We start from the raw sequence: 288,358 nt of genomic DNA on the forward strand, positions 1-288,358 counted from the left end.
TATTAACTCACTAATTTTTTAACTAGCTGGCATATAAAGTACAATTTTTAACTGTCACGCTCGCGCCCAGACTGGTTGGTGTGGCGTGTGGGGGTGTGGCCTCACTGTGCCACAGACCAGACTACCCTGGAAGGGGCATAACTAAGTAGCTTCCTTGGTGTTCGCTGGAGCCTCTGATGGTGAGGTCAGGCTTGTGCGGCAGGAAGCTACCAGGTACCACTCCAGGGTGGTGTCTGGCTGTGGCTGCTGATCCCACCGGGGGAATAGAACATAGACAGGCAAGCGGGCACGGCTGGGACACAGGCAGACAGACGGGTACAACAGAGACACTGGCAGGTGGGCACGGCTGGCTCTAGCTGGACTGGCGGACAAGGCTGGTACACTGGAAGAACCGGTAGGGACCGGTCTGCAGACAGGAGGACTTATGAATAGGTAGGGAAAGACTGCAAGAGCGGATGCAAAGTGGAAGCACAGGAGCTAGAGCCAAGAACAGAAATGCAGGAGACGGAGCCAAGAGCAGGAGGCAAAGCCAAGCACAGAAACGCAGGAGGCAGAGCCAAGAGCAGGAGGCGGAGCTAAGTGCGGAAACACAGGAGGTGGAGCCAAGAGCAGGAGGCGAAGCCAAGAGCAGAAACGCAGGAGGCGGAGCCAAAAGCAGGAGGTGGGGCCAAGTGCAGAATCGCAGGAGGCAGAGCCAAGTGCAGAAACACAGGAGGCGGAGCCAAGTGCAGAACGCAGGAGGCAGAGAACTGCAAGGAGCGGAGCCAGGTAAAACTGCAAGAAGCGGAGCCACAGAGCGAGAGCTGAGCAGAGCCGCAGAGCAAAGCCACAGAGTGCAGAGCTGAGAGCAGAGCAAAGTCAGAGTGCAGTGCAAGACACGGAGTGCAGAGCTGAGAGCAAAACCACAGAGTGCAGAGCAAGGTCACAGAATCCAGAGCAAGGAGCAAAGCAAGACACAGAGTACGCACAGTAGAGAAAGCAAACCAAGATAGTGATCTAAACGAACACAGGAACAGGACTAGACTAAGACAGAGTCAGGAACGGGACAAGGCACAGAGGCACGGACACAAGCCAGGGTATGACGCCCCACTGGATGGCGGACATAGGTCAGGGTACGAAGCCCCACTGGATGGCAAACACAGGACACAGACCAGGGTACAATGCCCCCCTGGGTGGCAGACACAAGAGTAACAGAGACAGGGCCTGGCACCTCAGCAGCTAAGAACTGACTGAGGGAGTAAGTTGCACAGGCCCCCACCAATGGGTGGGGAAGTCGTAAATACAGGAAGCCTCATGGCAATTGGCCGGCGACACCTTAGCAAGGTGCAGTCTCAATAAGACACAGGAGTTGCCGGCGCCGCCCCCCTATGCACACAGACAGAGCATGCACAGAGCAAGCAGCAGACATGAAGAAGAATAGGTCCACTCACAGTCCAGGCCAACATGACATCTTCAGGGTAGAATAAGGCAGGCGGGTCACAAGGAATCTCAGAAAACAAAGTCTCTTGGTGCTCAACAGGGTTAGCGTCCACAATGAGCTGGACCACCTCCTCCAGGTAGACAGGTAATGCTGCTGTCTTAACATCTTCACCAACCAGACACTTGGAAACTGGATACCCTCCCACAGGGTTCAACTTTTGCCTAACAGGTAACAGAGAAGTTCTTGGATACTGAACACAGGAAAAGTCATTACAGGTGAGTGTGGAGAACAACAGCTCCACCGAGTCAGAGAAAACTTGAGGTGAACAAACTTCTGTTTTGAAATCTTCACCAGCCGGCCACAAGGACGCTGAAGGTATCCACATAGGAACCATCTTCTGCCCGTTATCCAGAAGAAATCGTCCAAACACAGGGGATGTTCCTAGGAACTGATTACAGGTATAGTCGTTGGAGATGTGTGGAGAGATCGTCACCGCTTCCCCATCTTCAGTGACGTCAGCACTAGTGTTGAGCGATACCTTCCGATATCGGGAAATATCGGATCGGATTGGATCGGACCGATACCCCAAAAATATCGGATATCGCCGATTGCGATACCGGAAACCAATGCAAGTCAATGGGACACAAATATCGGAATGAAAATAAACCCTTTCTTTACTTGTAGGTTAATTCTACATGAAGGAAAACAACTACGTAATAATAATGCAGAATGTATTGGGGGAGGTGGAGGAGACATTAAAGGCATAGAGGTTTAGCCCAATCAAATGGAATAGCAGGAATTAATTTTATTTTTTTTTAAGACGTTCGGAGTTACAAAGATATTGACTATGTTAAGCTTTTTTATATTTTGTCAAATATTTATGTTTCACTACTTCCATGCTCTTCACCTTCTTTTTTACTTCTCCCACACTTTCTCCTTCATCATTCACAGCAGCAGCATCTTTTTCATCAACTTCTTCTTCGCCTTATTCATCTTCTTCTTCTTCACCTTCTTCCTATTATTCTTTTTTTTACATTCTTCATATTCTTCTTATTCAACTATTATTCTTCTTCATATTCTACTTCTTCATCTTCTTCATATTCTTCTTCTTCATCATATTCTTATTTGTGACAGGCATTCCTGTAGTTGTTATCTATAAAAGTTTGAAGATTACACCTTCCGTTCTGCCTGTCACAAAAGATTTACAACAGGATTTGTACGCGTTCAGCTTTGCCTGCAGCAGCAGGTTTTTTCCAGGGGCACCACGAGGAGGAACAGACTCACCCCCATACACTGTTTAGTCTTCTTCTGCTTATAATTTAGATAATATCTTTTGCTCTTATTTTTAGTCTTATGCTTAATGTTCTTCTACTTTTTGTTCTGCAGCTTCTTGTTCTTCTGCTTCTTGGTCTTCTGTCTCTTGTTCTTCTGTATCTTGGTGGCTGTCTTCTTGTTCTTTGTCCTTTTGGTCATCTCCTTCAGGGTCATCTTCTTGGTCTTCTTCAGGGTGGTCTTCAGGGTCGTCGTCTCCAGGGTCGTCATCTCCAGGGCCGTCGTCTTCTTCGGGGTGGTCTTCAGGGTCGACGTCTCCAGGGTCGTCGTCTTCGGAGTCGTCGTCTCCGGGGTCGTCATCTTTGGGTTGATCTTCAGGGTCGTCATCTCCAGGATCATCATCTCCGGGGCCGTCGTCTCCGGGGCCGTCGTCTTCTTCGGGGTGGTCTTCAGGGTCATCATCTCCAGGGTCGTCATCTTCTTCGTGGTGGTCTTCAGGGTCGTCGTCTTTAGGGTCATCGTCAGGGAGATCCAGAGTGATTACCAAAAACCATTTAAAAAAACTTGAACTTGGAAATGTAGTAGAAGGTACAAGAAGGCTGAGGAACTGCGGAGAACCAGCTGACGGTACTGGAACCCGGATGGGTAGCCGAAGGTACAAGAGCCAATGCAACTCCCGAGGACCAGCTAATGGTACTGGAACCCGGTTACTAAGCAGGAGATACCCGGGCCAGAAAGCACTACCAAGGACCACCAGACGTTGGTGGAACTCGGATACCGAGAAGGAGGTACCTAAGCCAAAAGCTCTGCCTGGAACCAGCTGACGGTTCTGGAACCAGGATGGGTAGCAGAAGGTACAAGAGACAAAGACACTGCCGAGAACCAGCTGATGGTACTGGAACCCGGATGGTTAGCCAAAGGTACAAGAGCCAATGGAACTACCGAGGACCAGCTGATGGTATTGGAACCCAGTTATTAAGCAGGAGGTACCCGTGCCAGAAAGCACTACCAAGGACCTACAGACGTTGGTGGAACTGGGATACCGAGAAGGAGGCATCTAAGCCAAAGGCTCTGCCTGGAACCAGCTGACAGTACTGGAACCCAGGGGGACCTATTCAAGATTGACTTCCAAAGAACCAGCTAATGGTGCTGGAACTCAGATAGGCAGCAGAAGGTCCACATGAAAAAAAAAGTTGCAAGGCCGCGAGCCGGCCGCAGTTACCAAAACCCACAGTCCTAGAGGGGAAGCTTGTCCTATTGGCACTACGGAACCAGCCTTGATTGCCAGATCCCGCATCCCACATAGGAAGCACCTAAACTGCAGGCACCATAGAGTCGGCTAACCCAACCACAACCCGACAGGACAACGTATTGTAGGCAAAGTGACGTTGACACTACCTGGAAACAGCAGGCATGCTGGAACCAGGCTGGGCAGGAGGGAGTACCCGTGCCATAGACAATGCCGGGAAACAGCTGGCGGTGCTAGAACCCAGGGTAAATACTAAAAACAGAGTGGAGCCAGAGGGGTAATTGGAGCAAGTTTAAAATCTGTAGTAGTGTGAATGTGGACGAAGCAGGAGAAATTGCCGGATACACAGCAATACTGAACCCAAATAACACAGGAGCAAGTGTTGACTGTGCAGACGGCACTTCTGAGTAGCAACTGGCAGTGTTGGAGCCCATGGTAAATCCTGGAAACAGAGTGGAGGCTGAGGCCTAATTGGAGCAAGTTTAAAATCTGTAGTAGTGTAAATGTGGACAGAGCAGGAGAAATTGCCGGACACACAGGAGGGGATCAGCTGACGTTACTGAACCCCAATAACACGGCAGCAAGTGTTGACTGTGCAGACGGCACTTCTGAGCAGCAACTGGCGGTGTTGGAGCCCAGCGTCAATACTAGAAACAGAGTGGAGGCAAAGGCCTAACTGGAGCAAGTTAAAAATCTGTAGTAGTGTGAATGTGGACAGAGCAGGAGAAATTGCCGGACACACAGCAGGGGATCAGCTGACGTTACTGAACCCCAATAACACAGGAGCAAGTGTTGACTGTGCAGATGGCACTTCTGAGCTGCAACTGGCGGTGTTGGAGCCCAGGGTCAATACTAGAAACAGAGTGGAGGCAGAGGCCTAATTGGAGCAAGTTTAAAATCTGTAGTAGTGTGAATGTGGACAGAGCAGGAGAAATTGCCGGACACACAGCAGGGGATCAGCTGACGTTACTGAACCCCAATAACACAGGAGCAAGTGTTGACTGTGCAGAGGGCACTTCTGAGCAGCAACTGGCAGTGTTGGAGCCCAGGTATTACAGGATAAACAGAGTGGAGGCAGAGGCCTAACTGGAGCAAGTTCAAAATCTGTAGTAGTGTGAATGTGGACAGAGCAGGAAAAATTGCTGGACACACAGCAGGGGATCAGCTGACGTTGCTGAAGCCCAATAGCACAGGAGCAAGTGTTGACTGTGCAGACGGCATTTCTGAGCAGCAACTGGCGGTGTTGGAGCCCAGGGTCAATAGTAGAAACAGAGTGGAGGCAGAGGCCTAATTGGAGCAAGTTTAACATCTGTAGTAGTGTGAGTGTGGACAGAGCAGGAGAAATTGCTGGACACACAGCAGGGGATCAGCTGATGTTACTGAACCCCAATAACACTTGAGCAATTGTTGACTGTGCAGACGGCACTTCTGAGCAGCAACTGGCAGTGTTGGAGCCCAGGGAAAATACTGGAAACAGAGTGGAGGCTGAGGCCTAATTGGAGCAAGTTTAAAATCTGTAGTAGTGTAAATGTGGACAGAGCAGGAGAAATTGCCGGACACACAGCAGGGGATCAGCTGACGTTACTGAAACCCAATAACACTGGAGCATGTGTTGACTGTGCAGACGGCACTTCTGAGCAGCAACTAGCAGTGTAGGAGCCCAGGGTCAATACTAGAAAAAGAGTGGAGGCAGAGGCCTAATTGGAGCAGGTTTAATATCTGTAGTAGTGTGAGTGTGGACGGAGCAGGAGAAATTGCCAGATACACAGCAGGGGATTAGCTAACGTTACTGAACCCCAATAACACGACAGGAAGTGTTGAGTGTGCAGAGGGTACTTCAGAGCAGCAACTGTCGGGGTTGGAGCCCAGGGATTACAGGAGAAAAAGAGTGAAGCCAGAGGCCTAATTGGGGCAAGTTTAATATCTGTGGTAGTGTGAGTGTGGACGGAGCAGGAGAAATTGCCGGACACACAGCAGGGGATCAGCTGAAGTTACTGAAACCCAATAACACTGGAGCATGTGTTGACTGTGCAGATGGCACTTCTGAGCAGCAACTGGTGGTGTTGGAGCCCAGGGTCAATACAAAAACAGAGTGGAGGCAGAGGCCTAATTGGAGCAAGTTTAAAATCTGTAGTAGTGTGAATGTGGACAGAGCAGGCAAAATTGCCGGACACACAGCAGGGGGATCAGCTGACGTTACTGAACCCCAATAACACAGGAGCAAGTGTTGACTGTGCACTTCTGACCAGCAACTGGCGGTGTTGGTGCCAAGGGATTATAGGAGAAACAGAGTGGATGCAGAGGCCTAATTGGAGCAAGTTTAATATCTGTAGTAGTGTGAATGTGGACGGAGCAGGATAAATTGCCGGATACACAGCAGGGGATCAGCTGACATTACTGAACCCCAATAACACTGGAGCATGTGTTGACTGTGCAGATGGCACTTCTGAGCAGCAACCAGCAGTGTTGGAGCCCAGGATCAATGCTAGAAACAGAGTGTAGCAAGAGGCCTAATTGGAGCAAGTTTAATATCTGTAGTAGTGGGAGTGTGGACGGAGCAGGAGAAATTGCCGCACACACAGCATGTAGCCAGAGGACTAATTGGAGCAAGTTTAAAATCTGTAGTAGTGTGAATGTGGACGGAGCAGGAGAAATTGCTGGACACACAGCAGGGGATCAGCTGACGTTACTGAAAAGTATCGGAACTCAGTATCGGAACTCTGATACCGTGAATATCGGCCGATACCCGATATTGCAGTATCAGAATGCTCAACACTAGTCAGCACACCTTGACTCGATGACTGTTTACTAGTATAGTCGCTGGTGATGTGTGGAGACATCGTCACCGCTTCCCCATCTTCGGTGACATCAGCACACCTTGACTCGACGACTAACTGTTTACTGGTATAGTCGCTGGTGATGTGTGAAGACATCATCACCGTTTCCCCATCTTCGGTGACATCAGCACACCTTGACTCGACGACTATCAGACCAGCTGAAGAAGATGACACTTCTCAAGACTGGGTAGATTAAAACGAAGCACTTTACTGGAACTCTTGACCAGAGCAGGTAGTTGAGTCCTTGGCTCAGAATGACCCATGGGCATAACAGACAGCATACGGAAAACAAACTTCTTCGAGTATAAGGCTCCAACTTGGAGCTGTAGTTGTCCTTGCAGGACTAGAATACTTTTTAGCAGGGCTCGGACATTATCAGACAACGCCCACACCGGGTTCTGGAGCTGTAGTACAGAGACCATACACCGACTCCGTATGACAGGCGGCTTAAACACACCAAAGCTCCCAGAAGTCAGAGAAACAGTCATGAACTTAGATGGAGAGGAAGTACTCTCGCCAAGGGCAGCCTCTCCTACTGGCCCAGGGATTTGGAGTACAGGCTTCACAGGGCAGAAACCATCTGAATGTTACAACCACAGGGATACCGTATTTCAATCTCAGCACCAGATTCATGCTGCAGATTTGCCAGCCCCCTCTTATTAGACCTCTTGGATCTTGCTCAGGTGGCTGCTTTGGCAGGTTGTGGAACAGGTGAGTTTGGAGGGTCATGGACGGAAGCGACGGTTTACCTACAGGTTTCTTCCATCTGGACCGTCTCTGTGAGCTTGGAGGGGAAGACTTTTCAGGAGATGCAGTACTAGGCTTATCGAAGGCTTTACAGAAGGCCACCAGGAATGATGGCAGATTCGAGATGATGGGGTCCCCTGCTTCTGAGAGTGGGTCGAGCCACATCAAAGCATCTCCTCTTAGGTAGGTCATTAAGAAACCTACTTTCAACCAGTCTGTGGGGAATTGGGGAGCATGCCACTTGAAATAACGCAATCACTGCTCCAAGAACACATGACATTGCTTTGGATCCCCATAGTAGCATGGAGGATCTGCTGGCATGGATTCGTCATTAGGAGCGCAGGCTTGAAGTCGATCAAACAGCTCATTAGAGATGACAATTGGGGATGGAGCAGTGAAGGACTGGCTTTCAGACTGGGTAAACATTTTCCTTGGAGGCCAATACTGGCAAGAAGAGAGTTCATCTTGCTCCAAGAGCGAAGGCACATGGGACTCAGTGGGAACCTAGGCTGTTATGTATGCTAATGACAGGTGTTATGAAGGCAATCCAGAAACACAGTGTGCTTAGCGATCAGAGCGCACACAGTGATCTGACAAATACCCAAAAATACAAGAACGAGCTCTGAGACGTGGAAACTCTGTAGACTGCACACCTGATCCTATCCTAAACACAACTAAAAGCGGCTGTGGATTGCGCCTAACAACTACCTAGGCAACTCGGCACAGCCTAAGAAACTAGCTAGCCTGAAGATAGAAAAATAGGCCTGACTTGCCCCAGAGAAATTCCCCAAAGGAAAAGGCAGCCCCCCACATATAATGACTGTGAGTAAGATGAAAAGACAAAACGTAGGGATGAAATAGATTCAGCAAAGTGGGGCCTGATATTCTAGGACAGAGCGAGGACAGTAAAGCGAACTTTGCAGTCTACAAAAAACCCTAAAGCAAAACCACGCAAAGGGGGCAAAATAAACCCACCGTGCCGAACTAACGGCACGGCGGTACACCCTTTGCGTCTCAGAGCTTCCAGCAAAACAAAAGACAAGCTGGACAGAAAAAAAGCAACAAAAAAACAAAAAGCACTTAGCTATACAGAGCAGCAGGTCACAGGAACAATCAGGAGAAGCTCAGATCCAACACTGAAACATTGACAAGGAGCAAGGATAGCAGCATCAGGCGGAGTTAAGTAATGAAGCAGTTAACGAGCTCACCAGAACACCTGAGGGAGGAAGCTCAGAAGCTGCAGTACCACTTGTGACCACAGGAGTGAATTCAGCCACAGAATTCACAACAGTACCCCCCCCTTGAGGAGGGGTCACCGAACCCTCACCAGAGCCCCCAGGCCGACCAGGATGAGCCGCATGAAAGGCACGAACAAGATCGGAAGCATGAACATCAGAGGCAAAAACCCAGGAATTATCTTCCTGAGCATAACCCTTCCATTTAACCAGATACTGGAGTTTCCGTCTAGAAACACGAGAATCCAAAATCTTCTCCACAATATACTCCAATTCCCCCTCCACCAAAACCGGGGCAGGAGGCTCAACAGATGGAACCATAGGTGCCACGTATCTCCGCAACAACGACCTATGGAATACATTATGTATGGAAAAGGAGTCTGGGAGGGTCAAACGAAAAGACACAGGACTGAGAACCTCAGAAATCCTATACGGACCAATAAAACGAGGTTTAAATTTAGGAGAGGAAACCTTCATAGGAATATGACGAGAAGATAACCAAACCAGATCCCCAACACGAAGTCGGGGACCCACACGGCGTCTGCGATTAGCGAAAAGTTGAGCTTTCTCCCGGGACAAGATCAAATTGTCCACTACCTGAGTCCAGATCTGCTGCAACCTATCCACCACAGAATCCACACCAGGACAGTCCGAAGACTCAACCTGTCCTGAAGAGAAACGAGGATGGAGCCCAGAATTGCAAAAAAATGGAGAAACCAAGGTAGCCGAGCTGGCCCGATTATTAAGGGCGAACTCAGCCAACGGCAAAAAGGACACCCAATCATCCTGGTCTGCAGAAACAAAACATCTCAGATATGTTTCCAAGGTCTGATTGGTTCGTTCGGTCTGGCCATTAGTCTGAGGATGGAAAGCCGAGGAAAAGGATAGGTCAATGCCCATCCTACCACAAAAGGCTCGCCAAAACCTTGAAACAAACTGGGAACCTCTGTCAGAAACAATATTCTCAGGAATGCCATGCAACCGAACCACATGCTGAAAGAACAAAGGTACCAAATCAGAGGAGGAAGGCAATTTAGCCAAGGGCACCAGATGGACCATTTTAGAAAAGCGATCACAGACCACCCAAATGACTGACATCTTTTGAGAAACGGGAAGGTCAGAAATGAAATCCATCGAAATATGTGTCCAAGGCCTCTTTGGGACCGGCAAGGGCAAAAGCAACCCACTGGCATGAGAACAGCAGGGCTTAGCCCTAGCACAAATCCCACAGGACTGCACAAAAGTACGTACATCCCGTGACAGAGATGGCCACCAGAAGGATCTAGCCACTAACTCTCTGGTACCAAAGATTCCAGGATGACCAGCCAACACCGAACAATGAAGTTCAGAGATAAGTTTATTAGTCCACCTATCAGGGACGAACAGTTTCTCTGCTGGACAACGATCAGGTTTATTCGCCTGAAATTTTTGCAGCACCCGCCGCAAATCAGGGGAGATGGCAGACACAATGACTCCTTCCTTGAGGATACCCGCTGGCTCAGATAAACCCGGAGAGTCGGGCACAAAACTCCTAGACAGAGCATCCGCCTTCACATTTTTAGAGCCCGGAAGGTACGAAATCACAAAGTCGAAGCGGGCAAAAAATAACAACCAACGGGCCTGTCTAGGATTCAAGCGCTTGGCAGACTCGAGATAAGTCAAGTTCTTATGATCAGTCAATACCACCACGCGATGCTTAGCTCCTTCAAGCCAATGACGCCACTCCTCGAATGCCCACTTCATGGCCAGCAACTCTCGATTGCCCACATCATAATTACGCTCAGCGGGCGAAAACTTCCTGGAAAAGAAAGCACATGGTTTCATCACTGAGCAATCAGAACCTCTCTGTGACAAAACCGCCCCTGCTCCAATCTCAGAAGCATCAACCTCGACCTGGAACGGAAGAGAAACATCTGGCTGACACAACACAGGGGCAGAACAAAAACGACGCTTCAACTCCTGAAAAGCTTCCACAGCAGCAGAAGACCAATTAACCAAATCAGCACCCTTCTTGGTCAAATCGGTCAATGGTTTGGCAATGCTAGAAAAATTACAGATGAAGCGACGATAAAAATTAGCAAAGCCCAGGAACTTTTGCAGACTTTTCAGAGATGTCGGCTGAATCCAATCCTGGATGGCTTGGACCTTAACTGGATCCATCTCGATAGTAGAAGGGGTAAAGATGAACCCCAAAAATGAAACTTTCTGCACACCGAAGAGACACTTTGATCCCTTCACAAACAAAGAGTTAGCACGCAGGACCTGAAAAACCATTCTGACCTGCTTCACATGAGACTCCCAATCATCTGAGAAGATCAAAATGTCATCCAAGTAAACAATCAGGAATTTATCCAGATACTCACGGAAGATGTCATGCATAAAAGACTGAAACACAGATGGAGCATTGGCAAGTCCGAACGGCATCACTAGATACTCAAAATGACCCTCGGGCGTATTGAATGCAGTTTTCCATTCATCTCCTTGCCTGATTCTCACCAGATTATACGCACCACGAAGATCTATTTTAGTGAACCAACTAGCCCCCTTAATCCGAGCAAACAAGTCAGATAACAATGGCAAGGGATACTGAAATTTAACAGTGATCTTATTAAGAAGGCGGTAATCAATACACGGTCTCAGCGAACCATCCTTCTTGGCTACAAAGAAGAACCCTGCTCCCAGTGGTGATGACGATGGGCGAATATGTCCCTTCTCCAGGGATTCCTTCACATAACTGCGCATAGCGGCGTGTTCGGGCACGGATAAATTAAATAATCGACCTTTAGGGAATTTACTACCAGGAATCAAATTGATAGCACAATCACAATCCCTATGCGGAGGTAGAGCATCGGACTTGGGCTCTTCAAATACATCCTGATAATCAGACAAGAACTCTGGGACCTCAGAAGGGGTGGATGACGAAATCGACAAAAATGGAACATCACCATGTACCCCCTGACAACCCCAGCTGGATACCGACATGGAATTCCAATCCAATACTGGATTATGGGTTTGTAGCCATGGCAACCCCAACACGACCACATCATGCAGATTATGCAACACCAGAAAGCGAATAACTTCCTGATGTGCAGGAGCCATGCACATGGTCAGCTGGGCCCAGTATTGAGGTTTATTCTTAGCCAAAGGTGTAGCATCAATTCCTCTCAATGGAATAGGACACCGCAAAGGCTCCAAGAAAAACCCACAACGTTTAGCATAATCCAAATCCATCAGATTCAGGGCAGCGCCCGAATCCACAAACGCCATGACAGAAAACGACGACAAAGAGCATATCAAGGTAATGGACAGAAGGAATTTGGACTGTACAGTACCAATGACGGCAGACCTAGCGGACCGCTTAGTGCGCTTAGGACAATCAGAAATAGCATGAGTGGAATCACCACAGTAGAAACACAGACCATTCAGACGTCTGTATTCCTGCCGTTCAACTCTAGTCATAGTCCTATCGCACTGCATAGGCTCAGGTTTAACCTCAGGCAGTACCGCCAAATGGTGCACAGATTTACGCTCGCGCAAGCGTCGACCGATCTGAATGGCCAAAGACAAAGACTCATTCAAACCAGCAGGCATAGGAAATCCCACCATGACATCCTTAAGAGCCTCAGAGAGACCCTTTCTGAACAAAGCTGCCAGCGCAGATTCATTCCACTGAGTGAGTACTGACCATTTCCTAAATTTCTGACAATATACTTCTATATCATCCTGACCCTGGCACAAAGCCAGCAAATTTTTCTCAGCCTGATCCACTGAATTAGGCTCATCGTACAGCAATCCGAGCGCCAGGAAAAACGCATCGACACTACTCAATGCAGGGTCTCCTGGCGCAAGAGAAAATGCCCAGTCTTGAGGGTCGCCGCGCAAAAAAGAAATAATAATCAAAACCTGTTGAATAGGATTACCAGAAGAATGAGGTTTCAAGGCCAGAAATAGCTTACAATTATTTTTGAAACTTAGAAACTTAGTTCTATCTCCAAAAAACAAATCAGGAATAGGAATTCTTGGTTCTAACATAGATTTCTGATCAATAGTATCTTGAATTTTTTGTACATTTATAACGAGATTATCCATTGAAGAGCACAGACCCTGAATATCCATGTCCACACCTGTGTCCAGAATCACCCAAATGTCTAGGGGAAAAAAAAAAGTGAACACAGAGCAGAAAAAAAAAAAAAAAATGATGTCAGAACTTTTTCTTTCCCTCTATTGAGAATCATTAGTTTTGGCTCCTTGTACTGTTATGTATGCTAATGACAGGTGTTATGAAGGCAATCCAGAAACACAGTGTGCTTAGCGATCAGAGCGCACACAGTGATCTGACAAATACCCAAAAATACAAGAACGAGCTCTGAGACGTGGAAACTCTGTAGACTGCACACCTGATCCTATCCTAAACACAACTAAAAGCGGCTGTGGATTGCGCCTAACAACTACCTAGGCAACTCAGCACAGCCTAAGAAACTAGCTAGCCTGAAGATAGAAAAATAGGCCTGACTTGCCCCAGAGAAATTCCCCAAAGGAAAAGGCAGCCCCCCACATATAATGACTGTGAGTAAGATGAAAAGACAAAACGTAGGGATGAAATAGATTCAGCAAAGTGGGGCCCGATATTCTAGGACAGAGCGAGGACAGTAAAGTGAACTTTGCAGTCTACAAAAAACCCTAAAGCAAAACCACGCAAAGGGGGCAAAAAAAACCCACCGTGCCGAACTAACGGCACGGCGGTACACCCTTTGCGTCTCAGAGCTTCCAGCAAAACAAAAGACAAGCTGGACAGAAAAAAAGCAACAAAAAAACAAAAAGCACTTAGCTATACAGAGCAGCAGGTCACAGGAACAATCAGGAGAAGCTCAGATCCAACACTGAAACATTGACAAGGAGCAAGGATAGCAGCATCAGGCGGAGTTAAGTAATGAAGCAGTTAACGAGCTCACCAGAACACCTGAGGGAGGAAGCTCAGAAGCTGCAGTACCACTTGTGACCACAGGAGTGAATTCAGCCACAGAATTCACAACACTAGGCCTGTGCAAAACTGTCACGCTCGCGCCCAGACTGATTGGCGCAGCGTGTGGGGGTGTGGCCCACTGGGCCACAGACCAGACTACCCTGGAAGGGGCGTAACTAAGTAGCTTTCTTGGTGTTCGCTCGAGCCTCTGATGTTGAGGTCAGGCTTGTGCGGCAGGAAGCTACCAGGTGCTATTCCAGGGTGGTGTCTGGCTGTGGCTGCTGATCCCACCGGGGGAATGGAACATAGACAGGCAAGCGGGCACGGCTGGGACACAGGCAGACAAACGGGTACAACAGAGACACTGGCAGGTGGGCATGGCTAGCTCTAGCTGGACTGGCGGACAAGGCTGGTACACTGGAAGAACCGGTAGGGACCGGTCTGCAGACAGGAGGACATATTAATAGGTAGGGAAAGACCGCAAGAGCGGATGCAAAGCGGAAGCACAGGAGCTAGAGCCAAGAACAGAATCGCAGGAGATGGAGCCAAGAGCAGGAGGCAAAGCCAAGCACAGAAATGCAGGAGGCGGAGCCAAGAGCAGGAGGCGAAGCCAAGCACAGAAACGCAGGAGGCGGAGCCAAGTGCAGAAACGCAGGAGGCGGAGCCAAGTGCAGAAACGCAGGAAGCGGAGCCAAGAGCAGGAGGTGGAGCCAAGTGCAGTAATGCAGGAGGCGGAGTCAAGTGCAGAAACACAGGAGGCAGAGCCAAGTGCAAAAACGCAGGAGGCGGAGAACAGCAAGGAGCAGAGCCACAGAATGAGAGCTGAGCGGAGCCGCAGAGCAAAGCCACAGAGTGCAGAGCTGAGAGCAGAGCAAAGTCAGAGTGCAGAGCAAGACACAGAGTGCAGAGCCGAGAGCAAAACCACAGAGTGCAGAGCAAGGTCACAGAATGCAGAGCAAGGAGCAAAGCAAGGTTGCAGAAAGCAGAGCCAAAACCAGAGCAAAGCAAGACACAGAGTGCAGAGCTGAAAGCTGAGCAAAGCCACAGAGTGCAGAGCAAGGAGCAAAGCAAGGTCACAGAGAGCAGAGCCGAAAGCAGAGCAAAGCAAGACACAGAGTACGCACAGCAGAGAAAGCAAACCAAGACAGGAATATAAACGAACACAGGAACAGGACTAGACTAAGACAGAGTCAGGAATGGGACAAGGCACAGAGACACGGACACAAGCCAGGGTACGACGCCCCACTGGATGGCGGACATAGGCCAGGGTACGAAGCCCCACTGGATGGCAAACACAGGACACAGACCAGGGTACAATGCCCCCTGGGTGGCAGACACAAGAGTAACAGAGACGGCCTGGCACCTCAGCAGCTAAGAACTGACTGAGGGAGTAAGTTGCACAGGCCCCCACCAATGGGTGGGGAAGTCTTAAATACAGGAAGCCTCATGGCAATTGGTCAGGGACACCTTATCAAGTTGCATATAGTCTCAAAAAGACACAGGAGTTGCTGGCGCCGCCCCCCTATGCACACAGACAGAGCATGCACAGAGCAAGCCGCAGAGGCACACAGTATGGAGCTGGCAGCAGAGAAAAGTCACAACAAGGCCCAGAGAAGTAAGAGAGTTTGAGTGTAATGCAGGTGGGGGATGGGAGGCCATGCAGTGATGCCAGCAGGGTTGTTACACGAACTTTGGAATAGTGGTTCAGCAAAGTGCAACAAGTCAACATTCCCTTTAAGGGTGCAAACAATATTCAAGTCTTTCAATACTGAGGTAGTACAATTTTGGAGCATCTTGGGTCAGCAACCAGAAATAATCAAGACTGGTTCGATGAAAACGACGAGGAAATAAAGACACTCCTAGAAGAGAAACATCAGAGGTATAAGTTGCACCAAAATGACCCCACATCGTTAGCTAAGAAAGGTGCCTTTACCAACATAAAAAGAAAGGTACAAATCAAGCTACGCGAGATGCAGGATATCTGGTTTAGCAAGAATGCCGACGAAATTCAGGGCTATGCAGATACCCATGACCAGAAACGCTTCTACGATGCGCTAAAAGCAGTATATGGACCCCAGTCATCAAGCTCTTCATCTCTGCTTAACGCAGATGGAACTAAGCTGCTGACAGAAAGGAAACAAATTCTGGAACGGTGGGCTGAGCATTTTAATAATATTCTTAATCGCCCTGCCAATATCAATGATGAGGCTATTGCTCGCCTGCCCCAGGTAGAAATCAACAAGGAGCTTGATGTTCTTCCAAGTGGAGATGAAGTCAGGAAAGCAGTAAAACAACTTTCTTGTGGAAAAGCACCCGGAAATGATGCTATACCTGCTGAGGTATATAAATCTGGCGGCCCTGTTCTGATGCAAACGGTGACCAAACTATTCCAATATATGTGGACAAAGGAACAGGTTCCACAACAGATGAAAGATGCCAGCATAATCCACATATACAAGAGGAAAGGTAATCGCCAATCTTGTGACAACCATCGAGGCATCTCCCTTCTGTCCACTGCAGGCAAGATATTGGCTCGTGTCCTGCTCAACCGCCTTTTACATCACCTTGAGCAAGGACTATTACCCGAAAGCCAGTGTGGTTTCCGTGCCAGACGTGGAACAGTAGATATGGTCTTTTCAGCACGTCAACTTCAGGAAAAGTGCCAGGAGCAACACCGTGACCTTTATGTAACTTTTGTTGATTTGACCAAGGCTTTTGACACAGTCAGTAGAGATGGCCTGTGGAAGATCATGGCAAAATTTGGCTGCCCGAGCAAGTTCATCTCAGTCATCCGGCAGTTCCATGATGGAATGATGGTGAAGGTTCTGAACGATGGAGACGTATCTGAGGCTTTGCCAGTAACAAATGGCGTAAAACAAGGCTGTGTGCTGGCTCCAGCCCTGTTCAGTATGCTGTTCTCTGCAATGTTAAGTGATGCCTTTAACAACTGTGAAGATGGAGTCCAGGTTAGGTACAGGACTGATGGCAAGCTATTCAACCCAAAACGCCTGAAGGCGGTTACGAAAGTGCATGAGACTGTTATCCGTGAATTACTATTTGCTGATGACTGTGCACTTAACGCTAGCACGGAACAGCAGATGCAGTGTTGTGAATTCTGTGGCCAAGCTCCCTCCTGTGGTCGAGAGTGGTACTTCGGCTGGTTCTGTCTATGAGCTTCCTTTGGTGGATGAGAGTGGTACTGCGGCTTCTGAGTTTCCTTCCTCAGATGATGAGGTTAAGTCGTTAGGTGCTGCTCTATTTAACTCCACCTGTTGCTTTGATCCTGGCCTCCAGTCAATGTTCTAGTATTGGTCTTGCTTCCTCCTGGATCGTTCTTGTGGCCTGTGTATCCTGCATAAGCTAAGTTTTGCTTGTGTTATTTTTGCTTGCTATTTTTTTCTGTCCAGCTTGCTTTATTGGTTTTTCTTGCTTGCTGGAAGCTCTGAGACGCAGAGGGAGCACCTCTGTACCGTGAGTCGGTGCGGAGGGTCTTTTTGCCCCTCTGCGTGGTTGTTTGTAGGTTTTTGTGTTGACCGCAAAGCTATCTTTCCTATCCTCGGTCTATTCAGTAAGTCGGGCCTCACTTTGCTAAATCTATTTCATCTCTGTGTTTGTATTTTCATCTTACTCACAGTCATTATATGTGGGGGGCTGCCTTTTCCTTTGGGGAATTTCTCTGAGGCAAGGTAGGCTTATTTTTCTATCTTCAGGGCTAGTTAGTTTCTCAGGCTGTGCCGAGTTGCATAGGGAGCGTTAGGCGCAATCCACGGCTACCTCTAGTGTGGTGTGTTAGGATTAGGGATTGCGGTCAGCAGAGTTCCCACGTCTCAGAGCTCGTCCTTTGTTTTTGGTAATTGTCAGGTCACTTTGTGTGCTCTGAACTTCAATGTCCATTGTGGTTCTGAATTACCTGTTCATAAGAATGCAGCATGAAATGGACAGTTTTTCGCAAGCTTGCGACAGTTTTGGTCTCGAGATCAACATTAGAAAAACCGAAGTTATGTATCAACCGGCTCCAGGAAAACAGTACAAGGAGCCACGTATCACAGTGAAGGAGCAAAACCTCAAAGCAGTCGATAACTTCACCTACTTAGGCAGCACACTTTCCCGTGAAGTAACCATAGATGCTGAGGTTAACAACAGAATTGCCAAAGCCAGTGCCGCCTTCGGGAGACTGCGTAAGAACGTCTGGGAACAAAGGGGACTCAGCCTTACCACCAAGCTGAAGGTCTACTGCGCGGTGGTCCTCACCACACTTCTCTATGCTAGCGAGACCTGGACAGTGTACAGCCGGCATGCTAAACAGCTTAATCATTTCCACATGAGTTGCCTCCGCAGACTCCTCCACATCAGGTGGCAAGACAATGTCCCAGACACGGCAATTCTGGAACAAACTGGGCTCTGCAGCGTTTACACTCTCCTGCTGAAAGTCCAAGCCAGGTGGGCTGGACATGTGGTCCGAATGCCGGACAGCCGACTACCGAAACAACTGCTGTACGGAGAACTGTGCCAAGGAAAGCGAGCAGTTGGGGGGCAGAAGAAGAGCTACAAAGACTGCCTTAAGGTGTCTCTCAAAAACCTGGAAGTCAACACCAATGAATGGGAAGAGCTTGCCCTGGATCGTCCAGGTTGGTGGGGCAGGATCACCTCAGGAGCACGTGCAGCTGAAGATAGGAAAATCTGTGATGCAAAAAGAAAGCGTGCTGTATGCAAGGCACAAGCAGATACTGGTGTACTGACCACATCTGCTTTCGTATGTCAAGTATGTGGGCGAACCTTCAGGGCCCGGATTGGACTCATCAGCCACCTCCGGACCCATAACTATTAATTCTCTTCTAACCCTGAAGTCATGGTCATCTTCGAAAACGAAGGACGAAACATCAGTACAATTTAAAACTCAAGTCAATCAAGAACTTTATAACAGCAGCAACGATGCGAGGGACCCATCATTAACCCCCAATGACGTTGGTCTTGGGCAGGCTACAAGGCGTGTATCCAGACCCAGAATCCTGCCGCAACAAGTGGGTTTTTCTTCAGGTCTCTGTAAAACAAAGCAACTTTCACAGCAAGATTAGAAGCAGTCTTTTTATAGCTTCTTTGTAAAACCAGTAGGAAGCACCTTTAAGAAGGTGGAAACTATTTACAACACAGTTTGTGAATCATTCACCATCCATGATCCAAATGTTCTTTAAACAAACGAACTCTGTAAACAGAGGAACCCTTCAAACAAGGGACCCCTTTAAATAGAAACCTGGTCAGGTTTATTAAACTTTTAAACGGCAGCAGTCATTTTTTAATCTTGCAGCAACAATGGGTAAACTTTCTACTATGTACACTCATATTCAAACTTTTCGCTTTACTTTGGCAGTTTCCATGGTGGTACCTGCGGATTTGGGCGGTTACCAAGTACCACATAAAGTGCACCAATGCTCCGGATAGGAGTCTGGGTGCTCACCAACTTCTGATCAATGGTAACCTGTGTGGATTTGGAGCACATGGTGACAGGTGCTCTGCCAGAAGTGGGCTCTGGGGTCACTTGGCCAGATGGGGACACTGGTGAATAAAGCAGGGCTGCTTGGGGTGGTGATTCAAAGTTACGAGCTGGCAGTTTGGTGGACTTTGGTATACACTTGTGTATACAGTGGGGCAAAAAAGTATTCAGTCAGTCAGCAATAGTGCAAGTTCCACCACTTAAAAAGATGAGAGGCGTCTGTAATTTACATCATAGGTAGACCTCAACTATGGGAGACAAACTGAGAAAAAAAAATCCAGAAAATCACATTGTCTGTTTTTTTAACATTTTATTTGCATATTATGGTGGAAAATAAGTATTTGGTCAGAAACAAAATTTCATCTCAATACTTTGTAATATATCCTTTGTTGGCAATGACAGAGGTCAAACGTTTTCTGTAAGTCTTCACAAGGTTGCCACACACTGTTGTTGGTATGTTTGCCCATTCCTCCATGCAGATCTCCTCTAGAGCAGTGATGTTTTTGGCTTTTCGCTTGGCAACACGGACTTTCAACTCCCTCCAAAGGTTTTCTAGAGGGTTGAGATCTGGAGACTGGCTAGGCCACTCCAGGACCTTGAAATGCTTCTTACGAAGCCACTCCTTCGTTGCCCTGGCGGTGTGCTTTGGATCATTGTCATGTTGAAAGACCCAGCCACGTTTCATCTTCAATGCCCTTGCTGATGGAAGGAGGTTTGCACTCAAAATCTCACGATACATGGCCCCATTTATTCTTTCATGTACCCGGATCAGTCGTCCTGGCCCCTTTGCAGAGAAACAGCCCCAAAGCATGATGTTTCCACCGCCATGCTTTACAGTAGGTATGGTGTTTGATGGATGCAACTCAGTATTCTTTTTCCTCCAAACACGACAAGTTGTGTTTCTACCAAACAGTTCCAGTTTGGTTTCATCAGACCATAGGACATTCTCCCAAAACTCCTCTGGATCATCCAAATGCTCTCTAGCAAACTTCAGATGGGCCCGGACATGTACTGGCTTAAGCAGTGGGACACGTCTGGCACTGCAGGATCTGAGTCCATGGTGGCATAGTGTGTTACTTATGGTAGGCCTTGTTACATTGGTCCCAGCTCTCTGCAGTTCATTCACTAGGTCCCCCCGCGTGGTTCTGGGATTTTTGCTCACCGTTCTTGTGATCATTCTGACCCCACGGGGTGGGATTTTGCGTGGAGCCCCAGATCGAGGGAGATTATCAGTGGTCTTGTATGTCTTCCATTTTCTAATTATTGCTCCCACTGTTGATTTCTTCACTCCAAGCTGGTTGGCTATTGCAGATTCAGTCTTCCCAGCCTGGTGCAGGGCTACAATTTTGTTTCTGGTGTCCTTTGACAGCTCTTTGGTCTTCACCATAGTGGAGTTTGGAGTCAGACTGTTTGAGGGTGTGCACAGGTGTCTTTTTATACTGATAACAAGTTTAAACAGGTGCCATTACTACAGGTAATGAGTGGAGGAAAGAGGAGACTCTTAAAAAAGAAGTTACAGGTCTGTGAGAGCCAGAAATCTTGATTGTTTGTTTCTGACCAAATACTTATTTTCCACCATAATATGCAAAAAAAATGATAAAAAACAGACAATGTGATTTTCTGGATTTTTTTTTCTCAGTTTGTCTCCCATAGTTGAGGTCTACCTATGATGTAAATTACAGACGCCTCTCATCTTTTTAAGTGGTGGAACTTGCACTATTGCTGACTGACTAAATACTTTTTTGCCCCACTGTATGTAGGGCATACCACCCTTTATCTCCCCAGTGCCTGGTGTAGGTGACACGGTCACTGGGATAGAGGTCCCTGTCTGGGTGTCTCTCCTTCTGGTGGGCCTCCACATCACGCCTGGTGACAAATACCTCTGGGTAGAGGTCGGGCTCTTTGATAAAACCCCAACCGGAGTTGATGCGGAACGCCACCACAGTTCCATATCTCTGCGGGCCCCTTTCCTCATGACTCACTTTCCTGGCCCAGGCTTTGGCCTGCAAGTCCTTTTCTTTTGTGGCCTGGCGTCGAAGATCCTGCTCCCTGTCCTCCCGTTCTCGCTGGAGCGCCTGCTGATGACGGTACTCCTCCCGGCTAACGGTTTCCAACTGCTCCCCTTCAGCTTGGACCTCCCAGGGGAACCCAATCAGGTCGGTGCTGGTGTGCTTCCACCGGAAGGTCACCCACTCCCCTTGCACATCTATGGCCTTCCGCGTCGGCTGCAGCGGGGCATCGGTGGTCTGTAGAGTCTCCCAGGGCCATTCCCACTCGAGGAGAATACACACCTGGCTGGGTGGTAGCGGTGGCGGGGCGTCTATGGGAACTAGCAGGTTATCCTCGGCGACCGGGGCAGGGTTGGTGTTCTTACCTGCCGCTGCGGCATCTCCGGTGCCAGTCTCCTCCACTGCATGCTTGGACTCTGGGGGTTGGCTGCGCTGCAGCTCCAGGATGTTTGCGGCTGCGCGGTAACAAGATCGCCGGAGCTGACGACACAGCCCCTCAAGCTCTGCGCCAAGAACCTCCGGGTCCATGGGTGACTACGGGGCCTTCTACTCCTCCAATTGGTTGGGACAGCTGCAAGCTTCCTCCCCTTCCTCCGGGTGACCTCCGCTCACCATTTTGCCAACCAGGTTCTCTTTGGCATCTTCCTGTTCTGGGCGGTCTCTTCTCCTTCCACCTCCATCCCAGACTAGAAGGCGAATCTCTTTTGTTGATGGGCATATCCTTCGGACATAGTAGTATTTGTGATGAGCGGCTACTACTTTCAGCTCCGTCCACATGGTGCTCTATTGACGGAGGTTTTGGTGGCAAATCGCATTACACAGTCTCTCAATAAAGCACAGTTCAGGCACAGTCTTTTAGGTGCACATGACCGGATTTGCTGGGTCAGTGCATCCTGTTCGTGATGCCAACGTTGACGCGGTCACCGGGGTAGTGGGGTACTCGGTACCGGGTCCTGTGTTCCGAAGGGGATGTCACGGTGGCTGCGACCCAGTCCGTGGCCCTGGGCATCAACGTTAAAAGGGGGAAAGGTCTTTAAAGGGAATAAAGTTTATGTTCGTGACGCCACTTGTGGTATTCGGTCAGTGGGGACCGACGTTGCTTTAAGGGGTCCTCTGGAGTGATGTTATGGCAGCTAGATGGTATAACTTCCCACAGGTGAAGTGTTTTCCCAGGGCTCCCGATGTGTAGATGAAATATGGTGAATGGCGCAGTAAGGAATGAGGATACAGGTTTGCACTCTCTTTACCTTGTTTACTGAAGACTTCAGGCAGCCACAGTCCAGGGCACCAGATCACAGGGCAGGCAGGGTCCGGCCGGCTTGGAGGCAAATTAGGAGTCCCCTTGTCCAAGGGAAATCAAAGCCTTCCTCTAGCGCCATGGTGTTGTAGTCCCTTACTGCCTATGGCTTCAGATAAGGTCCTCACAGATGTTCTCTCTCTCTGTCCCCCGTATAGGATAGGACATAACCCGTATGACTGGTGACTTGAGTCTGTTTATAGGGAATCTAGCACGCCCCGGGCTCTCAAGGTGTCACCGTGTCTCCTGGGTATTAAGGCGGACAGGTAATATGAAGTTCAGCTGTCCTGCCGGTCTCTGATGTAAGTCGTAGAGTTCCTTACAACCTCGGTGTTCCGGCTACCGGTCTCTGCGCCTCAGAAGGAGGCAGCCTGCTCGTGGCTGGTCTCCCACTGGAATCCTCTCCTGTGCTTAGCTCTCCTACATGCTCACTGCAATATATTCGGCTTTCCGTAAGTCTCTTTCCAGGAGCCGCAGCACTGTGGCTACACAGCTCCGTAAACCCTCCTCTGCCTCAGACTGATCCAGTCTGTTTCCTGGCAAGAACTGTTCTGAACGATGTTCTTTCCTTCTCAGTTTCCTCTTTCTGCCAGTATCTGCAGACCCCATTGTCTGCTCAGCTATTCTCCTATCGTACAAGCTCCGCCTCAGCTGATGTTCCACGACAAGCTCCCTTCTGGCAATCTCTCTCTCTAGCACATCTTTCTGCTTCCTTCCCCTCTATCTCTCTGACAGGAACTGACTAACTTTCCCTCCAAAACTCCCTTATATATGGGGAGTCACCTAGTAAATAGGATCAAAAGCTCCCCCTGGTGGCCTGGAGTGTGAATGTGTTGCATGCTTGTGTTTACCTGGTGACAGTTATCCCTTCTTGCCTCCAAACATAACATCACTCTCCCCGTGAGTAAAACAATGCTACTGTGACAACCAGGACCCTGGGGCGCCACACTAGCGGGGGACTGCAAATGATGACATGAGGGGGGCCAGGAACTGCAAATGATGAAGTGAAGGGGGCACGGGAGACTGCAAATGATGAAGTGAGGTGGGGATGGGGGACTGCAAATGATGAAGTAAGGGGGGACTGCAAATGAAGTGAGGGGGACTGAGGATTGAAAATGATGAAGTTAGGGAGAGGAACGGGGAACTGCAAATGATGAAGCGGGGGATGGAGAACAGCAAATGATGTAGTGAGAGGGATGAGAACTGCAAATAATGAAGTTAGCAGGGGGGACTGCAAATGATGACGTGAAATGGGACGGGGGACTGCAAATGATGAAGTGAAGGGTGAACGGGGGACTGCAAATGATGAAATTAGGTGGGATGGGGAACGGCAAATGATGAAGTAAGGAGGGACTGCAAATGATGAAGTGAGGATAGAGTACTACAAATGATGATTTAAGTGGGGACTGCAAATGATGGAGAGGGGGACTGCAAATGATGAAGTGAGGATAGAGGACTACAAATGATGATGTAAGGGGGGACTGCAAATGATGAAGTGAGTGGGAACTAAGGATTGAAAATGATGAAGTTAAGGAGGGGAAAAGGGGGCTGCAAATGATGAAGTGACGGGTAATGGGGACTGTAAATGATGAAGTGGGTGGACTGCAAATGATGAAGTGAGGGGGACATGGGGGACTGCAAATGATGGAGTGAAGGGGAATGAGGGATTGCAAATGATGAAGTGAAGTGAGGTGGGATGGGGGACTGCAAATGATGAAGTAAGGGGGGACTGCCAATGAAGTGACGGGGGACTGAGGATTGAAAATGATAAAGTTAGGGAGAGGAATGGGGAACTGCAAATGATGAAGCGGGGATGGAGAACTGCAAATGATGAAGTGAGGGGGATGAGGACTGCAAATGATGAAGTGGGGAGAGACTGCAAATGATGAAGTTAGCGGGGGGGGGCTGCAAATGACATGAAATGGGACGGGGGACAGCAAATGATGAAGTGAAGGGGGAACGGGGGACTGCAAATGATGAAATTAGGTGGGATGGGGAACGGCAAATGATGAAGTAAGGGGGGACTGCAAATGATGAAGTGAGGGGGACATGGGGGACTGCAAATGATGGAGTGAAGGGGAATGAGGGACTGCAAATGATGAAGTAAGGTGGGGATGGGGGACTGCAAATGATGAAGTAAGGGGGACTGCAAATGAAGTGACGGGGGACTGAGGATTGAAAATGATGAAGTTAGGGAGAGGAATGGGGAACTGCAAATGATGAAGCAGGGATGGAGAACTGCAAATGATGAAGTGAGGGGGATGAGGACTGCAAATGATGAAGTGGGGAGAGACTGCAAATGATGAAGTTAGCGGGGGGACTGCAAATGATGACGTAAAATGGGACGGGGGACTGCAAATGATGAAGTGAAGGGGAACAGGGGACTGCAAATGATGAAATTAGGTGGGATGGGGAACTGCAAATGATGAAGTAAGGGGGGACTGCAAATGATGAAGAGATGGGGACTGCAAATGATGAAGTGAGGATAGAGGACTACAAATGATGATGTAAGGGGGGACTACAAATGATGAAGTGAGTGGGAACTAAGGATTGAAAATGATGAAGTTAGGGAGGGGAAAGGGGGACTGCAAATGATGAAGTGAGAGGCTGCAAATGATGAAGTGATGGGTGATGGGGACTGTAAATGATGAAGTGGGTGGACTGCAAATGATGAAGTGAGGGGGACATGGGGGACTGCAAATGATGGAGTGAAGGGGGATGAGGGACTGCAAATGATGAAGTGAGGGGGACTGCAAATTATGAAATGAGGTCGGGACGGGGACTGCAAATGATGAAGTGGGTTGACTGCAAATGATGAATTGAGTCGGACATGGGGGACTGCAAATAATGAAGTGAGGGGAGGGATGGGGACTGCAAATGATGAAGTGAGGGGGACATGGGGGACTGCAAATGATGGAGTGAAGGGGATGAGAGACTGCAAATGATGAAGTGAGGGGGACTGCAAATTATGAAATGAGGTCGGGACGAGGACTGCAAATGATGAAGTGGGTTGACTGCAAATGATGAAGTGAGGGGGACATGGGGGACTGCAAATAATGAAGTGAGGGGAGGGATGGGGACTTCAAATGATGAAGTGAGGTGGGATGGAGGATTGCAAATGATGAAGTGAGGTGGGATGGGGAACTGCAAAAGATGAAGTGTGAGGGGGACTGCAAATGATGAAATGAGGTGGGGATATGGGAATACAAATGATGAAGAGAGGAGGGACTGCAAATTTTTAAGTGAGGGGGAACAGACGACACAACCATCACAGCAGTGGAGGGGCTAATGGAGCACAATTAGTACACTAGCATCGACCCTACTAATTAAAAAGGGACATGGATATAAGTGTCTCTTGCTCCATGAGGCATCTAGACAAAGGAAAACAATCTCATTTAACATCCCCGTACACTGGAAATATCAGCTTAACAGATTGTTCCTGTAAATGGTGAATAGAGAGTGAGGGACAGCAAATGACGATGAATTGGAGGTGGGGCAGCAAATAATGATAAATTGAGGGAAGGGGAGAGTAAATGATGGATTCAATATGGGGGAGAGCAGTTGATAATGAATTGAGGGTGGAGGTGGGAGAGAGAGAGAGGACATGACATAATTAATTGGGGCAGAGGGGGCATGTATATATAATGAATGGGGGAGTGGGTGGTACAGAGTGGGGGTCATTGAGAATGTAGTGACTGGTATTGAATTGGGAGAAAGAGTACAGGTGCTAATTAATTTATGTATTCATTAGGTAGGGAAAGTGACTGTTTATAGTTGGTGGGGGCAGAGTGGTGGATTACAATTTATATGTGAAATGGTGAGTTGCATAAAAAGACAAGCAAGGATGAAGGACTTCAACTAGGGACATCACTGGTGAGTCAGTGTGTTACCTGTACACTTGTACTGCACTGTATAATATGTACAGAGCTCCTGTGTATAATGTCACTGGTGATCACTGCATTATCTGTACACTGACACTATATACAGTAGTCCTGTGTATAATGCTACCGGTGATCCCTGTATTACCAGTACTGACACTATACACAGAGTTCCTGTGTATAATGTCACTGGTGATCACTGTATTACCTGTACATTATATACAGAGCTTCTCTGTATAATGCCACCAGTGATCACTGTGTTACCTGTACACTCTATACCAGGGGTGGGGCAATTAATTTTCCCAAGGGGCCACATCAGAAACTGGCACTGCTGTGGAGGGCCGAACCAATCGAACTTAAAGGGGCGGTCCAAAACCAAAGGTGAATTTCATATTAAATGTATATTCAGTGTAATAATCCAATCTTGTTTTTTAATATACTTCAATGAAAAATTCCCTGATGTACCCTTTACATTCTGTCTTCCTGTTTTTTTTCTTTTTTTTTAATGTCCCATGACATTTTGTTTGAAATTCACCAGTGCATTCTGGGATACTCAAATTAGCCATCATCAGGGGGCAGAAGCTGCCCTCACTGCCGCAAGCTCTGCACCCTCTCTGAATGTAGACGCCATCAGTGATGTCTGTTTTGGAGGCTCGGCTAGTCTTCACCTGATAATGCATCAGTTGTAAATTCTGATGCATACTCGGTATGAGTTTTCTGTGCTCTATTCCTTTGAATGCACAGTGTCTGTGCGCTCCCTTGCTGGCTCTAAGGCCGCCGTCACACTTGCGAGTTTTACGGACGTATGAGCGCAGAAAATACGTCCGTAAAACTCGCAAAACAAACGGCAAAATTATTCTCTATGCCCCTGCTCCTATCTGCCGTATTTTACTGATCCGTATTATACGGCTTTCTATGGCCGTAGAAAATCGCAGCATGCTGCGTTTGTCACCGTACTGCGGAAGAAATATGCCAATGAAAGTCTATGGAAGCCTGAAAAATACGGATCACACACGGACCAGCAGTGTGACTTGCGAGAAATACGCAACGGTGTTAGAGAGAAAAGCCGATAATTCATTGCGGTGTACAGTAAAATCACACTGACAGCTTACAGAAGAATAGGTAGAATAAATGTGTACACATAGAATAGGTATATATACAGTATATATATATATATATATGTCAGTGAGACACATATATATATATATGTATATATATATATATATATTAATATTTCTTCCAGCGCGAGATAGCTTTAAAGCCGGTAATTCAATTACCGACTTTTGCTCTCTCCTTCCTAAACCCGACATGATATGAGACATGGTTTACATACAGTAAACCATGTCATATCCCCCTTTTTTTTGCATATTCCACACTACTAATGTTAGTAGTGTGTATATGCAAAATTTGGCCATTCTATTTACTAAATTAAAGGGTTAAATGGTGGGAAAAATTGGCGTGGGCTCCCGCGCAATTTTCTCTGCCAGAGTAGTAAAGCCAGTGACTGAGGGCAGATATTAATAGCCTGGAGAGGGTCCAAGGTTATTGGCCCCCCCTGGCTAAAAACACCTGCCCCCAGCCACCCCAGAAAAGGCACATCTGGAAGATGCGCCTATTCTGGCACTTGGCCACTCTCTTCCCATTCCCGTGTAGCGGTGGGATATGGGGTAATGAAGGGTTAATGCCACCTTGCTATTGTAAGGTGACATTAAGCCAAATTAATAATGGAGAGGCGTCAATTATGACACCTATCCATTATTAATTCAATACTAGTAAAGGGTTAAAAAAATACACAAACACATTATTAAAAATGATTTTAATGAAATAAAAACAAAGGTTGTTGTAATATTTTATTCAATGCCCAATCCAATCACTGAAGACCCTCATTCTGTAACAAAAATAACATAATGAACCAACAATATACATACCTTCCGAAGATCTGTAAGGTCCCACGATGTAAATCCATCTGAAGGGGTTAAAAAATTTTGCAGCCACAAGCTTTGCTAATGCAACGTTGTTCGTGGCTACAAAACCCCGGGGAATGAAGGTAAAGTAGGTCAATGACCTATATTTACCTTCATTTGCGGTGAGGCGCCCTCTGCTGGTTGTTCCTAGATCGTGGGAACTTTCCTAGAAAGCTCCCAGGCTCGAGTTCATAAGAGGCGCCCTCTGCTGGTTGTCCTCATATGAACTCGAGCCTGGGAGCTTTCTAGGAAAATTCCCACGATCTAGGAACAACCAGCAGAGGGCGCCTCACCGCAAATGAAGGTAAATATAGGTCATTGACCTACTTTACCTTCATTCCCCGGGGTTTTGCAGCCACGAACAACGTTGCATTAGCAAAGCTCGTGGCTGCAAAATCTTTTAACCCCTTCAGATGGATTTACATCGTTGGACTTTACAGATCTGCGGAAGGTAAGGATATTGTTGTTTTATTATGTTATTTTTGTTACAGAACGAGGGTCTTCAGTGATTGGATTGGGCGTTGAATAAAATATTACAACAACCTTTGTTTCTATTTCATTAAAATAATTTTTAATAATGTGTTTGTGTATTTTTTTAACCCTTTACTAGTATTGGATTAATAATGGATAGGTGTCATAATTGACGCCTCTCCATTATTAATTTGGCTTAATGTCACCTTACAATAGCAAGGTGGCATTAACCCTTCATTACCCCATATCCCACCGCTACACGGGAATGGGAAGAGAGTGGCCAAGTGCCAGAATAGGCGCATCTTCCAGATGTGCCTTTTCTGGGGTGGCTGGGGGCAGGTGTTTTTAGCCAGGGGGGGCCAATAACCGTGGACCCTCTCCAGGCTATTAATATCTGCCCTCAGTCACTGGCTTTACTACTCTGGCGGAGAAAATTGAGCGGGAGCCCACGCCAATTTTTTCCGCCATTTAACCCTTTAATTTAGTAGATAGAACGGCCAAATTTTGCATATACACACTACTAACATTAGTAGTGTGGAATATGCAAAAAAAAGGGGGATATGACATGGTTTACTGTATGTAAACCATGTCTCATATCATGTCGGGTTTAGGAAGGAGAGAGCAAAAGCCGGTAATTGAATTACCGGCTTTAAAGCTATCTCGCGCTGGAAGAAATATTAATATATATATATATATATATATGTGTGTGTGTGTCTACTGACATATACAGTGGGGCAAAAAAGTATTTAGTCAGTCAGCAATAGTGCAAGTTCCACCACTTAAAAAGATGAGAGGCGTCTGTAATTTACATCATAGGTAGACCTCAACTATGGGAGACAAACTGAGAAAAAAAAAATCCAGAAAATCACATTGTCTGTTTTTTTAACATTTTATTTGCATATTATGGTGGAAAATAAGTATTTGGTCAGAAACAAAATTTCATCTCAATACTTTGTAATATATCCTTTGTTGGCAATGACAGACGTCAAACGTTTTCTGTAAGTCTTCACAAGGTTGCCACACACTGTTGTTGGTATGTTGGCCCATTCCTCCCTGCAGATCTCCTCTAGAGCAGTGATGTTTTTGGCTTTTCGCTTGGCAACACGGACTTTCAACTCCCTCCAAAGGTTTTCTATAGGGTTGAGATCTGGAGACTGGCTAGGCCACTCCAGGACCTTGAAATGCTTCTTACGAAGCCACTCTTTCATTGCCCTGGCGGTGTGCTTTGGATCATTGTCATGTTGAAAGACCCAGCCACGTTTCATCTTCAATGCCCTTGCTGATGGAAGGAGGTTTGCACTCAAAATCTCACGATACATGGCCCCATTCATTCTTTCATGTACCCGGATCAGTCGTCCTGGTCCCTTGGCAGAGAAACAGCCCCAAAGCATGATGTTTCCACCACCATGCTTTACAGTAGGTATGGTGTTTGATGGATGCAACTCAGTATTCTTTTTCCTCCAAACACGACAAGTTGTGTTTCTACCAAACAGTTCCAGTTTGGTTTCATCAGACCATAGGACATTCTCCCAAAACTCCTCTGGATCATCCAAATGCTCTCTAGCAAACTTCAGACGGGCCCGGACATGTACTGGCTTAAGCAGTGGGACACGTCTGGCACTGCAGGATCTGAGTCCATGGTGGCGTAGTGTGTTGCTTATGGTAGACCTTGTTACATTGGTCCCAGCTCTCTGCAGTTCATTCACTAGGTCCCCCCGCGTGGTTCTGGGATTTTTGCTCACCGTTCTTGTGATCATTCTGACCCCACGGGGTGGGATTTTGCGTGGAGCCCCAGATCGAGGGAGATTATCAGTGGTCTTGTATGTCTTCTTGTATGTAATTTTCTAATTATTGCTCCCACTGTTGATTTCTTCACTCCAAGCTGGTTGGCTATTGCAGATTCAGTCTTCCCAGCCTGGTGCAGGGCTACAATTTTGTTTCTGGTGTCCTTTGACAGCTCTTTGGTCTTCACCATAGTGGAGTTTGGAGTCAGACTGTTTGAGGGTGTGCACAGGTGTCTTTTTATACTGATAACAAGTTTAAACAGGTGCCATTACTACAGGTAATGAGTGGAGGAAAGAGGAGACTCTTAAAGAAGAAGTTACAGGTCTGTGAGAGCCAGAAATCTTGATTGTTTGTTTCTGACCAAATACTTATTTTCCACCATAAAATGCAAAAAAAATCATAAAAAAACAGACAATGTGATTTTCTGGATTTTTTTTTCTCAGTTTGTCTCCCATAGTTGAGGTCTACCTATGATGTAAATTACAGACGCCTCTCATCTATTTAAGTGGTGGAACTTGCACTATTGCTGACTGACTAAATACTTTTTTGCCCCACTGTATATATCTACTATATAAAGCTGAATGTGTGTATGTGTGTATGTGTGTATGTATGTCCGGGATTGGCATCTGCATCGTCGCAGCTACAGCCACAAAATTTTGCACAGTCACACGTCTGGACCCCGAGAGCGTCATAGGCTATATTGTGAGGTGAAATTTTAACCCCGCGCGTTCCAATTCACCAAACAATTTTGCCCCTATCTACATAATGGGGAAAAAAGTGAAAGGAAAAGTGTTGGAGGCGTTGAAGCTACAGCCACAAAATTTTGCACAGTCACACGTCTGGACCCCGAGAGCGTCATAGGCTATGTTGTGAGGTGAAATTTTAACCCCGCGCATTCCAATTCACCAAACAATTTTGCCCCTATCTACATAATGGGAAAAAATGAAAGGAAAAGTGTTGGAGGCAAATTGACAGCTGCCAGATGTGAACAAGGGGGACGTAAAGAGTGAGAGCGATGGCGCCAAAGAGTATATACCGTACAGTTGCTAAGGTGGGGCCCCGACATGGGATACTCACCACACACGGGGATATGAACACACACACAAAATGCGCCACACACTTCCACGTGCTTGAACACATATCACCCTCAGCACACATTTCACCACACATTCTCCAACCTCGCCACATAAAAGTCAAAACACAAAAGTCGCCGCTCAAAACTCGCCACGCGCAGAACTCGCCACATGCAAAAACTAGGCTCTTGCAAAACTCGCCACAAGTGCAAAACTCAGCTCATGGAAAACTCGCCACACGCAAAACTTGCGCATGCGGAAAAATTGCCACATGCACAAAAGTTGCAACACATGCAAAATTTCTTCACACAAAACTTGCACGTACTCAAAAGGCACCACACAAAACTCGCCACGTGCAAAACTCGCCATGCGCAAAACTTGCTGCACACAAGTTGCTACACTAATCTGTCACATGCAACTCGACACACAAAAAGTTGCTACACGCATGTTGCCACACACAACTCATCTCACAAAAGTCGCTACATACATGTCGCCACACGCAACTCAACACACACAACTTGACAAACGAAACTCGCCCTAAAACACACACAAGTCTGGTCTTATCCTTCAAAAATAAAAATCTGATTAATAAGCAGACAAACTACAACAAATGTACCATAAAGGAAATACGGCAGCTGTCAGTCACATGACCTGTCTATTATGTGTATGTGTGAGCTAATATATAGCCACACACTTCCACGTGCTTGAACACATATCACCCTCAGCACACATTTCACCACACATTCTCCAACCTCGCCACATAAAAGTCGAAACACAAAAGTCGCCGCTCAAAACTCGCCACGCGCAGAACTCGCCACATGCAAAAACTAGGCTCTTGCAAAACTCGCCACAAGTGCAAAACTCAGCTCATGGAAAACTCGCCACACGCAAAACTTGCGCATGCGGAAAAATTGCCACATGCACAAAAGTTGCAACACATGCAAAATTTCTTCACACAAAACTTGCACATACTCAAAAGGCACCACACAAAACTCGCCACGTGCAAAACTCGCCATGCGCAAAACTTGCTGCACACAAGTTGCTACACTAATCTGTCACATGCAACTCGACACACAAAAAGTTGCTACACGCATGTTGCCACACACAACTCATCTCACAAAAGTCGCTACATACATGTCGCCACACGCAACTCAACACACACAACTTGACAAACGAAACTCGCCCTAAAACACACACAAGTCTGGTCTTATCCTTCAAAAATAAAAATCTGATTAATAAGCAGACAAACTACAACAAATCTACCATAAAGGAAATACGGCAGCTGTCAGTCACATGACCTGTCTATTATGTGTATGTGTGAGCTAATATATACTGCCAGGGGGAGGGCTTCCTGCTGGCTGGGGATTTATCAGGCTGCCAATTTAGCTTACAAATACTGAGGTAAAAATACTGAGCAAATAACGTGTGAACGAGGTCTAATACAGGAGGAGATGACACACAGGTATATACTATATACAGGAGAGATGAAACACAGGTATATACTATATAGAGGAGGAGATGACATACAGGTACATATATATACAGGAGGAGATGACATACAGGTATATACTATATACAGGAGGAGATGACACACAGGTATATACTATATACAGGAGCAGATGACCTACAGGTATATACTATATACAGGAGGAGATGACATACAGGTATATGCTATATATAGAAGATGACATGCAGGTATATACTATATACAGGAGGAGATGACACACAGATATATACTATATACAGGGGAGATGACACACAGGTATATACTATATACAGGAGGAGATGACATACAGGTATATACTATATAGAAGGAGATGACATTCAGGTATATACTGTATATAGGGAAGATGACACACAGCAGGTATATACTATATACAGGGGAGATGACATACAGGTATATACTATATACAGGAGATGACATACAGAGGTATACTATATATAAGGGAGATGACAAACATGTATATACTGAGGTGATGAAGTGAAAATGAGAGGTGTGAGGTGAAAATGAAAAGGTGTGAGTGCAAAATGAGAGGAGTGAGGAAAAATAATGGAGTGATCAGAAAATGACAGATGTGAGGTTGAAATGACAAGTGTTAGGGGGGAATGAGAGGAGTGAGGGAGAAAATGAGAGATGTGAGGGAGAAAATGAGAGATGTGATTGGGAAAATGAGAGGCGGGATGGGAAAATAAGAGAAGTGACGTGCTATAACTAACCACAGATATTTACTATGCCCAGGCAATGCCGGGCTCTTCAGCTAGTATATATATATATATATATATATATATAGACAGTATATATATATATTATTTTTTTGTGACACATGGATCCCTTCTATAGCGGTATGTTGGTTTTACAAGCCTGCGAGAAAAACACGCAGTACGGATGCCATACGGATTACATACGGAGGATGCCATGCGCAAAAAACGCTGACACACCCTGCCTACGGAGGAGCTACGGACCACTATTTTGGGGACTTTTCAGCGTATTACGGCCGTAATATACGGACCGTATTATTTTACGCTGTGTGTGACGCCGGCCTAAGGAGAAGAGATGACCCGGCAGGGGCCAGTCCAGTCCCTGAAACAGATGACGCTATTATCATGGTGGGGAAAGCAGCTGTGGCAGTGACCGCAGCCTCTGCCCCCTAATAATGTCCCATGTGAGTATCCCAAAGTGCACTGGGATTCAAAAAAAAAATGTCATTGGAAGTAAAAACAAAAAACACAAGCAGACAGGAAGTTACATTAGAGAGGGAAAGGTAGAAATTTGTTAACTGAAATATATTAGAAAAGTGATTAGATTATTGAATTAAGTTTAGTATGAAAGTCACCTTTGGTTTCGGATCACCCTTTAAGTCTGCTTAATATTAATTTTATGACTTTTTAAAAAGCAGTTGCTTATGTGATGAAATTTACATGAGCATATAAAAAAAAAATCAGGATTTTCATCCAGAAAAAGACGATTTTCCATCTGTATGGCATCCATTTTTATAGAGCAGAAGTGAATAAAATTTAAAAGAAGAAATAGTGTCCTGTGCTAGTAATGGAAATGTATTTGTAAAAATCGGATGCTATATGGATGATTCATGTGGGATCCAATTTTTTAATTTTTGCACACCCATAGACTTCAACAGGGGGAACGGTCTGGAGTGGATGTGATAAGCCACAGATCACAGGGGGAGCACTATGGGGGACTTAACCCTTACCTCTCCTGCACAGGACATACAACAGTACAAGCTGGGAACAAAGAGGGAGGTAAGGATTAACCCTCACATACAGAGGTGAGGAGGCATACATGGTGGGGGCACACAGGGCCGCCATCAGGGCACGACAGCCGTGACTGGCGTATGGGGCCCGGTGAGCAGAGGGGGCCCGCATCGGGCCCCGTCTCATCTGGTCACCGGGCCCCCCCTGCAGGCCCTGCGGCAGCGGCACACTATTGACGTGCGGGCCCGCGCCCGCACGTCAATAGTTAACAGCCGCCAGCCAGTCTGAGGCTGGCGGCTGAATAGGGCCGCAGTGCGCACTCGCCGGCGTCTGACGTCATTGTCAGCCGCCGGGCCCGGCGGCGAGTGCATCTGTGTGGAGCCTGGAGAGGGAGCTTCACCCGGCGCTGGAGCTTGGCCAGGTAAGAAGTTGTGTTTCTTTTTTTTCTTTGAGAGCTGCTGCGATCCAGGGGGGCCCGGGGGGCAGGATGATGGACACACAGGGGCAGAAATGCTGGACACACAGGGGCAGAATGGTGGACACAGTGGGGCAGAAATGCTGGACACAGTGGGGCAGAAATGCTGGACACAGTGGGGCAGAAATGCTGGACACAGTGGGGCAGAATGCTGGACACAGTGGGGCAGAATGCTGGACACTGGGGCAGAATGCTGGACACAGTGGGGCAGAAATGCTGGACACAGTGGGGCAGAAATGCTGGACACAGTGGGGCAGAAATGCTGGACACAGTGGGGCAGAAATGCTGGACACAGTGGGGCAGAAATGCTGGACACAGTGGGGCAGAAATGCTGGACACAGTGGGGCAGGATGCTGGACACAATGGGGGCAGGATGCTGGACACAGTGGGGCAGAAATGCTGGACACAGTGGGGCAGAAATGCTGGACACAGTGGGGCAGAAATGCTGGACACAGTGGGGCAGAAATGCTGGACACAGTGGGAAAGAAATGCTGGACACAGTGGGGCAGAAATGCTGGACACAGTGGGGCAGAAATGCTGGACACAGTGGGGCAGAAATGCTGGACACAGTGGGGCAGAAATGCTGGACACAGTGGGACAGAATGGTGGACACAGGGGCAGAAATGCTGGACACAGTGGGGCAGAAATGCTGGACACAGTGGGGCAGAAATGCTGGACACAGTGGGGCAGAAATGCTGGACACAGTGGGGCAGAAATGTTGGACACAGTGGGGCAGAAATGCTGGACACAGTGGGGCAGAAATGCTGGACACAGTGGGACAGAATGGTGGACACAGGGGCAGAAATGCTGGACACAGTGGGGCAGAATGCTGGACACTGGGGCAGAATGCTGGACACAGTGGGGCAGAAATGCTGGACACAGTGGGGCAGAAATGCTGGACACAGTGGGGCAGAAATGCTGGACACAGTGGGGCAGAATGCTGGACACAGTGGGGCAGAAATGCTGGACACAGTGGGGCAGAAATGCTGGACACAGTGGGGCAGAAATGCTGGACACAGTGGGGCAGGATGCTGGACACAATGGGGGCAGGATGCTGGACACAGTGGGGCAGAAATGCTGGACACAGTGGGGCAGAAATGCTGGACACAGTGGGGCAGAAATGCTGGACACAGTGGGGCAGAAATGCTGGACACAGTGGGGCAGAAATGCTGGACACAGTGGGACAGAATGGTGGACACAGGGGCAGAAATGCTGGACACAGTGGGGCAGAATGCTGGACACTGGGGCAGAATGCTGGACACAGTGGGGCAGAAATGCTGGACACAGTGGGGCAGAAATGCTGGACACAGTGGGGCAGAAATGCTGGACACAGTGGGGCAGAAATGCTGGACACAGTGGGGCAGAAATGCTGGACACAGTGGGGCAGAAATGCTGGACACAGTGGGGCAGAAATACTGGACACAGTGGGGCAGGATGCTGGACACAATGGGGGCAGGATGCTGGACACAGTGGGGCAGAAATGCTGGACACAGTGGGGCAGAAATGCTGGACACAGTGGGACAGAATGGTGGACACAGGGGCAGAAATGCTGGACACAGTGGGGCAGAATGCTGGACACAGTGGGGCAGAAATGCTGGACACAGTGGGGCAGAAATGCTGGACACAGTGGGGCAGAAATGCTGGACACAGTGGGGCAGAAATGCTGGACACAGTGGGGCAGAAATGCTGGACACAGTGGGGCAGGATGCTGGACACAATGGGGGCAGGATGCTGGACACAGTGGGGCAGAAATGCTGGACACAGTGGGGCAGAAATGCTGGACACAGTGGGGCAGAAATGCTGGACACAGTGGGGCAGAAATGCTGGACACAGTGGGGCAGAAATGCTGGACACAGTGGGACAGAATGGTGGACACAGGGGCAGAAATGCTGGACACAGTGGGGCAGAATGCTGGACACTGGGGCAGAATGCTGGACACAGTGGGGCGGAAATGCTGGACACAGTGGGGCAGAAATGCTGGACACAGTGGGGCAGAAATGCTGGACCCAGTGGGGCAGAAATGCTGGACACAGTGGGGCAGAAATGCTGGACACAGTGGGGCAGAAATGCTGGACACAGTGGGGCAGAAATGCTGGACACAGTGGGGCAGGATGCTGGACACAATGGGGGCAGGATGCTGGACACAGTGGGGCAGAAATGCTGGACACAGTGGGGCAGAAATGCTGGACACAGTGGGGCAGAAATGCTGGACACAGTGGGGCAGAAATGCTGGACACAGTGGGGCAGAAATGCTGGACACAGTGGGGCAGAAATGCTGGACACAGTGGGGCAGAAATTCTGGACACAGTGGGGCAGAAATGCTGGACACAGTGGGGCAGAAATGCTGGACACAGTGGGGCAGAAATGCTGGACACAGTGGGGCAGAAATGCTGGACACAGTGGGGCAGAAATGCTGGACACAGTGGGGCAGAAATGCTGGACACAGTGGGACAGAATGGTGGACACACGGGCAGAAATGCTGGACACAGTGGGGCAGAATGCTGGACACTGGGGCAGAATGCTGGACACAGTGGGGCAGAAATGCTGGACACAGTGGGGCAGAAATGCTGGACACAGTGGGGCAGAAATGCTAGACACACAGGGGCAGAAATGCTGGACACAGGGGCAGAAATGCTGGACACAGGGGCAGAAATGCTGGACACAGTGGGGCAGAATGCTGGACACACAGTGGGGCAGAATGCTGGACACACAGTGGGGCAGAATGCTGGACACACAGTGGGGCAGAATGCTGGACACACAGTGGGGCAGAATGCTGGACACACAGTGGGGCAGAATGCTGGACACACAGTGGGGCAGAATGCTGGACACACAGTGGGGCAGAATGCTGGAGACAGGGGCAGAAATGCTGGACACAGTGACAGGGGCAGAATGCTGGACATTGGGGCAGAATGCGAGACACAGTGGGGCAGAATGCTGGACACAGTGGGGCAGAATGCGAGACACAGTGGGGCAGAATGCTGGACACAGTGGGGCAGAATGCTGGACACAGTGGGGCAGAATGCTGGACACACAGTGGGGCAGAATGCTGGACACAGTGGGGCAGAAATGCTGGACACAGTGACAGGGGCAGAATGCTGGACACAGTGACAGGTGCAGAATGCTGGACACAGGGGCAGACTGTGAGACCCAGGGGCAGAATGCGAGACACGGGGCAGAATGGAGATACGGGGCATGATTGGAGACACGGGGCAGGATGAAAGACATGGGGGCATGACTGGAGACAGATGGGGCAGGATTGGAGACAGATGGGGCAGAATGGAGACACAGGGGGCATGATTGGAGACAAGTGTCAGGATTGCAGACATGGGGGCATGGTTGGAGACATAGGGGGCAGAATGGAGACATGGGGCATGATTGGAGACACTGGGGGCAGAATTGGTGACAGATGTGCAGGATCATGGGGCAGGATGGATATGATGGAGACAGATGGGGCAGGATGGAGAGATCACATGGGGCGATCATATGGGGCAGGATAAGGAGATCATATGGGGCAGAATGGATACTCATGAGGGCAGGATGGGAGAATATCTGGCTGACGCCAGGAATGAGACACACGGGGCCAGGCTGGGTGATATTATTAATACCATAGGGGCTAATTTAGGGATATTATTACTGCAGTGATGTATTTATTTTATTTTTTGAGTATACTGTTTTAAATGGGGGGCGGTCCTGTTACTGTATAGAGTGATACTATGTCGCCTTCTTCATGTGGTGTAATGTAGAAGTTGTGAAAAATTAAGTAATGTGTTCTGCAAGCAAAGCTCGAGATAACTGTGTTATTTCCTGCAGAGAGAAGTCCTGGCTGGATGAAATGATGGCGGTCTGTGCTGGATGAAAGATGAAGGACTTCACCTAGAGACGTCACTGGTGAGTCAGTGTGTTACCTATACACTGACACTATACACTGTATACAGAGCTCCTGTGTATAATTTCACTAGTGATCACTATATTATCTGTACACAGACACTGCATACTAAGTACAGATCTCCTGTGTATAATGGCACTTATGGTGATAGTATGGTGCTTTTTTAAAAATTACTGATCAGAATTGTAGTATTCAGTCACTATGTGGTGGTAATATGTGGTCTGGACATGGTGTTGTGGTATTTGTTATTTGTATGTGATATTATTCGATCACTGTGGTGGTAATATGTGGTCTGGTCATGGTGTTGTGGTATTTGTTCCTTGTATGTGATATTATTCGATCACTGTGGTGGTAATATGTCATCTGGTCATGGTGTTGTGGTATTTGTTCCTTCTATGTGATATTATTGGGCATTTTAAAAATTGAAAAATAAATAAAAATATACCTAAATTGTATTGCATATTTTAACAAATATTTAATAGGTTACAGCAGAGTAGGGCCCGGCCAAAAGTGTCTACCGTGTTATGGTGGCGGCTTGAAAAATCTTTTGGCCAAAACAAAAGCTGCCTGCTATATGTATGATCTGGTGATGGGAACTGTTAATGTGTGATTGGTGAGAAGTGGAGTTTTTCCAAGAGAGAGCGGTGGGACTGTGGACAGTTCGAGGGGTGGAGCCTGGAGGCGGGGCTGGGGTGGAGCCTGGGCGGAGTCTCAAGGGGGCCCCGAAAATTTTGCCAGTATGGGGCCCCGAAATTTCTAGTGGCAGCCCTGGGGGCACATAGAATATGTATGTAGTGGGGGTGAGGGGGCACTTCACTGCTGGCCCCCATATTCGGTGGGAATACTCAGCTGCCAGGAAGATCCAGGGAGATGCAGTGGCTAATAATAAGCTGCTCACTCTGAACCTAAACTACAGCCCCACAACTTTCATTCCACCGTGTGAAAGGAGGCAATGCAGGTGCTGTGACCTCCTCAGCACAGCGGACACAGGATGCTGCCTCCCAGGTGGTATCTGAGCTCCTCTTAGAAGCTACCTGCCCATTATCTGCAGCAGATGGGTGTTGTAGTCCATGCTTCCCTCCTCCAGTCCTGACCGCTCTGCCTCCGGACCTGCATAGGTTTCAGCAGCTCTGCAAGCCAGGAACTGAGCAGCCCCGCATCCACCAATGAGACGACAGGGGCGGGGCAACAATCGCTTCTGAGAAAGATCAGACTCAGATCAGTCCCTCTCCGGCCTGCTGGCTGGGAGTGTCAGCGGGCCGCACAGAAACACTCAGGGGGCCGGATGTGGCCTGCGGGCCGCAGTTTGCCCAGGCCTGCTCTATACTGTATTCTACATACAGAGCTCCTGTGTATAATATCACTGGTGATCCCTGTATTACCTGTACTCCGACACTGTATACAGAGCTCCTGTGTATTATGTCACTGTATTATATGTACACTGACACTATTTAGAGAGCTCCTGTGTATAATGACACTTAGTATTGTGAGGGATTTTTTTTTACTAATGATCAGTATTGTAGTATTCGGTCACTATGTGATGGTAATATGTGGTCTGGTCATGATGTGGTGGTATTTGTTCCTTGTATGTAGTATTACTCAGTCACTATGTGATGGTAATATGTGGTCTGGTCACGGTGTGGCGGTATTTGTTCCTTGCATATGATATTATTTGATCACTATGTGGTGGTAATATGTGGTTTGGTTATGGTGTGGCTCTATTTATTCCATGTATGTGGTATTATTTGGTTACTATGTGGTGGTAATATGTCATGTAGCCATAGTGTGGCGGTATTTGTTCCTTGTATGTGATATTATTCGGTCACTATGTGGTGATAATATGTGATCTGGTGTTACCGTATTTGTTTCTTGTATGTGGTAGTATTTGGTCACTATGGGGTGATACTATGTGGTCCAGTCATGGTGTGACTGTATTTGTCCCTTGTATGTGGTAGTATTCGTCATTTTAAAAAATGAATTTGACACATTCCCTGAAAGAAAAATTTATAAAAATAAACCTAAATAGAGTATTTCAGAAATTTTTAATAGGTTAGAGTAGAGTAGGGCCCAACCAAAAGAGTCTACCTTGTCGTGGTGGTGGCTTAAAAATTATTTTGGCCAAAACAAAAGGTGATGGCTATGTATGTGATATGGAGTTTTATAGGAACTGATAATGTAGGATTGGTGAGGACGGGGTGCAGAAGTGGAGCTTTTCCAAGAGTGAGCGGTGGGACTGTGGAAGGTTCGAGGGGTGGAGGCGGAGCTGGGGTAGAGTCTGGGCAGAGTCTCAAGGGGGCTGGAAAATTTTGCCAATATGGGGACCTGAAACTTCTGGTGGTAGTCCTGTTTCTGCATAGTAATATGGTGAAAAAACTAAAGTGCACAATACTGTGCTGCAACCAATGAGGCTCAGAAGATCTATCTACATTAGCAACACCACTGTACTCAGTGATTGGCTGCAGCGGTCACATGCATCACAGCAACGGCCTTCAACAAACATGAAATGGAGCAGTGGCAGTGAGTAGCTGATTTTTTTATTTTTAAAAACAGCAAGCTGATTGGATTAAACACTTTATTCACAGAAAAAACCCTTTTAATGATGACTTTATTTAATGGAAGGAGATATTGTTAAATTGAATGACGTCCTATTCCAAGTTTTGACTGTTTTGATAATACTTTGTAAATAATGGCCCCGATTTATCAGAGAGTTTACGACAAAATTCTGTCATAAAATGCATTGAGAAGTTGTAAAAAGTTTTGTGCAATGCGAAGTTGCGCAAAAAAAATTAAGCAAATATTTTTTTCACACCACTTTCTGTTGGAGCTGGGGAGCAGGACAGAGCATTCATCAGAAGTGGCGGTGTACATTGCACTAGAAATGTTTGCTCCATATAATGACTGGAGTAACATTTCTGACAAGGCTCATGCCACTGCCTCACAACATTGAAGCGCACACGAATGATAAGGTACACGACACGGAAGCGCACGCCACTAATAAGATACATGACACAGAAGCACACACCACTGATAAGGTACACGACACGGAAGCGCACACCACTGATTAGGTACAAGACATGGAAACGCACACCACTGATAAGGTACACAACAATGAAGCGCACACCACTGATAAGGTACACAACACGGAAGCGCACACCACTGATAAAGTTCACGATAGGGAAACGCACACCACTGATAAGGTACAGGACATGGAAGGGCACACCACTGATAAGTTAAGTGACACAGAAGCACAAACCACTGATAATGTACACAACACAGAAGCGCACAGATCTGATAAGGTACATGACAGCGAAGCACTCACCACTGATAAGTGTGGTGAAACACTACCTGAGTGGATTGGGGAACAGTCGCTTGGCACGGGATTTAAGCACTCAGGCATGTTTTCTCCACGTAAACAGTCTTATTCCGGTTAATTAGACATCATAAACCATAACATAAACAGTTCATTATACACATCAATGGAAAACATTAACCATCGACAGTCTGTTCCAATGGCAGATCCGGGTCTGCCCGTGGCCCTTTGTTACCTGGAGTTACCTTATGGGAGCTCCGGTTCCACACACTGACTCCTGCCAGTGCTGGTTCCCAGGGGAAAGCTGCCTCACTGGGATCACCAGGGCACCTCAGCACCTTAGTCCAGACCCACAGTAGGAACTGTAGCTTCCCCAACACAGAAGCCATCACAGGCTCTGTAGATGCAGCCTCTCCATGCGCTTTCAGGAAGTCCAATCACAGGCACTTCCAACACACAGGCCATCAGTCCATGGTCTTACCAGGTGGTTGCAGGATTCCAGTTCACTCCAGGACAATCCAACACCCTGACCATTCCAGGACTCACACTCTCACCAGGTGCTTGCAGGACTCCAGTCCATCCAAGGGCAATCCAACACCCTGAGCGTTCAGGACTCACACTATCACAAGGTGCTTGCAGGAATCCAGTCCATCCCAGGACAATCCAACACCCTGAGCATTCAGGTCCACAGTCTCTAGGTGCTTCCAGGACATCTCCACTCACAGGAGACTCCAACACCGACTGTCCAGGTCAACAGTCTCTCAGGTGCTTCCAAGGAAGACTCCACTCACAGAAGCTTCCAACACCGACCGTCCAGGACCTTGCACATGGACCAAGCAGATCCATACACTCTGACCCATGTGACCAGACCTCAGTCACATTATATGGTTGTAACCACTCCCCTAGAGGGGAGTGTGTGTGGTTAGACAGTCCCGCCCAGCTCACCAACTAATCCTATAAGCCCACCCTTATCAGTAAACACAACAAACTCTTGTGGAACTATAAGTCCCAGCATATCCATATAATTTTGGGCTTACAGCGCAGAGCACCTCTGCAACACATACCGGCCATTTACAATCCTGCCGGACTTTGTCTCATCACCATAATTATGCCTCCAAGCACAACCTGAAGCACACACACAGTGCCCCCTGGCTGTAACATGGGTTGCCGCACCACATAAGGTACAGGACAGGGAAGCGCACACCACTGATAAGGTACACGACTCGGAAGCGCACACCACTGAAAAGGTACCCGACACGGAAGTGCGCACCACTGATAAGGTACATGACAGGGAAACGCAAACCACTGATAAGGTACGCGGCATGAAAGCTCACACCACTGATGAGGTACACAGCACAGAAGTGCACACCACTGATAAGGTACACGACACCAAAGCGCACACCACTGATAAGGTACATGACAGGGAAGCACACACTACTGATAAGGTACACGACATGAAAGCTCATGTAGGGAGGTGGTGCTGTTATGGACAGTAAGGAACTTGCTGCCACTTTAAGAGACATTACCCCCTGTCTGGTGTGTTGGAATGTTCTGCTCCCCCTTGCAGACTGTGTGAGTGAACTGGACTGTGCTGAGGGGAGGGGTGCAGCCTGGACAGTGTGTAGCTGAAGCTGCTGCAGAGAGAACTTTGTGCTTATAGCTGCAAAAGAGGACCCACAGTCTGGGACCGAGTGGACTCGTGAAATTGGACAGACTAGCAAGGGTGGCTGTCCTGTGCTACTTTGAGAAGTCACGAAGATACCAAGAAAGTGATTTACAGTTTCCAGGAGCACCTCCCAGATCAAGAAGCAAGGAGAGAGCTGTGCACACCACCGTACTCCACTGTTGGGGGCCCCCCAGGACTGGATCTGAGGCCTCAGCATCACCGTGAGTTTGTTCCCGCTTTGGGCACATGTCAGGGCCTAGTGTAGGCTTCAACAGTCAGAACACGGCAGCCGTGTGGCCTGCTTAGTAAAGGCTACGGAGGTTATACGTAGAGTAGCATCATTCTTTGTTTATTTTCCCTTGCGCCAGGAGATCCTGCATTGCGGAATGTAGATGCGTTTTTTCTGGCGCTTGGATTGCTTTATGATGAACCGAATTCAGTGGATCAGGCAGAGAAAATCTTGCTGGCTTTGTGTCAGGGTCAGGATGAAGCGGAGGTGTACTGTCAGAAGTTTAGAAAGTGGTCTGTGCTTACTCAGTGGAATGAGTGTGCCCTGGCGGCAATTTTCAGAAAGGGTCTTTCTGAAGCCCTTAAGGATGTCATGGTGGGATTTCCCACGCCTGCTGGTCTGAATGAGTCTATGTCCATGGCCATTCAGATCGATCGGCGCTTGTATGAGCGCAAAGCTGTGCACCATTTGGCGGTATTCTCTGAGCATAGGCCTGAGCCTATGCAATGTGATAGGACTTTGACCAGAGCTGAACGGCAAGAACACAGACGTCGGAATGGGCTGTGTTTTTACTGCGGTGATTCCTCTCATGCTATCTCCGATTGTCCTAAGCGCACTAAGCGGTTCGCTAGGTCTGCCACCATTGGTACGGTACAGTCTAAATTTCTTTTGTCCGTTACTCTGATTTGCTCTCTGTCGTCCTATAATGTTATGGCATTTGTGGATTCAGGCGCTGCCCTGAATTTGATGGACTTGGAGTTTGCCAGGCGCTGTGGTTTTTTCTTGGAGCCCTTGCAGTGTCCTATTCCATTGAGAGGAATTGATGCTACGCCTTTGGCCAAGAATAAGCCTCAGCACTGGACTCAATTGACCATGTGCATGGCTCCTGCACATCAGGAGGATATTCGCTTTTTGGTGTTGCATAATCTGCATGATGTGGTCGTTTTGGGGTTGCCATGGCTACAGGTCCATAATCCAGTATTGGATTGGAAATCTATGTCTGTGTCCGGCTGGGGTTGTCAGGGGGTACATGGTGATGTTCCATTGCTGTCAATTTCCCCTTCCACTCCTTCTGAGGTCCCTGAGTTTTTGTCAGATTACCGGGATGTATTTGAAGAGCCCAAATCCGGTGCCTTACCTCCTCATAGGGATTGCGATTGTGCTATTAATTTGATTCCTGATAGTAAGTTTCCTAAGGGCCGACTGTTTAATTTATCTGTGCCAGAGCACGCCGCTATGCGGAGTTATATAAAGGAATCCTTGGAGAAAGGTCATATTCGCCCATCGTCATCACCGTTGGGAGCAGGGTTCTTTTTTGTGGCCAAGAAGGATGGCTCTTTGAGACCTTGTATTGATTACCGCCTTCTTAATAAGATCACAGTCAAATTTCAGTACCCTTTGCCGCTGCTGTCTGATTTGTTTGCTCAGATTAAGGGGGCTAGTTGGTTCACCAAGATAGATCTTCGAGGGGCGTATAATCTTGTGCGAATTAAACAGGGCGATGAATGGAAAACAGCATTTAATACGCCCGAGGGCCATTTTGAGTACCTGGTTATGCCATTCGGGCTTTCTAATGCTCCATCTGTGTTTCAGTCCTTTATGCATGACATCTTCCGAGAGTACCTGGATAGATTCATGATTGCATATTTGGATGATATTTTGGTCTTTTCGGATGATTGGGAGTCTCATGTGAAGCAGGTCAGAATGGTGTTCCAGGTCCTTTATGCGAATTCCTTGTTTGTGAAGGGGTCGAAATGTCTCTTTGGGGTTCAGAAGGTTTCATTTTTGGGTTTCATTTTTTCCCCTTCTACTATCGAGATGGACCCTGTTAAAGTTCAGGCCATTTATGATTGGACTCAGCCGACATCTGTGAAGAGCCTGCAGAAGTTCCTGGGCTTTGCTAATTTTTACCGTCGCTTTATCGCTAATTTTTCTAGTGTTGCTAAACCGTTGACTGATTTGACCAAGAAAGGTGCTGATGTGGTCAATTGGTCCTCTGCGGCTGTAGAGGCTTTTCAGGAGTTGAAGCGTCGTTTTGCTTCTGCCCCTGTGTTGTGCCAGCCAGATGTTTCGCTCCCTTTTCAGGTCGAGGTTGATGCTTCTGAGATTGCAGCAGGGGCTGTTTTGTCGCAAAGAAGTTCTGATGGCTCGGTGATGAAACCATGTGCCTTCTTTTCTAGAAAATTCTCGCCTGCTGAGCGCAATTATGATGTTGGCAATCGAGAGTTGTTGGCCATGAAGTGGGCATTCGAGGAGTGGCGACATTGGCTTGAAGGAGCCAAGCATCGCGTGGTGGTCTTGACGGATCACAAGAATTTGATTTATCTCGAGTCTGCCAAACGGTTGAATCCTAGACTGGCTCGATGGTCGCTGTTTTTCTCCCGTTTTGATTTTGTGGTTTCGTACCTTCCGGGCTCTAAGAATGTGAAGGCTGATGCCCTGTCTAGGAGTTTTGTGCCTGACTCTCCGGGTGTTCCTGAGCCGGGGGGTATTCTCAGAGCGGGTAATTTTGTCTGCCATCTCCCCTGATTTGCGGCGCGTGCTGCAGAAGTTTCAGGCTGATAGACCTGACCGTTGTCCAGCGGAGAAACTGTTTGTCCCTGATAGATGGACTAGTAGAGTTATCTCTGAGGTTCATTGTTCGGTGTTGGCTGGTCATCCTGGAATCTTTGGTACCAGAGATTTGGTGGCTAGATCCTTTTGGTGGCCTTCTTTGTCACGGGATGTGCGTTCTTTTGTGCAGTCCTGTGGGACTTGTGCTCGGGCTAAGCCCTGCTGTCCTCGTGCCAGTGGGTTGCTTTTGCCCTTGCCGGTCCCGAATAGGCCCTGGACGCATATTTCCATGGATTTTATTTCAGATCTCCCTGTCTCTCAAAGGATGTCGGTCATTTGGGTGGTTTGTGATCGCTTCTCTAAGATGGTCCATTTGGTACCCTTGTCTAAATTGCCTTCCTCCTCTGATTTGGTGCCATTGTTTTTCCAGCATGTGGTTCGTTTGCATGGCATTCCAGAGAACATAGTCTCGGACAGAGGTTCCCAGTTTGTTTCGAGGTTTTGGCGGTCGTTTTGTGCTAAGATGGGCATTGATTTGTCTTTTTCTTCGGCTTTTCATCCTCAGACAAATGGCCAAACCGAACGAACTAATCAGACTTTGGAAATATATCTTAGATGCTTTGTTTCTGCTGATCAGGATGATTGGGTGTCCTTCTTGCCTTTGGCTGAGTTCGCCCTACTCGACTACTTTGGTTTCGCCTTTTTTCTGTAATTCTGGTTTCCATCCTCGTTTCTCTTCAGGGCAGGTTGAGCCTTCGGACTGTCCTGGTGTGGATACGGTGGTGGACAGGTTGCAGCAGATTTGGACTCATGTGGTGGACAATTTGACATTGTCCCAGGAGAAGGCTCAATGTTTCGCTAACCGCCGGCGCTGTGTTGGTCCCCGACTTCGTGTTGGGGATTTGGTTTGGTTATCATCTCGTCATGTTCCTATGAAGGTTTCCACTCCTACGTTTAAGCCTCGTTTCATTGGTCCGTATAAGATTTCTGAAGTTCTCAATCCTGTGTCATTTCGTTTGGCCCTTCCAGCTTCTTTTGCCATCCATAATGTGTTCCATAGGTCGTTATTGCGGAGATACGTGGCGCCTATGGTTCCCTCCGTTGATCCTCCTGACCCGGTGTTGGTCGAGGGGGAGTTGGAGTATGTGGTGGAGAAGATTTTGGATTCTCGTATTTCGAGACGGAAACTCCAGTACCTGGTCAAGTGGAAGTGTTATGGTCAGGAAGATAATTCCTGGGTTTTTGCCTCTGATGTTCATGCTGCCGATCTAGTTCGTGCCTTTCATTTGGCTCGTCCTGATCGGCTTGGGGGCTCTGGTGAAGGTTCGGTGACCCCTCCTCAAGGGGGGGTACTGTTGTGAATTCTGTTATCGAACTCCCTCCTGTGGTCATTAATGGTACTTCGGCGAGTTCTGTCCATGGACTCCCTCTGGTGGCTGTGAGTGGTGCTGCTGCTTCTGAGGTTTCTTCCACAGGTGACGTAGGTTATTCTTTGGCTGGCTGCTCTATTTAACTCCACCCAGATCGTTACTCCATGCCAGCTGTCAATGTTCTTGTACTGGTTCAGTTCGCTCTTGGATCTTTCTGGTGACCTTTCTACTCTAAGTCCCTGCTAGTTAATTATTTGATCATTGTTTCCTTGTCCAGCTGGCTATCATGATTTTTCCTTACTAGCTGGAAGCTCTGGGATGCAGAGTGGCACCTCCGCACCGTGAGTCGGTGCGGAGGTCTTTTTGCACACTCTGCGTGGTCTTTTGTAGTTTTTTGTGCTGCCCGCAAAGATACCTTTCCTATCCTCAGTCTGTTTAGTAAGTCGGGCCTCCCTTTGCTGAAACCTGTTTCATTTCTGTGTTTGTGACTTTCATCTTAACTCAGTCAATATATGTGGGGGGCTGCCTTTTCCTTTGGGGAATTTCTCTGAGGCAAGGTAGGCTTTATTTTCTGTCTCTAGGGCTAGCTAGCTCTTAGGCTGTGAAGAGGCGTCTAGGTCGTGTTAGGTACGCTCCACGGCTATTTCTAGTTGTGTGATAGGATTAGGGGTTGCGGTCAGCAGAGCTCCCACTTCCCAGAGCTCGTCCTGTATGAGTTTAACCATCAGGTCATCCCGGGTGCTCCTAACCACCAGGTCATAACAGGCTGGGGCCATCATCTATATATATAATTGCCTAAGGGTTTTTCCGTCTGTCTGTCTTTCTGTCTGTCTGTCTGTCTGTCTGTCTGTCTTTCTGTCTGTCTGTCTGTCCTGGAAATCCCACGTCTCTGATTGGTCGAGGCCGCCAGGTCTCGACCAATCAGCAACGGGCACAGCGACGATGATGTCATAATGGTTGCCATGGCGATGATGATGTCATAAAGGTTGCCTCGACCAATCAGCGACAGGCACAGCATGGCGACAATGATGTCATAAAGGCTGCCTCGGCCAATCAGCGACGGGCACAGTCTGCCGCGAATTCGCCTCGACCAATCAGCGATGGGCACAGTATCGACTGTCTGTCTTTCTGTCTGTCCTGGAAATCCCACGTCCCTGATTGGTCGATGCCACCAGGCCTCGACCAATCAGCGACTGGCACAGTATCGACGTAGAAATCCTGCATCTCTGATTGGTCGAGGCCGCCAGGCCTCGACCAATCAGCAACGGGCACAGCGACGATGATGTCATAAAGGACGTAGAAATCCCACGTTTCTGATTCAGCGACGGGCACAGTATCGACGTAGATGTCATAATGGTTGCCATGGCGACGATTATGTCATAAAGGTTGCCTCGACCAATCAGCGACGGGCACAGTCTGCCGCAAATTCTGGAATCATCATTGTCCATATACTACGGGGACATGCATATTCTAGAATACCCGATGCGTTAGAATCGGGCCACAATCTAGTACTTTATATATGGGGGAGCAGGGGCTATTATACTGTAATACAGTATATATGGGGGCTGGGGCCATCATACTTTATATATGGAGGAACTGGAGCCATTATACTGTATATATGGGGGCTGGGGCCATCATACTGTATATATGGGGGCTAAGGCCATCATACTTTATATATGGAGGAACTGGGGCAATCATAGTATATATTTGAAGGAACTGGGGCCCTCATACTATATATATGGGGGCTGGGACCATCACACTTTATATATGGAGGAACTGGGACTATCATACTATATATATGGGGGCTGGGGCATCATACTATACATGGGGGAACTGGAGCCATTATACTTTATATATGGAGGAACTGGGGCCATCATACTATGTATATGGGGGCTGGGGCGATCATACTATACCTATTAGCCATAGGTAAGTGTTCACACTAGGCAGTTAGGTCGGGCACCCATCTGATTCATGAGATTACCTTGACGATGGTGGATGAGCTCACATTATTTGGCCAAATTTTGTGCTAAGCGTCTCATGTGTACTTTTCCTAAATTTCAAAAGCCATTTTGCTATTCACACTTCATGTATTTCATATTGACATGCTTTAACATTATTGAGTGCAATTTTTCGTATTTTGATATTTAAGTCGTTTTTTGGTATGCACCTATTTAGACTAGTTCTCGTTTTTTCAGTCACTTTTTCTGTTACTTATATGGGGAGAACTGGGACCATTCTACTATATATATATATATATATATATACATATATATATATATATATATATATTCTATAATATAACGCTGGGAGCGTCACTCTGTCCGAAGCCTTTATAGACTGCGCAGGCGCAAGTGCCGGCGCAGTCTGGGCCTCACAGAGTGACGCTCCTGGGAGATCGCGGTGTGCGTTCACACTGAACGCACACCGCGATCTCCAACAGAGAAGCAGGGACCGCCAGGAGGGTAAGTATCGCCTATATTCACCTGTCCTGCGTTCCATCGCTGCGCGCCGCCATCTTCCCGGTCTTCGGCCTGTAACCTTCAGTTCAGGGGGCGCGATGACGCGCTTAATGCGCGCCGGCGCCGCCCTCTGACTGAACAGTCACGGCCAGGAGACCGGGAAGATGGCGGCGCCCTGCGCTGGAACGCAGGACAGGTGAATATAGTAAGTGCTGGGGGGCCTGAGCTGGCGGCGATACCGGCACCTGACCCCCACAGCGCGCCGGTGTCCCCGCCTGCTCAGGCCCCCCAGCACTCGGCGCCGAGCGGGTCAGAGGCAGTATGGGGACGCAGGATGGAGCAGCACATAAGGATGGGGACGCAGGATGCAGCAGCACATAAGGATGGGGACGCAGGATGGAGCAGCACATAAGGATGGGGATGCAGGATGGAGCAGCACATAAGGATGGGGACGCAGGATGGAGAAGCACATAAGGATGGGGACGCAGGATGGAGCAGCACATAAGGATGGGGACGCAGGATGGAGCAGCACATAAGGATGGGGACGCAGGATGGAGCAGCACATAAGGATGGGGACGCAGGATGCAGCAGCACATAAGGATGGGGACGCAGGATGCAGCAGCACATAAGGATGGGGACGCAGGATGCAGCAGCACATAAGGATGGGGACGCAGGATGCAGCAGCACATAAGGATGGGGACGCAGGATGGAGCAGCACATAAGGATGGGGACGCAGGATGCAGCAGCACATAAGGATGGGGACGCAGGATGCAGCAGCACATAAGGATGAGGACGCAGGATGCAGCAGCACATAAGGATGGGGACGCAGGATGCAGCAGCACATAAGGATGGGGACGCAGGATGGAGCAGCACATAAGGATGGGGACGCAGGATGGAGCAGCACATAAGGATGGGGACGCAGGATGGAGCAGCACATAAGGATGGGGACGCAGGATGGAGCAGCACATAAGGATGGGGACGGAGGATGCAGCAGCACATAAGGATGGGGACGCAGGATGCAGCAGCACATAAGGATGGGGACGCAGGATGGAGCAGCACATAAGGATGGGGACGCAGTATGGAGCAGCACATAAGGATGGGGACGCAGGATGCAGCAGCACATAAGGATGGAGACGCAGGATGCAGCAGCACATAAGGATGGGGACGCAGGATGCAGCAGCACATAAGGATGGGGACGCAGGATGCAGCAGCACATAAGGATGGGGACGCAGGATGGAGCAGCACATAAGGATGGGGACGCAGGATGGAGCAGCACATAAGGATGGGGACGCAGGATGGAGCAGCACATAAGGATGGGGATGCAGGATGGAGCAGCACATAAGGATGGGGACGCAGGATGCAGCAGCACATAAGGATGGGGACGCAGGATGCAGCAACACATAAGGATGGGGATGCAGGATGCAGCAGCACATAAGGATGGGGACGCAGGATGGAGCAGCACATAAGGATGGGGACGCAGGATGGAGCAGCACATAAGGATGGGGATGCAGGATGGAGCAGCACATGAAAGGATGGGGACGCAGGATGGAGCAGCACATAAGGATGGGGACGCAGGATGGAGCAGCACATGAAAGGATGGGGACGCAGGATGGAGCAGCACATAAGGATGGGGACGCAGGATGGAGCAGCACATAAGGATGGGGACGCAGGATGGAGCAGCGCATGACAGGATGGGGCCGCAGGATGGAGCAGCACATAAGGATGGGGACGCAGGATGGAGCAGCACATGAAAGGATGGGGACGCAAGATGGAGCAGCACATAAGGATGGGGACGCAGGATGGAGCAGCACATGAAAGGATGGGGACGCAGGATGGAGCAGCACATAAGGATGGGGACGCAGGATGGAGCAGCGCATGACAGGATGGGGACGCAGGATGGAGCAGCGCATGACAGGATGGGGACGCAGGATGGGAGCAGCACATGACAGAATGGAGGCGCAGGATGGAGCAGCACATGACAGGATGGGGACGCAGGATGGGAGCAGCGCATGACAGGATGGGGACGCAGCATGGAGCAGCGCATGACAGGATGGGGACGCAGGATGGGAGCAGCACATGACAGAATGGAGGCGCAGGATGGAGCAGCACATAAGGATGGGGACGCAGGATGGAGCAGCACATAAGGATGGAGGCGCAGGATGGAGCAGCACATAAGGATGGGGACGCAGGATGGAGCAGCACATAAGGATGGGGACGCAGGATGGAGCAGCACATGACAGGATGGGGACGCAGGATGGAGCAGCACATGACAGGATGGGGACGCAGGATGGGAGCAGCGCATCACAGGATCGGAGCAGCGCATCACAGGATGGGGACGCAGGATGGGAGCAGCGCATGACAGGATGGGGACGCAGGATGGGAGCAGCGCATGACAGGATGGGGACGCAGGATGGAGCAGCACATGACAGGATGGGGACGCAGGATGGAGCAGCGCATGACAGGATGAGGACGCAGGATGGAGCAGCACATGACAGGATGGGGACGCAGGATGGAGCAGCACATACCAGGATGGAGACCATATACCAATATAAATGCTCGCCACCCGGGCGTAGAACGGGTTCAATAGCTAGTATATATATATATATATATATATATATATATATATATGGGAACTGGGACTATCCTACTATATATATGGGGGGACTGGGGCCATCCTACTATATATATGGGGGAACTGGGGCCATCCTACTATATATATGGGAACACTAGGGCCATCTTCTACTATATAATTGTCTAAGGGTCACTTCCGTCTTTCTGTCTGTCCTTCTGTCACAGTTATTCATTCACGGATTGGTCTCGCCTGTCATGGCTGCCGGGACCAATCAGCGACGGGCACAGTCCAGAAGAAAATGGCCGCTCCTTACTCCCCGCAGTCAGTGCCTGTCGCCCGCATAGTCCCCTCCGGTCACCGCTAACACAGGGTTAATGCCGGCGGTAACGGACCGCGTAATGCCGCGGGTAACGCACTCCGTTACCGCCGCTATTAACCCTGTGTGTCCCCAACTTTTTACTATTGACGCTGCCTATGCGGCATGAATAGTAAAAAATGTAATGTTAAAAATAATAAAATAAAAAATAAACCTGCTATACTCACCCTCCGTAGTCCGCTGAGCAGCTCCCGCCGGCCGCCATCTTCCGCTGCACTTTCCGGTGGCAAAGATGGTATGGCAGAAGGACCTGCCATGACGTCACGGTCATGTGACCATGACGTCATCACAGGCCCTGCGCTCCTGCACGACAAGAACCTGCCATGACGTCACGGTCATGTGACCACGACGTCATCACAGGCCCTGCGCTCCTGCGCTAGAAAGACCTGCCATGATGTCACGGTCATGTGACTGTGACGTCATCACAGGTCCTGCGCCCATACCAACGCTGGGACCGGAAGCTGCCGTGGACTACAAGGGGCCTTCGGAAAGGTGAGTATATGTTTATTTTTTATTTTTTCACCTGTGACAAACCTGGCTGGGCAATATACTACGTAGCTGGGCAATATACTACGTAGCTGGGCAATATACTACGTGGCTCAGTGCTGTATACTACTTCGCTGTGCAATATACTACGTGGCTGGGCAATATACTACATGGCTCTGTGCTGTATACTACGTCACTCGGCAATATACTACATGACTGGGCAATATACTAAGTGACTGGCCAATATACTACATGGCTCTGTGCTGTATACTACTTCGCTGTGCAATATACTACGTGGCTCTGTGCTGTATACTACGTCACTCGGCAATATACTACGTTACTGGCCAATATACTACATGGCTCTGTGCTGTATACTACGTTGCTGTGCGATATACTACGTCACTGGGAAATATACTACGTAACTGGGCAATATACTACGTGGCTGGGCAATATACTATGTGACTGGGCAATATACTACGTGGCTGGGCAATATACTACGTGGCTGGACAATATACTACGTGGCTGGGCAATATACTACGTGGCTGGGCAACATACTACGTAACTGGGCAATATACTACGTGGCTGGGCAATATACTACGTGGCTGGGCAATATACTACGTGGCTGGGCAATATACTACGTGGCTGGGCAATATACTACGTGGCTGGGCAATATACTACGTGGCTGGGCAATATACTACATCACTGGGCAATATACTACATGGCTGGGCAATATACTACGTGGCTGTGCAATATACTACGTGGCTGTGCAATATACTACGTGGCTAAGCAATGTACTATAACTGGGCAATATACTACGTGGCTGGGCAATATACTACGTGGCTGGGCAATATACTATGTCACTGGGCAATATACTACGTGGCTGGGCAATATACTACGTGGCTGGGCAATATACTACGTGGCTGGGCAGTATACTACGTGGCTGTGGAATATACTACGTGGCTGGGCAATATACTACGTGGCTGGGCAATATACTACGTGGGTTGTGCAATATACTATGTGGACATGCATATTCTAGAATACCCGATGCGTTAGAATCGGGCCACCATCTATTACTATATATATGGGGGAACTGGGGCCATCCTACTATATATATGGGAGAACTAGGGCCATCATACTATTTATGTGGTGAAAACTGGGGCCATATATAGGGGCAGTGGGGACAATTATACTATATACAGGGGGCAGTGGGGCCCATCATACTATATATATGGGGCAGTGGGGACATCACATTGTATATAGGGGCTATGTAACCATTTTACTATATGGAGCTATGAGGTCCTCAATGTATAATAAAGGGCTTTGGAGACCACCATATTGTGTATTGGGGCTGTAAGACCATCATTCTGTATAGGCAGAGCTGTGTGGGCACTCAGGACATTATTTGTTATAAAAGGGGACATTATTAATTTTGATAGGGGCACTCAGGTTCCAGTATTTTTTTTGGGGGGTGGGGACATTGTTAATTTGAAATGGACACTCAAGGGTATTTGTTGCTGGAAGGGGGCACATGGCATATTATATCCTTCAAAGGAGCATACAGGCCTTTGCACAGTGGGGGCATTAATACTTTCTATGGGACACTTTAATTTTTGGGAGAGGTAGTAATCATAGTAATGACACAGTTTTTTAAATATTGGGGTCAGTATTCTATGCCTCAGGTGCATGCAGAGTGGGAAGTTTTTGTAGGTTGGGAATAGATGGAGACATCACTAGAAATGTGAGAAGCCAAATGCGTTTTGTTGTAATCTGTGCAGACGAGTTGTGGCTGGAGAAGTGGTAATGGAGGTATGGGCGAGATTGAAAAGACGGGAAAAGTGAGCGACCCAAATCAGAAAGATCGTCAGCTGTAAGTCATTTACAGTGGGGCAAAAAAGTATTTAGTCAGTCAGCAATAGTGCAAGTTCCACCACTTAAAAAGATGAGAGGCGTCTGTAATTTACATCATAGGTAGACCTCAACTATGGGAGACAAACTGAGAAAAAAAAATCCAGAAAATCACATTGTCTGTTTTTTTTAACATTTTATTTGCATATTATGGTGGAAAATAAGTATTTGGTCAGAAACAAACAATCAAGATTTCTGGCTCTCGCAGACCTGTAACTTCTTCTTTAAGAGTCTCCTCTTTCCTCCACTCATTACCTGTAGTAATGGCACCTGTTTAAACTTGTTATCAGTATAAAAAGACACCTGTGCACACCCTCAAACAGTCTGACTCCAAACTCCACTATGGTGAAGACCAAAGAGCTGTCAAAGGACACCAGAAACAAAATTGTAGCCCTGCACCAGGCTGGGAAGACTGAATCTGCAATAGCCAACCAGCTTGGAGTGAAGAAATCAACAGTGGGAGCAATAATTAGAAAATGGAAGACATACAAGACCACTGATAATCTCCCTCGATCTGGGGCTCCACGCAAAATCCCACCCCGTGGGGTCAGAATGATCACAAGAACGGTAAGCAAAAATCCCAGAACCACGCGGGGGGACCTAGTGAATGAACTGCAGAGAGCTGGGACCAATGTAACAAGGCCTACCATAAGTAACACACTACGCCACCATGGACTCAGATCCTGCAGTGCCAGACGTGTCCCACTGCTTAAGCCAGTACATGTCCGGGCCCGTCTGAAGTTTGCTAGAGAGCATTTGGATGATCCAGAGGAGTTTTGGGAGAATGTCCTATGGTCTGATGAAACCAAACTGGAACTGTTTGGTAGAAACACAACTTGTCGTGTTTGGAGGAAAAAGAATACTGAGTTGCATCCATCAAACACCATACCTACTGTAAAGCATGGTGGTGGAAACATCATGCTTTGGGGCTGTTTCTCTGCAAAGGGGCCAGGACGACTGATCCGGGTACATGAAAGAATGAATGGGGCCATGTATTGTGAGATTTTGAGTGCAAACCTCCTTCCATCAGGAAGGGCATTGAAGATGAAACGTGGCTGGGTCTTTCAACATGACAATGATCCAAAGCACACCGCCAGGGCAACGAAGCAGTGGCTTCGTAAGAAGCATTTCAAGGTCCTGGAGTGGCCTAGCCAGTCTCCAGATCTCAACCCTATAGAAAACCTTTGGAGGGAGTTGAAAGTCCGTGTTGCCAAGCGAAAAGCCAAAAACATCACTGCTCTAGAGGAGATCTGCATGGAGGAATGGGCCAACATACCAACAACAGTGTGTGGCAACCTTGTGAAGACTTACAGAAAACGTTTGACCTCTGTCATTGCCAACAAAGGATATATTACAAAGTATTGAGATGAAATTTTGTTTCTGACCAAATACTTATTTTCCACCATAATATGCAAATAAAATGTTAAAAAAAACAGACAATGTGATTTTCTGGATTTTTTTTTCTCAGTTTGTCTCCCATAGTTGAGGTCTACCTATGATGTAAATTACAGACGCCTCTCATCTTTTTAAGTGGTGGAACTTGCACTATTGCTGACTGACTAAATACTTTTTTGCCCCACTGTATATATAACTGTACTGTACTCACGTGTATGTTCTGCAGGTCTGGTATCTACCAATATACGGTTACAGTAAGGTGGTAATATTACTCTTTTTAGTAGTCTTTTTTTTCTTTTTTTAATTTACTAACAGCTGAATTTGTTTCAGTCATTATGTAGTAGAAGGTGTATGGTGGTGTCATTGGTCTCTGGTCATATTATATTATATTGTGTATTCGCTGTGTAGTGGTGATGGTGGTGGACATTGAATAGTTTTATTGTTTTGGTCTTTTCTATTAGTGATTTTGATATTGGTTTTTGCATTGTAAGTTTTTGGTTAGCAACAGTGGTATACTGTAATTATATACTGTATGTATAGAAGCTATTTTAAATGGTTATAAGGGGTTAGATGGGAAGACATGCACTTTGGGGCTTGGACCCCTGATCTTTTAGAACCTTAGCAATGTCCCTGTCGTACTGTGTGTTTACTTGTCATGGTTTCTAGAGATATATGTATGTTTGTAAGTAAGCTCAGTTATGGCACTATATCTAAGCCGTAAGCTTGGTTCTGGTACTGTATCGATGTAGTAATCTAGATTCTGGTACCATATGCATGACGTAAGCTTGGTTCTGTTCCGTATCTATGTAGTAGACTTAGTAAGCTCGGTTCTGCTTCCATATCTCTGTAGTAAGCTCGGTTCTTCTCCCACAGCTCTGTAGTAAGCTCTGTTCTGCTCCCATATCTCTGCAGTAAGCTCAGTTCTGCTCCCTTACATCTGTAGTAAGCTCGATTCTGCTCCCATATCTCTGTAGTAAGCTCTGTTCTGCTCCCATATCTCTGTAGTAAGCTCGGTTCTGCTCCCATATCTCTGTAGTAAGCTAGGTTCTGCTTCCATATCTCTGTAGTAAGCTCCGTTCTTCTCCCACAGCTCTGTAGTAAACTCTGTTCTGCTCCCATATCTCTGTAGTAAGCTCAGTTCTGCTCCCTTACATCTGTAGTAAGCTCGGTTCTGCTCCCATATCTCTGTAGTAAGCTCTGTTCTGCTCCCATATCTCTGTAGTAAGCTCGGTTCTGCACCCATATCTCTGTAGTAAGCTCGGTTCTGCTCCCATATCTCTGTAGTAAGCTCTGTTCTGCTCTCATATCTCTGTATTAAGCTCTGTTCTGCTCCCTTATCGCTGTAGTAAACTTAATTCTTCTCCATTATCTCTGTAGTAAACTCCGTTCTGCTCCATTATCTCTGTAGTAATCTCTGTTCTGCTCCCTTATCTCTGTAGTAAACCCAATTCTTCTCCATTATCTCTGTAGAAACCCGTTCTGCTCCATTATCTCTGTAGTAAGCTCTGTTCTGCTCCCTTATCTCTGTAGTAAACTCCGTTCTGCTCCATATCTCTGTACTAAGCTTGGTTCTTCTCCCACAGCTCTGTAGTAAGCTCTGTTCTGCTCCCATGTTTCTGTAGTAAGCTCCGTTCTGCTCCCATATCTCTGTAGTAAGCTCAGTTCTGCTCCCTTACATCTGTAGTAAGCTCGGTTCTGCTCCCATATCTCTGCAGTAAGCTCCGTTCTGCTCCCTTACATCTGTAGTAAGCTCGGTTCTGCTCCCATATCTCTGTAGTAAGCTCTGTTCTGCTCTCATATCTCTGTAGTAAGCTCTGTTCTGCTCCCTTATCGCTGTAGTAAACTTAATTCTTCTCCATTATCTCTGTAGTAAACTCCGTTCTGCTCCATTATCTCTGTAGTAATCTCTGTTCTGCTCCCTTATCTCTGTAGTAAACTCCGTTCTGCTCCATTATCTCTGTAGTAAGCTCTGTTCTGCTCCCTTATCTCTGTAGTAAACTCCGTTCTGCTCCATTATCTCTGTAGTAAGCTCTGTTCTTCTCCCACAGCTCTGTAGTAAGCTTTGTTCTGCTCCCATATCTCTGTAGTAAGCTCTGTTCTGCTCCCTTATCTCTGTAGTAAACCCAATTCTTCTCCATTATCTCTGTAGAAACCCGTTATGCTCCATTATCTCTGTAGTAAGCTCTGTTCTGCTCCCTTACCTCTGTAGTAAACTCCGTTCTGCTCCATATCTCTGTACTAAGCTTGGTTCTTCTCCCACAGCTCTGTAGTAAGCTCTGTTCTGCTCCCATGTTTCTGTAGTAAGCTCCGTTCTGCTCCCATATCTCTGTAGTAAGCTCAGTTCTGCTCCCTTACATCTGTAGTAAGCTCGGTTCTGCTCCCATATCTCTGCAGTAAGCTCAGTTCTGCTCCCATATTTCTGTAGTAAGCTCGGTTCTGCTCCCATATCTCTGTAGTAAGCTCGGTTCTGCTCCCATATCTCTGTAGTAAGCTCTGTTCTGCTCCCTTATCACTGTAGTAAACTCCGTTCTGCTCCATTATCTCTCTAGTAAGCTCTGTTCTGCTCCCTTATCTCTGTAGTAAATTCCGTTCTGCTTCATTATCTCTGTAGTAAGCTCAGTTATGCTCCCTTATCTCTGTAGTAAGCTCAGTTCTTCTCCCACAGCTCTGTAGTAAGCTCTGTTCTGCTCCCTTACATCTGTCGTAAGCTCTGTTCTGCTCTCTTATCTATTTAGTAAGCTCTGTTCTGCTCCCTTATCTCTGTAGTAAGCTTGGTTCTGCTCCCTTATCCCTGTAGTAAGCTCAGTTCTGCTCCCATTGCTCTGTAGTAAGCTCGGTTCTACTCCTATAGCTCTCTAGTATAGTCGGTTCTGCTCCCTTATCTACGAAGTAATCCATCCTTCTCGTGTCTATGTAGTCAGCTTGCTCCTGTTACAGTATCTATGTAGGCAGTAAGCTTGGTTCTGCTTCCATATGTCTATGTACAAGCCTGTTTTTAAAGCCTGTTATCTCTGTTGCATTAATGCAGCAGCCAGCGATAAGTAGTGCAAATGTGGGTGACTGCTACTCGAGGGCCACTGCCTTGTGATTGCCCCCCAAGCTGAAAGTGCCAGCCAGCCCCTGCTACTACAGCTTCACTTTTTACATTATTCCTGTACTGTAACATCATGGTGTTACCCATTCTACTTAATGACGTTACCTTTTGCATGATGTTGTTGTTATGGTCCATTATTCTGTACGGTGACCGTGACCGTCTCTGTAATTCATCACTTTATGAGAACATCTAAAAACGTACTCATGTAAATGTTGTCTAGGACATTGTTATACAAGACACATATTTATTACCAGTCAAAAATAAAATCTCGCCAAACAGAAAGTATGTTTTACATGATCAAAAAGACATTAAAACAGTGCAGTATGGAATAATTATGAAGGTCTGGGAGAAAGGGAAGAGAGGTTAAGACATGGGGCCCCGATTCATTATTTGCGATTTATCTAAATCAGTTTTCTTTTTTTGTGTTGCGATATTCGCTACTGTTTTTTGTGCCATAGTCTCTAAGATAAGACACACAGTTCATAAATTTGGAGCAAAAATTTAAAAAATGCTCTTTATTTTTCTCTTTAACCAGTTTTCGAGACTTTAAAGCACAAAAAGTGGCAAATCATTTAAAAGTTGCCAAAGTGTGCCAAACTGAAAACTCTGCCAGAAACCTTACTCCAGAAAGGGAGTGGATTGAGATGTGCCAAAAGAAATGCAACGTTTGAAAAAGTTGCATTTTATGAATCTGTCTGAGGCTAGGGTCATACAGCAGTATTTTTTCTCATCCTAGAGAATCGAGCCAATTATGCAAATTATATTGATAAAACTCTGGTCAGAGTATGATCAGAGTGTCAGCATAGTTTGATCTGATTCTCCCTGATGAGAGAATCTGAGCACACTGTGAGGAGAAGATGGAGAACAACATTTCTCCATCTTCTCCATTGTGTCTTGGAAATTCTACTTCACTAAAATGTCATTTGAGTGCAGTCCAATTAATTCCAGGGATTCATTGACTTTCATGGCCGAGTGCGATCCTATAATCGGTTCAAACTCAGACAAATACTAAAGCTACTAAAAAGGAGCAAATCACTGCAGAAAACTGGAGAAACAACAATGACGAATCGGGGCCAAGGTCTTACTGCTTTACAAACCATTAATGCAGCATCATCAACAATATGCAGTTCAGTTCTGGACAACAGTTCACAAAAATTATGTCTTACTGCATGAAAAATATCAGACTATAATAATTTATAGTTTTCATGTATCTATCTTCATCTATTTGTGTTACCATTCAGCTTAGATAAGTTTATTATAAATTGCAATTGTGGCATAAAGTGAAAATAAAGGAAACACCTTCTGCTTTTGGCACAGACATCTGGATGCCTCCCTGCTGACCCCCCACCTGGCTTAATGAGAGTGAGAGACACCTCACTGCTGACTTCTCCCCACCAGGCATAGCGAGAGTGAGAGATGCCTCCCTGCAGACTTCTCCCCACCGGGCATAGCGAGAGTGAGAGATGCCTCCCTGCAGACTTCTCCCCACCGGGCATAGCGAGAGTGAGAGATGCCTCCCTGCTGACTTCTCCCTACTTGGCCTAGCGAGAGTGAGAGATGCCTCCCTGCTGACTTCTCCCCACCGGGCATAGCGAGAGTGAGAGATGCCTCCCTGCAGACTTCTCCCCACCGGGCATAGCGAGAGTGAGAGATGCCTCCCTGCTGACTTCTCCCTACTTGGCCTAGCGAGAGTGAGAGATGCCTCCCTGCTGACTTCTCCCCACCGGGCATAGCGAGAGTGAGAGATGCCTCCCTGCTGACTTCTCCCTACTTGGCCTAGCGAGAGTGAGAGATGCCTCCCTGCTGACTTCTCCCCACCGGGCATAGCGAGAGTGAGAGATGCCTCCCTGCTGACTTCTCCCTACTTGGCCTAGCGAGAGTGAGAGATGCCTCCCTGCTGACTTCTCCCCACCGGGCATAGCGAGAGTGAGAGATGCCTCCCTGCAGACTTCTCCCCACCGAGCATAGCGAGAGTGAGAGATGCCTCCCTGCAGACTTCTCCCTACTTGGCCTAGCGAGAGTGAGAGATGCCTCCCTGCTGACTTCTCCGTACCTGGCCTAGCGAGAGAGAGAGATGCCTCCCTGCTGACTTCTCCCCACCGGGCATAGTGAGAGTGAGAGATGCCTCCCTGCTGACTTCTCCCTACTTGGCCTAGCGAGAGTGAGAGATGCCTCCCTGCTGACTTCTCCCCACCGGGCATAGCGAGAGTGAGAGATGCCTCCCTGCAGACTTCTCCCCACCGGGCATAGCGAGAGTGAGAGATGCCTCCCTGCTGACTTCTCCCTACTTGGCCTAGCGAGAGTGAGAGATGCCTCCCTGCTGACTTCTCCCCACCGGGCATAGCGAGAGTGAGAGATGCCTCCCTGCTGACTTCTCCCTACTTGGCCTAGCGAGAGTGAGAGATGCCTCCCTGCTGACTTCTCCCCACCGGGCATAGCGAGAGTGAGAGATGCCTCCCTGCTGACTTCTCCCTACTTGGCCTAGCGAGAGTGAGAGATGCCTCCCTGCTGACTTCTCCCCACCGGGCATAGCGAGAGTGAGAGATGCCTCCCTGCAGACTTCTCCCCACCGAGCATAGCGAGAGTGAGAGATGCCTCCCTGCAGACTTCTCCCTACTTGGCCTAGCGAGAGTGAGAGATGCCTCCCTGCTGACTTCTCCGTACCTGGCCTAGCGAGAGAGAGAGATGCCTCCCTGCTGACTTCTCCCCACCGGGCATAGTGAGAGTGAGAGATGCCTCCCTGCTGACTTCTCACCACCTGGCATAGTGAGAATGAGAGATGCCCCCCAGCTGACTTCTTCCCACCAGGCCTAGTGAGAATGAGAGATGCCTCCCTGCTGACTTCTCCCCACCAGGCCTAGCGAGAGTGAGAGATGCCTCCCTGCTGACTTCTCCCCACCAGGCCTAGTGAGAATGAGAGATGCCTCCCTGCTGACTTCTCCACACCAGGCCTAGCGAAAGTGAGAGATGCCCCCCAGCTGACTTCTCCCCACCAGGCCTAGGTGAGTGAGATGCCCCCCAGCTGACTTCTCCCTACCGGGCCTAGCGAGAACGAGATATGCCTCCCTGGTGACTTCTCCCCACCAGGCCTAGCGAGAGTGAGAGATGCCTCCCTGCTGACTTCTCCCCACCAGGCCTAGTGAGAGTGAGAGATGCCTCCCTGCTGACTTCTCCCTACCGGGCCTAGTGAGAGTGAGAGATGCCTCCCTATTTGTGTAGATGGACAGACCTGTCAGTCTATCGATCCAGACAAGAAAAGGCCAATGAGTAGCCACCTAGATGGCTTTTTCCCCTTGTCCCTTTTACAAACTGTATTTTCTATGAATTGCCGCATTATCTCAGAGCAAACAAATGCACCAATGGAGCCTGTCCCTGTTCATCCTGCCCATAAATCAGTAGCATGAATCATCCGAAGGGTTCCATAGTAAAGAAACAACTGTTGTGTTTATTATACTGTAATATGTGAAAGTATCATAGTAACATAGTAACATAGTAACATAGTTAGTAAGGCCGAAAAAAGACATTTGTCCATCCAGTTCAGCCTATATTCCATTATAATAAATACCCAGATCTACGTCCTTCTACAGAACCTAATAATTGTATGATACAATATTGTTCTGCTCCAGGAAGACATCCAGGCCTCTCTTGAACCCCTCGACTGAGTTCGCCATCACCACCTCCTCAGGCAAGCAATTCCAGATTCTCACTGCCCTAACAGTAAAGAATCCTCTTCTATGTTGGTGGAAAAACCTTCTCTCCTCCAGACGCAAAGAATGCCCCCTTGTGCCCGTCACCTTCCTTGGTATAAACAGATCCTCAGCGAGATATTTGTATTGTCCCCTTATATACTTATACATGGTTATTAGATCGCCCCTCAGTCGTCTTTTTTCTAGACTAAATAATCCTAATTTCGCTAATCTATCTGGGTATTGTAGTTCTCCCATCCCCTTTATTAATTTTGTTGCCCTCCTTTGTACTCTCTCTAGTTCCATTATATCCTTCCTGAGCACCGGTGCCCAAAACTGGACACAGTACTCCATGTGCGGTCTAACTAGGGATTTGTACAGAGGCAGTATAATGCTCTCATCATGTGTATCCAGACCTCTTTTAATGCACCCCATGATCCTGTTTGCCTTGGCAGCTGCTGCCTGGCACTGGCTGCTCCAGGTAAGTTTATCATTAACTAGGATCCCCAAGTCCTTCTCCCTGTCAGATTTACCCAGTGGTTTCCCGTTCAGTGTGTAATGGTGATATTGATTCCCTCTTCCCATGTGTATAACCTTACATTTATCATTGTTAAACCTCATCTGCCACCTTTCAGCCCAAGTTTCCAACTTATCCAGATCCATCTGTAGCAGAATACTATCTTCTCTTGTATTAACTGCTTTACATAGTTTTGTATCATCTGCAAATATCGATATTTTACTGTGTAAACCTTCTACCAGATCATTAATGAATATGTTGAAGAGAACAGGTCCCAATACTGACCCCTGCGGTACCCCACTGGTCACAGCGACCCAGTTAGAGACTATACCATTTATAACCACCCTCTGCTTTCTATCACTAAGCCAGTTACTAACCCATTTACACACATTTTCCCCCAGACCAAGCATTCTCATTTTGTGTACCAACCTCTTGTGCGGCACGGTATCAAACGCTTTGGAAAAATCGAGATATACCACGTCCAATGACTCACCGTGGTCCAGCCTATAGCTTACCGCTTCATAAAAACTGATTAGATTGGTTTGACAGGAGCGATTTCTCATAAACCCATGCTGATATGGAGTTAAACAGTTATTCTCATTGAGATAATCCAGAATAACATCCCTCAGAAACCCTTCAAATATTTTACCAACAATAGAGGTTAGACTTACTGGCCTATAATTTCCAGGTTCACTTTTAGAGCCCTTTTTGAATATTGGCACCACATTTGCTATGCGCCAGTCCTGCGGAACAGACCCTGTCGCTATAGAGTCACTAAAAATAAGAAATAATGGTTTATCTATTACATTACTTAGTTCTCTTAGTACTCGTGGGTGTATGCCATCCGGACCCGGAGATTTATCTATTTTAATCTTATTTAGCCGGTTTCGCACCTCTTCTTGGGTTAGATTGGTGACCCTTAATATAGGGTTTTCATTGTTTCTTGGGATTTCACCTAGCATTTAATTTTCCACCGTGAATACCGTGGAGAAGAAGGTGTTTAATATGTTAGCTTTTTCCTCGTCATCTACAACCATTCTTTCCTCACTATTTTTTAAGGGGCCTACATTTTCAGTTTTTATTCTTTTACTATTGATATAGTTGAAGAACAGTTTGGGATTAGTTTTACTCTCCTTAGCAATGTGCTTCTCTGTTTCCTTTTTGGCAGCTTTAATTAGTTTTTTAGATAAAGTATTTTTCTCCCTATAGTTTTTTAGAGCTTCAATGGTGCCATCCTGCTTTAGTAGTGCAAATGCTTTCTTGGGGATCATGGGGATATGGCACACCACTTACCTAGCTTTATTCTGTACCCGTGTAATGTGGCAGTATTGCTCTACTCAATACCTAAAACTGAGTAACAAAGTACGGTATGTCGTCCACTGTTGGGCATTATACCCACTATATATAATTGTCTTTCTAGGATAATACCCATATTAACTGCTATAACCATCTACATTGCTATTTTGATGCAGTAATCTTGCACCCCAAATACAAAGTGGTTATATTGATTTAATATTAATTTAAAAATCAATTCTCCATTCTCCTGTCCTCAGCAGGTCATTCAATATCGATCCAATTATATTTTGCTCATTTTTAAACTTTAGAAGTCACCAAATTTAATTTCTTACTTTTCTAGAGTTTGGATCTCCTAAAGGGACCTTTACATTACTAGATCATCAAGAAACTCAAGATTAGATTTTTTTTTTACAATGTTTCACGAATACTGGACTGTTATGGATGTTTACTGGCCATCAGGTGCAGATCTAAAGGAGTCATACTGTATTTCATACTATTTGTTTCCTCAAGTCCTGTCATAGTTGCGTAGTGGGATGTTGTCATAGGTGAAGGTTTCGGAGCTCTGCTGCAGTTCTTTGGCTGTGCGTCTTGCTTCCCTTGCAATCTTCTGGAAACGACGCAAGGAGAGAATGATAAAGATTAGCAGAATGCCTTGTACTACAATAAAGATAAAGAGGCAGAGCTGGGAGATCACAGCAAGGTTGCAGTACCAGTGTTGACAGGTGGTCACAAGTTCATCCTCTGTTAAGAACATAATAACTCTCCCTTCAAGGGTCTCGGGAGATGCACAAATCACGTCTCTATAGAGGCCTTTCTTCTGCTGTCCTTGCAGCCAACTTCTCAGATAAAGGATGTCACAATCACAGTGCCAAGGGTTATGCTTAAGATAGACCTCACGCACATTTGGAAGGTGGTCCAGAAGACCATTAGGAATAGATAACAGGTTGTTCTGGTCCAAACGGATCACCTGGGTGGTAGTAGGAAAAGAGGCCGGCAGAGTGCTGCTGGTAAGGTCTTTATAACTGCAATCAACAATTCCAGAAGTACAGCTACAGGGAGAAGGACATCCAGAGACCAATGGAAGCAAACAAATTATCAGGAGCAATAGCCACAACCAATGCATCGTCCGCCTCATCTTGTCTGAAATGATAAAATGTCTCGGTTAATAATAGTTAAATTTTTCCCCATATTTACAGTAAAATAATATAAAAAGTAAAAGAGTAATTTGTAATAATATATAATTCAAAATCTAAAAAATCTTTAACAGGAATCTGTAAGATGGCTTTCATCTCCAAAACTAATATGAACATGTAGGTCTTTCAAAAACAAGTCCAGCAGTATCTTTACATGGCCAGTCCGTTTGCCCGTTAATGAGAAAGCAGCATTTGAATTGATATGCAAATGAGGCTGTAAATCTGATTCCTCTGTCACTCCAGCTCTATTCCCCACCCAGTGCCACCTCCTCCTGCTTGACCGACAGAATCAATGCTGTGTGACTTCAGGCAAAGCAATCATCAGTCAAGCAGGAGGAGGTGGAGCTGGATGGGGAATACTTCTTCAGCCACATTTGCATATAAATTTCTCAGTAACAGATTGGACATGTCATGGTATATCTGGACTTGTTTTTGAAAGAGCTAAATGTGGAAACAAATAATTTGGAGTGTAAAATCCTGCTGACAGATTCCCTTTATTCTTTTCCTGGATGCAGCCTGATACAGAACCTGCAGCACACAGTCACACGGCAATGGAAAAGTATAAGGTGAGTGACACAGAAAGAAGAGATAAACATGGCGTATAGTCCTGAAAAAAAAAAGGTGCAGTCATGACAAACGGAGGTCTAAAAAACTTTATTACTATCATGGCGTACAAATGAACATTTTATATTGTGTACAACAAATATGCCCGCATTCTCTCATCAGCAGATATAATTTTACTAGCACAAATCTGTGAAAAGAGTTGGTGCAAAGTACAAATTCACATGCAGTTTTGTAGCATGGTATACTTAGATGAAGATCTTACATTTTGGGAAAATTTTAGCAAACGCACTTTCAAGAAAATGTGACAATTCAAAGCAAAGATGGGAAAGAAGCATCTCCAGTCCTGCACAATCCATGCAGCATTAAGCAGTAGCTGCTGTAGAGGGGACAGGACACACTAGGCTCCGCTGCATTATGGAGAGGAGAGCCCAGGTCAATACCATTGGGGCCAGACTCAGGCTGAAATTCAGCCCTGGTATTTTAAAGCACAATGGTCCATGCTGACCTCTAATCCTCCACCTCTCCCTTCTTCACACCCACTTGCCCCAAATGAGGATGTCTATTACAAATATTACCTTGCCTGACATTGAAGAAAATCAAGATTTTCTGCAAGACCAATTTTATAGCCATATAAAACTAAATAATACTGCCACTCTATGACTGTATAATATTTCCATATAGTGACAAAATAATGCCATCATACTGATCTTTTAAGGAATTGTCACCCCCTAGCTAAATTTTCTGCAAGCCATGCATCTTGCCAAATGCTAAAGATGTATAAATCAACTTTGATTGTTGGTTCTTGCAGTCGCCACATGACCTGCAAGAATATGATTTGCATACGTGTGGTCCTCGGCCAATTTGCTAAATGGGCAGAGACTCTAATCAGCTAGTGACTGCAAGTATGCAATTCATACATTGCTGTCTCGTGACGACCGTTGTCACTGGCAAGCAAGGCAGAATCCTAACGGTGTGTATATTACATGTGTACTACATATTGTCAGGATTCAGCAAGCTCCTGGGATTGCCAAAAATGTACTCAGGGGTTGACAGCTTCTCTGATGAAAATATCTGTAAAAGACCACAGCTTTACTGCGATATAGGCAACTCCCTTGCACCACTCCAGTCTGTCCTCAACTCTGCTGCTCGGCTAATCCCAATTCCCCAACGAATCCAGTTCAAACTACTAACACTGATCTACGAAGCCATTTACAACCTGTCCCCTTCCTATATCTCTGAACTAATCTCCCACTATCTTCCCTTACGTAATCTTCGATCCTCCCAAGACCTCCTACTCTCCTCCACACTTATTCGTTCCTCACACAACCGCCTCCAAGATTTCTCCCGAATATTCCCCATCCTCTGGAATTCCACGCCTCAACATGTCCGATTATCCACCACCCTCGGATCCTTCAGACGGAACCTGAAAACCCATCTCTTCAGGAAAGCCTACAGCCTGCAATAATCATTTTGCCGCCTCACCAACCACCCAAGTTGCCGCCTCACCAAACACCCGAGCCGCTGCCACGTCACCATCCACCAGAGCTGCCGCCTCACCACCACCAGAGCTGCCGCCTCACCACCACCAGAGCTGCAGCACACCGACCTCCTGTCTCTTCCCCATTATCCCGAAAAATGTAAGTCTGCAAGGACAGGGTCCTCTCCCCTTTGTACCATTCTGTCATTGTAAAATTGTTTACTGTTAACGATATCTATAACCCTGTATGTAACCACTTTTCACATGTACCGCACCATGGAATTAATGGTGCTATATAAATGAATAATAATAATTCAGTTGTTTATTTTTTATTTAAAAAAAAGTAGATCACGGGCACAAAACTACAGTCAATTCAAATGGCAACTTTGTATCTTTAAGAAACACTAAAAGAAATCAAGAGCAAAAAATGTTGTAGTCAGTATTTGTCACTTTTTAAGAACAAGCAGAGGGGAAACATTATGGACTCACTCAATTATGTGGGAAAAAATTATGGAATCATGAAAAACAAACAAACAAAAAAACACTCAAACAAATCACTAGTATTTTGTTGCACCACCTCTGGCTTTTATTACAGCTTGCAGTCTCTGAGGCATGGACTTAATAAGTGTCAAACAGGACTCTTCATCAATCTGGCTCCAACTTTCTCTGATTGCTGTTGCCAGATCAGCTTTGTAGGTTGGAGCCTTGCCACGGACCATTTTCTTCAACTTCCACCAAAGATTTTCAATTGGATTGAGATCCGGACTATTTGCAGGCCATGACATTGACCATATGCGTCTATTTTCAAGGAATGTTTGCACAGTTTTTGCTCTATGGCTGGATGCATTATCATCTTGAAAAATGATTTCATCCTCCCCAAAAATCCTTTCAATTGATGGGATAAGAAAAGTGTCCAAAATATCAACATAAACTTGTGCATTTATTGAAGACGTAATGACAGCCATCTCCCCAGTGCCTTTACCTGACATGCAGCCCCATATCATCAATGACTGTGGAAATTTGCATGTTCTCTTCAGGTAGTCATCTTTATAAATCTCATTGGAACGGCACCAAAGTTCCAGCATCATCACCTTGCCCAATTCAGATTCACGATTCATCACTGAATATGACTTTCAGCCACAGTCCACAATTGCTTTTCCTTAGCTCATTGTAACCTTGTTTTTTCTGTTTAGGTGTTAAAGATAGCTTTCGTTTAGCTTTTCTGTATGTAAATACCATTTCCTTTAGGCGGTTTCTTACAGTTTGGTCACAGACGTTGACTCCAGTTTCTACCCATTCGCTGCTCATTTGTTTTGTTGTGCATTTCCTGTTTTGGAGACATATTGCCTTAAGTTTCCGGTCTTGACGCTTTGATGTCTTCCTTGGTCTACCAGTATGTTTGCCTTTAACAACCTTCCCATTTTGTTTGTATTTGGTCCAGATTTTAGACACAACTGACTGTGAATAACCAACATCTTTTGCAACATTGCGTGATAATTTACCCTCTTTTAAGAGTTTGATAATCCTCTCCTTTGTTTCAATTGACATCTCTCGTGTTGGAGCAATGATTCATGTCAGTCCACTTGGTGCAACAGCTCTCCAGGGTGTGATCACTCCTTTTTAGATGCAGAATAACGAGCAGATCTAATTTGATGCAGGTGTTAGTTTGGGGAAAGGAAATTAAGAGGGTGATTCCACAATTTTTTCCCACAGAATTGAGTCCATATTTTTTCCCCTCTGCTTGTTCTAAAAAAGTAACAAATACTGACTACAACATTTTTTGTTCTTGATTTCCTTTAGTGTTTATTAACCCCTTTCTGACATTAGACGTACTATTCCGTCGAGGTGGGGTGGGCCCCTATGACCACCGATGGGATAGTACGTCATATGCGATCGGCAGCGCTCACGGGGGGAGCGCCGCCGATTGCGGCTGGTTGTCAGCTGCATATCGCAGCTGATATCCGGCACTATGTGCCAGGAGCGGTCACGGACCGCCCCTGGCACATTAACCTCCGGCACACTGCGATCAAAGATGATCGCGATGTGCCGGCGGTACAGGGAAGCTGTTGTGAATTCTGTTGTCGAGCTCCCTCCTGTGGTCGTGAATGGTACTTCGGTGAGTTCTGTCTATGGGCTCCCTCTGGTGGCTATGAGTGAAGCTGCGGCTTCTGAGGTTCCTTACACAGGTGACGTGATTTATCCTTTGGTTGGCTGCTCTATTTAACCCCTCTCAGATCGTTACTCCATGCCAGCTGTCAATGTTTTTGCATTTGTTCAGTTCGCTCCTGGATCTCTCTGGTGACCTGCCTTCTCCTGCAGAAGCTAAGTTCCTGATAGTCATTATTTGTTCATTGTTTTCTTGTCCAGCTGGTTATCATGATTTTGTCTTGCTAGCTGGAAGCTCTGGGATGCAGAAAGGCCCCTCCGCACCGTGAGTCGGTGCAGAGGTCTTTTTTGCATACTCTGCGTGGTCTTTTGTAGGTTTTTGTGCTGATCGCAAAGTTACCTTTCCTATCCTCTGTCTAGTTAGTAAGTCTGGCCTCCCTTTGCTAAAACCTGTTTCATTTCTGCGTTCGTGACTTCATCTTTACTCACAGTCAATATATGTCCCCCACATATACCTTTGGGAAATTTCTCTGAGGCAAGGTAGGCTTTATTTTCCTTCTCTAGGGCTAGATAGTTCTTCGGCTGTGACGAGGCGCCTAGGTCTGGTCAGGAGCGCTCCACGGCTATTTCTAGTGTGTGTGATAGGATTAGGGCTTGCGGTCAGCAGAGTTCCCACATCCCAGAGCTCGTCCTGTATGAGGTTTAACTATCAGGTCATTCCGGGTGCTCCTAACCACCAGGTCATAACAGTACAGCTGGCCCAAAGTATTAATGCATCTCAATAGAGGGATAAGAGAACTTCTGAGACCATTTTTTTTTCTTTGCACTGTGTTTTGTTTCTCTTTTCCCCTAGACCTTTGGGTGGTTCAGGACACAGGTGTAGGTATGGACATTCAAGGTCTGTCCTCTTGTGTGGATCATCTCACTGCAAGGGTACAGAACATTCAAGATTTTGTGGTTCAGCCTATGTTTGAGCCTAGAATTCCTATTCCTGACTTATTTTCTGGGGATAGATCTAGGTTCTTGAATTTCAAAAATAATTGTAAACTGTTTCTAGCTTTGAAACCCCGCTCCTCTGGTGACCCCGCTCAACAAGTAAAAATCATTATTTCTTTGTTGCGTGGTGACCCTCAAGACTGGGCATTTTCCCTTACGCTAGGAGATCCTGCATTGCGTGATGTTGATGCATTTTTTCTGGCGCTTGGATTGCTTTACGATGAACCAAATTCAGTGGATCAGGCAGAGAAAATCTTGCTGGCTTTGTGTCAGGGTCAGGATGAAGCGGAGGTGTACTGTCAGAAGTTTAGAAAGTGGTCTGTGCTTACTCAGTGGAACGAATGTGCCCTGGCAGCAATTTTCAGAAAGGGTCTTTCTGAAGCCCTTAAGGATGTCATGGTGGGATTTCCCACGCCTGCTGGTCTGAATGAGTCTATGTCTTTGGCCATTCAGATCGATCGGCGCATGCGTGGGCGCAAAGCTGTGCACCATCTGGCGGTGTCCTCTGAGCATAGGCCTGAGCCTATGCAGTGTGATAGGACTTTGACCAGAGCTGAAAGGCAAGCACACAGACGTCGGAATGGGCTGTGTTTTTACTGTGGTGAATCCACTCATGCTATCTCCGATTGTCCTAAGCGCACTAAGCGGTTCGCTAGGTCTGTCACCATTGGTACGGTACAGTCTAAATTTCTTTTGTCCGTTACTCTGATTTGCTCTCTGTCGTCCTATTCTGTAATGGCATTTGTGGATTCAGGCGCTGCCCTGAATTTGATGGATCTGGAGTTTGCCAGGCACTGTGGTTTCTTCTTGGAGCCCTTGCAGTATCCTATTCCATTGAGAGGAATTGATGCTATGCCTTTGGCCAAGAATAGGCCTCAGTACTGGACTCAATTGACCATGTGCATGGCTCCTGCACATCAGGAGGATATTCGCTTTTTGGTGTTGCATAATATGCATGATGTGGTCGTTTTGGGGTTGCCATGGCTACAGGTCCATAATCCAGTATTGGATTGGAAATCTATGTCTGTGTCCGGCTGGGGTTGTCAGGGGGTACATGGTGATGTTCCATTGCTGTCAATTTCGCCTTCCACTTCTTCTGAAGTCCCTGAGTTTTTATCAGATTACCGGGATGTATTTGAAGAGCCCAAATCCGGTGCCCTACCCCCTCATAGGGATTGCGACTGTGCTATTAATTTGATTCCTGGTAGTAAGTTTCTAAGGGCCGTCTGTTTAATTTATCTGTGCCAGAGCTCGCCGCTATGCGGAGTTATGTAAAGGAATCCTTGGAGAAGGGTCATATTCGTCCATCGTCGTCACCATTGGGAGCAGGGTTCTTTTTTGTGGCCAAGAAGGATGGCTCTTTGAGACCTTGTATTGATTACCGCCTTCTTAATAAGATCACAGTCAAATTTCAGTATCCTTTGCCGCTGCTGTCTGATTTATTTGCTCGGATTAAGGGGGCTAGTTGGTTCACCAAGATAGATCTGCGTGGTGCGTATAATCTTGTGCGAATTAAACAGGGTGATGAATGGAAAACGGCATTTAATACGCCCGAGGGCCATTTTGAGTACCTGGTTATGCCATTCGGGCTTTCTAATGCTCCATCTGTGTTTCAGTCCTTTATGCATGACATCTTCCGAGAGTACCTGGATAGATTCATGATTGTATATTTGGATGACATTTTGGTCTTTTCGGATGATTGGGAGTCTCATGTGAAGCAGGTCAGAATGGTGTTCCAGGTCCTTCGTGCGAATTCCTTGTTTGTGAAGGGGTCAAAGTGTCTCTTTGGAGTTCAGAAGGTTTCATTTTTGGGTTTCATTTTTTCCCCTTCTACTATCGAGATGGACCCTGTTAAAGTTCAGGCCATTTACGATTGGACTCAGCCGACATCTCTGAGGAGCTTGCAGAAGTTCCTGGGCTTTGCTAATTTTTATCGTTGCTTCATCGCTAATTTTTCCAGTATTGCTAAACCGTTGACTGATTTGACCAAGAAAGGTGCTGATGTGGTCAATTGGTCCTCTGCGGCTGTAGAGGCTTTTCAGGAGTTGAAGCGACGTTTTGCTTCTGCCCCTGTGTTGTGCCAGCCAGATGTTTCGCTCCCTTTTCAGGTTGAGGTTGATGCTTCTGAAATTGGAGCAGGGGCTGTTTTGTCGCAAAGAAGTTCTGATGGCCCAGTGATGAAACCCTGTGTCTTCTTTTCTAGAAAATTCTCGCCTGCTGAGCGCAATAATGATGTGGGCAATCGGGAGTTGTTGGCCATGAAGTGGGCATTCAAAGAGTGGCGACATTGGCTTGAAGGAGCTAAACATCGCGTGGTGGTCTTGACGGATCACAAGAATTTAACTTATCTCGAGTCTGCCAAACGGTTGAATCCTAGACAGGCTCGATGGTCGCTCTTTTTCTCCCGTTTTGATTTTGTGGCTTCATACCTTCCGGGATCTAAGAATGTGAAGGCTGACGCCCTGTCAAGGAGTTTTGTGCCTGACTCTCCGGGTGTTCCGGAGCCGGCAGGTATTCTTAAAGAGGGGGTAATTTTGTCTGCCATTTCCCCTGATTTGCGGCGTGTGCTGCAAAAGTTTCAGGCTGATACACCTGACCGTTGTCCTACGGAGAAACTGTTTGTCCCTGATAGATGGACTAGTAGAGTTATCTCTGAGATTCATTGTTCTGTGTTGGCTGGTCATCCTGGAATATTTGGTACCAGAGATTTGGTGGCTAGATCCTTTTGGTGGCCTTCTTTGTCACGGGATGTGCGTTCTTTTGTGCAGTCCTGTGGGACTTGTGCTCGGGCTAAGCCCTGCTGTTCTCGTGCCAGTGGGTTGCTTTTGCCCTTGCCTATCCCGAAGAGGCCCTGGACGCATATTTCTATGGATTTTATTTCAGATCTCCCTGTTTCTCAAAGGATGTCGGTCATTTGGGTGGTTTGTGATCGCTTCTCTAAGATGGTCCATTTGGTACCCTTATCTAAATTGCCTTCCTCCTCTGATTTGGTGCCATTGTTTTTCCAGCATGTGGTTCGTTTGCATGGCATTCCAGAGAACATCGTCTCGGACAGAGGTTCCCAGTTTGTTTCGAGGTTTTGGCGGTCCTTTTGCGCTAAGATGGGCATTGATTTGTCTTTTTCTTCGGCTTTCCATCCTCAGACTAATGGCCAAACCGAACGAACTAATCAGACTTTGGAGACATATCTGAGATGCTTTGTTTCTGCCGATCAGGATGATTGGGTGTCCTTCTTGCCTTTGGCTGAGTTCGCCCTCAATAATCGGGCCAGCTTGGCTACTTTAGTTTCTCCTTTTTTCTGTAATTCTGTTTTCCATCCTCGTTTCTCTTCAGGGCAGGTTGAGCCTTCGGACTGTCCTGGTGTGGATGCGGTGGTGGACAGGTTGCAGCGGATTTGGACTCATGTGGTGGACAATTTGACATTGTCCCAGGAGAAGGCTCAACGTTTCGCTAACCGCCGGCGTTGTGTGGGTCCCCGACTTCGTGTTGGGGATTTGGTTTGGTTGTCATCTCGTCACGTTCCTATGAAGGTTTCCTCTCCTAAGTTTAAGCCTCGTTTCATTGGGCCTTATAAGATTTCTGAAGTTCTTAATCCTGTGTCATTTCGTTTGGACCTTCCAGCTTCTTTTGCCATCCATAATGTGTTCCATAGGTCGTTGTTGCGGAGATACGTGGCGCCTATGGTTCCCTCCGTTGATTCCCCTGCCCCGGTATTGGTTGAGGGGGAGTTGGAGTATGTGGTGGAGAAGATTTTGGATTCTCGTGTTTCGAGACAGAAACTTCAGTACCTGGTCAAGTGGAAGGGTTATGGTCAGGAAGATAATTCCTGGGTTTTTGCCTCTGATGTTCATGCTGCCGATCTTGTTCGTGCCTTTCATCTGGCTCATCCTGATCGGCCTGGGGGCTCTGGTGAGGGTTCGGTGACCCCTCCTCAAGAGGGGGTACTGTTGTGAATTCTGTTGTCGAGCTCCCTCCTGTGGTCGTGAATGGTACTTCGGCGAGTTCTGTCTATGGGCTCCCTCTGGTGGCTATGAGTGAAGCTGCGGCTTCTGAGGCTCCTTATACAGGTGACGTGATTTATCCTTTGGTTGGCTGCTCTATTTAACCCCTCTCAGATCGTTACTCCATGCCAGCTTTCAATGTTTTTGCATTTGTTCAGTTCGCTCCTGGATCTCTCTGGTGACCTGCCTTCTCCTGCAGAAGCTAAGTTCCTGATAGTCATTATTTGTTCATTGTTTTCTTGTCCAGCTGGTTATCATGATTTTGTCTTGCTAGCTGGAAGCTCTGGGATGCAGAGAGGCCCCTCCGCACCGTGAGTCGGTGCGGAGGTCTTTTTTGCATACTCTGCGTGGTCTTTTGTAGGTTTTTGTGCTGATCGCAAAGTTACCTTTCCTATCCTCTGTCTAGTTAGTAAGTCTGGCCTCCCTTTGCTAAAACCTGTTTCATTTCTGCGTTCGTGACTTCATCTTTACTCACAGTTAATATATGTGGGGGGCTTCCTTTACCTTTGGGAAATTTCTCTGAGGCAAGGTAGGCTTTATTTTCCTTCTCTAGGGCTAGATAGTTCTTAGGCTGTGACGAGGCGCCTAGGTCTGGTCAGGAGCACTCCACGGCTATTTCTAGTGTGTGTGATAGGATTAGGGCTTGCGGTCAGCAGAGTTCCCACATCCCAGAGCTCGTCCTGTATGAGGTTTAACTATCAGGTCATTCCGGGTGCTCCTAACCACCAGGTAATAACAGGAAGCATTGCGCAGGGAGGGGGCTCCCTGCGAGCTTCCCTGAGCCCCCCGCAGCAACGCGATGTGATCTCCTCACCTCCCTGCCTGCTCCAGCCCCGGATCCAAGATGGCCGCGGATCCGGGTCCTGCAGGGAGGGAGGTGGCTTCACAGAGCCTGCTCAGAGCAGGCACTTGGTAAGCCTGCAGTGCTCTCAGACAGATCGGTGATCTGACAGAGTGCTGTGCAAACTGTCAGATCATCGATCTGTGATGTCCCCCCCTGGGACAAAATAAAAAAGTTAAAAAAAATTTTTCCAAATGTGTGAAAAAAAAAAAAATATTATTCCCATAAATACATTTCTTCATCTAAATAAAAAAAACAAAACAATAAAAGTGCACATATTTAGTATCACCGCGTCCGTAACGACCCGACCTATAAAACTGGCCCACTAGTTAACCCCTTCAGTAAACACCGTAAGAAAAAAAAAAAACGAGGCAAAAAACAACGCTTTATTATCATACCGCCGAACAAAAAGTGGAATAACACGCGATTAAAAAGACAGATATAAATAAACATGGTACCGCTGAGAACGTCATCTTGTCACGCAAAAAACGAGCCGCCATACAGCATCATCAGCAAAAAAATAAAAAAGTTATAGTCCTGAGAATAAAACGATGCAAAAATAATTATTTTTTTCTGTAAAATAGTTTTTATCGTATAAAAGCGTCAAAACATAAAAAAATGATATAAATGAGGTGTCTCTGTAATCGTACTGACCCAAAGAATAAAACTGCTTTATCAATTTTACCAAACGCGGAACGGTATAAACGCCTCTCCCAAAAGAAATTAATGAATAGCTGGTTTTTGGTCATTCTTCCTCACAAAAATCGGAATAAAAAGCGATCAAAAAATGTCACGTGCCCGAAAATGTTACCAATAAAAACGTCAACTCATCCCGCAAAAAACAAGACCTCACATGACTCTGTGGACCAAAATATGGAAAAATTATAGCTCTCAAAATGTGGTAATGCAAAAAATATTTTTTGCAATAAAAAGGGTCTTTAAGTGTGTGACGGCTGCCAATCATAAAAATCCGCTAAAAAACTCGCTATAAAAGTAAATCAAACCCCCCTTCATCACCCCCTTAGTTAGGGAAAAATTTAAAAAATGTATTTATTTCCATTTTCCCATTAGGGCTAGGGTTAGGGCTAGGGTTAGGGTTAGGGTTAGGGTTAGGGCTAGGGTTAGGGCTAGGGTTAGGGCTAGGGTTAGGGCTAGGGCTAGGGTTGGGGCTACAGTTAGGGTTGGGGTTAAAGTTAGGGTTTAGATTACATTTACAGTTGGGAATAGAGTTGGGATTAGGGTTAGGGGTGTGTCAGGGTTAAAGGTGTGGTTAGGGTTACCGTTGATATTAGGGTTAGGGGTGTGTTTGGATTAGGGTTTCAGTTATAATTGGGGGGGTTTCCACTGTTTAGGCACATCAGGGGCTCTCCAAACACGACATGGCGTCCGATCTCAATTCCAGCCAATTCTGCGTTGAAAAAGTAAAACAGTGCTCCTTCCCTTCCGAGCTCTCCCGTGTGCTCAAACAGGGGTTTACCCCAACATATGGGGTATCAGCGTACTCAGGAGAAATAGGACAACAACTTTTGGGGTCCAATTTCTCCTGTTACCCTTGGGAAAATACAAAACAATAATAATAAAATAATTTTTGTGGGAAAAAAAAAGGATTTTTTTATTTTCACGGCTCTGCGTTACAAACTGTAGTGAGACACTTGGGGGTTCAAAGCTCTAACACATCTAGATGAGTTCCTTACGGTGTCTAGTTTCCAAAATGGTGTCATTTGTGGGGGGTTTCTACTGTTTAGGTACATTAGGGGCTCTGCAAACGCAATGGGACACCTGCAGACCATTCCATCTAAGTCTGCATTCCAAATGGAGCTCCTTCCCTTCCGAGCCCTCCCATGCGCCCAAACAATGGTTCCCCCCCACTTATGGGGTATCTGCGCACTCAGGACAAATTGGACAACAAATTTTAGGGTCCAATTTCTCCTGTTACACTCGGGAAAATACAAAACTGGGGGCTAAAAAAATAATTTTTGTGGGAAAAAATTTTTGTTTTATTTTTACGGCTCTGCATTATAAACTTCTGTGAAGCCCTTGGTGGGTCAAAGCGCTCAAAACACATCTAGATAAGTTCCTTAGGGGGTCTACTTTCCAAAATGGTGTCATTTGTGGGGGGTTTCAATGTTTAGGCACATCAGGGGCTCTCCAAACGCAACTTGGTGTCCCATCTCGATTCCAGTGAATTTTGCATTGAAAAGTCGAACGGCGCTCCTTCGCTTCCGAGCTCTGTCATGCGCCCAAACAGTGGTTTACCCCCACATATGGGGTATCGGTGTACTCAGGACAAATTGTACAACAATTTTTGGGGTCCATTTTCTCCTGCTACCCTTGGTAAAATAAAACAAATTGGAGCTGAAGTAAATTTTTTGTGAAAAAAAGTTAAATGTTCATTTTTATTTAAACATTCCAAAAATTCCTGTGAAGCACCAGAAGGGTTAATAAACTTCTTGAATATGGTTTTGAGCACCATGAGGGGTGCAGTTTTTAGAATGGTGTCACACTTGGGTATTTTCTATCATATAGACCCCTCAAAATTACTTCAAATGAGATGTGGTCCCTAAAAAAAAATGGTGTTGTAAAAATGAGAAATTGCTGGTCAACTTTTAACCCTTATAACTCCCTAAGAAAAAAAATTTTGGTTCCAAAGTAGACGTGAGAAATGTTACTGATTAAGTATTTTGTGTGACATATCTCTGTGATTTAATTGCATAAAAATAAGTTGGAAAATTGCGAAATTTTCATAATTTTCGCCAAATTTCCGTTTTTTTCACAAATAAACGCAGGTACTATGAAATAATTTTTACCACTTACATGAAGTACAATATGTCACGAGAAAACTTTGTCAGAATCACTGGGATTCGTTGAAGCATTCTAGAGTTATAACCTCATAAAGGGACAGTGGTCAGAATTGTAAAAATTGGCCCGGTCATTAACGTGCAAACCACCCTTGGGGGTAAAGGGGTTAAAACAAGAAAGTTGTCATTTGAAATTACTATAGTTTTGTGCCATGTCTGTGATCTGCTTTTTTTATAAAAAAAATAAACAACTGAATAAACATCCTCCAAGGCCGGTGATTACATAATTTTTGCCACTCACGTTCACATTTGCGTTGTTGTGTGTTGTGTCGGCGACGCAACGCACAACGCATGCAAAAACGCATAGTTTTGTGACGCATGCGTCCTTTTTTGGCCGATTTTGGACGCAAAAGAAATGCAACTTGCTGCGTCCTCTGCGCCCTGACGCTTGCGCCAAAAAAGACGCATGCGTCACAAAACGCAAGACAACGCATGTCCATGCGCCCCCATGTTAAATATAGGGGCGCGTGACGCATGCGTCGCCGCGGTTGCGCCCGACGCACCGCAAATGTGAACGTAGCCTAATGTCATCCTCACTAACGTTATTGTCAGCACACCAACATAACCTTTATATAATTTTATATTACCAGCAGTGATACCACCATACTGATCATTAATTAAAATCATTGTACTAAGACTAATATTACCAGCATACAACAGCCTTATAATGGTAAATGCTATTGTACACCAGTGCTCTGCAGACAATTTATATGTATTGTAAGGGTTCATACTCTCAAGCAGCCGGTCAGAAACATGGCACAGGGATCTATATTAAAACCACATGTAGTTTATTGTCCGTCATGAATTTTACAGCTCCAAAATGAAAAGTATTGATGGATAAGTCCCTTTCTTAAGGCGGAATGAAACATATATTTAGCAGCATCACCAACCTTGGTATTCCCAGCAGCAACTCACACTTGTCTTCAATGCATTCACCTAACAAACACTTCTCTGTTTGGCTGCAGCACACCTCCCTTTGCAGAGCAGACTAACCAGCAGCTCTGCATTTTCTCCAGTCTCAACAAACTCAACTCAGCTGCTGTTAATAGGCCTGTAAACTCTAGACTGGATGATAGGATTGACTTTTTGCAGCCAGGTTCTTTTAGTTACTCAAAAAACCTGGACCTAAAATCCAGTCACATTAAACCCTCTCAGTGACCTTGGGAAAGGCTACATTCACATTTGCGTTGTTGGGCGCAGCGTCGTCGACGCAACCCACAACGCATGTACACAACGCAGCATTTTATGATGCATGCGTTGTCATAAACTTGTAAAGTTCTGGAATTTTGGCGCAGGGAAAACGCTACAAGTAGCGTCGTCCGCGCCCTGTCTGGTGCGTGAAAGTGACGCATGCATCGTAAAACGCATTACAACGCATACCGGCGCATGTCCATGCGCCCCCCATGTTAAAGATAGGGGCGCATGACATATGCGTCGGTATGCATCGACGACGCTGCGCCCAACAACGCAAATGTGAACGTAGCCTTACTGGTACAGCTTAAATTATTAACACATATCTACCATCCAAGACCTTCCCTCCTGCTTACTTACATACCCTCCCCCTATGCCGACAGCCGCGGGCTGAGCACCTCTGTCCATAAATAGTGTGCCATTGACCGCTTCTAAGAAATTCTGCACTGCCAACACTGGTTCCCTACAGATGAAGAAAACAATTATCGACACCAAGCTCGTGGGGAACACCATTTAACACTCTCATTTTCCAGAGTACTTTCACAGTTAATTTCCTGGGCTGGGCAGTCTCAAAGTTGTCTTGGCACTCCTCCAGGTCAGGGATATTGGCTTCAACGAATGCTTCCTCATCCTCATATATCATGTGACTTTGTTACCATAGCCGACTCCTGCTGGCATACCGGACTACTAGGTGCTACAGCTTTAGCCCATGAGTCCCAGACCAAAGGAAAATCTCATCAAATAACAGTAGTGAGTCGCCTGTCAGGGCCGTGGGGTACTCGGTACTGGGTCCGGTCGCAATTAAAGGGGTGGTCACGGTGGCAGCAACCCGGTCCATGTCCCTGGTCGCTCAAGTAAAAGGGACGGTCTTTAAAGGGGTTGTGGAAATAAGGAAAGTTTGTGATGCCACCTGTGGTTCTCGGTCAGTGGTGACCGACGCTGCTTAAAGGAGTCCTCTGGGGGCGATGGTGCTGCAGCAAAGATGGTGTCGCTTCCCACAGGTGAAGCAGTGTCGCCAGGACTCCCGGTGTATTTGGCAGGGATGGTGAATGCCGCAAATAATTGGAGGACACAGGGTTGCAGTCTTTACCTGGTTTACTGAGATGGTATTCAGCCTCAGTCCAGGGTACAGGTAACAGGTGTAGCTGGAGTCCAGGCAGCCTGAAGACAGGAGGGAATCCCCTTGACAGGTCAGTTTGGGAGCCTTCCACTATGCGTTGGTCTGTGGTCCCTTGCTGCCTGTAGCTCTCTAACAAGGCCCTCTTTCTTCCCTGTCCAGGGACAGTACCTGCACGGTAGGCAACTTGAGCCGTCTCTTTGGGTCTCTGTTCACTGTGATTCTGGACTCTGATTGCTGCTGTACCTCAGGTATTATGTGGGCAAATCCCTTTTAGTTTCCTGCCCTCTGGTTCTGCCGTGGAGCTTGCAGTCCCTCTCAGCCTCGGGCTCTCGGTACCCGGTTTCTTCACTCAGCTTAGAGAGGCTCTCTAGCTCCTAAGTACTTCTGTGCTCCTTCACTGTCTGCTTGTCTGCCTAGCAACTGCCTAGCCACTGACTCATCGTCCTGACCAGAGAGAGCAGCTCCCCTCAAGTCGGGTGTAGAGCTTCCCTTCTGGCCTGGAGTCAGAATCTGTTGCATGTAAGGTTACCTGCTAAAGGGATTCCTCCTGTCTCCAGGCATGGCATTACCCTCCCCGAGAGGAAGGCAATACCACTGTGGTACCTAAACTCCTGGGGTGCCACAGAATGACCTAATAAAAAAAAGCTGTGATCCAAAATTTCTTTTTACGTTTTGGAAGCTATGTCTATGTGGTCCAATTATTTTGTAGTTATTATGTTGGCACTATAACTGATTTAGGGCAATATCTGCACAATAAATCATGGCTGGAAGACGCATTGATGGCAGTGTGGCCCAAATGGTAATGTTCTCTTGTTTGATAATGTTCATTAAAGAGTATCTGTCAAGACAAAAAATTCTATTAACCTGAAGATATGAACTGAAACGAGCTTTATTCTTTCCTGAAGCCTCCAGATTTCAGTCCTAGAGGCACGGCTGGCAGTATCTACTGAGCAGTGACTGAAGCCATATCGGCCATGCCTCTATGACTGAAAGCCAGTGGCTGCCGAGAGGAATAAAGTTAATTTCCTTGTGGAAGCCAGCTTTCATTACAGTGGTGGCTTGGCTTTTGATCACTATTAACCTGTAAATTTATCCCATATCTGCAGGTTGATACAGATTTTTACATGACTAGTTCCCTTTAAGGGAAACAATTTCTGGCAAATTGAGTTGTGCTGTGTTTTTGTATGTATGGCATAGCTGACTTTAATATGTAAAGTTACATCCAACCAAGGACAGTTTCTTTCTGGGTCCAAGCGATTCCTATGATTATTTATCTACTAAGACCCCTATAATTGCATCAAGTAGGTTTCAAAACCTTCCAAAAATTTCAACAGTAGATCTCGCAGTCTCTAATTTTGCATACCCCAGTTTACTGTAGATAATTTTATGAGCATACATGGCCACTGACTAAATTAAACAGTAGACAGACAGTTGTGCTTGATCGCTGTGACAAAAAGTTACCAGTAAAGCGTTATGTTTAAACATGCTGTAAAACAATTTTTTCACTAAATAAAACGTGATTCCTAAAAATTTTGTATCAAACAAAAACACAAATTTTTATTTTTATTTTTTCAACTCACCAAAGACGGATTTGAAGTTTTAAGCCCTTGAACAGATTTAAAAAGAAGTATGTTGAGTGCGATTTTGACACTGCATATTTTCACTGAGGCAAAAATACAGTGTCCTAGTGTTTCAGCAAAATGGATGAGATTTATAGAAAGCTCATGACCACTCAGCTTTTTTGTACACTGCGTAATCTAACTTGCAATGCGTTTTTCAAATCCGCAACATGTTAATTTCTTTTGTGGGTCCGCTGAGTTTTATGTGCAGATTTTCACCATGGAATGGCATTAGATGCGGAAAATCCACAGGTAAAAAAAACATATGCTGAGGAAATTAAAATGCATGTAATCCGCACATGAATGTATCAATATAGGTTTGTCAAAGCCAAGTGTCAGAAAATATCAAAAATAAAGTAGGTTCATTTAAAACATTAGGGAAGGGACAGGGATGAGCGGACCTGTGGAAGTTCAGGTTCTGGTACCTGACCCAACTTTAGTCCAAAGTTCGATTGGGGTACCAGAACTGTACTCGAACTTGAACCTGAACCCAACCAAATTAAAATCCATGGGGACCCGAACTTTGGAGCTAGAAAAAAATCATTCTATCTCGCACTTTACAGTTTGGGTGCACCCAATGAAAAACCAACAAGAGACAAAAAACGCAGCTTCAAAAACCAGATAAAAAAAGCATGTAAAATTAAAAGCAATTAAAAAAATGCAAGTAGCCTAATTTACCTATTTGGTATCAAATATTCAACACTCATGGGAACATGACCATAGAAAAGATTTCCACAAAAAGACAGATACGGAGATATTATAGGTACAAGCCAGTAATCAGACCTGAAGAATATGGATCAAACTCATAATTTCTTATGGCTTCTTGTTTAAATCTGCACAGCTTTATTATTGGTACTATGTGTATTCCACATAGTAAATGTCAAAAATGATTTTCCCTCAGCTTATCTTGGATCTAGTGTGGCCAACAAGTTCAATTATTATAGTACTTAAAGTTCATAAAAAAACACATGCAATAAAATATGTAAATAAATAAAAAGATCTGACAAAATAGCAAAAAAAAGCTAGGGCCTTGCAAATTTTTTTTCTTCGCTTCTTAATATTAGGTTTTTTTGTACCAAACTACGGTACTTAACTGCCTGTCAGTTTGTAAACTTTAAAAAATAATAGACTTGGCTAAAATGTAGGAAACATAACAATTTTATTCATAAAATGAAATGATGCCACTTTTGATACCTGTGAGCCAATTATACTGAGTGCACAAGAAAGCAGCAAAAAAATACGCTCAAAACAATAAGAAAAAAGAAAGTACGGTATAAAAAAAAACAACACATACTACAGCCGCAGGAGATCTGTGGCACTGCGTTCCAAGAAATGGAAAATTCATTTTCCAAATGTAAAATTTCATTACTGCGAGTATTACTGGTACATTTGACTGCATCCACAGTTTTGTTTTTTGTTTTCTTTGCTAAACATCACAAAGCAAAAGAACGCTGTGGGACAATGAATTGTTTAAATGTAAAATATATGGCGACTACAACGAATGGCCAAATTATATCGTGTGTGTGTATATATATATATATATATATATATATATATATATATACACACACACATTATATATATATATATATATATATATATATATACAAATGGTAAGCAATTACTTTTAGGCTATGTGCACATGTTGCGTTTTTTTAACTTTTTTTGCATTTTTTCTGCTTTTTTCGCTGCAGAAACGCAAAAAACGCTTACCAAACGCATCCCATTATTTTTAATGGAATTCCGCGTGCCCATGCTGTGTTTTTTTCCCGCATAAAAAACGCATCGCGGAGAAAAAAAAGCAGCATGTTCATTAATTTTGCGGAATTTTGGCGATTTTGCCGCTATATAATTGTATTGGGACCCTCTGAAAAAAAATGCGAAAAAAAAATGCTAGAAAAACGTGAAAAAAATGCGAACGGATTTCAAGCGAAGGGAGTCCAGTTTTGATAAGGAAAATGCTTCTTACAACCTGACTACAGGTCAGTGATAAAGTCTCTTTCCATATATTGATCACAGATTTTTATAATACTAGAATTATAAGAAGGGGCACGAATAAAGTAAAAAATACTGTAGTAAGAGAAGATACAGTACATATATATTCATATACCTTAATTGCCCTATTCAATAAATTTTGCATAAAGCCTCATGCACACGACCAATCTCAGTTTCTGGGCCTCTGTATGGTACCTCCATGCAGTGACAGTACTATGGAGATATTTAATATCCAAAGCCATTGCTTCTGGGGCAGAACATATTGTTTTGGTTTTTTACATTTTGTGTCCCACAAGACATAGCACAAATCTGCTCCTAGGAGAGAAAAACAGTCAGTACTGAACACCATTTTCTATCTTGGTGGCAGAGCTTACAGGCTTGGAAATAGTTAATTGAAGAATTTGTACTGTATAAGTTCGCACTTGTGCTATTACGTAAAATTCCAAAAACATCTACAAATAGAATAAGATATAATAATAATTGGACTTACCTTGAGCTATTGGGATTGTGCAGTCCCGAGGGACACGGTCACTGTGTGGGTGATGACTCTGCTGAACCTAGGCTGAATGATAACAGCAAAGTGTCAGGGAATGATAAGAGGGCACAAGGTTTTAAACGTATTTAAGGCAGGAAACAGCGTTTAACTCTTTCCTGCGAAGGTGACACCCACTTTGAGCCTCCCGTACTCAGCAATGGACAGAGGCGATTATGAACAGATAGTGCTTTCAATTAGAAATTTCCCCCACCTCCAAAAAAAAGGAATGAAAATGGCATGAAAAATTAGATTTTATTTGCTGTATATTGTATGTACTGTGTGTGTTTTTTAAACCACTGCAGTGGTGCCACTAATCTAAGTTTCCTGCCACTAATTTTCTACTGATCAGTCGCCGTCTTCTTCTGTTATCGGTGCCGCTCTGGTCAACCTTCTGCAGGTTGTGACCTGGTAGGTCGTTCCAGTGTTTGCTATGAAAGTCAGAACGAGGCAGGAATAAGGTTCTCCCAGACTTTCCGTGACCGAATCGTCATGATTTGTGCTCTAAATGCTACTAGTTTTATTTAAAATGAAACAGAGATGTAATTGAATTGTAGACGTTCGGGTTTAAAGGAGTTGAAAAAAATATCCTGTGAAACGTTTTAGAATTGCCATCATTTTTCTATAAAGCCTCCTCATTTCGGGGGCTCAAAAGTAATTGGACAAATTAACTTTATCATAATTAAAATGTTAATTTTTAATACTCTGTAGAGAAGCCTTGGCAGGCAATGACTGCCTGAAGTCTGGAAGCTATGGACGTCACCAAACACCAAGTTTCCTCCTTTGTGATGCTGTACCCGGCCTTTACTGCACCTGACTTGAGTTGTTTTTGTTTGTCAGTCTTTCTGACTTTAGTTTTGTATTAATCATGTGAAATGCTACTCGATGGGGTTGAGATCTGGTGATTGACTCGGCCATTGCAGAATATTCCACTTTTTTGCCTTAAAAAACTCCTGGGTTGTTTTCTTAGTATGTTTTGGGACATTGTCTGTCCTGTGAAGTGCCGTCCAATCAACCTTGCTGAATTAGGTTGAATCTGAGCAGAAAGTATAGCCCTGTACACATCAGAGTTCATCCGGCTGCTTCTGTCTTCGATGACATCATGAATAAACACCAGTGACCCAGTGCCATTAGAAGCCATGCATGCCCATGCCATCACACTGCCATCACCATGTTTTACAGAGGATGTGGTGTGCTTTGGATCATGAGCAGTTTCAAACCTTCTCCATACTTTCTTCTGTCCATCAGTCTGGTACAGATTGATCGTAGTTTCATCTGTCCAATGCTTTTTCAGAACTGGACTGGCTTCTTTAGATATTTTTTTGGCAAAGTTAATTCAGACCTTTCTATTTTTAAGGCTCATTAACTGTTTTTCAAAGAAGTAACTCTACAACCGACTATCAGCTGATGGGCCATGTGACTATTTAAAGGGAGGTGGGAGTGGTTACCAACCAACATCAGCTGACCAGCCGAAAAGAAGCTGCCAGCCAGAAACTGACATTAACTCTTACTGGACCAAAGGAAAAAATACATTTAAATTCCAGCAAACCCAGAGCTGCCACAAATTCCTTAATGATTTGTGCCAGTCAGGTTCATGATGATCCTAGCCTCAGCAACATGGATTCTATTGGGTTTATCATAGTTAACCCCTAAGGCCTCAAAAAAAGATGTCAACTGAAAACCGTTCTGGGGCTTGTGGGGACAAATGCCCAAGTCTGAGGGCCCCCACATTAGGGACATGACTATTCCCAACCACTGGGACACATCCCCTAAAAACTGGGGTTGAGGGGTAAAAATTAGACTACAGCTCTCCCTGAACACACTGAACTGGTTTCTGTTCCTAAAAAAATGTATCAAGGAGGGCCACTGCTTGTTTGGTGGAGACCAACTGCAGGTCATAAAATGCAGACATCACAGTCTCTGCTGGCAGCAAAGAGCTATGGAGCATTTTCATAATGCTAGCCACCTAGCCCTGCAACTGGGATTGTGAAGATTCAAGACATAGTGCTTTTCAGCCAGATCTTGAATCACTAGAAACATGTTCGCCACATGACCACCAAGCGTGTGAATGGGATCTATGCTGGCGAAAAAAAGCTAAGTTCAGTTGCAATGTGACATTGAGTCATTGCTCAAGGACAAGCCATGAGACAAGGTAGTCAGTAGGTCCAAAGTTAGATACCAGGCGGGCATGTAGCACAGAGAGGAAAGACAAAGACATGGTCAGGTAACAGTCTGGCGTCAAATGCCAGAGGGTACATCAAGACAAGGGAGTAATACAGAGGAAAATTAGAGCAAAAGTCCAAAGTCAGGTACCTGAAGTAAGAAAGCATCAATAGCAGAAGGGATCATTCACATGAAAAGTCAGGACAATCCTAGATCCAACAACAAGATCAGAGAAACAGACACAATGCTAAAAACATACACCAAACAAAGCAAAGCTGCAACTGACTCTGGCCTGCTCACAGCAAGCCAGCTAAAAAGCCAGGATGAGAAAAGGGGCTTTCCCTAACTGTTCCCTCAAAGTCAATAGCTCCAATTGTCCAACTGTCTTGGTAGGCTGAACATTATCTCTCCTCTACCAATCTTTACACTTTTCATAATACATTCAGGAAGGTAACGGTCTCCCGACATTAGTGGTTTCGTATCCTCTGCTGAGTGGAGTTTGCAGCAGCAGCTTGGAAGCTAAGGTGCTACCTGGGAGTAGGGGCAGGATTCAACCCTCACAAGTAAACCCTGAGTCTCGGTGTCCTCTCAGCAAGAGGGATCAGGGGAGGTTGGTGATGTCTCAAAATGTAATGACCCAGAAGGGGTCGGTCAGCGGAAGGAACTACCGATAAGGAATGATGGATGGGACACCACCCCTCCAACCTGAGCCTGTCCCTGCACTCCCCTAATGCCCTAAGTGGGTCCTTCCCCCTGCCGCCGTCATGAACCTCATACCTTGTCTGTCTCGTGTTTGTCACCACTCCCTGTGATGTACCATCTGCAGTGGTGAGGCTCGGACCCTTGCCGGCCATTGCACTAGCTAGAGCAGTGCAAGTTGACCGTGAAGGGGGGCAAGGATCCGCTTAGGGCATTAGGGGAGTGCAGGGACTGGCTAAGGTATATTCTCCCCACCCAAAGCTGGGGTTTTTTGGCACCTTTAGTCACCAGGGAAGTCTAGACAGGGAATCTGCGTTAGCTTGCAGCTTCACAGGCCTGTGTTCCACATTAAAATAGCCCTGTAGCCCTGAGTTTCAACACTTGGAACACCACTTGTGCTTCAAAAGACCATTTGGCCATCAATGTCTTCATGCCGTTAAGATGGTCGTTCAAGGGTACGGCTGGCATGATGAAATTCGGGATACCCAAACCTGTTTCTAGGAGACCGGTTCCAGACAATTTTGGTTGTCCTCCACCATATAAATTTGTGGCTTTATTTTGCCTCTTCCAACGATGTAGCCCAAGTATTTTCACTTTTTTCCCCATGGTACACTTCTTGGGTTGGAAAAAAATGATTTGGATCTTTAAATACAAAAAAGCAAAACCAAATTTAGTGACCAAATAAAGTTTTTAGTGTGTGAAAATAAAGTAAATAGGACCCTAAGGATGATTTCAGCACATGAGCCAGAAACGTAATATGAACATTGCCTTAATGATCACCTTATTTGTTTTGTGATTTGTTAAGTTATATGTGGCATTCTCATAGAATATATTTGGGTATACAGCATATATACTCCTTATATGGAGGCATTTATGTGATCATTGTGGCAGGGGGTAGGAAACCAGAAGATATTCTGTACTCAGCTGATATTACAGAGCAAGTCTGTCACAATCTTCAAACCACTTCCTCCTCAAGGAACAACTTACGACATAATGTAACATTTTTGTTTTCCATGATGGATGCTGTTCAAATCGATATTGCGGTAGTATAGTGACTACCATTCTGGTGTTTTAGCAATATACATAATAAAGAATGACGAGATCGCCAAAGAATTAAAGAGCTCTACCTTAAAGATAGGAGCAGTGGTTTAGGAAATCCGTTAGGAAAAAGTGGAGGACTCAATTGTCAGTTCCCTTTGTTTAAAGCAGAGAGGCTGGAGCTAAGTAACAGGGTGGCACTGAAAAGGGATTGCATATATGCTGCCATATTCCCTCAGAGATTGGGCTGGGTACACACTGCGGTTTTGCACTTGCTCTACAGTATACGTACTGAGTTTTTCCCGATGTAATGTTGCCATAGACAACCATTCACCAGATGAAAATTAAAAGTGTATTCTTTTGGCCTCCATCTGACAGATATGTGCCATCATAAATGAATAGGAAAGCGCAAATGACTGCACTTTTCCATACAGACGGTTATAGCAAAGAAACGTATAAGATGAGGTTTCTATATAGAGGGTCCCTATGTTGGCCAGATGTCTCGGCAAACTTCCCGACAGTGGTCACTATTGGGCACATACCTACTATGACAGTGGGCACAAACAATTATTGAGAGTCTATACCAAGGGTCCCCAACTAAAGGCCTCGAGGGCCACCAACAGTGCAGGTTTTCAGGATTTCTTTAGTATTGCATCGGTGGTAATGTGATCATCTGCACAGGTGATGATTCCAACCCCTGTGCAATACTAAGGAAATCCTGAAAACCTGCACTGTTGGCGGCCCTCAAGACCTGGAGTTGGAGACCACTGTTCTATACTAAGGTCTCATTCAGACGTCCATTTTTTTCATATATTCGAGAGAAACGGACCAATTATTCTGATCAGACTTTGGTCTGAGTATCATCAGTTTTTCTAGTACGTGGAGAGAAAAAAAGTTTCTCAGCCATCTCCTATGTAACAGTCCATGAAAATCGTACCACACTTTGATTCCATTTTTTCATGGACCCATAGACTTGAATAGCAGATTCTGCTCAAACACTCGACTCAAAATATCTCCGCAATTTGCAAGAGCTGCGAAAAATCTCATCACGGACATGTGAATGGCTATCTGTGAAAAACACGGATAGCCCTTGTATGTGAAAAAATAAAAATGTCTGAATGAAGCCTAACGAAAAGGAATTGTCCAAAGCAATTATATTTAGGTTGTGTTAACACACTACAGCAACGTTGCATTTAATGTCCAACATTGTGGCTTTGATTTTCAGTTACAATTATAAGCAAGACCAAAAAAAAAAAATTTTAATGATCATGTTCATGCCTTTGCATATTTCACATGCATCCAATTTGTTTTGATTGACAATTATTGAAGTAAATTTGCCAGGATCTCTATGTGGCTTCATGCACAATAAGATGAAGAAACATCGGCAGGTCCCGAATTTTACAGAAGAGACGGAATCACATATTTTTATGTAGGTTTATTAGGATTCTCAGGTTGTAAACATTAATTACGGCAACAATCAGTATAACAAAATAATCACTGGGTGGATATGCACTGTAGGAGGCGGGTTACTTTTAGACAGTCGTACAGTAGGGCACAGGTTCCACCTTACATATAAGGTGACAGAGGCACCGGATTAACAGGCAGTGGGTTTGCTTACCCCTTCATTCCCAAAATATAAGAATGTCAACTAGTCAATGTCTATTAATATTATTTACAAGTATGGAAGAATGTGGAGGCTCTAATGTTAAAATTTCTAGTTTATAACCTTATGTACCTATTATTCTGCAAATAAGTGTTTAAACCGACCAGTCTAGAAATTGAGAAGTCGATGAGGAATAATAAATAGTCTCATATGTCATCTAACTTCATCGGAAAGTCTATTACAAGTAAAATTCTTTTACTTCACTGGACTTGACAAGAGCCGGACTATCAAATATTTGCAGTAAGGAGATGAACAGAGATGAGTTCATTGCCTATTACAGAGCCATGCATGCCAAAGAAAACAGAAGTCAAAGTATAGATTCCAAAATTGGGCAAACACAGCTCTGGGATAGTAATTTTTTCAAAGCATGGTAAAGTAAAATGTCTTTGAGAAACAGATATTAAAAAGGGTTTTCCGCTCTTCTTTAAAACTTTACAGTGGGAAGGCAGATAAGAAAAAGAAGGCATACTTACCCTTAAAATCTATCCTCCGGGAAGGTCTCTGCCGGAATGAAAGAGATGACATCCCAACCACTTGCCCGCCACCTCTCCTTGCAGCCAAACAGTGGCCTCAGCAGTCTGGTCACTGGTGGCCATGCCATCTCTTCCGGTCCAGCAGAGATCATCAAAGTGATCACATCAAAGCGGAGGGCAGATTTTGGGGATAAGTATTCCTTTTTTTCTTGAAAAGCACGGCTTCCCCCTTATAAGGTAGAGCAGAAAATTGATTAAAAAGAAAGAATAATACATGTAGACAAACACATAGGGCCTGATTCATAATTTGCGATTATTTTTTTTACTGTAAGTCACTTTTATTATTTTGCAATTTTCCTTTTTTTTTTACGCCAATCGGTTCATTCATTTTGCAAAAAGTTAAAAAATGGTCTTTATATTGGTCTTAAACCTTTTCGTGACTTTTTTGAGCAAAAAAAAAAAATGCAAGTTTTGCAAAATGGCGCAAAAATTGCACCAAAGTAACTGGCATATAAAAAAAAATTAATCTAGGAGGTGGGACTGAAGTCCATTTGCGAGAAATTTAGCAAATTAGTAAAAAGGTCACAAATGGTGAATCAGGCGATAACTGGAATCTGGAAAACCTAAATTTTACCCATAATGGAGATCATTAAAAAAAACCATACAAACACATTTAAAACAGATTTGAAAAAAGGCGCATATTAACAGAATTAGGTGCAAATGAAAAGCAGACTAATTGCACCAAAAACTAGCTAATGCAATAGTAAAATGGGCCGATAGGAGTTAAAAAAAAATAAATCCTAGAATCTGACATCTAATAATGCAGTTTTAAATTGTACTCAATGGAATCATCAAGTTTGCTAATTCCATCCAATTCTGTCCCACAGTATAAAATCTTGAAGTCTGGTGACATTTTTGTAGATGGTTCACACAGAGAATTGTATACATGAAACACCTTGAGTAAATACAGAATTGTATACATGATATATTGCATCACTTGCGATGTAGAAACCGTGCGCAGATATAAAGCCAGATTTACACAATGAGAGCTGGGGTGACCACTCTGACCACCGCGTGTCCATCATATAACCAGGACAGATTTCAATCTCCAGGAAAGTAAACAGTAAATGCAAGTAGAGATCCTGAAAATCATGTACAATAGGCACAGAAAGTATATTGGAAAATGTTATAACTTAATTATACAAACAATAAGATTTATTTGCTGTAACGGTAATACCCCTTTGGGTATTCCCATTTCAAGGTCCTATCCCAATATGTAGTAGGTGTAATCATAATATTAGCAAATACCTCCAATTAGAAATGTAGTATAGTTATTCTGATTTGCTTTGTCTCTTACCTTATGTGCAGGCATTGCAGGACCTTAGGTATCCATGGTTAAAGCAGTGTTCCTTTTTTATACACAACTGGGCACAAACAGTCGAAAGCAAAGTCTTTCCTTAAGACCGCCTTCAAATATGTTTTTAGTGGCATTTTTTTCTACCGTTTACAAGTTCTATAAAGAAGCCTATGAGAAGGCCAAAAAATATGCTGCGTTTTTAAAAAAGGAAAAGAAAAAAATGAATAGTTTGCAGTACGATTAGTATTTCACTATAGACAAAAGTTAAAAAAAAATAAACAGGATAAAACGTTGTGTGTGAAGCCAGACTAATAGTTTCCCTTTTCCTTATTAAAGAGAACCTTTCATCAGTTTGAGCATGTTAAACTGGCCACATCATGGAAAAGTGGCTGCAGAGCTGTAGAAAACGTACGGTAGTTTTTATTTTTTAATTTCACCTCTTCATTGCATATTATCTTGCAAAGTGTAGGTTAAACATGGACCTGTGAATGAGGACTAACAAATTATAAACACATATTTGAAAAATTGGTACCGGTGTCATCAGTGTTTTGCAACCATGTATGGTCTGTGTGCTCGTTTTTACTATCGGTGTGTCATCAGTGTTTTACACAGATGGATAAATTGTAAAGCTTCTCCTATCGTTTGCAATGGTAAATACGTACCCCACACAGATACATGAAAGTAACACAGACGGCTGAATGAAGCATTGGAGATACAACAAAGATTAGTTATGAATCATTACAAACACTTCCAGATCTTCTCTCCCAGTGCTGTCAGTTCTTACCCTTTCGACACTGGCTGCCATGAGATGAAATATGGAAGTGTTTGTAATAAAAAATGACTGCAGCTACAATGTAGAGATACAGTAGAGCTGAGTTATGTATCATTAAAAACCCTTCCAGACCTCATCTCACAGTGCTGTCAGCTCTGACCCTCTCCCCCACATTAACTGCCGTGAGATAAAATCTGGAAGGGATTATAGTGACATAACTCAGCAAAGTTCTGCTCTTTTTTCCCCTGTGTGTCCTTGCTTGCTTATGATTAGTCAACCTCATGCAGGGGAAGAAGTACACACCCCAGAGACAAATCTCTAGTAAGGCCCAGTTGAAATATATAATAAATTATAACCTAAACTATACAAGCTAATATCTCAGCAACGTAGAGAGATAAAATAATAAGAACATGTTTTTTACATCTTTCATATAGCCAGTTTAACAAACTCAAGCTGGTAAAAAAAATCCTTTAAAAAAACTGTGTCAAAAATGGCATGTGTCAATCCAACCTTAGATCAAATCGACCAAGCAAATAATCAGTTGTGTTTTATGTCTGATGTCTATATTTAGGGGTATTATTTGTGTCCCTAAATGCCCCTAATAGGATAAAAGGAACTTTCTTTTCCTATAGAAATGAATGTGTATACCAGCGTATAAAACCAAGAATAAAATGGCCACTGGTAACTACACAACAGAAAAATAATGGATGGCATATTAATAGGTGTTTAATGTAACTGCATAGTACATTTGTATGTGACAAGCTGTGGACAGTGTGTACATGATCTCCAGGAGAAAGACTATTGTCTCATGGTAATTCTACGAGAATATGAAAAATGATGGTTATGCAGAGTGCATGATACAGCTCTCAATCCCTTCTTCTTAACCATTCATGATCTGGGGCCAGCAGGACTTTGGAGATGGCCAAACACTGTAGACTGATTTAATGAAACCTAACAATTTGGCTTCCCTTGAATTTCAACATGCCGATCCTTTCTCAAAGCCAATAATCCACCACCGGAGGTGTCTGACAATGACACTCCCCTCTCTCATACAGACCCCATGCATGCCCAGCTGAGCCGAGCATACACGTGTGTGTTTGGGTCCAAGGAATAGTGTTTGACCATCAGCTATTGCATGGGTATGGCCACCTTCAGCTTCGGGTCCTATGGATTATTGCTCGAGAGCAGTAATATGGCTACCAGAGTAGTAAACCAGGCTTAGACTATCTCTGTATGTCTCTGATTTCATACATAACGCTGAGTCTTCTATCATATGCATGGAGAGCCCTCCCAGAATCATTGCTGCATCAGCATATTTAAATGTGTAAATATAGAAACCTAAAAACAGCACTACAAGAACCAAATAAAAGATAACAATCTTTATTAAATAACCAATAAAAACAACATGCAGATATCAAAAAGGGAATCCAGGAAATGACAAATGATCACCAAACACAGACAGTGTGGAGACCCGCAGGTAAGTAATACACAGTGCATCGTAGACTAATATTCACTCCATAAAGTGCAGATACGCTCTGTAATACAGTGCAGTAAAAAATATATAAGCCCCTACCAATGCATGGATATATAGATAGTTAGCAAAAAGTGCAGAGTATTACCTAAACATGCATAGCAAGGCTATAATCAGATGAAGAGAGGAGTGAACAAGCATATAGTTAACCGGTCATAATACCTGAGGGGAAACCACACTGCCACGAGCCCCAACTTTATGGAGTGAATATTAGTCTACGATGCACTGTGTATTACTTACCTGCGGGTCTCCACACTGTCTGTGTTTGGTGATCATTTGTCATTTCCTGGATTCCCTTTTTGATATCTGCATGTTGTTTTTATTGGTTATTTAATAAAGATTGTTATCTTTTATTCGGTTCTTGTAGTGCTGTTTTTTAGGTTTCTATATTTACTCTTGGTTGCACTGAACCTTCAATATATCCGAGCTCCTGTGGTATTTTACGGAGTGGTGCATGTATGGTCTGGTGTATATGATTAATATTTAAAAAGTGGTAGCCATATATTCTGCGATTGAGGAAAACAAAAAATTGTTTGAAATCTGATGAAAATCGCTAATCAAGGTTTTGATTACTTTATAGGTGCAGCCCAAGTCTTATTCTGTCCTTTACCAGAAATCTTTATGAACGATGTGTAGTGCCCACAGCTACTGAAAGAAGGAAATCGATTACTCCATAAGGAAATCGATTACTCCATTAGTTGATAATTGGTAAAACACACACACAAAAAACTTAATTGGATAATCATAATTTAGAAGAATGTGCGCTGTGCTGTCTAAACCTACTTGGCAAAACTGCTTGCATTTACCATGATTTTGCAATCTGGTATTTGACTGCACAACTTCTTATATAAGTGACAATTGTTGGAAATGTCATGCCTAAACCCCATGGGAAAACACCAGCAATTTGTGTGACTTTCCAGACGAGTATCGACCACGGAGCACCCTACCTGCCAATGTGAATGTCCCATTGGGCTTTGAGCTCTGGAGCGCCATAGCGCTTTAGTATAAAAGGTATATAAAGGAAAATAATGCATCTAACCCATAATCCAACTGTGATCTAATTAAATAAGACATTACATGTGAGCACCTCTATGGCAACAGAGGCGCAGAAGAACATAATAAGCAAAAAGCTCCAGAAATGTGAACAACCCCAATCTGTAGTGCACAAGAATAGTGATATGTTTGGTCCCTCCCAGCTGGGGCCATAAATATAATCTATTTTCACTACTCAGTGTATTTAGTAAGGCAACCATCATATATGTATTCATTAATAACATGGTAGACAACTGCTGCTTGTAGATATGAATGTCTGAAAAGTTTAAAGGGAAAGTTTAAAGGTTTAGCAATAATCTGATGTGCCAGCGCTGAGAAAACAGGATTTAAGTTAGTTTGATAGTGCACTGGGGGTGTGTCCAGGCACAACAGGTGTATGAACACGCCCCCAATGAACTGTCGGGCTATTTTGCATGTCGCTTTAACGATGATTTCTCAGCACTGCCACATCAGATTACTACTAAACTGGAATTGTTTTCATTGCTGTATTAGTGCCTATAGAGTAATACCACTAGTTTCAGGAGTAAAATTGTGCTGACAGATTCCATTAAAAGCGGTGTCCGTACAATGAGGTTGCAATAATGCTGGAAAGGTATTTCTTTGGAGAGAAGAGTCCAAATAAAAAAAGCTATCATTTTAATATCCATCTACATGCAGCAACTGCACCTCAATGGATGAACGCAGCCTGCTGGAGAATTCTGGAGCGCTGCCTGCACCTGATGACGTCTTATGGCGAAACCCAGTGTAAGCTCTGTGCATCCATCGCACTGCTGTCCAGGCAATACTTCCTCTGGTGCTCTCTAATAATTAGCGGATTATTGGTCAAGTAACTGAGTAAACATTGGTACAGCAAAACAACAAAAAAATAAGTCCTGAGTCCAAGAAACTGCAACACTGTACAAATAAAAAAAACACAAGCTTCTTGTAGAGCAGGGGTAATGTGTAGGTAGAAAACAATTACTCAGCCGCCTCCCTTCCCAAAAAACATCCCTTCTGTGTTAAGGACAGAGCCTTGTGGAAGATGCAGGATACTTCGGAATTATCACCCAGTAGGTCCATGGGTGCTGCAGCCGTCCTGTCAACACCTCGAATATGGCGTAAAAGATGGATATGCTGCAACTCATTAATGTACTGGTGATGATCATGGCTGTAACAGAGAGCAGACTTCAGCTTGATATGTGCTTGGCTCCATGAAGGGACGTTCTAGAGAAACGGGATGAGCCAACAGGGAGGAGTTCATATTGGACGGGTATTTGAGGACAATAAATAAGATACTGCAATGAGTCCAAGGGTACCACATCCATCTCCAAACTGGTCCTTGAAGTGACAGGTTGGGAAGCAGGCAATGTGAGGAATAAGTGCCAACAGGATTAGGATCTTCATTGCTCTTGTATCTGCTGCTGCATTTTCTGCAACATTTCTTGCATTCTCCGCAGCTGGAAGAAACAAAAAAAAGATTGAATCAGATAAAGGTAAGGACATTAGTGATCTCTAAAAAAAATCAACAAAAATGAAAATGTGATCGTTCCTACACAACATATTAAGAAATATAGGTCAGCTACCTAAAACATTTAAAAAAATTGATTCGCCAAACTAGTTTACTGCCCAAAACATGCATCATTCAGAAATTGCCTATCAGATAGCTGTTATGACGGAAATCATGGAAGATGCATGTGAAGCGGATAGATTATTAGTGATTGATAGGCTAAACAGTCATATCAGTTACTTCACTATACATGCACATGGATATGTATAAAGGATACCACCAAAATATCAAGCGGCATAAGTAATGTTTAGTACAGCCAGTTATTAGGAGATGGATCTCTCAGCAGCCAAAAAGAGGACAATCAAAATATTAATGGATAAAAGATGTAGCCATAAACATATAACGACCCAGGAAAACACAACCAACGGGCGTTTCGCTGAGGCTTCGTCTGGGGTGAAAACATTATCTTACTGATAGAGATGGTGATCAATTCGGGGCCCGATGCAGCGGCCACATCAGTGATCCATACCGCCAGACGGAAAACACAGAAACTGCCTCTCACCTCTTAGGCTAGGTTCACATTGCGTTAGTGCAGTCCGTTTAGCGCATACGCTAACGGACTGCGTTAACGCAATGTCCAAAAAGGATCGCGTTTAGCATCTGCGCCAGCGAGAACGGACCCAAAAACGCTGCAGACAGCATTCGAGGCCTGTCACAAAATAACGGAGCATCGCTAACGCATGCCAAAAATGACATGCGTTAGGATGCGTTACATACATTGCGGTCAATGGGTGCGCTAACGGACCCGTTACATTGCATTAGTGGCGCTATGTAACGGATTCCGTTAGCGGATACCCACTAACGCAATGTCAACCTAGCCTTAGCATCCGTGTGTAACATCATCGTTGTAATGTGACTCACATGTGACTTCGTGCCAGGCCAGCTAATCAAAAGAAGACCTGTGCATGCCGGTGGGTAGGAGGCAGTTTACAGGTCTTTCTGTCTGGCGGTCACAGATAACTGATGTGGCTCATTGACCAGGTCCTGAAAATTAATATGCACCATCCCTACTTACTGAAAGTGAGCTATAAGATACACTGGATAAAATGGCTATACTCATACTGTAGATATTTTTCAGTGGAACCTGCTCATTTTGACACACAAAAATCTAATTTACATCAGTCTGCTAACGTCTGCTGTGGGTGGAAATAAGGAACAAATATATAATTTAAAAAAACAGGTTAACAAGTTTAATCCACTGTCACTCCTGGTCCCTGACATTTTTTTACTATACAGCAGCATATGACTATTTTAGCCAATCACTTGCCTCAGAACATAGCGAATTAGCACTGGACCCTGGCGCATTTAACAGGTATTTCGTGCTCTTAACCCATTTATAAAAAAAAATCCTGGACAAACCTTTTAAAATCAACTATGTCCAAATCTTAAACGTTAAAGCTCCAAAGAGGTTGTAGAAGAAAATAAATATTGTCTTTCCAAAAACATGGGCACTCATGTCCCCGGGCTGTGTGTTGTTCCAACTCAGCACCATTTACTTGAATATCAGTTAAAGAGATTGTCCAAGACTTTGTTTTTATACAATGAACCTAATATGACTGTACAAGATTGGGGAAAGGGGCCCTGCATCATCTATGGAGCTGAGACCCTAACTATACCTGCTCCCAAAGGTACCTCTAAAGGTGAGGAGGTTTGGGCCTCCAGGCTTATTGTTCTCCTGTTATACTCTAAGCTGTCCCCTCCCCTTCCCTCAGGAGGCCTGGGACAGAAATGCTAGTGTGTGAACAGGTAAGACAAACTAGGATAACAAAAAGCAACTAACATACACAACACTCACCAAAGGTAGTGAGGAATATAGGGAGCGGTTGGAAAGTACAAAAACCAAATGGCAATAGAACAATGAGGAAAACCTACACCCAAAACCAGCATACAACAATCTCCAGAGGCAACAACTATCTCCAACTTCAAACAAACCAGGAAATAAACTTTCACTGGTGAGGAAGAGAAGGTGTGGCCAGATTTTATAGAGAGAGGAAATGAGCAGGTCAAGAGCAGCTGAACCACCATAGAAAGGGTCGTTAACCTCTTCAGCACCAAAAGAAACAAAATCCATTTAACATGGGAAACAAAACGCACAGGCTAAATGGAAGACTTGCGTTTCACAACATGTAATGATTTTCTAACCCCAGATCTCCCAGAAGAACTTGACACACTCGTGTCACCTAAATACTAACCTGGCGCCAGCTCAGAGCGGTCAGTGAACGCTCCTGAGGGCAATCAAGCTGCTCCACGTCAACAGAGCAGCTCTTCTTCTTCCGCTGCTCTGTGAACGTGACGTCAGTGGAACCTGCTGAGATTGGAATCGGGCCCAACAACCAAGTAGCAACTACCTGCCTGTTAGTTCTTAGGTCTGTAGTAAAAAAAATTAAAATCTACCAATTTCGGTGGGAGTGGCAGACCATCTGATATGAGGCGTCTGGCAGCGGCTTCCTCCTCTCTCCCTGTTTAAAACACAAACGCTCATGTGGCTGAGACGAGTGCTTGTGGGTATGAGAAGCTGAGAGAGGTAGCAGTCTGCCAAAAATATGTTCTGCCGACAGTTATCTAATGTGTATGGCCGGCTTTACAGCCCATGGACATGTGTTGTTATTTGCAAAAACAAAAGCAGACATTTCTTCTTATCTCATATGCTCACCGAGCCCCACTCCATACAGCCAACCAATTCCAGCCCTGTGCTGATGAGGGCCTAAAGCCCGAAACACGTGTCCACAGGTAGGAATTGGTTGGCTGTTAAATTTAGAAACTAATCCGCAGCATTGCACGCTTGGCGGTTCCAAGCGATGGATTAGACAGGGGTGGAAAGAGATGATTTGCATAGCTCCGCCTACTGCAAAGGATTCTGGGTAAACCTGCTATTCTTTGTATTATGCTGCTTGCAAGTACTTTCCGTTTCAGGAAAGCATCCACTATGTATTTCCTTTAAGTAGAGGGCTTTTCGGTCTCTTTCGTCCCGCTACATTTAGCCCAACTTGGGTCTCTCCCTAAGGTGGCTAGCATGTATGTATCTCATATGACACCTTTACACTTAGTGTCACTGTGTATTCCTCACAATGCAATATTACAGTGCATATACTTTCAATGCGCTTTTCTTCATGGATATTCATACCTACACCATATCATCTATGCTTTGTCTACGACTAATCCCCAGTATCAACTTATAATTCTGAAACCATTCCTGAGGGCACAGGAAGGTGATTATCCTGCAGCGTAGTCTTCAGCACTAAACACTTAGTCCGATCACTGAACCAGTGTGCCACCTAGTGGCAACACATACGAGCTACAACCGTCTCAAGCCTGTATCAAGTTGTAGCATTACTGTACTGGTCACAGAATAAAAGTTGATCACTCGCGCCACGTAAATCTTATTTCTATCTCAGTTAATAGTACAGTGGAATCTATAGGCCTGACGGTTCTAGTACATAGGACAAAAAGGACTTCAGTTTTGTCACAGGTTAAATGTGAACAGAAGACAAATTCAGTCCTTCATGAACATTACAATTTTTGTATTTTTTGTATTTTTTTTTACAATTTTTGCCTTCTAAAGTAGGTATTAGTGATGAGCGAATGTGCTCAGATGAGGTGCTCGAAAAATATGTTCGAGTCCCCGCAGCTGTTCAACAGCCGCAACACACGCAGGCCTAACAAACAGGCAATCCCTGCCTGTGTTGCGGCTGCCGAACAGCTGCAGGGACTCGAGCATGCTGAGATAACGCCTGATCCGAGCACATTCGCTCATCACTAGAAGAGATCAAAAATCTTTTATAGTGCAGTATGTTATAGATTTAAGGTGCATTTAGATGTGACAAACTCATCCTGTTAATTATCCTAGTGAGCAACTATATAACAAGCATTTACCGGTCCGCTGACACTATAAAGGGGATAAAATGAGCGCTAACAATCGTTCTCTCCCCATATAGCACAATAATAACTTTTTTTGCAGAAATATATGATCAAATCATTTTAGGAACAAGTGTTTTGCTCACTCATCTAATTATCGGTGACATGTTTACTGATGAACTACTCGTCGTAATGCACCATACGGCAATACCAAGGAAGGCTCATCATCCTACTCCAACCATCATGTCCAGCTCAGCCCATATTGCATACCTCTTCATCCTTCATTTTTATGAGCTTCTCTGTTTCTGCGTCTGGGGTTGGCAGTGGAAGGATAGGGATGGGGCTCTCTATCCTGTTATCCTGAGTCAGTTTGCTGCAAAAGACAAGGGTGAGCAATGAGGAAGCAATTAAGATGAATTGTTTGGGTGTCATTGTTACTTACATATCATCTTTGCTGATAGAATATCATCCCCTGGCTGACTTCATGTACCTAAAGGTTCTTGTCAGGGGAGTCCTTTTTTTTTTTTAAAGTTCTAATAGATAAAATGTATTTCATGCAGAACAGTTTTATGTGTTCTTAACAATCCTGACATTTTGTGTGACTTTTAATGGAAACTAAACATTTACAAATGTTTTGTTATATTGCAATCACCATTTAGCAGTTTTGATGGCTGGGGGTCCATGTCCTGAGACCCTAATTTAGTGTTCCCCAACTCCGGTCCTCAAGAGCCACCAACAGGTCATGTTTTCAGGATTTTCTTAGTATTGCCCAGGTGATACTTGCAGTACCTGCACAGGCAATAATTCCATCACCTGGGCCATACTAAGGAAATCCTGAAAACATGACCTGTTGGTGGCTCTTGAGGACTGGAGTTGGGGAACACTGCCCTAACTGAATGTCCAAAATGAAAGTTGAGGGCATTCCCATTCCCTGCTCAAGTTTGAGAATAACTTGGACACTCGTAATCTTATTTTGACCAAGCAGTGGTGTTGTCAGACCCTAGACCCTCACCACTCCAAACTACTAAACGGTGGAAATACTATATCAAAACTATCTGAAATGTTTAGTCAACTTTCAAGGTAATCTGTTACCAGGTTTTTGCTATGTTTTCTGAGAGCACCAGAACGTAGGAGCAGAGACCCTGATTACAGGGATATGTCACTTACTGGGCTGTGTTCTGCTGCTTTAATACAATCAGCATTTTATCATGAGGAGATTATCATTCTTAGACAACTTGGCACATGCAGGACAGTCCAACCCTGACCACAGCATTGATTAGCAGCTTTCTGTCACTATACAGTGGCATGTAAAAGTTTGGGCACCCCCTGGTCATAATTACTGTTATTGTGAACAGATAAGCAAGTAGAAGATGAAATGATTTCATGAAGGCCTATAGTTAAAGATGGCACATTTCCTTTGCATTACTGTAAAAGGGATCTGTACACTGTAGCTTCCACACACTATGTGATTTGCACACTATAAGTAGCTGGTATTTATCCATAAAAGGGGATCCGGTCATGTAAAAAAAAACACTATTAACCTGCACATATGGGGTTAATCTGCAGGTTATAGCATTGTGACACAGAGCCCCACTGTTGGGTGGAAATAAACTTTATTCCCCTCGGCGGCCATGCTCATTCATTCAATAGGGGTGCGACCAGCACGTTTTCACTCACTGCTCAGTACATAGAGAACGGTGGCGTCAACCGTGACCCCCCATAATGACTCACAGCCCGCTCATCATTAGAATGCGCACCCCTATGACCGAAAGAGTGTGGTTGCCAGGGAATAAAATTCATTACCCTTTGGCAGTGGGGATCTCAGTGCGGCAGCCACATGATGTCAGAAAACTATTACTCCCATATATGCAGGTTAATAGCGTTTTTTTTTACATGACACATTCCGTTTAAAGCACTGGGCACATTTTCCACTCCATATAGGCCCTGCACAGTGTTTAACTGCACAGCGTGCCCAACCAAGCACTCACTGCCCATGTACTCCTTTGCACAGATTTTTTCTTATTATTCATTTGCTTCTAAAATGAAAAATTACGTAACTTTCTAAATTGTCTTCACTAAAAATATTCAATTATGCTGCTCATTGACTCTGTAAGTACTTCTATATAGATGAACTATTTGTAAAAAAGATACAAATCGGTCAGAGCTCCTGATTTTGTATCTTTTCCCCTCCTTTCTCTCAGTGAATATGTCTGCAGCATGGTCAGTTATAAAGCTTCTGGTAGGGCAGAGAAAACCGGCTATAGAGACGAAAGCACATGAAGAGGAAATATGTGCAGTTCTGGAGCTGTGCGGATACTCAAAAGCAAGTGAAGACAGCAGCATCCTGGATACACACATATATCATATCCAGCCTATATTACTGGGAGAGACACTCCCGCAAGAGGAAAATCTAAAACTTGGATCACGCTCTAAATTGCATAAAAAAGGGTTTGAAAATGAAGGAAGGAAGATCGCAGACTGAAACTTAGTAATATACACTGCTCAAAAAAAAATAAAGGAAACACTTAAACAACAGAATATAACTCCAAGTAAATCAAACTTCTGTGAAATCAAACTGTCCACTTAGGAAGCAACACTGTTTGACAATCAATTTCACATGCTGTTGTGCAAATGGAATAGACAACAGATGGAAATTATCAAGACATACTCAATAAAGGAGTGGTTCTGCAGGTGGGGACCACAGACTACATCTCAGTACCAATGCTTTCTGGCTGATATTTTGGTCACTTTTGAATGTTGGTTGTGTTTTCACACTCGTGGTAGCATGAGACGGACTCTACAACCCACACAAGTGGCTCAGGTAGTGCAGCTCATCCAGGATGGCATATCAATGCGAGCTGTGGCAAGAACGTTCCTGTGTCTGTCAGCGTAGTGTCCAGAGGCTGGAGGCGCTACCAGGAGACAGGCCAGTAAACCAGGAGACGTGGAGGGGGCCATAGGGGGGTAACAACCCAGCAGCAGGACCACTACCTCAGCCTTTGTGCAAGGAGGAACAGGATCAGCACTGCCAGAGCCCTGCAAAATGACCTCCAGCAGGCCACAAATGTGCATGTGTCTGCACAAACAGAAACCGACTCCATTAGGATGGTCTGAGTGCCCGTCGTCCACAGATGGGGGTTGTGCTCACAGCCCAACACCATGCAGGATGTTTGGCATTTGCCAAAGAACACCAGGATTGGAAAATTCGCCACTAGTGCCCTGTGCTCTTCACAGATGAAAGCTGGTTCACACTGAGCACATGTGACAGATATGACAGAGTCTGGAGACGCCGTGGAGAGCGATCTGCTGCCTGCAACATCCTTCAGGATGACCGATTTGGCAGTGGGTCAGTAATGGTGTGGGGTGGCATTTCTTTGGAGGGCCACACAGCCCTCCATGTGTTCGCCAGAGGTAGCCTGACTGCCATTAGGTACCGAGATGAGATCCTCAGACCCCTTGTGAGACCAAATGCTGGTGCGGTTGGCAGTGCGTTCCTCCTAATGCAGGACAATGCCAGACCTTATGTGGCTGGAGTGTGTCAGCAGTTCCTGCATGATGAAGGCATTGAAGCTATGGACTGGCCCGCCCGTTCCCCAGACCTGAATCCGATTGAACACATCTGGGACATCATGTCTCGCACAACCACCAACGTCATGTTGCACCACAGACTGTCCAGGGGTTGGCGGATACTTTATTCCAGGTCTGGGAGGACATCCCTCAGGAGACCATCCGCCGCTTCATCAGGAGCATGCCCAGGCATTGTAGGGAGGTCATACAGGCATGTGGAGGCCACACACACTACTGAGCATCATTTCCTTGTCTTGAGGCATTTCCACTGAAGTTAGATCAGCCTGTAACTTCATTTTCCACTTTGATTTTGAGCATCATTCCAACTCCAGACCTCCGTGGGATATTAGTTGTGATTTACGTTGATCATTTTTAGGTTTTATTGTTCTCAACACATTCCACTATGTAATGAATAAAGATTTACAACTGGAATATTTCAGTGATATCTAGGATGTGGGATTTTAGTATTCCCTTTATTTTTTTGAGCAGTGTATTAAGAAATAAACCTAAGCACTAATATATGTAAAACTATTTTTTTCAATGTCAAAGGAGTCCATTGCCTTTAAAGATAAAACAGAAAAACACGTCTTAGGTAAGTTCTATTTACAGTCCTATTTAATTCTGTACAGCTCATATTTCAGAACTGTAGACAGACAGAAGAGAGTTGGGCCATGTTCAGACATGAAGCAAAGTATATTAAGTGATGACTCTCTTTGCAGCAATTTAAGTATAATGTATGTGAATGGCGTATCCTTATCCACATGTAGCGGAAAAAATTTGTGCACAATTCAAATACTGCAGATTTATAATTCCTTATCCTGCTCTCTTTTTTTGCAGAAACGCCACATTTCAAGCTGAAGAAGCCAAAGCAATGCGGTCAAGTGATCATATCATATGACGGCCAACGACAGCGTCAGGATGACAGTCACTTCAGGCTCTATTTAGAACATATAGCCACAGGGGAGCAGACATTCATACAGATTAGTAAGACCCTAAAAGTTTTATTAAATTGCCTTAAATCATTAGACAGCATATAATGGGAACATTCGGCGGCAAAATGTTACTTAAGTTTAACCCTAACCTTTCTGCTGTGTTCAAAACTTCTTCATGCCTTTAAAAGACAAAAAGTGATAAAATGTAATAATGCAGACCTGAATATGTATCAGACTGTAGGTTAATAGGGTTATAAGATAAGTTATTTGTAAGCTCTGTGATGGCAGAAGCGTTATTATGTTAGTTGTATTAAAGTTAGAATTTTCCAGCATTTCGGATCCAAGGACTTTATTTGATCACGACAGGATTTACCAATAAATATAATGCACTGATCTATGACCTTATCACATTCATGGTGCTCATAACTGTGCTCACAAGCAATCATTGTCCAAGCACCTTACTATGGATGAGTAAGGGTAAGGCCCCAAACGTTTTGCCTAGAGCCTGCCAAGAATTTGTGCTACCCCCGATACCAACCCTTAATCAGAATACAATTGATACAAATACCAGATATTTACGCCTTGCTAACAAAGTGCAGCTTTTCTGCAGTTTTTGCTGCTTAAAATAAAGAAGAGAAATGGAAGGTTTTCGAATTATGACTTAAGGCTCTTTGAACATTAAAGTTAGCTTTCGGTGGGGCCAGCTAACCATTATATCTCTCCCTCTAACTCAGTGTTGGGACAGAGGAAAATTGGGAATTATTAAACTTTTGATCCTTTTGTTTTCAGAGGAAATAAACCATTGCCAGAGGTGTCTGACAGTGGTCAACTTCTGACCCACACTGGAAACACATGGACGCTCCCAACCAAGCCAAACAGTCATGTATATGGGGGAGTCGGAAAATATTATTCAAGCATTCAGCCGACAGCCATCTCATGGGGACATTTAGGTTTAAAGGGGTTGATCTATGTGCCCCTGCTATGTACTGTGTTTTTTTTGCTGTGTCCATCCATGTAAAGATGCTGACGTTCCATGGTCGTGAAAACACAGCTCCTGGCCAAAGCCATAGAAGAAAGAATAAGTGAATATACAGGTGACAAGGTAGGGACTCTCAGCGTTAGGGAACAAATTTCTCTGTAAGCTCATTATAAATAAAGTCAGTGAGGGACGAGCTCTGGTAGTCATCTTAGCTTTTAGGTCACTGACTAGTAACACTTCACTCCTGTGATAAAACAAACAGACAGGGAAGTGTGTTAACACACATACACACTAAACACACAACAAACAGCTGAAAATCCCTGCTTTCTCACCAGTATATTCACTTATGCTTTCTTCCCTGCCAAAAACTGTGTATGTGCGACCATCACATGCAGGACTCAACATAGTTTGACAAAGCAAATAACACAGTACATAGCATGGGCACATTTATAAGGTTATCTCTGCACAGGGACATTTATTTTTTAATACAACCAATTGTGGAACTAATCAATATTCCAAGACCTATTGACGAAAATGTACTTTGGTCACGGTACAACCCCATTAAGGCAAACCTGTCACTAAATTTAAGGCCAAGTAAACCACCAGCATGTGGTTATGCACTTTGGGCTCAACTTTCTATACATCTACTCAAAAGCAGTTATTTTGGAATGAGACATTAACAAAACTTATAAATTCGCTCATAAGAGTCTAAGATTCAAGTACTGTCATCAGACACATAGCACACCTCGCTTCACAAGATGCATTTTAGTAATGGAAAAATGATTGCTAAAATGTATTTTACTCCTGAAATATGGAATAATGAGGCACGGTAGCTCAGTGGTTAGCACTGTTGAATTATATTGCCCGGGATCTGGGTTCAAATCCCACCAAGGACAATATCTGCATGGACTTGTTCTCCCCGTGTTTGCGTGGGTTTCCTCCGGGTTCTCCGGTTTCCTCCCACACTAACAAATAAATACTGATAGTGAATTTAGATTGTGAGCCCCAATGGGGACAGAAATGATGAGATGTGTAAAATGCTATGGAAATTAATGGTGCTATAAAAGTGTGTAAAATAAATAAGGGAAATTCACTGATGAGTGTACAGCTAAAGCAGCTCTACCCCGGGCAATAGTGTAATTAAAGATGTTTTGGGGAGTTAAAGATTTATGACTTTCCCTTAGAATAAGCTATTCAATCAGGGGTGGGTGTGACTCAGTATTTTACAATATTCAGTCTTACAGATTTATTTTTTATATTTTGCATTAGAGATAATTTTTCAAAGTTGCAAAGTTTGATAAGTTATTTTCACGTCGTATTCAAACACCGTCACTATTCAAGACAACTACCCAACAGTAAGTGCATGTATCTTCTGCCCCGGCAGTGTTCTTAGCATATACTGTGTGACCACATCAAGAAACACCAAAGCAGAGCGACTACAGACTTTAAAGGGAGTAAAGGGAACATTCAGCAGACTTTACGGAACAAACTTATCCCGGGATAAGTTTATGGGTTATTCTATGTAAGTCACAAAGATGCTTAATACAATAAGTGATTTAGATCTCACCAAGTCTAAAATACAAGTTGGCTTTTTCAGAAATATTTAGCTTATAATAAGCCCTCAATAATCCAGTAATGCATAATTTGAGGCCACAAAACCATCCATGAGGCCAAGAGGAAATTGATGGAAGATGCAACATTAGATGGCAGGGGACTTTGGCAATATTCTTATAGCCTCTCAATTCATCAAAGGCTATAAAATATTTTGTTTATGCATTATACTATTATAAATCTGTCAAGTAACCCTGTTCCGTTAAAAAATAGGGTTCGCTCACATCTGCGTATAAAATCGGCAAGTGCAATGTGAGCAAAAAAAATTGCATTGCACTCACACCAATGTAATTAAATCAGACAGTGTTCATCTGCGAGTTTTTGCTCATCTGCAAATGGGGCAAGAAAAATAATTGCAGAATGCTACGTATAGCTGCGTGAAACGGCAGATACTCACCAATGCAAGTAAATGTATGCCAGAAAAAAAAACAAAACAAATTGCACTGCACACGGACCATGCATATGCCCTCCAATTTCTCATAAGCCACGTACAGTAAATTCACAGCGCGAACAGTCAGAATAAAAGTGCTCAGGTAGTTTACTGTACATGTATTTAGCTATTAAATATAAAATTAAATGAAAAAAAAAATGACATGGGATCCCCCTTATATTTAACTAGCTATTGAACCCGTTCTACACCCGGGTGGCGAGCATTTATATTGGTATATGGTCTCCATCCTGGTATGTGCTGCTCCATCCTGCGTCCCCATCCTGTCATGAGCTGCTCCATCCTGCGTCCCCATCCTGTCATGTGCTGCACCCATCCTGCGTCCCCATTCTGACATGTGCTGCTCCCATCCTGCACCCCCATTCTGACATGTGCTGCTCCATCCTGCGTCCCCATCCTGTCATGTGCTGCACCCATCCTGCCATGTGTTGCACCCATCTTGCGCCCCCATTCTGTCATGTGTTGCACCCATCCTGCGCCTCCATTCTGTCATTTGCTGCTCCCATCCTGCGCCCCCATCCTGTCATGTGCTGCTCCCATCCTGTGCACCTGTTCTGCCATGTGCTGCTCCCATCCTGCGCCCGTTCTGTCATGTGCTGCTCCCATCCTGTGCCCCCGTTCTGTCATGTGCTGCTCCCATCCTGCGCCACCATTCTTTAATTTGCTTCTCCCATCCATATGCCCCATACGCTGCTCCATTATGGTTGATGGCCCCCATAAGATGCTCCATAGTATATGCCCCCGTACACTGCTCCATTATGGTTTATGGCCCCCATAAGACACTCCATAGTGTATGCCCCCGTACACTGCTCCATAAAGGTTTATGGCCCCCATAAGACACTCCAGTGTGTATGCCCCCGTACACTGCTCCACAAAGGTTTATGGCCCCCATAAGACGCTCCAGTGTGTATGCCCCCATACACTGCTCCATAAAGGTTTATGGCCCCCTAAGACGCTCCAGTGTGTATGCCCTCGTACACTGCTCCATTATGGTTTATGGCCCCCTAAGACGCTCCAGTGTGTATGCCCCCGTACACTGCTCCATTATGGTTTATGGCCCCATAAGATGCTTCATAATTATATGCCCCCGTACACTGCTCCATTATGGTTGATGGCCCCCATAAGATGCTCCATTGTATATGCCCCGTATGCTGCTGCGATATATATATATAAAAAAAAAAATGCCATACTCACCTATCGTCGCTGGGCGCCGAGTGCTGGGGGGCCTGAGCAGGCGGGGACACCGGCGCGCTGTGGGGGTCAGGTACCGGTATCACCGCTAGCTCAGGCCCCCCAGCACTTGCTATATTCACCTGTCCCCCGTTCCACCGCTGCGCGCCGCCATCTTCCGGGTCCTCTGGCTGTGACTGGTCAGTCAGAGGGCGGCGCCGGCGCGCATTAAGTGCGTCATCGTGCCGTCTGAACTGTGAACGTCACAGCAGAGGACCCGGGAGACGGAGCCGCACGCAGCGCTGGAACGGGGGACAGGTGAATATAGCTCATACTTACCCTCCTGGCGGTCCCTGCCTCTCCGGTGGAGATCGCGGTGTGCGCTTGCGCAGTCTATAAAGGCTTCGGACAGAGTGACGCTCCAAGCGTTATATTATAGATTCCCAGCTTAGGCAAAGCAGACAGCTGGGGGCTAGTGTTATTGTTCTGGGAAGACGTTAATATCAATGAAGTTTCTCAGCCTACAGCTGTCTGCACAGCCTTTACTGGTTAAAAGGGGGTCCAAAAAAATGTCAGCTGTGTGATGTCCCCTGACTTCAAGCCTAGGGGTTGATAATGGAGAGGCGTCTGCAGTAAACTTACTGACATCACCGCTCGCAGCACGAAATATTGCTCATGCTGTGAGCGGTGACGTCAGTAAAGTTACTGCACTTCATCGACTATGAACTACTGACATCAGCGCGCATCACAGAAGCCGGATTTACACACTACCGTCATTGTGTTCCAGCTGCCATGCTGAGAAATCACATTACTAATGTCACCGCTCAGAAACTGCATCCGGATGTAGCAGAGTCGGGGATCGTCATGGGACACGGGATGGATATATGGAGGACCCCTTTGGAGGGTCAAGGAGTGATTACAATTAAAGGACCTTTGTGTGTGTGTGTGTGTTTATTGCTTTTGACTAAGAAGTTAGTAAAGGGGGTGTCTGATTGACATCTCTCCATTATTGTCCCTTGGGCTTCATGTCAGCGAACACTATAGAGCTGATGTGAACACCAAAACCAGGGCAAGCGGGAAGACCAGAGGCTAAGCGCCAGAATTGGTGCATCTAATGGATACGTCATTTCTGAGACGGCAATAACTGGTGTTATTAGTCTAGGAGGGGGGCAATATCCATGGCCCTTTCTCAGCCTATTATTATCAGCCTGCAGCTGTCTACTTAGCCTTTGCTGGTTATTAAAAATAGGGGGATCCATGTCATTTTTTTGAGGGGTCCCCCTTTTCTAATAACCAGTAACGGCTACGCAGACAGCTGTAAGCTGATATTAATAGCCTGGGAAGCTTCATGGATATTGGCCTCTTCCCAGAATAATAACACCAGCCCCAGCTGTCTGCTTTCCCTCAGCTGTACATTAAAAATAAGGGGGATCCCACACCATTTTTTTTTCTTTTATTTATTTATTAGCTAAATACAATACATTTATTAGCTAAGTACAGTAAACTACACAAGCACTGCACTAATTATGTATCTCACTGCCATATTTCTTACTATCACCTATCTACAGTATCTATCTATATCTGTATGTAAGATTGTTTTATTAGTTCGAAAACTAGATTGAAGTCACAGAATTACTGTATGCAAAAGCTGCTATTGAAAACAAATTGCATACAACTTGCATACGCATGTCGTACCACCATCATACAGATGCTAGGTGAGGAAAAAAACACGACACTCGCCTGTCACTCAACAGCTTTTCTGGCTGAGAATCTCAGCTAATTTATATACGCAGATGTGAGCGACTCTTAAAGGAGTTGTCAGGTCATCTAGTATTGAGGACAGGTCATCAATATCAGATTGGTGAAGATCTGCCACGTGACTCCCACACTGATCGGCTTATGACAGCTGATCCGTGTGGGTGCCTGGTGTCAGACCCCCACCACTTGATATTGATGACCTATCCCAAAGGTACATGCCTAGACAACCCATGTTAAGTACTAGTACCTGGAAAATTATCAATTAACTGTTTCTTTTCCCGTTTGACTATATAAAATACTATCGTAAAAATGTATGACAACTTGTATTTCAGATTCAATGCCCATTTAAGTCCAGCTAAAAACGAGCAGTTAGATTTGTATAGAATGAACGTTCCATGTAACTCCTGAGAGCGCCTATTTTATTATTTTACCTTGTCATCTGCTGGATACACTGGGCTCTGTAGTTCTCATAATGTACGTCACACGTAACATCCTTGAGGTCATGCATATGAGTCCGAATCAACATATTCCGTAGCTTTACAAAGTCACAGTGTGCCTGGTTCTCTACTGTGAGCAGATGGAAGAAAGAAGAAAAGGGTTTGGTATTGTGTTAGTCAGTTGAAAAAAGACTGTTCTCATAGGGAAAAACAAGATATTCTTGTAGTTATGATAATATGGCTAATAAATGGATATGGATATGGATATGGCTAATAAAAATAAAATAAATGATGTTACACATGCAAACTTTCGAGACTTCTTAGGTATTTTCCTGAGGCATGGTATAACAAAGTTTTTAAAGAAACCCAAATATATACACAAACAAACAGACATGGCATAATAAATGGACATTTAAATAAACAAACAAACTGAGCTCAAAGAATGAATCCTTAATTGGATTAGATTAGTGATGTGAAACTTTTATAGTCCCAATATCTAAGAAAGATCTGAGGCCTGGTGCCCTCACTGTCTCTGCAGCAGATTCCTCAGATTCTGTAGCTTTGTTTTTGTGTTTTAAAGCTGCCTTTTAGTATGACAACTTTCATATTGTTTATGTTGTATTCTGGATGTCAGAAATGTTTAGCCACTGGTAAATGTTTTTTTTTCTTAAATCTGTAATCGTGTGGTGATAAGACCTGATCATTGCTCTCAGCTTCTGTCCTGTTACTCCCACTTAGAGACCCCCAGTAGGACATATAGAGCATAGAATTAAGTACACCATTGGAAGAGGAACACTGGAATATCCCACACATCTTATAATCTTGCTGGGTGTTGGGAATCTGTATGCTGTCTTTGGTCTCTACATGAGTGCAGGTATTGCAGCTCTTCACATTGGTGTATCCAAGGACATTGAAGAAAACATAGGAGTGTGAATGAGATCAATACTACTTGGACCTAAAGGACATCATAACTGCACTACATCTTATCTGCATGTGCTGAATACTTTAAACAAATCTATTATTCCCTGTTATTGGCCATGCCAGGCTAATGTATTTTATCACACTTATCTGTAGGCATGAACTCCTTCCAATACTTTTCTACTCAAAGGGTCCGATTCATCAAGACTTCTGATTCATGAACATCTGCACGCCTCTTCATGAATCTGGAACGTCTGATATCCAGTCAGATACTGGAGTGAGATTTCTGAAGTAGGGAACGTAAGGAATGCCAGAGTTTGTCATGAATTAAAGGGAATCTGTCACCCCCAAAATCGTATACGAGCTGCGGCCATCGGCATCAGGGGCTTATCTACAGCATTCTGTAATGCTGTAGATAAGCCCCCGATGTAACCTGAAAGATGAGAAATATAGGTTATATTATACTCACCCAGGGGTGGTCCCGCTGCGGTCCAGGTCCGAAGGGTGTCGCAGTCTGGTCCAGCGCCTCCTATCTTCATAAGATCACGTCCTCTTCTTGTCTTCTTGCCGTGGCACTGGCGCAGGCGTACTTTGTCTGCCCTGTTGAGGGCAGAGCAAAGTACTGCAGTGCGCAGGCGCCGGGCCTCTCTGACCTTTTCTGACGCCTGCGCACTGCAGTACTTTGCTCTGCCCTCAACAGGGCAGACAAAGTACGCATGCGCCGCAGCCGCGGCAAGAAGAGGATGTCATCGTATGAAGATGGGAGGCGCTGGACCCAGACTGTGACGCCCATCGGACCAGACCACATCGGGACCGCCTCTGGGTGAGTATAATCTAACTTGTTTTTCTTCTCTCTCAGGTTACATCGGGGGCTTATCTACAGCATTACAGAATGCTGTAGATAAGACCCTGATGCCGATGGCCGCAGCTCATATAAGATTTTGGGGTGACAGATTCCCTTTAAGATGAGCTGTGGGGTCCAGCCCTGCTTTAGTTCCTCCCATTCAGCTGGCGCTGGGAAAAGCTGTTCTGAAAACACCAAAAGTTTCAAACTTTTGGCACAACTGTAAGTTGCACCTAAATTTTGTGACTTTTCAAAAGCTTTTATGACAGAATTCTGGGGTGGAAGCTTTGATGAATTGGGCCCATGATCGTTGATGGTATTAGAAGCAATTACAGGTGGAACAGGATATAAGACAGTGGTGCTTTAAATGATTAAAAGAAGTAGGATCACACACACGACATGTGAAGATGTTTTGATTGTTTTTGGCAGCAGACAAAGGCTTTTTAGCACATTGTGAAAAATCTGTGTCTGAGAAGGAGAGGAAGTGCAGCCATCACCGCTGTAATCAGAGCTTTGTTCATAGACATAATGCTTTACTATTCATACATCAAACAGCTGAAATAAAAGCAGAATTGTTCTTTTTTTTGTTATGGCTTCTAAATATAGTGGCTGTAATTCCTGTTTCTTCTAACATGCCATGTATTTAAGGCCACCACACACACAACTGGCTGCCACTTACCTGACTTTCGGCTGTGTACATGATACATTCAGTATGCAAGTTAAAGCTCCTCATATAGAACAATCATACTTACACTCATGCACACCCACAGTGACAAATACACAGTATATAACCAGATATGTGTGTTAATGGTGTCATAGTATGGGTGTTTGTGCAAGTATCTGTGGACTATCTAAGTGTGTCTATGTCAAAAGCCATAAAACCTCTTCTACTATAAAAATCCTATATCCAGCCCTGCATTTAACTGTAATTTGTAAAGGAATTGAAAGCGTCGTCCCAAGTTCTTATGTGGTTAAAATTGCAAAGTGGATGTAAAAAAAAGGCAACTTTGCAATTTACTTGTTATTAAAACAGGGATTTTTGTGTTACTCACCGTAAAATCCTTTTCTCCGAGTCGTTCATTGGGGGACACAGGACTGTGGTGTATGCTACTGCCGCCAGGAGGCTGACACTAAGTAGGTATAAAAAAAAAAGTTAGCTCCTCCTCCATAGTATACACCTTGCCACTGGCCCTGACAGCTCCAGTTTGGTGCACAAGCAGTAGGAGATAGAGAAAACAAAACAGCATTAGAGCAAAGACAACATGTCTAGAATAATACTACAGTCTGAACAACCCCATAGACAAATAAAATGAATAGGGAGGGAGCTGTGTCCCCCAATGAACGACTCGGAGAAAAGGATTTTACGGTGAGTAACACAAAAATCCCTGTTTCTCCATGGTCTCATTGGGGGACACAGGACTGTGGGATGTCCCAAAGCAGTCCCAGGGTGGGAAGAAGACTCACTGGAAGAAAACCCCTAGGCACTTACCGCCTATAGGTGTGATACCGCAGCCTGAAGAATTTTCCTTCCCAAACTTGCATCAGCAGAGGCCTGAGTGTGGATATTATAATGTTTAGAGAAAGTGTGTAGGCTGGACCAAGTGGCCGCTTTGCAAACCTGCTCTGCTGAAGCTTGGTGCCGAAGCGCCCAGGAAGCCCCTACCGCCCGAGTAGAGTGTGCCCTGATCCCAGCCGGGATGGCTGCACCCTTGATACGGTAGGCCTCCTGAATAGTGGTTCTTATCCATCTGGCTAAGGTCGATCTAGAGGCTGCGAGTCCCTTTTTATGACCCGCAGGAAGAACGAACAGAACATCCGTCTTTCGAAAAGAAGCGGTCCGGGAAACGTATCTTCTCAGAGCTCTCACCAAATCTAGAGTATGGAGAGCTTTTTCCACCCGGTGTGTAGGCGCAGGACAAAAAGAAGGCAAGACAATGTCCTCATTAATGTGGAATGAGACTACTTTTGGCAGAAAGGAAGGTGCTGGTCTCAGCACCACCTTATCCTGATGAAATTGTAGAAACGGCGCCTGACAGGACAAGGCCGCTAATTCCGATACCCGCCTAATGGATGTTATAGCTGCCAGAAACAAAACCTTCCAAGAAAGGTACCTTAAAGCAGGGGTCCCCAACTCCAGTCCTCAAGGCCCACCAACAGGTCATGTTTTCAGGATTTCCTTAGTATTGCCCAGGTGATAATTGCATTACCTGTGCAAAACAAAGGAAAACCTGAAAACATGATCTGTTGGTGGGCCTTGAGGACTGGAGTTGGGGAACACTGCCTTAAAGGAACATCTTGGAGGGGTTCAAATGGAGGTTCCTGAAGAGCACTCAAGACCAAATTAAGGTCCCAAGCTTCTATCGGAGCTTTGTAAGGAGGGACTATATGAGAGACTCCCTGCAAAAAAGTTTTTACTTGCAGATTGGTAGCGATCCTGCGCTGGAAAAGAACCGATAAGGCGGATATTTGCCTCCTAAGGGTACTTGGAGCGAGACCTGAGTCTAGACCAAATTGGAGAAAAGCTAGGACATTAGGAATAGAAAACCGAAGAGGAGGAAGACCCTTCTTCCTGCACCATGAGAGAAAGACTTTCCAGGTGTGGTGGTAAATGCGTGCTGAAGCTGTCTTTCGAGCATTAACCATAGTTGAGGCTACTTTCTGAGAAAAACCGGCCTGGGTCAGAATCCAAGATTCAACGGCCAAGCCGTCAAACGCAGGGCCTCTAAGTTCTGGTGGAATATCGGCCCCTGCGACAGAAGATCTGGCTGCATTGGTAGCTGCCAAGGAACCCCGACGATCAGCTGAACTAGGTCTGCGTACCATGACCTCCGAGGCCAATCTGGGGCGACTAGAATTGCCGGAACTCCCTCTAACTTGATCTTCCTGACGACCTTTGGAAGCAGCGCCAGAGGGGGAAACAGATATGGAAGACGAAATTGGTTCCAAGATAGGACTAGTGCGTCTACAGCAATTGCTCCTGGATCTCGAAACCGTGCAACGAACCTGGGTACTTTGGTATTCGACCCGGTGGCCATTAGATCCACGTCCGGGATTTCCCAGCGTAGACATATCTGCCGAAAAACATCGGGGTGAAGAGACCATTCCCCGGGCGCAAGACCCTGTCGGCTCAGAAAGTCCGCTGCCCAGTTCTCCTTGCCCGGGATGTAAACTGCCGAGATCACAGAGTGATTGTTCTCGGCCCAGCGGAGGACTTGTCCTACCTCGCGCATGGCTGATCTGCTGCGAGTGCCCCCCTGATGATTTACGTAGGCCACGGCCGTGGCATTGTCCGATTGGATCCGCACCGGGCGACCCGCCAGAAGATGGTGAAAGTGCTGCAAGGCCAGCCAAATTGCCCTTATCTCCAACAGATTGATTGGAAGGGTTGATTCCCTTGGGGACCAACGACCCTGAGCCGTGTGCTGGAGAAACACTGCTCCCCAACCGAGAAGGCTGGCGTCCGTAGTGACTACCAGCCAATGAACTGGAGGAAAGGCTTTCCCCTGAAGTAGGGATGAACTCTTCATCCACCATATCAGGGATTGCCTGACCCCAGGAGACAGACGACACCTGAGGTTGAGAGACAAAGGACTCCTGTCCCAGGCTGACAGAAGTGCCTGTTGGAGTGGACGAAGATGGAATTGGGCGAATGGAACCGCCTCTATAGCTGCTACCATCCTGCCCAAGACCTTCATGCAGAACCGGATTGAATGGAAACTCGGCTGCCGAAGAATTTTTACCTCCTGCCGGAGACAAAGCACCTTGTCTTGGGGTAAAATAGTTAGCCCCCGAGAGGTGTCGAAGATCATCCCTAAAAAAGAGATCTTCCGAGATGGTACTAGAGATGACTTCTTTAAATTGACCAGCCACCCTAGACAAGCTAGGGTGTCCAAAGAGATGTTGACGTTGTCCCTGCATGCCTGAAAAGTTGGTCCTTTGACTAAGAGATCGTCTAAGTAAGGCAGAATGACTATGCCTCGAGAGTGCAGGATTGACACCACTGTTGCCATCACCTTCGTGAACACCCTGGGAGCAGTGGCGAGCCCGAAAGGTAATGCAGTGAATTGGAAGTGTCGCTCGCCTATGGAAAACCGTAGAAATTTTTGATGAGGAGGAAATATAGGAACGTGCAGATAGGCGTCTTAAATATCTATGGAAGCCAGGAATTCTCCCCTTTCCATAGCCGCAATGACCGAGCGGAGAGATTCCATACGGAAGCGACGAGTGCTGATGAATTTGTTTAGACACTTTAGGTCCAGAATGGGTCTCACGGTCCCATTCTTTTTGGGAACCGTAAACAGATTTGAATAAAACCCTTTGAACCTTTCTTCCTTTGGAACAGGGACAATGACCCCGTTGGACTGAAGAGACTCGACTGCTCTGAATAAAGCTCTTAGACGGGTTTTTGAACTGGGAAGACTGGATGGAAAAAACCGGCCTGGAGGGAGGTAGGAAAACTCTATTTTGTACCCTGAAACCACCAGGTCTCTTACCTATCTGTCTTGAACAACTGACAGCCAGGACTGATGGAACAGTAGTAGGCGACCGCCTACCCTGTTGAAAGCGACGAGAGGCTGCCTCCAGTCATTTAGCCGAAGATCGAGGATATTTAGATCCCCTAGATCTTGATGGTTGATACTGCATTCTTGCCAATGGATTGGCCCTATAGGAGACCTGGTGCTCCCTGTCTAGGACAGGCCGACTTGGGGGACCTGCGCTTGGTGCCGCAGACCACCGGGAGTTACGAAAGGATTTAAATCTTGCTTGAAATTGGTGACGAAAAGGTTGCTTAACCTTTTGTTGAGGAAGGAAATTACTTTTACCTCCCGTGGTATCAGATATAAGCTGATCCAGTTTTTCGCCAAAAAGACGGACACCTTGATAAGGGAGGGATGTAAGGGACTTTTTTGAAGTAGAGTCCGCCCGCCAATTTCTTAGCCATAGGGCCCTTCTGATAGCAATAGCATTTGCCGCAGCCAATGCTGAACAATTTGCCGCATCCAAGGATGCATTAATCAGATAATTTCCTGCTAAAGATATCTGATTTGACATCTCTATCACCTCTACAGGAAACCCCTTATCCTGAAGAGCCTTAGTTACGGACTCTGACCAAGCTATCATAGCTTTGGCAACCCATGTGGCCGCAAAAGACGGCGCGAGGGCTGACCCTGAAGCCTCAAACAGAGACCGAGCTAGACTCTCTAGGAGCCGATCAGTCGGATCCTTAATAGACGACCCATTAGGAAGAGACAGCAACGTACTAAAGGCCAAACGGGACACGGGAGGATCCACTGAAGGCGATTCTGCCCACTTTTTACAAAGCTCTGGAGCGAAAGGATACCTTGCACCTAGGGCCTTCTGGCCTAAGAAACGCTTATCTGGTCGCTCCATGTGACATTGGACTAGATCCTCAAACTCAGGATGAGTAGAAAACACCCTATGAGGTTGCGTGAATTTCTTAAAGGACACCTTATGACCAGAAGGTAAGGTGGCCACATCCTCTACTCCCAAAGTCTGGTTAACGGCCTCAATAAGACTGTCAACAGATTCCTGATAACCAGGAGCTTCTAAATCAAAAGACCCCTCTGAGTCATAGTCCGAACCGTGTTCACTCAATTCCGCAGGAGAGAGAGATCGAGAGACGGGATTCAAAGATGCTGATGCACCTGACGGACCGGGAGACGCTGTGTGGGATCGTTTCCCCTGTGTCTGCCTAGAGGGAGTACGGCCCCTGCAGGCCGGAGGATCCTGAAAATCGGAGGATCTTTCCAAAACAGGCGGATGAATGTCCCTGACAGGGGCTTGAAGGGACTCAACCGCCTTTGTTAAAGACGCCATAGACTGCGTTAATGATATGACCCACTCAGGGGGAGACACTGCCGACCCAGGTACAGGCACACCCGGCAGGATAGCCGGTGGGGTAACAGGCAGGGTAGCAGACGGGGGCTCCTGCACGCGCTCGGAATCACAAGCCTCACAGAGATGGCTACTTTGCGCATGCGGAAAAGCAGACCGACAGGTAATGCATGAGGAATACAGAACTGAGTGAGTCTTAGGGTTTCTAGACATGATGACTCTAAAGCCGCTATGCTCCGTATCTCCTTATGAGCTACTAGGTCTAGAACAAATACTGTTGTCAGGCTGAGGGAAGTAGCACTTACCCCAGTCCTGTGTCCCCGTATGCTCTCAAACACTGAACCATGTTTCCTGTGCAAACACACATATATACTAAATTACAGGGCGGATGCTTGAAAAAGTGGGAGGAGTTACCACGCATGGACCTGGTTTAGGCCGAAGCAGGGAACTAGATTTCACTCCTTCCCCTGCTCTCCCGGGAAAGCTGGGTGCTCGAAACCGGAAGTAAACCGCCGCCGATGGAGGTGGGACTTCCCCCAGACTACAAGACCCATAATGCCACAGGCCGTACAGAAAACCGGAAGCCGCCGAAAAAGGGGCGGGACTTCCGCCCATGCTCAGACTACAAGATCCATAATGCCTCAGGCTGCCTAGAGAACAGGAAACCGCCGAAAAAAGGGGCGGGACTTCCGCCCATGCCCCTGCTGAAGTTTTGCTTGTGCGGAATAACGCTGGAAACCAGCACAGCGCCGGATAATAGTCGCCACCTGTGCAGTACCAGCAGAACGCGCGATGAAGCAGGAGCCCCCTGTGCAGCCCTCTGACAGCGGATGAGGTTAGACCAAAAAAATCCACATATAAATATATATACATATATAAAAAAGGCACCCTAACTCCTTACACGCTTCAGAAGGCGAGGAGAGGGAACCGTCTGCCTCCTTTAAACACCGTAGCCGTGCATTGGTGATGAAGTGGAGGGTGCACGGACAAGGAATGAATGCCTGCACAACCTAGGGTTCCGTTACCTCAGGGTGGTCAGGTTCTAGTCCGGCAAAAAAATCCCACGTCGCGGGAGAGGATACGTGGAGGCGACACTCCACGTGCTCGCCCGTTGTTGGTTTGGGGAGATCGGACCCCTTCAAAAGGGTCCATCGCCCCTGTCTTATCTTCAGAGAAAGAGAAAAAAAAAAAAAAAAGCATCTGGGAAAACCCAGAGATGTGCCTCCTACGGACACTAAGCATAAACTGGAGCTGTCAGGGCCAGTGGCAAGGTGTATACTATGGAGGAGGAGCTAACTTTTTTTTATACCTACTTAGTGTCAGCCTCCTGGCGGCAGTAGCATACACCACAGTCCTGTGTCCCCCAATGAGACGATGGAGAAAATCCCCTCTATTCTCAAGAACAGAGGGAATTGTAATTCTCTAGCGTCCACTGCTTAGGTTACTGGCCACCACTCTGCAATCTGAGTGGCCAGTTTCCAAGGCAAGGAGCTCACACCGCTTGCAAGGCTCTATACTTTAGAGCAATGTTTCTCAACTCCAGTCCTCAAGACCCACCAACAGGTCATGTTTTCAGGATTTCCTTACTACTGCATAGCTGATGGAAGTAATGCTTGAGCAGGTGATGCAATTATCACCTGTGTAGTACTAAGGAAATCCTGAAAAAAAGACCTGTTGGTGGCTCTTGAGGACTGAAGTTGAGAAACATTGCTTCAGAGCCTGCTCAAGGCATTCTGAAGCTGGTGGGATTGTTGGATAGCCCCACCTTCAGTTCTCCTGCGCCATCTCTCATGCTGCAGAATCAAAGCTGCCTCTGCTAGCTGTGAGGGTGAATGCATGGTTCAGACCAGCAGTGCAACCATGCCGCTGGTCCGAACTGTCAGTCTTCAGGAGCGCACTATCCACAGCAAAGCCGGAGGCTAGGAGAAATGCACTCTTGAAAAAAAAAATCATAGACAAAAGCTGTCTCAAAGTGGAATATATCATAAGTGTATGTTCACATACAGATTTGCTACAACAATGTCTAATCATATCCTATTCATCTAAGGGGGGCTTCCATATGTCCATGTGCAATAATAAACTAAGCGCTCTCTTTCACTTTATAGCTTTGTACTACTCCTACAACCTGAACCTTAGGCTTGCTATGTGCAGAATAGACCAGACATGGGTAAAGTGCGGCCCACGGACTGTGACAGCCAAAGAACTGGATGAAGTGGTGTCACCACCCAGCCGCCCCCAGCCTAGCATCTCACTTTCACTAGTCCCTGCATACACCGGTGAATACAATGATGGATCAGGGAGCCTTTAGTAAAGTAAGTGGAATACAACAGTAATAATGAGCAAAATTAAGTTCAGCCCCCCCATAACACTCACAGTCTCTTATATGGCCCTTTGGGAAAATGAATGATCCATCCTTGGAATAAACCATACTTCATACTTCTGAGATATATACAAAGTATGTTTGCATATATCTAAAAAAAACAAAAAAAAACACGTAGGAATAAAAAAGTGGGCAGACTTGATTACCCATTAGATTATTTCACTATAAAGGTTAAAACTTTGTATAGACGCTGATAGAATCTAAGACAAGTGGGTTAATCCTCACACTGGCAGTGACACTAGAAGTTCTAACTTACCTTCCACTATACCCCATGGATAGAGACGACCTCGCACCCGCTGACCTTTAGCCTCTACCACTGTATTGCTTCCAATTACAGCAAACGGTACACTCTCCTGTAACAGAAAAGTAACTGATAAATTCATAGCGAATACATAATGATCGTACACAGACTTAAGAGCAAGACTAGTTAGGTGAAAACTATACTGCACCGGCTCATTGTCGTAGATGGCAAGATATAGGACAGTGGAAGATAATATGTACTATACTATACTATACATCAAAATATATTATTAAGGAGATAAGAAAAAAATAGAGCTTGTTCTGTTCACCTTCAGCTCCTTGTCCTGTTGTTTAAAGTCATCATCTTCATCGGAATCACATTCTGGGAACTGATAGACTTTTATTCCAAACTTTTCAATCTCTTCTCTCACCTGAAAAACATGAGAAATGAGTTCAAGCTCTGGATGCCCAGTTTAGAAAACCCATTTTCAAACACCCAGTGATTCCTGTTATATAAAGACGGTTTTCTGTTCAGGATCATCCTCATCTCTTGGCCAAGGAGCAAGTACACATATCCAGTCTTACTCTGGAGGATCCTGCCTATGTAATGCTTTATTTTCTCTATAGTGGCACTGCAAAAAAAATGGACACTTCAAAAATGTGTTTCCTTGGATTACAGCTGATTGCTGGGGCACTTTGTTATCAACTTATCGTTGATGAATTTTTGTCCTAAGCAAAAAAAAACCCTTTAATAATAATCAACAGTTCACAGAAACATGTCAATATAATGGAAATAAAATTGACAACAGCTTCTTGGAAGGGCCCAGGGATGTTGCTGGAATTTATTAACTTCTGTAACCTTGTTTCCTATGAAGAAACTTTGATATAAAGTCAATGTGACCATTTGTCTAGTTCCACTTATATAAAAAAAGGACGTTGATGTGCTGGGTATTTAAGTGAAGTAGCTACAGACATTTAGCACTAGTGCTTTTATTCTTGTAAAATAACAAACAGAGCAGGTATTCACCCTCCCGAGCTTCAGCACCAGCTCTCAACTGCTGCTTCAGTATCTGTGTTTTGGCTGCAGCAAAATCGTCATGTCAACAGAGCACACCACCACTGCAGCCAATCACTAAGCTCAGTGGCTGGTATCTACATCAGCAAACTGCTCAGTGATTGACTGCAGTGGTGATGTACACTGCAGCCAAACCACAGAGACTGGAGCAGCAATAGAGAGCTGGTGCTGGACCCAGTGAGTGCGAGTACCTGGTCTGTTCGCTATTTTACTAGTACAACGTGTTTGGGGATCACTTTTCTTCTCCTTCTGAGGACTTGTTCCAAAAGGAAGAAAACATTGATGGCCTGTCCCAAAGACGGTTCATCAATGCAAATTCTCAGATAATCCCTTTAAAGGGTTATTCTTAACATGAGTGTTCAGCAGTGCACAGGTCTCCATTTCCTTCACTCCCTTGTTGCTGGGAGAACGGCACTCCTTCCTGACTGACAGTTCTACTTCAGCAGTTTGTCCTTCTGCTGAGCTTATGGTGCTACTGTGACACACTGCGGTCAGTCAGTGGCTTGTTGTAAAGTCTACACTGATATCACTTTATCGGCAAATAGATATATTAGTGTCCTTCAACAAGCACATGGCTCCAGAAAGTGAGAGCACTGATTAGCAAAATTGGAAAGTGAGAGCAGTGACAGTGAGAAGAACAGTGTTGGAAGCAGCAACAGGTGTGGGCTGGGAGCTTGTCATTTTACAGGACTGATAACCACCTCAGGCTGACACGGAGGGGGAGACGAGCAGCTCACTGTTGTATAGGAATGAATGGGCTGGAGAGAGGAGAACCGGATCTCAGTAGTTAACTCTTCAGCATACGCAGCTAGGCTCAGGTAGTCAGTCTCCTATGTAAAGAGGTCTAAACAATTTATGAGAAAAGCTCTCATAGCAGAACAGCAGCAGATAGAAAAAGTCAGTCAATTACAAACGTGCTTATTGTCATGCTAACTACCTTTACCCATTTCATAACGTAAAAATACCCCTATAAGGCCTTGTTCACTCTGGTATCATGACTTCCATTTTTGCAGGTTCATCATGATTCATTTGAGAAGATCCATTTTGTCCCCATGAACTGGTCTGTCTTCAGGGTTCCCCTTTACTTTAGATTGCATGCATTAATATTCTGACCATCCATACGCAAACCAAAACTAATGGAAAGAGACTAACACAACAGGGAACAGAGCATACAAGTACGCAGGATCGTAACTACATAATTTTCATTGCCCAATTAAAATTTATTTTGCAGTACCCATGGTCTGCTGCATCCGATCATCTCTGGCCATTACCATTAAAGGGAACCTGAGCGGTCCCCCATGCTCTCCTACCCACCACCATTTGTTTACTCCTTTATAAATACACTTTCTCCTGGATGACACAAACACAAGTCTTTTTACTGTCCTTTTTTTTTTTTTTAATGCCCCTTTGACTAGTCAAAAGGTTATTTGCATATTAAAGACGGACTGTAAAAAACTTTTTTTAAACATCTGTTTTTGTGTCGTCTAGGAGAAAGTGCTTGTTAGGAAGGGTATTTATAAAGGAATATACAAATGCTTGTGGGTTCAAGAGAATGGGAGACCTGTCCAGTTCCCTTTAATGATAATGGCCAGAGATGATAGGATGCAGCAGACCTGTCCGTTTCCCTTTAACAAACACAGTTCTCCAAAAACTCACCCGATCTTTCAGTTTTCTGATCTCAATGGGTACCAGGCAGTCAGCTTTGGCAATCAGAGGGACGATATTAACCTTCTCATGCAGAGCTTTCATAAAAGCCACATCCACTGGCCGCAGCCTGACACAAATGGAAAGAAAGCACAGAGAGGTCACCTGATGCTCAGGATCTCAGCATGGCGTACACTGGATGCCTCACAGTGTCTCTGTAACATTGCAGCGTGACTAGTGGATGAATACATGTATGAGATAACAAACAGAAGATTCTTGGGGGTATAAAATTTTCAATGTCCCCCACAGTGCCTGATCGAAGTCATGTAAACTCCGGGTCTTTAATCCCTTCATCATGTAACCATTTTTTGTTTCTGCGCTTTTTTTTTCTCCCACTCTTCCAAGATACATTTTATTTTTCCTGTCAAAAAAGCCATGAGGGTTTGTTTTTATGCAAGACGAGTTTTAGCTTTGAATGACGCCATTCATTTTTCCATACAAAGTACTTAAAAAATGGCAAAAAATTATTCCAAGCGTGATGAAATGCTTAAAAAAAAGCAATTCAGACATTGATTTTGGGGTATGTTTTTATGGCATTCATTGTGCAGTAAAACTACCTATCCAGAAGATTTTCCAGGTCAGTATGATTACAGCAAAACTTGTAAAAAAAAAAAAGCGAAAAAAATCTTGACATTTGTGCAGAAGTAAAACAGCAATTCTGGTGTTCTATTTTTTGTTCTTTTTTGCTTCACTGCATAGATCATTTTATAGTTTTATAGATCAAACTTTTACAGATGTGGCAATACCAAATTGTTAGTTTGCCTCTTTATATCTTTATTTTATCTTTACACTGATATAACACTGGGAGAAGTGATACAATGTTATATATATATATATATATATATATATATATATATATATATATATATATATATTTAAAGAACTTTTGTTTGACCTTATTTCTTAGTCTCGTTAGTAATCTTGAACCGATTGTGGTTTATTCGCTTAATCTATATATTGTATTGAGGTATACAGTGTAGTAAATGATGGACTGTTATGAGGCACAGCTGGGAGCACCAAGATTTGCAAGCCCCTGACTGTAATTACAACCCATCGGCACCCCACGTTGGGCAGCGGTGGAGGGTGAATGGCGATGGGAGATGAAAATATCATATCAGCCATATTGAGCACCTTAAATGCCATTGTCAGAGATTGAAAGCGGCATTTATGGATTAAACAGCAGCAAGATATTAAAAATGGGAAAAAATGCAAACGTTGGATGGATGCCACAAAGGATGCTATTTTTTGGCAATCTGATACCCATAGATTTTCATGTTAACAAAAAATTATACTTTACCATGTACATTTTATTACTGGCTGAGGCAATATTGTACTACATTGGAATTATGGAAAATTGTATGATGTAACACAATTAAAGAAATATTACTTGTGGTACGAGAGAGAAAAAAAGAGAGACAAAAAAAGAGAGAGAGAAAGAAAAATAAAGATAGGAAGAGAAAGACAAAGAGAGAAAGAACGAGAAAGAGTTTAAGAAAGAGAGGGCGATAAAGAGAGCGATAACATGAAAAAGAGAGAAAAAGAGACAAAGAAAGAGTGAGAGTTGAATTAAAAGAGAGAAAAAAAGAAAGAGAGAGAGATAGAGAATGGGAGCTTTCATGGGCACTAAATGATGGCATATTCTAACAATATGCTCTAACTACTATACAGTAGTTGAAAATAACTGATTTTCACAGCTCCAAATTCCAGTATGTGGAACTGTGAATATTTCTAATGTTTTGACAGATACGTAAATGCAGATACAGAAAAATGTAGGGAAAACAGTGGTGATAACCATGGAAACGTATTAGAGGTTTGCCATCATTCTTTAAAATGCTAGAAATCTGAACGGTTGCCATAGCAACTCCACCCTTCCTATTTAAACTAGATTTCATATGTGACTCTATCATTATCCATATAATGATTGGATTTACAGGATCCATCATGAACCCCACATCCTCCTCACCCATGGCCAAACGGTGAGATGAAGTACAAGCAGCAGTGCACTCTATTATCCTGGATGTTTTTCCGATTCAGTCCACTCTCGTCCCGGAAATACTGTTCAAACTGTTGGTCTATGTAGTCAGTAATGGCCTTCCAGCTGTGCCAGGAAGAAAAAGAAAATGTCAGGTCAGATCTCCTGTCCAGCGATGTTCCCACTGAGCTGAGCACAGATCTCTTACCACTCCGTATTGTTCACTGCATCTCCAAAGCCAGGGGTGTCCACAATGGTCAGTTTCAGCTTTACACCCTTCTCCTCAATGTCCACCGTGTGCTTCAGAATCTCTACTGTTTGGTTAATTCTTTCTACATTGAAACAGGCAGATTATAACAGAAAATCAGATTCAGTTGAGGATTTTTTTAATTCACTCTTCTTGGTTTATCTTGTGCTATTCACTAACATTTTTTGCCCAGAACTCATCAAAAAGTCTCAGGTTTCAAAAAAAGTCACAAACATTTCTGCCGTACATGAAATCACTCGAAGAAGAGGACTGGAATACATTTGCAACTTCCTATCTGATTAACTTCGATGAAAGGCAGAAGTGATTAATTAGGCAAAAGCATTTTAAAAACTTTTAACAGTGGTGAACTAAAAATAAGCAAACAGCTGAACACATAAAATAGACTTTAAAAGGGCACAAATAAAAAGATAAATTATGGTGCAAACCCAAAACAATGCGCAAAATACCAAAAATGTGACAAAAGAACAGGATCAAATGCTATAATGAATCAAGTGCCTAATGATGAATGGTTTCATAGCTACAGAAGAAATGTGCTGATGATTTGTGGCTGAAGCACAGTACTGCAGACCTGGGAGTATACTGCAATCTAGTTCTGTAGCAGATGTCAGGTTGCCGAGTAGCAAAGTCTTTGCAGTTTTAAAATTACTTTCATGGCCAAGTTTAAAATTAGGCGGGGAGTCTAACAATTTTAATCCTAACAGTGTGTAATGTGCACACTGTTAGGATTACCCTCTTTTCCATTCGACCGACAGTTGTCACGTGACCGCTCTTATGGGATTTGCATACTTGCAATCAAGTATCAAACGCATTCTTTTCCGTTTCTACAACTTCCCAATGATAGGCCACCTCCTTTAATGTAGAGACTTTGTTACATACATATATAGTTAAAGGGTTTGTCCAGGACGTTTTTTTTTACTATGGGTCTAAAAACTAGTTGCTAACTAACTGCCTGTTCTATCTGTTGCCGGCTCAGAGTAGTCACTGACCGCTCCTGCCAGCGATTCAGCTGTTCCACGTTAACAAAGCAACTCTTCCTCTTCCGATCTGCTCTGTCGACAGGGCGTGACTGCTGACATCATTCTGATTGCGTAACTGCAGGGAGAAAATACCCTTCCTATAAAATACACAAATCTTTACTGGTTTACAATAAAAATACCCAATTAATTAAAATAGAGATGTGTAAATGTAGCTACAGTCAGTCCAGACACAATTAACCATCAACTCTACAGGGATAATGCCCAAAACAGGTGCACATTAAAGTAGCAGGAAAAAAAACAAAAGGTCCAAAGTAAGGTAATAATACACAGTTAGAGTACGGTAGTTTAAAGGTTGCCACTAAATAGCCACTATTTTAATTAATGTGGTATATTTAATGTATAGCAATAAATATTTATGTGTTTCATAGGAAGGGTATTTTTTCGGCACTAAATTGATGTTCCATGTTATTATTATTTATTATTATAGCGCCATTTATTCCATGGCGCTTTACATGTGAAAAGAGATATACATAACAATAACAAATACAATAATCTTGAACAAAACGAATCACCAACTGGAACAGGAGGAAAGAGGACCCTGCCCAGGAGGGCTCACAGTCTACAGGGGATGGGTGAGGATACAGTAGGTGAAGATAGAGCTGGTCATGCAGTGGTATGGTGGATCGTGGGTTACGGTAGGTTGTAGGCTTGTCGGTAAAGGGAGGTCTTCAGATTCCTTTTGGAGGTTTCCATGGTAGGCAGGGTTTGATATGTTGGGGTAGAGAGTTCCAGAGTAAGGACGGGGGGCTAGACAGGAAAAATCTTGTACGCGATTGAGGGAAGAGGAGATAAGAGGGGAGTAGAGAAGTAGATCTTGTGAGGATCGGAGGTTGAGTGCAGGTAAGTATCGAGAGACGAGGTCACAGTTGTATGGAAAAGACAGGTTGTGGATGGCTTTTATGCCAAGGCTAGGGTTTTGAACTGAAGTCTCTGTGCAATTGGGAGCCAGTGAAGGGATTGACAGAGAGGAGGGGCAAGGGAATAGCGGGGGGGTATAAGTCAGGCAGCGTAGTTTAGGATAGATTGGAAGGGTGCAAGAGTGTTAGAGGGGAGGCCACAGAGCAGGAGGTTGTAGTAGTCGAGGCGGGAGATGATGAAGGTATGCAATAGTGTTTTTGCAGAGTCTTGGTTGAGGAATATATGGATATGGGATATATTTTTGAGTTGTAGTCGGAAGGAAGTGGAAAGGGCTTGGATGTGTGGTCTGAAGGATGGATCAGAGTCAAGGATTATCCCAAGGCAGCAAACTTGCGGGATTGGGGAGAGTGGGAAGCCATTGACTTTAATGGATAGTTCTGCTGGGTGGGTTGAGCGAGACGGTGGAAAGATGATGAATTTTGTTTTAGCCATGTTAAGTTTTAGAAACCTAGCAGAGAAGGATGAAATAGCAGACAGACATTGTGGGATTCTGGTTAGTAAGGAGGTAATATCGGATCCAGAGAGGTAGATCTGTGTGTCATAAGCATAGAGGTGATACTGAAAGCCATGGGACTGTATGAGCTGTCCTAGGCTGAAGATGAAGATGGAGAAGAGTAGAGAACCTAGAAGTGAACCTTGGGGGGACACCGACATGGGGCGAGGTGAGGAGGTGGTGTGTGAGTGGGAAACTCTGAATGTCTGGTCTGTTAGGTATGATATATCCTATTTATCCAATACCTGTGAGCACTAACTGCAAGGAGCCAGCTGTCGACGGGAATCGGCTGTCAACAGGCATGACGTCAACAGTTACGGCCCGTCAATAGAGTGGCACAGAACTAAAAGACACTGCTCTGTCAACTTGACATCAGCGGAAGCCGATGAATCGCCAGCAGTAGCAATCTGTGGCCGCTCTGTGCCATCAGAGATTGGCCGCGGTTAGCAACTACTTGCCTGTTAGTTCTTAGACACATAGTAAGAAAATTAAATAGTCCCAGATAACCCCCTCAATATGGCTGAAAAAAGACACATTTTCTACTGAGGGATGGGAAATTATAAAAGGAAGGGATATACTGTATGTACCACCACATTGTATGATCCAGACCACCCGAAACGGGCTAATTTTTCCCTCCTGAACCCAATTATCGATCCTCTGGACTAAACTTTCGGAAAAGAACATCAAACATTTATATACTTATTTATGTAGTTTTGTTCTTAAAAAGGGTCTAAGCATTTTTTGAACATTTCAACGGTTTCCGCCGTGCCCAGTTCTTGAGGTAGACTTTTCTACAGATTAGTAACAAGCTCTTACAATCAACTTCTACACACTGCATGTTTACTACAATACATTTTTAAAGCATGTTATAATAAAGCCTAGTAATGGTATTGCCACACTCTTCATATATAAAATGGGGAAACATTTTATAAAACTGTGCACATATCCTGACGATAAGATTTTAAAATGAACGATCAGTGGAAATCATTCCTCAGTCCTCCATCCCACTCCTGGATAGCACAAAAAAACAACAATATGCCAGACCACAACTGGGCAAAATGTGGACCATGGGCCAGATCCAGCCCTCTGGCTGTTTCAGTCCAGCCACGGCCCGAAACAGCTGAAGGGCCGAAAACACAAATAATGTTGCCGTCCTCCCCATTTGGCATCCCGATTTCACCGCATCTGCATGATCAGGATGCAGGTAGAGATGAATATAATGGTGGAGCACCTTCTTCCACGTCAGCTCCTTCTTCCACGTCAGCTCCTTCTTCCACGTCAGCTCCTTCTTTCACCTTTCAACATGTGCGACTAAGACAGCAGACATGATGATGTCACTAAATCACGCCTGCTGTGCGGAGCGTCAGTGCACACAGAAAGACTGGAGCAGACGGGAGCAAGGGGAATATATGGGGTTTTTATGAGTGTGGAATGTATGTCTGTACATAGTGGGGCTGTGTGTGGCTCATACTGTGTATAGGGGGCTCTTATTGTATATAGAGAGGCTGTGTGGGGGCTCATATTGTATATAGGGGGCTGTGTGTGGACTCACTTTATATAGGGGGCTGAGTGAGGGCTCATATTGTATATAGGGCCTCATACTGTATATAGGGGGCTGTGTGTGGACTCACTTTATATAGGGGGCTGAGTGAGGGCTCATACTGTATATAAGGGAGCTGCGTGTGGGATTACATTATATAAAGGGGGTGTTGTGTGTGGGATCATACTGTATATAGGGGCTGCGTGTGAGCTCATACGATACAAAGGGATAGGTGTTATCCATCCAGTTTAATTCTGCTTAATATAAAGTGATATGATTATTAATATAAAATTAAAATTTTATATATAATATAGAATTACTTTTAGCCTAGTGGTTCAGCCTCCACAGCGGTCATGGTCTCTCATGCGGCCCCTCCGCTAAATGAATTGCCCCCCCTGTTCTAGACAGTAGTACCTGCAGCTATAGATAGCAAACCAGCAGCACATATGATACAATGTAAATTAATAGATATAGAATAACAGGAATATATTTAAGAAATGAAAATACTGAACCTTCTGCATTAAGCAACTTCCTGTCCTTGTAGAGATCCGTCAGGAATAGGCTGTTCACTAAGGTAGATTTCCCTAGGCCGGATTCACCTGGAAGTCAGAAATATGAACATTTATTAAACCAATTTTCACCACTAAATGGACATTTAAATAACTAGATACAGATACCTGAACTTTGCTTGTACTTTGATCAATAATCAGATAATAGTTCTCATACAAAGGCATCATAAAAATATGGATCCTAAACTTTTAATATCTAGAGCACTAAGAAAATTTACTCTACTTTCTTATTTTGATTGGTCATTCAACAATTTGGCTACTAATGAAATATCGCTGTGAGGCCCGTTACAGGCGTTATCTTGTGATCCTATCATCAGGAACGCACCGCTCTTAAGCCTCACGGCTTCCTGCTTGCCAAGGAAAGGTCCAATCCCGATGACTTACTGTTCGGACCTATAGCATGGCTGCGCTGCTAGCCCAAAGGGTGTGACCTTTCATACTTAGGAGCAGCGCTTACAAGCTGTACAACAAAAGAGCTTGTAAATGTCATGCTCCTTGCTTAGGAGAACGGTCACTACTCAAACTGCAGAGGCGGCCAATAACCTAAGCAACAAGCAGTAAACTACAGAATTAAAAATAACTCCAATTTTTTAAAGGATTTTTAATAAGAAGTAAGTTGCAAAGTTGCTTATTTTTACTAGGACTTTAAAATTTTGCCTATCAGAAATTATTAAAGGGAATTTGACACCAGGTTGTTGGTTTGTAATCTGCATGATGTAGGGACTGAGACCCTGAGCCCAGTGATGTATGCTGATCTGCATGACATCATTTGAATACAATGACTCTTATCTGCTGCAAATCTTGCAGTGCTCAGAATGCTGAGCCCTGTATAACCCATTCACACCACTGATAGGCAGCTTTCTGTGTACACTGTACATTGAGAGAAAGCTGCTAATCAGTGGTGGGGGCGGAGTTACACAGAGCAGTTGACTAGGAGGCACGAGACACCTAGTCCTGTAATGATCATCTCCTGCTGCTAAAGTACTGACTTTACCGAAACAGCAACATACAGCCTTACAGCCTAGTAAGTGATACATCATTGGAATCAGGCTCTGAGCCCCTACTTCATTCTCTCAGATTACATACAATCATAACAGGTAGTACAGCATGCACACTGTTAGAAATCTGCCCTGTATATCTGATCTGAATGGTCGTCACATGCTGACTAGATTCTCATATTCACTTCTATCATGTTTTATTGAGAGAAGCAAATTAGAATCCAGTCTGCAGGCGACTGTAAGTATGTAAATTGCATGCATGCAATCACATGTAGACCGATAGAACCAGCTAGCAGAGCTGAATCCTCCCAGTGTGGATATTACAAACTGATTGTATTTGACAAGCTGCCAAAATATTGCATTTTGGTGCAAATGCCCTTGAAGCACAGATTTCTTATTTTACAATCATAAAGATGCAAAATACTACACAGGAAAATTTAAGGTCATCTAACAAAATGAAAGTGATAATAATGACTTTTATCTAAGAACACACATTGCAAAATGCTCAGAAACATAGGATGTAGAACAGATCATCTCACCAGCTACCATGAGAGTGAAGTCAAACCCTTTCTTAACAGATTTCCGATGGACTTGATTGGGTAATGTTGCAAACCCAACATATTGCTTTTCTTGGTCCTATGGAAGCAAACAATAGTAATGATTACCCTAGAAGAGAGATGTACATTCTAGGATGAAACTTCTATTCTGAAATCCCAAAGTTCCAAATTACTGATCATCAGTAGGATAAGATTGCAGTAAGCACAAAGTCAATAATTCAGATATTTTTGGCATCCAACAATGTAGAAAAAGTATATAAATCCTTGTGATGCTGCTAGAGAAAAATGTACCGATATTTGGAAACATTCAAAGCAATGATGGCGAGTTCTCTAGCAGCGTTCTGTAAGACACTCTTCTGGTCAGTGGCCAAACAAAGCAGTTTATCTTACTGGGCTATAGAAGTGTGATGAGACAACCTAACAGCTTCTCAGAGACAAAAACACAACGATCTTTACTGAAAATTTGCCACAACCATGTAGTGACGGCATGACGAAGACAAGAACCTAACTGTGGATATGAACTACAATGTTGATGCAAGGCCTTCGGACCTCTTTCATCTTCCCGACCTTCACGATCTAATCTTTCTATCTCTAGTTTCTCCATCCTGTCCTGCTTAAGGTACCGTCACACTGAACGATATCGCTAGCGATCCGTGACGTTGCAGCGTCCTGGCTAGCGATATCATTCAGTTTGACACACAGCAGCGATCAGAATCCTGCTGTGATGTCGTTGGTCGCTGCAGAAAGTCCAGAACTTTATTTCGTCGCTGGACTTCCTGCTGACATCGCTGAATCGGCGTGTGTGACGCTGATTCAGCGATGTCTTCACTGGTAACCAGGGTAAACATTGGGTTACTAAGCGCAGGGCCACGCTTAGTAACCCGATGTTTACCCTGGTTACCAGCGTAAAAGTAAAAAAAAAAAAAACACTACATACTTACCTTCCGCTGTCTGTCCCTCGCTGTGCTTCTCTGCAGTGTGAGCGCCGGCCAGCCGGAAAGCAGAGCGCTGACGTCACCGCTCTGCTTTCCGGCCGCTGTGCTTACACAGGGCAGAGAAGCAGAGCGCCGAGGGACAGACAGCGGAAGGTAAGTATGTAGTGTTTTTTTTTTTTTTACTTTTACGCTGGTAACCAGGGTAAACATCGGGTTACTAAGTGCGGCCCTGCGCTTAGTAACCCGATGTTTACCCTGGTTACCGGCATAGTTGGTCGCTGGAGAGCTGTCTGTGTGACAGCTCTCCAGCGACCAAACAGAGATACTGCAGCGATCCGGATCGTTGTCGGTATCGCTGCAGCGTCGCTTAGTGTGACGGTACCTTTAGACCTCCAGAGATAGTCAATGGCTGCAGTAGACAAAGTGTATCTCCATATAGGAGGAATGTGGAAACCACAAGAAAAACGACCATACAGCAAATAAGCTATAAACAATAAAAACAACTCTTTATTAAATACAAACATTAAAAATGAACGGACAAAAATGGAACACAGATGTGGGAATGGTATAGGTCACGACACAAATACTACCACGTACATATAAGACGTGCAGGCCCAACATAGACTCCCTAACTAGAAAGATGTAAGTATGGGGAGTGGACACCACTGTGGACACTAATGCGGATGTACGGGAAAAATGAACAAAATTCATCATCAGAACGCATAGTTTTTCATTCTAGTTCTTAAAACTTCCTGTTTGCTCGTGAACTATATGACAATCCAACATGTAAGGAGCCACCATGGCCCAGCGTAGGTCTCTGGACTCAACTGATCCCCATTCATTCAGTCTCTTCTTCTACCAGCTGCTCGGCCCCTCCATGTCCTTTGTGAGCCTCATTTCAGTTACTTCACAGTCACATTGTCAACCCCCCTCTTCTCCACTTCTTCCTGTGCACAGAAAATGACCGTTTCTCTATCTAGTTATTTATTACCGAAGTTAAACAGTGCTGATAAAGCCATGTAAATACGCGTTCCCCAAGAGCATACATGCTGAAGCTCCAAAACAGAGGATAGCATTGTACAAAGTGCGGAACTGAAGAATTAAGGCTCTTATCTACATAAGTATTAACATAAAATACATATTCATTTAGAAGATCCAAGCTCTTGCTTTCCGTCACCCACTTCCCTACTAGCTGTACCCCTTAAATTACCTTCAGCTTCATAGGGTATGTTCTCTGAGTCAGAGTTCTGGGAGACAGCAATCTCTCGGCCAAAAGTTCCTGAATTATGATGGCATCCATACCCACGAGCAGCAGCAGCCGCTAGTACAGGGCTACCTCGCCAAGTATACACACACCCATCCATCCCCTCCCACTACTGACCATAACCATATGTATATGTATGTGTGTGGAAGCTGCAGCATGTGTGACTGCCCTCCCCAGCCTCGACTCTGGAATTTCCTGTAACTTCCCATTGGAAAGAAGATTAGCAGCAGGGAAGGCGGATAACGGGAGAGACAGAAGAGGAAAAGGCCCATTAACCCCAGAGAACCTGGCCTCAGCACTGAACAACTTGACTTTACCGTTTTATTATAATAGGGAAACTCATCCACAGCCTATCCCGGATGTTAGATCTAGAAGTGACTTTTAGGGATTGTCTCCTAAATATGCCATCATGTCAGCCTGAAAAGGGTTCAAACAGTGTTCCAGAAGAAGTATCCAAAAAGTGGCACTCACCAATTTCCCAAAATTCAGATATATTCCAAAATATACAAAGAGCGGTAACAACGGCTCCACGTGATCACTACAAACCCTCATGCCTGTTTGTGCGAGGTCTATAGATCACTTTTTATAGACGCCTACCAATGTTTAATAAAAGCTTTGATTTAAGGAATTGGTGAGAGCAGACATTGGGGCAAATTTATCAAAATCTATTTATTAGACACTGAAAACTTAGACTAGACAATCTTAAAATTCACCATATTTATCAAAGTGGCTCAATATATCAAACTGTATGGCTCTCTAGCCTAAAGTTTACACCACCAATTAGTTGGCTTACTTTGTACCAGCAATCTTTGCCGTTATTTTGGCACATTTTCTAGTGCATTATGTCCATTTCATAATAAGCCACACCCTTTTCAGGCAAGGTCCCGCCCCCTAGTCATACAAGCCGTTAAAAGTGTCTCAAATGCGTAATAAATATGGCGCAAGTTATGAAAGACTTTTTGGTGCAATTTACACCAGACTTTAGCTTGATAAATATGCCCCATTGTATTTTCGGGAACATAAAGTATGTTGTATCTGTAGATTAAATCTTTTGTTGTCATTCGTTTTTATTTTTTTTTACCGCTAACATAATACACAGCGCTTTACAGACATTTAATCACTGTCCCCATTGGGGCTCACAATTTAAATTCCCTAACTGTATGTCATTAGAGTGTGGGAGGAAACCGGAGAACCTTGGGGAAATCAAGACAAACACACGGAGAACATGAAAACGTATTCAACTGTTGTCCTTAGTTGGATTTGAACCAAGGACCTCAGGCTGAAAAGCAACAGTGCTAACCACTGATCCACCGTGCTAAAATTACTTCAACAGGATTAAGCCAGTAGAACATACTGTGGCACTTCTTGACTGCTAACAAAAACAGCAAAAACAACTTCTTTGGGCTGCACTTGGCTTTTTCCTGGTAGCCCTATAGAGAATGAAGGGGGTGGTCATGAGCACTGCTTTTTTATTTTGTAATGGGGATAAAAGTGCCCCTTTGGGTATATGCAAATTGCCTCTTTAGAGAGGAAGAGGACTTGAACTCTATAGTGCCACCTGTTGGAAGCAGCAATCCTACAAGTCATTATAGACCCTTTAACAAGCCTTGAAATGTGACTTACGATAAAAGCTAAATCAGAGCCTCAATTTGCAGACACAGTGTTTCGGGGTATTACGGGACTCCTTGTCAGTGCAAAGTATGAGACCTGATTTGGCTAGCTGAGAGGCTCTGCACTGAGGTATAAAGCAAATAAGCCTCTTTACCTTGGCATGCCAGGGCCAGGATGTCAATCTCCACAAGAAGAAACGTTACCCCTTAGACTTCAGTCCAGAGCCTCTCACCTATCCAAATCAGTTCTCTTACTTTGCACTGATGAGGAGTAGGGTTGAGCGAAACGGGTCGTTCATTTTCAAAAGTCGCCGACTTTTGGCAAAGTCGGGTTTCATGAAACCCGATCCGACCCCTGTGCGGGGTCGGCCATGCGGTACGCGACTTTCGCACCAAAGTCGCGTTTCAATGACGCGAAAAGCGCCATTTCTCAGCCAATGAAGGTAAACGCAGAGTGTGGGCAGCGTGATGACATAGGTCCTGGTCCCCACCATCTTAGAGAAGGGCATTGCAGTGATTGGCTTGCTGTCTGCGGCGTCACAGGGGCTATAAAGGGGTGTTCCCGCCGACCGCCATGTTACTGCTGCTGATCTGAGCTTAGGGAGAGGTTGCTGCCGCTTCGTCAGAAGCAGGGATAGCGTTAGGCAGGGTCCATTAACCACCAAACCGCTTGTGCTGTAGCGATTTGCACTGTCCAACACCACCTTCGGTGTGCAGGTACAGTGGAAGCTACATTTTTTTTTTTTTTTCCTCAGCGTTGTAGCTCATTGGGCTGCCCTAGAAGGCTCCCTGATAGCTGCATTGCTGTGTGTACGCCGCTGTGCAAACCAACTGCTTTTTTCAAAGCACAAATCCTCTTGTTCCTTCCTTTCTGCACAGCTATCTTGTTTGTTTGTCCACACTTTTCATTTAATTTGTGCATCAGTCCACTCCTTATTGCTGCCTGCCATACCTGGCTGAGAGCATTTCTGCTAGAGTGCCATCCCTGTCTGTGCCATCTCTTACTCAGTGGGCCATAGAAAGCCTATTTATTTTTTTGCTTGATTTGGGTTCTAAAATCTACCTGAAAAAATCACTACATCAATCAGTGGGAGATTAATATTGGCCTTTGGGCTTGTGTGCCAGTCCTAAGCGTGCCATCTCTCTCACAAATAGTGGGCCATAGAAAGCCTATTTATTTATTTTTTTTTTGTTTTATAAATTCTCCCTGAAAAAAAAAGGGAGATTAATATTGGCCTTTGGGCTTGTGTGCCAGTCCTAAGCGTGCCATCTCTCTCTCTCAGATAGTGGGCCATAGAAAGCCTATTTATTATTTTTTTTATTGGGTTTATAAATTTTCCCTGGAAAAAAAAAAAAAAAGTGGGAGATTAATATTGGCCTCTGGGCTTGTGTGCCAGTCCTGAGCGTGCCATCTCTCTCACAAATAGTGGGCCATAGAAAGCCTATTTATTATTTTTTTTATTGGGTTTATAAATTTTCCCTGAAAAAAAAAAAAAAAAAAGTGGGAGATTAATATTGGCCTCTGGGCTTGTGTGCCACTCCTGACTCCTGTGTGTGCCATCTCTCAGTCAGTGGGCCATAGAAAGCCTATTTTTTGTTTTATTTGTTTTCTAAATTCTCCCTGAAAAAATCATTTTATTTTATTTGGTTTCTAAATTCTTCCTGAAAAAATCATTTTTTATTATTATTTTTTTTTCTAAAGTCTCCCTGAAAAAAAAAAATCAAATCAGTGGGAGATTAATATTGCCCTTTCTGCTTGTGTGCCAGTCTTGACTCCTGGGTGTGCCATCTCTCTCTCTCTCTCTCCAATTGTGGGCCATAGAAAGCCTATTATTTTTTTAGCTTGATTTGGGTTCCAAAATCTACCTGAAAAAATCACTACATTAATCATTGGGAGAACAATATTGGCCTCTGGGCTTGTGTGCCACTCCTGACTCCTGTGTGCGTCATCTCTCACTCAGTGGGCCATAGAAAGCCTATGTTTTGTTTTATTTGTTTTCTAAATTCTCCCTGAAGAAATCATTTTATTTTATTTGGTTTCTAAATTCTTCCTGAAAAAAATCATTTTATTCTATTATTTTTTTTTTCTAAAGTCTCCCTGAAAAAAAAAAAAAAAAAAAAATCAGTGGGAGATTAATATTGCCCTTTCTGCTTGTGTGCCAGTCTTGACTCCTGGGTGTGCCATCTCTCTCTCTCTCTCCAATTGTGGGCCATAGAAAGCCTATTATTTTTTTAGCTTGATTTGGGTTCCAAAATCTACCTGAAAAAATCACTACATCAATCATTGGGAGAACAATATTGGCCTCTGGGCTTGTGTGCCACTCCTGACTCCTGTGTGCGTCATCTCTCACTCAGTGGGCCATAGAAAGCCTATTTTTTGTTTTATTTGTTTTCTAAATTCTCCCTGAAAAAATCATTTTATTTTATTTGGTTTCTAAATTCTTCCTGAAAAAAATCATTTTTTTTAATTATTTTTTTTTCTAAAGTCTCCCTAAAAAAAAAAAAAAAAAAACAAATCAGTGGGAGATTAATATTGCCCTTTCTGCTTGTGTGCCAGTCTTGACTCCTGGGTGTGCCATCTCTCTCTCTCTCTCCAATTGTGGGCCATAGAAAGCCTATTATTTTTTTAGCTTGATTTGGGTTCCAAAATCTACCTGAAAAAATCACTACATTAATCATTGGGAGAACAATATTGGCCTCTGGGCTTGTGTGCCACTCCTGACTCCTGTGTGCGTCATCTCTCACTCAGTGGGCCATAGAAAGCCTATTTTTTGTTTTATTTGTTTTCTAAATTCTCCCTGAAAAAATCATTTTATTTTATTTGGTTTCTAAATTCTTCCTGAAAAAAATCATTTTTTTTAATTATTTTTTTTTCTAAAGTCTCCCTAAAAAACAAAAAACAAAAACAAATCAGTGGGAGATTAATATTGCCCTTTCTGCTTGTGTGCCAGTCTTGACTCCTGGGTGTGCCATCTCTCTCTCTCTCTCCAATTGTGGGCCATAGAAAGCCTATTATTTTTTTTGCTTGATTTGGGTTCCAAAATCTACCTGAAAAAATCACTACATCAATCATTGGGAGAACAATATTGGCCTCTGGGCTTGTGTGCCACTCCTGACTCCTGTGTGCGTCATCTCTCACTCAGTGGGCCATAGAAAGCCTATTTTTTGTTTTATTTGTTTTCTAAATTTTCCCTGAAAAAATCATTTTATTTTATTTGGTTTCTAAATTCTTCCTGAAAAAATCATTTTAATCTATTATTTTTTTTTTCTAAAGTCTCCCTGAAAAAAAAAAAAAAATCAGTGGGAGATTAATATTGCCCTTTCTGCTTGTGTGCCAGTCTTGACTCCTGGGTGTGCCATCTCTCTCTCTCTCTCCAATTGTGGGCCATAGAAAGCCTTTTTTTTTTTTGCTTGATTTGGGTTCCAAAATCTACCTGAAAAAATCACTACATCAATCATTGGGAGAAAAATATTGGCCTCTGGGCTTGTGTGCCACTCCTGACTCCTGTGTGTGGCATCTCTCACTCAGTGGGGCATAGAAAGCCTTTTTTTTTTTTTTTTTATTTGGTTTCTAAATTGTCATTGGAAAAATCATTTTATGTTATTTGGTTTCTAAATTCTTCCTGAAAAAATCATTTTATTTTATTTTGTTTCTAAAGTCTCCCTGAAAAAAAAATAAAAAAATAAAAAAAAACAGTGGGAGATTAATATTTACATTTGTGCTTCAGTGACAGTCCTGCGTGTGTGGCATCTCTCTCATTTGGTGCCACCAAAAACAGAGTGTGTAACATTGTGCCTGATTTTCGTTGTGGTCTCACCCACCTGTAAAGGGGTAGCTAAATCATACTGAAGTTATAGCTCACCGTGTAAGTTGTGTGACAGCAACAAATACCGTTAGTTTGTTTACGTTTTTAAAACAATGAGGAAGTCTGGTGGAAGAGGTCGTGGCCGGGGGCGTTCATTGTCAGCTGGTAATGAGGGTAGTGGTAGTGGTGGAGCATCAGGTGGTCGTGGGAAAAAAAATATTGCACCTAAGTCTGGAGCTGTGGAGCCAGGTTCGTCGTCTGGCTACACAAGGCCTCGAACGCTCCCTTTTCTGGGAGTAGGAAAACCGCTTTTAAAGCTGGAGCAGCAAGAGCAAGTTTTGGCTTATCTTGCTGACTCAGCCTCTAGCTCTTTTGCCTCCTCTCTTGAAACTGGTAAATGTAAAAGCAGCGCGTCGTTAGTGGATGTTCACGGTCAGGGACAAGTCGCTTCCTTGTCCTCTTCAGCAAAAACAACAACAGAGAAGAATGCAGCAGGCGACACAACGGGTTACTCCATGGAGCTCTTTACACATACCGTCCCTGGCTTAGAAAGTGAAGCAGTTAACAGTCCATGCCCATTACAAGTTGAATCTGACATGGAGTGCACTGATGCACAGCCACAGCCAGACTACTATGCTGGTCCTTTGACTCAGACCACAACATTGCCCTCGCAGGGTAATGATCAAGAATCAGACCCTGATGAGACTATGTTGCCCCATCACGAACGCTATACCACCGACCGACACGGTGACACAGACGAAGTTGCACACGAGCTACAAGAAGAGGTAATAGATGACCCAGTTCTTGACCCCGATTGGCAGCCATTGGGGGAACAGGGTGCAGGCGGCAGCAGTTCTGAAGCGGAGGAGGAGGGGCCGCAGCAGGCATCAACATCGCAACAGGTTCCATCTGCCGGGCCCGTATCTTGCCCAAAACGCGTGGCAAAGCCAAAACGTGTTGGAGGACAGCGTGGCCATCCGGTTAAAGCTCAGTCTGCAATGCCTGAAAAGGTATCCGATGCTAGAAAGAGTGCAGTCTGGCATTTTTTTAAACAACATCCAATTGATCAGCGCAAAGTCATCTGTCAAAAATGTTCAACTACCTTAAACAGAGGGCAGAATCTGAAAAGTCTCAATACAAGTTGCATGCATAGACATTTAACCACCATGCATTTGCAAGCTTGGACTAACTACCAAACGTCCCTTAAGGTTGTAGCACCCTCGGCCAATGAAGCTAGTCATCAACGCAACATCCCTTCCGGCAGTGTAGGGCCACCATTTTCCGCACCACCTGCAGTATCTGTGCAGGTTTCTTTGCCAGGCCAAAGCAGTCAGGGTCAGGGAATCACCAGTTTCGTAGTAGGAAACACTGCATCTAGGGCACCGGCGGCAACAATACCATCTCCCACCGTCTCTCAGTCTGCCATGTCCACCGGCACCCCCGCTAGTTCCACGATCTCCAGCTCTCCAGTCCAGCTCACCCTACATGAGACTATGGTTAGAAAAAGGAAGTACTTAGCCTCGCATCCGCGTACACAGGGATTGAACGCCCACATAGCTAGACTAATCTCGTTAGAGATGATGCCCTACCGGTTAGTTGAAAGCGAAGCTTTCAAAGCCCTGATGGACTACGCTGTACCACGCTACGAGCTACCCAGTCGACACTTTTTTTCCAGAAAAGCCATCCCAGCCCTCCACCAGCATGTTAAAGAGCGCATCGTCCATGCACTCAGGCAATCTGTGAGCACAAAGGTGCACCTGACAACAGATGCATGGACCAGTAGGCATGGCCAGGGACGTTACGTGTCCATCACGGCACACTGGGTGAATGTTGTGGATGCAGGGTCCACAGGGGACAGCAAGTTTGGGACAGTTCTGCCTAGCCCACGGTCTAGGAAACAGTTGGCTGTAGCCGTTCGCACCCCCTCCTCCTCCTCCTCGTCCTCCTGCAGAAGCGAGAGCTCGTCCACAGACCGCAGTCGCACAACCACTCCATTCGCAGCTGCCACTGTTGCACACCAGGTCTCCCATTATGGGGCAGCTACTGGCAAACGTCAGCAGGCTGTATTGGCTATGAAGTGTTTGGGCGACAACAGACACACCGCGGAAGTTCTGTCCGAGTTCTTGCAGAAAGAAACGCAGTCGTGGCAGGGCACTGTAGATCTTGAGGCAGGCAAGGTAGTGAGTGATAACGGAAGGAATTTCATGGCTGCCATCTCCCTTTCCCAACTGAAACACATTCCTTGCCTGGCTCACACCTTAAACCTGGTGGTGCAGTGCTTCCTGAAAAGTTATCCGGGGTTATCCGACCTGCTCCTCAAAGTGCGTGGACTTTGCTCACATATCCGCCGTTCGCCCGTACACTCCAGCCGTATGCAGACCTATCAGCGTTCTTTGAACCTTCCCCAGCATCGCCTACTCATAGACGTTGCAACAAGGTGGAACTCAACACTGCACATGCTTCAGAGACTGTGCGAACAGAGGCGGGCTGTTATGTTTTTGTGGGAGGATACACATACACGGGCAGGCAGTAGGATGGCAGACATGGAGTTGTCAGGTGTGCAGTGGTCGAAGATTCAAGACATGTGTCAAGTCCTTCAGTGTTTTGAGGAATGCACACGGCTGGTTAGTGCAGACAACGCCATAATAAGCATGAGCATCCCCCTAATGCGTCTGCTGATGCAAAGTTTGACGCACATAAAGGATCAGGCGTCTGCAGCTGAGGAAGAGGAAAGCCTTGATGACAGTCAGCCATTGTCTGGCCAGGGCAGTGTACAGGACGAGGCAGGGGCGAAGAGGAGGAGGACGAGGAGGATGATGGGGATGATTATATTTTTAATGAGGAAGCTTTTCCGGGGCCACTGGAAATTGTTGGCGCGGCAAGGCCGGGTTCTGGTTTTTGGAGGGACACAAGTGACGTGGATTTGCCTGAAATTGCCCCTCAGCCAAGCACAACCGCAGATTTGAGAACTGGAACTTTGGCCCACATGGCGGATTATGCCTTACATATCCTCAAAAGGGACACACGCATTACTAAAATGATGAACGATGACGATTACTGGTTGGCCTGCCTCCTTGATCCTCGCTATAAAGGCAAATTGCTAAATATAATGCCACATGACAACTTGGAAATAATATTAGCAACCAATCAACTCTTGTTGACCGTTTGCTTCTGGCATTCCCTGCACACAGCGCCCGTGATCGTTCTCACACGAGCTGCAGGGGCCAGCAGACCAGAGGTGTTAGAGGGGCAGAAATCAGAAGTGGCGTTGGCCAGAGGGGTTTTCTGACCAGGTTGTGGAGTGATTTTGCTATGACCGCAGACAGGACAGGTACTGCAGCATCAATTCAAAGTGACAGGAGACAACATTTGTCCAGTATGGTTACAAACTATTTTTCATCCCTTATCGACGTTCTCCCTCAACCGTCATTCCCATTTGATTACTGGGCATCCAAATTAGACACCTGGCCAGAATTGGCAGAATATGCATTGCAGGAGCTTGCTTGCCCGGCAGCTAGTGTCCTATCAGAAAGAGTATTCAGTGCTGCAGGTTCAATACTAACAGAAAAAAAGACTCGTCTGGCTACCCAAAATGTAGATGATCTAACCTTCATTAAAATGAACCACAACTGGATTTCGAAATCTTTTGCCCCACCTTGCCCGGCTGACATCTAGCTTTCCTATGAAAAGGTCTTGCCTGTGGACTATTCTGAATGACTTTTCCAATCTCGTAATTTTCTGCACCTGATTGTCCAGCATACGACATGTTTACACCTCACTAAATGGCCAAACTCCCCACACGGGGCCGTGGTATCGCCACTTGGCGCCAGCACCCGTGAGAGTGCTGTTTGTCTGAAGAGGTGGGTGTGCCCGCTTTTGGTCGACGGCACTGCCACTGGGTCCCTCATAGTACAATAAAGTGTCTCTGGCGGTGGTGGTGCGCACCCAACGTCAGACACACCGTTGTAATATGAGGGGCCCTGGGCCTGTACCGCCGGCCACAAGACAGTCCCCCCCCCCAGCTCAAACAGTGCTCTACCACTTGCAAAATTATCTCTCACAGCTCCACCAATGTTTAGTCTATGCGCTGATATCCTCCAATGCCTGGCACTGACAATACCATTGTATTGACATTTTTGTTATGTTAGGCCTTCGAAGCCTGTCTGCGGTCCCTCCTTCCACTAGGCCTCCACTGACCATTGTACTGCTGCCCGTGTACCCCTGGAACCAATTTTAAATTGCCAACAGCCCTATTTTTTTATGTTAGGCCTTCGAAGCCTGTGTGCGGTCCCTCCTTCCACTAGGCCTCCACTGACCACACCACTGCTGCCCGTGTACCCCTGGAACCAATTTAAAATTGCCTACAGCCAGCCCAATTTTATTATGTTAGGCCTTCGAAGCCTGTCTGCGGTCCGTTCTTTCTACTACTACTACACTGACCAGGCCACTGCTGCCCATGTTCCCCTGGAACCAATTTTAAATTGCCTACAGCCATCTGTTATTATGTTAGGCCTTCGAAGCCTGTCTGCGGTCCCTCCTTCCACTAGGCCTCCACTGACCACAGCACTGCTGCCCGTGTACCCCTGGAACCAATTTAAAATTGCCTACAGCCAGCCCAATTTTATTATGTTAGGCCTTCGAAGCCTGTCTGCGGTCCGTTCTTTCTACTACTACTACACTGACCAGGCCACTGCTGCCCATGTTCCCCTGGAACCAATTTTAAATTGCCTACAGCCATCTGTTATTATGTTAGGCCTTCGAAGCCTGTCTGCGGTCCCTCCTTCCACTAGGCCTCCACTGACCACACCACTGCTGCCCGTGTACCCCTGGAACCAATTTAAAATTGCCTACAGCCAGCCCAATTTTATTATGTTAGGCCTTCGAAGCCTGTCTGCGGTCCGTTCTTTCTACTACTACTACAATGACCAGGCCACTGCTGCCCGTGTTCCCCTGGAACCAATTTAAAATTGCCTACAGCCATCTGTTATTATGTTAGGCCTTCGATGCCTGTTTGCGGTCCTTCCTTCCAATAGTTCTCCACTGACCAGACCAATGCTGGCCGTGTACCCCTGGAACCCAGCTGAAAGTGCATGTAGCCTCCTTTTTTTCTTTGTTTTATATTTAGAAAGCCCAGATGAACTACGCTGTGCAACGGTTCAAGCTACCCAGTCGACATTTCTTTTGCGCGAAAAGCCATCCCAGCCCTCCAGCGGCATGAAAAAGTCTGCATTGTCATAGCACTCAGGCAATCAAACAGTAGAAAGGTGCACCTGACAAGAGACGCATGGACCAGTAGGCATGTCCACAAAAAGTTACGTGTCCATTACGGCGCACTGGGTTAATGTGTTGGATGCATGGTCCACAGGGGACAGCCTACAAAGTCTGTCTGCAGTCCCTAATTCCAATTTTCCTCCGCTGACCACACCACTGCTGCCCGTGTACCCCTGGAACCAATTTTACAGTGTCTACAGCCTAATTTTGTTATGTTAGGCCTACTACGCCTGTCTGCGGTCCCTCCTTCCAATACTCGTCCACTGACCACACCACTGCTGCCCGTGGACCCCTGGAACCTATTTTTAATTGCATAGAGCATCCTTTTTTTAATAGTAGGCGTACAAAGTCTGTCTGCGGTCCACTATTGAAATTGTCCTCCACTGCCCAGAGCACTGCTGCTTGTGTACCCCTGTAACTTTTTTAAGCTGCAGTGAGCCACATTTTTGGTTTAAGTCCTACTACCTGTGTCTGTCTGCGCCACTCAATTCAGCTGTGTTCCTTTGAAAAAAGCTGAGCGTCAATAGTCTTGTTTTCAGCCTCTAGGAATTTTAAAACTGCATTGGGGGTACAACTTTGGTAGGGCCTACTAACGGTGTCTGCCTCCCCAAGGTGTGCCCCAGGTTTCGTCCACATTGCTTCGATCTTCCTACTCTCGTTTAGTAGTTGTTGGAAACTACACTGCATTAGGCCTACAAATTGGGTATGGGGTGTAGAGAGATGGTGTGTTCCACTCCAAGGTGTTCCCCAGGTTTCCTCTCCATTGCTTCGATCTTCATGCTCTCGTTTAGTAGTTGTTGGAAACTACACTGCATTAGGCCTACAAATTGGGTATGGGGTGTAGAGAGATGGTGTGTTCCACTCCAAGGTGTTCTCCAGGTTGCCTTTCCTGACCTTCGATCTTCTGGCTCTCGTTTAGTAGTTGTTGGAAACTACGCTGCATTAGGCCTACAAATTGGGTATGGGGTGTAGAGAGATGGTGTGTTCCACTCCAAGGTGTTCCCCAGGTTTCCTCTCCATTGCTTCGATCTTCATGCTCTCGTTTAGTAGTTGTTGGAAACTACACTGCATTAGGCCTACAAATTGGGTATGGGGTGTAGAGAGATGGTGTGTTCCACTCCAAGGTGTTCTCCAGGTTGCCTTTCCTGAGCTTCGATCTTCTGGCTCTCGTTTAGTAGTTGTTGGAAACTACACTGCATAAGGCCTACAAATTGGGTATGGGGTGTAGAGAGATGGTGTGTTAAACTCCAAGGTGTTCCCCAGGTTTCCTCTCCATTGCTTCGATCTTCATGCTCTCGTTTAGTAGTTGTTGGAAACTACACTGCATTAGGCCTACAAATTGGGTATGGGGTGTAGAGAGATGGTGTGTTCCACTCCAAGGTGTTCCCCAGGTTTCCTCGCCAATGCTTCGATCTTCATGCTCTCGTTTAGTAGTTGTTGGAAACTACGCTGCATTAGGCCTACAAATTTGGTATGGGGTGTAGAGAGATGGTGTGTTCCACTCCAAGGTGTTCTCCAGGTTGCCTTTCCTGAGCTTCGATCTTCCGGCTCTCGTTTAGTAGTTGTTGGAAACTACACTGCATTAGGCCTACAAATTGGGTATGGGGTGTAGAGAGATGGTGTGTTACACTCCAAGGTGTTCCCCAGGTTTCCTCTCCATTGCTTCGATCTTCATGCTCTCGTTTAGTAGTTGTTGGAAACTACGCTGCATTAGGCCTACAAATTGGGTATGGGGTGTAGAGAGATGGTGCGTTCCACTCCAAGGTGTTCTCCAGGTTGCCTTTCCTGAGCTTCGATCTTCCGGCTCTCGTTTAGTAGTTGTTGGAAACTACACTGCATTAGGCCTACAAATTGGGTATGGGGTGTAGAGAGATGGTGTGTTACACTCCAAGGTGTTCCCCAGGTTTCCTCTCCATTGCTTCGATCTTCATGCTCTCGTTTAGTAGTTGTTGGAAACTACGCTGCATTAGGCCTACAAATTGGGTATGGGGTGTAGAGAGATGGTGTGTTCCACTCCAAGGTGTTCTCCAGGTTGCCTTTCCTGAGCTTCGATCTTCTGGCTCTCGTTTAGTAGTTGTTGGAAACTACGCTGCATTAGGCCTACAAATTGGGTATGGGGTGTAGAGAGATGGTGTGTTCCACTCCAAGGTGTTCCCCAGGTTTCCTCTCCATTGCTTCGATCTTCATGCTCTCGTTTAGTAGTTGTTGGAAACTACACTGCATTAGGCCTACAAATTGGGTATGGGGTGTAGAGAGATGGTGTGTTCCACTCCAAGGTGTTCCCCAGGTTTCCTGTCCATTGCTTCGATCTTCATGCTCTCGTTTAGTAGTTGTTGGAAACTACACTGCATTAGGCCTACAAAATGGGTATGGGGTGTAGAGAGACGGTGTGTTACACTCCAAGGTGTTCCCCAGGTTTCGTCCACATTGCTTCGATCTTCCGACTCTCGTTTAGTAGTTGTTGAAAACTACACTGCATTAGGCCTACAAATTGGGTATGGGGTGTAGAGAGATGGTGTGTTACACTCCAAGGTGTTCTCCAGGTTGCCTTTCCTGAACTTCTATCTTCAGGCTCTCATTAAATTGTGGTTAAATGGAACAACTGCATTTGGCGTACTAGTTGGTTTGGGGCCTACTATCGGTGTCTGCCACTCCTTGCTGTTCTCCTGGTTTCCTGTCCTGAAATTCCATTTTCAGGCTCTCGTTAAGTAGTTGTTAATGTTAGACTGCATTTGGCCTTCTAGTTGGGTTGGGGCCTACTATCGGTGTCTGCCACTCCTTGCTGTTCTCCTCCACTGAACTAAGCTGTGCCGCCTGTTTACTACGGTTGCCAATTTTGAACTGCATTTCGACTACTTACTGATTTGGGCCTACTCTCTGTGTCAGCCTCTCATTCCAGTTGTCCTCCACTGCAATGCCCCCTGGTTAGTCCTGTGTTACCAATTTTGAACTGCATTTAGCCAACTTTATTCTTTGGGCCTATATCTGTGTTTCCTCCTCATCCTGCCCATTGCCCAGCCAGTGATAGATGAGTCTGCTGGTACATTGACCCATAACGTAAAATTCCCCGTGCACGCTACACAGCAACATTGTGACCCTGCTGAAAGTCAGGTTCCTCTTCCCGCATACCATACCACCTTACACGGGGACAAAGAGGAAGGTGCAGATGAAAGTGCAGGTTCCTTCATCAGGTGGGGGGAGGAATACTAGTTGGCGACGTCACTGGCACAGGGCCTCTCATAGTACGCAAAAGTGTTGCTGCCGGTGGGAGGCGCCCCCGCCGTGCAAACACACCGCTGTACTTTGAGGGGCCCTGTGCCAGTGCCAATGCAAACGAGTGGGCCCCCCCTGCTTGCTCAGGATCACAGCACTTGCAAAGTTGAAATACTTACCTCTCCCTGCTCCACTGCCGTGACGTGGTCCAGATTTACTGGGCCCACTAATTACTTGAACCAGCCCTACCCCCCACAACTTTAGCCAAATGACCCCCAATTTCAAATGCCTTCCAATTATTATAAGCTAAATTACGATTGACAAGCTTCTGTAACAAGAATGGATGTTTTTGCCATTAAAATGGGCAGTGTAGGTGTTTTCCTGGCCTCCACTCACTGCCGACTATGCTCCCCCATTGACTTGCATTGGGTTTCGTGTTTCGGGCGATACCCGACTTTTCGCCATAATCGGCCGATTCCACTCGACTCGACTTCTAAGATAGTCGGGTTTCGCGAAACACGACTCGACTCTAAAAAGGTCAAGGTCGCTCAACCCTAATGAGGAGCAATTACCTGAAACACTGTGTCTACAAATTGAGATTCTGATTTAGCTTGTATCTCACGGCTGTTTGATAGCTGCAATAGATGCAGGGATTGCCTAACAGGAAATCCCTGCAAGTGTTGAGGCTGTCAAACAGCCACAAGACATGCAGCAGAGGGGACTCAAACACATTTTTCGAGCACGCCGAAGACACTCGGTTAGCACCTGAGCATGCTCAGGTAACACCTTATCGGAGAACGTTTGCTCATCACTACTCACTACCCCATTAAAGTACTTGACATCCATTCACAAGGTTCTCGAGCATTCTGAAGACCTGGTAGTGTTCACAGCTCCCTAGAAAGAAGAGATTTTGATAGACAGATAACATAGAGTTAAGGTACCGTCACACTCAGCGACGCTGCAGCGATATAGACAACGAGCCGACCTAAACTAGATCGCTGGAGCGTCGCTGTTTAGGTCGCTGTAGAGACGTCAAACACAGCAACTCCAGAACGATGCAGGAGAGATCCAGTGACGTAACGGCGACTCACTTATCGTTCTCGCTGGTTGTTAGCTCCATTTCAAACAGCTGGAGTGTACCGATCCGACACACATCTAGGGGCCCTATGCTCGTTGCTGGCGTCATTGCTTTTGATGTCAAACATGACGAATCACGCCGACCTGGCGACTAAATAAAGTTCTGGACTTCTAGCTCCGACCAGCGATGGCACAGCGGGATCCAGATCGCTGCTGCGTGTCAAACACAACGAGATCGCTATCCAGGATGCTGCAACATCACGGATTGTTGTCGTTCTCTTTGCAAAGTTGCTGAGTGTGACAGTACCTTTAGTTACCGTACTTGCAAGGATCTACAGTATATAGTGGGGTTTACTACAGTGCAAGGTGACTCTCATAGCTCATGAGTTTGAGTTGGGCATCTAGTTCTTAGCAACCAGCTGAGAATACAGCATTGGTCTGAGGTAGACTTCATGTAATAAGGACAGAGTTTTCACACAGTGCAAATCTGTCTTATTTTTTTAAGCCAAAACTAGAAGTGGAAATCAAACACAAAGAATGGAAGCATTTACATGCCATCATTTTTGCATCCATTCCAGGTACTGTTCTTGAAAAATCTGTGAGAGTCTTTCAATTACAGTTTTCTCCTTTTAGGTTGCACTCTAAGTTTTGATTTATAAATACTTAAGAAACTGTGACCCTAAAATATGAAGTTAAGGCATTAGGACTGCACAGCAGTAAAACTTTGTAGTGCAGCACAACCTCTATCGCAATGGTAAAGACACCCCCACCAACATGGCGGAGGTCCACCCACCTTGTGCGTTCAGCTGCTATTAGGAAAGTTCCATTGCCTCAAAATAATTAAAATTATTCTGTCAGGTCATTTTCAGGGATGTAAGTAATATATGTCTGAAATAGTGTATACCCCCAACAGGAGCATAGGACTGAGCTCACCACACCTACAAATTGGGAGTATCGTACGCAGGCGCTGTGCCAGAACATAGTGTGAGCACTTCAATGGGAGAATCACACAGCGCATGCGCCGTGCTCTCTGTAACATGTGCTAGAGCGGCAGGGCTGGTTTGTAAGACCAAGTAAAGGCACAGATGGGCCTGCAGCTCACAGATTCATCAGCATATGGAAGGCTAGGAGGCACAAGATAACGAGCAGACTACTTAGAGCTTCACAAGCTTACTCGTATAGCAGGCAAAAGTGGGCGAGTACAACAATAAAATTACTTGTACAGAAAAAGATCAGCAAGCACTATGTAAAGCATACATCACTGAAAATCACCTGACAGACTACCTATTTTTAAGCCAGATATGAAATTAGGTAGGAAGTCTAAGTTCACACGTTGAGTATTTGGTCAGTATTTTACCTCAGTATTTCTCAGCTAAAACCAAGAGTGGGAGATAAATACACAGTAGTGGTGCATATGTTTCTATCATACTTTTCCTCTGACTGTTCCACTCCCGGTTTTGGCCTATAAATACTGAGGTAAAAAACTGAACGTGTGAACGTGGCCTAATATGGGGAATCCTACCAGTATGTGATGTACACATTATTCGGATTACGCTACGTCTCACATTTCCAGCAGTCATCACATAACCGTTTTATTGCGATTTGCACACTGGCGGTCAGGTCAGTTGCCAACTGCTTTTTCTGTTGCTTCTCTTAATGCAGCAATGCCAAAAATATAATAATTAACTTTACAAGCTATTCATTGCTTCATATAAATGAACTGCAAACTGCTAAATTCCACATATGAAGCAGACTGCACAGTACATTCACAATTCAGCAGCTTTTTCCCACAGAGAATAGTGATGTCTAAGTACGTACAATGATTTTTTGGTAATAATTTCAGGGGTCACTAGAGCAGAATGCAAATCTACGAGTCATGAGAAATGTTTATTTGAATTCCGCATTCAAGAGCACTCAGGGTGGATAACTATTCAGACACTGCCGAGAGCCCGAGCATAAGGGGGCTTCTACTAATAGGAGCATCTAATTACCCAGGTCATAAGGAGGCTTCTACTAATAGGAGAATGTCATTGCCCAGAGCATAAGGGGGATCCTACTAATAGGAGAATGTCTTTGCCCAGAGAATAAGGGGGGCTTCTACTAATACGAGAATCTCATTGCCCAGAGCATAAGGAGGCTTCTAGTAATCGGAGAATCTCATTGCCCAGAGCATAAGGGGGGCTTCTACTAATAGGAGAATCTCATAGCACAGACCATAAGGGGGGCTACTAATAGGAGAATCTCATAGCCCAGACCATAAGGGGGCTTCTACTCATAGGAGATTGTCATTACCCAGAGAATAAGGGGGGCTTCTACTAATACGAGAATCTCATAGCCAAGACCATAAGGGGGGCTTCTACTAATAGGAGAATGTCATTGCCCAGAGAATAAGGGGGGCTTCTACTAATAGGAGAATCTCATTGTCCAGAGCATATGGGGGGCTTCTTCTACTAGTACAAGAATCTCATTGCCCAGAGCATATGGGGGGCTTCTACTAATAGGAGAATCTCATTGCCCAGAGAATAAGGGGGCTTCTACTAATATGACAATCTAATTGCCCAGAGAATAAGGGGGGCTTCTACTTATACGAGAATCTCATTGCCCAGAGCATAAGGGGGCTTCTACTAATAGGAGAATCTCATAGCACAGACCATAAGGGGGGCTTCTACTAATAGGAGAATCTCATAGCCCAGACCATAAGGGGGCTTCTACTAATATGACAATCTAATTGCCCAGAGAATAAGGGGGGCTTCTACTTATACGAGAATCTCATTGCCCAGAGCATAAGGGGGCTTCTACTAATAGGAGAATCTCATAGCACAGACCATAAGGGGGGCTTCTACTAAGAGGAGAATCTCATAGCCCAGACCATAAGGGGGCTTCTACTAATATGACAATCTAATTGCCCAGAGAATAAGGGGGGCTTCTACTTATACGAGAATCTCATTGCCCAGAGCATAAGGGGGCTTCTACTAATAGGAGAATCTCATAGCACAGACCATAAGGGGGGCTTCTACTAATAGGAGAATCTCATAGCCCAGACCATAAGGGTGCTTCTACTCATAGGAGATTGTCATTGCCCAGAGAATAAGGGGGGCTTCTACTAATACAACAATCTCATAGCCCAGACCATAAGGGGGGCTTCTACTAATAGGAGAATGTCATTGCCCAGAGAATAAGGGGGGCTTCTACTAATAGGAGAATCTCATTGTCCAGAGCATATGGGGGGCTTCTTCTACTAGTACAAGAATCTCATTGCCCAGAGCATATGGGGGGCTTCTACTAATAGGAGAATCTCATTGCCCAGAGAATAAGGGGGCTTCTACTAATATGACAATCTAATTGCCCAGAGAATAAGGGGGGCTTCTACTTATACGAGAATCTCATTGCCCAGAGCATAAGGGGGCTTCTACTAATAGGAGACTCTCATAGCACAGACCATAAGGGGGGCTTCTACTAATAGGAGAATCTCATAGCCCAGACCATAAGGGGGCTTCTACTAATATGACAATCTAATTGCCCAGAGAATAAGGGGGGCTTCTACTTATATGAGAATCTCATTGCCCAGAGCATAAGGGGGCTTCTACTAATAGGAGAATCTCATAGCACAGACCATAAGGGGGGCTTCTACTAAGAGGAGAATCTCATAGCCCAGACCATAAGGGGGCTTCTACTAATATGACAATCTAATTGCCCAGAGAATAAGGGGGGCTTCTACTTATACGAGAATCTCATTGCCCAGAGCATAAGGGGGCTTCTACTAATAGGAGAATCTCATAGCACAGACCATAAGGGGGGCTTCTACTAATAGGAGAATCTCATAGCCCAGACCATAAGGGTGCTTCTACTCATAGGAGATTGTCATTGCCCAGAGAATAAGGGGGGCTTCTACTAATACGACAATCTCATAGCCCAGACCATAAGGGGGGCTTCTACTAATAGGAGAATGTCATTGCCCAGAGAATAAGGGGGGCTTCTACTAATAGGAGAATCTCATTGTCCAGAGCATATGGGGGGCTTCTTCTACTAGTACAAGAATCTCATTGCCCAGAGCATATGGGGGGCTTCTACTAATAGGAGAATCTCATTGCCCAGAGAATAAGGGGGGCTTCTACACATACAAGAATCTCATTGCCCAAAAACTAAGGGGGCTTCTACTAATAGGAGAATCTTATTGCCCAGAGCATAAGGGGGGCTTCTACTGATACGAGAATATGATTGCCCAGAGCATAAGGGGGGCTTCTACTAATAGGAGAATCTCATTGCCCAAAGAATAAGGGGGCTTCTACTAATAGGAGAATCTCATTGCCCAGAGCATAAGGGGGGCTTTACTAATAGGAGAATCTCATTGCCCAAAGAATAAGGGGGCTTCTACTAATAGGAGAATCTCATTGCCCAGAGAATAAGGGGTTCTCTACTAATCAAAGAATCTCATTGCCCAGAGCATAAAGGGGGCTTCTACTAATACGAGAATCTCATTGCCCAGAGCATAAGGGGGCTCCTACTAATAGGAGAATCTCATTACCCAGAGCATAAGAGGGCTTCTACTAATAGGAGAATCTCATTGCCCAGAGAATAAGGGGGGCTTCTACACATACAAGAATCTCATTGCCCAAAAACTAAGGGGGCTTCTACTAATAGGAGAATCTCATTGCCCAAAGAATAAGGGGGCTTCTACTAATAGGAGAATCTCATTGCCCAGAGCATAAGGGGGGCTTTACTAATAGGAGAATCTCATTGCCCAAAGAATAAGGGGGCTTCTACTAATAGGAGAATCTCATTGCCCAGAGAATAAGGGGTTCTCTACTAATCAAAGAATCTCATTGCCCAGAGCATAAGGGGGGGCTTCTACTAATACGAGAATCTCATTGCCCAGAGCATAAGGGGGCTCCTACTAATAGGAGAATCTCATTACCCAGAGCATAAGAGGGCTTCTACTAATAGGAGGGTCTCATTGCCCAGAGCATAAGGGGGCTTCCACTAATATGGAGAATCTCATTGCCCAGAGCATAAGGGGGGCTTATACTAATATGGAGAATCTCATTGCCCAGAGCATATGGGGGGCTTCTACTAATACGAGAATCTCATTGCCCAGAGCATAAGGGGGGCTCCTACTAATAGGAAAATCTCATTACCCAGAGCATAAGGGGGCTTCTACTAATAGGAGAATCTCATTGTCCAGAGCATATGGGGGGCTTCTTCTACTAGTACAAGAATCTCATTGCCCAGAGCATATGGGGGGCTTCTACTAATAGGAGAATCTCATTGCCCAGAGAATAAGGGGGGCTTCTACACATACAAGAATCTCATTGCCCAAAAAATAAGGGGGCTTCTACTAATAGGAGAATCTTATTGCCCAGAGCATAAGGGGGGCTTCTACTGATACGAGAATATGATTGCCCAGAGCATAAGGGGGGCTTCTACTAATAGGAGAATCTCATTGCCCAAAGAATAAGGGGGCTTCTACTAATAGGAGAATCTCATTGCCCAGAGCATAAGGGGGGCTTTACTAATAGGAGAATCTCATTGCCCAAAGAATAAGGGGGCTTCTACTAATAGGAGAATCTCATTGCCCAGAGCATAAGGGGGGCTTCTACTAATACGAGAATCTCGTTGCCCAAAGAATAAGGGGGCTTCTACTAATAGGAGAATCTCATTGCCCAGAGCATATGGGGGCTTCTGCTAATACGAGAATATTATTGCCCAGAGCATAAGAGAGCGTCTACTAATACGTGAATCTCATTGCCCAGAGAACAAGGGGTTCTCTACTAATCAAAGAATCTCATTGCCCAGAGCATAAGGGGGGGCTTCTACTAATACGAGAATCTCATTGCCCAGAGCATAAGGGGGCTCCTACTAATAGGAGAATCTCATTACCCAGAGCATAAGAGGGCTTCTACTAATAGGAGGGTCTCATTGCCCAGAGCATAAGGGGGCTTCCACTAATATGGAGAATCTCATTGCCCAGAGCATAAGGGGGGCTTATACTAATATGGAGAATCTCATTGCCCAGAGCATATGGGGGGCTTCTACTAATACGAGAATCTCATTGCCCAGAGCATAAGGGGGGCTCCTACTAATAGGAAAATCTCATTACCCAGAGCATAAGGGGGCTTCTACTAATAGGAGAATCTCATTGCCCAGAGCATATGGGGGCTTCTGCTAATACGAGAATATCATTGCCCAGAGCATAAGGGGGCTTCTACTAATAGGAGAATCTCATTGCCCAGACCATAAGAGAGCGTCTACTAATACGTGAATCTCATTGCCCAGAGAATAAGGGGTTCTCTACTAATCAAAGAATCTCATTGCCCAGGGCATAAGGGGGGGCTTCTACTAATACGAGAATCTCATTGCCCAGAGCATAAGGGGGCTCCTACTAATAGGAGAATCTCATTACCCAGAGCATAAGGGGGCTTCTACTAATAGGAGGGTCTCATTGCCCAGAGAATAAGGGGGCTTCCACTAATATGGAGAATCTCATTGCCCAGAGCATAAGGGGGGCTTATACTAATATGGAGAATCTCATTGCCCAGAGCATATGGGGGGCTTCTACTAATATGAGAATCTCATTGCCCAGAGCATAAGGGGGGCTCCTACTAATAGGAGAATCTCATTACCCAGAGCATAAGGGGGCTTCTACTAATAGGAGAATCTCATTGCCCAGAGCATAAGGGGGGTTTCTACTAATAGAATCTCATTGCCCAGAGCATAAAGGGGGCTTCTACTAATAGAATCCCATTGTCCGGAGCATAAGGTGGGCTTCTACTAATAGAGTCTCATTGCCCAGAGCATAAGGGGGGCTCCTACTAATAGGAGAATCTCATTACCCAGAGCATAAGGGGGCTTCTACTAATAGGAGAATCTCATTGCCCAGAGCATAAGGGGGGTTTCTACTAATAGAATCTCATTGCCCAGAGCATAAAGGGAGCTTCTACTAATAGAATCCCATTGCCCGGAGCATAAGGTGGGCTTCTACTAATAGAATCTCATTGCCCAGAGCATAAGGGGGGCTCCTACTAATAGGAGAATCTCATTGCCCAGAGCATAAGGGGGGCTCCTACTAATAGGAGAATCTCATTGCCCAGAGCATAAGGGGGGTTTCTACTAATAGAATCTCATTGCCCAGAGCATAAAGGGAGCTTCTACTAATAGAATCTCATTGCCCAGAGCATAAGGTGGGCTTCTACTAATAGAATCTCATTGCCCAGAGCATAAGGGGGGCTCCTACTAATAGAATCCCATTGCCCGGAGCATAAGGGGGCTTCCACTAATAGGAGAATCTCACTGCTGACAGATTTGTGGGTAGCATGGAGTTTTATGGAGACTGTATTCAGGATGCTTCAGCTGCAGGTGGCATTTTATCATGGAGTATAGCTAGTTTAAAGGAAACAAGTAGTTCACAGTTCTTTATAGGAAAAACAGGGCCCCACCTTGTAAATATATAAGTCTTTAAAGGGGTTATTGAGGACTATTTTACTATGGGCTTAAGAATCAACAAGCAAGTAATTTCTAATTACCTGCTGGTTGCCGATCTCTGCCGACTCAGTGGTCACAGATCGCTGCTGCTGGCAATTCTGCGGCTTAGTCTGACGTCATCCTGACAGCAACTGCTTCCACTCTGCTGATGGGGCATCACTGTTGATGACATGTTGATTGACAGCCGACTCCCATGCTGCCTAACTGCAGGAAGCCAGATGTCAATCAGCATGAGGTCGACAGTCTCCCCATGTCGACACAGCAGTAAAGAAGAGAAAGAGCTGTTCTGTTGATGTGAAGCAGCAAAATCGCTGGCAGGAGCAGTCCGTGACTACTCTGAGCCGACGCCAGGAAAAACAGGCAGATAGTTAGCAACTATCTGCCTGTTAGTATTAGGCCCATAGAAGAAAAATAAACTGGTTCCAGTTGACTCCTGACTGGCATTTTATGCTCTAGTTGTCATGAAGGGATCTCTGGATTAAGATGCCCCAAATTTAGAGGGTACAGTACATTTGTTGTTAAAAATGTTGTGACATTTCAAGCAGTTTTGCAAAAGTATTCTGTCAAAAATAGCTTCATGAATAGGAGCCCTAGTCTGAAGTGTAATTGCCGTGAAAATGTCTGATTTCTAGTTTTATTCCACATCTGTATCGAGCATGTGATCCTGAGACTGAATCTGACAAGGACAACATCTGTAAGGAGTTTGTATGTTCTCCCCATGTTTACGTCGGTTTCTTCTCACACGACAAAAGATTTGTCTAGAAAATGCTAACATCTGCAACGAGCTATAAACCAAGGGATGAAGGGATTTCTCTATGTACAACACAACAGCAGGTATCGAACTGTTGGGAAAGGCAGATGGGTGAAACTGTTAGGCCGGGGTCAGGGTGCTGGGCTCTGATTCTCTCGCATGACACTCGCAGCACAGATGCAGAGAAGATGAAGGAATTTCCCCATCTTCTACATTTTCTGCGTCTGTGCTAATCGCACAAACTACCTCACATGACCCCTGCAGCCAATCGGCGGCCGCTTCACTCGCCTCACCTTCAGACAAAACACATACGCCCAGAGGAACTGAGAACTGACAGCCAGCTCTGTGGTGATGCATTGCAGAGGCGGCTGTCAGTCAGTGCCTGAGGAGTCTTTACAGCCATCACTAACTATGTACTGATGGTTGCATATATGTGGGTATGACAACTAGATCCCTCAAAATCCGCACACAGGAACATGTTAGGGACATAAAAAATGCAGCCAACTGCTCAGAACCGCATCTTTTAAAAGCAATTCCAAATCGAAGCCCATCAATGTAATCCAAAAGGTTTTTCTGTTAGGGGTATAGACCACGTTTATATGGGTATACGTGGCGGTAATCTGAAACAAAAACTGCTACAGAAAGAAACACGATGGACAGTTACATTAGATACTTTAACACCCAATGGTCTCAATGAGACCATCAGTTTCAAGTCTTTTCTTTAAGAAAAAAAAATTTTAGATAAAATGTGCGCTATTTTAATGGGTCACGGATTTTGTTGTTTTTTTATGATTGTTCTTTGTTCTTTTCTTTTTATTAATTAACCTTTCTTGAAATTTATAGATACAGTATGTTCACTGTAAGTAAAGAAAAAAAAATTTTCTCCGGAAGAATCATCAGCACATCTTTATATTAAGATCAACTACCAACGAATGCCACATTTGACAAAAAATCGGCATTGAAACATCCTTGGGACTACTATATTTTAATATATGCTGCGCTATTATAATAGGTCGGACTTTATGTATTCGGTGATGGATTTTGCTATATATATTTTTTGGATTAATTTTTTGGAATGTGTATCGTTATTGTGTTCTAATCAGGTTCCTTTATAAATGGATTAGCCGGTAATATTAATTTTGACATCGCTTTGCAATAATAATATGGTTGTTATATCTCATCATGTCTTTTTTTTACTATCATTTCAAAGAAAATTAATGAGTTATGTTGATCAATTGGTTATGCTCATGACTTGGATGGGATATGGTACTGGTAATATTCAACTGTTATGGGGGGACCTGATTATTGTTACATTTATATATTTATATCACTATTTTTATACTTCTTTTGATTTATTTATTTTCCTAACTTTTTGATAGTTAGTTATTAATAATATAGTTATTTTTGATGATATAAATGTTTTTTGATAGAATATTGCTTTATAATTATATATATAATTTATATTTACAGAAATATATTTCTGTCTGTTTGCACTATTGTTAATTAGTTGCGGCGCTGTAATTGTGCAGTGACCGTATTTTTGAATCATTCAGATACTCACATATCAGTAGCAGCTTCATAGATTAGCTCCCCTTTATGCGCAGACGCACCTGATCTATGCGCTGCACTCTTCCGGTGGCGTCGCGGGCATGGACGCGTTGCCGTATGTCCTCCTTCCCATCATTCGCGGCGCGCGCCGGCCTGCTTCATCACAGGGCGGGGCATCATGCACCACGGCGCTTCGATTCGCTAATTGATCTTCGGTTTTGTATATATAATCCGGCTATCCCCACTTTCAAACCACGCCTCCTGACGAAGCCGAGGGCGGTGAAACGCGCATCGAGGCTCCGGCGTGTTACATTGGCGCCCCAGCACACGGCCTGCACCACATCCGAAGGTAATTAACATCATATACAGTATAGGCTTTATTGGCATCTCTTCATTGCGGACTGTATGGTGCATCTCATGTACTCTCCGGCTCAATTATGAGCAATTGGATAGCTTAGAATTGGATAACATCAGTCTAGTATTACGGCTGGCCACTAGATATAGGTATTTTCTACCCTCTATTCTATCCTTATGATGTGATCGGTCATTGGTATATTAGAGAGGGAGACAGACATCTACCGTATATATATTTTTATGCCCTGTGCTGAGGTGCTGCTATTTACACGCTTTTTTTCTTTTTCTCTTTTTTGGCTTTTATTTACCAACTTAGATAGCCAATATTCTTTTAGCTGCTTTTCTAGACCAAATGCCATTATTGTCATTTTGTATGTCTTTATATGTGCAATAAAATTTATAATATTGTTATTGAAAAATCCCCCTCTTTTTCTCTTTATTGGTATCTCCCAATAGAAATACATCATCAGTGGGTATTACCCAACTATATATTTGGAAAGTATTTAATTCTGTTGAGATTTTTGTTTTTTTGGTTATATGTTACGGGCTTTGGGGTTAGGGTCCCGGTTGGCCACGGTGACCAAATTGTAGGTTCTTATGTACTGAGTGGTGACTGAAGCTTTGCCTCTGATTGAAAGCCGAAGGCTGCCAGAAGGAAAAGTTATCTTCCTCCCGGCAGCTGGACTTTCAGTGTGACAGCTTCAGAACGCTATTAACCTGCAGATTAACCCCATATCTACTGGTTAATGGCATTTTTTTTTTTACATGACAGGTTCCCTTTAACAAATACCTAATGATTACCGCAATGTAAGATTTGTACTATAGAGGGCAGCACTATTACATGTCAGGAATGGGATTCTACTTAGCTATACATCTTTCCACAGAAAACCAACATCTACTATATAATTGTCTAAGGGTCACTTCCGTCTTTCTGTCCTTCTGTCTGTCACGGATATTCATTGGTCGCGGCCTCTGTCTGTCAAGGAAATCCAAGTCGCTGATTGTTTTGCCACGACCAATCAGCGACGGGCACAGTCTGGAAGAAAATGGCCGCTCCTTACTCCCCGCAGTCACTGCTCGGCGCCCGCATACTCCCCTCCGGCCACCGCTAACACAGGGTTAACACAGGGTTAATGCCGGCGGTAACGGACTGCGTTATGCCGCGGGTAACGCACTCCGTTACCGCCGCTATTAACCCTGTGTGTCCCCAACCTTTTACTATTGATGCTGCCTATGCGGCATCAATAGTAAAAAAAAATGTAATGTTAAAAATAATAAAAAAGAAAAAACCTGCTATATTCACCCTCCGTTGTCTGCTGAGCCGTGCGCGGCGTCCGCCATCTTCCGTTCCCATAGACACATTGCGAAATTACCCAGAATACTTAGCGGTCTCGTGAGACCGCTAAGTCATCTGGGTAATTTCGCAATGCATCCTGGGAACGGAAGATGGCGGCAGCCGTGCACGTATCGCCGGAGCTTCGGTGGATCCCGCCGGAGGGTGAGTATATAACTATATTTTATTTTAATTATTTTTTTAACAGGGATATGGTGCCCACACTGCTGTATACTACGTGGGCTGTGTTACATACCGCGTGGCTCTGTGCTGTATACTACATAGGCAGTGTTATATACTATGTGGGCTGTGTTATATACTCCGTGGGCTGTGCTATATACTGCGTGGACTGTGCTATATATTACGTGGCCACTGTTATATACTGCGTGGGCAGTGTTATATACTACGTGGCTGGGCCACCATCTAGTATATGATAAATAGTCAGGCAAACACAAAGAAGGCCGCCGTACTGATCTGACAGTCAAGCTATTGTCATGCAGTGCAGGTTTGTAACACGGCACTTTACATAAACTGCTTTACAAGTACCGCATTTTTCTGGCAGAGTGAAGTTAAAAATAATAATAATTAGCTGTGCATCCTCTCATTTCTGAGCTGGTTCACTATTGTACCGGCATTCCAGTGATAATGACTGTTGTCATAGACTTCTGGCTCAGCTGCCTGAGACATTTTCCCATAAGCTGAATTTACCTCTCCAAGTGGTTACCTTAAGTTCGGGCCAAAAACAATATGTTCGGCACTTCATCCGCCTAATCCCCTTGTTAGGTGCCACATGATAACTTGTTGGGGTCCCACCAGATAGCAAACAAAAATTCCCGACACTCAGTATAGGTGCAACCTCAAATAATACATAAAAAATGGACAGGGCAAAGGGGAAAATAGTGACCATGACGGAAACCTCCAATTACTGGTTAGTCACATGCATCATTAATCCGATACTTTGTTGCAAAGTTAGAGATACTACAGAACACACATTTCAGTCCTCGTGGACTTTTTTCAAGGGCATTACTCCTCCTGAATCTTTTTCAATGATATGAGTTATAGGTTTGCTACATAGTTTCCTATCCCACTGTGTCAGGGCAGTACCATCATAACAGATAGCACCGAGAAAGGTCAAGGAGGAATTTATTATTGGAAATGGTATCTCTAACGCCCTAACAGTAACTATTCTTTCATGTCAATGAAATTCCAGCCCCACATTTGCCCTAAGAAATTGCATCTGTACTGAGTACAGAGGACTACTTTGGGGCTAAATTTTGATGTCCACTTATAGACAGAGTAGCCCAAATAGGTGATTAGTGTTGTGTATTGTCCTCCCCTATTGTGCAACTCAAAGTCCTGGACTACCTTTTTTAATTAGCCCTTGCTTTAACATTGATGGCCTATACATAGGATAGGTCATCAATGTCTGATCGGTGGGCGTGCAACACCTGGCACCCCCGCCGATCAGCCGTTCCCGGTGACAGCTGGAACTGCTCAGTTGCAGGGCGGCATAGCACAGCTCTGTCAACAGAATAGTGGCTGCGGCCAAGTACTGGGGCACACATATGCAGTACCCAGCTGGGGCCACTATACAGGCACCGGGAACAGCTGACCCGCACCGATCAGACATTGATGATCTATCCTAAGGTTAGGCCATCAATGTTAAGGTTCTGGACAACCTCTTTAAGGTACATTTAGATGAGCTGTCAATTGGCAAACCAAGCATTCGTAAGAGGGTTCATTCCTGATGATCAGCCCCATGTAAAAATGCAGGTAATCACTCTATGAACACACAAAACAATGGTACATTGGGTGATTGGACCATTTATGCTGGAATAACTAAATTATCGTTATCATTAGCACATCACTGAATGTAATGGTGAACAATGAACATGCCACTTCTATTAACTGCTTCATGGTTTTCAAACTCTAAAGTAGTTACAAGAAATAACAAAAGACTGGACATGTGCACAGTAATGTCATTTTTATATTGATGTGCATTATGTTTATTTTTTGGTGTGGTTTTCTCACATTTTTTTCCCAGACGGATTCCAGGCTGAAAAAGACGTAGTGTGCACATGCCCCGAGTGTATTAAGGAAATAGAAGTCCAAAGCACTGATAACTATGCACAGGCCAATGATGTATGAATATGGATTTTAGGCCTCACAGACATGTCTGTAGTACAGTCCAATGTTGCACAAGCCACATTGGGGTTCTCAGAGGGGCACAGGGCCTTACTGTACCCTTGTATGCATCCCACTCCTTGGGCACCATTCCACACTGGTTTAACTGTGGTGTTTCTTTCCACTTAAAAGGTACGAATACTTATAAAGAAGGACAAAGACAGTATCCAGTCTTTACATAAGATCTTAAAGCTTTCCACCTAAAAAGGTGTTATATCCCCAGGGAAGGTTATGACACAGAATCGCATGGTCTACTACTATTATACATACTCAATCTAGTCATCTCTCATATACCGCAACAATATTAGATAATATCAGCATTTTAAAAGCGGCTCATTCATTCTTGACCCATTTTGATTTTTAACAAGCAAATCCACAGTATTCTCCGTGTATAGAATGTAGAGTACTCAGCATAGATTGCCATTGCATTAGACAAAGTGAAATTCATTTCAGCAACCTAGAATCAAAATGTGTTAAGTAATGGTCATAGAAAAGACATAAGGTAAATAGAAGGTACGCACCACCAAAAGATAACGTACAGGCTAATACAAAGCAAACATTTAGGAAGTGCAGTGTGGTATAAGACTAAGGAAGATAGGTGTGAACATCATGCTAGAAGAAGGGAGACGTTGTATGCTGGAGAAATTCGCAGAGCAGCATTACAACCTAGGGTAAAAAAGGAAAGCTGTGCAGGGAAGGAACAGGTGCTCAGTAGAAGGTAAAAGGTCCTGCCGAGCCAAGGGGATGACCCAGAGTCAAGGAGCAGGTGGACATGGGTCTTCTTACCGTAGTAAGGGTCTGAGGGCGGCCCTCGTGAGAGCCCAATTTCAAACCACTTCCGAAGCCATCAAACCCTGCAGTCTGCAAGAGATTAACAACATGGCGTTCATAGGCTGTATACGAAGACTACATGGAGAGGACGATATCCACCTCCACTCACTGCTTACAAAATTCAACAATGACTTAGCCCGTAATATCCAAAACAGGCAGTGAATTAATTAAATAAAACATAAATTGGTACGTTTCCCCCAACCGCAGATGTCAATAACAAAAGGATTGTGCCCAAGCCTTCTTTATCCTAAAGGAGATAGGCCGCCGCCAGAACTGTCCGGCAATGCCTTACTCTACTTGAAATATAAAGGGAGGTGAAGAGGAGAAGCCGTTGACTAAACAAGTATTTTTTTATTTTTTTTTTGCCAAAAGCAATTTAATGTGTATGGGCAGACATAAATTGTGTTTCCAAGGAGTAGGTTAAGAAATGAGGTTTACCAATAACTTCCTACCACATGTGTAGATTAATGAAAACCAAACATATGTTTTAAACATGTACCATATAGAATTATTGAGGGCCAGATAACACCCAACTTTTCAAAAAGAAACATATTTTCTTTATGTCCATAGTGTCTCTAATTCGGCTCACAATCTAATTTATATTTCTCACATTAAGGCCAAGTTCATAGAAAGATAATTCAGCCCAGGAATGTTGGGGAGCACCAATTAACAGCCTAAAACATTAAAGTATTGGGAAATTTACAACCCATGTAGATGTGATATTAGCAAAAGTGATAGCAACTGATAACCATGCGGCACTAAAACTATTACTAATGGAATACACTATTCCTGAAGATTATGTTTATTTTTCTCACTTCTCAATTCCACAGCGCTTCACAGATATTATTTCTACTGGCCCAATCTAGATTCCCTATCAGTATGGTTTTGGATTGTGGGAGGAAATCCACTCTCCACGCAAACATGGGGAGAACATACAAACAAATGTTATCTTTGGTGGGATTTGAACCCATGACCCCAGCGCTGCAAGACTGCAGTGCTAACCACTGAGCCACCAAGCTTCAGTCATCTTATGAATAAGTATCATGAAATCAGTCTTGTCAGAAATTACAAGGAATTGGAAGAACCTGTCAGCTCTCTATACATATGTCTGTATAGTAGAGATGATGAAAAACATTTGAAGGACCCTGGTCTAGCCACCATGTCTGTAGTCAGTGGCAACACACCAGAGCCCTGCGACCCTCATCCACATGGCTGGTATCCCCAGTGCCTCTTTTACTTAGTAGGCTCAGCACAATGTCAAGATTTCATCACAACACAACAAAGATTTCGTTCTAGGCCTACAAATCAGACCAAGGATTCCGGACAGTAGGTGGAAGTCTATAGGAGTCTGATTGGCAGCCATGAACTACCGAAGTGGCTGCTCGATCAAGACCCTTCATGTAGCGGTCCCTTCTCATATTTTGACAGAAACATTGGCGTGTTTCATGTACAGATAATTTTGGCTGCACCAATAAATCACACTTGTTTCACTTGCAAATATTTCTGTCCTGTGGTATTTATATAATCTACAAATCAGAAGAGGTACCAAGGATTCCGGCAGGTAGGAGGAAGTTCACAAGGGTCTGAGCGGCAGACATGGACTACCAAAGTGGCGGCTTGACAAGGACAATGTGAACCTTTCTGATCATCTCTACTGTTTAGTTAAAGAGAATCTGTCACCTACTTTTTCATATATAAGCTGCGGCCACCGCCCTTAAGGGGCTTATCTACACCATTCTGTAATGCTGTAGATAAGCCCCCGATGTAACCTGAAAGAGAATTAAAAAAAAAAAGTTAGATTATACTCACCTGGGGGTGCGGTCCGATCCGATGGGCGTCACGGTCCGGGGCCTCCCATCTTCATGCGATGACATCCTCTTCCTTGCTTCCTGTCGCGGCTCCAGCGCAGGCGTACTTTATCTGCCCTGTTGAGGGCGGAGCAAAGCACTGCACTGCGCAGGCGCCGGGAAAGGTCAGAGAAGCCAAGCGCCTGCGCACTGCAGTACTTTACTCTGCCATCAGCAGAGCAGATAAAGTACGCCTGATATACAACTTGTTTTTCTTTTCTTTCAGGATACATCGGGGGCTTATTTACAGCATTACAGAATGCTGTAGATAAGCCCGTAATGGCAGTGGCCGCATCTTATATGCGAAAAAGTAGGTGACAGATTCCCTTTAATAATTCAGTTCCCTCTAAAATAAGAATTCTGAATCATCCTTTTCTTAGATCTCTCCATTCCTCTATTTTTCCTCCTAGAAATGTATGAGCTGGATGATGTTGGGGTTGTGTCCTATACACTGACACTGTCCAATCATTGCAAAATTGACAAGAGGAATAACAGAACAACAGCACTATCCAGAGTTATAAGAAAAGATGGTTCAGAAATTTTATTTAATTGGGAAATAGAAATACTTCATAAGAGAGATCTGTCAGGAGAGCTCCTTTTTATATGACATTGAAACTTGAATAAATAAGACACCTTACCCTCCAGCAAATGGACACACCTTAAGACAAGGACGGTGGCATCTCCTGACATTTATGGTGCAGGAGTATCCCTTGCAAGAAACCAGAAGCCAATATGGCATCTAAGCAGTAATATACAGGTTACAGAAGCCTTGGGCGTATAGTTCACAGACCAGTATACCCTGAGAAAGCTCGTAATGTGTACATTCAGAAATGTCCTCAGCAATGATCATCATCATCTGTAGCCTTGTTAGTATTCACCCACATCCATAGTGAAGAAGACAAGATGCCTCAGATTACAACACTGGAGCATTATAGGACAGGGACAGTGGGCGACAGGCGCCGCATACGACCAGAGCAGCTGCAGCGACAGGCACAGGAATATAACACAAAGCTGCCTCTCAGTACAGCCAGGTGCTCCAAGTGTCCTGACTCCGAAGTATGGATGGATGTCTGTACTAAAAAAGGAAGCCATTCATGAAGCCAGCTCCGTATGCGGTGAAAAGGATATATAAAGGACCTCAATGTAGCATCATCACTCTCAGCTGGGAGATCTAGACCAAGAAAGCATCCATAGCTATCCTACAGCACAAAATGATTTCCAAATATCAGTGATATGAAAAGGTTGTACATGGTGATGATGGTTACAGACTAAAAACCGGAGCCACTTTCAAAAGGAAGGTGAAAAATTATGTGGATTTTCATACATCCTTAAAGAGGTTGTCCACTACTTTAGTATTGATGATCTATCATTAGGGTAAGTCATCAATGTCTGATTGGATGGGGTCCGTCACCCGGATCCCCTGATCAGCTATTATCGGAGGTGGATGTCGTAAATACTAATTTGTGGAGCAGTTGTCTTCTGATAGTGGAGACCGCAGGGCACAACTCATACGCCTTTTATTGATTTGAATAGGAGGCGGATGTGCAGTACCAAGCCTCAGCCACTGTCAGAAGATGGAGGAGCTTCGCAAGTGAGTATTTCCAGCAGTCGGCCCCCAATGACACCGATAACAGCTGATCGGCGGAGGTGTTGGATGTCGGACCCGACCAATCAGACATTAATGACCTATCCTAAGGTTAGGCCATCAATCCTACGTACTGGACACCCTCTTTAGATTGGAATCTCCTGTTTTGTCTATACAGCTCCCATTCAGATCTATGCGTCCCCATAGTAACAGCCTAAAAACAAACCCTGTAGTCTGCTGCTACAATCCATCTGTAAGATGAAACAAATCCATTAAGAGACATGTACCTCTTGATCAATTACAAAACAGCTAATAATGAAATGGGTGCTAAATCAGTAATCAAAAATTAACGTACAACCAAAAGAAAAGAGCATGACACAATGATAAGCACACCTGTATAAAAAGATACAAATTTTATTGAGACCGAAATACAAGCACTAATATAAAAACAAGATGCCGCCAAAACTGACATATACATAATAGAAGCGATGCATAAATAAGGTGCAAGCAAAAAGTATATGGTGTATATAGATAATATGGAAAAAACTATCAACAACAATACAGTCCACTAGATGAGAGAAGTATAACTATATAAATGAAAGGTCCATATATGTGTAGAAAGTACCTATAGGTAATTAGCCAATACACCCAGATCAGGTCCATAATATGAGATCCAAGAACCAAAGGTATACCATGAAACACGTCAGTGCGGATAGACCCCATGCGTATCGCTGTGGTTATGTGGCGTCATTGGGGGCAATACTACAAGTAAGGAACCGCTATGTATACAAGATTACATCGGGGTTATTTGCAGCTTGTAATCAATGAAAAACACAGATCTGAACAGGAGCTGTAGACACAAAACATTTAAGTTTTTTTTAATTAGCGCTATTTGAAAAGTCTTTTTTTCTATACATTAGGCTAATTAAGAATGGCATTGCATACTCCAGTCTTAAAGAGAACCTGACAGCACAATTTTGCATTGTAAAGTAAAGACGTGGCCATAATGGTGCTATAATACTGATTAAATTTATACCTTTGGTGAAGAAATCCACTATGCTGTTCTTTTTTTAATCAAGATTTCAAGTTTTTCTGCTCATTAGATTTTGGCGCACAAGGGTTGGACTGTGCACTGGGTCTTGTCCTTCCTGTCTATGATTCCTCAGCCCCTCCGCCTGCCTCCTCTGAAGAGGAGATTTCAGAACAGAGGAGGCAGGTCACTGAAAAAGTAGTGACCGTTTATTCAAAGACCAGAGAAAGATGGAGGGGCGGGGAATCATAGACAGGGAGGAGAAGACCCAGTGTACAGTCTGGCCACTGTGCCCCGAAATCTAATTAGCAGAAAACTTCAAACCAGGGCTATCGAGTCGGTAAGCCAAACCACTGACTCACACTCCTCACTTTCCCTGACTTCGACCACACAGCACTGGTCACTACTGAGCATGTACATAAAGTGCAGCACAGATTCATCTCAACTAAAAGCCGAGATCCTTGGATCAGGAACAGAACAGACATTTATAGGACATTTCATAACTTTCCCAATTTATTCTGAAAACTTTTACAGCACATCCTGCATTGTACTACTGTACCCAATTTATTATATATTTTAGGTGTGGAGTCGGTCCTTTTTATACTAACTCCAACAAAATGGACACAGTCTCCACTGCTCTGCTTCAAACTGTGATTAAAGAAGAACAACAAAGCGGAGTACTTCACCAAAGGTATCAATGAAATCTGTACTACACTGACTTTGCATTACAAAATTGTGCTGTCAGGTTCTCTTTTATGAAGACACTGCTGGAGCAAGGTCCGCTTAATACATTAAAAGCCACATGCCTCTTGATTAATAAAGTGCATTTTACTTGTGCCGTTCACCTCTGGAAGGAATTGATTTAAACCAGAATTGTGATGTGATCACCTTCATGAATTGGGCCTTTACTCTCCAGTGATGAAATTACTCTTTAAGTTATTATTTGTTCAGGTGGGCTGCCATACAGCTGTTATGGATTTTTGTCCTTTCTACAACATAATGGACTATGAGGTTTGTGATCTACTGATAATTCCTACAATGATGGCTATCTAATGTGTGAGAGGAGCTTTTGGGGCTGCTATTATCCATAACGTTGCAATAATGCAGATCTATGCATGTGCATAGCTAGACACCTTTTTTACATTATGAATTTTGGACACTTCTCTGAATTGTAAATTATTATAATTACTACCAAGTGGGTTCATTACTTTTAGTATTTGGGTGGGATATCTGGATATACAAATCCAACAAAGCTACAGTTTCCTCTTCTGTCCATGCTGGAGGCCAGCGCAAAGAACTTCTAAGGAGATTCCTCTGACAGCAATAACACAGCATTCCCCAAGTGGTGGTGAGAGGAATGCAGAACCTGCAGAGCTGAATGCTTACTTCCACTTGGCAGTGTGACTTAGGAGACAACCGCACAGCCACACCTCATTTCCAAAAGAATAATGACTTCCCAAATTAATAACGTTATATACAAGTGGCTGGCTTCAAAGCACAATGGCTGAAGTAATGTGGTCACGCTAATTAGTGGGTGTGAGTCCAGAATATAGGAAAGAGACAAAGCTGAAAGAGAAACATGCTGGATTCCGAGAGTGCTCTATCCATAAGGTTATATTCCCAATACAATTCAGGCAAAATTCACCCGAAATAAAGATACAGGAAAGATATATATCTTGGCACCGTGTTAGCCAAATTGAGGAATTGAGAGTCCTCAGTGGTTGATACCTTTTAATGGCTAACTAAAAAGATGGTAACAAATTGCAAGCTTTTGAGACTACTCAGGTCTCTTCATCAGGCATAGACTGAAAGAAATTCTGGAGAATCACATATTTATGCACAGCACATCACAGAAAAAAAAACATGGATAAGACAGGTGACATGAAGCAGAATTACCATGGGTGATAAACAGGTATGTCCATAAATATTGGACCAGTTCTTAGATAAGGAATGTTTTATTGTCCTCTGATTATGGTCTGGTTCTGTTGTGATGACCCCACATGGTCCAAGGGGCAAATTCTTTAGTTGATGTAAAAAGACATAAATCCATGCGACACATTCATTCCTGCACTAAGACTGTCAAAGGTCATCATCAGTTTATATTCCTATATTCTCCGATCATAGCACCATGGACATGAAATTACTTGTTTTAAAAGGTAACTTCAAATCTCAGAGAGACAGGAGAATATAAACTGTGTCGCAGGGATTTATTTCTTTTTACATCGACTAAGGAACTAAGGAATTTGCCACTTGGACCATGTGGGGTCATCACAACAGAACCAGACCCCAATCAGAGGACAATAAAACATTCCTTATCTAAGAACTGGTCCAATATTTATGGACATAACTGTTTATCACCCATGGTAATTCTGTTTCATGTCACCTGTCTTATCCATGTTTTTTTTTTTTCTGTTATGTGCTGTGCATAAATATGTGATTCTCCAGAATTTCTTTTAGTCTATGCCTGATGAAGAGACCTGAATAGTGTCGAAAACTTTCAGTTTGTTACCATCTTTTTAGTTAGCCATTAAAAGGTATCAACCACTGAGGACTCTTAATTCTAAATATTTTTCCCGAAATAAAGCAAACTCTTCTCTACCATGCCGTTATGGCTTCAAGGTAAATCCCTGGAAGCTGAAATTCAGCTTTATACCTAACGGAGCCATTGTTTACAAGGAGACAACTCCATCTGCTCTCCGTTTTTTCAGAGTAGGCAACTACGATCTAGTGTCCATCTGCAATGACAAACATCGCCAAAAAAAGGAAAGGAAATGGAACATGTTTGTACTCCATTTGTCCCGTTGATTGGCTCCATAAGGGCAAGTCTAAAGGGATTCAGATGAAGGCCCTGGATAAATGCTATGAAAGCAGTGTGAATCTGGCCTACGACTGAATTTAAGTCAAGTTTTTAGGTCTGGGACCATGAGGCCACAGACACACGTTCAGTATTTGGTCAGTATTTTACCTCAGTATTTATAAGCCAAAACCAGGAGTGGAACAATCATAGGAAAAATATAATAGAAACAAGTCACCATTTCTGCATTTATCACCCACTCCTGGGTTTTGGCTTACAAATACTGAGGTAAAAAAATAAAACAAATACTGACCGTATGCACATGGCCTTATGCTACGTTCCCACAATGAGTTTTTGCTGAGTTTTTTAAGCTATGTATTTTCAAAAAAATGCAAGTAACCTATTTTATCTAACAGGTGCAAAAATGCGGCAGAAAAACAGCAACATCAAAAACTCAGTAAAAGCTGAACAAAGCAGAGTAAAATTCACAAGGTGAGTATTTGCTGAGTTTTCCATGTTGCAGATTTCCTACACCTAATTGCTAAATTAGGTTACTTGTGGTTTTTCAAGTGAGTTTTTGACTGCATTTTTTTCAAGCATTTTGATTCTATTTTTGACTCCGTGGTTCTTGTCACCTTTTGGCATGTATTGTTTTAAATAAAGCTGCTTTGTGTTTTTGATATATCCTGGTATTTGGCTTTGACAAAGCTTTATTGATACAGCCATGTGTGGTTTACATGTGCGTTTCAAAAGAAGAAACGCACTAAAAACGTCCATGAATTTTTTACCTGTGAATTCTCCACACTTAATGCAAGTCTAGCGGCAAAATTGTAGATAAAACTCACTGTACTCACAAGAGAAATTGACATTTTGCGGATTTGAGCAGTGACTTGTTCCATTCCTGGCCACATTGTAATATTATAATTTTTGCTACACATTTTCCTGCAAACTACAAAGGACAGTTTGTGAATCTCAGCGTATGGCTCTGTGTATGGCTGTGCTCCTTTCTTTGAATATACGGTTCTTCTTTCCAGATTATACCTTTCGTTCCTCTACCGCACTTCTTTTTCCAGCTGCCTGCCAAGAACAATAGACGACTCCAGTCAAAATATCCTTCCTATCTAAAATTGCATCTCCACCCCTAATAACTCTGCAATCATGAAAAGTTTATCACTATCGCTATAGATACAGTTGTTGCTATGGAGTTTCTCGTTTATTAAAGCCTGGCCTACAAACCTGTCAAATTGCAGCAAATGATCAAATTAGGAGGTAACATTTGGACCAGATTGTGCTGGTAAAGTCATGTACCTCTTGTGCAGTGCATTTATTAATGTGCAGATTGCTTTCCTTGCAGTCAGGCCCGTTTTGCTATTTATACAATCCCATTAGTACTTCTTTGGCAAATGAATGAAGTTACGGAAGTCTAGGTCTACTTAGTGCATTCTTAAGGGGTGACAACCTAGAAAGCCGATTGCTATATATCTATATCTATGGATAAACAATGCCAGGACAAGGAGCAGGAAATCCTACATTCCCTTACTAAGAAAGTCACATCAAGTACAAATTCCTTGAAAATGACAGCAGAACTCGGAAACCCAGACATATAAAGAGGGGATTAGGGATTTTGTGTAAAGGAGTTTAAGGTCTTGGACGACTACAACGGGAGTTAAATGGTTGATAATGGTAAGGCATGTGTATATTCAGTATTTAAGGAAATGTATCATCCAGTTTTTGCTACCCCATACGACAGCAATATGATGCAGGGGTAGAGACCCTGATTCCAGCAATGTGTCACTTACTGGACTGTTTGCAGCAGTTTTGATAAAATCCCTGTTTTATTTGCTGTAGATCTAGCAGTTCTCTGAATGCGGAGATCTGTACCTCACCCACACCCCTGATCTTGTGGTGAAGAGGGGGTTATAGAGAGCTCATGAATATGGAGGACTACATGGTAGTAGATTTACTGCTCCTCTCGTGATAATCTCAATGATTTTATTAAAACTACACACAAGCTGCCCAGTAAGTGAGGTATAACTAGAATCAGGGTCTCTTTATATCATGCTCCTCTCTGATATTAGAAGGCTAAAACCTGGTGATAGATTCACATTAAAGCCATGATATAAAGGACTCCTCCATTACTGTATACTAAAACAGAGGCAATTATGCATAAGATTCTGTAATTTTGCATCTTGGTGGTTTGCAGAAAGAGTCAGCGAATTAGGTTAAGTGCACACTGTTTGTGGTCAGTGTTAGGCATATATGCCGATTAGGTATGACTATAGACATGGCATCTGTTCACCATAGAGATTCACTGCTACATTTTTTGCAGTGGCCTTCTGTTTAAAAAAGTACCGTAATTTCCTATGGCTCCCAAGTAAATAAAAGGTATTCCAATGCTTACTAGCCAAGCAGAAACCAAGAAAACACTTTTTTGGCCTCTGTTGGGTGAATGGGTGCCTATATGAATGGATAAAGTGGCTGTCCACTAGTACTCCCTGTTTCCCCCTTGTAAAATAATAACACTTGTACTCACCTCCGATGTCGCTGCCATTCCAGCAGTGTCGGCACTGGCTCTCTCAGGGATCGAATAACATTATTGTGTCATGCAATCCCTGTGGCCAATCAGCGCTAGCTTCACTATCCCTACCTTTCGACAAATCACATACATCCGGAGGAAGTCAGAGCTGCTGCTCTCTCACTTCCTCCGGATATATGACACATCCAAAGGTGGGGATAGTGAAGTCAGCGCTGATTGGCTGCAAGGATTGCATGGCATAATAAAATTACACAATCCCTGGGGGAGCCGGTGGACACCGCTAGAAGGTGAGTATAAGTGTTAGAGACAAAGGGGTTGTTCAAGCAATGGACAACCCCTTTAAGTATATGCTGGCAGCTTTTGCGTGAATATGCTGCCATCAATTTCTACATGAGTTACTTTTTAATAATGTAAAGGACAAATGTCTAACTTTCTACTTCTAATATCGTATATACTCGGGTATAAGCCGAGAATTTCAGCCCATTTTTTAAGGCTAAAATTGCCCCTCTCGGCTTATACTCGAGTCATACCCAGGGGTCGGCAGGGGAGGTGGAGCAGCAGCTGTGTAATCATACTCACCTGCTCCTGGCGCAGTCCCTGGTTCCCCGGCGCCGGCAGCTTCTTCCTGTAGTGAGCGGTGACATGGTACGCTCATTACAGTAATGAATATGTACCCCCACACCACTCCCATAGGGGTGGAGCAGCATATTCATTACTGTAATGAGCGGTACCATGTGACCGCTCAATACAGGAAGAAGCTGCCGGCGGCGGGGGACCAGGGACCGCGCCAGGAGCAGGTGAGTATAAATCAGTGCGCGATATTCACCTGCTCCCCGTTCTACCGCCTCTGGGCGCCGCTGCGTCTTCCCCATCCTCTGCACTGATGCTCAGGTGAGAGGGCGCGATAACACGACTAGTGTGCGCGCCGCCCTCTGCTTGAACAGTCAGTGCAGAGGACAGGGAAGACGCAGCGGCCATGGAATGGGGAGCAGGTGAATATAGCAAGTGCCGGGGGCCTGAGCGACGCAAGGTGAGTATGTCATTTTTTTTTTTATCGCAGCAACAGCATATGGGGCAAATGTGTCTATGGAGCATCTTATGGGACATAATCAATGTTTGTGCAGCTTTATATGGAGCAAATGTCTACATGGAGCATCTTATGGAGCATAATCAGTGTTTGTGCAGCATTATATGGGGAAAATATCTTTATGGAGCATCTTATGGGGCCATAATCAACATTTGTACAGCATTGTATGGGGCAAATGTATGGAGCATCTTATGGGGCCATAATCCGCATTTGTGCAGCATTATATGGGGTATATTTTAATATGGAACACCTTATGGAGCCCATCATGAACTGTATGAAGAATTATATGGGGCGTATTTTGTATGGAGCATCTTATGGGGCCCATCATGAACTGTATGGAGCATTATATGAGGCTCCTGATTCAATATGGATATTCAAAAACACTTAATCTACTGATGTCTCAATTAATTTTACTTTTATTGGTATCTATTTTTACCGGTAGCTGCTGCATTTCCCACCCTGGGCTTATACTCGAGTCATTAAGTTTTCCCAGCTTTTTGTGGCAAAATTAGGGGGGTCGGCTTATACTCGAGTATATACGGTACTTGTTCTATTGTGAATAAAATATGACTATAAGAGATTTCCAAATCACCAACTTTTTACATTTAACACCACGAGCCATCCTTTTAGGAATTGGGGTTGTATCTGCATACATGGTTGACCTTATAAACATACCCAACAAACAACTTAACACTTTACCCACAAAAACAATGAACCAAAACTATACAAACAGACAATGCCAGTAGAAGTCGCTAAACTTCAATGACTTTACTTGTATATCATGCACAGACTAGAATCCCAGTGTATGCACCTCTTCACCTTCCATACACTCTTCCTCCCACACCGGTTATGCCCTGATGCTGCATACATTGTTATCATACCAGCATGACACAATTTATTTCATGGTTGTACTTTCTTCCTGGAATGCAAAACATCTGGGTACACGAAGAAGGATATTTATTGTGTTTATGTGACTACATTATAGCTATGCACTGAAGGGTACACCAATCACCTACTTCACCTTAATGGATGATTACATGGAGTAATTAAATCTCATAATCTCAATAATGATTACTATGTGCTTTATGTATGTCCTTTGTACAGAAACGGTCTCTATACATATAGGCACAAGCTTACAGGAAGATCTGGAACTTATAATTTATAAACATGCGGCACACTCAATTCACGACAAACTACATGGTCTCTATTACATCCTGGAGTATTTGGACACAATGTAGGTGCAGAGGATCATATAATGTGGCCATACACATTAGACAGTTGTCTGCTAACAACTCTTCCTCCCAACCAAGTCACACACGCGCTTGTTTCGGCCTAGACTGCATTCATGGGGTAGTGGGGAGTATGTAGCTCCTTAATGGAGTTCTTTGAAGGAGAGCTTCGAAAGTAGTCGAGAACAATTACTCTGGGGCTATGGCCAATCTCACGGTAGTGATCTAGATAGTAATGAAACTTAATTTATTTCAGTTATGGCTTCTATGCCGACTAGCACATTACATATTTGCCCTTCAGCAGGAGCGCTGTAATCAGCTTGATGTGGGGTATGGGAAGTATCAGCCATAACTGTCTAGACAGGACAATCTAGGCAAGTTCTCAGGAATTTTAAATAATAAAGATGTAAAATAGTACAAATAATAACAGGGTAACTCTTAGCACATGTGCACCAGCCGTGCTGGCCGTTAGCATGCACCTGAAATCATGTAGCCACCGGCGATACTGCAGGTGGAAACGTTTAGCCCAATGGCGGAAATGTCTCTCACCCAAAGTCGCATCAATGCACATTATTTTGAAGTTTTAACATGAAGCCATTGACCGTCCATGAGAGGAGATTTGGACTGTAGCAAAAGCTAGTCCATATTCTGGCAACCTTTATCAGTAGAATAACCAGGCTGGCAACGTGCATTATTACCCAAATAAATGTAATAAGAGAATGAGAAGGTATATATTGAGCAAGTGTGGCCACGGCTTGGCTGGTAAGGTGGTAGAGCCAATATATGAAGCAACACTTTGCCTGGCATTGAGCGCTTTAGTCTTCTAAGTAACTATATATAAAGTCTAAATAATATTGGCTATGCACTCATGAAAGCTTTCATTTATAAATTACGTTACATAAATCAAAGGTCAGTGTCTTTCAGGAGTCCCCCAAATGTAGGAAACAACAATTACAAAGGTTGCAAAGAGAACTGTCAACACAACTACAACACAAGTACACAGCCGACCCAAGCTCGGAAGGTGTAAGTCCAATGGACATTAGTGCCATATGATTTTCATATTGAATGTCACAATGGAGCGATCAGCACATAAAAGGTTGCCAATCCTGAACTTCCAGCTTATTAGGGATGAGTACAAGCCATTGGTGTTACTTCACATTTATACTGAAAGAAAATGATTTCGACGTGTCAGTACTTGGGTCATTGGCAGCCCTCTAGCAACTGTCAGTAATAATGAAGTTACATGATTGTGTGAACACTGTAAACCTATAACAAAGCTAAAACTTATCACACCGACCAACTTCTGAAGAAAACTTCGAGGAAGATTTTGCTGCTAGGCAGGTTGCACTAGAATTGCAAACTACACTTATCATATCTGACATCAACTCCAAACTCTGTAGAAACCCATAAATTTTTCACATTTGACACCACAACTATCAATACAATTATACAGTATTACTATAGAGGTTGGATAATCTAGGCATGGGAGTATAGGCTCAACAATCTCATTTTTGGGATTGAGAAACTAAGACTGGGTTTACATCTATCAGCTTTATCGAGCTGGTTGTTTTATGCTCGAGTTGGACACAACTGATGAAAAGTTGTGCACTTTGTAGATCAGTCAAGGGTTCATGGCCTTACCAAAATATGTTTTTATTTACTTGGCTATAGGATCTGGCACAGCAACTGCTGAGCAGGATGACTGGGAATTATCCTATAGAAATCTATGTCATCAATTGTAGCATCACTTTTCCTCAGGTGTTCCTGTACACAAAAGACGAGACCTTGGAGAAGTCTAATTAACAACTAGCTACCAGTAGTGTGAAAACAGAGAGGTATTTCACCACCTATGAACAATACTTACCTCATCCTCCATTTATTTCCTTCTCATCTCTTATATCCTCCCTGTCTCACAACCCTAAACAGTTATTCAACGCCTTCAATTCTCTCCTCCGTCCCCCAGCACCTCCTCCCTCCCCACTTGTCTCCGCTGAAGACTTTGCCTCATTTTTCAAGCAGAAGATTGATAGCATCAGAGACAGTTTTGGTCAACAACCCCCAAAGCCCTTCCTCCCGACTTCCCAACCCTCCACCTCCAAAACCAACTTCTCCACCATTACAGAAGATCAACTCTCCACTCTACTCTCAAGATCGCATCTCACCACCTGTGCACTTGACCCGCTCCCATCCCACCTCATCCCAAACCTCACCACAGTCTTCATCCCAACCCTAACCCATCTCTTCAACCTATCACTAACAAGTGGTGTTTTCCCCTCAAGCTTTAAACATGCCTCCATCACACCTATCCTCAAAAAGCCCTCTCTTGACCCATCCTCTATATCTAGCCATTGCCCTATATCACTTCTCCCTTATGCCTCCAAACTACTGGAACAACACGTTTACCTTGAACTGTCCTCCCATCTCTCTTCTTGCTCCCTCTTTGACCGCTTACAATCTGGCTTCCGGTCACACCATTCCACTGAAACTGCCCTAACTAAGGTCACCAATGACCTCTTAACCGCCAAGAGCAAGCAACACTACTCTGACCTCCTCGACCTGTCGGCTGCCTTTGACACAGTTAACCATTCCATATTTTTACAGACCCTCTCATCCCTTGGCATCACAGACTTGGCCCTATCCTGGATCTCATCATACCGGACATTCAGCGTCTCCCACTCACACACCACCTCCTCACCTCGCCCCCTATCTGTCGGAGTCCCACAAGGTTCAGTCCTTGGGCCCCTGCTCTTCTCCATTTACACCTTTGGCCTGGGACAGCTCATAGAATCTCATGGCTTTCAGTATCACCTCTATGCTGATGACACACAGATCTACATCTCTGGACCAGATATCACCTCCCTACTAACCAGAATCCCTCAATGTCTGTCCACTATTTCACCCTTCTCCGCTAGATTTCTGAAACTTAACATGGACAAAACAGAATTCATCATCTTTCCCCCATCTCACGCAACCTCCCCAACGAACCTATCCATTACAGTAAATGGCTGCCCACTCTCCCCAGTCCCACAAGCTCGCTGCCTCGGGGTAATCCTTGACGCTGATCTCTCCTTCAAACCACATATCCAAGCCCTTTCCACTTCCTGCCGACTTCAACTCAAAAATATTTCACAAATCCGTTCATTCCTCAACCAAGAATCTGCAAAAACCCTAGTCCATGTCCTCATCATCTCTCGCCTTGACTACTGCAACCTCCTGCTCCGTGGCCTCCCCTCTAACACTCTCGCACCCCTCCAATCTATTCTAAACTCTGCTGCCCGACTAATCCACCTGTCCCCCTGCTATTCCCCAGCCTCTCCCCTCTGTCAATCCCTTCACTGGCTCCCCATTTCCCAGAGACTCCAGTACAAAACCCTAACCATGACGTACAAAGCCATCCACAACCTGTCTCCTCCATACATCTGTGACCTCGTCTCCCGGTACTTACCTACACGCAACCTCCGATCCTCACAAGATCTCCTTCTCTACTCCCCACTTATCTCCTCTTCCCACAATCGTATACAAGATTTCTCTCGCGTATCACCCCTTACTCGGAACCCTCTACCCCAACACATCAGACTCTCGCCTACCATCGAAACCTTCAAAAAGAACCTGAAGACCCATCTCTTCCGGCAAGCCTACAACCTGCAGTAACCACCGATCGACCAAACCACTGCATGACCAGCTCTATCCTCACCTATTGTATTCTCACCCATCCCTTGTAGATTGTGAGTTTTCGCGGCAGGGTCCTCACTCCTCCTGTACCAGTTATGACTTGTATTGTTTAAGATTATTGTACTTGTTTTTACTATGTATACCCCTCCTCACATGTAAAGCGCCATGGAATAAATGGCGCTATAACAATAAATAATAATAATAATAATAATGTTGGCTCCCTGTCAGTTCTGCTCCAGAAAGTCACAACTTTGGTCCATAACCGCAGATCATTATACTCTACGAGTCTAGAGAAACCCTGGGGTGCGTTAGTGGATGTCCATCGTCTGACTATTCATAGGCTCAGGGTGCTTTTTCTCTACCTAATGCTTTATACTGAGGCCTGTGTGCACTAAAGGTCACTATAAAGGCTTTACATGGAAAGTTTATTTCCATAAGGGGATATTTATGAGATGCACTTTTTTCATTTGTCATAAAAGATGCTATTTTTCATGTAGATCTTCAAAAGGACTGTCAGCAATGTGCTGTCTTCTGAAACCGGCAGTAACACCAATTTTGGAAAAGCCAAGTATTACAAGCCAGCCATTAAAACATATGTTCAACCATGCCGTCATGTAGTTGTTTAGGGCAGTAAGGGAAACAATCATAGCCCCCTAAGCTCTCAAGTTGTGTGTCACACTATATTCCCAAGGATAGGATGGTCTACAGTAGGGGTGGGGAATCTTTTTTCTGCCAATGGCCATTTGGATATTTATACCATCCTTTGGGGGCTGTACAAACTCCACCCACAAAGTACATCCTGACTCTGGCCCTGGTGTCAGGATGTAATCTTACATTGCATGCCCTTCAATGTTCAGTAGTGAACACTGCGTGTGTGTGCTAACAGAGAAAGAAGAAATTAATGAGCTGGTGGTAATCAAAATACAGCTCCCTGCCCAAGAATGCGGTCCCTGAGAATCTGCCCTGGGGGCCGGATAAAAGGTCATCGAGGGCCGTAAATGGCCCTGGGGCCTGAGGTTCCCCACTCTTGGTCTACAGAGACAGAGCTGCTCTTTATGAGTTGTTCTCTTCTCTGGACAGTAACAGGGAGTCTCAAGAAGTCCACATGACTTCCATGTGTAGAATAAGGTGGTTGGTAACTATTCCGATCACAGGGTCGCCAAATTTGATGCTTTTGTTTGTGTACTTATCTCACTCTGGAAGCAATTTTTTTTAACATCTATTAGAATATTTTAAAGAGCTTTAGAAATAAAATTAAACAGGGTGTCCAGAATATACCATAGCTATTTTTGGTAATCCAAGGAATGCTTCAATATAAAAAAATAAATATGGCTTATGTATCAAACCCATTCTGTTCCAGCGTCACTGCTTAAGTGGTCACTGTCGGTCTCTGCCTATTTCCCTGGAGTTGACCACCTACCGCCTAACCACGTTATCAATGGCCTCCGCGGTGATGCTTATATGTGAGGCACCAGACCGCTGAGGCCATGAATTTACGTAGCTAGTTGGTTTCATGGGAAATCAACAATGACCGAGGAGTCCACCAGGGAAGTGGAGCTGTTCCAGGAGGCGATCAATGTTTATTGCATTAAGAATTTCCTAGATAAACCTTTTGCAATGTCATATTTACAATACATTTTCTAGTCATCCCATGACGAAATTTGTCCTCATGAGACAAACCTTTCAGTGCACAGTACAATCTTGAATCTAAAATGCATCTAATTAAGCCTCACATTTATGTTGATGGTATATAAATCGTGCAGGGGGATGAATTACCAATGAATAACATGGGACCCACCACTATCTGGTCATAACATTTATGTTCCTATTTCGATTCTGATTTTCTTGTCCAGCAATTATCTTAAAAAAAAACTCAGTTTTGCACTCTGTCACCTACTGACGCACATACCCTTAGGCCTCTTTCACACCTGCCACATTATTCAATACAGCTGCTTGCCGTATACATTTTTTTTGTCAGGGATAATAAAACACGCCTCAACTCATTAGTCCCAAAATGTGGTGTGGAGGTCATTTGGCTCTCCATTACATGGTTGCCCAACATTCTTGTGCAGTCGTGAAGGCTCCATAAGGTAACAATCAAGTTTTCTAGAGTTGAATACTTCACAACCTAGAATTTTTTCATTTCTAGTCCAGTTCATTCAGGATAAAGACAATTCAGTGTTATACTGAGAAACATTAGCGGTCCTATGCACCTTTATTGAAGTCCTATTACTGTATCATGCATGAACCCATAAGCTTAGATTGTATATAATGTTATAGAAATTGTCCAACTGTCTCTGAAATGTTAAAAGGGTTGTCCAGGAACAGGCAACACTTGTCCATGGGCCGCTTCTAGAACTGATACTCACTGACTTGACTTGAACGAAGATAAGCTGTAATACCAAACAGAACCAAGGACTGATTATGTGCCTGAAAAAAAGACACCTTCTTCTAATCTCGGACAACCCTTTTTTTATTTGAATCAGATCATTTTTGTGAACATAAAAACTAGCACATCAACCATAGCTGCCCCTCCCAGGAAGGAAAAACACTCAAGTGAGGCCTGTTAATACATTTATGATTCATGGTCCAAGTGCGGACAGAGATATTCAAAATAGCCTATGAAGCCGTTGGGTTTGGATCAGGAGATCTGCAGCCAGTTCATACACGGATCTGTAAATCCACCTTAAACTGGTCATCTCCTTTACATAAATGCCATTGTGTATAGGGGTCTCTCCAATCTCCCTCAATGGCAGATGTTCACGGAGACTGATTGAGTATGTTGCATTTCAACACACCCTGTCGTTCCTCTCTATTTGTCCCATTTGCATATGGTGAAATGGATGTTGGCAAATAGTTAACTCAAATGTACAGTGGGGAAAAAAAGTATTTAGTCAGCTACCAATTGTGCATGTTCTCCCACTTAAAAAGATGAGAGAGGCCTGTAATTGACATCATAGGTAGACCACAACTAAGAGTGAAAATGAGAAAACAAATCCAGAAAATCACCATGTCCGATTTATTTTGCAAAATATGGTGGAAAATAAGTATTTGGTTATTAACAAAAGTTCACCTTAATATTTTGTTATATATCCTTTTTTGGTAATGACAGAGGTCAAACGTTTTCTGTAACTCTTCACAAGGTTGGCAAACACTGTTGGTAGTATGTTGGCCCATTCCTCCATGCAGATCTCCTCTAGATCAGTGATGTTTTGGGCCTGTCTCTGGGCAGCACAGACTTTCAACTTCCTCCGAAGGTTTTCTATGGGGTTGAGATCTGGACACTGGCTAGGCCACTCCAGGACTTTCATATGCTTCTTACAAAGCCACTCCTTCTGCCCTGGCAGTAGACTTGGGATCATTGACTGAAAGATCCATCCAAGTTTCATGTTCAATACCCTTGTTGATGGAAGGTTTGCACTCAAAATCTCACGATACATGGCCTCATTCATTCTTTCATGTGCTCGGATCAGTCATCCTGGTCGCTTTGCAGAGAATCAGCCCCAAAGCATGATCATGCCACCTCCATGCTTCACAGTAGGTATGGTGTTCTTTGGATGTAACTCAGCATTCTGTCTCCTCCAAACACGAGTATTGTTTCTACCAAACAGTTCTACTTTGGTTTCATCAGACGACATGACATTCTCCCAATACTCTTCTGGATAATCCAAATGCTCTCTAGAAAACTTCAGACGGGCACGGACATGTACTGGCTTAAGCAGGGGGACACATCTGGCACTGCAAGATCTGAGTCCCTGGCAGCGTAGTGTGTTACTGATAGTAGCCTTTGTTACGGTGGTCCCAGTCCTAAGCAGGTCATTCACTAGGTCCCCCTGTGGTTCTGGAGTTTTTGCTCACCGTTCTTGTGATCATTTTGACCCACGTATATCTTGCGTGGAGCCCCAGATCGAGGGAAATTATCAGTAGTCTTGAATGTCTTCCATTTTCTTATTACTTCTCCCACAGTTGATTTCATCACACCAAGCTGCTTGCCTATTGCAGATTCAGCCTTCCCAGCCTAGTGCAGGGCTACAATTTTGTTTCTGGTATCCTTCGACAGCTATTTGGTCTTCACTATAGTGGAGTTTGGAGTGTGACTGTTTGTTATTGTGGACAGGTGTCTTTTTTACTGATAACAAGTTCAAACAGGTGTCATTACTACAGGTAATGAGTGGAGGACAGAGGAGCCTCTTAAAGAAGAAGTTACAGGTCTGTGACAACCAGAAATCTTGCTTGCTTTTGAGTGACGAAATACTTATTTTCCACCATAATTTGCTAAATAAATCTTGCCAAATCAGACAAGGTGATTTTCTGGATTTGATTTCTTATTTTGACTCTCATAGTTGTGGTCTACCTACGATGTCAATCACAGGCCTCTCTCATCTTTTTAAGTGGGAGAACTTGCACAATTAGTGGCTGACTAAATACTTTTTTCCCCAATACATGGGTCACAATGTGAAAAACAGAAAAAGCGGCCCTAAAACAACCAGATGTGTTCATTGAGGCCTATCAGTGCAGATCCCATGGACTACACAACCAAGAGCAATAGCACGGCAGGATTACCAATACTGAGATTTAAGCCATATGAACATACTGTATATATTAGTACCTAAATGTAATCTATACGTGGGAAACAAGGTACAAGGAGACAAGACGAGGGGGTTGCTATCCGCATTACATTTTTCATAGACCTCTATAAAAATAAAAGGAATTAAATAATCTAATATATAAAGCTGAATGTGTGTTTATGTGTGTGTGTGTGTGTGTGTGTGTGTATGTCCGGGATTGGCATCTGCACCGCCGCAGCTACAGCCACAAAATTTTGCACAGTCACACGTCTGGACTCTGAGAGCGTCATATGCTATGTTGTGAGGTGAAATTTTAACCCCGCGCTTTCCAATTCACCAAACAATTTTGCCCCTATCTACATAATGGGGAAAAGTGAAAGGAAAAGTGTTGGAGGCAAATTGACAGCTGCCAGATGTGAACAAGGGGGACGTAAAGAGTGAGAGCGATGGCGCCAAAGAGTATATACCGTACAGTTGCTAAGGTGGGGCCCCGACATGGGATACTCACCACACACGGGGATATGAACACACACACAAAAAATGCCACACACTACCACGTGCTTGAACACATATACCACCCTCAGCACACATTTCACCACACATACACCAACCTCGCCACATAAAAGTTGAAACACAAAAGTCGCCGCTCAAAACTCGCCACGCGCAAAACTCGCCACATGCAAAAACTAGGCTCACGCAAAACTCGCCACAAGTGCAAAACTCACCTCATGGAAAACTCGCCACACGCAAAACTTGCACACGCGCAAAAATTGCCATGCGCAAAAGTTGCAACACATGCAAAAGTTGCCTCACAAAACTTGCACATACTCAAAAGGCACCACACATAAAACTCGCCATGCGCAAAACTCGCCATGCGCAAAACTTGCTGCACACAACTTGCTACACTAACCTGTCACATGCAACTCGACTGTTGTGAATTCTGTGGCAGAGCTCCCTCCTGTGGTCACAAGTGGTACTTCGGCTGGTTCTCTCTGTGAGCTTCCGTTGGTGGAGGAAAGTGGTACTGCGGCTTCTGAGTTTCCTTCCTCAGGTGATGTGGTGAAGTCGTTAGGTGCTGCTCTATTTAACTCCACCTAGTGCTTTGATCCTGGCCTCCAGTCAATGTTCTAGTATTGGACCTGTTTCCTCCTGGATCGTTCCTGTGGCCTGCTGCTCTGCATAGCTAAGTTCCTCTTTGCTATTTGTTTGCTGTTTTTTCTGTCCAGCTTGTCAATTTGTTTTTTTCTGCTTGCTGGAAGCTCTGGGACGCAGAGGGTGTACCTCCGTGCCGTTAGTTCGGTACGGAGGGTCTTTTTGCCCCCTTTGCGTGGTTTTTGTAGGGTTTTGTGTTGACCGCAAAGTTACCTTTCCTATCCTCGCTCTGTTCAGAAAGTTGGGCCTCACTTTGCTAAATCTATTTCATCTCTACGTTTGTCTTTTCATCTTAACTCACAGTCATTATATGTGGGGGCTGCCTTTTCCTTTGGGGTATTTCTCTGAGGCAAGGTAGGCTTATTTTCTATCTTCAGGCTAGCTAGTTTCTCAGGCCGTGCCGAGTTGCATAGGGAGCGTTAGTCGCAATCCACGGCTGCCTTTAGTGTGGTTGGATAGGATTAGGGATTGCGGTCAACAGAGTTCCCACGTCTCAGAGCTCGTTCTTGTTTTTTGGGTTATTGCCAGGTCACTGTATGTGCGCTGACCTCTATGTCCATTGTGGTACTGAATTACCTCTCATAACACTCGACACACAAAAAGTTGCTACACGCATGTTGCCACACAAAACTCATCTCACAAAAGTCGCTACATGCATGTCGCTACACGCAATTCAACACACACAACTTGACAAACGAAACTCGCCCTAAAACACACACAAGTCTGGTATTATCCTTCAAAAATAAAAATCTGATTACCGTATATACTCGAGTATAAGCCGAGATTTTCAGCCCAAATTTTTGGGCTGAAAGTGCCCCCCTCGGCTTATACTCGAGTCACGGTAGCGGTGGGGTCGGCGGGTGAGGGGGTGAGGGCGCTGAGGTATACTTACCTAGTCCCAGCGATCCTCGCGCTGTCCCTGCCGTCCCACGGTCTTCTGTGCTGCAGCTTCTTCCTCTCTCCAGCGGTCACATGGGACCGCTCATTACAGAAATGAATAAGCGGCTCCACCTCCCATAGGGGCGGAGCCGCTTATTCATTTCTCTAATCAGCGGTGCCGGTGACCGCTGATAGAGAAAGAAGCTGCGGCACCGAAGACAGGAGGGGACAGCGCGAGGATCGCCAGGACTAGGTAAGTATAGCATATTCACCTGTCCTCGTTCCAGCCGCCGGGCGCCGATCCATCTTCCCGGCCGGCGCCTCCATCTTCCCGGCGCCTCCATCTTCCCGGCGTCTCTGCTCTCTGACTGTTCAGGTCAGAGGGCGCGATGACGCATACAGTGTGCGCGGCACCCTCTGCCTGATCAGTCAGAGCAGAGACGCCGGGAAGATGGAGGCGCCGGAACGAGACGCCGGGAGCTGCAATCAAGGGAGGTGAGTATGTGTTTTTTTTTCTTTATTGCGGCAGCGGCAGCACAAATTTATGTGGAACATCTATGGGGCACAGTGAACGGTGCAGAGCACCGTATATGGCACAGCACAGCTATGGGGCACAGTGAACGGTGCAGAGCACCGTATATGGCACAGCACAGCTATGGGGCACAGTGAACGGTGCAGAGCACCGTATATGGCACAGCACAGCTATGTATGGGGCACAGTGAACGGTGCAGAGCACCGTATATGGCACAGCACAGCTATGGGGCACAGTGAACGGTGCAGAGCACCGTATATGGCACAGCACAGCTATGTATGGGGCACAGTGAACGGTGCAGAGCACCGTATATGGCACATCTATGGGGCACAGTGAACGGTGCAGGGCACCGTATATGGCACATCTATGGGGCACAATGAACGGTGCAGAGCACCGTATATGGCACAGCAATGGGGCACAGTGAACGGTGCAGAGCACCGTATATGGCACATCTATGGGGCACAGTGAACGGTGCAGGGCACCGTATATGGCACATCTATGGGGCACAATGAACGGTGCAGAGCACCGTATATGGCACAGCTAGGGGGCACAATGAACGGTGCAGAGCACTATATGGTTCACACCTATGGGGAAATATGAACGGTGCAGAGCACTATATGGCACAGCTATGGGGAAATAATGATCTATTTTTATTTTTGAAATTCACCGGTAAATGCTGCATTTCCACCCTAGGCTTATACTCGAGTCAATAAGTTTTCCCAGTTTTTTGTGGCAAAATTAGGGGGGTCGGCTTATACTCGGGTCGGCTTATACTCGAGTATATACGGTAATAAGCAAACTACAAGAGCAACAAATGTACCATATAGGAAATACGGCAGGTGTCAGTCACATGATCTGTCTATTATGAGTGAGCTAATATATACTGCCAGGGGGAGGGCTTCCTGTTGGCTGGGGATTTATCAGGCTGCCAATTTAGCTTACAAATACTGATGTAAAAATACTGAGCAAATAACGTGTGAACGAGGTCTAATACAGGAGGAGATGACACACAGGTATATACTATATACAGGGGAGATGACACACAGGTATATACTATATAGAGGAGGAGATGACATACAGGTACATACTATATACAGGAGATGACATACAGGTATATACTATATACAGGAGGAGATGACACACAGGTATATACTATATACAGGAGCAGATGACCTACAGGTATATACTATATACAGGAGGATATGACCTACAGGTATATACTATATACAGGAGGAGATGACATACAGGTATATGCTATATATAGAAGATGACATACAGGTATATACAGGAGGAGATTACACACCGATATATACTATATACAGGAGCAGATAACCTACAGGTATATACTATATACAGGAGGAGATGACATACAGGTAAATGCTATATATAGAAGATGACATACAGGTATATACAGGAGGAGATTACACACAGATATATACTATATACAGGAGCATATAACCTACAAGTATATACTATATACAGGAGCAGATGACCTACAGGTATATACTATATACAGGAGGAGATGACATACAGGTATATACTATATATAGAAGGAGATGACATACAGGTATATACTATATATAGGAGATGACATACAGGTATATACTATATACAGGAGATGACATACAGGTGTATACTACATATAAGGGAGATGACAAACATGTATATACTGAGGTGAAAATGAGAGGTGTGAGGTGAAAATGAAAAGGTTTGAGTGCAAAATGAGAGGAGTGAGGGAAAATAGTGAAGTGATCGGAAAATGACAGATGTGAGGTCGAAATGACAAGTGTTAGGGGGGAATGAGAGGAGTGAGGGAGAAAATGAGAGGTGTGAGGGAGAAAATGAGAGATGTGAGGGGGAAAATGAAAGATGTGATTGGGAAAATGAGAGGCGTGATGGGAAAATAAGAGAAGTGAGGTGCTATAACTAACCACAGATATTTACTATGCCCAGGCAACGCCGGGCTCTTCAGCTAGTAATATAATAAAAACAATGTAAAATGAAGACAAAGTGTAACCTATAATGACATATAGAACCTCTTCCCTATAAAACTCCGTATATGATCCTCACGGCCAGGCTCCCTTACGTACGTGCCCTGACACAGCTCTCTAGGTGTTACCCAGCTCTTCTCGGGATACTACAATGACAAGTCATTGAGTAATGCTGTTGTGCCAGATAAACAGTGATTGCTGGCTGGATAATCAGGAACAGCCACTCTGACCCATCAAAGCCTGTGAAAGGTGTAACCTGTCCAATGATAATAATGCTTTGTAATAGACAAAATACAACAATGTTTATTCCAAAAATAACTTCATTTTGTCAATTATTTACATACAAGACTTTCCCGGCACACACAATACTTCAGCTCTGCATGTGTAATAGATCTATGGAGCTCCATCCTGGCTCCTCTGCCAATGTAAGCAGGAGAGCATTCATGGGCTGGTCGGGGGGTACCACACCTATTTTACTATGGGCTGCGTTGCTTCATTACATCTAGTAAATCTCTTTTATAAGGTTATAAAGTGGTAATTTCCAATATTTTAACATAGAAAAAACTACACAAATCATTTTCCCACATGGAGAATCCATAGAACGACTCCATGCGTATGGAAAGGTTGGAAACAAATGCCATTTGTGGAGCCATGCCAAGCGTGGAAGGCGTATTAGCTCTCCCTGCATGAATCCAATCCACTTCTGTTTCCACTTATAGACTGCTTTCCTACACAAGCTATTTTTTTTTTTTAGAGGAACATCCCATTATTTGGGCCATTTTTTCATGTTTTTGCGAGTTATCTTGCATCCAGATGTGTTGAAATATAAAGCGCACATGCGCATTTGGTATCTGGCATTTTGGCATCACTTTTGGCCCCGCATTTTATAGATATAGGATTTTTTCATTTTTTTTCTTCTAAGCTTTCCTATAGGACTTGAAAAACAACAGAAAAAAAACAGATGCAAATGTAAGAGAATAACAAACACTATGAAAAATCTTACATTATTGCCTGTATGCAGAAGGACTTAGGTTACATCCACACAGGTCACATATTTTGCAGATTTTGGAGCTGGTTACTCTAGATTTATCCTCTTCATTGCAAAAGGTAATATTCACAGTAAAAAAAATATATAGTATAAATTGACATGGTGCAGATGTCAAATCCATAGCACCGTTCAATTAAGGCTGTGCGCCCATGATGAGTTTCTGACGCTGCGTATTTTTAAGGTGTCAAAAACGCCACGCCTTATAAAAGTAGATGAGATTTATAGAAAAGCATGCTCAATGTGCTTCTTATTTACTCAGCATAAGCTGACCTGCGACGCGCGTTTCAAATCCGTAACATGTCAATTCCTCTTTTTCGTACCCTTAGTTTTATGTGCAGATTTTCCACATAGACTTGCATTAGATGTGGAAAATCCGCAGGTAAAAAACCCACGTTTAACGGCTCAATATAGGCTTTAATGGCTGTGTCTGATGCACTAAACGGATAAGAATAGGACATTCTCTAAGGCTCATGCCTTGGACACATGGATCCATTTTTAAAATGGATGAGTATGGATGCACAATGGGTTTATGTGTTGCTTGAGAGAAAAAAAGCACACCACACAGACGTGTCACATGTGTGAATGCAGCCTGATACTGAGGTTTTTTTTTTTAGATGGTTGGATAAGATTTCAGTTTTTTTCCCTTCCAGAAAATCCACAGAGTAGCTCACCTGCGCAAACATAATAATCATTTTATTTTTATAGCATCTACATATTCAGCAGCACTTTACAATCCAGGGGGAACATGTCCAGCCAAAATAAGATGTTACAAAGTAACACATAATTCTACAATTAATAAGAGGAGTGAGGGTGCAGCTCGCAACCTTAAACCATCCACATAACAGTTTAAAACATTACGGTAGTTACCAAAAAGAGTAAACAGCAGCATCATAAAAAGCGTAAAAACCACATCCATGTGCTGTCGATTTGTGGGATCCAAGTGCTGTCACACTGAAAAAAAGCCTGTTTTTCACAAAAAAAAAAGAAAAAAAATCAGATACGTGAGTGAGGCTTGAAGCCGGTGACGTTTCTTATTTTCTTCCAAGGAAATAAAATTATACTGGGACATTCAAAGTAGCACCATTAGTGTAATATGACCAATAACTAGTCTCTGTAGACATGGCTCATCTTTAGCTTTGGGATTACATTAGCAGCAGTTAAAGCACCACTTCAGGGTTTTAGGTTTTTTTAGCGTTGGAGTGGTGCTACTAATCTAAATTCCCTGACCCTAGTATTCCACTTACCAGCCGCCATCTTCAGCTGCTCCCAGCGCCGCTCCGGTCCTGATCCGCCATCTTCTGACAGCAACATCTGATGGACCGGAAGTCAGAGATAACAGTCACAAGCTCTCAATGTATGAGAGCTTTGTTCTGGCTCTTGGACTTATATTGACAAGTGACTTCTGGAAAGACCGCAGAAGATGACTGAAGCAGTGCCGATAAACAATGAAGATGGTGGGTATGAGACGGGGCAGGGAAACTTAGATAAGTGGCGCTGCAATAAATAAAAACCACTGGAGTGGCGCTTTAGTATTTACTAGCAGAGGTCATGGTCTATTATATGGCTTGGCATTCTCCAGAAGTCCCATAGAAAATAAATGGAGTAGAACTTCGTTCTTGGGAATGCTCGCCCACCCCCTCCCAAGTATCAATAGGTTATCCCCTATCCACTTTAAATCTTGGGAAAACCTCTTAACCTAAGTATAATGGAGGCCATGGCATTGGTTATTAATCCTGACCTTCTCCCTTGTCTTTTGCTAGATACAAAGTGATATAGGGCTGTGTTCACAGGCAGTTTTTGCTGTCATTTTTAAAGGGATTTGCGCTAACATATTGCGCAGCGCTTTACAGTTTGCACAGATTATTATCGCTGTCCCTGATGAGGCTCACAATCGAAATTCCCTATCAGTATGTCTTTGGAATGTGGCAGGAAACCGGAGTACCGGAGGAAACCCACGCAAACACGGGGAGAACATACAAACTCCTTGCAGCTGTTGTCTTTGGTGGGATTTGAACCCAGGACTCCAGCGCTGCAAGGCTGCTGTGCTATCCACTGAGCCACCGTGCTGCCAATTATATTATTCCCTTTTCAGCCTTTCATGGCCAAGACAGCAAACTTCTTCCAGGTCCCAGCTACCAGAGGCAGGGTTACAAAAAGAGGGGAGCGCAGGTGTGCTACGCCGTATGCAGAACTACCATAGAAATTAATGGGACTTGTAGGCACAGCACAGAACAATGTACGCAGCCACCATATTGTTTTCGCAGCCCCACCTATGGTGGACGGCACCTAGAAGCAGTGATTTCTACCTCAGCCATGAAAGGTGGAGATGGGAATAGCCCTTTAGCTGTCAAAAATGCTGTGTCCGGATGTTGCCTACAGCAAATACTGAAAAGCCTAGCGTTTTGTCTAAATTAAGCCTAGTCTATGTCATTTGTGGCATGCTCTGGGTATGGCTTTTTTCTTTAAAGGGAACCTGTCACCCCAAAATCGAAGGTGAGCTAAGCCCACCAGCATCAGGGGCTTATCTACAGCATTCTGTAATGCATTCTGTAATGCTGTAGATAAGCCCCTGATGTATCCTGAAAGATGAGAAAAAGAGGTTAGATTATACTCACCTGGGCGGGCGGTCCGATCTGATTGGCGTCGCGGTCCGGTGCCTCCTATCTTCATAGGATGACGTCCTCTTCTTGTCTTCACGCTGCAGCTCCGGTGCAGGCGTACTTTGTCTGCCCTGTTGAGGGCAGAGCAAAGTACTGCAGTGCGCAGGTGCTGGGCCTCTCTGACCTTTCCCGGCGCCTGCGCACTGCAGTACTCTGCTCTGCCCTCAACAGGGCAGACAAAGTACACCTGCACCGGAGCCGCAGTGTGACTACAAGAAGAGGACGTCATCGTAAGAAGATGGGAGGCCCCGGACTGGACCGCGACGCCTATCGGACCGGAACACTCCCCCAGGTGAGTATAATCTAACCTCTTTTTCTCATCTTTCAGGATACATCGGGGGTTTATCTACAGCAGTGTTCCCCAACTCCGGTCCTCAAGAGCCACCAACAGGTCATGTTTTGAGGATTTCCTTAGTATTGCACAAGTGATTGAATGCTTGCTTGTCCAGGTGATGCAATTATCACCTGTGCAATACTAAGGAAATCCTCAAAACATGACCTGTTGGTGGCTCTTGAGGACCGGACTTGGGGAACACTGATCTACAGCATTACAGAATGCTGTAGATAAGCCCCTGATGCCGGTGGGCTTAGCTCACCTTCGATTTTGGGGGTGACAGGTTCCCTTTAAAGCTTCTTTATAGGACTTAAAACATATTTATTCTGGAGTTTTTCAAGTATTGCAAAATAAAAAAAAACACTGCCAAAAATGACCATGAAGACGCCACAACGAGTGTTTTTTCAAGCTTTTACAGCTATATAAAAATAGTGTGTGGGAAGAAGGCCTAAGTAATATGTGTGGTTTTTCCCCAATTGAAGTTTTCCAACTTGTGACAACCTGAACATGCTGGGAGTTGTAGTTTCACAAACGCTTTAGATCTACATTTTAGAGAAAAATAGTATAAATAATTGCGAATTAGACAAGTCTGAGTGGCTAAGACTTGTATAGGGGTGAGGCCATCTGTATAGATCGCGGCTGGAAAAAAAAGCATGTTTTTGCTGATTTGCAATACTATTTTTTTTTGTAGATTGCATTAAAAATACGAGAGGTTGCAGTCTTCAACACAGTTTTGCACTTATATCCTAAAGGAGCTTTCCAGGGTTTAACATTTTACCAGGGTTGGAGCCATATGATAAAATAATAAAACACCAAGTATTAAGCTGCTAAATCGATGCATATTCAGCACTGCTGCTACTGTCCCTGACTCCAGTTATTGATTTCTTGGTTGAAGTATTGATGTGCCATCTACCAAACGTGACCCCAGTTCTACGGCTGCCACTTCAGCCTTCCCACAGGTCGCGGTTTACCTTACCCAAATCTTGGGAAAACCCTTTAAAAACTTAAGACACCAGTGTGCAGACACAATATTATACAAAACCAGAGCAAAATGTAAGCATAACCACATAAGAAATAACTCAGACATATCTCCAAATATTGTGAATAATTTCTTCCTATTTATATGACAACTGGAAATCCCGCAGTTCTGAGCGGGGCCCATGCAGTACTGATTTTAATGGATTAGAAATGAGCATGTTCAACCTCTGCTCCACTTATTGTCTATGGGACTGCTGGAAACAGCTGAGTGGTGTACTCTGCTTCTTCCAGCAGTGCCATAGACAATCAATGGAGCAGAGGTCAAGAATGTGCGCTTTAACTATATTCATGACGAGACGACATCATTAGGTTATCCACTTTGTTATACATAGAGGATAGCTATTTTTGGAATAACTCTTTAAATGCTGAAATAAGGATCCATATTTGTTATAAGAGGCAAATACAGCTCTGTAGTACAAGATTTACCCACCAGCAAAAAGCTAGTGCTGGACAACCATTCGTGCATGGACACAGATGAGCATGAGGCCCTCTGAGCTTGACTCTTTCTATCCTAAAGCTAGCCCGGCAGTCAGCTGATCGCTGCAGGTCTGGCTTCATCCTTTAGTGATCAGATGGTATCATAGGGCGATGGGCCAGGTCCAGCGGAGCGAGAGATGCTGTTTGCAGCAGCCCACTGCTCTGTCTCCTAGGGAGATATTTATTGAGCACATTTCCATTATAGACCATAGAGGGTATATTTATATGAGGTTAAAACCACATTGTGACCATTCACATTAAAACTGCTCACATCATTGTGATATTTGATGAATTCTGACTGTCTCATAGAAATGTTCACATAGACAGAAGTTGTAATAAACCAATATATAGAAAAAGCAACTTTGCGGCTGGTACTGTGCGGTTTTATTTTAAGCAATGCAAATTTTACTGCAACACTTAGAAATCGAACTGACATTGTTATTTGGACAAAAAAAGGCTACAAATAGAGGAAAAAGAAGACAGACATAGCTGAAGATATGATAGCTCAAGGACAATGTGATGGCATCACTACACCCGGCCATCAAGGCCTCACCTCGTCCCGCAGGCTATAATACCCGGTAAGTGATATAATGCCACTGCTACATAGAGATTAGCACGTATAGCCCAGCTCTGGCCCTATCCATAATGTTTTCGATGAGTGATATAGCTCCAGGGCCCACATTCCTGCTAATGATAAATGGTTTGGCATTTCTGCTCAACACATGCATTATATTAGTAATAGATCCAAACAATACACCACCTGTATCTTACTAAGAGATACCAAATGTGTATGACCTCGTATCTGCACATTTCCGTCACTACAAACATCCATTCTTTCATCCAAGACATTCCCGAGATATGATATCTATATACAAGACAATAGATTGGAACTGAACAAACTATTACAGTGCCTAATATTGCAGATAGTACAGATGTATTTGTGTAGAAATATTTTGTATGTATATATACACTACATACTGTACACTGTTGTGTACAGATACCCATGCACACAACCTGCACAGTGTATCGAGTGGGCTCCTATACATGACAATGCTGTCTATAATGACCATGTACGCTGGCATCGGTGAAGTAATAGAAACTACCTACATACCTCACCACTTGTGGACTTGACCCCATCCCAGCTCCTCCCCAACCTCACCACCACACTTATCCCATCACTAACTAATCTTTTCAACCTATCACTAACTTTTGATACCTTCCCTTCTGTTTTCAAACATGCCACAATCATACCTATCCTCAAAAACTCATATCTCGACCCAAAAGCTATGTCCAGCTATTGCCCCTATCACTCCCAAACTCCTTGAGCAGCATGTTCATGCTGAACTTTCATCTCACCTCTCATGTAATTCGCTCTTCAACAAAGTACAATCTGTCTTCCACCCATGACTTACAGCCAAAGCTAACAGACAATTCTCTATACTCCTCCTTCTAGACCTGTTCTTTGCCTTCAACACAGTAGACCATTGCCTCCTACTACAGATCCTCTCTTCCTTTGGTGTCATAGACCTTGGCCTATTCTGGATCTCCTCCTACCTTTCCAACTGCACATTTTGCATCTCCCACTCATACACTACCTTCTCATCCCACCCTCTCTCTGTTGGAGTCCCTCAAGGCTCTGTCCTAGGAACCCTACTCATCTCCATCTATACCCTTGGCCTGGAACAATTCATAAAGTCCCATGTATTCCTGTACGCTGATGACACTCAGATCTACCTCTCTGGCACAGGCATCACCTCTCTGCTATCCTTCAAATTCACATCCAAGCCCTCACTACCTCCTGTCGCCCCCAGCTCAAAAATATTTCCAGAATCCATCCTTTCCTCAATCCTCACTCTACTAAAATGCTTGTGCATGCCCTTATCATCTCCCACCTCAACTACTGCAACATCCTCCTCTGTGGCCTACCTTCTAGTATTCTTGCACCTCTCCAGTCCATCCTTAACTCTGCTGCCCGACCAATCCATCTCTTTCCTCACTACTCCTCCGCTTCTCCCCTTTGCAAATCCCTTTATTGGCTCCCAATTCCCCAGCGTATCCAGTTCAAACTACTAACACTGACCTAGAAAGCCAACCATAACCTTTCTCTTGGGTACATCATCAAACTAATCTTCAGATATTTTTCCTCACGTAATCTCAGATTCTACCAAGACCTCCTTCTCACCTCCCCACTCGTTTGTTCCTCACCCAATCGCCTTCAAGACTTCTCCCGAATGTCCCCCTTCCCCTGCAATTCTGTGCCCCAACATGTCCGATTATCCCCCACATTAAGATCCTTCAGGAACCTGAAAACCCATCTCTTCAAGAAAGCTGCTATGACCACACTGCCAGCTCATCCCCACCGGAGCTACAGCACCACCATGACCTGCTGTCTCCTTCCCCACCATCCTGCAGAATGTAAGCCCGCAAGGGCAAGGCCCTCTTCCTTCTGTACCAGTCTATCACTGTTAGTTTATTTACTGTAAGTGATATCTGTAACTTGTATGTAACCGCTTCTCATGTACAGCACCATGGAATCAATGGTGCTATATAAATAAATCATAAAAAATAAATAATAATATGGCTCTGAATCTGAGCAAAAGCTTAGAGCCTACAGCATGGGAACAAGGCGGGTGCCATATTGGGAGGTAGAAGGTAATAGTTCAGATTGTTAGGTTTTGGGATGTAAAGCAGTATAGATAAAATATACATATATGCGTCATCTATCTATACCATTTAACATCCTAAATCCTAACAATGTGAAGTATTACAGTAAGGACTATCTAGATAGATAGATAATGATAATGATAATGGTGTTACTATGTATGCTTGGTAATATCGTATTAGGGGTGTGATGAAAGCACTGACCATGTTACAGAAGATGTTACTATGTATACAGGGCAGGGGCCCAATAACGCCTCTACTGCAGGTGGAATGGTTCTTTAGGATGAGCTGTTGGGCGGCCGAGGGCCCAGATCCTGTTCTTGCCCCGCGGCCTCTTCTGTGTCCATATTATCGGGGTGTACGGCCGGGCTGTTGCGGTATGTATTGAATGTAGGTGTATACGGAACTTATTATATCATAAATATTACTGCTTGCAGTTACTTCTATTATTGTAATAAAGGCCGGAGTGGAAATATAACTGTGCAGTCTATGGCAGAGATATATAGATAGATAGATGGATCTTCGGTGTGAATATTAGGGTGAGGGGGGACCCCCAGCACGCCTGAGCCCCTCCCAGTCTGACTCCCCCCTAGCAGATGCAGAATGGGTTAAGTCCTGGTCCAGATGACATCGGGAGCCTGTGAGGCCGCTCACCCCGAGCACCGGGCAGATGACGGGCTGTAGAGGAGGTGGCACTGCTGCCATGCCTGGGCTGCACACTATGATGCCATGTCTGCCTGTCACGGCAGCACTCTGCATGCAGTCACACATAACGGGGCCCTTACCTCCTTCTCCTCTGTGGGGGACCCGGGAGGCCGCACGGCATCCAGCAGAGAGAGGGGAGAGAGGAAACAGACAGGTCAGGGCTGTGAGCACAGGGGCCCCGCGCACTCCCCGCACGCTCCCCAGCTCACCTGTCTTCAGCAGCTTGCTCTTGTACCTGATGCTGGTGCTCATGGTCCGCGATGTGATGCTGTGCAGTGCAGTGCAGTGTGATGATGCAGTGAGCAGTGCAGTGCGTTCTTTGTGCTGCTCCCTTACAATAGACTCCTAGGGATGAGGAGAGCAGGCTGCTGCTGCTGCTGCTGCATTACTGAGCGCACTGCCTGCAGCCATTGGCCGAGCCTGTCCCAGCCTACAGCGTGCAGCCAATGAGCGCCAGCGAGTGCACAGGCCGGCTCCGCCCCCAGCTGTCTGCCTTGCCCGGCGCGGTGTCAGTGTGCGCTGGGTCCTATTTACTAAGTGCCATAATAAAGCCTGGTGGTCCAGTGGTCGGGACTAGCCCACTGTGCTGGCCCCGCAGCAGGGCTAGTCACATGGCACAAGGAGGGGCGGGCCTGTGGCTTGTATCTACCTCTAGCAGTGATGTAACATAAAGCTCCTGACCTCAATGCAAAATCTTCAACACGTCTCATGGGCCAAAGGGACCATTGGGGCATTTTAGGCTCTAGGGCCCAGATGTCAGGGCCACCCCTGCACCCATTATAGTTAACCGTGGCAGGTATTAAATCCTATATATTTGGGCGCAGTCAGACGGTCGTATAAACCGGAACACGGTGCACGGACTGGCCGGTGGCTCTGAGATTCACAGCTGTGGAGACACATGACGCCGTCACACACGGGGCGAGAGAGCCGCCGACCGTGCACAGTGTTCCCATTTCTACAACCGTCTGACTGCGCCATTACTGTCAGGTAAAATCTCCTTAGGCTACTTTCACACTAGCGTCGTACGACGCACGTCGCAATGCGTCGTTTTGGTGAAAAAACGCATCCTGCAAAGTTGGTTGCAGGATGCGTTTTTTTCCCCATAGACTAACATTAGCGACACATTGCCACACGTCGCAACCGTCGCGAGACGGTTGCGTTGTGTTGTGGCGGACCGTCGGAACAAAAAAAGTTACATGTAACGTTTTTTTGTGCGTCATGTCCGCCATTTCCGACCCGCAACTCACAATGGGGCAGCGGATGCGTTGTAATAATGCATCCACTGCCCCCGTTGTGCTGCGTTGTCACAGGATGCGTCGGTACGTCAGCCTGACGCACTGCGACGGGCCGACACTAGTGTGAAAGTAGCCTTACCTGGAGTATAGTTAAGCAATGAGACCCTGCACAGCCTACTACTGAGCAAAACTGCAGATAACAGCGGACAATAGCGTGTGCTATCACCTGCAATGGGAAACAGCTGTCCCAGGGTCCTGCAAGGTGCAGAGGGCTCTGGAGTTTCGTGTAGAGACAATCCAGGACACCTACTGTGTACCAGGACAGAAGAAGACAGCCATGACCTGGACTGAACGCCAACATGCAGCCATCAGCGGAAAGATGGGGATTGTTAACTAACACCTCTGAACATGTAGGGGGCGATTCACGCCTTTTCTGGGGTAGCAAGCCTTAATAAGGTGCAATATTTTTGTGCAACTTGGAAGCTAACACACCAGTCCCCGCCAGCTACGCCAATATGGACAGGGTCTGGCTACACCTGCCCATCAGATTCGTGGTAACTGCGCCAATCGTAACTTACTATAGAAAAGTATTACAGTTCCTAACTGCAGTATATTGCTGGTGGCCGCACATGCCAGGTAAGGCTACTTTCACATTTCCGTTTTTTTGAATGCGTTACAATGCGTCGTTTTGGGGGAAAAAATGCATCCTGCAAATTTTCCCGCAGGATACTTTTTTTTCCCATAGACTTGTATTGCGGACGGATCGTGACGTATGACCACACGTTGCGTCCGTCGTGCACTGGTTGCATCGTGTTTTGGCGGACCGTCGTCACAGAAAAACGTTCAAGGGAACGTTTTTCTGTATGTCGCATCCAGTGTTTCACACTGCGCATGCCCAGCAGGAAATATCGCTCTCACGATCTTTCCTCACCCTGCAGTCTGACGGAAATGTGAAAGCACACACTTCTGTCGGTGCGTCGCGCTGACGCTTTGTGACGGCCCTGTACTGGCGGAAATGTGAAAGAAGCCTAAGGCTTCCAAATCTGCACATGATCCGTCAAGACGTTGAAATGACGGATCCTGTGCAGATTGTGGAAAACGTGTGCACTAGGCCTGTCTTTCTGACGGACCTGTCGAGGCTATGTGCACCTGTTGTGTATGCGTCTTTGTAGCGGTTTTCCACTGCGAAAACGCATACACAACACAAACCAGATTTAAAAAAATAAAAAAAATCGCAATATTCTCACCTACAGGCGCACCGATGCTCCCGGCAGCTAGCGTTCCTAGTAATACATTGCGAAATCTCGCGAGAAATCGCGGTCTCACTTCTCGCGAGATTTCGCAATGTATTACTAGGAACGCTAGCTGCTGGGAGCATCGGTGCGCGGGACGCCTGCAGGTGAGAATATTGCGATTTTTTATTTTTTTTATTATTTTTCACATTATATCTTGTTACTATTGATGCTGCATAGGCAGCATCAATAGTAAAAAGAGAAAGAGCGAGCGAGAGAGAATTTCCCTGATGGGAAATTCTTCCACGCATGCTCAGTTTGAAAAGACGGGACCCGTCGCTGGATTCCTGCTTTTCACAGGCAGCGACGCATCCTGCGCCCATAGGCTTCTATTGTAGCCAGTGACTGGCAGCGCAGGATGCATCGCTGAGCGATTTTCCGACGTGCAGAAAAAACATTCCTATGAACTTTTTCTCTGCCCGACAGACCGTTTTTTTTACGCAGGATCCAGTGCGCGACGGATGAAACGGATGGCCATCCGTCACAATCCGTCGATAATACAAGCCTATGAGAAAATGCAGGATCCTGCATTCTCAAAAAATCGATGGATTGTGACAGGAGCTGAAAGACGGAAGTGTGAAAGAGGCCTAACAGAGGTGCCCAATTCATTAAGTGACATGAGTTGGTTGGTGCATTACCTCCAGTGACCCCCGTTATTAGGATTGATGTGTGCAACGCAGATCTTAAAGAATCAAACCCTTAAACGGGTTGTCAACTACTAGGAAAACTTCTCCTTTCCCACTCTTGGCCCTGATAAAATAATAAAGCTCACCTCCCATGCCGGCGCCATCCCTGCATTGTCAGAACTCGCGGTCCCCGGGTTCTTTTGCGGCTGTATGACATGCAGTGTCTGGCGCCCAATCAGCGCTGGCGTCACTGTCTCCCCTTCCATTAAATTGAACATGAAGAGGAAGTCAGAGATCAGCTGCAGCCCAGACTTCCTCTTCATGTTCAATCCATATGTAGGCGGGGAAAGTGACGCCAGCGCGGATTGGGCACCGGGGTCATGTGTCATACAGTCGCATGAGAGCCCTGGGACCACGAGTGCCGACTTCACAGGAAAAGCACGGGAAGGGGAATATAGGCTTTTTTATTGTATCGAGGCCAAGCGTGGGGAAAGAGAAGGAGTTCTTCTAGTAGACGACAACCCTTTAGGCCAATTTCACAAGTCCGTTTATATTCCGGTACCGGAGATATCTGTGTCCGTGTGTGTGATACGTGTGGCAACCGTGTGTCGCATCAGTACCACATAGATGGCCGCCAGGGAAGAAGCGCTACAGTAAGCGCTGTTCCCCGGCGTCTGGTGCTGAAGTCGGCTCTCATCATTCTCCCCTGCTCAGCCAACGATCGTCACGAGCAGAGGAGAATGAGGAGAGTTATAATAAAGTCTAAACGATGACAGCAGGTGGGGGTTTTTGGGACTGTTACTCCCATCATCCGACACCTGCTGCCGCTAATAACAGTCACAGCAGAAGCGAATGATTGGTGTATTCCACAGCCGCCGGCTGCGATATAGGGAAATAAATGAATGAAAAACCCAACATGGATTCTCCCCTATTTTCTTGAACCAACCAGATAAAACTCACAGCTGGGGGCTGCAACCCTCAGCTGTCAGTTTCAGCAAGGTTGGTTAACAAGAATAGAGGGGTCCTGCGCTGTTTTTTTAATTATTTAAATAAATAATTTAAAAAAAAACGGAGTGGGATCCCCCCCCCCCCATTTTGACAACCAACCTTGATAAAGCTCACAGCTGGGTGCTGCTATTCTCAGGCTGCTAAGGGGCCATTGATATAGGCCCCCCAGCCTAAAAACAGCAGCCCGCAGCTGCCCAGAAAAGGCGCATCTATTAGATGCACCAATTCTGGCATTTTGCCCTTATCTTCCCACTTGCCCTGTAGCGGTGGCAAGTGGGGTTAATATTTGTGGGGTTGATGTCACCTCTGTAATGTCAGGTGACATCAAGCCCACGGCTTAGTAACAGAGAGGTGTCTATAGGACACCTATCCATTACTAATCCTGTAATTATGTTAAATTAATACAGAGCCAGAATAAAATCCTTTATTTGAAAAAAATGACACAGGCTCTTTTAATATTATAAATTAAATGTTACTTACTGCAACACCTAATTACCCAAATCCCTAGATCTCCTGTAATAAAAATAAAATAAAAAAAACAATATACCATACCTGTCCGTCGTTCTGTCACACATCGTAATCCATGTCTGGGGACTAAATACTTTTCAACCTGGACGGTGTCAAGATTCGACCCTCCTGGCTGAAAACCACTGGTGAATGAGCCCCTGAGAGCGCAGCGTCATTCAGCAGCAGTGACATCATCAATGGCATTTTCCCACGGTCCTGAGGTCACCACAGTTCATCCCGACCTCGATGATGTCACCGCTGGCGTCCCGAACATCGGCTGTTTCCGGCGCCGTCATCTTTGTGGCAGCGTGAGAAACACTCCCGGCTACGATCCTATTATTAGTGGCAAGTTAGTTACCACCGGTCAGGGAGCTGCAGTTCCTACATTGTCAGATGACAGCGTGAGCAAGCAGCTGTGACCGGAGGTAAAAATGTTATCAGCGTATGCCTGCTGTCGCTGATAACAGGTTTGGGGTTGATTTTATCTGTTTTATGGCCACTAACATCAAGCCCAGGGGTTAGTAATGTGGAAGTATCTACAGTATAAGACACCCCCATTACTAACCCCATAGGTAGATTTAAAAAAAGATACAGCCAGAATAAAGCCCTTTAATTGAAATAAATACATCCAACATCTTTATTTTAAATAAAAAAGCACAGTTATACTAATCCATTGAAGCTCATGTCCCCTGTAAAAGAATAAAAATAATAAGCAACCATATTCCTCACCTGTCCTATGTGAAGATAATCATATCTTTCCCACAAAGAACAGGATGATTTTGGATAGCGGTCACATCAGTGATGCGACCGCTATCCATGCCAGCTGGCTCACACAGAGACAGGATTGTAATCATGCTCCTGCAGTGTGTAGCGCTGAGCTCCCATGAGAAAGGTCACCGGAGTTCATAGCTAATGAACTACGGTGACCTCACTTACTGCACCCATCACTGCATGAGAACTTTATAGCATAGGTGTCGGCTGATGAATACTCCCATCAGCTGTGACTGCTCTCTCTGTTATCTAGTACTCTGTCAATAGCCAACGCTTGTGACTGGCGGTAACCTTTTTACTGCTGGCCACAGCTGCTGGCTCACACTGTCAACTGACAGCGTGGGAACCACAGATTTCTGACCGGCAGTAATTATCTTACCGCCAATCAGAGCCCATGTTTACCACGCTGTCACGCAGATGACAGCATGGCAGACAATGGATGTTGGGGCCCGCCGTTCATCTGAATAGGATCCGGGTATCCGAACCAAACTTTTTTTTAGATGTTCGGCTGGACTCGAACATCCACGGGTTCGCCCATCACTAATAGTGATGTGATGAAGGTGGTAAAGTAGACTTGTTTTGCCAAATGGAGAGCATAGTTATACAATTTGAGCATGAACTTTTAGTGGATGAAGTCTTCTGCTGAAAGTGATTTTCTCCATAGACCCTCAGCACGCCTTGAGCAGCACTGGAGAAAACGTGTTTGCGGCATGTGCCAGGGTTGCCGCTGGCTATGTCAGGTCTTTCTGCATGTAGCCGTTCCTGTCTCATGCAGAGCACTCTGCAATATATTATTGTAATTTGACATTACTGAATCTGGACAAGAGAGGGACGAGATGGAGCTAAAGATGACTGTATATTGTGCATAAGCTCCTGGGTATTGATGGCACGTAGATTTCTGTATGTGTGGTAAGTGGGAGTGTACTGGGTTTGGAGACAGTTCTTGACAGAGAAGGAAAGAAGTTTGTGGTCAGAGAGTGGGAGAGGGGAGTTAGTAAAGTCATACACTGAAGGGAGAAGACCAGATCCAGCATATTCCCGTTCTCATGCGTATGTAAGCTGTGAAAGGGCGGAGGAGGTGTGAGAGAGAAGATGAATGGCAGATGGTTCCCTTAATGTTTCCCTTTAAGGCCAGTCTGAGCTCGCATGCCCCAATTAAAATTTCCAACAGGGCACCCATCTATCCCGGATCTTTATTAGTACCGTATATGTTTTCTCATATGGGCGTTCCTGTGCTCCAGTGTTCGGGTGCGACTGCTGCTGAATTGACATGTATAAGGTCTGCTGGTGCAGACACCCTCAATTCCTCACATATGTATTAGTACATAGGTATATAGCCTACTCTCATGTACACCAGTGGAGGTTTAGATCTCCCTCCTTACATCCACAGTGGGAACTCTTAAAGGTGTTATCTTGGACCAATTAATTTTTTTTTTACTACGAGGTTAAAACTTAACAGGCCAGTAGTTGCCAACTACCTGCCTGTTCATCCTGATGCTGGCTCAGAGTGGTCACTAACTGCTCCTGCCAGAGATTCATCTGCTTCACGTCAACAGAGCAGCTCTTCTGCTCTGCTCTGTATATGAGGCGTGACTTCCGACATCATGCTGATTAACAGTTGGCTCCCAGCAGTTAGGCAGTGGGGAGCAGGGAGTGAACAGAAATGCAAGAATTCAAAATTATCATAAAATTGCATTTTATTAAATTCTTAAAACTATTGAGGTAATAGGACAAAAAACAAACAAAGCAACCTCAGATGTAGGGACACAATATGCTACCCACTCCTTTAACCACACTGATTACAAAACGTATCAAGAAATACCAGAAACAGTCTGCACAAATAGATTAAGGGGACAAAGCAATACAGACAAGCCAAAAAAAAACAGAAGAACAGTCTTCACCTAACTGATTAACAGTGAGCATAGGCTAGCTAAATTCGTAGTTCCTTATGTTTAAGTATCAAGATGTCCCTGGTCCTCTTATATCTGAATCCGATTAAAAATTAAAAACTCCCCAGAATAAATATAGCAATGCAGACTGAAATAGTGCTGGATATACTTACAATGTGTTTGGCTGGTGCCGTGTCCCTCTACCCCAACACGCGTTTCGTCCACACTTCAGGGGGCATGAAGAAGTGGGCCTGAAGAAATGTAGATGAAACGCGTGTCGGGGTAGAGAGACACGGCACCAGCCCCACACATTATAAGTATATCCAGCACTATTTCAGTCTGCATTGCTATATTTATTCTGGGGAGTTTTTAATCGGATTCAGACATATGAGGACCAGGGACATCTTGATACTTAAATATAAGGAACTAGGAATTTAGCCAACCTATGCTCACTGTTAATCAGTTAGGGGAAGACTGTTCCTCTGTTTTTTTTGGCTTGTATGTATTGCTTTGTCCCCTTAATCTATTTGTGCAGACTGTTTCTGGTATTTCTTGATACATTTTGTAATCAGGGTGGTTAAGGGAGTGGGTAGTATACGATTGTGTCCCTACATCTAAGGTTACTTTGTTTGTTTTTTGTCCTATTATCTCAATAGTTTTAAGAATTTAATAAAATACAATTTTATGATAATTGTGAATTTGTGCATTTCTGTTCACTCCCTTATGGACGTTGCATTATGGCATATGGAGCCTCACTGTCATCTAAGCGTCTTGCTTCTAAATGCTGTTCTTAGAGGAGGTGGATGCCTCATCTAGGCATAAGGGCACTCCTCACTGAACACTATCACAATGACTCGGAAAATATTAAATCACACCCAAATTAGCACATCTATTGTGGCCGTGCAGCAGAAAATAACCCCTATACTTCTAATGTAAAGAATCAGGTCACATTATGCTATGTCTATAGTTCACCCAAGTAATGCCCAGAGTAACATAGTCAGTCATTTGTTGCACTGCTGATGGATATAGACGGCCAGACAGTATACGTTTAAAACTTTTAGACAGGTTTTATAGGTCAACGCGTTTCGAGGACAGCACACGACCTCTTTATCAGGACAAAATCTAATTGCAACTGTCAGAGATGATTGTCTTATATGCGGTCTTTAAAAAAAAAAAAAAAACATCAAGCACGGCAATGTCAAAGTTCATCACATACTAAGAGCAGACATAAAAATCAAAATAAATAGTCAAAAAGCATCTGAGCTTACTGCTTCACAAAACAATCTTCCAGAATATTTGCGCAACTATAGGAAAAATATTAAAAATATAATAACAAGTTTATTAAACAAAAACATAGATTGATAATCCTGAGAAAATGGTATCAAATAGGGATCCAAACTCGTATCAACTTGATCTTCAGGTCCCTATTTGATACCATTTTCTCAGGCATATCAATCTATGTTTTTGTTTAATAAACTTGTTATTATGTTTGCATTATAAAGGGAAAGATTGGCCAATCAACTAGAGAGGTGAGGGGTGAAGTTGGCCAGGGTGACACCAGAATAGATTCATCTCCAGCTATGTTCCCCAACCAGATCTTTGAACTATGGGGCCAATTCACTGCAGCTTTTATGCAAAAAAAACTGGCATAAAAGATTGAGAAGTAATAAAAAGTTTGAACAGAGTTGTACAATAATGGAGCGTTTGGCCCTTATCATGTCAGTTTAAATCTGCTCTGCCAAAATGGGTGGCGCTAAGGATGAGCCGGTACAGGGCATGGCCATGGCCTCCCATTAAATTCATTAAAAAAATGGTGTTTTTGACTGGAGTAGTATTTCTGGCACAGTGCATCTATTTCATTGAGTGACATGCACCTCTCTATGAATTTGGTGCCTTGTACTCCATCAAAACTGGAGCAGTGATAGCGTGTGCTATGCCAGTCCCGATGAATCAGCTCCTATGTATTCTCCGAAATGTCAAAGCAGTTTAAGGAAAAACCTACTTGGCTGCAGTCTTGCAGTGGAGATTCATGCTGCCTGTGGTTTGGGCATCATAAATCTACTGACAGATTTCCTTTAATCATAAAGATAGTAGTATTATGGAATTAATAGTAAATATTCTGTTAAAACGTATTGAGATTTCAAAAACCACAAATTGTGCTGTAAAGGGTTATTGCTAACTCTACTTTTCATGGCTGAGATGAGAACTGTTTTTAGGTCCCGGCCAGCAAAGACAAGGTTGCAAAAGCAGCTGAACGCAGATCGAAATGATGGGAAATATAGAAACTTATAGCAAAGCAAGCTATGCTGTTGGAATAACTCCCAAGTCATGGAAGCACCATAGCTCTATACTGTGTCTGTGACCCACCTTCATTTCTTTGATTTTTTAAACCCATCTCTGGTGACCAGGACCTAGTAACAGTTATCCCCATCTGAGCAATAAAAAAGAACCTGTCACTCTATTCTTTGTGTATTCACGCCATTTTAGGCTAGTTCCGACAAACGTGTGTGGGACTTGAGCATGACAATTCCCGCATGTCAAATTCATGACAAGCGGCAGCTATGCTACAAATCTTACTCCAACAAGGACTAGAGTATGATTTGTGGTGAGGTTCATGACCCTTTTCATTTCACCATTAATGAATTAGGGCAGGGGGGAGTTCAAATCTCCTATCATGAAGACCAATGTGAACCTACAGGTCTTGATGAATCATGGCCAAAGTTTTTGAGGAGTTTTGAGATTTGGATGAAAATTTGGAGAGTTTAAGTTTTCTTGTTGTGTTTTAGAGCGGAGACTAACGTTCTTGAAGAATTTTGCATTTTTCAGAAGGATTCGGACAGTTTCCGATCAGTTTCTACTACAAAAACTCAGAAAATTCTGTGTGCACATAGTCTAAGGGTTTGTGCACACTGAGTATTTTGGGGATCTTTTGGAGCAGAAGCGGAGTAGAAACTCTCCAAATACTCCTAACAAACTCAAAACACCTCAAAAACTTGATGTTCCTCAGACTCAGCATTGGAATAAGATTTCACAGCAGAACCTTAAAGTTTTTAAAGAGTTTTGATATTTGGAGGAGGATTTGAAGCGTTTCCGCTCAGTTTCTGCTTCAAAAGCCCCTTAAAAACTCTATGTTCACATAGCCCAAGGGTATTGGCACACGGTACAACTTGTGCTTCTCTTGTCTTTTATAACTAGCACAGAGTGAACATGTTACTTACAGTATTTTGACCGCTTCACAGTTTCCATACCTTAAGTGATTAAAAGACGTAACAAAAGACTGAGCATGTGCACAGCAATGTCGTTTTTCATTGTTGTGCATTATGTTCACTTTTTGTAGCGCTTTTTCAGGTGGGTTCATGTGCACATAACCTTGCTGGAAAAACTACTGTTACTCACTTTAGAATGTTCATCTGGATAAAAGGTAAAATCATGTGAATAACAGTTGTATCTAATGAAGTATGATTTAAAATAGTATGAGGACTAAAGTTAGAGGCATAAGCTTAGATATTCCGGGCCCATTATTATGGAGAGATAGGTTAAAGCTGTGGTCCATTTTAATTATGTATTTATGTTTAATCCTTTGCTTCCCTTCGCATAAAAATAATAAATAAAGCGATACCTAACCACAATTTCTCCAGTGCTGAATCTCAGTGATGGACTGCAGCAGTCGTGACGTCAGCAATGCAGCCACATCAAGAAATACCAGAGCAGCGAGAGAGCCTGGGCTGCATCGTCAGTGGCTATGTAGAGCTATATTAATTAGTTTTATGCATAGGAAGCCAATGAATTACAAAAATATAATAATAAACAACGTCTTTAAGTTACATTATAAGTCCATGTTCAGTATTTGATCAGTATTTTACCTCAATATTTGTAAGCCAAAACCAGGAGTGGGATAATCAGAGGAAAAGTATCATAGAAACATATGCACCACTTCTGTATTTATCACCCACTCCTGGTTTTGGCTTACAAATACTGATGTAAAATACTGATCAAATACTGAATGTGTGAACGTGGCCTTATGCATTTATAAGTAACTGCACCACTGTTCAAATCCAGAAAGGCCGTACTGGGGGCCCACGGCACGTAAAGGGAGGCCGCCATGACGGGGTTACGTGGGACCTGGGGAGCTGGAGCAGTTAGAAGGGATACGGTGGTAAGGGGTTAACTGGGAACTTGAGGGGTGGCTTTAGGGGCATTTTTTGAAAATAAGGGGTGGAACTAGGGGACTGTGGGGAGGGGGCACATAAAAAGGGGCACGCTCCTCACGCAGGCATCCATTTTAGGTGCCTGCGTGACAAGTGAGGAATCTCTGTCACACTTACCAGAATGGACGTGGAAGCGATCCTCCAGCGTCTCCGGACGGCAGCCAGCTCCCAGGGGACAGATTGGCTGAATGCATCCGTTAACAGCCTTCTCCAGGGGACATCGGGAGCACCATCGCAGGCACCGCAGGACGGGCGCCGGCCGCGGAGGACTAGGCCTCCGGCGCGCCTAAGCCCGGACATCATCCCCAGGGCCCGGCGCCGAAATAGGAGCCCCTCTGCGGACCCTCCGGTAAGCAGCGCTGTTCCCTCCACCTCACAGCGCGGCGCCGGGAGGAATCCTCCAGTGCGGCGGGGCCTACAACGGGGGGTGGATCCTTCCTCCCCTCCTTCAGTGTCCGGGCGACGTGGGGCGGCAGGAGCAGGAGCCGGTATGGCGGCCGTCAGCATGCCCGCTGGCGCCGCTCAGCGTGGGAGGCAGCGACAGCCGAGGAGACGGGGGTCAGGTGCGGTGGCCCCTCAGTGCCGAGGATTATGCGGGCGGCAGTCGGCTGGCCCTGGCATCAGCGTGCGGCCTTCTGCAGTGCACAGCTCTGGAGTCTTCAACGCAGCAGCGCCCTCTGCTGGTGGTGGCCTGGATATTGCAAGTTCTGCGCCCTCTGCTGGTGTTGGCCGGGATTTTCCTGCAGCTGCGCCCTCTGCTGGTGATGGCCGGGATTTTCCTGGATCTGCGCCCTCTGCTGGTGATGGCCGGAACTTTCCTGGATCTGCGTCCTCTGCTGGTGGTGGCGGAAATTTTCCGGATTCCGGCAGGCGACATTCCGTCGCTTCGGTACGCAGTGCCGGGGACGTATCCGTGGCAAGGAGCCGCACATCTTCCATCGGGCGGCAGGATGCTGGCTCGGCCTTTTCCCTTTCCGCAGCACCAGGGCAGTCGACGGCATCACCGAGTCGCCAGGACACGGATACGGCCGCCAGGAGTTCGGCGGGCAACATCGCGGATCAAGCCGGTCGGGATGCAGGACACCTTCGGCTGGGAGCTGGATCTTCGGCTGCTGGGCTCACAGCACCCAGGCAGCTAGGTGAGAACATTTTCCCTATCTTTAATTTGCCAGGCATAGTTTCCCCTGAAGCTAGGAATAGTGACATTACTTCGGGAGTTGCTAGCGGGGGTATGGGTTTAATCCTTAGAGGTTTAGGGGAGCTAGCGGGCTTGTGGGGGTCCGGTCTTAGCAGGGGGTCTTTGCCGTCAGCTGCTTGGTTGGGAAATACGGGGTCGTTTGAGGGGTCTAGACAGTTGTCTGAAGTTACGGGTACATCCAGCAGTGCGGGTCCTGCGGCAGACACGGGGAGCTCATCAAGGGAGAAGGACGGAACAGCACCAGGGCCTGGGTCAGGAATTGATGTACCAGGTGAGGGAGCTTTGCAGGATAAGGAAAAGGAGGATGTACCGCAACTAGACGATGCGGCTAGGGGGGAGGTCTATGTCTGCTTCGAGGGCCCGTTAGGGGCACATTTAAAACAAGAGGTTAGGGAAAAAATCTGGAAAGGGGAGTACATAGAAATATTTTCTCTTTTACCCCTAGAGAGATTTAATTTGGATAGACCTAGAAGGGAGGACTCTAAAAAAGAAGATGAGGAGAAACGGAGATATAGGCTGATTCCCAGATCATTTTCAAATTGGCTGCAAGCTTTCGCTATTATGGCTAGCGTAATCGGGGAGAAGGCCCCGGAAAATTGCTCGGCATTATTTTGTTACTTAGATGCCATAGGGGAGGCTTACAGGACCTATGGGGGACAGGGTTGGTTACGCTATGACGAACAGTTTCGTCAGCGTAAGGCTTTTAGGCCAAGTATCAGGTGGGATCACAAGGACATAGCGTTGTAGATGAGAGTTATGGTCCCGTCCCGTTTAGGTCAGACTAGCCAGCCTTTTCACGGGGGCGCCGGGAGTTCAGGGCAGTCAGGACACTCGGCGGCTTTGCAGAAGGGACTGTGTTTCGCCTTCAATGATGGCATATGCAGATTCGGGAGCAAGTGTAAATATAGGCACGAGTGTTCAACCTGCGGGGGGGTGCATAGCGCTTCAAAATGTTTCAGGGGTAACAGGCAAAAAGTTGGAGATTCAGCTGACAAAAGGGGTGACTCCGGTGCAGTGGGTCGTGATGGAGGCCTTTCTAAGTAGATACCCTGATAGGTCAGCTGCAGTTTTATTGCGCGACGGTTTTAAGGAGGGTTTCAAAATCCCTTATGTTGAGCAGGATGTTGGTTTAAAAAGAAAAAATTTGAAATCGGCGTTACAATTCCCGGAGGTCGTGTCGGAGAAGTTGAATAAGGAAGTTGCTCTGGGAAGAATGGCAGGCCCGTTTGTCGCCCCTCCGATTGCAAATCTGAGGGTGTCACCTCTTGGCGTGGTCCCTAAGAAAGAACCTAATAAATTTAGGTTAATCCATCACCTGTCATTTCCGAAGGGATCTTCGGTTAATGATGGTATTGATCCCGAGTTGAGTTCGGTGTCGTACTTATCATTCGATTCAGCGATGGAGTGGGTTAGAGCATGTGGAAAGGGGGCTAAGCTGGCTAAGACCGACATCGAAGCGGCCTTTCGTTTGTTGCCAGTTCATCCTGACAGTTTGCATTTATTGGGTTGTTTTTGGGATGGCGGCTTCTTTGTTGATCGTTGTCTTCCCATGGGTTGCTCGATTTCATGTGCTTACTTTGAGGCCTTCAGCACGTTCCTAGAATGGGTGGTGAAAGATGTGTCTGGGATACGCTCATGTTCGCACTATCTGGATGACTTTCTATTTATAGGGCCAGCGGAATCAGCAGATTGTTCGATTTTGTTGCATACAATGGAGAGTGTGACAAAAAACTTCGGGGTGCCTTTGGCGGAGGATAAAACAGTTGGTCCGGTGACAGTGTTGAGCTTCCTAGGCATTGAAATCGACACGGTAGCAATGGAATGTAGGCTACCTGCAGACAAGGTTACCGCGTTGCGCCAAGATGTGGTTAATACGATTGGTTTGAAGAAGATAAATTTGCGCAGTTTGCAATCGTTGTTAGGGAAACTGAACTTTGCATGTAGGATCATGCCGATGGGTTGAGCGTTCTGCCGCCGCCTATCCTTGGCAACAGTAGGGGTAAAGTCCCCTTTGCATTTCATCAGGATAAAGAAAGAGTTTCGGGACGATTTGAAGATGTGGGCGGATTTTCTGGACGAGTACAATGGCAGATCTCTGTGGATTCAGCCGGTGGCAGATGCTACCTCCTTGGGCATTTTGGTGCATGTCGTTGAAATGAGTGGCTTTGGTCTTTTCTTTCATGGTAGCTGGTCAGCAGCGGCTTGGCCGGAAGAATGGAAGGAGGAGGGGTTAACAAACAACCGGCTACTGTTGCATTTGTTCCCCAGGGTAGTTGCGTTGGCCCTGTGGGGTGACAAATTGAGGAATTTGAAGATTTCTTTTCATTGTGAGCATGTTGGAACGGTGACGGCGGTAAACTCGTTGTCAGCGGCTACGCCTGCAGTAGTGAAGGTCTTGCAGCACTTGGTTTTCCTGGGTCTTAAGTTTAACTTATGGATTGTATCTGAAGTTAGCTTGTCAGCGCCTGATCCAATAGTTGTTGCTCTTTCTCAATTTCAGTGGCAGCTTTTCCGGGATTTGGCACCACAGGCGGAGAGCGCGGGCCGGGATTGTCCAGTGGAGTTGTGGAACCTGCCGCGAGGGCCGTAACAGAGTTATTTACCAAATCGCTCGCGGATTAATCTTGGTCTCATTATAATCAGGCTTGGAGCTTGTGGGAATCCTGGATGTCAAGTATGGACCAGGATATGGAGGAGGAGTATGGTTTGTTGTTGTTCTTAGGTCATCATTGGGAGGCAGGTTGGTCTGTGACACGTTTGAATAAGTTTCTGGCGGGGCTAGCCTTCAACCTTAAATGGAGGGGGGGTAAGGATATAACGAAATCCTTCTTGGTTCGGCAAGTTGTTCGGGGTTGGAAGAAAGGCTGGAAGGCTTCGGACGGTCGCCGACCCGTATCTTATGAGGTGCTCTCAGCCATTGAGCGGAAGTTGCAAGAGGTGTGTTTTTCCGAATGGGAAGTGGTTCTGTTCTGTGCAGCCTTTTCTTTGGCCTTCTTTGGGGCATTTCGGTTAGGTGAGTTGGTTAGCCCGTCCGTTAGTAAAAAAGGTATTATGTTAAGAGAAAACGTGGATGTCGAAGGGAATAAGGTGGTAGTGTTTATTAAGGCTTCCAAAACGGACGTGTATGGGAAAGGGTGCAAAGTGGTGTTGTTCAATGTTGAAGGATCCCCGGTGTGCCCGGTGGCATCCGTGAAGAAGTACATGGCAAAGGGCGGGGTGTTAGACGAGCCATTCTTGGTGCACGAAAATGGGTCTTTCTTGTCCCGTTTTCAGTTTATTTCTGTTTTTAGGAAATGTTTGGCGGCAGCGGGCTTACCTGCAACACAATATAGTGGTCACTCCTTCAGGATCGGGGCAGCGACTGAGGCCGCTAGGTGGGGCCTTGGTGAGGATGTGGTTCGGAGAATTGGGAGGTGGGAATCTTCAAGATTCCAGTCGTATGTTCGCCCAAACCTATTGTGAGTTAGAAGCTGTGTTAAGTTAATTGTTTGTTGCCTTTCTTTCTGTGTTGCAGGGCCTGATCCGATGCTCGTCTGGATCATGGGGCATTCGTATGTTGTATGGGCTGCGTTGCGTGCTGCGGTTCGTCCGGACGGCCGTCAGTTGGGTCTTTCTCGAGAGACAGTGACTTTACGATGGATCGGTAAAAGGGGGATGGTGTGGAAGGAATGGTTACCTGAATTTCATCGTTTTGTTAGACTGGATAGAGTGCCGGAGATCGTGGTGATACATTTAGGGGGGAATGATTTGGCTAAACGGTTTTGTAGGGAGCTGATTAAGGATATCAAATTCGATATCCTGAGGTTCTGGGTCATGTTTCCAAAAGTGTTGTTGGTGTGGTCCGACATCATTCCCCGTAAAAGATGGAGAGGTGCTAGATCACACGAGGGGGTGAACAGGGCCCGGATTAAAATAAACAGGGCCATATCTCGGTTTATGGTGAGGAATGGCGCGTTGGCCGTGAGACATGTGGACTTGGAATCGGGTCAAGGAGCTTACTGGAGAGCTGATGGCGTGCACCTGAACGCGGTGGGTAATGATATGTGGTGTTTGGCTATCCGTAGTGGCATTGAATTAAGCTTGAAGGTGTGGAGGGACATGAATGGCTAAGGTGTCAGGCCATTCGTGTTCGTGGCGGGGGTGGAGGTCCTCGAAGTCGGTGGAAATGGTAAATCGTGGTTCAATGGGGTGGGGATCTTGAGAGGTCCTGGACACCCCATGAGAGAATTTAACAAGGCGCGGTACGGTTATTCCGCGTGAGGTGGATTTATGGACCCCTGGCATGGGGGTGGGTTCGGTGGACCAGGATTGGTTGTTATCTATCCCTGAGCTGGTGCTTTACGGCTGGGGGTAAGACTCATCCTGGGCTGAACATTGTGGAGTTTTTGGGATACTGAGTTTTTTATAACTTTGGGGCTTCGAGGACCGCCCCTCCTATTCTGGGTTGTCATAAAAGTTCTGTTATCTTTTATTTAATAAAATGGCTGCTGTGGCCAATTAAATCCAACATATGTCTCCGTCTGCTGTTTTGAGTACGTTAGAAGTTTATTCTTTAGATTGTTAAGAGATCTGTTTAAGGGGGTTGGGGTAATTTTTTCCAGGTCACGGAACTCACGTATACCCTATGTCAAGAAAGGCCGTACTGGGGGCCCACGGCACGTAAAGGCAGGCCGCCATGACGGGGTTACGTGGGACCTGGGGAGCTGGAGCAGTTAGAAGGGATACGGTGGTAAGGGGTTAACTGGGAACTTGAGGGGTGGCTTTAGGGGCATTTTTTGAAAATAAGGGGTGGAACTAGGGGACTGTGGGGAGGGGGCACATAAAAAGGGGCACGCTCCTCACGCAGGCATCCATTTTAGGTGCCTGCGTGACAAGTGAGGAATCTCCCGCCCACCCTCCCTTTTTTGGTTAGGGTAATGGGGGGGGGTGAAATCGGCATATGTGGGCTTTTGGAGTATTGTTTTAAGAGGCGTCTAAATGTATTTATTTTGTTATGTGAATGCTGTCAGGGTATTGTCACGGCAGTTGGCGGGGGTGGAGGTCCTCGAAGTCGGTGGAAATGGTAAATCGTGGTTCAATGGGGTGGGGATCTTGAGAGGTCCTGGACACCCCATGAGAGAATTTAACAAGGCGCGGTACGGTTATTCCGCGTGAGGTGGATTTATGGACCCCTGGCATGGGGGTGGGTTCGGTGGACCAGGATTGGTTGTTATCTATCCCTGAGCTGGTGCTTTACGGCTGGGGGTAAGACTCATCCTGGGCTGAACATTGTGGAGTTTTTGGGATACTGAGTTTTTTATAACTTTGGGGCTTCGAGGACCGCCCCTCCTATTCTGGGTTGTCATAAAAGTTCTGTTATCTTTTATTTAATAAAATGGCTGCTGTGGCCAATTAAATCCAACATATGTCTCCGTCTGCTGTTTTGAGTACGTTAGAAGTTTATTCTTTAGATTGTTAAGAGATCTGTTTAAGGGGGTTGGGGTAATTTTTTCCAGGTCACGGAACTCACGTATACCCTATGTCATGCACCTTCAGTGGATGAATAGACTTAGGCTTTACCCACACATTCGTTTCTGCTTCTCCTAGCAAACAGTCAGTGAAAACTAAACTGAAATGCCATCAATGTTATGTCCAAGTATTTCACAGACCCTTAGACTTGCATTGGCAAGGTTAATGTGGGACTCAGAAAAAAAACAGACATATGCAATTTATGTTGAGGACATTTGGCCTGCAAAAAATATATATATAAATATATATATATATATATATATATATATATATATGTGTGTGTTTATAAGTGTGTGTGTGTGTGTGTGTGTATATATATATATATTGACATGAACAACCCATTAGGCTGGTCATATTTTAGTAATTAAAACACAGAGAGAAGACATACAGGAAAAGATTTACGCACATCAATATGAATAGTCTGAGGGATTCATTTAGTCATACATTGCTACAAGCAACTGTTTAGTACACAAACGAAGGAAATGACTTAAAAGCAAAGTACGTTTGGCGCTTCTGAGTACTGTTGTTCACCACTCCCAATATATGGCCAAAAGCAAGTCACAGGTGCTACTCATAAATGTCAACCTGCGAATAGAGTGTCAAACCGCTCCCAGCTTACTATGAATAGAAGGTGGAAGAAAATAAGCACCTACCTGGACAACAATCAGTGGAAGCTTCCCTTTGTAATTATTCATTAAATTGGTTGAGGATATGACTTTGTGGCACTTACTATTTAATACAGTAAGTGTTACAGGTTTTCCTTCACTTATTAGCGCAGCTTTTCTCACTACAACATTCATGTCCACACAATGGCCACTGGTTGAGGAACATGTGACCAGACCTGTTCATCATCCTCCTCCAAATGAAAAGCAGCTTCCCCATCTGAGGTGTTTTTCAAATGGAGGAGGTGATGGACTTGTCTAAGGACTAATAGGTCTTTGACTTGAGGTTCATAATGGGTTGCCTCCTCCTGTACCCTTTGAGACTTATTGTCAGACGGCCATAGAAATAGGACCGAAATCTGCCCACAATTCACAGACTGGCCGGTGGCTCTCTCGAGCATAGCATGACAGCTGCATATATTTCTATAGATTCCTTTAAAGGGACACTGTCACCTGAATTTGGAGGGAACAATCTTCAGCCATGGAGGCGGGGTTTTGGGGTGTTTGATTCACCCTTTCCTTACCCGCTGGCTGCATGCTGGCTGCAATATTGGATTGAAGTTCATTCTCTGTCCTCCATAGTACACGCCTGCGCAAGGCAAGATTGCCATAGATACATTTACACTTCTTGAGTGAGATCATGTACACTTTTGTCACTGAAAGAATAGTGATCTCAGGGAGTGTGACTGCAGAAGGGGATGTCAATTGTTTTTCAACAGGGGATGGATAGAGAAGGAAACCAGCTCACCCCTCAATATAGCTCAATCTGCACAGAAGCCTGCGATCCACAACACTGCATGGGGATATTAGCTAAAGGAGAAGTTGATCCAAGTTGTGATCCACTGTTCAAAAAGACGTTAAAAAAATCATGAAGTCTTAAGTTCCAATAATTAAAAATTCCTAGATAAGTTCAAAAAGTACAAAATACATAAGACAAAGAACATCTATGATAAAGGTGTAGTAGGGGGGATATGGGAAAAAATGCAATGAAGATACCAGACACTTTTCAAACCCAAGTGTGTTCTTAAACTTGGTTTAAACACAATGCTACAAGAAGGAAAAAAATGCATCATTCACCCCTCAAGATGCCCATCATCTGGTCCTCTTCTTTCCGCCATTTTGTGCTCATCTCCAGCATCTTCACTGACCACTGAGTGCCATAATGTCACGGTACCAGGTCCGGTATTAAAGGAGAAGTCACGGTGGCTGCGACCCGGTTCGTGGCCCTGGGCGCCCAATAAAGGAGACGGTCTTTTAAGGAAAAAGTGTTTATAAGTCTGTCGTGACGCCACCTGTGGTGTTCGGTCAATAGTGCGACCGACACTACGTTAAAGGGGTCCTCTGGGGGATTTTATTGCAGCACTGATGGTACACTTCCCACAGGTGACGCGGGGTCTCCAGGGGTCCTAAGGTGTATGATAGTGATGACGGTTGCCAGTAAATGAGTAAAGGACGCAAGTTGTAAGTCTTTACCTGGTTTACTGTAGCTGGCAGGCCACAGTTCAGGGCACCGGCAACAGATACATTGGAGTCCAGGCAGTCCGGAAACAAGCAGAATCCCCTTGGCAAGTCAGGTTAGGAATCTTCCACTCTGCACTTGCTAAAGTCCCTTGCTGCCTGAAGTGGTCCAAACAAGGTCCTAATTCTTTCAGTTCTTTCTCCTGTCCTGGGACAGGTACCTGTATGGCAGGCAGCTTGAGCCATACTTTCTGGGGTCTCTACAAGGTGACTCCAGGCTCCAGGAAGCTGCTGTGCCACAGGCGTAATTTGGGCAATGTGTGTATGATCTTATGCCCTCCGGTTCTGCTGAGTGTCCTGTAGTTCCACTCTAGCCTCGGGCTCCCGGTACCAGGTCTCTGCACTCAGAGGCCTATTCTCAGCCTCCTTGAGCCCTGAATCTCTCCTCTGCTCCTTTCCTGTCTGTGCTCACTCACAGACTGTCTGTACAAACTGAACCCTCTCCTCCTCCAAACCAGGATCTTTATCCAGGGAAGCTGTCCTAAAACAGGGTTTTGAGCTCCCTCTCCTGACCTGGATTTGGAAGGTGTTGTGTGTGATAACCTGCCAAAGGGAATCTCACTTGTCTCCAGGCATAGCACTACCCTCCCCGAGAGGAAGGCAGCACTACTGTGGTACCCGAACTCCTGGGGTGCCACACACGTTGCAGATTTTGCTGCGGATCCGCAGAGGATTGGCCATTGCGGATCCGCAGCGGATTGGCCACTGCAGATGAGCAGCAGTTTTCCATGCGTTGTACAGCACCATGTAAACGTATGGAAAACAAAATCCGCAGTGCACATGATGCGGAATAAAACGCACGGAAACGCAGCAGTGTTTTTTCCGCAGCATGTCAATTATTTGTGCGGATTCCGCAGCGGTTTACACCTGCTCCTCAATAGGAATCTGCAGGTGTAAAACCGCAGGTGTAAAACCGCAGGTGGAATCCACACAAAAACCGTGGTAAATCCACGGCAAATCCGAGGGTAATCCGTAGTGCGGTTTACCTGCAGACTCTGCAAAAACAGTGCGGAAAAATGCGCATATCAATCCGCAACGTGTGCACATAGCCTAAAACAGGCAGTGACTTCCATCATGCAGCAAGACGGCCGGGAAGGTGAGCGACTAGGTGAGCATTAGTTGTATTTTGTTTTTGTTTTTTTTACATCATGTGTTTGTAACGATCAGTCATATGTAAATTGAATGTTCGTAAGTCGGGACTGCCTGTATAGTAATGCTATTTACCTTAGCCCTGTTCATATATTTATGGTTTATGCCTTCTCCTTGATTTCTTTGCAGCTTTCTGTAACTTCTATGCAAGTGATAATAATTAGATTTGAGGACATCAGCCAAGTAATGTGCTACACGGGCTCCAAGAAGCTAAATATTACTGGCATTTCTGCTTCTCATTACACAACAGCTCTAGCAGTTTCAAACCCAAGCTGTCAGTATTGAGACCCATCAGCCATGTCATCACCATCTCTGAATGAGCATTAAATATTGTATGGCTACACACAAACACACAGGCTTTCACACATACCCGCAAGTACAAGTGCCCACAAAACACACATGTAGTATATAAAGCATATAAATTGATGAGGGATTTATTGCTCAATGTCATGCTTCACATATCTCAACCTGGAATAAGTTTATGTGTGTAATTTTAAAATTGGTGCTTATTTTATGTACTGTAAGTGCAGAAATTGCATCATGATCCTCCAAACATAAAGGAGGAGACACAGATTATATATATTAGAAAAAAACCTTTTTGACAGGGTGATCAATGAGAGAAACAGGCTGCCACGAGAGGTGGTGAGTTCTCCTTCAATGGAAGCCTTCAAACAGAGGCTGGACAGACATCTGTCTGGGATGATTTTCTATTTTTTCTATAAAATAGAATAAGTCACCACGTTTTTGCTGCACCATCTGGTTCCAGTGGTGTGTCATTTTTTGGGCTTCTTGCTTTAATTTTGCTAAAACACCGTTTTATGTGGGTTTCTTCTGGGGTCTCCGGTTTCCTCCCACATTCCAAAGACATACTGATAGGGAATTTAGATTGTGAGCCCCATTGGGGACAGTGATGATGAGGTCTCTAAAGCGCCGTCGAATAAGATGGTCCTATATAAGCAAAGAATAATAAATCTACTACAGTTCTGCTAATAATCTCAATGGTGACCCGCTGCTGAGTAGCTCACAATATTTATGAGCTTGCACAATTCATGGACCCACTATTAATGGCAGCTTCTATCTATGCACACTGTACATGGAGTCAATTGAGTAGTGACAATACCTAGAGCTCATCATCGAGACGACTAGCAGAACTGCAGTAGATCAAACAGTGACATTAGAAAAATTACAGCAAGAAACCCAATAAGTGACACATAATTGGAATCAGAAATCTCTATCCCTCAGTTAGTAAACTCAAAAGTATGTTTTATACGAATCTTTACCAGAATGAGTTATTTTCCAGATTCCACAATGCCATTAAAGTAACTACAGTACTGAACAACAGTTTTAGGTATGTGTGGTAAAAATGCTGCAAAGTAGTTAACAAAATGCAAAGTGAACTAACAAAAGGGAAATCAAAATCAAATTAATATTTGCTATGACCACCCTTTCCCTTTAATACAACATAATTTCTTCTAGGTACACTTGCACACAATCTTTGAAGGTACTTGCAGGAAGATTGTTCCAAACATCTTGGGGAATGAACCACAGATCTTCTTTGAATGTAGGCTCATGCAAATCCTTCTAATTCTTAACGTAGTCGCACACAAACTCTATGATGTTGAGATCAGGGCTCTATGGGAGCCATATCATCACTTCCAGGACTTCATGTTCCTCTTTGCGATGAGGATAGTTATACATTAATGACATTGACTGTATGTTTGGATTGTGGTCCTGCTGCAGAATAAATTTGAAGCAAATAAATCACCTTATTTTTCAGCATTGAGGGCACCAATATCCTGACCAAATCTGCAACTCTGTTGGAATGCAGCCCAAAACATGCGAGGAGTCTCCATCATGCTTCACTGTTGTCTGCAGACACTCATTATTGTACCACTCTAAAACCCTAAAATTAGTTTTTGTTTCAGCCAAATGTTTCATTTATTGATTGTAAAGGCACAGATGATTGGCCTCGGGGAGACCAAAACATCCAACACCACGGAGACACCATCACGTGTTTCTCAACGCAGTGATTCCAGAACACTGCCCCCATCCCTTATGGGAAATATGCAGATGCAAGTAAAGAAGCTGCGGAGACACCATCATGTGTTTCTCGACGCAAGCAGTGAATAGCCAGGCCTTTCCCCGGGAAGGAACAACCACGGGAAGGGCAGCATCCTATGAAGGAAAGCCACCTATGCCAAGCATGGTATCCATCCACAGACAGCTGTTTCGGGAAACACGTGATGGTGTCTCCGCAGCTTCTTTACTTGCATCTGCATATTTCCCATAAGGGATGGTGGCAGTGTTCTGGAATCACTGCGTTGAGAAACACGTGATGGTGTCTCCGCAGCTTCTTTACTTGCATCTGCATATTTCCCATAAGGGATGGTGGCAGTGTTCTGGAATCACTGCGTTGAGAAACACGTGATGGTGTCTCCGCGGTGTTGGATGTTTTGGTCTCCACGAGGCCAATCATCTGTGCCTTTATAGCCTTTTTACTAGGCACTGCTCCTAATAGCCAGATTCCTACTCCACACTGATGAGGGGCAAAAACCCCGAAACAGCTGTCTGTGGATGGATACCATGCTTGGCATAGGTGGCTTTCCTTCATAGGATGCTGCCCTTCCCGTGATTGTTCCTTCCCGGGGAAAGGCCTGGCTATTCACTGCTTGCGTCGAGAAACACGTGATGGTGTCTCCGCAGCTTCTTTACTTGCATCTGCATATTTCCCATAAGGGATGGGGGCAGTGTTCTGGAATCACTGCGTTGAGAAACACGTGATGGTGTCTCCGCGGTGTTGGATGTTTTGGTCTCCCCGAGGCCAATCATCTGTGCCTTTATAGCCTTTTTACTAGGCACTGCTCCTAATAGCCAGATTCCTACTCCACACTGATGAGGGGCAAAAACCCCGAAACAGCTGTCTGTGGATGGATACCATGCTTGGCATAGGTGGCTTTCCTTCATAGGATGCTGCCCTTCCCGTGGTTGTTCCTTCCCGGGGAAAGGCCTGGCTATTCACTGCTTGCGTCGAGAAACACGTGATGGTGTCTCCGCAGCTTCTTTACTTGCATCATTTATTGATTGGTCAGTCCCTAACACCTGCTGACATTTATCTACTCCCCAATTCCTATGTTTTGAGTCTCTTTGCTTTGTTTCCATGTCAAAGGAAATACTTTTGGGCTGCAATTCTTCCATGAAGACCACTTCTGGCCAGAACTTTATGAACAGTAGATGGGGTCCCACTGGTTGGTGTCAGTTCTGAGCTGATGACACTGCTGAACATCTTCCAGTTTCAATGGGAAGTAACCATGACATGTCTTTCCTTTGCTGCACTAAGTTTCCTTGGCCAACCACTGAATCTGTGGTCCTCAGCTTTGCCTATTTTTTGGTGCGTCTTCAAAAGAGCTTGAAAAGCACATTTTAAAACCCCATGCTGCTTTGAAATATTTACCTGGAAGAGATCTTGTTGATGCAGTATAACTGCCTGGTGTTTTGCTGCTGTGCTCAAACTTGCCATTGTACACTGTGTTCCAAATTATTATGCAAATTGGATTTAACCCCTTCCCGACCATTGACGCACCATATGCGTCATGAAAACCTGTGCCAATGCGACCTTTGACGCAGCATATGCGTCATGGCCGGATTGGGCTCCTGCAGGCCAGGTGAAAGGGTTAACTGTAATTTCACCCGGCCTGCAGGGACAGTGGGAGTTGTACTTTAGCACAGGGGGGTCACACACACCCCCCCCCCCCCCCCCGTGGCTACGATCGATTGCTGTGATCGAAAGTGAAAGTGAAACGTCACTTTCAACAGCCAATCAGAGCGATAGTAATATTTCACCAATGAAAATTGGTGAGATATTACAATCCAGCCATGGCCGATGCTGCAATAGCATCAGCCATGGCTGGAGATCGTGATCTGACCCCCCCACCGCCACCGATCGCCTCCCCTCCGATCCTCCATCCTGTCAAATGCTCTCCCCCGCTCCCCTCCGACCTCCTGTCCGCTCCCCCCCGCTGTCCGATCACCCTTCCCCCTCATACTTACCGACCTGTGTCCCTCCCGGTGTCCGTCCGTCTGTTCGATGGGCACCGCCATCTTCCAAAATGGCCGGCAGATTCGTTACAGGTACATTTTGATCGCTGTGATAGGTTCTATCACAGCGATCAAAATAGAAAAAATAATAAATAAACCCCCCCTTTATCACTCCATAGGTAGGGACAAAAATAAAATAAAGAAGTTTTATTTTCTTTGCCCCACTAGGGTTAGGGTTAGTTCACACTGCGTCTAAGCAGTCCGTTAGGCTGGTTTCACATTTGCGTTTCAAAACGCAGCGTTTTAAATGCAAACGCAGGTGGTGAAAAAAACGCATGTAAACACGTGCAAACGCTGCGTTTTTTAGATGCATGTGTTTTTTAGACGCATATGTTTTTGCATGTGTTAAAACAAACGCGGCGTTTTGACGCGTTTACATGCGTTTTTTCCTGCGTTTGCGCTTTTGAAACGCATGATGAGAAGTGTGACAGCTGCCAATCATCAAAATCAACTAGAAAACCCACTATAAACAGAAATAGCTAGGGTTAGGGTTAGGATCCCTAGTAACCCTAGGGATCCTAACCCTAACCCTAGGGATCCTAACCATAACCCTAGGGATCCTAACCCTAATCCTAACCCTAGGGATCCTAACCCTAACCCTAGGGATCCTAACCCTTAGGGTTAAGGTTAGGGTTAGGATCCCTTGGGGTTAGTGTTAGGGTTATGGCTAGGGTTAGGATCCCTATGGTTATGGTTAGGGTTAGAGTTAGGGTTAGGGTTATGATCCCTTTAGGGTTACGGTTAGGGTTGGGGGGTGGCTTATCAGTGTGTATTCTTGTGTTTTTCTATTGAAACGCATGCGTTTAAAAATGCATGCAAATGCATGTGCGTAAAAACGCATGCGTTTACATAGACAGCAATACGTTTTTTTGCAGCAAAAAATCGCCGCTAGAAATTACTACATGTTGCATTTCTGCAACAAAACGCAAGCATAGAAACGACGCATGCGTCGTCAAAACGCATGCATTTTTAATGTTAAGTATAGAAAAAAAGCGCATGCTTTTTTTGCGCTAAAACGCAGCAGCAAAAAACGCAAATGTGAAACCAGCCTTTGACGGACTACGTTATACCGTGGCATAAACGCGATGTAACGTAGTCCATTACGGCTGCCGTTGACAGCAATGTCGGATGCATCACTAGCGCACGCCCACAATGGGCGTACGCTAGGGATGTGCCGTCATTGAGTGACGGACCCGGAGATGCGGGCTGCAGCGTTTCCGGGTCCGTTACTGCTAGCGCAGATAGAGCTAGCAGATGCTCTATCTGTGCTAGCGCGATGCAAACGTCGGCACTTGCGCTAGCAGCAGCCCGTTAGCGTATGTGCTGAACGGGTTGCTGCTAGCGCAATGTGAACCTGGCCTTAGGGTTAGGGTTTGGGTTACGGCTAGAATTAGGGTTAGAACTAGGGTTAGGGTTAGAATTAGGGTCTGTGCACACGGTGCGGATTTGGCTGCGGAACTGCACCAGATTTGGCTGCCGATCAGCAGCGGATTGGCCACTGCGGATTCGTAGCAGTTTTCCATCAGGTTTACAGTACCATGTAAACCTATGGAAAACCAAATCCGCTGTGCCCATGGTGCGGAAAATACCGCGCGGAAACTCTGTGTTGTATTTTCCGCAGCATGTCAATTCTTTGTGCGGATTCCGCAGCGTTTTACACCTGTTCCTCAATAGGAATCCACAGGTGAAATCCGCACAAAAAAACACTGGAAATTCGCGGTAAATCCGCATGTAAAATGCAGTGCCTTTTACCTGCGAATTTTTCAAAAATGGTGCGGAAAAATCTCACACGAATCCGCAACGTGAGCACATAGCCTTAGGGTTAGGGTTGGAATTAGGGCTAGGGTTGGAAATAGGGTTAAGATTAGGCTGTGGTTAGGGTTATGGTTAGGGTTAGGGGTGTGTTGGGGTTAGGGTTTGGATTAGGGTTAGGGTTGGGATTAGGGTTAGGGGTGTGTTGGTGTTAGGGTTGTGGTTAGGGGTGTGTTGGGGTTAGGGTTGTGATTAGGGTTAAGGCTAGAATTGGGATTAGAGTTAGGGGTGTGTTGGGGTTAGTGTTGGAGTTAGAATTGCGGGGTTTCCACTGTTACGGCACATCAGGGGTCTCCAAACGCAACATGGCGCCACCATTGATTCCAGTCAATCTTGCATTCAAAAAGTCAAATGGTGCTCCCTCCCTTCCGAGCCCCAATGTGCGCCCAAACAGTGGTTTACCCCCACATATGGGGTACCAGCATACTCAGGACAAACTGGGCAACAATTATTGGGGTCCAATTTCTCCTGTTACCCTTGTGAAAATAAAAAATTGCTTGCTAAAACATAATGTTTGAGGAAAGAAAAATGATTTTTTATTTTCACGGCTATGCGTTGTAAACTTCTGCAGCACTTGAGGGTTCAAAGTGCTCACCACATAACTAGATAAGTTCGCTAGGGGGTCTAGTTTCCAAAATGTGGTCACTTGTGGGGGGTTTCTACTGTTTAGGCACATCAGGGGCTCTTCAAATGCAACATGACGCCCGCAGACCATTACATCAAGTCTGCATTTCAAAAGTAACTACTTCCCTTCCGAGCCCCGACATGTGACCAAACTGTGGTTTACCCCACGTATTGGTTATCAGTGTACTCAGGACAAACTCGGCAACAACTATTGGGGTCCAATTTCTCCTGTTACCCTCGTGAAAATAAAAAATTGCTTGCTAAAACATCATTTTTGAGGAAAGAAACATGAATTTTTATTTTCACGACTCTGCGTTGTAAACTTCTGTGAAGCACTTGGGGGTTCAAAGTGCTCACCACATATCTAGATAAGTTCCTTGGGTGGTCTAGTTTCCAAAGAGGGGTCACTTGTGGGGGGGTTCTACTGTTTAGGCACATCAGGGGCTCTGCAAACGCAACGTGACGCCCGCAGACCATTCCATCAAAGTCTGCATTTCAAAAGTCACTACTTCCCTTCCGAGCCCCGACGTGTGCCCAAACAGTGGTTTACCCCCACATATTGGGTATCAGTGTACTCAGCACAAACTCAGCAACAACTATTGGGGTCTAATTTCTCTTGTTACCCTTGTGAAAATAAAAAAATGCTTGTTAAAACATCATTTTTGAGGAAAGAAAAATGATTTTTTATTTTCACGGCTCTGCGTTATAAACTTCTGTGAAGCACTTGAGGGTTTAAAGTGATCAACACACATCTAGATTCGTTCCTTGGGAGGTCTAGTTTCCAAAATGGGGTCACATGTGTCGAAGCTCCAATGTTTAGGCACACAGGGGCTCTCTAAATGCGACATGGTATCCGCTAATGATTGGAGCTAATTTTTCATTCAAAAGTCAAATGGCGCTCCTTCCCTTCCGAGCCTTGCCGTGTGCTCAAACAGTGGTTTGTGACCACATATGAGGTATCGATGTACTCAGGAGATATTGCCCAACACATTTTAGGATCCATTTTATCCTGTTACCAATGTGAAAGTGAAAAAATTGAGGCTACAAGAAATTTTTTGTGAAAAAAAGTACTTTTTCATTTTTACGGATCAATTTGTGAAGCACCTGGGGGTTCAACGTGCTCACTATGCATCTATATAAGCTCCTTGGGGGGTCTAGTTTCCAAAATGGGGTCACTTGTGGGGGAGCTCCAATGTTTAGGCACACAGGGGGATCTCCAAACGCGACATGGTGTCCGCTAAAGATTGGAGCCAATTTTTCATTGAAAAAGTCAAATGGCGCTCCTTCCCTTCCGAGCCCTGTCGTGCGCTCAAACAGTGGTTCCCCCCACATATGGGGTATCGGTGTACTCAGGACAAATTATACAATAACTTTTGGTGTCCAGTTTCTCTTTTTACCCTTGGGAAAATAAAAAAAATTGTTGCTAAAACATCATTTTTGTGACTAAAAAGTTAAATGTTCATTTTTTCCTTCCATGTTGCTTCTGCTGCTGTGAAGCACCTGAAGGGTTAATAAACTTCTTGAATGTGTTTTTGAGTACCTTGAGGGGTGCAGTTTTTAGAATGGTGTCACTTTTGGGTATTTTCAGCCATATAGACCCCTCAAACTGACTTCAAATGTGAGGTGGTCCCTAAAAAAAATGGTTTTGTAAATTTTGCTGTAAAAATGAGAAATCGCTGGTCAAATTTTAACCCTTATAACTTCCTAGCAAAAAAGAATTTTGGTTCCAAAATTGTGCTGATGTAAAGTAGACATGTGGGTAATGTTATTTATTAACTATTTTGTGTCACATAACTCTCGTTTAACAGAATAAAAATTAAAAATTGCAACATTTTCAAAATTTTAGCCAAATTTCCATTTTTTTCACAAATAAACGCAAAAATTATCGACCTAAATTTACTACTAACATGAAGCCCAATATGTCACGAAATCTCAGAACCGCTAGGATTCGTTGAAGCGGCCAGGTCTTTAAGGTCAAAATAGGTTGGGTCATGAAGGGGTTAAGTGTAATAAAGATTTAATTGTTTTGTTTTTCAAATAAACTAGTGGATGGCATTGTGTCTCAGGGCTCAACGGATCACTGAAATCAATCTTAAACACATGTGATAATTAGTTTTCCAGGTGATTCTAATTAAAGGAAAACTACTTAAAAATGATGTTCCATATTATTAAACAGGCTACAGGTTTCAAGTAATTTGGGACATAAAAAGGATCTCTCTGCTGCTGAAAAGCGTTAAATAGTGCAATGTCTTGGACAAGGTATGAAAACATTAGATATTTCACGAAAACTTAAAGAGTGATAATCATACTGTGAAGAGATTTGTGATTGAAACAGAGCACAGACAGAGTTCATGCAGATAAAGGCATAATGAGGAAGGTTTCTGCCAGACAAATTCATTGGATTAAGAGAGCAGCTGCCAAAATACCATTACAAAGCAGCAAACAGTTATTTGAAGCTGCTGGTGCCTCTGGTTTCCCTCGAACCTCAAGGTGTAGGATCCTTCAAAGGCTTGCTGTGGTGCATAAACCTACTATTTGGCCACCCCTAAACAGTGTTGACAAGCAGAAACAGTTGCAGTGGGCCCAGACATACATGAAGACTAATTTTCAAACAGTCTTGATGAGTGTAGAGCAACCCTGGATGGTCCAGATGGATAGAGTAGTGGATGGTTGGTGGATGGTCACCATGTCCCAACAAGGCTGCGATGTCAGCAAGGAGGTGGAGGAGTCATGTTTTGGGCCGGTATCATGGGGAAACAGATAGTAAGATCCTTTAAGGCTCCTGAAGGTATGAAAATGACCTCTACAAAGTACAGTATATAGAGTTTCTGACTGACAACTTTCTTCCATGGTATAAAAAGCAGAAACATGCAAAATCATCTTCATTCATGACAATGCACCATCTCATGCTGCAAAGAATACCTCTGAGTCATTGGCTGCTATGGGCATAAAAGGAGATAAACTCATGGTGTGGCCACCATCTTCCCCTGACCTCAACCCTATAGCGAACCTTTGGAGTATCATCAAGCAAAAGATCTATGAGGGTGGGAGGCAGTTCACATCAAAACAGCAGCTCTGAGAGGCCATTCTGACTTCATGCAAAGAAATACTTGCAGAAACTCTCCAAAAACTCATAAGTTCAATGGATGCAAGAATTGTGAAAGTGATATCAAAGAAGGGTTCCCATGTTGACATGTAACTTGGCCTGTTAGGATGTTTTGGAGTTAAATAGCTTTTTTGTTTAGTGAATGTGACCTCCTAATGCTGCAAATTCCACAAATTAGCATTTTCAGTTCTTTAAAACATATCAAATGTTTAGAAATTCTACTGTGCTTAATAATTTGGAACAGTGCATTTTGAGTTTTTTATTAATTTTGGAGATTATACTGTTATCATTGGGAGTTTTCTTCAATAAAATTCAATGTATACTCTAACGGGTGATGACTTTTATTAGACTGACTGTCATTTGCACTGACCATTTAGGAAAATCCAAGAAAAATGTCGTTTGCATAATAATTTGGAACATGGTATTTATATCCTTCCACACCCTCACCTTTGAAACAATTTTGCTGTTCCTTACTCATTTGCAAGCCTTTTACATAACCATCCTTGGTCTAGGCTCTATTACATCTGTCCCAGGTCCGTTGAACTTTCTTGTGCTCTATGTCAGGCTTTGCAGGTGGCCTCCATGTGATGAACTGCCTGGACCTGTTTAAGGGCATAAAAGACACACACCCAGACCTTGGTATTGAATCTGAAACTAGACTTGCAGTTTGTGTGTGCACAGGAACCTGACTGCAGGCCATGAGTTCTCCAGAAGACTAGTAGTTTCTAGTCCCTCTTCCTACTAATCTCCAGCTTTTAGCAACTCCAGAGTTCTGATGGCTACCAGTCCCTGTGGTTCCTGGATCTCTTCACTGTGCCCGCCTTCAAATATCAGGACATCTTTCTGACTGCCTGCAGCTTCCTTGGTTGCTGAATTTCCCGTTACCCTAGAGTGTTATCTGCTACCTCCCTACGATTGCCTGCACTTCACCGTCTTGCATGCAGTTTCCTGACGTCCACCATCTACCTGCAATTTCCTGCACTCCTTCTACTTGCCTGTGGTTTCCTGATATCATCCATCTGCTTGCTGTTTCTGCTTGCCTTCGATTTCCTGACGTCCTTTGTCTGCTTGTGAATTCTTGCACTCCATCCGCTTGCCTGCGGTTTCCTGATGTCCTCCGCTTGCCTCTGATCTCTTGTCCATCGGCTGACCGCATCCCGCGTGCCCTACCTAGCTGCTGCACCAACACTCGTGGCCAATGTACCCAACCGCACGGTGGGCTTGGTGGAACCACCTCACCTAGTGTGTGTAACATTTACATAGCTGTTTCTGTTTGAGGTAATGATTGCGATTCAACCTAGATATAAAAATGATGATCATTATTACTTGTTTGGCATTATTGGATGCACATACACTCATCGCGCCCCCTATCTGTTGAAGTCCCACAAGGTTCAGTTCTAGGGCCCCTGCTCTTCTCCATTTACACCTTCGGCCTGGTACAGCTCATAGAATCTCACAGCTTTCAGTATCATCTCTATGCCGACGACACAAAGATCTACATCTCTGTGGACCAGATATCACCATCCTACTAACCAGAATCCCACAATGTCTGACTGCTATTTCATCACTTCTTGTCCACTAGGTTTCTAAAAATTAACATGGACAAAACAGAATTCGTCATCTTTCCCCCGTCTCACTTGACTCCCCCAACAGACCTATCTATTAAAGTAAATGGCTGCCCACTCTCCCCAGTCCCACAAGCTCGCTGCCTCGGTGTAATCCTTTATACTGATCTCTCCTTCAAACCACATATCCAAGCCCTTTCCACTTCCTGCCAACTTCAACTCAAAAATATTTCCCGGATCCGTGCATTGCTCAACCAAGAATCTCCAAAAACCCTAGTCCATGCCCTCATCATCTCTCGCCTTGACTACTGCAACTTCCTGCTCTGTGGCCTCCCCTCTAACAGTCTCGCGCCCCTCCAATCTATTCTAAACTCTGCTGCCCGACTAATCCACCTGTCCCCCCGCTATTCCCCAGCTTCTCCTCTCTGTCAATCCCTGCACTGTCTCCCCATCACCCAAAGACTCCAGTTCAAAACCATAATCATGGCATACAAAACCATCCACAACCTGTCTCCTCCATGCATCTGTGACCTTGTTTCCCTGTACTTACCTGCACGCAACCTCCGATCCTCACAAGATCTTCTTCTATATTCCCCTATTATCTCCTCTTCACACAATCGCATACAAGTTTTCTCCCGCGCATCCCCCATACTCTGGAACTCTCTACCCCAACACATCAGACTCTCGCCTACCATAGAAACCTTCAAAAGAACCTGAAGATCTACCTCTTCCGACAAGCCTACAACCTGCAGTACCACCGATAGACAAAACCGCTGCACAACCACTACCCTCGCCTATTGTATCCTCACCCATCCCTTGTAGATTGTGAGTCCTCGTGGGAAGGGTCCTCAGACTCCTCGCTCCTCATATACCAGTCGTGACTTGTATTGATTAAGATTCTTGTACTTGTTTTTATTATGTATACCCCTCCTCACATGTAAAGCGCCATGGAATAAATGGAGCTGTAACAATAAATAATAATAATAACTATAATCTGACAAAATTCTTGATTTTGTGCAAGTGTATATAGAAGAATTTATGCTGTTTTGAAGGCAAGGGGCGGTCACACCAAATCTTGATTTGATTTAGATTTCTCTTTAATTGATAACACTTATATTTTTCAAGTATTTTTACTTTGCAGCATTTTTTCTACACATGCCCAAAATTTTGCATAGTACTGTACATTCTATGAGTCATACATATTTTATCCAAAATAAAAAATATCTGTAAATATAAATATATGAGCTGTGAGATATATGAATGGAAGGGTTAATTTGGCCATTAGATTTTTTTGTAGTGTACATTCTATTGGTCTTATCTCAATAAGCAAAACAATGTAAAATGAGATAAGCATAGGCCATAACTATATTTACTAAAAGTACTAGTGCAAGACCCCCGTATTATAAAGTTCATATATGTAGTGGTCCTGTACTTGCTATGACATTGGTGCCCATGAGCTTCAACATTGATTTCTGCCTAAAAAACTGATATTTTTATAAAGTTGGTGTCTTATAAAGGTTATCCACAACAAATATCCTTAGGATAATGTAGTAATAATACAGAGAATAAAAGTACTCTGGTAGAATCACCGCTTTGTAGATAAGGGTAATGGATCTACAAGGTACTAAAGATGAGGGAATCATTACGCAGGACCCCAGTCCAGTGGCTGCAAGACGGGTACCATGCAAACTGCGTCCTAAGAAACGTATTACAGAAAGAGTGAATTCTTGGAGGGTCCCAGTGACATGGTCCGAATGGACAGAAAGATGAAAGCAACTTCTCGAGTATTATTTGAGTGGCAAAATTACCATTATCATCACCAGCATACATCAAAGTAATGTTCTTGCGGTGCTGCTCCGAGCTATATTGTGAACACTTGGAATGATAATGCGTCAGTTTACCCAGCAAAGAAGACAACTCCTTTTTAGCCTTGTGGTGGTCAAACCTATTGACAAGACCTAAAAATGTAATGGAATAATCTTCACCAGAATCCTTATGAGGACAGTTGATGATTAATTGTTTTGCTTTAATGACTAATGCTATTTAACAGCCTGTTTTAACGAGCCGAGTGGACTTCTATGTGCACAGAATAATTGTTAATGCAATCATTTTGTGCACAAAGAGCATCATGTTCTCTGCAGCATATGTTTCGTTTACACAGGACAATGTGCTGCCGAGAAGGATTAAAAAAATTTCACCCATTGAAAAAGTGCACCATTAGGCTAGGTTCCCATTGCGTTAGGGCAATCCGTTAAGCGCATAGCGCTAGCGGATTGCGCTAACGCAATGTTTATTTAGGGGCCGCGTTCGCCATCCTCGCTAGCGCAGATCCCCGATCTGCGATAGCTAGGAGTGGACCTTAGACGCTGCAAGCAGCGTCCAAGGCGCGTCACAAAAGAACGGCACATCGCTAGCGCGTGCCGAAAATGGCACGCGCTAGCGATGCGCTACAAAAACAAATAACATTGCTGTCAATGGGTGCGCTAACGGATCCGTTGCACAGCGTTAATTTTGCCGAGCAACGCTGTTCGTTAGCGCTGTCCCATTAACGCAATGGGAACCTAGCCTTAGCCTGGCTGAACAGTTCAACAGAACCTATCACCATCTTGTTTTCATGTATTTCCCCCCTACATTGGCTCCTGTAAATCCAGAGCTGTCAAACAAGGAAGAAAAGGCAAATATAGATGGATAACAAGTAGGTGGAATGGTGCACCGAACTGTTTGGTCCTTCTGCATTCAGAGCTTGTTCTTGATTTGAACAGTAACTTTAAAGAGCTAAGATTTTTTTATATATATTTTGTTGTGTTGTGTCTGTGACGCCCAAGAGACCGGGATACCCAGCACCGGACCAATGGGGTCTGTCTCTTAAGCGGGATGTCACGGGTGGCTTGACCCGGTGCTGTGGCCTCAGGCAATGCACAGTGTAAGGGGTATCGTGAGGGGACAGACACTTACTTGATCAGCAGCAGGTTCTCCCAGCGGTGACGATCCCGATCCTGGATAGATGGCTATTGTCCAAATGAAAGACTGAGGCATTGAAACGTTTAACCAGTTTACTTCAACATAAAGGGATTTACAACCAGTCCTGTCACCAGAGTCTGTATGGGAACTCTGAATTACTTTGACCCTGCCGGGGTCTTTGCCTCTTATTGTACGCAATTTCTGTGTGGCCCTGCTGCTGTATGTGAACTGGCTGCGGCCCAATCTGTCCCCTCCGGGTCCTGGTTCGACGGGCAACCCGAGTCCTTTTATCGGCTTACCCCCTCCGGGAGTACCGCTGAACTCTATGTCTGTTGCTGCGTCCGGCCCTAGTGAAGCTGATATCACCTCACGTTTTTCCGGTTGCTGTATTATATATAATAATAATAATCTTTATTTTTATATAGCGCTAACATATTCCACAGCGCTTTACAGTTTTGCACACATTATCATCACTGTCCCCGATGGGGCTCACAATCTAGAATCCCTATCAGTATGTCTTTGGAATGTGGGAGGAAACCGGAGTGCCCGGAGGAAACCCACGCAAATACGGAGAGAACATACAAACTCTTTGCAGATGTTGTCCTGGGTGGGATTAGAACCCAGGACCCCAGCGCTGCAAGGCTGCAGTGCTAACCACTGTGCCACCGTGCTGCCCTATATATAATGAATACAGCCACGGATCCGGTATCCGTCTTTGCGCCTGTTCTGGGTAGTGATTAATGCTACCCGGTTCTCACAATGTCCTTTATCTCTGTCCCTCTTCTCCTCAGGCCGGTGATTTAGGCCTGGAAACAGTCACAGGGCTGTTAGAAATTCAGCTGTATGACCTCTCACTTTCAGCTCCTTAGCCCAACTGCCAGTTCTTCTCTCAGACCAGAATGGATAAAGGGGAGTCTCTGGAGCACCCCCTTCTGGCCGAAGGTGGTAGTGCAGTTTTGCTATCTTAGTACTTGTATTTAGTGTCAGTAACTATTTTTGTGGCAAATACCCCTAGGGGTGCCACATTCCCCCTTAGTTAAGAACAGTACTCCGGGACTGTGGGACGATAACATTTTGAAATAACAATTAATATGTACAGAGTCTTAAAAATGAAAAGTTACAAAAACCACTCAAGGAAACCAAAATAGAGTTCTGTAAAAAGTCACTTCAAATAGCGTCCATTAATACAGTTCTATCCTTGAAGGTACTAGGAAAGGCACTGCACTTTGTGTCCAGGAATTTAGTTCCATTTTTCCAACAGAGTTGTCATTATAAAGTCTAAAGAAAGTTCAAAAAGAGCAAAAAGCAAGGTTCAAAAAGCAGTCTTTCCGGAGCTTTGATTTAGTGCCTCTGGGTTGATAACAAGTTCAAGAATATGCAAGAAGTTCATACAGACAAGTCTCTGTAGGCACTGGGCTTAAACGTTGCAGAATGATAACAATGACTATAGTTTTATAGTTGGTAATCTGCATACCTGGCCGGTAATTGACCCTGGGTACTACGCTGTGATCTACGTAATAGCGGTATCTCTCCATGTGGTGTACTACTGTCTACTGCGGCTGTAGTATCTGCCCACTCTGCTATAGATAATTCCATGACTATGGAGTTGGCAAGTCCACCGTGAAAGGGATTACTCTGATCAGGAATCTGTTCTTCCTGGTCTGGAACCTCCTGTAGTACGGGGTCAGCCTCTTCCTGTCTTGGGACTTCTGGTATTGGGTTCGGTGTTGGGTAAAAGGCCACCATGGGAACCACTACTGCACCATGGTATGTTAGTAGGGTTTTGGGAAAGTCTCCTATACAGGTGTGATACATTTCTTCTTCTTTTTCCTTTACTGGTTGAACCTGCATGGGTTGAATAACTTCTGGTTCTGGCTGGACAACTTCTGGCTCTTTCAATGCTTCCGGACACAATTTAAGATTGTCTCTTGACAATAATACAGATGTTAAGCCTCCGTTTTTGCTAATGAGACACATTTTAGGATTATCTATTCTTGTTGGTAAAACTGTGTAGGGTACAGCTTCCCACTGATTGTCTAGTTTATTGGTTCGACGGTTTCTCTTGAGCACTTGGTCACCCGGTCTTAATGGGGTCGCTAGAGCATTCTGGTTGAAAGTTCGCTCTTGTCTTTCTCTAGTTTGCTGAAGGCTTCTTTCCACACTCTCTTGCACTTGGCGATACTGCTTTTGCCGTATGATATCCCAATTGGAGTCTTGGACTTCTGCGTCTGGTTTCAGAATTCCCATTTCTAGATCGATTGGTAATTGGCCGGGTCTTGCACGCATAAGGTAAGCTGGGGTGCAGTTGGTGGAGCTCACCGGGACATGATTATACAGATCCACCAAGTCAGGCAATTTCTCTGGCCATTGATTCCTTTCTGTCTCAGGTAAAGTCTTTAGTAGGTCTATTACAATATGGTTCATCTTCTCGCATAAGCCGTTTGTTTGTGGATGATAGGCCGTCGTCCGGATCTTTTTGCAACCATACATATTACAGAATTCTCTGAAGATCTCCGATTCAAAGGCTGTACCTTGGGCGGTGAGAACCTGTTCTGGATATCCATGGGGTCTACAAAAGTACGTTTGGAACACTTTGGCTGCTGTTTTTGCTGTCAGATCTTTTACGGGTACTACTACCAAGAAGCGTGAATAATGGTCCACGATGGTCAAGGCATAGACATAGCCGGACCGGCTTGGTGTCAACTTCACGTGGTCCATGGCTACAAGTTCAAGTGGTTGTTTGGTGATTATGGGCTGCAGTGGTGCTCTTTGGTTCTTTTGATCGTTTCTTCTGAGGTTGCACGGGCCACAATTTCTGCACCACTGTTTGATTGATTTTCTCATCCCTACCCAATAAAATCTTTCTCTTAGAAGTACTTCTAACTTTTTCCAACCGAAGTGACCAGCACCATTATGGTAAGCTTCGAGGACCATCTTGACATCTTGTTTAGGCACGATAATCTGCCAAACCAATTCATGTGTTTTCGGATTGGTGTACCTTCTACAGAGCTTCCCTTGATACAGGAACATTTTGCCTCTCTCTTTCCAGAGTTGATGCGTCTCTTCTGGGGCATCCTCATCGGGATATGCACTTTGCTCAGTTAACAGTTCCTTCACCAACTTCACAGCCGGATTGCTGTCTTGGGTGTCAGCCCATCTATGGTGTGCTAACGGACTAAAATTCACCTCTTGTTGTTTCTGATATGTACTTGACTGATGATGTTTTGCCTTGGGATGATGGAAGGCTGGTAGTTCAATTTCTTCAAGCTCCCCTGTTTCTTCTTCTACATCTCTCAAGTGTGGCATTCGGGATAGGGCATCGGCATTTCCATTCTTGCGACCTGCTCGATACTTGATCTTGAAGTTGTAATTAGATAACCGGGCTATCCATCGCTGTTCTAACGCACCTAATTTAGCTGTGTCCAGGTGGGTCAACGGATTGTTGTCAGTATAGACAATAAATTCTGCAGCGGCCAGATAGTGTTTGAAACGTTCAGTCACAGCCCAAACTACTGCCAGTAGTTCCAATTTGAAGGAGCTATAATTTTCTGGATTTCTTTCAGTAGGCCGGAGCTTTCTACTTGCAAAGGCGATGACTTTCTCCCGACCTTCTTGCTTTTGTGACAGCACCGCTCCTAGTCCCACATTACCGGCATCGGTGTAGAGGATGAAAGGTTGATGGTAATCTGGGTATGCCAGAACCTCTTCACTGGTTAGTGCCTTCTTTAGTTGTTCAAAGGAGTCTTCCCTTTCGTCGTTCCACTGGAAAGGAGGGTTTCGGTTTGAAGGTTTCTTCGTGTGCCCTACCAAGGAGTCTTGCAAGGGTGCTGCCAACTTGGTAAATCCTTTTATAAATCTGCAATAGTAACCCACCAATCCCAGGAATTGCCTCACTTCTTTTGCGCTGGTAGGTCTCGGCCAATCCCTTATGGCGGTTATTTTCTCGGGATCCGGTGCTACTCCCTCCGAACTCACGATGTGTCCCAGGTACTGTACCTTTGGCTTGAGAAGGTGACATTTGGATGGCTTGATTTTCATGCCATACCTGGATAAGGCTTCGAACACTTCTGCCAGGTCTTTTAAGTGTTGTTCATAAGTCTTTGAGTAGACGATCACATCATCTAGGTACAGGAGGACGGTCTCAAAGTTCTTGTGTCCGAGGCAGCATTCCATCAGCCGCTAGAAGGTACCGGATGCATTGCAGAGTCCGAACGGCATGCGATTAAATTCACTTAGACCTATTGGTGTGGTGAATGCCGTCTTTTCCTTATCTCTCTCAGCCACAGGGACTTGCCAATACCCGCTTGTTAAGTCTAAGGTGGAAAAATAATTAGCAGATTTCAAAGCGGTCAAGGACTCTTCTATCCTAGGCAAGGGGTAGGCATCTTTATGGGTGATGTTATTAATCTGCCGTTAGTCTACGCACATTCTCATGGTTCCGTCTTTTTTTTTGACAATCACTAGAGGGGCCGCCCAGGGGCTACAGCTGTCTCTTATTACCCCGGCCTGTTTCATCTCCCTCAGCATATCTTTCGCACATTGATAGTGATCGGGCGGTATGGGTCTATATCTTTCTTTTATTGGGGGATGGTCACCGGTGGGGATTGTGTGTTCTTCCCCTTCTATCCGTCCGAAGTCCAATGGGTGTTTACTGAAAACTTGTTCATATTCCGTCACTAGCCTATACACCCCTTGTTTTTGATGGGTAGGTGTTGAATTTATGCCCACGTGTAGCTGTTGGCACCAATCCTCCAATTCTCCATCTGAGCCATTGACTTCCACCTGACAGGTTGGTTCTAAGGGCTCAATGGTTGTGATGGCATTGTTGTCAACAGTATATAGCTTTGCCACTGTAGCATACCTTGGCAAAGTGACCTCTTCCTCTCCACAGTTCAAAAGTCGTACCGGCACTCGTCCCCGGTGTACCTCGACTACCCCTCGTGCTGTGAGTATAGTGGGCCTGCTGTCGGTGTACACTGGTTCTATTAAGGCTTGATAATCTCAACCCTTAGTACCAATGGCTGCTCTACACCATACCAGCATTTCTGTTTTTGGTGGGATTACAATAGACGTTGGATCACTTACCCTCACACTGCCGATTACCCCACCTGCAACTTCTACCTGTTGCCTTAACATCAATACTTTTATTACCCTCCGGAGAACTCTCTGTTGACAGGATTGGGCAGTTTCAGCAATTTGCTGTAAGACAGAAATAACTTCGGAAAAGCAGTTCTCTAACACATTCATTCCTATCAATACAGTTGGTTCACAGTTCCGCCGGTCAACATCAACAACAATTATACCCTGTTTCTTCAATTCTACTTTACCAATCTTTATGGTCATCTCCCTGAATCCTAGTTTCGGTACCAACTTACCATTACTGGCCCATATATCTAGTTCAACATCAGAGGGCCCTTTATCAATATCTGCATCAGCCCAGTAGCTCTTATAAAGGATATACGGTATAGATGAAATCTGGGAACCTGTATCCAGCAAAGCGTTGAGGGGAATTCCGTCCAGCACGATAGGGATAATGGGTCTTCCTCCGATGTACCTGTCGTGCCAGGGTGTTGGGCCTTGAAAGTTCATTCCTGTGAAGCAGCCCGCATTCCCAGGGGATTCCCGTTTAAATCACAATCTCGTGCAAAGTGGCCTGGCTGCTGGCAACGGCGGCAAATGGGCTGTCCATCCGGTTGGTAGCGGTCGCGGGGTCGTCCTCTCCATGTTGGGTATCTCCGGGGTCTCATCCATGGAACATCTTCTCTACGGTTTGCCAACTCCATCTTGGGTCCTCTCATCTCCTGCATGGTTTTAGCAATTGAAGCAACAACATCAGTTAGAGAGTCAAGCTTTTGTTGAAGAGCCTCATTAGTACTGGGCCCCAGGGGCTTAGCAATGGCCCCGGACATAGCTGATGTCACTGGCACTCCCTGTTGTTGAGGAGCCTCTGCCATGGGTTGCGCAGGCTCCTGATCCCGAGGTGCCTCTGCCAGCTGGAGACGTATAGCGCTCTCCTTTAATTGGGCAAATGTCAATTCAGGGTTCTTAAAAACAAGCATGCTCACATGCCCCCGGTGAGAAGGGGTGTAGAGTCCCTCAATAAATTGATCTCTTAGCAGTTTATCCGCTCCGGTGTTAAAAATGGGTTCAGCCAGTGTAAGTGATTTAAGGGCTTCCTGCAGGTTTAAGGCAAAGTCTCTCACGCCCTCATTAACTTTTTGTTTGCAATTAAAGAATCGTACTTTAGCTTTGCTGCTGGCAGTGGTTTCAAATGTAGCTTTTAATCCAGCAAATATGCGTTCAACAGTGCCTTTTATATCAGCTGCCCATGCTGTGACTTCTCGCTTAGCATGGCCACTTAACTGCATCATCAGGAGACTAACACGCTGAACTTCACCCACGGGGAACATGTTAAAATGGGCCAGCATCTTTTCTTTGAAATCGTCAAGGGTATTAGGCTCACCTTCATACATTGGAAGCCACGGGCCACCCGGGGTATATGGCATCAGCACCGGCATGATAGGCGCCACTCCTTGCACCGCTGTGCTACCGGACTCTCTATCGACACTCTGTCTTTCAGCTGCATTAGCGTCGCCGGGTGCTGCGGCGTCTCCGTGCTGCGACATACTGTGCCCCCTTAGTTAATCCGGACCCTTCCGGTCCTCCGCTTCCGTCGGGATAGTGTAGATTCGTTCCGCTGTGCAGCAGGATTGGTTTTCCCCTTGCTCTGACGTCAGAGCGCTCAGCTTGGTGCCGCCCACAATGACACACCCCCTGCTGCTCCCGCCCGCCGCGCGCTCTGTAATGGCGGATTCTGAAGTTTTTCAGTCAGACTGGGGCTCAGGTAATGGCGTAGCTCAATTAACAGTCTCGTGCCTAACGGTTATGAGGTGATGGCGACCATCTTTACTCCATTATAACCAATGGGGAAAAGTCACTTTCAATAGTTTTTAATGGGAAATGGAATTTTCTTTAATAAAGTCAATTTTCAAGATTTTTCATCCAAGTTTTCACAGTTTTGGGCTCCAATCACGGCACACAATACCCGGTATACGGGCTGGCTGAATCCTGTTCGTGACGCCAATTGTGACGCCCAAGAGACCGGGATACCCAGCACCGGACCAATGGGGTCTGTCTCTTAAGCGGGATGTCACGGGTGGTTTGACCCGGTGCTGTGGCCTCAGGCAATGCACAGTGTAAGGGGTATCGTGAGGGGACAGACACTTACTTGATCAGCAGCAGGTTCTCCCAGCGGTGACGATCCCGATCCTGGATAGATGGCTATTGTCCAAATGAAAGACTGAGGCATTGAAACGTTTAACCAGGTTACTTCAACATAAAGGGATTTACAACCAGTCCTGTCACCGGAGTCTGTATGGGAACTCTGAATTACTTTGACCCTGCCGGGGTCTTCGCCTCTTATTGTACGCAATTTCTGTGTGGCCCTGCTGCTGTATGTGAACTGGCTGCCGGCCCAATCTGTCCCCTCCGGGTCCTGGTTTGACGGGCAACCCGAGTCCTTTTATCGGCTTACCCCCTCCGGGAGTACCGCTGAACTCTGTGTCTGTTGCTGCGTCCGGCCCTAGTGAAGCTGATATCACCTCACGTTTTTCCGGTTGCTGTATTATATATAATGAATACAGCCACGGATCCGGTATCCGTCTTTGCGCCTGTTCTGGGTAGTGATTAATGCTACCCGGTTCTCACAATGTCCTTTATCTCTGTCCCTCTTCTCCTCAGGCCGGTGATTTAGGCCTGGAAACAGTCACAGGGCTGTTAGAAATTCAGCTGTATGACCTCTCACTTTCAGCTCCTTAGCCCAACTGCCAGTTCTTCTCTCAGACCAGAATGGATCAAGGGGAGTCTCTGGAGCTCCCCCTTCTGGCCGGAGGTGGTAGTGCAGTTTTGCTATCTTAGTACTTGTATTTAGTGTCAGTAACTATTTTTGTGGCAAATACCCCTAGGGGTGCCACATGTCAAGAATAGTTAACTCAAAAATTAAGCCAACAGTGTTCATCCAGAAATAATTTGACTGGATATTCAGGGACACCAGAGTTTAAGGGCTTGACGAGGGGAATTTAATGTTGGCAGTTATCTAGGGCATAAAGAAAGTGATTGCTAAGAACATAAAGGAATGGATGAGAAAGATACAACAGAAGATAACTAAATGATTGTCCATCTTTGATAAGTACCATGGAGAACTTCATGGACCAATTGTGTGAGGGGACATTCTCCAACTGAGCTTGTCCTACTCTTACCAGATTTAAAGAGGACCTGCCACCAAGTCAAAAGCAGCCAGTTTGAGCTTTTATTTTATTCTCACTGCTTCCCTGAGTATTTTGCTTGCTTCTTAAAAAATTTTTTAAAGTCCACCGTATGGTTCTAGAGATACTTTTAAGTTGCTGCGGCACATGCGCTAATTTTTAGGGTCTTTACCAAAGGGGAATTGCTCACAAGATTCTTGGAGTTGTCTTTACGCTGCTCTGTATGTTTACATTTTCTTTATGGTAAAGACCATAAAAATTAGCACTAAATAAAAAGGACCGTACTGTATCTCTGGCACCATATGGTAGATTTGATAAGCGAGAGAAAAAAAAAAAGAAAACCAGAATAATCAAGGAGCAGCAGGGATAAAATAAGAGCAAAACTGGCTCCATTTGTTTTGGAGACATTTACTCTTTAAATGGAACCCCAGTTGGGTAGCAGTGGTCTAACTTATGATAGCTTTCAAAAGATCATAACAATTTTAAGGTAGCTCAATAACCATAGATGTCATCCAAATATCAAAGGACCCTCCCGAATAACATATAACTCTCAATTTTGTGGATATGTTTTGGAAGATATGTTTTGCTGCGCTTCATGGCGTCAGTGATGTAAAACCCAGAGATTTTCCTCCAGCATATTAAGTGCTGCGAGAAGTTAAAAGCTAATTTGTTTAATGGGCTGGGTTTTTTGTGGACAACCATAGAGCGGGTGGAAAGTTGTCCATCTTATCTCCATCCCAGGGTATGGTTTGGAGCTTAAATAGCTGGCCTCCGAAGGCAGTCAGTGTCCAGTGTCTGGAGAGGAACACTCCAGAGAATTGGTTGTTCTGAAACCCACCTGAACCGTGTGTGTTCTGCTAAGTGTGCTACCATTTTGTTTTGTTTTCCTGCGTTGCCTAGAGCAGTGTTTCCCACTCTCCAGTCCTCACGCACCCCAACAGGTCATGTTTTCAGGATTTTCTTAGTATTGCACAGGTGATGGAAGTATCAGGAGTTCTCTCACTTGTGCAACACTATGGAAATCCTGAAAACATGACCTGTTGGGGTCGGTGAGGACTGGAGTTTGGGAAATACTGGCCTAGAGGGTTGTGTTTGTTTTACTTCACCTTTGTTTATACTTTCCTATAATTAACCAAAAGAAGTTCTTAAAGAGACAGTGTTCCTGTGTCTACCTCTATGTACCGCTGACTGAGCCGATCTACCACGCCTTGTAATGTACTGCCCTCATACTAAGGCCACATAGACATTTTCATATTTGGTCAGTATGTTACCTCAGTATTTGTAAGCCGAAACCAGGAGTGGGTGATAAATACAGAAGTGCTGACGTGTTTCTATTCTACTTTTCTTCTGATTGCTCCACTCCTGATTTTAGCTTACAAATACTGAGGTACAATACTGACCTGATACTGAACGTGGCCTAAGTCAGACATCATGAGATAGAAAAAATGAGAAAAGATTTAAAAGGTACATTATAATGCATACTTTACCGTTCTTGCTGATACATTCATATAGAGTTAGATGGGCTCATGGTTAACATCGGAGCAGTATGACATAAATATGCAATGATATAGGCTAAATATGTATAATAGCTGCAAACTGTATATAGTGCATCATTTTTCCTTTCATACAATGTAGCTGATAAAATATTAAGGAGGTTCAACTCTTCATATATATACAGCCATATCTTGGAACGGTCTACTTGTTGACTTCAGCTCATGAGCTGCTAAACCACAAGCATCTTAATATCATCATTAGCTGAGATGAATAATATATTCCATATACCCTAAGAATGTGCTGCTTTACTTCCACAATAGGGCAAGACCAATCCTGCTGTCACTGCAGCCTCCTCAGTAGTCCTGTATTCCACACTGCTGTGTAATAACACTATGATCTCATGTTCTTATGTAGGACAGTTTTTCCAGACTCTTGTGGCTACTGCTCTAATGGTATGCATCATTAATACCAGCTCCGATTCCATTCCACTGAACCTCCAGGAGAACAATTACTAGGACTCTAAAGGCGGCCATACATGTAAGTATCAGGTAAGGTCTGCTTAGGTGTTGTCCTAGGCTATTGTGTTGGAATAAATGAGGTGTGAGTTATCTCGAAATCCTGCATCCCAAGGAATGTTAACACAGCCTTGTAAAAGGGTTTTTATTTAAATAATATTTAAATTTGCCACTAGTGCCATACTCAACCTGCATGTAATTTCTTTTCAGTTCTGCTCTGAGTTTGCAATACATGTCACTAAGGCTATGTGCACACGTTCAGGATTTCTCGCAGAAAATTCCTGAGAAAAAACAGACATTTTCTGCAAGAAATCCGCAAGAAATCTGCATGCGGTTTTGCCGCATTTTTTTTCCAGACATTTCCCAATGCATTTTGTAGTGGGAAATCCGCAAAAAAACCCCGCAAAATTAATGAACATGCTGCGGTTTTTACCGCGATGCGTTTTTTTTCGTGGAAAAAAGCCGCATCATGTGCACAAAACATGCGGAATTCATTCTAAATGATGGGATGCTTATTGTATGCGGTTTTTTTTTTGCGGTTTTATAGAGTTTTTATCGGGAAAAACCGCGAAAAAACCGGAACGTGTGCACACAGTCTTAGTATTAAAATTGAGAAATATCAACAAAAATTGTAAACAGCAGGCAATCATATTCACCATAAAGTCCTCATGCTTAGGCCACCACTTAAAAATATTCTCACAAATTAAGTGGTTCTGAGTTTTACCAGGCGCAAAGATCATAAAAATATAAAGCTAAAAGGGGTGTGTGGTCCAAATCTGTGCGCCGTGGGGATTTACCGGAGGGTATGAGTTATACATGCTCTCGGGCAGAGCCCATCCAATGGGCGCGGACTCGCTTATATACACTTGTATAGAGAGAGTCCGTGCCTTTTAGTCGACCACGCCCACTGGATGGCCGTATCACTAGACAGGAAGCGAACTCACTCTAAACAAGTGCATGAAGCAAGGCCACGCTCAGTTAACAGGCTCTGGCCGGGAGTATGCATAGCTCATACATACCCTCCGATCCCGGCTCAGAAACCAGCAAATTCCTGTAGCGCGCAGTGCATGCGCTGGGTTGATTCATAATTCTGCAGTCACACAGAGTGACTGCAGACTTATCGATTTGGACCGGACAATCTCTAACTGTCGCTATGGAAATTTGGTTTGGATAAATCTATCCCTGTGTGTGCTGCGGCCGTTTCCAATAAGACTGAGTATTTTGAGCGCTCATCAAGAATGGACTGTACACCATTGTGACAGAAAAACATTCCATCAATACTGATGATGTATTGTACATACATAGTTTTATAATTGCATATAGAAAGGAGGTGGTTAGGGGTGGTTAGTTAATTACCATATTGTCTAGCTCCTCTGTTATTGGTTATCTAAATATATATGGAATATTGTGATTAATGCACATATGAATGCTGATTAAGCAACTAAAATGTAGCTCTCTGCATCTAGGACAAAGTTGAGACATCTGTTCATCACTTACCGTAATACATCTGGTGCTGTTCTGCTTTTTGGGTGTCTGGAAAGTACCGAGGAACCATCTGGCCTAGCTCATATGGTCAAGTTGAGCAATTGATTGTAAACTAGCTTAGTATATAGATATATTTGCATTTTATATGAGAATATAATTATAAAGGAGTATACATGCAAGTGAGATTTACATGATATATATTTCCATCACACTGTTCTAGCTAAAGGATCTACCCCCACATCACAAAACTGTCCATCAGTAGCACTAGTTACCGAGGGGCAGAGGGTGCGGTCACCCCGGGCCTCAAGCTCTAAGGGGCTCACCAGGAGGCACACTACTTGTAACTGTATTGGTTTGCACAGTGCACTGATACAGTTAGACTCTGTGACAGAGCAGGGAGATACGATCTCACTGAACTGCTACCATGTGGCCTGGGTGGCTCAGTTTCGGCACCAGGCCCCCCGCCCAGTATTGCAACTTCCACTGTCGCTACAGTTGAAAATAAATTGGATGACGATTCCTCCCCCAATTAGCTGACGATTCCTCCCCCATCATTCTTCCTCATCATCTGACGTCTGAGCGAAACAGGTGCAATGATGTCACTACATGGCGCCCGCTGCAGAGACCGGAGCAGCAGGGGAAAATGTACACAAAATTGGCTGGAATCAATGGTGGCGCCATGTCACGTTTGGAGACCCCCTGATGTACCTAAACAGTAGAAATCCCCAATTCTAACTCCAACCCTAAGCCCAACACACTCCTAACCCTAATCCCAACTCTAACCACAACTCTAACCCCAACACACCACTAACCCTAATCCCAACCCTAGCCCTAACCCTAGCCCTAACTTTAGCTCAACTCAATTTAGCCCAACCTAACCCTAATGAAAAAATGGAAATACATTTTTTAATTATATTATTTTTCCCTAACTAAGGGGGTGATAAAAAGGGTTCTATTTTGACCTCAGGTTAGCATCCTCAATAATCAGAACCTCCCACTCCCGTCTCCAAGACTTTACACGTGCTGCGCGATTCTTTGGAATGCACTACCTAGGTGAATACGATTAATCCCCAATCCCCACAGTTTTAAGCGTACCCTAAAAACTAACTTGTTCAGGCTGGCCTACCGCCTCAATGCATTAACCTAACGATCCCTGTGTGGCCTATTTATATATAAAAAAAAAAAAAAACAGGTTCCTCGCATCATGTTCTCATTCACTTTATGCAGTTAATAGCCCTCTGTGTCTGCACTGCTACATACTTAGGCAGTTAACTGGTTCATGCAGCTTTACATGAACACCCGAGCCTTACACTATGGCCGGTCCGAATAACTAAAGCAATTGTTACCATCCACCTCTCGTGTCTCCCCTTTTCCTCATAGTCTGTAAGCTTGCGAGCAGGGCACCCATTCCTCCTGGTATCTTTTTTGAACTGTATTTCTGTTATGCTGTAATGTCTATTGTCTGTACAAGTCCCCTCTATAATTTGTAAAGCGCTGCGGAATATGTTGGCGCTATATAAATAAACAATTATTATTATTATTATTATTCTATTTACAATTTTTTTTTATTTTGAGCACTGTGATAGGGTCTGTCACAGTGATCAAAATGAACCAATAGGAAAAATTTCCTATAGTTGCTGGGTGCCGGCCAGCAGATCTCGGCGGGCGCACTTCACATGCACCCGCCATTTTGCGATCACATCAGAGGAGAAATTGAACTGAAAATCAGACCTTTTTTTTGCGGTTGCCATTATACCGTTAATAACGGCAATCGCAACACCGGGGTTGGTAAAAACCAACCCGAATCGTGTTCTCTGGGGTCTCAGCTAACCCCGGTAGCCAAGACCCGGGAGAAATTCCGACTCTGGGGGGCGCTATACACATTTTCCACAGTGCCGTTAATTAAGGGCGCTGTGGTTTAAGTACCCTTAACTGCTGCCATTAAAAGGCATATCAGTGGTCATTAAGGAGTTAAAAAAACACAGCCATTTTCAAGCCATGCCCATTTTTGTCAGCCACACCCTGTCCAGCACACATTGTCCCAGTCACTGTCAGTCACTTCTTAGTATGGTGGATTTTTTTAAAGGGTTTGCTACAAGTTTTGAAAATTAGCACTACAGGAATCCTGCTAAAATTGGAAAGGATGACCACATGTCCATCTGTCACCTCAACTGTCTGCTGCAAGTAATCTGAGGCCTTAGCAGCAAATATGTGCAAAATAACATCCACAATGACCAAACTACATATTGACTCCACATAGCGACCAAATAATACCACGGTCAGGAGATAAATATTACCACACCATGACCATACCACATACTACTACCACATCATGACCAAACGATACCACATACAGGGGATAAATACCACCACACCATGACCAGACCAGATATTACCCCCACTTTGTGACTGAATAATATCACATACTAGGGTCAAATGCTGAGCACTATGACCAGACCACATATTGCCACCACACAGTGACCGAATACAATACTGATCGTTAATAAAAAAACAATACTAATAACACTAATATTACCATAAATGCCATTATACACAGGAGCTCTGTATATAGTACACAGTGTATAGTGTACAAGCAATGTAGTCACTCACCAGTGACATTATACACAGGAGCTTTGTATATAGTGTCAGTCTACAGGTAATAAAGGGATTACCAGTGACATTATACACAGGAGCGCTGTATATGATGTATAGTATACAGGTAATACAGGGATCACCAGTGACATTATACACAGGAGCTCTGTACATACTATATAGTGTAAGTGTACAGATAAAACATTGACATACCAGTGACCTCTGTAGTTGGTGACCTCAAGCAGCTTGGATTGTGTGCCTCTCCACTCTTCCACCAGACCTTGATTTCCAAATGAAATGCAAAATTTACTTTCATCTGAAAACAACACCTTGGACTATTGAGCAACAGTCCAGTTCTTTTTCTCCTTGGCCCAGGTAAGACACTTCTGGCTTTGTCTATTGGTCATGAGTGGCTTGACACAAGGAATGCAACACTTGTAGCTCATGTCCTGGATACGTCTGTGTGTGGTGGCTCTTGAAGCAATGACTCCAGCAGCAGTCCACTCCTTGGACTCCGTGAATCTCCCCAAAATTTTTGAATGACCTGTTCTTAACAATCCTTTCAAGGCTGCGGATATTTCTGTTGCTTGTGCACCTTTTTCTACCACACTTTTTCCTTCCACTCAACTTTCCATTAATATGCTTGAATACAGCACTTTGTGAACAGCCAGTTTCTTTAGCAATGACCTTTTGTGGCTTACCCTCCTTGTGGAGTGTGTTAATGACTGCCTTCTGGACATCTGTCAAGTCAGCAGTCTTCCCCATGATTGTGGAGCCTACTGAAATAGACATTTTTAAACACTTAGGTAGCCTTTGCAGGTGTTTTTTGTTAATTATTCTAATTTACTGAGACAATGACATTTAGGTTTTCATTGGCTGTAAGCCATAATCATCAACATTATCAGAAATAAACACTTGAAATAGATCACTCTGTTTGTAATGACTCAATATAATATACGCATTTCACTTTTTGTATTGAACTTAAATAAATTAACTTTTTGATGATATTCTAATTTTGTGAGAAGCACCTGTAGTTGTCTGACGGGGGCCCTACAACATGCCTCCTTCCTGCCAACATCCAAGGCTCTTCTTTTGATTAGATGGCTTGACACAATATCACACTGCAACAACTCTGAAACGATGACGATGTGCCAGAGATGCTTAGCACGGCTTCTGTCCGATAGCTATAGTTTACTGATGTAACCACTGAATTGTGTCTTGCTATTTGATTCTCATAATCTCTAATTACAAACCAACACAGACCTATACTAATCCATGAGAAGTTAATACTATTTAATCAGAATAGTTAACTATCAGTGAGCTAATCAATCTGGATTCCAGACTAATACATTTTACTAATAACATTGGCGTTTTATTTCCCATGTACTCTCTGGCTATGTGCACACATCAGGATTTCTGGCAGAAATTTTCCTGACAAAAACCTGACATTTCTGCCAGAAATCCACATGCGTTTTTTTCGCGGTTTTGATGCGTTTTTTGCGTGTTTTTATGCGTTTTTGATGCGTTTTTTTCTTGCGGTTTTTTCCAAATGCATAGAATAGCGGGAAAAATGTGAAAAAAAATGCAAAATTAATGAACATGCTGCTTTTTTTACCGCGATGCGTTTTTTTCGTGGAAAAAACGCATCATGTGCACAAAAATTTCAGAATGCATAATGATAGAATGCATAATGTATGTGTTTTTAATTAGTTTTCATGGCGTTTTTATCGCGAAAAAATGCAAAAAAACCTAAACGTGTGCACATACCCTTTGTCCTGAAACCTTGGGCTTTTGCCTTGTCCCCACATTTACTAATAATTTAGTTTCTCTAAAGAAGGGAGTCCTGCACATTTTCATTTTGCTTGCCAACCAGTAGCTAATGGGATGAGACCAATCAAGGCTTGCCCCTGCTGTTTAAGAGCTCTGTAACTGCTCTATGATATGTCTTTCTATTTCCCTGATCTACACTGATCCATAGCAAATAATCAGCACAGGAGAAAATGAAGATCTACTGTAACGTGGCACAAGGCGGTAGTCGTAGGTGAAGGACTGACTCGCGAAGCTCTGACTCACTATATGGAAGATGCAGTTCTTGCTGGTTTTGTGGACTTTGTTAGTGTTAACGGTTCCAACAGTTCCTCAGTTACACCTTCACACAATAGATAGCGGGTCCATAACTTCAAAGAAGTTCCAGTTTCACAGCACATCATCAGACACAGTTTCAGTTCCCGCAGGGTTGTTCCCGATGTTGCTGGTCCTATGAGTTCCAGCACAACCCAGCCCAATACAACAGTACAGTTTGTGACAGTTACCTTCCCTTCCAGTGGTTCCATGTCTAGTCTCTTTAATGGTCCCATCATGACAAGAGTAAAGACTTTTGGGGACAACCCGCTCAGGAAGTTGACTACACTCACACACCAGTGAAGATAACTCGATACTTTGAGGGGCCTGGCCATTGGTCTGTAATCTGGCTCCTTCAGGATTCGAGGATTGGTCTCCAGCCCTCTTCTTGTTCTTGTCCAATACTTAAACTACAGCTGGAGGATCACGCTATCTCTAGTCAAGTCTCCTTATGCCACAAATCGCCCAATACTTATAATAATAATAATTTTTATTTATATAGCGCCAACAAATTCCGCAGCACTTTACAATTAAGCGGGGACATGTACAGACAATAAATTCAGTACAAGTTAAGACAATTTAAACAGTGACATTAGGGGTGAGGTCCCTGCTCGCAAGCTTACAAACTACAAGGAAATGGGGGGACACAATAGGTGAAAAGTGCTTGTTATTTCAGGTCTGGCAATTATAATAAATAAGGATTTTCATACAAAGCTGCATGATCCGGTCATCAGCCCGTGTGTTTAAGTGCAATAGTCAAGTATCAAGTGCAGTTATCATGTGCATGGAGGGTGTGGAGACAGATGGCATCGTCAGCCTGTGGACTAGACATCTGTTCTTATCACACACAAGATCTACTAATACTCCAACTTCATCTACACTGAGAAACCATTTCTGTCCTTATACACTGCTCAAAAAATAAAGGGAACACTAAAATACCACATCCTACATATCACTGAATGAAATATTCCAGCTGCAAATCTTTATCCATTACATAGTGGAATGCGTTCCGAACAATAAAACATATAAATTATATATAAATTATCAATTCAAAACAAAATTAATATCCCATGGAGGTCTGTATTTGAAAATTATACTGAAAATCAAAGTGGAAAATCAAATTATAGGCTGATCTAACTTCAGTTGAAATGCCTCAAGACAAGGAAATGATGCTCAGTAGTGAGGCGCAAATGATCTCCTGAGATATCTCCTCCCAAACCTGGATTAAAGCCTCACTTAACTGCTGGACAGTCTGTGGTGTAAGTGGATGGAACGAGACATGATGTCCCAGAAGTGTTCGATTGGATTCAGGTCTGGGGAACGGGCAGGCCAGTTCATAGCATCAATGCCTTCATCATTCAGGAACTGCTGACACACTTCAGCCACATGAGGCGTAACATAGTCAGGCATTAGAAGGAACTCCGGGCCCACTGCACCTGCATATGGTCTCACAAAGGGTCTGACGATCTCATCCTAGTACCTAATGGCAGTCACGATACCTCTGGTTAGCACATGGAGGCAGGGGTGGATTAAGGGTAGCCAGGGCCCCGGGCTGTTCAGACACTGTGGCCCCCCCCCCGGTCATGCGACGGGGGTCATGTGACGGGGGTCATGTGACGGGGGTCATGTGACGGTGGGCATTATCTACCCGAACCAGATTATTCCAGAAAAATGGCCGGGCCCTACTCTACAGTAACCTATTAAATATTTGGTAGAATCTGCAATACAATTTAGGTATATTTTGACCAATAATATCACATACAAGGAACAAATACCACCGCAACATGACCAGACCACAAATTACAACCACAGTGATCGAATAATATCACATACAAGGAACAAATACCACCGCACCATGTCAAGACCACATATTACCACCACTTGGTGACCAAATATCACATACAAGGAACAATTACCACAACACCATTTCCAGACCACATATTACCACCACATAGTGACTGAATACTACAATACTGATCAGTAAAAAACAACAACACAATACTATCACCATAAGTGCCAGTATTCACAGGAGATCTGTACTTAGTATGCAGTGTCTGTGTAGAAGTAATACAGAGATCACTGGTGACATTATACACAGGACCTCTATATAGTATACAGTGTATAGTGTCAGTGTATAGGTAACACTGACTCACCAGTGACGTCTCTAGGTGAAGTCCTTCATCTTTCATCCAGCACAGACCGCCATCATTTCTTCCAGCCAGGACTCGTTTCTGCAGGAAATAACACAGTTATCTCGAGCTCCGCTTGTAGAACACATTACTTAATTTTTCACAACTTCTACATTACACCACATGAAGAAAAAAAAGGCGATATAGTGTCACTCTGCACAGTAACAGGACCGACCCCCATTTAAAACAGTATACTCAAAAAATAAAATAAATACATCACTGCAGTAATAATATCCCTTAATTAGCCCCTATGGTAATAATATTCCACATCCTGGCCCCGTGTGTCTCATTCCTGGCTCCAGCCATATGTTCTCGCATCCTGCCCTCATGAGTATCCATTTCTACCCCATATGTCTCCATCGTATCCATCCTGCCCCATGATCCAATCCTGCCCCATGTCTTTCATTCTGCCCCGTGTCTCCAATCATGCCCAGTGTCTACATTCTGCCCATGCCTCCAGTCCTGCCCCCAGTGTGTCCAGCAATCTGCCCCAGTATGTCCAGCATATTGCCCCAGTGTCCAGCAATCTGCCCCAGTGTCTCCAGCATATTGCCCCCAGTGTGTCCAGCATTGCCCCCAGTGTGTCCAGCAATCTGCCCCAGTGTGTCCAGCATATTACCCCCAGTGTGTCCAGCATATTGCCTCCAGACAGTGTGTCCAGCAATCTGCCCCAGTGTGTCCAGCATTGCCCTCAGTGTGTCCAGAATATTACCAACCGTGTGTCCAGCAATCTGCCCCAGTATGTCCAGCATTTCCCCCAGTGTCTCCAGCATTGTCCCAGTGTCTCCAGCCATCTGCCCCAGTGCCCTCCAGCCATCTGCCCCAGTGTCCTCCAGCCATCTGCCCCAGTGTCCTCCAGCCATCTGCCCCAGTGTCCTCCAGCCATCTGCCCCAGTGTCCTCCAGCCATCTGCCCCAGTGTCCTCCAGCCATCTGCCCCAGTGTCCTCCAGCATTGCCCTCAGTGTGTCCATAGTTATAAAAAAAATAACAAAAACAAAAAACAGGCAGTCTCCTCACCTCCCTGCAGCAGAGCACACTCGCCGGCGACTGACAATGACGTCAGACGCCGGCGACGTGTGCGCCTGCGGCCGACATCAGCCGCCAGCCTCCAATTGGCTGGCGGCTGTTGTTAACTATTGACGTGCGGGAGCCGGCATTCACAGATGATTATCAGAGGGTCAATCTGTGCGGTAGCCCAGGGCCCCCCCAGACCACTGGGCCCTGGGCTACCGCCCATATTGACCCTCTGACAATCCGCCCCTGCATGGAGGGCTGTGCTACCCTCCAAATAAATGTTTCCCCACATCATTACTGACCCACTGCCAAACCAGTCATGCTTGAGGATGTTGCAGGCAGCAGAATGTTCTCCACAGCGTCACAGGACTCTAACATCTGTCACGTGCCAAGTGTGAACCTGCGCTTATCCGTGAAGAGCACCAATGTCGAATCTGCCCATCTTGGTGTTCTCTGGCAAAATGCCAATTGCCCTGCACAGTGTTGGGCTGTATGCACAACACCCACTTGTGGATGTCGGGCCCTCATACCTCTCATGGAGTCTGTTTCTGACAGTTTGAGCATACACATGGATGTTAGTGACCTGCTGGAGGTCATTTTGCAGGGCTCTAGCACTGTTCCTCCTTAAACAAAGGCGGAGTTAGCGGTCCTACTTCTGGGTTGTTGACCTCTTACGCCCCCTCCACATCTCCTGGTGTACTTGCCTGTCTCCTGGTATCTACTTCAAGCTCTGGACACTGTGCTGACAGACACAGCTACACTTCTTGCCACAGCTTGCATTGATGAGATGAGCTGCACTACCTGAGCAACTTCTGTGCATTGTACTGTAGACACCACCTCGTGTTATTTTACTTCTGGAGGTGGGAGCAATGACAAAATGCAAAAGTGACCAAAACAACAGCCAAAAAGGATGAGAACAGAGAAATGGTCTGTGGTTACCACCTGTAGAACCACTACTTTAAAGGGGTTGTCTTGCTAATTGTCTATCATTTCTACCGGTTGCCTGTTCCATTTGCACAACAGCAGGAGAAATTGATTCACAATCAATGTAGCTTCATAACTGGACAGGTTGATTTCACAGAAGTGTCACTGACTTGGAGTTACATTGTGTTGTTTAAGTGTTCCCTTTATTTTTTAAACAGTGTATATATTAACCCCTCCCACTGTGGGCTAGTCCCAACAGTTAACTACTATTGACCCTGCTGGCTGTTGCTGAGTACAACTTCCTTACAAAACATTATCTTTTATAACACTATACCTTACACTAAACATTACATATCTTTTATTACTACACACTATACAGGAACACGTTACATTATCAATGCTTATCACACTCTATATCACAATACATTACAATTCACATTACACAGTATTTACATAAGGCGCAAGACATTATTCACATTACAATACATGATAATACGGAACGCGATTGGTGTCTTTAGGGGTGGGAACGTGATCGCCATTGTCCACCACCCTAAGGCTACGTTCACACTAGCGTTGTGCGCCGCTGCGTCGGCGACGCGACGCACAACGCACCGAAAAACGCTGCGTTTTTCGACGCGTGCGTCGTTTTTTGACGAAAATCGGACGCAAGAAAAATGCAACTTGTTGCGTTTTCTTGGTCCGACGCTAGCGTCAAAAAAGACGCACGTGTCGGAAAACGCAACAAGCAAAAACGCATGCGTCCCCCATGTTAAACATAGGGGCGCATGACGCGTGCGTCGCCGCTGCGTCGCCCGACGCTAGCGCGACGCACACTAGCCGAACGCTAGTGTGAACGTAGCCTTACACTACTGCACATGTATTTGATTCAGAATCTCCTAGGCTGGAAACCAAGAAAAAATTAAGATCCTGTACTCATTAGTCTGATGTCAGTTGAACCCTTCAATATCATCAGGATCTGGCTTATCTGATTTCGGACCGTCGATACTTTTGTTCTCTAAGAAATAAGCCTCCACCAGACATGTCTGGCAGTGGGTCTCTCATAGGAAGACCGGAGCTCTCGGCAGAGTGAGCTCACCTGTGTATTTGAGAGTCAGGTGAGATAATTGCTGGCTGAACCATTATTTCGCTGACAGCTATATCAAGTGCCAATATTGTGCTTAGGATAGGAAGCATACTGTCATGCACCCAAGAACAAAATAAATCACAACACCAGAAAAACTCAAGAAATTCCTTCCTCTTTTTGTAGATCATTTATGCATTGCGAATGTGAGTAGTCCGGTTAAAAAAAAGGCACGTGACACATGGGCTCATTCAGACCAGGGTATTTTATATTCGTGTGCTGTCTCTAAGCAAAATAAATAACATACAGACGATACACAATTCAATGTAGTTCCCCAGTGGTGCCTGTGTAAAAAAAATTATTGCATAAACTACTGTGATCCAAATATCTTTTTAAATTCAATGGATGTGTTAAAAAAATGGATGCCATGCGAACACAATACATTGCAATTATTAACATAGGAAATTATATTTGAGCTTTTATTACTTTTATTTTTTAAATTATTGATAATAAATGATTAAAAAAAAAAGCTATACAGTTGACAATAAGGATGAAAAACAGACGCATTGATATACTCTCAGCTGAGCAGGGCCGTATTTGCCACTAGGCACTCGAGGGCACGTGCCTAGGGCGGGGCAATGCAGGGGGGGCGGCACCTGAGCAGGTTTTTTTTTTAATTATTATTATTATTATAAAGTCCGGTTTGGCCCCGCCCCCTTATCCCCCCCCCCCCCCCGGCGCCACCGCTGATGCCTCCTTGCTGGCCCAGCACCCCCCCTTGAAGACATGCGGACAGTATTGTTGACTATGACATACTCACCTCCAGCGGTGCCGGCTGGTCTGCTCTCAGCGACTGCAACTCGCCCTGAGTGAGCCGCGGTCACATGGTACCGCCTGATTAAGGTGATGAATATGCATGCATATTCATCACCTTAATCAGGCGGCACCATCTGACCGCGGCGCTCACAGGGCGAGTTGCAGTCGCTGAGAGCAGACCAGCCGGCACCGCTGGAGCAGGTGAGGTGAGTATGTCATAGTCAACAATACTGTCCGCATGTCTTCAAGGGGGGGGGGCTGGGCCAGCAAGGAGGCATCAGCGGTGGCGCCGGGGGGGATAAGGGGGCGGGGCAAAATAGGGACATTGCTGCGCAGGGAGTGGGACAGAGAACAGAGGTGGTGGAGCCTGGATTCCGTTCTTCTGCGCGGCCGCGGTCCGCGGTGTACAGTGAGGTAACTTAATGATGACAGCGCCAGGGAGGACGGGGGGAGCCGGGGAGGATGAAGGAGGACCGTGGTGGATGGGGAGCCGACGAGCCATACAAGATGGGAGCGTCGCGTCGGGGAGCCGATGATGGAGCCACCCCCACGCGGCCAGGCCCAGGGCAGGGGCCAGGGGGGTGAAGACGAGCCAGCCAAGCATACGGCGGGGCCCGGGGCCGGCCCGGGGGGGATGGGATGGGAGATGAGTCAGTGCACACATAGGGGGGGGGTGGGATGAGCCAGTGCTGAGCCACCCATTAGCCACCCATGCTGCATACATACAGCAGGGAGGGGGAGATGAGCCACGCATAGGGGGGGGGAGATGAGCCACGCATAGGGGGGGATGAGCCAGTGCTGAGCCACCCATGCATACAGGGAGGGGGAGATGGGCCACGCATACAAGGGGGGGGATGGGAGATGAGCCAGTGCCTGAGCCACCCATGCATACAGGGAGGGGAAGATGAGCCACGCATACAGGGGAGGGGAAGATGAGCCACCTATGCATAGAGGGAGGGGGAGATGAGCCATGCATACATGATGGGAGGGGGGGGGGTTGGCCATTATACAGTATGCATGGAGCATCATATGTGGTCATTATACAGTATTGAGCATCATATGTGGCCATCATACAGTATGGAGCATCATGTGTGGCCATCATACAGTATGGAGCATCATGTGTGGCCATTATACAGTATGCATGGAGCATCATATGTGGCCATTATACAGTATTGAGCATCATATGTGGCCATTATACAGTATGAAGCATCATGTGTGGCCTTTATACAGTATGGAGCACTGTGTGGCCATCATACAGTATGGAGCATCATGTGTGCCCATTATACAGTATGGAGCACTGTGTGGCCATTATACAGTATTGAGCATCATGTGTGGCCATTATACAGTATGGAGCATCATGTGCGGTTATTATACAGTATGGAGCATCATGTGTGGCCATTATACAGTATGGAGCATCATATGTGGCCATTATACAGTATTGAGCATCATGTGTGGCTGGCTATTATACAGTATGGAGCATCATGTGTGCCCATTATACAGTATGGAGCATCATGTGTGGCCATTATACAGTATGGAGCATCATGTGCGGCCATTATACAGTATGGAGCATCATGTGTGGCCATTATACAGTATGGAGCATCATGTGCGGCCATTATACAGTATGGAGCATCATGTGCGGTCATTATACAGTATGGATCATCATGTGGGGCCATTATACAGTATTGAGCATCATATAAACACAGAAAGGGGAGTAAACCAGTCCCACAAAGCATAATAAAAATCAATACTGCTTTATTAATACAAAAATTCATGTCTACAAACACACATATAACACATAGATCCAGTAAACTGCTATTATAGCAACATAAGGAGAGAGATCAGGAAGGTCACATACCGGTAAGCTGGATAGCCTATATGGGAACTAATGCATCCACAAGGAAGCACATGGGGATAACCAAATAAGTATAAAGTGCAAGTGCCAATTCAAAGTGCTCTAACACACCATCAGTGTTGTCAGCATATAGGTAACGTACTCGCTCCCACAAGCTTACCCATCATGTAGAAGGATGGTTCCCCGTGGCTTCCAGCTGCCCCTTGACGCGCGTTTCGCCGCCTAGCTTTCTCAAAAGGGGGCCACGGGGAACCATCCTTCTACATGATGGGTAAGCTTGTGGGAGCGAGTACGTTACCTATATGCTGACAACACTGATGGTGTGTTAGAGCACTTTGAATTGGCACTTGCACTTTATACTTATTTGGTTATCCCCATGTGCTTCCTTGTGGATGCATTAGTTCCCATATAGGCTATCCAGCTTACCGGTATGTGACCTTCCTGATCTCTCTCCTTATGTTGCTATAATAGCAGTTTACTGGATCTATGTGTTATATGTGTGTTTGTAGACATGAATTTTTGTATTAATAAAGCAGTATTGATTTTTATTATGCTTTGTGGGACTGGTTTACTCCCCTTTCTGTGTTTATATGCTTATTGGAGTTGTCCTCATAACCCGAGACATCTGGGTAATATTAAGGGGGTTACACGAGCGGTTTTCTCTCGACCCCACTGTTTTGATGTGCTTACTGATTATTGGTTAAGTATTGAGCATCATGTGCGGTCATTATACAGTATTGAGCATCATGTGAGGTCATTATACAGTATGGAGCATCATGTGCGGTCATTATACAGTATTGAGCATCATGTGCGGTCATTATACAGTATGGAGCATCATGTGCGGTCATTATACAGTATTGAGCATCATGTGCGGCCATTATACAGTATGGAGCATCATGTGCGGTCATTATACAGTATGGATCATCATGTGCGGCCATTATACAGTATTGAGCATCATGTGGGGCCATTATACAGTATTGAGCATCATGTGCGGTCATTATACAGTATGGAGCATCATGTGCGGTCATTATACAGTATTGAGCATCATGTGCGGTCATTATACAGTATGGAGCATCATGTGTGGCCATTATACAGTATTGAGCATCATGTGAGGTCATTATACAGTATGGAGCATTATGTGCGGTCATTATACAGTATTGAGCATCATGTGCGGCCATTATACAGTATGGAGCATCATGTGCGGTCATTATACAGTATGGATCATCATGTGCGGCTATTATACAGTATTGAGCATCATGTGGGGCCATTATACAGTATTGAGCATCATGTGCTGTCATTATACAGTATGGAGCATCATGTGCGGTCATTATACAGTATGGAGCATCATGTGCGGCCATTATACAGTATTGAGCATCATGTGTGGCCATTATACAGTATTGAGCATCATGTGAGGTCATTATACAGTATGGAGCATCATGTGCGGTCATTATACAGTATTGAGCATCATGTGCGGTCATTATACAGTATGGAGCATCATGTAGGGCCATTATACAGTATTGAGCATCATGTGCGGCCATTATACAGTATTGAGCATCATGTGAGGTCATTATACAGTATGTGGAGCACTGCGTAGCCATTATACAGTATGGAGCACTGTGTGGCCATATTTTTTTGGTTTTAATTATTGTATATGAAACAGTGTGATCAGCAGTGCTGAATGGGTGTGGGTGGGACTTGGATATGGGTGTGATTAGTTGTGAAATGGGTGTGGTCAGAGGCGTGGCCCAAAATTTGCCACGGCGCACTACGTGCGCCGCAACCTTTACACCTTTTTCCCTTCTTCAAAAGTTGGGAGGTATGATACCGCATTTCCCAGATCACAGCAAGTACCGCAAATCCCATAGGGAATGAATGAAACCAAACGCAGTGTTGCCATAAGTGATCCATTACGCGGCAGATGCAGAAAAACTGCCCGATCTGCTGCAAAAGGCGACTTTCACATCAGCGATTCTTGCCAAAGTCACTGCGGATAGTGTCATAGTCACCAATGGGGGAGGCAGCACTAAAAGTGCCTAGGGCAGCAGAAACTCTAAATACGGCCCTGCAGCTGAGCCCTGCATAAGGTCTCACAGCAGGGTCATAGATGCTGCTTCTAACAGAACATCACTGCCAAGACAGATCCTTTTATTAATGGATATTGGTCAATCCAAATGGATCTGATTGTCTTCAATGTGAGTCCGTTCGGTGTGTGAGAAGGAATTCACAGGAGGGCAAAAATATTATCAAGTGCTGGTTTATGTGTCATTTGCCACATGGTTAGCGGATAGAATTACTGTTTTTCTGTCTGCTTGCTATACTTTTTTTCATTGTATTTCTTTTTTTTTTTATAAAAAATGGTTCTTATACTATACCATTTGTCTGTAGTGAGTAAGAATTATGATATTTTTTAAACAATCACTTTGATCATTGTCTATATAACAGGCAAATATTTTGGAAGCAGTAATGCATTCCTAAAAATGGGGACATTGACATGTATTTTTTATTAATACATCTCAGCAATCTTGCCAATCGTATGTGGACAGCCTGACATCTCTCCTGAGCCAAACTGGCATGTTAATGTAGTGGTCAGAGAATATAGCCATCACTAATCATAGAGCGAGTGCTATCATTCTTTCTTTGGGGCAAATACTGCCTGAACAAAATCATATGGGTACTTCCATGTTAATTCAGAATAAAGAGAAAAAAATGCAATCGCACAGCCGCTATACGCTAGACCCTTACTGCTCCAGGGGCAGAAAAATGCACTATTAAAGCCTTTTGTCAGAAAACAAACTAAACAAAAAAACCGCTAAAAAGATTATACCTTGGTGCTGCTTAAGAAAAACAGATCCAACATGATACATAAGAAGAGACTGAAAGCGCACTCACCGGTATATGAACAATCAAAGCGGTTTATTCACATGAGATCATGCGGTGCAAGGATCCTGGATCTGTTGAAGTGCTCACATAGCACGAAACAGCTGTCATCCTTTTTTGTATTCACATACCCTCCTTGCACCGCATGATCTCATGTGAATAAACCGCTTTGATTGTTCATATACCGGTGAGTGCGCTTTCAGTCTCTTCTTATGTATCACTTCCATGTTAATATCACATGATTCTGTAAGTGACATGGATTCATATAAAACTTACATTTTTCTTCTACTATCGCTCTGATGTAATTATAGGCTTCTGTGTGGGTGGTGACTGGGGGGCGAGGTGTAATAGATTGTCACAGGACTAGTAAAAAAAAATTCCCAAAAGAGAAATAACGTATAATTATAATCTCATCTCTGTCAGAAACGATGCAGCTGCTATAAAATAAGAAATTATAGCTGTAATTATTATATGACTTTATTTAACATCTAAAACCTGCACATTGCTCTCATCAATAAAATTATCTGTGAAAAACTACCAGCATTTCATATGGATAAGTTTGCGCAGTTTCGAGATGATTTGGACTCCTGGATACTACATGCATATACAGACAAAAAGAATACATATAAAGGAAATAAACATGTGTATAACAAAACAAGTGTCTTTGCAATAATTTTCTGGAAGAAACACTTCATTTTCTGGAACAATTTCAAAGGTGCCAACATTTTTGGCCATTACTGTGTTTGCTAGAAAGATTCATACTTTGCTAGTAAAAATAATGCATTTAGAATTGTACAGTATCTTATTTGTACTGTTGATTTATAATACAAACAAAATGTACTGCATGTACCTAGATTTTAGAGGAGAAAACTAGAAAAAATTTGAAGCAAAAAATATGGTCAATTCTGTACCAATATCCCCTATCCTGGTAAATATGGTCCCTTCATTCCCATCCTGGTAGGCATGGCCCCCCTCATCCCCATCCTGGTAGGCATGGCCTCCTCATCCCTATCCTGGTAGGCACGGCCCCCCTCATCCCTATCCTGGTAGGCATGGCCCCCCTCATCCCCATCCTGGTAGGCATGGCCTCCTCATCCCTATCCTGGTAGGCACGGCCCCCCTCATCCCTATCCTGGTAGGCATGGCCCCCCTCATCCCTATCCTTGTAGGCATGGCCCCCCTCATCCCCATCCTGGTATGCATAGTCCCCATCAGAAAAACATAAAAAAAACATAAACCATTATACTTACCTTCCTGCACTCCCTAGCAGCATCTTGATCCGATGCCAGCAGCTGATTTATGCTTGTAAGTAACGCATGGCAAGGGACATCATGTGCTGCTTTCAAGCCGAGGATAACTGCCAGAATACTCACTGCTCTTCCACGCCGGCACTATGTGCTAAGTAACCTGTTAGGCTACTTTCACACATCAGTTTTTTGCAGTCAGGCTCAATACGGCAAATTAAAAAAAAAACGGATTAGTCGCAAATTGTGAAAAACTGATGCGACGTATCAGTTTTTTCGCCAGATCTGACTAGTTGATTCGGGGAGAGGCTGATCCCGGGTGAGGGAGAGAGAGAGGAGAGAGACCCCAGAATGGAAAAGGCATGCTCAGTTGAAAAAACGGAATCCATCGCTGGATTGCGACATTTCACGGATCTGGAGCCATAGGGTTCCATTATAGGAAACGACGGACGGCGACAGACACAAAAAAGTTTTTGACGTATCTGGTGAAAAACGGATGAAATGTGAGGCCATCCACAAATACAAGTATATGAGAAACAAATGGATCCGGCGCCAACTTTTGCTGGATCAGTTTTTTTTTTTTAAATTCGCCGGATAGTGCCTGACAGAAAAAACTGATGTGAAAGTAGCCTTTCTGTGCACAATCCTGCTGTCAGGTTCCCTTTAAGAACACCCTCCCATCTGCTTTCCCTTCATCTCCACCCTTGTTTGGCAGGTGGAGATAGAGGGAAAACAAGCAGGTGAGAAGGTGCAGTTAAATATTTGTCCATGCCATGATGCGCCAAGCTCCTGTACTTGGTTTAAGGCTATGTGCACACGATGCGGATTTTCTGCGGATCCGCAGCAGATTTTTCCGTGCAGAAACGCTGCAGATCCGCACTGTGATGTACAGTACAATGTAAGTGAATGGGGTAAAAAAAAAAATAGCGGAATTGCTGTGGATTTCAAAGAAGTGCATGTCAATCTTTTGTGCGGATCTGCACCCCTCCATGTTAAAAATCCGCAGTGGCAAAAACCGCAGAAAATCCGCATCAATTCCGCACAAAATCCGAATAAAAACCGCGGCAAATCCAAGGCTGCGGATTCTGCCAGGAGATGCGGATTTTGTGCAGAAAATTCTGCACCTCTTTTCTTACGTGTGCACATAGCCTAAAGGGAGCCGGTTAGCATAAAATGACTGTTCACTTCAAGTGCTTCACTGCAGGGCCAATTTTTTTAAATACACCTTCCCATCTGCTTGGTTTCCTTCTACAGTGGGGGAAATAAGTGCAGTGTTGGACCCCTTGCTAATTTTGTACAGTCATGGCCAAAAGTATTGACACCCCTGCAATTCTGTCAGATAATACTCATTTTCTTCCTGAAAATGATTGCAAACACAAATTCTTTGGTATTATTATCTTCATTTAATTTGTCTTAAATGAAAAAACACAAAAGAGAATGAAGCAAAAAGCAAAACAATGATCATTTCACACAAAACTCCAAAAATGGGCCAGGCAAAAGTATTGGCATCATCAGCCTAATACTTGGTTGCACAACCTTTAGCCAAAATAACTGCGTCCAACAGCTTCCGGTAACCATCAATGAGTTTCTTACAATGCTCTGCTGGAATTTTAGACCATTCTTCGTTGGCAAATTGCTCCAGGTCCCTGATGTTTGAAGGGTGCCTTCTCCAAACTACCATTTTTAGATCTCTCCACAGGTGTTCTATGGGATTCAGGTCTGGACTCATTGCTGGCCACCTTAGAAGTCTCCAGTGCTTTCTCTCAAACCATTTTCTAGTGCTTTTTGAAGTGTGTTTTGGGTCATTGTCCTGCTGGAAGACCCATGACCTCTGAGGGAGACCCAGCTTTCTCACACTGGGCCCTACATTATGCTGCAAAATTTGTTGGTAGTCTTCAGACTTCATAAAGCCATGCACACAGTCAAGCAGTCCAGTGCCAGAGGCAGCAGAGCAACCCCAAAACATCAGGGAACCTCCGCCATGTTTGACTGTAGGGACCGTGTTCTTTTCTTTGAATGCCTCTTTTTTTCTCCTGTAAACTCTATGTTGATGCCTTTGCCCAAAAAGCTCTACTTTTGTCTCATCTGACCAGAGATAATTCTTCCAAAACGTTTTAGGCTTTTTCAGGTAAGTTTTGGAAATCTCCAGCCTGGCTTTTTTATGTCTCGGGGTAAGAAGTGGGGTCTTCCTGGGTCTCCTACCATACAGTCCCTTTTCATTCAGATGCCGACGGATAGTACGGGTTGACACTGTTGTACCCTCGGACTGCAGGGCAGCTTGAACTTGTTTGGATGTAAAGGTACCTTCACACATAACGATATTGTTAATGATATCGTTGCTATTTGTGACGTAGCAACGATATCGTTATGTGTGACAGCGACCAACGATCAGGCCCCTGCTGGGAGATCGTTGGTCGCTGAATAAAGTCCAGAACTTTATTTCGTCGCTGGACTCCCTGGAGACATCGCTGGATCGGCGTGTGTGACACCGTTCCAGCGATGTCTTCACTGGTAACCAGGGTAAACATCGGGTAACTAAGCGCAGGGCCGCGCTTAGTAACCCGATGTTTACCCTGATTACCATGCTAAAAGTAAAAAACAAACAAACACTAGATACTTACCTACCGCTGTCTGTCCTCCAGCGCTGTGCTCTGCACTCCTCCTGTACTGTCTGTGAGCCGGAAAGCAGAGCGGTGATGTCACCGCTCTGCTTTCCGGCTCACAGCCAGTACAGGAGGAGAGCAGAGAAGCAGAGCACAGCGCTGGAGGACAGACAGCGGTAGGTAAGTATCTAGTGTTTGTTTTTTTTTACTTTTAGCATGGTAACCAGGGTAAACATCGGGTTACTAAGCGCGGCCCTGCGCTTAGTTACCCGATGTTTACCCTGGTTACCGGCATCGTTGGTCGCTGGAGAGCGGTCTGTGTGACAGCTCTCCAGCGACCAAACAGCGACGCTGCAGCGATCCGGATCGTTGTCGGTATCGCTGCAGCGTCGCTTAGTGTGAAGGGGCCTTTAGTCGAGGTTCTTTATCCAACATCCGCACAATCTTGCGTTGAAATCTCTTGTCAATTTTTCTTTTCCGTCCACATCTAGGGAGGCTAGCCACAGTGCCATGGGCTTTAAACTTCTGGATGACACTGCGCACGGTAGACACAGGAACATTCAGGTCTTTGGAGATGGACTTGTAGCCTTGAACTTGCTCATGCTTCCTCACAATTTGGTTTCTCAAGTCCTCAGACGGTTCTTTGGTCTTCTTTCTTTTCTCCATGCTCAATGTGGTACACATGTGTCAACTGGCTGCAAGTGGGATTAAGTTATTGCCAACACCTGTTAGGTGCCACAGGTAAGTTACAGGTGCTGTTAATTACACAAATTAGAGAAGCATCACATGATTTTCCGAACAGTGCCAATACTTTTGTCCACCCCCTTTTTTATGTTTGCTGTGGAATTATATCCAATTTGGCTTTAGGACAATTCTTTTTGTGTTTTTTCATTTAAGACAAATTAAATGAAGATAATACCGTAATACCAAATAATTTATGTTTGCAATCATTTTCAGAAAGAAAATGAGTATTATCTGACAGAATTGCAGGGGTGTCAATACTTTTGGCCAGGACTGTAAGTTTGCCCACTGACAAAGACATAATTTTAAGGGTAGGTTAATTTTAACATTAAGAGATAGAATATGAAAAATAAAATCCAGAAAATCACATTGTATAAATTATATAAATGTATTTGCATTTTGCAGTGAGAAATAAGTATTTGATCCTCTACCAACCATTAAGAGTTCTGGCTCCTACAGACCAGTTAGACACTCCTAATCAACTTGTTACCTGCATTAAAGGCAGCTGTCTTACATAGTCACATTTATAAAAGACTCCTGTCCACATACTCAATGAATCAGTTAGACTCTAACCTCTACAACATGGGCAAGACCAAAAAGCTTGAAAAAGGATGCCAGGGACAAGATCATTGACCTGCACAAAGCTGGTATGGGCTGCAAAACCTCAAGTAAGATGCTGGGTGAGAATGAGACAACTGTTGGTGCAATACTAAGAAAATGGAAGAAATACAAAATGACTGTCAATCGACATCGAACTGGGGCATCATGCAAAATCTCACCTCGTGGGGTATCCTTGTTCATGAGGAAGGTGAAATCAGCCTAAAGCTACATGGGGGGAACTTGTTAATGATCTCAAGGCAGCTGGGACCATAGTCACCAAGAAAATCATTGCTAACACATTACCCCTTAAAGGTTTAAAATCCTGCAGTGCCCGCAAGGTCCCCCTGCTCAAGAAGGCACATGTGCAGATCCATCTGAAGTTTGCCAATGAACACCTGGATGGTTCTGTGAGTAATTGGGAGAAGGTGCTGTGGTCAGATGAGACAAAAATGGAGGTCTTTGGCATTAACTCAACTCGATGTGTTTGGGTCATAGGCAGCATGTCTTTTCATCCAAAGAACACCATCCCCACTGTCAAGCATGGAGGTGAAACCATTATATTTTGGTGGTGTTATATGCTAAGGGCACAGGACTACTTCAAGGCAACAATGGGAGAATGGATGGAGCCATGTTCCATAAAATCCTGAGTGACAACCTCCTCCCTTCGCCAGGACATTAAATGGGTTGTGGCTGGGTCTTCCAGCAAGACAATGACCCAAAACATACAGCCAAGGCAAAAAAAAGGAATTGCTCAAAAAGAAGCCCATTAAGATAATGGAGTGGCCTAGCCAGTCTCCAGACCTTAATCCCATAGAAATCTTATGGAGCAAGTTGACGCTCCGAGTTGCCAAGCGACAGCCTCAAAATCTTAATGATTTAGAGATGATCTGCAAAGAGGAGTGGACCAAAATTCCTCCCAACATGTGCGCAAACCTCATCATCATCTACAAAAAACGTATGACTGCTGTGCTTTCCAACATGGGTTTTGCCACCCCTTGTTTGCAAGGGGGATCAAATACTTATTTCTCACTGCAAAATGCAAATACAGTTATATGAAAACTAGATGGTGGCCCGATTCTAACGCATTGGGTATTCTAGAATATGCATGTCCACGTAGTATATTGCACAGTCCACGTAGTATATTGCCCAGCCACGTGGTATATTGCCCAGCCACGTAGTATATTGCCCAGCTACGTAGTATATTGCCCAGTCACGTAGTATATTGCACAGCCACGTAGTATATTGCACAGCAACAGAATATACAGCACAGAGCCATGTAGTATAGACTTAAAATAAAAAATAAGCATATACTCACCCTCCGTTGAAGTCCTGGCCCTGTGTGCGGTGCACCCGGCAGCTTCCGGTCCTAGGGTTGGTATGGGCGCAGGACCTGTGATGACGTCGTGGTCACATGATCGTGACGTCATGGCAGGTCCTTGTTGCATACCATCCTTGCCACCGGAACCTGCCGCTTGCATGGAGCGGCTACCGGAGCATCGCGAGGAGCGGGAAAGGCGCCGGAATGTGAGTATATGATGATTTTTAATTTTTTAAATTATTTTTACATTAGATCTTTTTACTATTGAGGCTGCATAGGCAGCATAAATAGTAAAAAGTTGGTCACACAGGGTTGATAGCAGCGTTAATAGAGTGCATTACACCGCGGCATAACAGTCCATTAGCGCTGCTATTAACCCTGTGTGAGCACTGACTGGAGGGGAGTATGGAGCGGGCACTGACTGCGGGGAGGAAGGAGCGGCCATGTTGCCGCCGGACTGCGCCCGTCGCTGATTGGTCGTGGCAATGGTCGTGGGCGTTTTGCCATGACCAATCAGCGACTTGGATTCCTTGACAAAGCCCTCGTCCAATGAATATCTGTGACAGAAAGACAGAAGGACAAAGTCGGAAGTGACCCTTAGACAATTATATAGCAGAAGTTTGGGCACCCCTATTTATCTTAAGCTTAATGTTTTATTTTTTTTTTTTTTCAACAGCTATTTCAGTTTCATATATCTAATAACTGTTGGACACAGTAATGTTTCTGCCTTGCAATGAGGTTTATTGTACTAACAGAAAATGTGCAATCTGCATTAAAACAAAATTTGACAGGTGCATAAGTATGGGCACCTCACCAGAAAAGTGACATTAATATTTAGTGGATCCTCCTTTTGCAAAAATAACAGCCTCTAGTCGCTTCCTGTAGCTTTTAATGAGTTCCTGGATCCTGGATGAAGGTATTTTTAACCATTCCTCTTTACAAAACAATTCCAGTTCAGTTAAGTTTGATGGTCGCCGAGCATGGACAGCCCTCTTCAAATAATCCCACAGATGTTCAATGATATTCAGGTCTGGGGACTGGGATGGCCATTCCAGAACAGTGCAATTGTTCCTCTGCATGAATGCCTGAGTAGATTTCGAGCGGTGTTTTGGATCATTGTCATGCTGAAAGATCCATCCCCTGCGTAACTTCAACTTAGTCACTGATTCATGAACATTATTGTCAAGAATCTGCTGATTCTCTGCACAACTATTACCCCACTGTTATGATTAGGTAATTCAGTACCACAATGGACATAGAAGTCAGAGTACATACAGTGACCTGACAATAACCCAAAAACATAGAACGAGCTCTGAGACGTGGGAACTCTGCTGACCGCAATCCCTAATCCTCTCCAACCACACTAGAAGCAGCCGTGGATTGCGCCTAACGCTCCCTATGCAACTCGGCACAGCCTGAGAAACTAGCTAGCCTGAAGACAGAAAATAAGCCTACCTTGCCTCAGAGAAATACCCCAAAGGAAAAGGCAGCCCCCACATATAATGACTGTGAGATAAGATGAAAAGACAAATGTAGAGATGAAATAGATTTAGCAAAGTGAGGCCCGACTTTCTGAACAGAGCGAGGATAGGAAAGGTAACTTTGCGGTCAACACAAAACCCTACAAACAGCCACGCAAAGGGGGCAAAAAGACCCTCCGTACCGACTAACGGCACGGAGGTACACCCTCTGCGTCCCAGAGCTTCCAGCAAGCAAGAAGAACCAAACAAGCAAGCTGGACAGAAAAAAACAGCAAACAAAAATGACAAAAGCGGAACTTAGCTATGCAGAGCAGCAGGCCACAGGAATGATCCAGGAGGAAGCAAGTCCTATACTAGAACATTGACTGGAGGCCAGGATCAAAGCACTAGGTGGAGTTAAATAGAGCAGCACCTAACGACTTCACCACATCACCTCAGGAAGGAAACTCAGAAGCCGCAGTACCACTCTCCTCCACCAACGGAAGCTCATAGAGAGAATCAGCCGAAGTACCACTTGTGACCACAGGAGGGAGCTCTGCCACAGAATTCACAACAGTATCCCCCCCTTGAGGAGGGGTCACCGAACCCTCACCAGAGCCCCCAGGATGACCAGGATGAGCCATATGAAAGGCACAAACAAGATCGGGAGCATGGACATCAGAGGCAAAGACCCAGGAATTATCTTCCTGAGCATAACCCTTCCACTTAACCAGATACTGGAGTTTCCGTCTTGAAACACAAGAATCCAAAATCTTCTCCACAATATACTCCAACTCCCCCTCCACCAAAACCGGGGCAGGAGGATCAACAGATGGAACCATAGGTGCCACGTATCTCCGCAACAATGACCTATGGAATACGTTATGGATGGAGAAAGAATCAGGAAGGGTCAAACGAAAAGACACAGGATTAAGAACCTCAGAAATCCTATACGGACCAATGAAACGAGGTTTAAACTTAGGAGAGGAAACCTTCATAGGAATATGACGAGAAGACAACCAAACCAAATCCCCAACACGAAGTCGGGGACCCACACAGCGTCTGCGATTAGCGAAACGTTGAGCCTTCTCCTGGGACAAGGTCAAATTGTCCACTACATGAGTCCAAATCTGCTGCAACCTGTCCACCACAGTATCCACACCAGGACAGTCCGAAGACTCAACCTGCCCTGAAGAGAAACGAGGATGGAACCCAGAGTTGCAGAAAAACGGCGAAACCAAGGTAGCCGAGCTGGCCCGATTATTAAGAGCGAACTCAGCCAAAGGCAAAAAGGACACCCAGTCATCCTGATCAGCAGAAACAAAGCATCTCAGATATGTTTCCAAGGTCTGATTGGTTTGTTCGGTCTGGCCATTAGTCTGAGGATGGAAAGCCGAGGAAAAAGACAAGTCAATGCCCATCCTAGCACAAAAGGCTCGCCAAAACCTCGAAACAAACTGGGAACCTCTGTCAGAAACGATATTCTCTGGAATGCCATGTAAACGAACCACATGCTGGAAGAACAATGGCACCAAATCAGAGGAGGAAGGTAATTTAGACAAGGGTACCAAATGGACCATCTTAGAGAAGCGATCACAAACCACCCAAATAACTGACATCTTTTGAGAGATGGGAAGATCTGAAATAAAATCCATAGAGATATGTGTCCAAGGCCTCTTCGGGACCGGCAAGGGCAAAAGCAACCCACTGGCACGAGAACAGCAGGGCTTAGCCCGAGCACAAATCCCACAGGACTGCACAAAAGAATGCACATCCCGCGACAGAGATGGCCACCAAAAGGATCTAGCCACTAACTCTCTGGTACCAAAGATTCCAGGATGACCAGCCAACACCGAACAATGAACCTCAGAGATAACTTTATTCGTCCACCTATCAGGGACAAACAGTTTCTCCGCTGGGCAACGATCAGGTTTATTAGCCTGAAATTTTTGCAGCACCCGCCGCAAATCAGGGGAGATGGCAGACACAATTACTCCCTCTTTGAGAATACCCGCCGGCTCAGATAAACCCGGAGAGTCGGGCACAAAACTCCTAGACAGGGCATCCGCCTTCACATTTTTAGAGCCCGGAAGGTACGAAACCACAAAGTCAAAACGGGCAAAAAACAGCGACCAACGAGCCTGTCTAGGATTCAACCGCTTGGCAGACTCGAGATAAGTCAAGTTCTTATGATCAGTCAAGACCACCACGCGATGCTTAGCTCCTTCAAGCCAATGACGCCACTCCTCGAATGCCCACTTCATGGCCAGCAACTCTCGATTGCCAACATCATAATTTCGCTCAGCAGGCGAAAACTTCCTGGAAAAGAAGGCGCATGGTTTCATCACCGAGCAATCAGAACTTCTCTGCGACAAAACAGCCCCTGCTCCAATCTCAGAAGCATCAACCTCGACCTGGAATGGAAGCGAAACATCTGGTTGACACAACACAGGGGCAGAAGTAAAATGACGCTTCAACTCTTGAAAAGCTTCCACAGCAGCAGAAGACCAATTGACCACATCAGCACCCTTCTTGGTCAAATCGGTCAATGGTTTAGCAATACTAGAAAAATTGCAGATGAAGCAACGATAAAAATTAGCAAAGCCCAGGAACTTTTGCAGACTTTTCAGAGATGTCGGCTGAGTCCAATCATGGATGGCTTGGACCTTAACAGGGTCCATCTCGATAGTAGAAGGGGAAAAAATGAACCCCAAAAATGAAACCTTCTGAACACCAAAGAGACACTTTGATCCCTTCACAAACAAAGAATTAGCACGCAGGACCTGAAACACCGTTCTGACCTGCTTCACATGCGACTCCCAATCATCCGAGAAGACCAAAATATCATCCAAGTATACAATCAGGAATTTATCCAGGTACTCTCGGAAGATGTCATGCATAAAGGACTGAAACACTGATGGAGCATTGGCAAGTCCGAATGGCATTACTAGGTACTCAAAATGGCCCCCGGGCGTATTAAATGCAGTTTTCCATTCATCGCCTCGCTTAATACGCACTAGATTATACGCACCACGAAGATCTATCTTGGTGAACCAACTAGCCCCCTTAATCCGAGCAAACAAATCAGATAACAGCAGCAAGGGGTACTGAAATTTAACCGTGATCTTATTTAGAAGGCGGTAATCTATACAAGGTCTCAGCGAACCATCCTTCTTGGCCACAAAAAAGAACCCCGCTCCTAATGGCGACGATGACGGGCGAATATGCCCCTTCTCCAAGGACTCCTTCACGTAACTCCGCATAGCGGCGTGCTCAGGCACAGATAAATTAAACAGTCGACCTTTTGGGAATTTACTACCAGGAATCATAGTAACATAGTAACATAGTTAGTAAGGCCGAAAAAAGACATTTGTCCATCCAGTTCAGCCTATATTCCATCATAATAAATCCCCAGATCTACGTCCTTCTACAGAACCTAATAATTGTATGATACAATATTGTTCTGCTCCAGGAAGACATCCAGGCCTCTCTTGAACCCCTCGACTGAGTTCGCCATCACCACCTCCTCAGGCAAGCAATTCCAGATTCTCACTGCCCTAACAGTAAAGAATCCTCTTCTATGTTGGTGGAAAAACCTTCTCTCCTCCAGACGCAAAGAATGCCCCCTTGTGCCCGTCACCTTCCTTGGTATAAACAGATCCTCAGCGAGATATTTGTATTGTCCCCTTATATACTTATACATGGTTATTAGATCGCCCCTCAGTCGTCTTTTTTCTAGACTAAATAATCCTAATTTCGCTAATCTATCTGGGTATTGTAGTTCTCCCATCCCCTTTATTAATTTTGTTGCCCTCCTTTGTACTCTCTCTAGTTCCATTATATCCTTCCTGAGCACTGGTGCCCAAAACTGGACACAGTACTCCATGTGCGGTCTAACTAGGGATTTGTACAGAGGCAGTATAATGCTCTCATCATGTGTATCCAGACCTCTTTTAATGCACCCCATGATCCTGTTTGCCTTGGCAGCTGCTGCCTGGCACTGGCTGCTCCAGGTAAGTTTATCATTAACTAGGGTCCCCAAGTCCTTCTCCCTGTCAGATTTACCCAGTGGTTTCCCATTCAGTGTGTAATGGTGATATTGATTCCTTCTTCCCATGTGTATAACCTTACATTTATCATTGTTAAACCTCATCTGCCACCTTTCAGCCCAAGTTTCCAACTTATCCAGATCCATCTGTAGCAGAATACTATCTTCTCTTGTATTAACTGCTTTACATAGTTTTGTATCATCTGCAAATATCGATATTTTACTGTGTAAACCTTCTACCAGATCATTAATGAATATGTTGAAGAGAACAGGTCCCAATACCGACCCCTGCGGTACCCCACTGGTCACAGCGACCCAGTTAGAGACTATACCATTTATAACCACCCTCTGCTTTCTATCACTAAGCCAGTTACTAACCCATTTACACACATTTTCCCCCAGACCAAGCATTCTCATTTTGTGTACCAACCTCTTGTGCGGCACGGTATCAAACGCTTTGGAAAAATCGAGATATACCACGTCCAATGACTCACCGTGGTCCAGCCTATAGCTTACCTCTTCATAAAAACTGATTAGATTGGTTTGACAGGAGCGATTTCTCATAAACCCATGCTGATATGGAGTTAAACAGTTATTCTCATTGAGATAATCCAGAATAACATCCCTCAGAAACCCTTCAAATATTTTACCAACAATAGAGGTTAGACTTACTGGCCTATAATTTCCAGGTTCACTTTTAGAGCCCTTTTTGAATATTGGCACCACATTTGCCATGCGCCAGTCCTGCGGAACAGACCCTGTCGCTATAGAGTCCCTAAAAACAAGAAATAATGGTTTATCTATTACATTACTTAGTTCTCTTAGTACTCGTGGGTGTATGCCATCCGGACCCGGAGATTTATCTATTTTAATCTTATATAGCCGGTTTCGCACCTCTTCTTGGGTTAGATTGGTGACCCTTAATATAGGGTTTTCATTGTTTCTTGGGATTTCACCTAGCATTTCATTTTCCACCGTGAATACCGTGGAGAAGGTGTTTAATGTTAGCTTTTTCCTCGTCATCTACAACCATTCTTTCCTCACTATTTTTTAAGGGGCCTACATTTTCAGTTTTTATTCTTTTACTATTGATATAGTTGAACAGTTTGGGATTAGTTTTACTCTCCTTAGCAATGTGCTTCTCTGTTTCCTTTTTGGCAGCTTTAATTAGTTTTTTAGATAAAGTATTTTTCTCCCTATAGTTTTTTAGAGCTTCAATGGTGCCATCCTGCTTTAGTAGTGCAAATGCTTTCTTTTTACTGTTAATTGCCTGTCTTACTTCTTTGTTTAGCCACATTGGGTTTTTCCTATTTCTAGTCCTTCTATTCCCACAGGGTATAAACCGCTTACACTGCCTATTTAGGATGTTCTTAAACATTTCCCATTTATTATCTGTATTCTTATTTCTTATTTGTCCCAGTCTACCAGATTAAGGGCATCTCTAAGCTGGTCAAACTTTGCCTTCCTAAAGTTCAGTGTTTTTGTGACTCCCTGACAAGTCCCCCTAGTGAAAGACAGGTGAAACTGTACAATATTTCCTAGATGCCCGACCACCTGCAGATTTGTTATTCTGTCAGGTCTATTAGATAGTATTAGGTCTAAAAGTGCTGCTCCTCTGGTTGGATTCTGCACCAATTGTGAAATAATAATTTTTCTTGGTCATTAGCAGAAACCTGTTGCCTTTATGGGTTTCACAGGTTTCTGTTTCCCAGTTAATATCCGGGTAGTTAAAGTCCCCCATAACCAGGACCTCATTATGGGTTGCAGCTTCATCTATCTGCTTTAGAAGTAGACTTTCCATGGTTTCTGTTATATTTGGGGGTTTGTAACAGACCCCAATGAGAATTTTGTTACCATTTTTCCCTCCATGAATTTCGACCCATATGGACTCGACATCCTCATTTCCTTCGCTAATATCCTCCCTTAAAGTGGACTTTAGACAAGACTTTACATAGAGACAAACCCCTCCTCCTCTCCGATTTTTACGATCCTTTCTAAACAGACTGTAACCCTGTAAGTTAACTGCCCAGTCATAGCTTTCATCTAACCATGTCTCGGTTATTCCCACTATGTCAAAGTTACCTGTAGATATTTCTGCTTCTAGTTCTTCCATCTTGTTTGTCAGGCTTCTGGCGTTTGCGAGCATGCAGTTTAGAGGATTTTGTTTTGTTCCAATCTCCTCGCTGTGGATTGTTTTAGAAATGTTCTTACCTCCCTTCTGAGTATGTTTTCCTGGCATCGATAGCACAAGCACAATCACAATCCCTATGCGGAGGTAGGTTATCGGACTTGGGCTCATCAAACACATCCCGGTAATCAGACAAGAACTCTGGGACCTCAGAAGGGGTGGATGACGAAAGACAGAAATGGGACATCACCATGTACCCCCTGACAACCCCAGCTGGACACGGACATGGATTTCCAATCTAATACTGGATTATGGACTTGTAGCCATGGCAACCCCAACACGACCACATCATGCAGATTATGCAACACCAGAAAGCGAATAACCTCCTGATGTGCAGGAGCCATGCACATGGTCAGCTGGGTCCAGTACTGAGGCTTATTCTTGGCCAAAGGCGTAGCATCAATTCCTCTCAATGGAATAGGACACTGCAAGGGCTCCAAGAAAAACCCACAACGCCTAGCATACTCCAAGTCCATCAAATTCAGGGCAGCGCCTGAATCCACAAATGCCATGACAGAATAAGATGACAAAGAGCAGATCAAGGTTACGGACAAAAGAAATTTTGACTGTACCGTACCAATGGTGGCAGACCTAGCGAACCGCTTAGTGCGCTTAGGACAATCAGAGATAGCATGAGTGGAATCACCACAGTAGAAACACAGCCCATTCTGACGTCTGTGTTCTTGCCGTTCAACTCTGGTCAAAGTCCTATCGCACTGCATAGGCTCAGGTTTATGCTCAGATAATACCGCCAAATGGTGCACAGATTTACGCTCACGCAAGCGTCGACCGATCTGAATGGCCAAAGACATAGACTCATTCAGACCAGCAGGCATAGGAAATCCCACCATGACATCCTTAAGGGCTTCAGAGAGACCCTTTCTGAAAATAGCTGCGAGCGCACCTTCATTCCATTGAGTGAGTACGGACCACTTTCTAAATTTCTGACAATATACCTCTATCTCATCCTGACCCTGACACAGAGCCAGCAAATTTTTCTCTGCCTGATCCACTGAATTAGGTTCATCGTACAGCAATCCGAGCGCCAGGAAAAACGCATCAATATTACTTAATGCAGGATCTCCTGGCGCAAGAGAAAATGCCCAGTCCTGAGGGTCGCCACGTAAAAAAGAAATAACAATCCTAACTTGTTGAACTGGGTCACCAGAGGAGCGAGGTTTCAAAGCCAGAAATAGTTTACAATTATTTTTGAAACTCAGAAATTTAGTTCTATCTCCAAAAAACAAATCAGGAATAGGAATTCTTGGTTCTAACATAGAATTCTGAACCACAAAGTCTTGAATATTTTGTACTCTTGCCGTGAGCTGATCCACACATGAAGACAGACCTTTAATGTCCATCGCTACACCTGTGTCCTGAACCACCCAAATGTCTAGGGGAAAAAAAAGGCAAAACACAGTGCAGAGAAAAAAAAATGGTCTCAGAACTTCTTTTTTCCCTCTATTGAGAATCATTAGTACTTTTGGCCTCCAGTACTGTTATGATTAGGTAATTCAGTACCACAATGGACATAGAAGTCAGAGTACATACAGTGACCTGACAATAACCCAAAAACATAGAACGAGCTCTGAGACGTGGGAACTCTTGTTTCTGCCTTGCAATGAGGTTTATTGTACTAACAGAAAATGTGCAATCTGCATTAAAACAAAATTTGACAGCTGCATAAGTATGGGCACCTCACCAGAAAAGTGACATTAATATTTAGTGGATCCTCCTTTTGCAAAAATAACAGCCTCTAGTCGCTTCCTGTAGCTTTTAATGAGTTCCTGGATCCTGGATGAAGGTATTTTTGACCATTCCTCTTTACAAAACAATTCCAGTTCAGTTAAGTTTGATGGTCGCCGAGCATGGACAGCCCTCTTCAAATAATCCCACAGATGTTCAATGATATTCAGGTCTGGGGACTGGGATGGCCATTCCAGAACAGTGCAATTGTTCCTCTGCATGAATGCCTGAGTAGATTTCGAGCGGTGTTTTGGATCATTGTCATGCTGAAAGATCCATCCCCTGCGTAACTTCAACTTAGTCACTGATTCATGAACATTATTGTCAAGAATCTGCTGATTCTCTGCACAACTATTACCCCACTGTTATGATTAGGTAATTCAGTACCACAATGGACATAGAAGTCAGAGTACATACAGTGACCTGACAATAACCCAAAAACATAGAACGAGCTCTGAGACGTGGGAACTCTGCTGACCGCAATCCCTAATCCTCTCCAACCACACTAGAAGCAGCCGTGGATTGCGCCTAACGCTCCCTATGCAACTCGGCACAGCCTGAGAAACTAGCTAGCCTGAAGACAGAAAATAAGCCTACCTTGCCTCAGAGAAATACCCCAAAGGAAAAGGCAGCCCCCACATATAATGACTGTGAGATAAGATGAAAAGACAAATGTAGAGATGAAATAGATTTAGCAAAGTGAGGCCCGACTTTCTGAACAGAGCGAGGATAGGAAAGGTAACTTTGCGGTCAACACAAAACCCTACAAACAGCCACGCAAAGGGGGCAAAAAGACCCTCCGTACCGACTAACGGCACGGAGGTACACCCTCTGCGTCCCAGAGCTTCCAGCAAGCAAGAAGAACCAAACAAGCAAGCTGGACAGAAAAAAACAGCAAACAAAAATAACAAAAGCGGAACTTAGCTATGCAGAGCAGCAGGCCACAGGAACGATCCAGGAGGAAGCAAGTCCTATACTAGAACATTGACTGGAGGCCAGGATCAAAGCACTAGGTGGAGTTAAATAGAGCAGCACCTAACGACTTCACTACATCACCTCAGGAAGGAAACTCAGAAGCCGCAGTACCACTCTCCTCCACCAACGGAAGCTCATAGAGAGAATCAGCCGAAGTACCACTTGTGACCACAGGAGGGAGCTCTGCCACAGAATTCACAACACCCCACTTGCCACCGCTACAGGGCAAGTGGGAATTGCGAGACTAAGTGCTGGAATTGGCACATCTTAGAGATGCGCCTTTTCTGGGGCGGCTGAGTGCTGAGCTGGGGAGGGGGGGCAATATACATGGCCCTTTCCTAGACTATTAATATCAGCCCTCAGCTGTCTGCATAACCTTTGCTGGTTATTAATTATGGGGGGACCCCATTTTAATAGCCAGTAAATGCTAAGTATACAGCTATGAGCTGATAGTAATAGCCTGGGAAGCTACATGGGTATTACCCCCTTCCCAGGCTATAAACATCTGCCTGCAGTCATTTGCTTTCCCTCTGCTGGTTGCGAAAATTGCATGGGAGCCCGCGCATTTTTCCGTAAAATAATCTTTAATTAAATACATGTACAGTAACTTGCACACACTCTACTAACTGTATTTGTCACTGACATCTATATATCTTTCTATTTTATTATAATAATAATAATTTTATTTATATAGCGCCAACATATTCCGCAGCGCTTTACAAATTATAGAGGGGACTTGTACAGACAATAGACATTACAGCATAACAGAAATACAGTTCAAAACAGATACCAGGAGGAGTGAGGGCCCTGCTCGCAAGCTTACAAACTATGGGGAAAAGGGGAGACACGAGAGGTGGATGGTAACAATTGCTTTAATTATTCGGACCAGCTATAGTGTAAGGCTCAGGTGTTCATGTAAAGCTGCATGAACCAGTTACCTGCCTAAGTATGTAGCAGTACAGACACAGAGGGCTAATACTGCATAAAGTGTATGAGAACATGATGCGAGGAACTTTTTTTTTTTTTTTTATTATAAATAGGCCACACAGGGATCGTTAGGTTAATGCATTGAGGCGGTAGGCCAGTCTGAACAAATGAGTTTTTAGGGCACGCTTAAAACTGTGGGGATTGGGGATTAATCGTATTAACCTAGGTAGTGCATTCCAAAGAATCGGCGCAGCACGTGTAAAGTCTTGGAGACGGGAGTGGGAGGTTCTGATTATTGAGGATGCTAACCTGAGGTCATTAGCGGAGCGGAGGGCACGGGTAGGGTGGTAGACTGATACCAGGGAGGAGATGTAGGGTGGTGCTGAGCCATGGAGTGCTTTGTGGATGAGGGTAGTAGTTTTGTACTGGATTCTGGAGTGGATGGGTAGCCAGTGTAATGACTGGCACAGGGTATTTGTTTTTACTGTATGTGATCCATCTCTTTTATCCTGTCTGCTCCTGCAGTGAATTTACAGAACCCGACAGATGTATGACCGACTTTTCTTCTATCTCTTTATGTAATATAAATGATATATAGATATATATATATATATATATATATATACATATACATACACACATATACATATACACACACACACACACACTGCTGAAAAAAATAAAGGGAACACTAAAATCCCACATCCTAGATATCACTGAATGAAATATTCCAGTTGTAAATCTTTATTCATTACATAGTTTAATGTGTTGAGAACAGTAAAACATAAAAATGATCAACGTAAATCACAACTAATATCCCACGGAGGTCTGGAGTTGGAATGATGCTCAAAATCAAAGTGGAAAATGAAGTTACAGGCTGATCCAACTTCAGTGGAAATGCCTCAAGACAAGGAAATGATGCTCAGTAGTGTGTGGCCTCCACGTGCCTGTATGACCTCCCTACAATGCCTGGGCTTGCTGCTAATGAGGTAGCGGATGGTCTCCTGAGGGATCTCCTCCCAGACCTGGACTAAAGCATCCACCAACTGCTGGACAGTCTGTGGTGCAACGTAACATTGGTGGATGGTGCGAGACATGATGTCTCAGATGTGCTCAATCGGATTCAGGTCTGGGGAATGGGCGGGCCAGTCCATAGCTTCAATGTCTTCATCTTGCAAGAACTCCAGCCACATGAGGTCTGGCATTGTCCTGCATTAGGAGGAACCCAGCACCAACTGCACCAGCATATGGTCTCACAAGGGGTCTGAGGACCTCATCTCAGTACCTAATGGTAGTCAGGCTACCTCTGGTGAGCACATGGAGGGCTGTGTGGCCCTCCAAAGAAATGCCACCCCACACCATTACTGACCCACTGCCAAACCGGTCATCCTGAAGGATGTTGCAGGCAGATCACTCTTCACGGCGTCTCCAGACTCTGTCACATGTGCTCAGTGTGAACCCGCTTTCATCTGTGAAGGGCACAGGGCGCCAGTGGCTAATTTGATAATCCTGGTGTTCTGTGGCAAATGCCAAGCGTCCTGCACGGTGTTGGGCTGTGATCACAACCCCCATCTGTAGACGTCGGGCACTCAGACCATCTTCATGGAGTCGGTTTCTAACCGTTTGTGCAGACACCTGCACATTTGTGGCCTGCTTGAGGTCATTTTGCAGGGCTCTGGCAGTGCTCCTCCTTGCACAAAGGCTGAGGTAGCTGTCCTGCAGCTGGGTTTTTGCCCCCCTCCACATCTCCTGGTGTACTGGTCTGTCTCCTGGTAGCATCTCCAGCCTTTGGACACTACGCTGACAGACACAGCAAACCTTCTTGCCACAGCTCGTATTGATGTGCCATCCTGGATGAGCTGCAGTACCTGAGCCACTTGTGTGGGTTGTAGAGTCCGTCTCATGCTACCATGAGTGTGAAAGCACAACCAACATTCAAAAGTGACCAAAACATCAGCCAGAAAGCATTGGTACCGAGATGTAGTCTGTGGTCCCCACCTGCAGAACCACTCCTTCGAGTGTCTTGATAATTGCCAATAATTTCCAACTGTTGTCTATTCTATTTGCACAACAGCATGTGAAATTGATTGTCAAACAGTGTTGCTTCCTAAGTGGACAGATTGATTTCACTGAAGTTTGATTTAATTGGAGTTCTATTCTGTTGTTTGTGTTCCATTTATTTTTTTTGAGCTATAATATATATATATATATATATATATATATATCCATCCAAGAAAACAGCAAAGCTGCACAGCCGCTTCAGTACCAGCCACAATGTGCGCATGGTGGGAAGTGAGAACCCGATCCTCACAACGGCGGTGCTCGCATGAAAACAAGTAACAGATCCATGGTATGTAGAAGAAAAATGCGGCAGCACTCACCGAAGGTAGCGTGGTCCGAATTCTTTATTGAAGACACTTACAGTGCAGATAACATGCTGACGGCACGGGGGAGCAGGAAAGACGAGGAGGTGAGCAGGGAAAGACAACGGCCGTTTCGCGCCTACGGCAGCGCTTCAACGGGTCTCAGGTGTCGGGAAGTGACGTGAGCAAGATAATGGGTGAGTGAACTACAAAACACACCCTCCTCACGCCTCCAATCGCAGACACCTGATAAAGTACAATGGCCATGACAATAACATGTGCGAAACATATACAAACAAGGTACAAACGGCTAGAAAAACGGAATACATTTTAAAACAAAATCTTAGCTGGAAAATCTATACAAACATAATCCTAGAGGTACGATATTATTACTTGGGAAGAGGAAGGAGATATACCTCAAAATAACAACAGTATACTAGCAATATATACCGCGATATATAACATCCAAAAGGCAGCATAACCTATAATCACGCAGCAAGGGGGACAGAAAGAAACATACTGACCAACATTGTAACATGATTTTATGCAGGGATCACAAGAACACGGCCATATCGACCCTATCATTCAGTCCCGCAGATCCTGTGGCCTGAGTACGTATGATCCATCTAGCTTCCTGTCTCAACAGCAGCCTATGTAGATCACCCCCTCTTGCGGGTAAATTAACTCTTTCTAACCCGGCAAAGGATAGTACTGATGGATTCCCCTCATGTACCTCCCTTACATGGTTAATAAGTCTGGGCACCCCCTTGCCTGTCCGAACAGACCTGACATGTTCCCTAAAAGGTATGAACAACTGGCGAATGGTCTTCCCCACATAAAATCGTTTACAGGGGCAGAAAACTACATATACCACGTAATCCGTTTTGCATGTTATGAATTGCTGGATAGTGTGTTTCACGGGACCCACCTGTATACTCCGCCCTGTAATATGATGTGCGCAAAAGTTACACTGGCCACAACGGAAATTCCCTCTCGGGGCAGATTGCTCTAACCATCTGACTTGAGGACCTGGCATATAATTACGCACCAAAACATCTCTGATGCGTGTGCTTCGCCTGTTGGAAATTAGGGGCCCTTCAGCCGCCTTGCTTGCCAGATCTTTATCTCTTTCAAGGATATGCCAGCGCCTTCTAATCGCAGCCCTTATCTCTTGGTCCATTGGACCGTAACGGAAACAGAAAATAAAACACGGTCCCGTTGGTGCAACCCTGGGTCTCTCACGCTCACCAGAATGCCCCCTGACCCGATCCATTGCTACCTGTAGAAGAGCACTTGGATACCCTCTATCCTGGAGCCTACCACACAACTCACTGGACTGGCGTTCAAAGCCTTCTTGTGTGCTATTAACTCTTTGTGTATGCAAAAGCTGGCTATACGGTAGGGAACGTCTAACATGAGCTGGATGAAAGCTATTGTAGTGTAGAACGGAATTCGTCGCAGTGGGCTTACGATGGATGGTGGTACAAATATTGCATTTCTGGATGGTCACCAAAACATCCAGAAACTTTAAATTGTGGCCCCCAAATATGGAAGTAAAGGACATACCCATGTTATTAGACGTGTTTAAATAGTCTATAAACAACCCAAACTCTTCCTCCGTTCCGTCCCACACCAGAAACGTCATCAACATATCTCAGAAAAAGCTTGATATGCTGAAGAAAACGATTCTTTGTGGAATAAACAAAATCCTCCTCCAGCACTGCCAAAAATAAATTGGCAAAAGTGCATGCGACCGGGGTCCCCATGGCAGTCCCGGTGGTCTGAAGATACCAAGTATCAGAAAAAATGAAAGCATTATGGGTGAGTATAAAACTCAACCCATTGCAAACAAAGTCAATGAAAGTGTCCCCCCTGACCGACGCACTCAAAATGCGTCTGACAGTGTCCACTCCCATTGTCTGCGGGATACTGGTGTAAAGGTTGACCACATCAATGGATGCCATGGAGAACCCCGATTGCCAAACGAATCCACGAATATGATTCAAAAAAGAGGTTGTGTCTGGTGTAGGACGGAACAGATCGGAGTAATGGCTGTAACAACCATTCCAAATATTGGGACAGGGGTTCGGTTAAAGAACCAACCCCCGACACAATAGGTCTACCAGGGGGTTGGGTTACAGATTTGTGCACCTTTGTGCTGCCGCATTTTTCTTCTACATAATATTATATATATGTGTGTGTTTTGATGAATATTTCCTTTGAAAATGATGTGTAAATGACAGAGACCTGCTGTATGTAAAAGCTCATGTTAAAATCGCATTAGCAATCGCAATGCACTCGGATGTAAATCGGATGCTAGGTGTGAAAATAGCATTGTACTCGCATGACACTTGCCAATTTTCGGTCCAGATTACGGAACTTTTTTTTTTCTGCATATGGGTATGAGCCCTTAGGCTAGGTTCACATTGCGTTAGTGCAGTTCGTTTAGCGCATACGCTAACGGACTGCGTTAACGGAATGTCCAAAAAGGATCGCTGCAGACAGCGTTCGAGGTCCGTCACAAAATAACGGAGCATCGCTAACGCATGCCAAAAATGGAATGCGTTAGGATGCATTACATACATTGCGGTCAATGGGTGCGCTAACGGATCCGTTACATTGCGTTAGTGGCGCTATGCAACAGATTCCGTTAGCGGATACCCACTAACGCAATGTAAACCTAGCCTTAGACATATGATACTGACTTAGCTATTAAATATTGAGTCTGCAAAAGTGTTTGCCTATTGTACGTTATAATAAAATTTTGCAAAACTGTGCACATTTTGAAATGTTGCAGCAGGATCAAAGCTGAACAGACATATTCAAAGTCGTTCACAGGAGGTTTTGGACACATTTTTAATACTTCTACACTATGCCCAAGTCTGTCTGTTTTACAATTGACTCACAAGACAGTCCTCGTGCAGACTGCAGCAGGTTTTTATCCATTTTACCTTCTGCTTGTATTCCAGGATGTACCCACTAGTTATCAGTCCTATGCAACCTATCCCATCTTAGCTACACCAGCCGTACGTAAACTGCGCACAAATATTGGAACACACGGTCAGCTTGGTTCTGAAGCTCAGATTTGCTTACACATAAGTGCCATACATGCCATAACTTTATTTTACCCTTAGAGTTTAATTTCATTCAAATGTAAATGGACAGTTCGCCCTGACACTGATGCACCCCGAGCTCGCAGGACAGCTTGAATTTCTTTGGAATTTGATTGGGGCTGCTTATCCACCATCCGGACTATTCTGCGTTACAAACTTTCATAAATTACTCTCTGCCGTCCACGTCAAGGGAGATTAGCTACAGTGCTATGGGTTGTAAACTTCTTGAATATATTGCGCACCTTGGACAAAGGAACATCAAGCTCTCTAAATTTGTAACCTTGAGATTGTTGATATTTTTCAACATTTTTGGTCCTCAGTCCTACTGCTCTTTCTTTTCTCCATGCTTAGTGTGGCACACAATGCAAAGATTAAGTACCGTAAATGTTTCTACTTTAACTTGCCACAGGTGAGTTTGAACAAACATTAAATGCTTGAACAAAGTCGTTTGCCCACAATTTTGGAAAGGCGCCAACAATTTTCTCCATCCCAATTTTGGGGTTTGGTGTGAAACAATGTACAATTTGCCTTTTTTTTTTTTCTTTTGTGTTATTTTGTGTAAACAAAGGAAATAAACATGTGTAATTGCAATAATTTTCTGGGAGAAATAACTTTATTTACTGGAACAATTTCAAGGGTGCCAACACTTTTGGGCACATACCGTATATACTCGAGTATAAGCTGAGATTTTCAGCCCAAATTTTTGGGCTGAAAGTGCCCCTCTCGGCTTATACTCGAGTCACGGTCTGTGGCAGGGTCGGCGGGTGAGGGGGAGAGGGCGCTGAGGCATACTTACCTAGTCCCTGCCATCCCACGGTCTTCGGGTGCTGCAGCTCTTCCCCTCTTCAGCGGTCACGTGTGACCGCTCATTAGAAAAATGAATATGGACTCCACTCCCATAGGGGTGGAGCCGCATATTCATTTCTCTAATCAGCGGTAACGGTGACCGCTGATAGAGGAAGAGGCTGCGGCACCGAAGACTAGCTGTCCGGGGGAAGGAGCGGGACGCCAGGAGCAGGACGCCAGGAGCAGGTAAGTATTACATATTCACCTGTCCCCGTTCCACACGCCGGACGTCGCTCCATCTTCCCGGCGTCTCTCCGCTCTGACTGTGCAGGTCAGAGGGCGCGATGACGCATATAGTGTGCGCGCCGCCCTCTGCCTGATCAGTCAGTGCAGAGAGACGCCGGGACCGGACGCTGGGAGCTGCAAGCAAGAGGTGAGTATGTGTTTTTTTTTTATTGCAGCAGCAGCAATGGCACAGCTTTCTATGGTACATTAATGGGGCAATAATGAACGGTGCAGAGCACTATATGGCAGCTATGGGGCAATAATGAACGGTGCAGGGCAATAATGAACGATGCAGAGCACTATATGGCACAGCTATGGGGCAATAATGAACGGTGCAGAGCAATATATGGCACAGCTATGGGGCAAGAATAAACGGTGCAGAGCACTATATGGCAGCACAACTATGGGGCAATAATGAACGGTGCAGAGCA

General features: G+C 44.8%; 2 protein-coding genes across 5 annotated transcripts; both read right to left on the minus strand.

Annotated features, from left to right (window-relative positions):
- Positions 1-66,556: 66,556 nt before the first annotated feature.
- On the minus strand, positions 66,557-86,705 carry GP1BB (glycoprotein Ib platelet subunit beta). Its single transcript, XM_069756418.1, has 2 exons — positions 86,628-86,705; positions 66,557-67,316 (listed from the first exon to the last, which is right to left on the minus strand). Exon 2 carries the CDS (start codon positions 67,309-67,311, stop codon positions 66,682-66,684), a length of 630 nt encoding a protein of 209 aa, XP_069612519.1. The 5' UTR covers positions 67,312-67,316; positions 86,628-86,705; the 3' UTR covers positions 66,557-66,681.
- Positions 86,706-91,987: 5,282 nt separating this feature from the next.
- SEPTIN5 (septin 5) lies at positions 91,988-201,031 on the minus strand. 4 transcript variants are annotated; one of them, XM_069756456.1, is made up of 13 exons: positions 200,781-201,031; positions 166,702-166,776; positions 135,073-135,169; positions 133,479-133,565; positions 128,919-129,042; positions 128,702-128,836; positions 126,691-126,808; positions 124,289-124,390; positions 123,976-124,072; positions 113,716-113,851; positions 107,468-107,497; positions 103,090-103,192; positions 91,988-98,854 (listed from the first exon to the last, which is right to left on the minus strand). In XM_069756456.1, exons 3-13 carry the CDS (start codon positions 135,080-135,082, stop codon positions 98,798-98,800), a joined length of 999 nt encoding a protein of 332 aa, XP_069612557.1. In that variant the 5' UTR covers positions 135,083-135,169; positions 166,702-166,776; positions 200,781-201,031; the 3' UTR covers positions 91,988-98,797. The 4 variants fall into 4 exon arrangements, with proteins under 4 accessions (XP_069612557.1, XP_069612549.1, XP_069612531.1 ...); XM_069756448.1 differs by having other exon boundaries at positions 200,652-201,031; XM_069756430.1 differs by lacking the exons at positions 166,702-166,776; positions 200,781-201,031 and adding an exon at positions 137,236-137,398.
- Between the last annotated feature and the right edge of the window lie 87,327 nt (positions 201,032-288,358).

This window comes from Ranitomeya imitator, chromosome 1, assembly GCF_032444005.1.
Source record: "Ranitomeya imitator isolate aRanImi1 chromosome 1, aRanImi1.pri, whole genome shotgun sequence".
Classification (NCBI taxonomy): Eukaryota; Metazoa; Chordata; class Amphibia; order Anura; family Dendrobatidae; genus Ranitomeya; species Ranitomeya imitator.

Coding starts and splice junctions, on each gene's coding strand:
- SEPTIN5 (XM_069756430.1), bottom strand. CDS start 137,325: ATGGATGCCATCATAATTCAGGAACTTTTGGCCGAGAGATTGCTGTCT. Junction 124,391..126,690: donor TCAGAAAACTGAAAGATCGG/GTGAGTTTTTGG, acceptor CATGTTTTTCAG/GTGAGAGAAGAGATTGAAAA. Junction 113,852..123,975: donor TCCATGGGGTATAGTGGAAG/GTAAGTTAGAAC, acceptor ATCTGCTCACAG/TAGAGAACCAGGCACACTGT.
- GP1BB (XM_069756418.1), bottom strand. CDS start 67,311: ATGAGGCGGACGATGCATTGGTTGTGGCTATTGCTCCTGATAATTTGT.